We start from the raw sequence: 239983 nt of genomic DNA on the forward strand, positions 1-239983 counted from the left end.
CTGCCTCCGTTGTGGATAATGCCACGCATTTTTGAAGTTTCGATTGCCACGAGATAGCTCCCCTTGCAAGTCTCATCAGGAATCCAGACGTGGACTTCCTAGAATCTATGTCACCAGCCATGTCTGCATCCGTATATCCATCTAGTAGGATATAGTTGTCGCCAAACTTCAGACAAAGTCTAGAAGTACCTCGCAGGTACCGAAATATCCATTTCACTGCGGTCCAATGCTCTTTTCCCGGGTTAGAGAGAAATCTACTAACCACACCAACTGCGTGAGCTATGTCTGGTCTAGTGCATATCATAGCATACATTAGGCTGCCCACCGCAGAAGCATATGGCACCTTCCACAGCTCTTCCTTTTCTGTCTCACTTGTCGGGCATTGCGCAGATTTGAGCTTCATATGACCCGCAAGTGGAGTGGTGACCGGCTTCGACTTGCTCATACTGAATCTTTTAAGAACTTTCTCAATGTATTGTTCTTGAGATAACCAGAGCTTCTTGCTCTTTCTATCCCTGGAGATCTTCATTCCAAGGATCTGCTTAGCCGCGCCCAAGTCTTTCATCGCAAAAGACTCGCTAAGCTCTTTCTTCAGCTCAACAATTTTGCTGGCATCATGGCCTACAATCAGCATGTCGTCAACGTAGACTAACAGTATGATAAAGTCACCTCCTGCGAACTTCTTGAAGAAAACACAGTGATCTGAGGTGGTCCTGCTGTAGCCATGGGTCGTCATGAAGGACTCAAACTTCATGTACCATAGTCTAGGAGCTTGTTTTAGGCCGTACAAGCTCTTTCTCAACCTGCATACAAGGTTCTCTTTCCCTTTGACTTGGAACCCTTCAGGTTGGACCATGTAGATTTCTTTATCCAAATCTCCATGCAGAAACGCCGTCTTCACATCAAGTTGCTCGATCTCCAGGTCTAAGCTGGCAGTCGCGAGCACGACTCTGATTGAAGACATCTTCACCACTGGTGAGAAAATATCATCAAAATCAACACCCTTTCGTTGGCTGAAACCTTTCACAACCAGTCTGGCCTTGTACCTTGGTTGTGAGCTGTGCTCCTCAGCCTTCAATCTGTAGACCCACTTATTTTTCAGTGGTCTCTTGCCGGCTGGCAACTTCACCAAGTCATAGGTGTGATTTTGGAGTAAGGAGTTCATCTCCTCCTTCATGGCCTCTAACCACTTTTCCTTTTGGTCATGCGCCATGGCTTCAGCAAAACTCTGTGGCTCTCCTCCATCAGTGAGCATTACATACTCATGTGGGCTATATCTGGTAGAAGGTTGTCTCTCTCTGACTGACCTTCTGACCGGAGGGACTTCATTTTGTGCAGGTGGAATCTCCTCGTCACCTGCTCCATCATCAACCGGATCGCCTTGCTCCGGTTGGATATCTCCCCCATAATCTTGAACCGCCGGCGAAGGAACTGGATCTAAGTTGAAAGGAACTTCTGAATTAGATTCAGGCTTTTCTTTCGCATCATCAGGAACTTGATCTTCAAGGAATACGACATCCCTGCTTCTGATGACCTTCCTGCTAACTGGGTCCCATAATCTATAACCAAACTCTTCATGGGCGTATCCCAAGAAGATACATGGTTTGGTTTTGTCATCAAGCTTGGATCTCTCATCTTTTGGAATGTGCACGAACGCCCTGCAGCCAAACACTCTCAAGTGTTTGTAAGACACGTCTTTTCCGGACCAAACTCGGTCTGGTACGTCATCGCCCAGAGGAGTTGAAGGAGAAAGGTTGATCAAGTCAACTGCAGTCCTCATAGCTTCACCCCAAAAGGATTTGAGCAGTTTGGAATGTGGCAGCATGCATTTGATTCTCTCACAAATCGTTCTGTTCATCCTCTCTGCCACTCCGTTGTGTTGAGGAGTCTTTGGGACACTTTTCTCAAGCTTGATACCATGGTTCTTGGAGTGCAGCTCAAATGGGCCTTGGTACTCGCCGCCATTGTCTGCACGAACACACTTCAGTTTCCTTCCCGTCTGCCGCTCGACTTTTGCTTGAAAATGCTTAAAGACCTCCAAGGTTTGGTCTTTGGTTTTCAAAGCAAAATACCAGACTTTTTTCGAAAAATCGTCAATGAAAGTGACGAAATACAATGCGCCACCAAGAGTTCTGTCTTTCATGTAGCACAAATCTGTGTGCACCAGATCAAGAGGTTGAGCTCTTCTTGAGGGAGAGAAGCTCTTGAATGCGACTCGGTGTTGTTTTCCGGCCAAACAATCAACACAGGTTTTCAAATGCATTCCTTTTACCTCAGGGATGAGGCTTCTTCTAGCCAAGATCTCCAGACCTTTCTGGCTCAGATGTCTAAACCTCTTATGCCATATCTCAATGGAGGAATTTTTGACGACTGCATTCACCTCTCCATTGGACAACGTTGCATGCATCAAGTAGAGCGAATTTTGCTTTCTACCTTTTGCTGCAATGAGGGAGCCCTTTATCAGCTTCCATTTTCCTTCGCCGAAATGGTTGATGTAACCATCGTCGTCGAGCTTGCCGGTGGAAATAATGTTGAGTCTGATATCAGGAACATGTCGAACATCTCTCAGAATGAGCTTACATCCCGTGTCAGTGAGCAGATGAATGTCTCCTATACCAGCAACTTCTGTCACGCCGTGGTTGGCCATTCTGACTTTGCCAAAGCTGCCACCGGTGTAGGATGCAAACATATCACGGTATGGGGTGATGTGATATGATGCACTCGAATCAACGATCCAGTCCGTTTGTTGGCATGACGAACTCACACAGGCATCATCGCAAACTACGACGACATCGCCATCAGTTGCAACTGCCGATGTATCCTTCTCAGCATTTTCATTATTTCCCCGTGTTTGATCTCTTTTCTTCTTTCTGCAGTCTCTCTCGTAGTGGTTTGGACCACCGCAATAATGGCATTTGAAGTCCTTTTTGTGTTTAGACTTCCCCCTGGATTTGTCTCTCGTGCTTTGAGAGTTTCTATTTTTACTTCTCCTTCGACCACTATGTTTAGCAACCATCGCCTTTGTCTCAGAAGAATGATCTTGCTCCCTTCTTCTGGATTCTTCATTAAGAAGACAATCTTTGACCATCTGCAAGGTCAGCGCTCCCCCTGGAGCCGAGTTGCTGATCGACACCACAAGAGTGTCCCAACTATCCGGCAACGAACTGAGTAGCAATAAGGCTATCACTTCATCATCAAGAGAAATCTTCATGTTGATGGATTAGTTGATAAGACCCTGATATGCATTGAGATGCTCCGTCATGTTGGCACTCTCCACATATCGCAATCGAACGATTTTTCTGATGATGGATGCTTTGTTCAAGGCATTTTTCCTCTCGAACATAGCTTCCATTTTCTTCCAAAGAACATCAGCCTTTTCCTCATTGGCGAAATAATGAAAGATACTGTGTTCGATGAAGCACCGGATGTAACCAACAGTTTTTCTGTGCATGATGATCCACTCATCATTACTCATATCCTTTGGTTTGGCATCATCTCCATGAAAGGGCAAATAGAGATCCTTACAGTAGAGAAGATCCAACATGCTTGGCTTCCAAATTGAGTAATTCGATCCGCTCAATTTGAACATGCCACCAAGCGAAGACGATTCCTCCATTTTTAATCCGCCTCAGAACCACGATGGCTCTGATACCACTTGTTGGGAAAAGTGGTGATAATTATCAAAGAGTATCAAAAATAAATTGATACTTGCGCAGCGGAACCAGGATAATTCTTTTCCCTCTTGCTGGATTAAATAATGGGACCAAACCAAGAAAAAAAATTTGGTGCAGAATAAAAACGTGAGACGAGAATTTTACGTGGAAAACCCAAATCGGGAAAAACCACGAGACCGAAGTCTAAATCTTCCACTATGTATATAGTGGGCTTACAAAATTCTCCCTACACTCTATAGGGGAAACACAAATCTCAAGTTGAATAACTTGGAATACACACAAGAGGAGTGAGCTACAATTTCAAGGGAGATAGGAAATTTTTCCTCACTTTTTCTTCTCTCAAAATGCACTCACCGAAACTCTCTCTTGCTCCCTCTCTCACTAGTTGCTATAATCTGCAACTCTTGCACTCTACTTCACCGATGGAAGTGAGCTCTATTTATAGAGCAATTGAGCAGCGTTTTTCCACTCCTATAGCCACCCTCTATGGCCGCAATATTAGAAGAAATAGGGGAGGTTTGCAGCAATCTTACTGCAAATGTTGAAAACCCATTTTCAAACACTATTTGCAATAAATGCAAATCTTCACAAGCTTAGTCAACAATTGTTGGCTTATGGAACGTCCACATTGAGGTGGATTTATCTCAACAATTCTCCCCCTCCACCTCATGTGGGGATTCAACTAGACCCGCTTCTTGCCTGCAGATCTCAAGCTTATCTCGGGGTAAGGACTTGGTAAGCATATATCGGCACCGTTCTCATCGGTGTGCACCTTCTCCAGCTGCAAAAGCTTTCCGTCAAGTGCTTCTCGTATCCAGTGATACCTCACATCAATATGCTTCGTTCTTGAGCATCCGCAGCGGTGCTCAACGCACCGCTCGTCCGTCCGTGCCGCTGAGCACCAAGTCGTCCGTCCGCCGATGGAGCTTGTCCGTCCGTGCCAGCGGCACGGCGCTGCTCTTAGCTAAGAGCACGTCCGTGCCGCTGAGCACAATTACGTGGCAGCTGCTGATTGGCCAACGGCATAGCCGTTGGCAATTTCATTTTTTTTTTTTTAAATTCGAAATTTATTTTAAAAAATGTTTTTAAATAAAAAAAATATTTTCCCACTTCCCAAATAAAATTATCCGTTTTCTACCCACTTAAAATTAATTTTTCAATTTTTTTTCCCCAAAATTCACATTTTCATCTATAAATACCCCCACTCCAACACAAAAAAAAATCACATTCTCATCTATTATCTATACTATCATCATCTACATTCTCTCATCTTTTTTCCTCCTACTCTATCATCTAAATTCCCACCACACTACACAATGTCTGGCTCCGGCGATCACCCCTCCGGCAATCGCGGTTGGAACCACGATTGGTTCGACTCCGAGGCCGGATATAGTCCGGAAACCCAATTTACGGCCCCTCCTCAAACCCAAAGTCCGCAAGCTCCGGGTGGCTACCGTCCTTACCCGTTGCACGACCTAAACGCCCCCGGGTTCGGGTGGGCACCCGAACCCGGATCGGGAGGGAGCAACAGCTCTACTCCTACTCCTACTTCTGGTCCTACTCCTCCTGTTCGTGGCACCCGCACCCCGTACACTCCGGGTGAGATGATGGCGATGTTCAAAGCCTACTACTTGGCAGTCTCCGAAGATCCGGACGTCGGCACGAACCAAACCGGGGAAACTTATTGGTGGCGCATCACTCGCCTCTACAATGAAACCCGGCCGGAGGGAACCATATATCGCAATGATAGTATGGTTCGCAATTGCATCTACAGATGCAACGAGGCAATCGGGAAGTTCCAGGGGATTTACCTCCAGGAAGAGCGGTCGGCGGGGAGCGGCACGAACGAGCTCGACATCATCACTGCCGCCTTGGCGGCATACCAACGGGAGGAGTACAAACCGTTCAAGTACCTCGATTGTTGGCAGGAGGGGCGCCAACATCCGAAGTATGGGGGCGGCATAGCAGCATCCTCCTCCAGCTCCTCCAGCAAACGGTCGAGGTCGGTAGCTCTATCCTCCTCCGATGATGTGGCTACCCAGCTTGCCGGAACTAACTTGGGTAGCCCCGACGCTGGCCCGAGCGGTTCCCGCCGGCCGGTCGGAAGGAAGAAGGCGACGACCACCCGCCGCCGCGCCCCGACTCCATCCGCCGCCGCCCCCGCTCCCTTTGTGCCTCCTCCACCCCCGACCAACTCGTTGTGGGCCATCTTGAGTCAACTTCATATGACCGATACGTCTCACATGACTCCGGAACAACTTGCAACACATGAGCAATTGATCCGGAGTCTCAAGAGGCAATTGGGGTTAGAGGAATAGTCTTCCACGTTTGTAATTTTTAATTTGTAGGATTTTAATTATGTATTTTTTATTTTAATTATGTATTTTTATTTTTAGTATTTTAATTATGTAATTTGTATTTTTTAGGATTTTAATTATGTAATTTTTATTTTATAATGTATTTTTATAATGTAGAAATGTTTTTAATAATTGGAGTATTTAAATTGAATAATAGAATGGTGGGACCCTTGAGCTTGTCCTTAGCTAAGAGCACGGATGTGGGTGTCGTGCTCTTAGCTAAGGACAAGGAATAAAAGTGGGTCCGGGCCCACCTCCGTGCTCTTAGCTAAGAGCACGGATGGGGATGCTCTTATGTATTAAATCAACCGACAATAATTACATACAACCCCTAATCTCCAACCCTACGGCCATCGGAATTCCATATTTCCGTCGTCTAATTCAGCTTTACTCGCCGGAGTTTACAGAATCCGTGATCTTAGAGCAAGTGCGAAATCCCTCGAGGTTATTCCCTGCTATCTCAATTTCTCATTTTGCTTCAATCGTCAATGAAAAAATTCAATGCTGTATGTGTGGAAGAATGTGTTTTAGGAATTTTTATACTGCTAGATTTATACCTTGACAATAATGTTTTAAGCGGTAAGATTTCTAACTTTTTCGTAAATGACTGATTAGAAACTTGATAAGTAAAATATAGAGGATAAGTTAAAATCTTACTACTATGAATATATACAATTGTCCATGCAAAATACAGACATATGCTAATAATCAGTAAATTATTCCATGATGCTAATATGTTATGCATGTGCATTTTTAGATGAAAGAAATTTAAATTATATCCATGTTTATAATTCGAATAAATTGTTTAAAGGTCCAATACCATCCACCATTGGAAATCAATCAAGTTTGGTGGAATTATTGCTCTCTTCCAACAAATTTGAGGGTGAGCTCCCATCCTCCATCTGCAACTTGACTTCATGGTTTGAGATACTTATTGTCTCAAACAATACTTTGGAAGGAACAATTCCTCAATGCTTTGGAAACTTTAGCCAGCATATGAAGATCTTTCATTTAAACGCGAATAAGTTTAGCGGTCTACTTCCATCAACATTTAGCAATGATTGTCGGCTCGTGTCCATCAATTTGGGAACCAACAAATTGGAAGGACGATTACCTAGATCCTTAAACAACTGCCAATATCTAAAGGGGCTTGACATTGGAAATAATAGAATACAAGATGAATTTCCATTTTGGATGGAAGGTCTTCCCGAGCTTCGAGTTCTAGTGTTGAGGTCTAACAAGTTTGGTGGTAACATGTCACGTCCTTCATCAAACAAGATTCTATTTCCTATGTTGCAAGTTTTAGATGTATCCAATAATGAACTTGTGGGCTCTCTGCCTCAAACATATTTCAAGAATTTCAAAGCAATGACAGAGGCAATAGGAATAGATTATGACAGCTTTCTAGCAAATCTGGAGATGAAGCTTACCTTGAAAGGTCAGGATCAATTATTGAATAGACTATTGGAAACCTTTACGTCAATAGATCTGTCATCCAATAGATTCTCTGGAATTATTCCAACTTCCACAGAGAAACTTAAGATTCTCAAATACTTGAACTTGTCCCACAAGGACATATACCTTCATCTCTTGGTAACATGAGTGAACTCGAATCGTTAGACTTGTCAACAAACAAATTGGAAGGGGAAATTCCAAGTGTATTGACGGGGTTGACATTTCTTTCGAGATTGAACCTTTCAATGAACAATCTTGTTGGGAAAATACCTCAGTTCTCCACATTTGAGAATGATTCATATATGGGAAACTTAGGATTGTGTGGACTTCCGTTGACAAGAAAATGCAAAGATGATGATGGGAAATCAATGCAGCCTGCAGAGGAAGAAGATGATGAATATGAATTCATAGATGGATTAGGTTGGCGAAGTGTTGTAATGGGATATGGATGTGGATTTGTAGTTGGGATTGGGATTGGTTACATGATTATAAGAAGTGGAAGGCCAACATGGTTAGTGGAATTCTTTTTGGGCGTTGGATATAAATATAAGACAAAGAAGAGACGCAAACTCGCAGGGGAACTTGAGCGAAAATCAAAGAGAAAATTGGGTGCTTTTCTTGTGTTTAATTTGGAACTCTTTCTTGAGTTGTGTCGATTTTCTTTTTAACTTTTTCTTCTATTTGTGTGTTTAATTATGTTGTGTTTACTATTTCCTTATACATTTCAAAATTTATGCAAATATCAAGATATTCCGTTAGATCGAGTCGTGGAGCAAATGTTATGGCCTGATATTTAGAATACAAACTTGGGGTCATTTATATTTTCCATGACCAATCTAATTTTCCAAAATCCCCAAAATATTAGCAGGTAATTTGGCCCAAAATAAATAGTTTTCCCACTGGGAGTATTTTCTTAACCAAATATTTTTTAAATGCCCAAAACAATTAATGACTTGAACCGACAAGTCAAAAAGGAACATCACAGGCCTTAAGGAATTACACCTTGATGACAACAATCTAAGAGGTTGGATCTTATATCAATAATCTCAGAATTTATAGTATAATTTTCAGCTTATTCTTGATTATCAACTAATGTCCTTCATTATCGAAAAAAGTAATTAAGTACATTGCCTTCACTTATGGAATCCATGTACACATTATACATTTGCATTGTGTATTATTTTAATCTATATAATCATATTGTTTACTTAATAATGTTATGATCATTACACTTGCCAATTGAAATTAATTCTACAGGTACTATTCCCAAAAATATTTGTAGTTTTGATAAATTGGAGGTCAATTTGAGCTCTAACAATTTCAGCGGATTAATCCCAAAATAAGTCGGGAATATGACAAGTCTTATTCAACTATGGCTACGGAATAATTCTTTAAGTGGTACTCCCTCCGTCCCCGAATACTTGACACGGTTTGACCCGGCACGGGTTTTAAGAAATGTAATGGAAAGTGTGTTGAAAAAGTTGATGGGATGTGGGTCCTACTTTTAAAGTATTAGTTTTATAATAAATGTGAGTAGGAATGAGTTAGTGGAATATGGGGTCCACTACCAAAAATGAAAAAAGTGAACTGTGTCAAGTATTCGGGGACGGACCGAAATGGCAAACTGTGTCAAATATTCGGGGACGGAGGGAGTATAATTTATTATATAGCTTATAGCCTAATTAATGCATGGCCATAAACGGATTTTGGTAAAATGTTGTGCATGTGCACTTTTAGATGTAAAAAAATTTGATTTATATTCTTGTTTATCTTTTAAATAAAAGAATGAATATGTCTACATCTACTAAACAAGGAGGTAAAAATACATAGAATTTATTGTTGAATACATATGGGCATAGCAACTAAGTTACATAGCAACTAAGTTACAGCCCACTTCTAGCTGCATCTCCTGCAAAAGAAATCAACTCTCCTCTCACTGAGCAGCAGCTGTATTCCTCACAAATGGATAACCTGCTATGTGAATACAAATACAAATTAATTCTCTAGTTCTATGTTTTGCCAAGTAAGGGGGGATAGGCAATACTACTTTATAAACAAAAGACCTATGCCTTGCTAAATGAGCAAAGTCAGCTCTGCACTCCCTTCCACACCCCAACAGCTCCTGCATTACTCTATGTATACCTAGCACAATCAAACAAAAGGGAGTTATTACTCAAGTACTCGTACTCCAAATGCCACCAAAACAAATTAAGTTCAAAGCACACTAAGGAGCTGCAAATAGGGGATTCGCTGCACAATAAGATCAGCCCATTTATCGATTCACGAGTACAACATGTGTACTGCCCCACAAATAGCCAATCAATGTGAACAAAGAGCCAAAAATGCTGATTTGATTTCTGCCATATCTCAACAAATTACAGCAACAACTTATATATATGTTTTCCCCTTCAATATCTGTTTCCCTTCACCACTCACCACATCAAAATTTCTTTCTTTCTCCCCCACAAATCACAACTGAGAGTAAGAGAGTGAGTAGAGGTTGCTATGCCTTACAAAGACCATTAGAAGTGGGAGTTTTTCCCAATCCACCAGCCACAAGGAATCAGGTAGCACATACTCACCCTTATACCTCATTTTCATCCACTTAGAGCATCACAACATGATCATATGGTAAACATCCTTATCATGAATAGAACATAAAGCACAAGCATAAGTTGTACGCATAGTTTGTGCAAATTAGTAGCTTTCATATTTTTCAAATCAGGACTCATTCCAGTGAACTGATCTTTTCTTTCAAAATCACAACTTTAAAACACTTTAGTCAAGAGCTCCAACATCACAAGCTACTGCCCCGAGAGGCCTAATTAAAATAGGCTAAGATAGAGGACTTAGCTTTAAAAGGAGGATCTTTTAAGCTTGGATTTAGGAGTTTTGCCGGAGATGACGAATGAATCACAGAGAAGTGGAGCCAATGGACGGAGGACACCGTCGGAGCTTCGGTGCTGCCTCGCCGAGCACACGTACAATGGTGGATTCGGCCGCGTGACAGCAGCGACACAGGCTCGTCGCCGGTCCATAGCTGGAGGCGGGCGGCGGTGCTGCGAGACGAGAGATGGAGCTCAGTGGGAGAGATAGAGGGAGTAGACGATGGAGGTGAGAATAAGACGAAGAGAGAGAGAGAGAGAAGAGGGGAAGGGGATCGAATTTCCGGCGGCGCAAGGGAGGCGCCGACCGGAGCAGCGAACGGCGAGGGGGAGGCGTCGCGTCGTCGTTTCTCTTCCGAAGCTAGGGATTTCAGTTGTGAAGAATGTGATTTGGGGGAAAGAAAAGTCACGATGGGAAGGGAGTGTACTTGGGCTGATTATTTTTAACTAATGGTTTGGGCCATTTAATTATTTCTGTTGGGCCATTTAATTATTTCTGTTGGGCCTTAGTAAATAAAAGGGGAGTAAGTGGGTCACTGTTTTTTATTTAATTAGTATGGGCAAGGTTTTAATAGAGTATGGACCAAGATTAAATAATTGGGCCGAGGATTATTTTTGTTGGATTGGAATTTAATTTAAGGATTTGAGTTGGAGCTCAATTCATTAATTTCCGAATAATTTATCCAGTTTCCAAAGATGGAAAAATGTTAAAGTAAGATGTGAAAGCCGACCGGCGACGCCCCGCGACGCACCTTAAGAAAATTCAAAGAAAAGATTTAACAAGGGATTTTTTTTCAAGAATCCATACTTTATTAAATGCTCAAGTATTTGTTTTCAAGAAAAATAGAACTTTCCGGATCTTAGCTTAAGTGCTCGAATAATTAATTTTTAAGAATTTTTACGCTAACAATGAATAGACCTCGGATTTATTTTAGTGCCTGAATAAATGGCATAGGAGGTAACACTCTCTAGCTAAGCGAATAGTTTTTTTAAAATAAATGAAATTGCTTGATTTAATTAATATTCAAGAATTCTAGAACTTTTTCTAGAAAAATAAGAAAAAGAATAAAAAGAGTACGCACTTAGGATGCATTCACGTTTAAGCTTAAGTGATTTCTAAAAGTATAATTAAGTATTATTTTTATTTCCTAAAGGGACGTCTTCGCACGTCGTCTAAGGCCAAGTTAAAGAAATTTATGAAAAGGGATTTAGCTTTTGAGGTGGGCATTCTTTTCAAAATGTGACTTTTAGCATGAATATGTGAAATTTCTATACCTCTTTGTCATGTCATGTTTTACTTTTATAAATACCTATCTGCTTGGCTATGTCAATCTATCAATATATAAAATGGTAGTTGTGTTGATATTCACAGAAATGCCACTATAAGAATTTAGGCGGGAAAAGTGGTTCAGATTTTCCATTTTATTTTCATTTTTATTTATTATGTAAATCCTTCTAAAAACTTGAGCAGAATTTGTGCAGCCACTCATTTTTGTCACGCCATTTTGAAAACTGCTTAGAATATTTAAAGTCTCTATTGTTTTTTGTGCACAAGTGATTGTTTATACATAATAAATAATAAGACTTCTATGTTTCCAATGTGGCATTTATTGTGCTTCCTCATTTTCAATCAATTTGTACCGATAAATTAATAACATATTTCAACTATCAATATGCTTCCTCCTTTGGAATCCATTTGTACCTGCAAATGAATACAATATTATACTCCTTCATAGATATCAATTACTTTATTAAACCTGAAAAAAATAAATATTAAATCTTCAATGTTTCCTTTGATGGCATTATTCTATTGCATACCTGAAAAGGATATATTATGTTGTAAATATCAACTACTCCATATCTATTAAAAAAGTAATTACGATAAGTTTAAGAATCAACTGTAAATAATCTTAATATAACAACTTTTATGAAATATGAATAAATATCTATCATAACTACATTAATGAAATCTGCAGATAACTAAAATTATATGATGAAATATGACAAAAAAGAAATTTCAGACCATTTATGCTCTATTGAATTTATTCAAAAAGGAATCTTGATAAGTTGCAGAGTCAACTGTAAAAATATTAATCTCTATATAACAACATTTATGAAATCTGCATAAATTTCTATGATAAATACATTTATGAAATCTGCATATAACTAAAATTATATGATGAAATCTGACAAAAAAAAAAAAGGAATTTTAGACCATTGATTTAGTTGTTAAGATGACATAATCGAAATAAGTATTTTGGAAACATCTAATATAGAAATTAAGTTGTATTGAACAATGCTCAAGCTTAATAACGAGTACCTTTTTCTCCAAAGCTTTCAAATGCCTGAAACAAGCATTGAATATTCCACCCAAATGCCAAAAGTTTTTCCAATATCGAGATGGTCTAAATTCTGCAGCAAAAATTAAATGTTGAGGCAAGTGCAGTATTGAATATTGGAAAGTATGAGTTTGAAATATTTCCAAAAAAATATATATATTTCCTCCTGCAGTGCACACATGAAATATTTTTTAAAATTTAAAATAGTCATAAAAAGATGTAACAAAGGCTACTACACATAAATCATGACAAAAGTACAACGGCTACTTTTATTAGTTTGTAAATATCTATATTATTAATTGTTAGAATAGTTCTATTAGATATTTCAGTGTTCTTTTTATTATTTGATTTTGTTTTATTATTTATTTCTAATTATTATCTGAAAGGTCACTCATGATATAATGTTTTTATGGGGACATGCATTGTTTGTTATCCATGCTGAAAAAGGGAGGCCTATAAATACCCCACTCCTACCACTTCCATAATCAATTACTTCATTTCTCTTCTCAGAAAATCCGCACAGAAAAAAATTCAGTTTAGTTCTTCCCTAATTCATATTCTCCATGATCTATATCTCCTATTTCGTCTTTCCCTTTTCTATTGTGAATGCTCACTCACTTTTTTTCATTTATTTTGTTTCAGTTTTTTCATTTTGTTGCTGTGTTCAGCACTATGCACGATTAATTTAGTATTCTTACCTTCAATCTGCCATTCTTTCCGTTTGTGCTATTCTTGAGACTTTGCACTGCTCTGCAGAGGAGTTATTTTTTCTTTTTCTCCCTGCATTTGAATTTCAGAATGGAGATTCATTAGTTTTTGTGTATTTTCTGCATTTGATTATACGTAAAATGTATACACTCACCTCTTATTCCAGTTTTCCATTCAATATGTTTTCTTTGATTTCCGTGCTTCTTGAAATTGTTTAAGATGATTCATGCAAAAAATGTTGCTGCATTCATTGACTGGAATAATAAAACTGCTCTGCAGAGGAGTAATTTTTATCTTTTTCTCCCTGCATTCAAAATTTAGAATGAAGATTTATTTGTTTTTCTGTTTCGTGCATTTGATTTTATGTAGAATGTATATACTCACCTCATATTCCTGTTTTCCATGCAATATGTGTTCTTTGGTTTCCATGCTTCTTGAAAGTGTTTAAGATGATTCCTGCAAAAAAACAAATTGCTGCATTCATACACTGAAATGATAAAACTGTAATACTAAACAAGTTGCAACATTCAATCTACCATTCGTTCCGTTTGTTTTATTCTAGAGACTTTGCATTGCTCTGCAAAGGAGTTATTTTTCTTTTTCACCCTGCATTTAAAATTCAGAATGTAGATTCAATAGTTTTTCAAGAGTTTCTGTATTTGATTTTATTTAGAATTTACATACTCATCTCTTATTCCAGTTTTCCATGCAATATGAGTTCTTTGGTTTTCATGCTTCTTGAAATAGTTTAATATTATTACTGCATAAAAATGATGCTGCATTCATTCACTGGAATGATAAAACTGTAATACTATTATACTAAACATGTTACAACATTAATTAACTACTACGTCCATTAAATCTTGATTGTAAATAATGGAAGTGATTGATAATTATATTACTATATTCAGAAGCAAATTCTACTATATCCAGTAAATAGCTGTCTATTTTCCTTTTTTGAGATAGTTTGATTCAAATATTTTCCCTCTATGAAGAAACTAAAGAAATCAGCAAAGCTTAAAGGGTGTTAAAGTAACAGATTTCATTTTGAAACAAATTCTCTTAATATGATTGAAACAAATCCTAAGTACTCAAATTTGCACTGTTTTTATCAAGAATAATACATCCAATTACATTTTGATAAGCGTTTATATGCATTATCTCTATAAATCCTAAGGCTTTTTACAGTAAATTTGTGAAGACATTTTACCTTTAAGGTCAGTAGATCCATTTAATTTTCTGCGAATTTGGAGCGAATTAAAACTTCCAATCTTCGACCAGAACATTTAGCCCTAATTTTTGTAGGTTTGTCGACCTCCTTTTTGATATGTTGTTGTATCTGTTATAGGCCCACAGCCAGATATTGAGAACCCGTATGTTCATCCTCTTTACCTTGAATCGTCGATAGCAACCTATTTTTGCTCCCTACATGTAAAATAATTAGTGAAATAATTAAAAACTTGATAAATATTGATGATTTGTGATATTTTTTCAAATTTATGAACTGTGTTTCGATTTTACCTAAAATTGCTTCCTTCTTCGGTTGGTCGAAAATATGATTTCACCGTTGTGTGAAACGATTCCGTTTTCGCTGGAGTGTGTAAGTTTCGTGCGCTAGCCCTGATTTTGCGATGGCAGAACCGATTAGAAGATAACGTGTCGCCGATTTTGGTGGGTATGGGTGTGGTCGTAGACGCCAGTCTATGGCGACTTTTTCTCCGATTTGGTGGTAGAATCGGCGACCAGGGGTGCAGATCTAGGGTTTTCGTCGCTTAAGCGGCGTGTGAAAATGCAGAAAAAAGTTTATATATTTTCTTAAAATATGTTATTAGATCATAAAGTTATTTAATTAATCTGATAATCTGTAATTAGTTAATGTTAAATGATAAAATCGGTTGGTTTTGTAATATGTTTGATTGGGCCATTTCAGAGAATTTAAGACATTTCATGTTATTTTTTTGTTGGATTCTTATTGTAGTTTAATTGAACTCTGGGATATTGTGAATAATGACAATGATCAGCATTGTATGTAAATTTGGGATAATATTTTTGAACTTATTTGGGCTCTATTATTAAAGAATTGTTAACTATATTGAGATAATTGTAAACTATATTGGGATCCTCCTGTTTAGGGATCGATTTTTAAGAATTATTGGGCCATGTATGTTAATTATATTGGGCTATTTTATCTTTTCTATGTTATTTTTGATAGTTATATTTAAGTATGTTTGTTCTTTTTTATTTTTAAAACAATTATAAATTTTAAATTTTTTAAAAATTTATGAATTATTGGATTGTTATTGTTTTTTAAAGTTATTTTTGTTTGCAGGTATGAATAACTATGTTTTGTTAATCAAGTGAAATTATGAACTCTTTCATCGTTCAAATTATTTGTTTTTTTTTGTTCTTTTAAATTCTGTTTTATATTTTTCTTAATTTGTATATTTTATTATATTTCATCCACTCATTTCCTATTTTGTTATTTCTTTTATTTAATATTGCTAAACTTATACTATTTATTCAAATTGTATAAAATTGTATGCCGAATATGAGATGGTTCATTACAGTATCTTGAGGGAAGTACATTTTTTTTTTCTTAATAATTATATGAATATTTTTTATACATATCAATTTTTTTTATCATAAACACCAATGTTATTCTGTTTTTTTTTTTAATTTATTCCTTCTTATTTAAGATCACTATTGAAAATCATTTGGCCCGTGCATAGCACGGGTGTTAACACTAGTTATGTTAAATCAAATCCGGGTCCCAGTAGTGCCGCAAACCCTACTCGGACTAGTGTACACATATGAGGATCGTGAGCTAGCTTTTAAGTTGGCCGGTCCAGTGACCATCGTGGAATGTGGCCACATTCCCGGTTCACATACGTTCAGATATGGTATATATGTTTATGTGATTGCGCAATCAATTTTATAAATGAAAGGAATTTAGTGACTCGGACCCTTTTTAAAGTAAAAACCCCGTGTTCACTCCACTTTGACTGACAAACTAAAATGAAATTTATTTTAGCACTATGTCCACTGAGTAAACCAAGTACTCAGCCCTGCATGTTTATTTTTCTAACGTGCAGGTTGAATGTGATCGAGGGACGGCGGTGTTGAGAAAAATGGAAAATGCTAATAAGTAGTTAGAAGGTCCAATACATCGTGTCTCCATACATGATGTATTGTCTTGAACATTTCCGCTGCAATGTACCTTCTCTCTTGAGTAAGGATATCCAATACTGTTGAACAAGTACCAATATCTCTCACTACTCTGATTATTTTGCGATGAATCCTTTGAACTCACTATGAGTACCTAACTCAAGTTGCCTTGTTATGTCAATGTTTGTACCATTCCCGTTCAATTTTATAATTAGTCACAGAATAGCCTATCTTACTATAACTAGAAAGTGCGGTCGTGACAACATAAGAACTAAAGTAATAAAACCTAAAGGTTGAATCCTTGTAGCCTTGATCTTCTCTTGATTTCATTTTCAACCTCTTGCACAATGAAGAACTCTCAAATTTATGCTCTAAAATTACATGGCAAAAAGAAGATCCTTAATGAAGAGGTTTGAGGGGGTATTTATAGAGGAAATTTCGAGCAACAACATATAAGGTAAAAGATGGCTAAGTTTGGTAAATATTGGGGAGAAAGTAGGTCAATTATGTGCGCCACATTTTCGCAGCGGGCCGCTGCACCTTGGCCAGTGGTCGTTGCACGTTAATCCGTAGCCTCTGCCTCTTGAATAGCGGTCACTACACTGTGTTGCAGTGGTCGCTATGAAGTTTATTCTGTTGCAGACGGCCATTATCCGGTCACATAGGGAAGACACGATTTCCTCGTTGGAATTCATGGTTGGAGGGTGAGTTCGAAAATGGAAGCACCAATTGTTAAGAGATGATTTCTCTTAACAAGATTCCGGCGTCGCGGAGGCGATCGTCGGATGGATAAAAGGTAGACGAGGTAGTCACGGTAGCTTTGCCCGTCGATCAAACCAAGATCAATACCGAATTGAAATAAGCGATAAAAATAAGATAAAGGTAATTGTATTTCTTGATTGAATCCAAAAGATAACAATAGCTCCTATATATAATAATCCTACTAATAACCTAACTTAGTGAACAAGATTGCAAATATATGGAAAATATATGATAATATAATAATAGAGATATGGGAGATATTTGTGGAGATATTCTCGTATCAAAAGTAGAGAGGAGAAAATGAGAAGAGTTTACCATTTTTTATTTGATTTCGATTGTAGTATTTTGTGATTGAGCTACGATGTATATACATGTATGTGTGTAGGATATTTATTATATGGAGATTGTAACAAATATGAAAGCATTACGTAAAGTCAAAGCCATGATATAACGTTGTATATATCTGATTATTGATGATGCCGCGGCGGCTTCATAATTGATTACATTTCTAGAATTATTTATTAAGTCAATGAGAGTGTTAAAAGTATGTTTCCACCAATTGTTTTTTGACTTTTTCATGAACGATCTCATCAGATTTTGTCAAAGATCGTATTGTAAGAGATTAAATTAGATAGATACCACTAGTCTCGGTTATCACCTTCTCTAAATATGACGATTTCTAGTGTTTAAGTCAAACAATATGAATGTTGACATCTTTAATATTTTTATGATAACTGAAGTGACATTTAACAAGTTGACAAAATATTTAAACACGCAAAAGCGATGTAATCTTTTTTTTTTCATTTTATTAGTTGCATTTATTAATGTTTATACTACTTTTTATATTTTTATTAATTTCCATTATTTGAATCAAATGTTTGATAAAATGCTACATGATGTCATGCCCGGAAAGTTATACTCCATCGTCCCACAAGAATATGCGCTCTTTCTTCTTTAGTTCATCCCACAATAATATACACTTTCTAAATTTGGAAAGTCTTTTCTCTCTAATGAGAGAGACATATTCTCCACTAACAGTACTTTAATTACTTTCTCTCTTACTTTACCAATTTTACATTAAAATCTGTGACGAACCCAAAGTGCATAGTCTTTGGGGACGGAGAGAGTATATATTTCGGAAATATATCCGAGAAAAAATAGATTAAATTCATCGAAGAGAACAAACTAGATTCTCCATTATCTTTCTTAAGTCAAATTAGTTGTTATTTTTTAGGAATGTTATTAGTGGTGTAGTTAGTGTGTTAGTAGTTTAGCGGCTTATGCAGGTCGTGTTTAGTGGATAGCTACTAAATTTTTATCTGTATAAAAAATTGGGTCATTATCATCGATTGGATATTCAAGTTCTTTGATTCGGCCATCTGCAAGAGTGTGAGATTTGTGAGTTTGAAACAACACAAACAATTGAGAAAAACGCAGCTGATGTGATTTGCGCGTTTTGACGAGAAGTTCGTCGTATCAATCGATTGACAACACACACAAACGAACAGAAACAGAATTTAGCATCAAACGGCTTCGATTCAACAAACCATCAAACACCTAATGTGCAAGAAGAGTGAGGGATAGATTTTGATCAAAACGGCAGCTGATGTGTTTTGTTCAATAGCTGCGTAGGATTAGCTTCGGTTCGGTAACTAAACCACACACAAGCTACTGCTATTCAGATCCAAGGAATTCACAGAAGCAATAGATCGAACAGCTTGCATTCATTCCTGTTGAAATTATTAAATCAATTACTTCACAATTAAGGAGTGGTGATGAAGGTGCTGCATCACCACCTTATCTTGGTGGTGTAAATTTGTGAGTAATTCATGGCTAAGAAAGTAGCCACATTTGCACTACATCAAGTGGTATTATTTTGTGGGTGGCATTTGAAGACTTCCTCATTAAGTATAAAGTGACGGCTAGGAGACGTAGCATATATGTGTAATCTAGTTTGCAAATTATCAACTTGTATTATTTAATTAATTAGTGCTAACTAGAAGGTCTCTAGTTTTAGGAATCGGTGCTTAACCGATTTTACACACCTATAAATTGAGGTATAGTTGTTTGTTGTAAAATCAATCAAGTTAGAATTGTGAGTGAGAGTTAGGAGAAAAAAGAGCTGTAGCTCATAGTAGAGAGAAAGGAAGAGTGAGTGTTTGTAAGAGCCGAAGCTCTTAGATAGAAAGAAAGAAAAGGAATTGTGTGAGTTGGAGAAAAAAGAGTCGTAGCTCGTAGAGAGAAAGAGAGAAGAAAGCTTTGTAGTGCTGAAGCACTTTTGTTTGTGCGTATTTTGTAATCCTTTTGTGAGAAGTCTATAAATACTTATCCTCCATATTTCTTCTTTGTTGAGTGTTCCTATATTTTGTGTGTCAAATATCCAACAAATCTGGTATCTAGAGCCACTCGATCCTACCTATGGCGGCAACGTTGAATATGGTCCAGCCCCAAATTCCCAAATTAGAGAAACACAATTATGGGAATTGGAGTATTCAGATGCGAGTCTTGTTGCAATCACAAGAGTTGTGGGATATTGTTCAAGACGGCTACACCGAACCTGCCTCCCAAGAAGCCGAAGATGCACTGACGAACAACCAGAAGAACGCCCTCAGAGATGCAAGGAAACGAGACAAGAAGGCATTATTCAATATCTATCAAGGTATTGATGAAACCACGTTTGAGAAAGTAAGTGTAGCCACCACGTCAAAACAAGCCTGGGAGATTCTGAAGAATGCTTTCACCGGTGTTGATAAAGCGATACGAGTTCGACTGCAGATCCTACGTGGTGAGTTTGAAAGTTTGGCCATGTCTGAAACGGAGAGCATTTCAGACTATTTCACAAGAACATTAGTTATTGTAAATCAAATGAAAAGGCAAGGGGAGAACATTGAAGATGTTCGTGTCATTGAGAAAATTCTTCGTTCCTTGACGTCGAAATTTGAGCACGTCGTTGCTGCTATCGAAGAATCAAAAGATCTCAACACCATGTCTATCGACCAGTTGCAGAGCAGCTTGGAAGTCCACGAGCAACGCATGAAGAAAAAGACCACTCCGTCACTTGAGCATATGCTACAAGCAAAGATGTCAATCCAAGAAGACAAGAAGTTTGCGCCTGGGACATCACGTGGTGGATACAACCGAGATCGAGGCCGAGGCCGAGGTTATCGTGGTCGAGGAGGATGCGGCAAGAATTACCAGTATGAAGGAGGACGTGGACAGAATTACTTAAATCAAGGAGGACGTGGCTAGAATTATCAATACGAGGGAGGACGACAAAACTTCACTTATCGAGGCAGAGGTAGAAACTCTTATGGACAACGAGGACGAGGAAGAGGACAATACAGAGGCGGTTATTCTCAAACCTACAATCAACCAGAGTTTGATAAATCAAATGTTGAGTGCTATATTTGTCACGAATTTGGGCATTACAGTTATGAGTGTCCAGTAGCCGGAAATACCAATCATCAAGTCAATTATGCCGAAGGTGGAGACGATGATGAGCAGGTAATTTCAACCTCTCTTTTTACACATAAAGGACTTGAAGGTGATCAGTGCAGCACATGGTACTTGGATACCGGAGCTAGTAACCACATGTGCGGGAACAAGGAACTCTTCGTGGAGCTAAAGGAGACATCTTATGGGGACGTGACCTTTGGAGATTCCTCAAAAGTAGCAGTGCAAGGAAAAGGTAATATCTTGATTAAGCTGAAGAATGGAAATCATGGTTTTATATATGACGTCTATTATGTGCCTGCCATGAAAAGCAATATTTTGAGCCTTGGTCAATTGCTGGAGAAAGGATTTGATGTTAGTATCAAGAATTCTTATCTTGCTATCAATGATGCTACTGGTAATTTGGTTGCCGGTGTGAAGATGTCCAAAAATAGATTATTTCCATTGAATATAAAACATGATACGTTGAAGTGCATGAATGCCATTGTTAAAGATGAGTCATGGTTATGGCATCTGCGTCTTGGACATCTGAATTTTGGTGGTTTGAAGCTACTGTCTACAAAGAATATGGTGAAAGGTTTGCCGCATATTGATCATCCTGAAGAAGTTTGCGAAGGTTGCATATTTGGTAAACATCATAGGCCAAGCTTCTCTAAAGAAATGAGATGGAGAGCATCACACCCGTTGGAGATTGTTCATACAGACGTCTGCGGTCCTCTGAAGCCTATTTCTACCGGAGGTAATCAGTATTTTTTGACTTTCATTGATGATTATTCCAGAAAGAATATTTCTTGAAAAGGAAATCTGAGGTGTTTGATATTTTCAAAGAGTTCAAAGTTCTTGTTGAAAGACAGAGTGGGCACTATATTAAAGTTCTCAGATCCGACCAAGGTGGCGAGTTCACATCCGATCTGTTCGAAAAGTTTTGCAAGGAGCATGGAATCATTCACCAGCTTACTCCTCCATATATTCCTCAACTGAATGGTGTTGCTGAAAGAAAGAACCAAAAAATTCTTGATATGGCGAGAAGTATGATGAAAGGGAAAAACTTACCTCGAGAATTCTGGGCTGAAGCTGTCGCATCAGCAGTGTATCTCTTGAATCGATGTCCAACCAAAAGTGTTCGCAACATGACGCCTGAAGAAGCATGGAGTTCGTTCAAGCCCGGTATTGCGCACTTGAGAGTTTTTGGCTGCATTGCTTATGCCAAAATTCCTGAAGCTCGAAGAATCAAGCTTGATGACAAAGGTGAGAAGTGTATCTTCGTGAGATATGGAGATCGAGTAATGGGTTACAAATTGTATAACCCACTCACGAAGAAGGTGATCATAAGTCGCGATGTGGTGTTTGAAGAAGATCAAACATGGAGCTGGGAGGATAAGAAAGCTGCAAGCTCGTCAGAAATTGTATCTGATCAGCAAGAAGAAGCACGTGAAGTTGAAGAACCAGATTCACCAACATCATCTCAAGGTCCAGTCGGAAGGTCAAGAAGAATGCGCAATCTGAATGATATATATGAAGCTACTGAAGAAGTTGATGGAGCTGGAGAGGAAAATGTGAATCTTATTTGTTTTCATATGAATGTTGATCCTATTGCTTATGCAAATGCTGCACAAGACAGGAAATGGAAGACTGCAATTGTTGAAGAAATCAATGCGATCGAGAAAAATGATACTTGGTCGTTGACAACGTTACCAGAAGGCCGAAAAGAAATTGGTGTGAAATGTATGTACAAAACAAAGAAAGATGTCAATGGTGAAGTGCAAAGGTACAGGGCAAGGTTGGTGGCGAAAGGATACAATCAGAAGATTGGAATTTATGCTCGACAGGAAAACTGTGAAGAATTGAGCTTAAGGGAGGATGTTGAAATTATTAAATCAATTACTTCACAATTAAGGAGTGGTGATGAAGGTGCTGCATCACCACCTTATCTTGGTGGTGTAAATTTGTGAGTAATTCATGGCTAAGAAAGTAGCCACATTTGCACTACATCAAGCGGTAGTATTTTGTGGGTGGCATTTGAAGACTTCCTCATTAAGTATAAAGTGACAGCTAGGAGACGTAGCATATATGTGTAATCTAGTTTGCAAATTATCAACTTGTATTATTTAATTAATTAGTGCTAACTAGAAGGTCTCTAGTTTTAGGAATCGGTGCTTAACCGATTTTATACACCTATAAATTGAGGTGTAGTTGTTTGTTGTAAAATCAATCAAGTTAGAATTGTGAGTGAGAGTTAGGAGAAAAAAGAGCTGTAGCTCATAGTAGAGAGAAAGGAAGAGTGAGTGTTTGTAAGAGCTGAAGCTCTTAGATAGAAAGAAAGAAAAGGAAATGTGTGAGTTGGAGAAAAAAGAGCCGTAGCTCGTAGAGAGAAAGAGAGAAGAAAGCTTTATAGTGCTGAAGCACTTTTATTTGTGCATATTTTGTAATCCTTTTATTTCTTCTTTGTTGAGTGTTCCTATCTTTTATGTGTCAAATATCCAACAATTCCTTCAGTTAGTTTTTAAAAAATAGTATACACATACGTTTTTGTATATTTAATTGGATATTTTATAGGAATATTATAAAGTCTTTCTTGTAAAATATTTATGTATTAAATCAACCGACAATAATTACATACAACCCCTAATCTCCAACCCTACGGCCATCGGAATTCCATATTTCCGTCGTCTAATTCAGCTTTACTCGCCGGTGTTTACAGAATCCGTGATCTTAGAGCTAGTGCGAAATCCCTCGAGGTTATTCCCTGCTATCTCAATTTCTCATTTTGCTTCAATCGTCTATGAAAAAATTCAAATGCTGTATGTGTGGAAGAATGTGTTTTAGGAATTTTTATACTGCTAGATTTATACCTTGACAATAATGTTTTAAGCGGTAAGATTTCTAACCTTTTCGTAAATGACTGATTAGAAACTTGATAAGTAAAATATAGAGGATAAGTTAAAATCTTACTATTATGAATATATACAATTGTCACAGACATATGCTTATAATCAGTAAATTATTCCATGATGCTAATATATATGTTATGCATGTGCATTTTTAGATGAAGAAATTTGAATTATATCCGTGTTTATAATTCGAATAAATTGTTTGAAGGTCCAATACCATCCACCATTGGAAATCAATCAAGTTTGGTGGAATTATTGCTCTCTTCCAACAAACTTGAGGGTGAGCTCCCATCCTTCATCTGCAACTTGACTTCATGGTTTGAGATACTTATTGTCTCAAACAATACTTTGGAAGGAACAATTCCTCAATGCTTTGGAAACTTTAGCCGGTATATATATGAAGATCTTTCATTTAAACACGAATAAGTTCAGCGGTGTACTTCCATCAACATTTAGCAATGATTGTCGGCTCGTGTCCATCAATTTGGGAACCAACAAACTGGAAGGACGATTTCCTAGATCCTTGAACAACTGCCAATATCTAAAGGGCCTTGAAATTGGAAATAATAGAATACAAGATGAATTTCCATTTTGGATGGAAGGTCTTCCCGAGCTTCGAGTTCTAACAAGTTTGGTGGTAACATGTCACGTCCTTCATCAACCAAGATTCCATTTCCTAAGTTGCAAGTTTTAGATGTAGCCTATAATGAATTTGTGGGCTCTCTACCTCAAACATATTTCAAGAATTTCAAAGCAATGACAGAGGCCATAGGAATATATTATGACAGCTTTCTATCAAATCTGTAGATGAAGCTTACCTTGAAAGGTCAGGATCAGTTATTGAATAGACTATTGGAAACCTTTACGACAATAGATCTGTCGTCCAATAGATTCTCTGGAATTATTCCACCTTCCATAGGAAAACTTAAAATTCTCAAATACTTGAACTTGTCCCACAATAGCCTCACAGGACATATACCTTCATCTCTTGGAAACATGGGAGAACTCGAATCGCTTGATCTGTCAACAAACAAAATGGATGGAGAAATCCCAGGTGCTTTGACAAGGTTTTCATTTCTTGCGAAATTAAACCTTTCAGTGAACAATTTTGTTGGGCAAATTCCGCAATCTAATCAGTTCTCCACGTTTGAGAATGATTCATATATGGGAAAGTCGGGATTATGTGGTGCTCCTTTGACAAAAAAGTGCATGAATGGGCCATGGATGCAGCCCGTCAAAGAAGAAGGTGATGATGAAGATGAATTCATAGATGGATTTGGTTGGCGAAGTGTTGTGATGGGATATGGAAGTGGATTCATAGTTGGGATTGGAATTGGTTATATGATTATTCGAAGTGAAGGCCAAGATGGTTAGTGGAATTTTTTTTGGCATTGGATATAAATATAAGACGAAGAAGAGACGCAGCAGAGCTGCACCAACGCACAGCGGAACTTGATTAAAGGCAAAGAGAGATTTTGTGTGCTTTTCTTGTGTTAGATTTAGAAGTCTTGCTTGAGTTGTTTCAATTTTCTTTTATACTTTTTTCCTTTTTTTTTATCTCATGGGATCTTGTGTTTGAGTTGTGTTTTCTATTTTCTTTTACCTTATTAAATTTATGCAAATATAATAATTTCAGATTTAGGATATTCTGTTAGTTCGAGTTATGGAGCAAATGTTTTGACTCTCAATCTAGCCAGATTATCGAAGAACTTTTGTTGTATGCATATTTCGCATGAACTTTTGTTAATGTGTGATTGCTTATTTTTCTCTACAAACTATAGTTCACGAAAACAAGCCAAGTCGAAAAGGTGAATTAATTGGATGAATCTCATATTAACAACTAAGTCTAAAATTATGAAAAAATTCACAAAGTATATATAACAGATTATCACATGAAAACTATTTGTCATCTCTTCTTGCAAGGTTTGCCAAGACCACTCTAATAATATACTAATATCACGAAAGCCCAAAAGATGCTCAATTGGATGAATCTGAAATTATCAACTTTAAGTCTGAAATCATGAAAAAAATCACAAAGTAAATATAATAGATTATCAACAAGAAAACTATTTGTAATTTCTTCTCGCAAGGTCTGCCAACACCAATCTAATAATCTCATATCACGAAAGCCCAAAAGATTGTCATATAATTTGACCCAAAATAAAATTTTATTTTGTTTACTAAATAATTTCTCAAGGCCTTAGAATACAAACTTGGGCTCTTCTATAATTTTTTCCGACCAATCTAATTTTAAAAAGGCCCAAAAGATTATCAGGTAATTTGGCCCAATATAAAATTCTATTTTCTTGATATCTCAAGCCCAATATAATGACTTGAGCCAACAAGTCAAAAAAAGTTAGGTTAGAGAACTAACTCGAGAAGCCTCCCTCATTTTCACTTAACGAGACACCAAATGCGACTTTATAGTTCAAGTGGGAAGGGAATTAAATAGAGAAGCTTCCCTCATTTTCAATCAATGATACACCAAATGCGACTTTATACCGTTTCCAATGGGATAACACAATTTTGGAAACAATTGACTTGACTTGAAAAAGATTTTTCCTCCAAATACCTTCACTACAATTAATTTAGCTTTTTTCTTCTTAGCCCCAACCACACTCCAAGTAGGTTACTTTATACGTCGATAAATAAATATCATATTTTAATTCAGTATAAATTTTAAGAAATGCAAATAAATATGAGTATAAAAAATTAGTGGAATATTAGGGTTAGTGTAAAATTATATTTTCTTCATTCCTTTTTAAGTGACACATTTTTCCTTTTAAGATGTATCATTCTAAATGACACGTTTCTTAAAATAGAAACATCATTCACACTTTTCTTCTCATATTTTATTTTCTCTCAACTCCCAAAATAATAACATTGCACAAAATCTCGTACCAAAAAATGAGAAATGCTTTCCTTGAGGTAGGATGGAGAGAAGTAGGAATTTTAAAAATGTGTCTATGGATGTCCCTCGATAAAACGATGCGACTAAATATCTTGAAATTGATGAGCATGTTTTATCAAACTTAGAAAGAAATTCCCCAATCAAGAGGTTAAACTGTGCCTTCTAAGTGTTAACAGAGGTGTGTTTTTGTTGTTTTATAGTTTTAGGTGTTTGATTTCAGTTATTTTGTTTTGAGCTGAATTTTGTGGGGATTGAATTTATTTGCAGTTGTTTCCTATTAGTCCTCATTAAAGTTTAACAGAAGTGGCTAGTATTGTTAGAAACACACAACACATTTGAATCATCAAGTTCTGAACAAATACTTCTGTTTAAGAGAAACAAAATATCAGAGTTATATTTTGGTCAAAAGTCTAAGACAGAAGATTAGAATTAACATTTTTGAACATTGAAATATTTGATTTTATTTAGCATCTGTGCAGATTGCAAGCAAGGGTTGCTTAATCACACATTAGAGACAATATGTATAATTTTATAAACAAAAGTAGCCTAACTTAGAAATACAACATTGGATAGTTTAAGATGCATTATTTGCAAAACATCAAACACAAAACATGCTAGTGTTCCAAATGAAACTCAAGAAAAGCACAATATTTGTCTTGACTCACCTTCTCCTTGTTGCTGCTTTTCCTCTATTTCTTCTCTTCATCTTACTATTACTATATCCATTCCCAAAAAAGAAGTCCACTAACCATCTTGGCCTTCCGCTTCTTATAATCATGTAACCAATTCCATTTCCAACTATGCATCCACATCCATACCCCATCACCACACTTCGCCAACCAAATCTGTCTATAAATCCGGACTCATCATCGTCATCATCTTCTGGAGGAAACACTGGTTTTTCATCGGATGTTTCACACTGCTTTGCCAACGGTTCTCCACACAATCCCGAGTTTCCTATGTATGAATCATTTTGAAACGTAGAAAACTGCTTAGATTGTGGTATCGGCCCCACAAGATTATTCATTGATAGGTTTAATTTTGAAAGAAATGTCAACCCTGGCAAATCACTTGGAATTTTTCCACTGAGTCTGTTCCATGACAAATCCAATGACTCAAGAAGACTTATATTCCCAAGAGACACGGGAATCTGTCCCGTGAGAGTATTGCGGGACAAATTCAAGTATCTTAGAGAATTAAGAGTGCCTATGGAAACTGGAATATTCCCAGAAAATTTATTGGAAGAGAAATCAATAGTTGTAAACGTATCCAACAATCTCTGCAATGTCTGATCCAAACCTTTCAAAGTGAAACTTAAGTCTATAAATTCTTGGAGCGCATCCTTCTCATCGCGTGTCAGATTTTCCTTAGCATCGATCATACCTCCAAAATTCTTGAAATATCTATCGGGTAACGAGCCAACAAAATCATTTCTTGCTATATCCAAGACTTGCAACTTTGGAAACGGATGTTCAGTCTTTGAAGCCTCCAACATAGTACCATTTAACTTGTTAGACCTCAAGATGAGGACGCGAAGTTGAGGGAATCTTTCCATCCAGAAGGGAAATGCACCTCGTATTTCGTTGTCACCAATGTCAATGCTCTGCAGACGTTGGCAGTTGATTAGGGAGTGAGGTATTCCTTCCAATTTATTGCCATTCAGAGTAAGGGCCTGAAGACTACATCCTTTTGCAAATGTAGATTGAAGGGCTGTGATTTGATTTCCACCCAAATTAAGAAGCCATAGTGAACTATTGATGTTTCCCAAGCACTTTGGAATTGGTCCTTCCAAATGATTGTCTGCTACATGGAGGAGTGAAAGTAATCTCAAGTTGCAAATGGATGATGGAATCTCCCCAGTTAATTTGTTTTGAAAGAGTAATAAAGTAGTCAGCTCTGACATATTCCCAATGGTGGAAGGTATTGGACCTAAAAATTGGTTCGTAATTAGGATCGAGAATTACATATGAGAGAGAGAGAGAAAGAGAGAATGATACCATTTAAATTATTGCCCTGAAGCAATAACATACGCATGGCTGTCATGTTCCCAATCTCTTTTGGAATATGACCTGTACAAGTATGAAGACACAAGTTAATCACATTTAAATCTCTATCGAAATGCAAAATTGTATAGCTAAAGATAGAATTCACGAATTTATGCAACTTCAAGGTCATGCAGCAATGAAAGAGGATATCAATATCATACCGCTTAATTTATTACTGTAAAGCAATAAGTAGGAAAGGGAAGTCAAGTTCCCAAATTCCTTTGGTATTGAACCATTGATTAGATAGTTTTCTTTCAACTGGAGTTCCCATAAATTAACAAGACGACCTAACTCTTTTGGTATTGGACCTGCAAGAATTTCAAATCATGAAAGTTCAATTTGGTATCTTATCAGAATGGTTGGAATCGTACCACTTAAAACATTATTGCCAAGGTATATGCCAACCATGGCTGTCAAGTTCCCAAGTTCTCTTGGCACTGAACCACTAATTTTGTTGCAACACATGCTCAATCGCTCGAAATTGGTAAGACGACCCATCTCTTTCGGAATTTCACCTGTAGGTTTTATGACGAAAACATAAACTTAATTTAGCTCAATCTAACCAACGCATACTCCCTCCGTACCCCAATATAGGAAAGTGAGTGTAAAAGATTTGTTGTATGTGATTATAAAATGTGAGTATTGGGTATCGGTGGTGCACACCCGAACTCCACATTAGTATGATATTGTCCGCTTTGGGCAAAGCCCTGACGGTTATGCTCTTGGGGTACTCCCCAAAAGGCCTCATACTAATGGAGTTGGGGTAGCCAATTTATACACTTGCAACTCTTGTTCATTCTCCAATGTGGGAATTGTTTGCCGTCACAATCCTCCCCTCAAACCAAGACCACCAGACCAAGACCACATGTGTGCCTCATGTTACAGGTCAACCGGTCACCGCAGATCTTGGTCGAGCTCACGCAGAGACATTGGAGAACTTGCAAGTTCAACCACCGAACCCCGAGCCACACAGGCCCAGGCCTGAACCAGGGCTCCGATACCACTGTTAGGTATCGGTGGTGCACACCCGAACTTCACATTAGTATGATATTGTCCACTTTGGGCAAAGCCCTCACGGTTTTGCTCTTGGGGTACTCCCCAAAAGGCCTCATTCTAATGGAGTTGGGGTAGCCTATTTATACACTTGCAACTCTTATTCATTCTCCAATGTGGGAATTATTTGCCCTCACAGTGAGTAAAATGAGTTCGTAAAATATAAGGTCCATTAGCAAAAGTAGTAAAAATGAAGTGCGACAATTGATAAAGGACGGTCCAAAGGAGAAAACCGAGACACAAAAGTGCCATAACCCCTAAAGGGAGTGGTAGAATAACTTATACTACTACCTGTTAAGTGTGGTTTTGAGATATTGCACATGAACATATGAATTCACCCAAATCACACAGAAGAATTGTTAAAATGCACAAAAGTGGTAGAATAATTCGTACCTGTTAAATTATTTTCTTCAAGACCTATTCTGCGAAGGGCCGTCATGTTTCCAATATCTCTTGATAATGATTCATTAAAATCATTTAACGCAAAGTCACAATACATAACGAAGTCATGCCATAGATAGTCGCGGGCAAAGGGCCAGATAACTCGTTGACTCTCATGCTTAAACTTTGTAAGCTAGTAAGATATCCCAACTCTTTGGGAATATTACCTGCGTAGGGAGGTGATCAATTGCTAACTTTCTTAAGTTGCTAACTTGCTAACTCATCAACACAATGACATTAAAATGTCAACACATAATTTTGTTGAACTTCAATATAATATGTTGATATTATGTGTTGACATTTTGATGTCACTGTGTTGACATTTTTAATACACTGTATTGATGAGTTAGCAGAGTTAGCAATTTAAATAGTTAGCAATATAACACACCCCTACATGCGTATTTGTAAAGATTTGTTTAAACCAAAATGCAATTATATGTACCCTATATAGAGGCATGATAAAATCGAGAGCATAATCTTAAACAAGAACAAAGAGTTATACTATCTCCGTCCACCAAAATGTGTCCCACTTTGACTCGACACGGGTCTTAAGAAATGTAATGGAAAGTGAGTTGAAAAATTTAGTAGATTGTGGGTCGTACTTTTATATATTAGTTTTATAATAAAATGTGAGTAGGAATGAGTTAGTGGAATATGAGGTCCACTACCAAAAATGGTAAAAGTGAAATGAGACAAATTTAGGGGGACGGACGAAAATGAAAAAATAAGACAAATTTTGGTGGACGGAGGTAGTATTAAATATCATTTCCTGAAATCAGTGCTTACAAGAAGCGTCTTGCTTATAGTGGGACTAATGGAGTAAAAATGTCATAAGATATCACAATCTAACGTATGCAATAGTAACATGTGGCAATCTTATCCACTTGATTTTAACATAAAAGATTATTTTAATAATTTTTGTACAAAATCGTTTATGGGGATTTCCTTGATTTGTTTTCTCCGTGATATTGAACAAGTTATGAAAAATCCCTTTTATTAGATTTTAAAGATGTACTCGAATATCTTGTGACGACATAGATTCGTCTGATCATAATGATATATCTCTCTTACTTATAATCTCTTACCTATAATATGGACCTTTGTAAAAGAGATGCATAATTATAAAACCAGCAAAGAAAGAAAATGAATAATACCTCCGAAAATAATTAGTGAAATGACATTAAAAAGATAATTTCAATGCAAAATAAGCCAAAATATAAGAGAGTTGAGACAAGATCTCACCGCTGAATTTATTGTCACCAAGGTCCAACGATTGAAGCATTGTTAAATTCCCAATTTCCCTTGGAATGTTTCCTACGAGTAAATTGCATCAAACTATCATAAAAGCATATCAATTTATTTTAACATAAAAGCATATTAAGTCATTTTGCAAAATCATTAAGATCATGGTGTTATATCTTACCACTTATATTGTTAGCACCCAAGAATAGTTCTTGAACCAATGTCAAGTTTCCAATTTGGGTTGGCACGTTTCCGCTAAAACTGTTGTTGTACAAAGAAATATACTCAAGCTTTGAACACTGCCCCAAACTCGATGGTATTTCCCCATACAACTCGTTGTAAGAAATACGAAGTCTCTTAAGCCTACGGAGATTATGTTTGCACACATCAAGAGGCAGACTACTAGACAAACTATTATTCCTCAAATTCAGGACTTCTAAAAATGGCATGTTGAAAATAGATTGGGGTATAGGACCATGAAAAGAGTTCTCGCTCACATCTAAAGAAACGAGAAAAGAAAGATTTCCAATTTCTGGTGGAATGGTTCCTACAAGACCCATGGACGATATGTTCAACTGAGTCACCCTTTGATAGCGAGAATCACAAGTAACTCCCATCCAACTACAAATACTGCTCTCTCCGCTCCAATTTTTGGTCAATATTTTATGGGGATCGAAAGAGATTCGAGATTTGAAGGCACTAAGTGAAGAACGATCAGTGTTAAAATCTGAGTTGGCTGAGCTATAATAAATTAACCATTGAAGTAGAAAGAGTGATGTTATAAGGAGGTGGAGATGGTAAGGTCTATCCATTAGGCTTGATTTCAAAAGAAGTAACGTGTGGGTGGTTAAATGGAGACATTAAAAGTGTCTATATATACTTAAAAGTTTAAGTGTGTTTTTTTTAATGATTAATGTATCTTCATTTCTACAAGACTAATTAGGGAGTAATGACTGACCCTTGACGAGGATCAAGGACCACGTAAGTCAAGTCAGTGCAATGTGGGAGGGAGTCAGGGAGACATTTGTTTTTAAAGTCAAATAAATTAAATGATACTCCCTCCGTCTCGATAGTTGATTCGTATTTCTTTTTGAATTGTCCCACTATAGCAGAGTCATTTCTTTTCTATATAAAAAAATAATACTTTTCTTCTCTCTTACTCTATTAGTATTTCTTCGTCTTTCTACCTTTTTTTCTTTATACTTTATTTTCCTTTAATTTACTTAACTCACTTAAAAATATTTTTCTTAAATATTATACGTGAAAAAAAAGAAACATCTCTACTACATAGAGATAAGGGGTGTATGCATGTGCATTTTAAAATATTTAGGTTATTATCTTAAAAAATTATTTTATGATAAATAAAATAGTGATGATTTTTCATTGGGATACAAACCATCCCAAGTCAAAAATTTGGACTTCTACGTTCTATGCTGAATAAATCAACGATAATGAATGCGGACGATCTTAAATATATGGACGAAATATGAAGTTGGTATGAAACAATCACATTTTAAAAATCGAATCCTAAAATCGTCGTCGGATCGGTCCTTTTATGACAGTTCCATCAAAAACTAACGATCAATGGATGATTAGTGAAATTTTGACTAAAATAAACAAAAATAAAAAATTCATTTTGTCTCTATTTTGTTTTAATTTAATTAATCATGAAATTTTCTTAAGAATAGAGAAACCGTAGAGAGAATGAAATTAATAAAATAATTTTTCTTAATAAAAAAAAAGGCTTCACACATAACAAAAAAATCTTCTATAAACTAGGAAAACAAATCAAATACTAACTACTATGAAAATGTAAATCAAATCAGAACAACTATATAATAAAATATAAAATGTATAAAATAATTATACAAAGAGATTATCAGCTCACTTTCGGAATAAAGTAAAACATAGATCTCTATTAAAGGGTTACAACATTTAAGCTCTCTCTCTTTCTATATATAACTCAAAGTTGTGTTGTGTTTTTTTTATGTGGAGGGAAGAAGGTTTGAGCACATAGGGAGTGACACTTGTTTGAAAGTGAAATAAGTGATACATGTACAATTTAAATTTTATATAATAATCAATTAATGAGCACAAAGAAAAAGTCTTCGAAAAAATTCTTTAATATCATAAACAGAATAGTCTAGTGATTTATCATTTGAATGGTAGTTGTAGAGTTCTCTTGACTCTAAAAATGTCATGTTCAAACGAATAAGTTACGATTGGTAATGATTGAAAAATGTTATACATATCATAATAATGATCGATAGCTACATATATCTGTGATACATGATATCATATCTTAAATGAAGACTTTGTAAGTCAAGTAGCCAATATGGGAAATAACTGCATTAATTATTGTGGAAAATGTTTAATCATGTGGCAATACAAACTCTTAGAAATACTAGAATATTCAGCAAGAGAGGTGGATCGATCCCTACCAACATCCATAGATATTTCACAATTCAAGTCAAGTAACTATAAATTATTGGTTCGAGGTCTAATCATGAGAAAAGTGTAACTTCAATTTAATGGAAGGAAGAATGGTGATTGAATATTTTCCATAGTCTTTAGTCACGATGATTAACTAACGATTGGGGCATGACACCTATATTGTGGAAAGTAAATGTTTGAAGGTAAAGTTTTCTTGATATTAAATGGCCAAGGTTTACAAATGGGACACGATTAATATATACAATTTGACTTATACAGGGGACTCTATTTTTTTAAAAGGTAAATAGCCATTTAAATTACATAGTTCGGTCAAAATTTGATCTATCCCACAAAGTTTGAAATCCGCTAATTAAATCACAAAGCTTCATTTTTTCTAGTTTATTCCATGTTGAAATATCAATTCACATCAACAAAAATATATAAGCAAAGAGCGCACTTTAAAGATTGAACTCCTCACAAAATTCCATTTTAAAAGGATATTAAAAGCTAATTAGCTAAAGAACATTCATTAAGAATGATATGTAATGATCCTAATGAGGTTATGTATCCCATGTTTTTCTTTTACTAAGATGACTTCAATTCGTTCATGATGATTAAATCAGAGAATTTAAGATCTCGACTTAAGGCTTGGATTCTCAATCACATTCAAAGATTCAATTACTTGGAATTATTTAATTAAATAAATCGAGAAGTCCTATCATTTGGATAAATTATTCACGAGAATAATTTCTTGAGTTTCATAACTAAATCCGAAGATTTAATCCTGGACACCTCTTTGTACAAAGAGGCTCAATCACTTTTAAAATAAAAAGAAGGCCATACTCTCAAAAGGAATCTCAAATTTAAATAAAAAGGCCCAAAACTTCTTAACAAAATAGGCCCAACTGAATTATTTAAACAAAGCAAACTGGCCCAAAGGAGAGCCCAATTCCAGAGAATAAGATTGTGCCTTAACACACACAAATCAGATCTATCTCGCCGCTCCAGCTCTCTGCGCTACCCAACCGCCGTCGCCGGTCACCAACTCCATGTACGGTTGTTGCCTTTTAACATTTGTGCTTTAATTCATCTTTATAAATTTTTATTTCATCATAACATGTCACCATTTCATTTTTTATCATATTCCACATTGATGAGATAAAATTGTTTGTGACGAGACTTGAATAAAATAAAATTGTCAATTTTGAGCACATATACTAAGGAATGCATTTGTTTATTTTGGTAAAAAAATAAAAGGTACTCATACATGACATGTCCAACTTACCATTTGGGCCCGGGCCCAGGCTCACAACATATCCAGCAGCAGCAAACACATAACCCCACTCGATCTCCCTATCCGATCCCACTTCCACATGAGGCGGTGATTCTTTTCCGTACCTCCCTTCACATTTTTTATTTGGAAAGAATGTGGAAAGTTAGCCAACCTGTGGTATTTCGTCACCATTTCATTATTTATAATATTTCACATGACATCATAAGAGGCACTCCAACCGTTTGCCGAAATGCCCGACAAAGTCTGGTGTAGTCTAAGTGTTCTTCATATCATCAATGACAAAGATTACACCATATTTTTCTAATCCCTTATCTTCTGCTTCATCAAAATTGTTCAGCTATGGCTCATGCTGATAAATCAAAGTCCAACAATTGGGAGCAGCGACCCTCTCTTCGGCTCGATCCCCCGAAATTCAACAGAGACGACCCATGGGGATGGACTTTCAAGGTTGACATGTATTTCGACTATTACGGAATGTTAGAAGAGCATCGTCTACACTTGTTGGGCTACTCTTCGAGCAGCCGGCGCTGGATTGGCTCATTTACCGAAAAAAACACAGTTTGCTGAAATCATGGCCTGAGTTCATGGAAGCGGTGAAGGAGAGGTTTGATCCAACATATCATGACAATCACTTAGGGAAACTCAGTAAGCTGCAGCAACACAACACGGTGATGGAATATCAGACCGAGTTCGAGAGGCTTTTGGTCAAGATTAAGGGTGCATCGCTATCGGAGAATCACCTTGTCTGCATATGTGAATCGGGCTTCAAAGATGCTATTCGTTGGGAACTTCACTTGCGAAGGCCGTCGTCTTGTGTGAAACGTTTGCGCAAATTCGAGAAGATGTACAACGAAGGCTTCAAGTCAGAGAGGTGTGTTTTGGTTGTTTTGTGCTTTAAGGTTATATTTTGGTTATTTTGTTTCGAGTTGAATTTTATGGGGATTGAATTTACTTGCAGTTGTTTCCAATTAGAATGAAAAGTTGAATTTGGATATAGTCCTTATGAGATTGAAATAATCTATTTAGTTATATGCGTTTGAAGCTTTGAGATATTTTCTAAAAGTTAATTATAACTAACAAAATTCAATCTTTTATTAATACTCTTGATTGGCATTAATTACGCACGAGTTGACATAGTAAACCCTAGTTGGCATTGTTACAATAGCTAGTTAACATCACGCGAAAATTGATTTTCATATCGAATGGACTAGATTTTGTAGTAGTTTTAATTTTTGGTATGTTAAAAATTAAATATACCAAATTAATTTTAATATTTAGCTTTGAGCCCGACTAGCCCATAATCCAAACATGGTTATGAGTGCAAATTTATAACCTAATTTGACATGAGAATGACTAAACTGGTAGATAAAGAACTCAACTAATTGAAAAACTCAAACTAAATTTTAATATTCAAAGTCTGTCTTTTAAGTTCGACAATAAGGCCTTTATATAGGCAAAGGAAAATCTTAAACTTATGGAGAATAAAACTAGAAGGAAAATAAGCAAAAGGAAAATAAGCAAAAGAAAAATAAGCAAAAAAAGGAAAACCTTAAACTTATGGAAAGTAAAAATAGATGGAAAATAACCAAAAGGAAAATAAGCAAAAAAGGAAAACCTTAGACTTATGGAAAATTCCATATTAGGAACTCTATTCAACAAATAACAGGCCGTTAACACAGCCTCACCCCAAAATCCTTCACATAGGCCAGAATAACACAACATTGAATTAATCATTTCTTTTAACGTTCTATTCTTTCTTTCAGCTACACCATTTTGTTGTGGTGTATATGGAGCAGTCGTTTGATGTACTATACCAGTCGATTCAAAATACGCTGGATCATAATACTCACCTCCCTTATCAGTGCAAAGAGTTTTAATCTTCACACCATGATAAAGCTCTACACTTTCTTTAAAGATTTTAAATTTATCAAGAGCTTCATCTTTTGAATGACAGAGATAGACATGGAAAAATCTAGTAGCATCATCAATAAAAGTAACTACATACTTTTTATTACCAAGTGATGGAGTTGAATGAAAATCACACAAATCACTATGTATAAGTTCTAAAACCTTAGTAACTTTATTGACATTCTTATTGAAAGGTTGTCTAGTTATTTTAGTTAACATGCAAGTTTTACACTTTTCATTGTTCAACTCGAATGCTAGTATCAAATTCATTTTCGACATATCTTTCAATCTCTTATAATGTACATGTCCAAGTCTAGCATGCCACAATTCTGATTTACTAACATGATTACTAATACTTGTAGAGGTCATGATTAACAAAAGAGACATCTAGATTCAACCTAAATATGCAACATAGATAACCAAGTCCAATAAAATTACCATGCCTTGACAGAATGTATTTGTCACTTTCTAACACTTGTTTATATCCACAATTATTTAATACAATGCCAGAAACTAGATTCTTACGAATACCAGGTACATACACAACATTTTCTAATACTAAGGAATTTCCAGAAGTAAATACTAGGCTAACAGATCTTATTCCCTTGATTGGTTTAGTTGCAACGTTGCCCATCTTCAACGAAGATCCATCTTCAATTGGTTTAAAATCCTTGAACCATTGACGATCCTTGCACACATGACATGTTGCATGACAAACACGGATTTTGCATGTTTTTAAGGGCTAGATTTGACTCATTTTAAATGTCAATCATGCAAATTATGTTCTTAAATTGCATATGTTATACATTTGGTATTTTTAATGTGTTTGTTGATAAATGATAGAAAAAGATAGAAAAAGGTGCAAAAAGGCCAAGGTGCAGCAGCCTCTATTCGAGCTTATTCTGCCAGCGATTTTTAAGTCTTATCAGTGCTTAATGCATACCATTCTCTTCGTCTTCTAAAGATCTTAGCGTGGATATCTCGCACGTCTCAATCGGAGTTCTGTGGAGAAAGTTATTGCTATTCTACGAACATTGCGCAGTGCAGTCAAAGCTGGCGGGAATTTAGGCGGGAATTCACGGAAGAAAAGAAATTATTATATTGTGAAGCCCAATCTCTCCTATTTCTTGAAGGCCACGAAATTATCAAAAAAATAAACCTTTTTCCAACCTATAAATACCTCTAACCTAATTCATAATCTCTATCTCAGAGCCTCCAATCCTTCTCCCTCTACACATTCATTCATCCCATATTCCACACATAATTCATCCATCTTCCATTGGAGCGCAGCTCTGCAGATCCAGGCAAGAGAAGACTGAAGATTGAAGATTCGACCTTGGGTTTTATCTATTTCTTTCATGTCTCGTACTTTATTTGTAGTTTTTACTTGTCTATGAGTAGAACATCTTTTGTGGATTTTTTTGGTGAAGATATTCAATTGATTATCCTTGGTAGCTCTTGCAGTTATTTGATTTATCCTTGTGCCTTTTATATTCAATTGATTAGCTACCTTTTGAATACATGTTAGAGTTGATTAGAGTACTCGGGAGAAGAAATAGTTGACTTGGAAAAGGGATAATTCACACTTTAATTCAATAGAACTCGGGAGAGTTGAGGTTTCATGTGAGGTCATTGGTCTTACAATCTTTTAGGAGTTAGGTCTAAGAATTAGAAGGGGACTTCAATTATTACACCTAATCTACAGATTTCTCACCTCGGGAGGGGGTTTAATCTAGTTAAGTGACCGACTTAACAACTCTAGAGACCGTAATTCAAGGAAGTCAATTGTGTTTTGAATCCTTAAATTCTACTTTCTTAAGCCTGCTTTGTATCATTGTTTTTATGCTTTTTGTTATTTGTTTATTTATTTTCTGTCTAGTTTAATAAATCTAAAACCAAAAACTTTGTGTCTCTAGATAGTATGTGATGCTTAGTATATGGTAGTCAGTTGCAATCTTATTCCATGTGATCGATATCCCGGTACTGACCTTTAGCTATACTAGATCTACCCTGTATGCTTGCAGGTATTTTTAGTGCTAATAAATAGTGCATCAAGTTTTTGGCGCCGTTGCCGGGGAATATTATTGCTTTAAGCTGATATTGTAGAACGGTTGATAATACTAATTTGGAGTGTAATATTTTGTATTGTTTTATTTTGATTTTTTTTTTTATTTTTTTGCAAGGGTTGCTATTTGAGAAGAGCAGGAATCACAACAATGGAATACTCTACGCTCCAGTGCAAGATACATTCATCTGCTACAACACTTTATGCTCCGTAGAGCGTGAGTACGAAAGGCACCCCAAAGGAAGTCCCGAGAATGGGGGCTAACTTATGAGTTTCAAAGAACGTCAAGCTAAAGACGTTAACCAAGCGCTTGTTGGGAGGCAACCCAACATTGGTATAATTTTTTTTTCTTATTTTTTTTTATTTTTAGTTTACTCACGTCCCTACCGACTTTTCAAACTTATTCTTAACATAGTTTTGAATAAGTTTGGGGGGATGAAGTAGTGGACCGTGAGTTTAATTGTTTTTGTTAGTTTTTTATTTTTATTTTAGTAAACCCGAGGTGAATCTTGTCATGAGCATAACATAGAAAACTTAGAAATACTCATGTTTAGGGATATCAGACCGAGTTGCCTATGATAAAAAGTTCATTTATGTGTTGGTTGAGTTGACTTGATACATTGATTTGAAAGTTTTGTGAAAAGGTGCACAATTAATGAATTGTTTGTTTACCTTGAATCATGCTAATACCTTGTGAGACTTGAGCTATAAATTTCTTTCTTGTGTGATTTATCTGCAGCCATATACTTGTTTCTAGAACTTGCTCCTAGTCTGCCTAAGTCTACATAGTGTTTAAATGATAAAAGAGGACGTTAGGCCATCCTTCTTAGCTACTTTATATATCCAAGTTTATGACTTTATTCAAAATATTTTTCCCTAGCTAGCCACTTTGAGCCTTTAAAGCCTTTTTCTTTGGAAGCTAAATAAAGGGGAATATCCATACACTCTTGGTGAATTTTAGTTTATATTTTGTGAAAAGAGTTGGAGAGATAAGGTAGAAAAAAAAGTAGTGTATTTAAATGTGAAAAGTGCATAGAGATTTGTGGTTTGAATGAGATATTTGGTTGTGCATAAAAAAAAAAAAGAAAGAAAGAAAGGATGTACCAAAAAAAAAATGAAAAGAAAAGAAAAAATCAAAGGAATTTGTAAAGTGAGAAGAAATTTAGACAAAGTCTAGAATTTACTGAGATTCGAATTGTTGGTGGGGTGCTAAGTTTGATGTAGTAGAACTTGATCACTTTTGCTATGTTTGGGTTTAGTCACTTTTTAGCCATATTTCCTCACCTTACCAAAGAGCCTACATTATAACCTAAAATAAAGACCTTTCGGATTTTTGGTTTTAATCACATAAAGTAGAGGAGGGATTAGACTTCGAGCAAGCCTATAGTAAACTTTGCATGTTGCATGATCTGAGAGCATACACTTTTTCCAATAAAAACTTTGAGAGTGAGCGATAAACACACTTCTAAACACTGTGAGCGCATGCACTTCAAGGTGATCAACGAGCTAGTAATGAAAATGCACTAATAAGCTTTGCTTGATTTGATTTGTATTCTTGTCAAACTCTTTATTTCTTGTTACAATTTTTGAGGCAAGTATGAAGTCTAGTTCTTAGCATCCGTGTTTCTTTATTAGTTTTTCTCTTGTTTTGTTTGAGGACAAACAAAACCCTTCAACTCGAATGCTAGTATCAAATTCATTTTCGACATATCTTTCAATCTCTTATAATGTACATGTCCAAGTCTAGCATGCCATAATTCTGATTTACTAACATGATTACTAATACTTGTAGAGGTCATGATTAACAAAAGAGACATCTAGATTCAACCTAAACATGCCACATAGATAACCAAGTCCAATAAAATTACCATGCCTTGACAGAATGTATTTGTCACTTTCTAACACTTGTTTATATCCACAATTATTTAATACAATGCCAGAAACTAGATTCTTACGAATACCAGGTACATACACAACATTTTCTAATACTAAGGAATTTTCAGAAGTAAATACTAGGCTAACAGATCTTATTCCCTTGATTGGTTCAGTTGCAACGTTGCCCATCTTCAACGAAGATCCATCTTCAATTGGTTTAAAATCCTTGAACCATTGATGATCCTTGCACACATGACATGTTGCACCCGAATCAATCCACCATGACAGATCATCATCCTGCACATAAAATGCTTTGATGCATAATAATTCTCAACAGAATGATTATTAGGTACAGAAAACAAACCCGATTGCTTTTCGGGATCCTTGGATCCACTTGAACCAGCCTCGTTTTTCCCTTTTCCTCCACCCTTTCCAGACTTACAATCTTTCTTGAAGTACCCAGATTTGCCACACTTCCAGCAAGTCAGTTTAGGCTTCTTATTTCCATCCTTACTGTTATACCCTTGAAACTTCCGTTTTCCCTGAAACTTACGTTTCTCTTTACCAGCCTTTGAGGATTCACCCTCTTCCACCATGTTCACAGAAGAACCAACCATGTTTTTAGTATTACCAACAGAGCTCTTTTCCATATCTCGTATGGACTGTTCAATCTGGAAATCACTTCCAAGTTCGACCAAGTTCAATTCCTCCTTGTGTTTCAGATTATTTTTAAAATCCTTCCAAGAAGGTGACAGTTTATCAATAATACTAGAGACAGAAATGGATTCATCCACATATCATATTGGGTAAACTGTCCCAATATCCTCAACAATTCGTTGTATTGTTCCATGACAGGCCTCGAATCAACCATTTTATTATTAATAAAGTTACCAACAAGAAATTTCTTGCTAGAGGCATCTTCTGCCATATATTTGGCTTCGAGGGAATCCCACAATTCCATAGCAGACTCAACATTTTGATACACATCAAATAGAGAATCAAACATACCGTTTAAGATGTGACCACGACATATGTAGTCATCGTTCTCCCACTTCATCCGCCTCCTCATCTGTTCTAGAGTTTTATTTTCAACAGCCTCAGAACGTACACCACCTTGAGATTTGTCAGCATGAAATGCATCTTCTTTTGCCAGCGTCTAATGTCCTGGCCAACAAACTTATCCAACTTCGCGAAACCTTTCGCTCCTTCCTTCATCGTTTCTTTGTTCGACATTTTTTATTTGATCTTTGTTAGGGAGATTCAATATATAGAACAGAAAACGGATATCTGAAAGTCGTGATAATCACTTTCAGATCAAATCAATTTCGGTGGTTCTACCAAACTTATTTGATCGGATAAAATTCAGAGAATTCAGAAAATTCATGTGTATTCGAGATTAAATGAACCAGAAGAATTGATCAGATTTTGAAGAAGACGAATCGGTGCAGCTGCTGACGAAACAGTGCATCCGTTGGGAATATTAACCGAAAATAACTTATTTTCAAAAGATTTCCGAAATTGCAAATTAGTCCTTTGACTTTCAGAAATTATATTTTCGGATGAATTTCTAATACAGCAACTTCGTTGGAAATAAAAAATTTCCAAGCTCGACTCCAGCCAGGGGCTCTGCCCCTGGGACCCCGCTACCCGGGGGCGCTGCCCCCGGACCCCGTTCATCTATTAAGGAGCTTCGCCCCTAACATCATAATGAATTCAAATAAGCGTGCACTCCGCACCTCCTTACTTAAATGATGTATCATTGTAACAATAACCGATCAATCAAGTTAATCTAATTACACCAAAATATCCAACGACAATATTGCACACACAATGTCAATACATACACATGGATAAATAAACTTACCAAACAGAAACAGCTTATGAAGAAAACACTATTGCCTCCTGGCTCGATTCCTGGCTATCATTCTAGCACGCCGTCTTCTCATCTCTCTGGCAATGAATATGCCTCAACAACTTCTTCTATTTTGCCGAAGTATTTCTCTCTGAATCTTCTGCAAAATAGAAGTAGCCACACAATGATCCCTACACCCACAACGTATCCAAGTGCAGCTGATACGTATTCCCACTCTATCTCCTTCTTCTCTTCCACGGCTTCATGTTCTCGTTTGTCGTTGTTATCGTTAGGACTGCAGATTGTATTGAGAGGGAAACCACATAGGCCTGGATTCCCTTCAAAGCAATCAGCTGTGAATGTTTGAACTGACGGCCATTTGGGATCATTCCGACCAGCTTATTGTATGCTAAGTTCAAGACTTCAAGGAATGTGATTTCTCCAAGCTCCTTCGGTATTGGCCCTGCTAGCTGGTTTGCAGAGAGGTCGAGTGATTCGAGAACCTTCAACTGGCCAAATGACTTTGGGATGCTTCCGTTGAGGGCATTGTGAGAGAGGTTGAGATGATGAAGTGAGGTTAGATTACCAATTGAATTTGGTATCTCTCCTTGGAAGTCATTGGAAGAGAAATCAATGCTACAGAAGTCTTTCCAAATACCATGAAGCTCTAAATTTACCCCTTTCATGTTTAATGCCATAACAAATCCTTGCCACATGTAGTAAAAGTCTGACGAAATGTACCACCAGTATTTTTCACCCTGTAGTGTCATTGCACTCCAACTAGAGAAGTTTAAAGATTCTAAACTTCCATTGAAATGATTTGAGGATATATCTAGAATTTGGAGAGAATCCCAATTGTTGTGACATCTCAGTTCCCCATGGAATCGGTTGGAGTTCAAGACAAGAACTTGCAACGTCGATGACAGCATGCATGGAAAAGTGTCTTCGATGTTGTTGTTTCCGACGTCCATGAACTCCAACAACCTGCAACTTTCTAAGGACCTTGGGATCCTCCCTTCTAATGTATTATTGTAAAGATTGAAATATTGCAGCTTACACTCCGTAGAAAAATTGTCTGGAATAATGCCGCTGAGGTTGTTCTGCCCCATCTGGAGCTCTCTAATGTTTTGAAGTAGGCAAGGGGGTATGCCTCCACTTAGTTTGTTTTTAGACAAGTCAAGAATATCGAGGCGTATGGCATTGCAGAGGGAGGTGGGAATTGATCCACTTAAACTGTTATTTGCAATAGACAAGTGCAAGAGATTAGAAGAAAGTGGAATGGGCAAGTGCAACTCACCCCTAAGCTGGTTAGACTGCAAGTTTAAGTCCCTAAGAGAAGCAGGCATATGGTAAGGCTTTTGCACATCTGTCAGACGATGAAATGAGAGGTCCAAATACTCAAGTTGTGTTCCCCAAATCCAACTAGGGATCCCCCCCGCCAATTGATTGTTTGTGAGATCCAACGTTTCCAAATTCAAATGTTTGATGAAATCAGGAAAATGGGACAAGTTACATGAAGCTAGTCTTAACCATTTTAGTTGGACACATCTGTAAGAACTTGAATTGGAATTGCCAACATCTACCGACAAGTTATTGTGAGATACACCAAAATGTGTAAGATTGGCAAGGTTTCGAATGATGTCCAATCGAAAAGTGCCATTAAATTGATTGTGGCCAAGTTCAAGTACCCGCAACGAAGGGAGACCAAAGAGAGAGTGGGGAATGTTACCATAGAATGAATTATGTCCCAAATCTAAATAAGAAAGATTGGAAAAGCCTTCACACAGTGTCGCAGAAATTGAACTCTTCAAACCGCAGTTAAAAAGTTCCAAGACGGTCAAACTTGGAAAATTGCCGAGCAAGTCCGGAGCTGCTACTGCTGAAAGATCATTATAACTAAGTCGAAGAATAGAAAGAGAATGGAGTTGTAGAAAGGAGCTAGACAAAGGGCCAGATAAATGACATTCAGACATGGTCAAAGCGGTGAGATTGGGTAAATATGAAGATATAATGTGGCTCCATTTTGTCCTTTCATAAGAGGAAGTGATATTGACATAATCAAGATAGAGCTCTCTAAGCCCTGTTAGATTTTGGACAAGTATCTCCAAATTTGGATGCTCAAGACTTATTGAATAGCTGGAGATATCGAGACTAATCAATTTGGCCAAGGACAAAATTTCAATAGGAACCTGTCCTTGAAAGAAAGAAAATGACAAATTCAAGTGTGTCAAATATGTCAGATTCTGAATACCTCTTGGAATAGGAATAGGGATGGGAGTATTGTAGTAGTAATTGTCGGCGAGGCTAAGCATCTCCAAATATTTAAATCTGAAGAGACTTGACGAATCCCGAATTCCACCATAAATGCCCTGGTCATCGAGCTGCAAACTAATGACGTATCCAAAAGCATCACATTCCACACCGGGCCACTTGCAACACTCAACACTTTCATTTCATCGCACCAGTTTTGTCGAACGAGAAGAATCGAAGATCAGCTCATCCTTGAGTTGAAGCAACAAGATTTCCTGATGACGGAGGCATTTGGTATTATTTGAATGAGTAGTGAAATGAAGGACGAAGTTAGTATGCAAAGGAGCAACAAGAAGTTTGAATGCATTGTCAAAGAAGATATTGATAATTCTTTTTTTTTGTTTGTACAAAGGATGATAGGTGAATGTGGGTTTAAATAGTTTACTTGGATATCTTTTTTAGGACCACCACCTAAATAAATAAAGACATCCATTTATAAATTCCATAATCATGGGAGTGATATGTGGGTTACAATTCTAAGTGGACTTGAGGTCCTTGAGTCCTAATCCAGGAATTCCACAAGCACGATTACATGTTTTAATTGATACAACGATAATTCAACATTATTATTTCCAGAAACGAGGTTATATACATGGAATATTTTTATATATTATTACTATTTTACTACTCCATATTGATAGCCTAAATGTTTAATAAAAAATTAATTTGTTATGAATAGGGAGCAAATTAGATTAAACCTTATAATTGTAACATATTTTACTATTTTAGTCGTATTTTATTTTGAATTGTTTCAAGTACTTAGAGTCATTTACTTTAAATAACATGGAACAAAGGGAGTATATATAAAGCAACAATTAAAATTAAAATTTAACTAAATTGTTATTATCAATCTGAGTGGAGTTTGGAGACTTTGAAACATTTGTGCCCACTAACCTTTTAGCTTAGTGATAATTTCAAAGTCTCTGTCTTTGAATATTGATTGTAGAGACAAAGTGATGTTACAATTTGTTCAATTTTCCACATGTTAGGCCAAGTACCAACATTCACTTCATGACCATATTAGATATGGTTTTGTTCTTCACAGGTAGATATATTTATAACTATAATCATCTCTTTCAAGCATTTCTTCAAAACAGGTTACGCCTTAAAACACCTACCTGAAAAAAACTTCAACGCATCCACGCCGGAGGTTCCAGTAATCATATTTGTGTTCTACCAAATATATTAAACCAAAATCATATGAGGATTTATATTTATTAGCTTTCAAATAGATTTTTATATACCAATAAATGTAAAAACTTACATGGATTCGACATCGACCCCTAATTCCCTCCAAGAGTCTTTTTACCAATCTCGAAATTTGTATACGTCTGCTCAATCAAAAAAACTGATATGCTCATTGTATCTGTAATTGTTCGAAGAAATGGTTGAGAAACAAAGTTTATAATTAATGAAGAGTACGTACAAAATCTACTTGAAGCCCACCAAATACAGCCCATATAGATCCATTACCATGCCCAGTAAAGGCCCAATTTATAGGTTTTTTGAATGGGCCGGGCCCAAGTAATTTTAAAAGCAGGCCATTTGACAACTTTGGGCCTCTCTACAAATATATGTTGAGTTTGATGGTTGAAAGGTGTTGAGGTCTTAATTTAAGTGTTTTCATTTTTTTTGTTTATGCATATTGTATTGGAAAGTGACATGCAATTGAAAGCTGGCCTAATTCATAGGTTCGTAATTGTGGAGAAGAGGTTGATTGTGTAATTTGTTGGTGTGGTGTGAACTTTGGTTTTAGCAATGTGTGTTTCTATTTGTGTTTCCATCGTTTGATTATGAATTTGGAGCTTTTACAAGACTAGATATATATGCTTCTTTGCAGTGCACGATAATAGTTATAACTAAATAAAATTCCATCGTTTGATTGTGTAATTGTGTTTTGTATTAGTATATCTTATTTTAATCATAGATCAATCAATTTGTTGGTGTATGTGTGAATTTGGAGATTTTACAAATTAAATAAATATAAAGTATAATCAATGCTAAAAATTCAGATAAATCATTGAATCACAAAATGGATGGCACGTGCATACGAGTATAGGGTAAAAACAGAAATGGAAATTATTGGTGCGTAAAAGTCGAATCATAAATGAGATTAATGTATTTGAGGTTCATGTTGATCAAAACATGCACAAATAGGGAGAGCTATTATTTTCATTTTTTTTTTGTTTTCTTTTCTATGAAAGTCTAAATATCAAATTGTTGTGTAAATAATATATGTAAATTATATTATTAAATAAGTATGCATTTGTATATTAATTGTCACACAATCTAATTAATTCAAGATCTGTGATTTTTTAATTCGGTCCCACCAACCTCGTCGTTGTGTATGACTCGTGATTTAAATACATAATCTACTAAAATGTTTTGCAATTATTATTTTACACATTAAATTGATTGGTTATGCGTATGGCAAATTATTAGTATCTGAACTTAATTTACATAATGAAAATTTTATTTTTCAATATATAGACTTATTTATCTATCTATTTAAAATGATCATTTTCTTAGATAGCACGAGATTCTAAATAAAGTTGTTAAATTAAAATCAAAAGTATAATATAATCTAATATTTTTATTGGAAGAGACAAGAAATAATTTTTTTGCTGAAAATAGATATAATTTTAGAACAAACTAAAAAAAAATATAAACATCAACCATACTTAAATAAGTATAATAAACTTAGTATATCTATTATCGTAGTAAAAGAGGTTAGTCTATCCAACAACTTTGATAAATTAGAAATTTTAGTATTTATTAACAAATTTAATAATTTGTTGTATCAATCATGATTTTGACTAATACCAAATTAGAGTCGGTTCAAATCATTAAGTTTATGCTTTCCCCCTTTACAATAATACATTTACCAATCTTCGTCGGCTCTTGCTTCCCTATATTATATTTATCTCTTCATCTGTATCTATCTTGTGATTATTTCCAAAAAATTTTGGGGTAACCATTACCGACTCATTCGATGTTGATGCCGATTTTTTTGACGTTGTCGATACTCCCTTATTCTTCCTCTAAACTTTTACCTCGCGGCTGTTAAATTTGTCTTGTTTTATCTTTCCCATCGTTGAAATCCTAACTCGCCATGGTATATAATAAAATTTGTTTCTTTCTAAATTTTTATAATTTCCATATAGTTTATTATGTATTAATATCGTCATTGTATATGATCAAATTGTTTCTTTTTTAATTCTTATAATTTCTATATATTATAGTCAATCTAATCAAACAAATTATAGAAAATAATTCTCGATTCAAAAGTTATGTTAATGTAATTTATAAAATGTCATTTCATAAAAGTTATTTTTGACATTTTCTCTCCTTCATGGAAACTGTCGATTAAATGAAAACAATGTCAACTCTTATAAAATGACAATCGTATTTAAAAAATAACTGAAAATGATTATAAGCTGCCAAAACTATTGAATTTTAGTCCAACTAATAAAGTATAATGGGAAACAAAGAACAATAAATTGAAAATTGCAATAAATTTTTCTTGCTTAAGTACAAAAGAGGATGATTCCTTCTCATCCCCAAATAGCTACTCATAAAAAAGACAAGAATGGAAGACTTTTCACGAATAATTTAACATTTATTGAATTGTAATCCAGGTAGGACAATGGAAACGGTACAATCACAATATATACTAACTTTCAAAATATTTATTCCTAATTTTTGAATAATTAAATTATTCTCTTTTAATTATAATAAAAACTAGTACATTAACACATCAACAGAACATCAACAGAAGTAATCAATAAAAAAAATAAGTTTTATTTTAAAAATTAAAGAATACTATAGTCACAAAATATTTTGTTTATTCATATGAATTTACAACCGTTATCTAAGTCGCGCGCTTAATAAACTATATGTCCGTAATAGCTTAAAATTCAAATAATACTATAAATCGTGCTATATGACAAAGACCGTGCTTTTCCTCACAAAAATCTGCAGCGGTTATCTTCAGTGTCCTTTAGTAAATTATGCCTCCATGCAATAAGTTGCGAGCTACGCAAAATGGATATACCATATCTTGGATATGGTATGTGAGATGTAATCAACCCAATAGTCAAACACGCTTAATATATAAAAGGAATTATATAGGGTTTCATAACATATCACGAGATCGGAATTTGCTAGTTGAAGAAGGTCATTGTCGACTTGCTGACGTCGTCTGCTGCCATTTAGGCTAAATAATGAAATCACACAACAGAGAATGGTCGAAATGGAGCAAAGAGATAAAATAGGGTTAGAGGCTTAATTATATAGTTTCCAATACCATAGACTATAGTGGAGTCGGTGACGATGCTGTTCTACCCGACCTAGGTCTATCCCAAATTCATACAAAACTCATTTGATACTCGTGAAAATGTCACATTTTCATTTAATTTTCCATAAATAAGATTGTATATTTATAAAAATGAAAACATTACTACGTACTTTATAATAGTGTTGCCTAAAATCTTGTGTTCATTTTGAGAAATCGGTCACATTCGATGGGAATGAGGCAGTAATAGATGATAAAGATGTAAATAAATAAATAAATAATAATAATAATAATAATAATAATAATAATAATAATAGTAATAATAATAATAATAATAATAATAATAATAATGCTTTTAAATTCAAGTTTGATACTCGTTATTCTCGAAGGAGGAGGGTGAGATACAGAATTGTTACAAAAGTAAGGGGAAATGCATAAATTTGAAACTTAATGACACTATATATATCAAACTCACACACTCCATTTCTCTTCTATCCTTCAACATTTCTTGCTTTGATATTGATTTCAGTGTCAAGCAAGTATCCTTACCACACACCACACTCTCTCATTTCTTGAGTTTCTTCCCCAATTTGGGTAAAAAATATCCCAAAAAAAACAATCCAAAACCCCTTTCTACATTTCATTTCTCCCTGAAAGCCATTCTCAAATCTTGCTCTCTTTTCCATTTAAAAACCCAACTCTTTTTTTTCCTGGTTTGTGCCTTTTAGTGCACATTTTTCTCGAGGGAGGAGGGTGAGATATAGAATTGTTACAAAGTACAAGGGGAAATACATAAATTTGAAACTGATGGAAACACTGTATATATAACATTTACAGTTAGTATCAGCTCATCTACACACACTCCATTTCTCTTCCATCCTTCAATTTTTCTTACTCTCTTTTCCATTAAAAAACCAAACATTTTTTTTCCTGTTTTGTGTGCATTTTTAGTGCACTTTTTTCATCAATTTAAGTGTTGAAAGGGGTTTCTTGCCACCAAATCGTGTGTGTTGTTTGTGGGTGTGGTGTAATTTTGTAAAAAATATAATCTTGGGGATGGAAACGGGGCAGGAGATTGTGGCGGCGGCTGCTGCGGTGGTGGCGGTGGGGGCTCCTCCGCTGACTTCTTTGGCGCCCGGGTTCAGGTTTCATCCAACGGACGAGGAGTTGGTGAGGTATTTTTTGAGGAGGAAAGTTTGTGGGATGCCTTTCAGGTTTGAAGCAATTAGTGAAATTGACGTCTACAAATCTGAGCCATGGGAGCTTGATGGTATGAAAAGATTCAATCTTTTTATATTTTTTTAAATAATTGTTGCAGATTCATGCTTTGTTTGATGTAAAGTTGCAGTCTTTTAAATAATTATTTTTTTAAATAATTATAGTTTTAGGTTGTTATGTTTTTCAAGTTTAGATGAAGGAATGATGTTGTGAATGAGTGTTGTTTATATGTATGAGTTTGAACTTGTGAATGAGGGTGTGTGTGTGTGCGCGTGCATGGTGCGTTACACACATTCGTCGATTTCTAACTAGCTTTTGTATCTTAATGATAATCTTGTTGTATTAGAAATGGGCCACTCACCCCTTAAAAGGCCTCATAAGGGGGAGGGTTATCCACACTTATATAGAAGAGATAGGATCATCACCAAGCCGATGTGGGACAAGATATTAGAATTTTAACACGCCCCCTCACGTGTGGGCCGGAATGACACATCGGACTTCCATCACGTGGGTAGGCAAGAGAAGAAATAAAGAGATAAACCATCATCGACTTGGGCCCTGCTCTGATACCATATTAGAAATGGGCCACTCACACCTTAAAAGGCCTCATAAGGGGGAGGGTTATCCACACTTATATAGAGAAGCTAGGATCATCACCAAGCCGATGTGGGACAATGATTTGGAGAATTTAACACGCCCCCTCACGTGTGGGCCGGAATGACACATCGGACTTCCATCACGTGGGTAGGCAAGAGAAGAAATAAAGAGATAAACCATCATCGACTTGGGCCCTGCTCTGATACCATATTAGAAATGGGCCACTCACCCCTTAAAAGGCCTCATAAGGGGGAGGGTTATCCACACTTATATAGAGAAGCTAGGATCATCACCAAGCCGATGTGGGACAATGATTTGGAGAATTTAACACGCCCCCTCACGTGTGGGCCAGAATGACACATCGGACTTCCATCACGTGGGTAGGCAAGAGAAGAAATAAAGAGATAAACCATCATCGACTTGGGCCCTGCTCTGATACCATATTAGAAGTCCGATGTGTCATTCCGGCCCACACGTGAGGGGGCGTGTTAAAATTCTAATATCTTGTCCCACATCGGCTTGGTGATGATCCTATCTCTTCTAATATCTTCTCTTGCCTACCCACGTGATGGAAGTCCGATGTGTCATTCCGGCCCACACGTGAGGGGGCGTGTTAAATTCTCCAAATCATTGTCCCACATCGGCTTGGTGATGATCCTAGCTTCTCTATATAAGTGTGGATAACCCTCCCCCTTATGAGGCCTTTTAAGGGGTGAGTGGCCCATTTCTAATATGTTGCCTAAATAGAGCATTCGGTGCTGAAGACGAGAGATCTAGAGTGGTACTTCTTTAGCCCTGTGGATAAGAAGTACGGCAGTGGATCCCGGCTCAATCGCACCACTGGGCAAGGGTACTGGAAGGCGACCGGGAAGGACCGCCCGGTGAAACATAAGAACGAGTCCATTGGAATGAAGAAAACGCTCATTTTCCACAGCGGACGCGCCCATGATGGAAAGCGGACTGATTGGGTGATGCACGAGTACCGGCTATGCGACACAGAACTGGGAAACGCCGGCGTTCTAGGGTGTGTATCGATTCCCAGTGATTTTGTGCTAACTTTTAAAATAATGAAATTCTTGTCTTTGTTTTGTTAATTTTAGGATGCATTTGTGCTCTGTAAAATCTTCCACAAGAGTGGCGTTGGACCACCTAATGAGGACCGATATGCCCCGTTTATCGAAGAGGAATGGGATGAGGACGCCCCGCTTGTGGTCCCCGCGGAAGATGAGGTGCGCGAAGATTGCACAAACACCGAACAGGTCTTGTGCATGTTTTGTTCATTTTGGTGCAAGACTTTCTTTTATGGTTTAGATTGTTCATTAATTGCATCGAAATTTATGTTTTCATGTAACGAAAATAGATAGAAATGAAAATTAGACGCGGTTAAAAGCACGTTTATCGTGTGAATTCGAGTTTTTTTAGCAGCATGAGATCTTGTAATTACTGTAATCCTAACAATCTCTCTCAAAATGTTTTGCAGGATGTGCAGCCTCTCGTAGCCCCGGCCGATACCCCCAGCGTCCCTCTCCAGCTGTCGAAGAGGGATCCTGCACCCGAACTGGAGCACCTCTCGCTGGACATCGGCAAGAGACCAAAGCGCGATGATCCAAACTGCAGCATCACCAACGGATCTGAGGACTCCACCTTGACAAGGATGATGACGAAAACCAACTCCCCGCCTGTAGAGATCCCCCTTCTAGAGACCCTAGGCGCGAAAGACAACCTCCCGGGCAGCACGACCACGTTTAACTCGGCGGAACTGGAAAAATCCCTCCCTCCCGGCTACCACAAGTTCATCAGCAACTTGGAGAAAGAGATCATCGACATCTCAATGGACAGGGAGAGGCTGAAGATTGAAGTGATGAGAGCGCAAGCGATGATCGACATTCTTCAATCTCGGGTTGAGGCCTTGACCAAGGAAAACGCAGAGCGTGAAAGACGTGAATAGGAGAAGGGCTACTGTCATGATTTAGGGCTTTAACAATATTTACTGTACGATTTTTTATCACTTTTATTTTCAGAATTTTTTGTTCTTTTCACTTTTTTGGTTTATTTATTTTTCTCATACTCATTTAAATTTTCTCTCGTTTCCATTTTTTTTCTCGATCTCTTATTTCATTTATGTATTTTCCTAAAATCTTATTTCTCATATTTCTCTCCCTTTAGGCCAACAGCTAGAATGAAACAGAGGGTGGTTAATTATGATCTACTGAGAAATCAAATAAGGCCAGCAACTTGAATTCAGTAAATGGTGGATGGGTATATTCTATAAAATGTGGATGATACTTGATAATATACTCAAAGCTAGTGCCGATATTTTAAACTTCAAATTAGATAATTTTCAAAAGTTAAAAAGTACTACTAGTAATTATCAGATTGATGGTGTTTACAAGTTAGCTACGATCTTTCAAGCTCTTCACGAGATAATGTTCACAAGGCATAGGTAGTTTGGTAATCCTCGACCATTCTCAAACTTAGTTTTAGTCTTTGAAACTGCTGACATTGTGATGCCAATAAGTCAGTTATGATATTTGAATTTAAAATTCTTGATGTCCGGAAGGGATCACCTCATACATTGCATACTGCATTTCCTAATACACCATTAAATAGTTGACAAATTGATCTTATTTTATGGTAAAAAAAAAATTACTTCTAAAAAATATATTTCTCTTTCCCAATACTCCTAATTTTAATCAAAATAGTTTTGTTATTTCATGTTCTTTCACTCTATTATATTTGATTGAAATAGTTACGTTAACTTTTATTTAAAAAATGTATTAGGTCAAATTTTATTTTCCTTCAAAATATTTATATAAATAATGTTAAATTTTTACGTATCCTATTCAGTAATCGCAATTGACGTTCCAATTCACGTCTTTTCAGCTAAAAAATGAATTTGGAAAGTGCATATCTTCTTGAATTATATATAGCTTCTGACATCACATCAGAGAACAAGTTTTTCGAAAGATCAAGATACTCGAGGCTATGAAGTTGAAAGAAAGAGTCCGGTACATGTCCCTCCAACTGATTACTACTCAAATCCATGGTAAAAACGCTTGAGAAGTTTACAATGGGAAATTCCTCAACTAGTCCAGTAAACAGGTTGTTGCTAAGACGAAGTTCCAACAATGAATAAGGAAGGTGAAACACAGAGGGAGGAATGACACAAGAGAATGAATTGAAACCGTAATTCAAATAAACAAGATTGGGAAAACCTCGAAAAAGGGTTTAAGAAAGTGAGCCTGTGAAGAAGTCAACATAAGTTAGCTTAGTTAGTGAAGCAAAGGTGGATGGAAGCGAACCGGTGAGCACAAAATTAGTTTTATACATGCCAACGGAAGTTAGTCTTAAACACAAAATTAGTTCTTCTCTACATATTTGAAAAGATTTCTCCTTTAATCACTGGTATATGCATATAGTAATAGTTAACAATTAATCTCCTTCCAACCTCTCTATACAAAATCTACACTGAGCTACTTGTTTTTTTTAATTGATATTTTGCGTCTTTAAGGCTATTATTCAATAATCATCCCAACGCTGATATTTCCGAAATGGAAATTGACTTCTTTGCACTTTTGTTTGTATGATATTTGATTGCATCACACTACTAATCTGCATGATTATTAGGTAGAAGTTGATTTTTTTGTAACATCGTGGAAAATTTTCTATCAGGATAATTAACATGAAAATAAAAGAACATATGAAATCAACATGCACTGCACTCATCTAGACCAAAACACACACACACACAGTACACATGCATAAACAAAAACAGTATACATACATAAACACACATGCATAAACTGCACTTATTTACACCAAAAAGAAACTGCTCTTAAAGAAAACTTTACTATCTCCTGGCTCGATTCCTGGCTACCATTCTTGTACGCCGTCTTCTCATGTCTCTGGCAATGAATATGCCTTCAACAACTTCTTCTATTTTGTCGAAATATTTCTCTCTGAATCTTCTGCAAAATAGAAGTAGCCACACAATGATCCCTACACCCACAACGTATCCAAGTGCAGCTGATACCTATTCCCACTCAATCTCCTTCTTCTCTTCCACGGCTTCATGTTCTCGCGGTGATAGCTCACTGTCATTGTCATCAGTATGACTGCAGCTTTTGTTGAGAGGGAAACCACAAAGCCCTGCATTTCCCTCAAAGTCATCATTTGTAAATGTTTGAAATTCAGGGCCATTTGGGATGACTCCGACCAACTTATTGTAGGACAGATTCAAGAATGAAAGGAATGTAATGCTTGCAAGCTCCACTGGTATCATCCCCGTTAGTTGGTTTCCAGAGAGGTCGAGTGATTCGAGATTCCTCAACTGACCAAATGAATTTGGTATGCTTCCGTTGAGGGCATTGAATGAGAAGTTGAGATGATGAAGCGAGGTAAGATCACCGATTGCATTTGGAATCTCTCCATGGAAATTATTGGAAGAGAAATCAATGCTACCAAAGTGTCGCCAAATGTTGTGGAGCTCTAAATTTAGCCCTTTCATGATTAATGTCACACTTGGTGAGCTCTGCACAGAGTTATAACGGAGCCATAGTTGTTCATCACTCTGTAGTATCCTATCCCTCCAGCTAGAGAAGTCCATTGATTCTAGACTTCCACTAAAATAGTTCGAAGATGTATCTATAACAGGGAATTCTGCCCAATTGTTGTGACATCTCACTCTTCCATTGGAGTGCAAAACAAGAACACGCAATGTCATTGACGATAGCATGCACTTATCTTTTATGCTGTTGCGCCTCAAATGTTCATCACTCTGCAGCACCATAGCCCTCCAACTAGAGAAGTTTATTGATTTTAGACTTCCACTGAAATAATTCGAAGATATATCTAGAACTTGGAGATCTGGCCAGTTGTGGTGACATCTCACTTCCCCGTAGAATCTGTTGGAGTGTAAAACAAGCACGAGCAACCTCGATGGTAACATGCAAGGGAAGCTGTCATTGATGTTGTTGTTCCCGACATCCAAGAACTTCAACGACCTACAACTTTTGAGGGACTTCGGGATCTTCCCATCTAAATTATTATTGTTAAGCTCCTAATATTGTAGCCTACAATCCTTGGAGAAAATATCTGGAATGCTACCACTGATGTTGTTTCGACTGAGATCAAGCCCCCTAACGTTTTCAAGTACGCAAGGGGGTATCCTCCCACTTAATTTATTTCCAGACAAGTCAAGAGAGTCGAGGTGTTTGGCATTGCATAGAGAGGTTGCAATTGATCCACTTAAACTGTTATTAGCAAGAGACAAGTACCATAGTTGAGATTCAAGTGGAAGGGGAAGCCGCACCTCGCCTCTAAACCGGTTAGAATGCAAGTCTAGGAACTGAAGAGAAGTGGGGATATGGTAAGGCTTTTGGAGATCTGTCAGAAGATTATGTGAGAAGTTTAGAAACATAAGTTGTTTTCCCCAAATCCAGCTAGGTATTTCCCCCGCGATCCGATTGTCTGGAAGCTCCAATCCTTCCATATCCAAATGTCTGATGAAATCAGGAAAATGGGACAAGTTGCATGAAGCTAGGTATAAAACTTTTAATTGGAGACATCCGTATGAACTTGAATTGACGTTGCCAACATCTACCGACAAGCGATTTTGAGATAGAGCAAGGAATGTGAGATTGGCAAGGTTTCGAAGGTTGTCTAGTTGAAAAGTGCCATTAAATTTATTGCTTCTAAGATCAAGTTCCAACAATGAAGGGAGAGCAAATAGAGAATGGGGAACATTTCCAGAGAATGAGTTAAATCCCAAATCTAAATAAACAAGATTGGAAAGACCTTCAAATAGCTTAGAAGAAAGTGAGCCTGTCAAGAAGTTACTCGTCAAATCGACATGAATCAGCTTGGTCAGGTTAGAAAAGCTGGATGGTATAGAGCCCTTTAAACTACATCTAGCAAGACTTAAGGTGGTAAGATTTAGAAAACTGGTGAACAAGTCCGGAACTGCTACTGTTGAAAGCTTGGTGAAATCTAGTTGAAGAATCGAGAGGGAATGAAGTTGCCAAAACGACCTTGCTAAAGGGCCAAAGAGAAAACAAGAAGAGAAACTTAAAGAGGTGAGGTTGGGTAAATATGATGATACAATATGGCTCCATTTTCTCCTTTCGTCGAAGGAAGTGATATTGACACCGTCAAGATAGAGCTCTCTAAGCTCCGTTAGATTTCGGACAAGCATCTCCAAATTCGGGTGCTCAAGACTTAAAATATTGGCATACTCATTGGAGATATCGAGACTAGCCAATCTCGTAAAGGATGAAATTTCAAAAGGAACCTGTCCACCAAAACCAGTATTTGACAAATTCAAGTGTGTCAAATAAGTAAGATTTCCAATACCTTTTGGAATGGGATGAGTGTAGTTGAAGTCAGGCGAGGTTAAGCTTTAGCAGATATTTAAATTTGAAGAGACTCGACGAATCCCCAATTCCGCCATAAATGGCCTCATCATCGAGCTCCAAACTAATGACATAACCAGATGCATCACATACCACACCGTGCCACTTACAGCACTCGCCACTTTCATTCCATCGTACCAATTTTGTCGAATGAGAAGAATTGAAGATCAACTCATCCTTGAGCTGAAACAACAAGATGTCCTGATGACGAAGGCATCTGCTAGTATATGAATGAGTAGTCATAATGAAAGACGAAGTTAGTATATAAGTGAGCAACAAGAAGTTTGGAAGCATTGTGAAAAAGGATATTGATAAGTTTTTTGCTTACAAATTAAGATAGGTGTATGGAGCTTTAAATAGACAATCACAGCTTACTTGGAGGGGTTTAGACGAATTAGTACTCTCTCCGTCCCGTAATTTAGGTGTTTTTCGGATGCGAGATTTAAGAAAGTCGTGTTCAAGGATGTAAGTGGAAACCGTGTAGAGTATAAAAGTGAAGAGAATATAAAGCAATACAGTTGATAATTGAATAGAGTAAAGTATGAGAGCATATAAAATAAAAGATATTAAATGTGTATTTCTGCATAGAGAAAAATAACTCAACTGCAATTAAATGACCAGTAAATGGATACAACTCAATTATGGTTGGATTGAGAGAATAATAAGTTCTTTTTGTAGCTCAATCAATTACTCATATTCTAAAGATGAATGATATATTACACACATATATAAATAATAAAGAAAATCCACATTTTTGTAAATTCAAGCCTATATGATTTGGATTTGAAGAAAATAATAGAACTCATGTGTGGCTTTAATCAAAACTTGACCGAGTTGAATTGTGGTCCTTGTATGTCCAAACCAAAAAACATTGTGGTCCTTGTATGTCCAAACCAAAAAATTTCTTCGTATCCTTGTCATTAGCATAGTTGGAATCCACAAAACCAGTTAGTAAAACACCATCATCATATTTAGAGTAACACAACCCATACTTGGCAGCGTGCTTAAGATATCTTAGAAGCCACTTTAAGGCCTCCCAATGAACAGAACCAGGATTAGCCATATATCTACTAAGGCAAGGCAAGACACAGCATAGGCAATATCAGGCCTAGTGCTGACCATTCAGTACATTACTGATCCAATAGCATTGGCATAGGGAACTTTCTTCATGGCATCAATATCAAACTGAGGCAATATCAGGCCTAGTGCTGACCATTAAGTACATTTTATTGCTACACTAGCCCCGTACAACTGAGACTCATTTTATTTTAAACACGAGAAATACCCGCAAGTGTACGGGGCTAGTGTAGCAATAAACAAGTATGAGTATCGTATCCACGAAGACAAATTGTGTAGCTCAAGTACCACGAACCGATTTTGACTACTATCTAGAAAATCCGGAAGAGTTGGTTTTGATTTTGAAAAACAATTGAACATAAACAAGACAAAAGCATGCAACAAAAGACGAGTTTCAAGTAAGAGAACGAGATAGAGTTTTGGATCCAACTACAACGAACACTGATAAACTCGTAGTTTAGCAAGTGTTTTGGATGGTTTACATTGCTTAATTGAGTATATTGTAGCACATTACTTGAGTTTTCATCCATGATCCCTTAGTTAGAGTGCTCTGATAAGTTTGTCGAGTATTTGTAGTCAAAACAGGTGGAAACGGACGAAATGACAGCCAAAAGATCAAGCCGGGTGTTTTGCCACCCAGGCCGGGCGAATTCTCTGTCCCCGGGCGTTTTCCCCTCTGAAATCGCCCGGGCCGTGCATTTTGCCTCTCAGACCGGGCGAATCCACTGTCCCCGGGCGTTTTTCCCTCTGAAAATGCCCGGGCCGGGCGTTTTGCGCAACTTCGCGCTTAAGAAGAACGCCCGACCGGGCGTTTTGTTGCTTAGAAATCGCCCGGCCGGGCGATTTGCTCGTCTGCAGCTGAATTTCTATTTTTTCGCCCCGGGTATAAATAGGACCTAGGGTTCGACTCCAGAATATATTCCACACGCCCCAGAAGCAGTTTCCACCTTTTGAGAGCTGATTGAAGCGTCAAAGAGTCCGATTCATCAACAAGTTTGAAGACGAAGACGATTTGCCCATTCAATTCACCCTTGGGAGTATCTTTATTAGTTTACTATGTTCAACTCTCTTTCTATGGATTTCTCTTGTGAATTTGCTTTGGATATGAGTAGCTAAATCATTTGTAGAGTTTTGGTGAAGACTACAATGAATGCTTTGGATTAATTCAAGGACTTTTGATTACCTTTGCTCTTGTGATTTCTTTGTTTCTTCCTTGTGCCTTTTTAATTCAATTGCTTAGCTACCAATTGGGTTTGTTGTCCTAGTTTAAGTAATCGAGAGATACCTAATTAGGATTGTTAAAAGAAAGAACAACACCTAGATAATTTGCATTCGAGAGAAGGAATTCTAGAGTGAGGGCTTGAGCCGTTTGTTTTAAGGAGTTATTTGTGACATATTAGAAGGAGACTTCAATATTAATAATTAATCAATTGGTTAAGTGCACTTGAGAGAGGGCTTAGCCTAGACTTGCGGCTTTCCTAGTAATCCTAGAGACTTCAATTGGGTAATCGAAGTTGTTGAGTTATTCACATCGTGTTCGTTGTAGTTGGATCCAAGACTCTATCTCGTTCTATTATTTGAAACTCGTCTTTTATCGCTTACTTTTGTCTTGTTTATGTTCATTTGTTTTTCAAAAATCAAAACCTACTCTTCCGGATTTTCTAGATAGTAGTCAAAATTGGTTCGTGGTACTTAAGCTGCACAATTTGTCTTCGTGGATACGATACTCATACTTGTTTATTGCTACACTAGCCCGTACACTTGTGGGTATTTCTCGTGTTTAAAATAAATCAAGTCAAGTTTTTGGCGCCGTTGCCGGGGACAATTTGTGTTTTTAGCTTAATATCGTGGTAAAGATAGAGATTACTACTCTAGATTTTATTGCTTTAATTTTTATTTTTATTTTCTTTGAGCTCTTAGATTTGTGTTGTCTTTTTCAGGTTGTATGCACACACGCTCTAAGGGATTACCTTTAGAGCCTATTGATCTTGAGATCGAAGCATCCAACAGAAGGAGAAACGCTTTGAAGAGGCTAAACCAGCGGATCCGAGTTTCTTCTCCGGTCCAGAGACGGTCACCTTCACCAGTTCAAGAACCACCGTCACCTTCTCTATCACCAGTTCACTCTCCTGTCCAGTTTGAACCACATCCTCCTTTTCTGATGGACGGAGGAAACGGGGGGAACAACAGGAATAACAATCCACCACCTCCTCTAACGAATGCTCAACTTCAAGAGCAACTCGCAGCATTGCAGAGGCGGTTAGATCAAGGGCAGAATGGGATACCAGTGCAGAATATGTTTGCCTATAATGGGGTGTCCTATCCAACAATCGTCAGCAACAACGTGGAAGCTAACAACTTTGAGCTCAGGAGGGGGCTCCTTCAGATGGTAGAGAACAATGTTTTTAGAGGCCGATCCACGGAGGATCCTAACAAACACATCACCAGATGAGCAGATCAGATTGAGGGCATTTCCTTTCTCTGTAGAGGATGATGCCCGGGATTGGCCGGACAGTTTGGAGCCCAACTCCATCCGTACGTGGGATGCATTGGTGGCCAAATTCTTAGCAAAATACTACCCTCCGAGTGAAGCATTGAATAGGCAATCAGCGATCCTAGCATTTGAGATGACCCCTCAAGAGAGTATCCGAGCAGCTTGGGAAAGGTTCAAGAGCCTTTTGAAGCGGTGTCCTAATCATGGTTTAAATCCAACCCATCAAGTCCTCGCATTCTACAAGGGGTGCTTGCCTGAGGCAAAGAGCGAGCTAAACTGGAGCGCAGGAGGATCACTGATAAAGATTGATGAGGCGGCAGCGATGGAGGTGATCGAGAGAGTTGCCTCGAATGATGGCACGTGGACTAATGAGAGGAGCAAGGTGCATAGAATAGCTTCTGCCACAGAAGTCAGTCCCGATAGCAGCTTGGCCAATCAATTGGAGCTCATCCATAGGAAGCTGGATCTCATGGGAGTGGGATCATCGGTGCAAGATAACCTAGAAAGTGTAGAAGATGTCAACTACATACACCAAGGGGGCAACAGATACTATAACAACTTCCGCCCCAATCAAGGGGGTGGAGGTTTCAACCATTTTGGGAGTAAGCCACACCCCAATCTCTCCTATGGGAACACCGACAATGTCTTGCAGCCACCTCCGGGGTTTACAGTGTCACAAGGAATAATCAAGGAGCCGCAGAAGAGGAGTTCAGAGGACATACTGAATGCCTTCATGACCCAATCTCAGAAGAATATGGAGCATTCAAACAAGAGGCTCGAGAAGGTAGAGAATGATGTGCACAACATGGCGACACATATGAAGAACTTAGAGGTACAGATGAGTCAGATCGCTCAGTCTGTGAGCGGCCAGCATAAGCCAGGGCAATTCCCAGACAGCCAACGATAAATCCCAAGGATTGCAAGGCGATTCATTTGAGAAGTGGGACGAGTTATGAGGGTCCTTCCATACCAGTGACTCCATCAAAACCTGCAGCTGAGACCGAGAAGGAAGTAGTGACTGAAGCAGAAGAGGAGGGACTCGAGACATCATCTCCTGCAGTTCACCCTGAAGTGAGCACACTAGTCAAGCCAGCAGAGGTTAGAGTACCATTCCCCCAAATGCTGCAAAGGAAGAAGAAGAATGATCAGTTCGCTAAATTTTGGGAGATCTTCAAGAAGGTGCAGATTAACATCCCGCTGATTGAGGCACTGCAGCAGATGCCAGGATATGTCAAGTTTCTCAAGGAAGCTGTCGCCAAAAAGAAGAAGTGGGAGCATCATGAGACCGTCAACTTGACGGAAAACTGTAGTGCGATCTTGCAAAGGAAGCTTCCAGCCAAGATGGAGGATCCGGGAAGCTTTACTATTGAGTGTACCATTGGAGACTACTTTGTGGAGAATGCCTTATGCGACCTTGGGGCGAGCATTAACCTCATGCCTTTGTCTTTCTATAACAAGATGAAGATTGGCCAGATGAAGCCCACATCTATCACATTGCAGATGGCTGACAGATCGGTGTCCCGTCCAGTGGGTGTAGTGGATGACATATTGGTGAGAGTGAATGAGTTCGTCTTCCCAGCTGACTTCGTGATATTGGACATGGAGGAAGACAAGAAGGTGCCCCTCATTTTAGGAAGACCTTTCCTAGCCACAGGGAAGGCCCTGATCGATGTTGACAATGGAGAGCTTACTTTTCGCTTCAATGGCGAGAGCGTGACTTTCTCCATCTATGAAGCCTTGGAGAGGCACGATGTGGAACCAGGAGGAAGCCTGCAGCATTGCAATGTAGTGACTATAGTGGATGATTGTGTCAGAAAGATGGCCTACACCAACGCACCAGAAGATCAACTAGAGGGGTGTATCGTTAACTCTATTCATTCTTCTCATCTTATTGATATGATGGAGGCTAATCATGAGCTTATTGAGTTTGTAGGTGCTCTGGATTCAGGGAAGGAGATCCCGAGATCATACCGTCAACAATTCCTACCTCTTAGGAATGAAGAAGAAGACGACAAGGATGAGGAAAAGAGTAAAAAAGTGGAGCTGAAGCCTCTTCCATCACATTTGCAGTATGCATTCCTAGGAGAAGATGACACCCTACCGGTAATTGTATCATCATCTCTTTCTGCTTCTGAATTAGATAAATTGTTGAGAGTTCTTAGGAAATTTAAGGGAGCAATAGGGTGGTCAATCTCAGACTTGAAGGGAATAAGCCCATCTCTGTGTATGCATAGGATCCATTTAGAAAATTACCATAAGCCTAAGGCCCAAAACCAAAGGCGACTTAATCCTATTATGCAAAATGTGGTAAGGAAGGAGGTGATAAAATTGTTAGATGCCGGCATCATATATGCCATCTCTGATAGTGAATGGGTGAGCCCCACCCAAGTGGTAGCAAAGAAAGGGGGTACTACTGTAGTGAAGGGGGAGAATGACGAGTTGATAGCCACTAGGACGGTCACTGGGTGGAAGAAGAAAAACGCCCGGCTGGGCGTTTCCAGCACTAAAAACGCCCGGCCCCAGAGAAAATGCCCGGGTTGTCTTCAAAACGCCCGGGCAGTTCGCCCGGGCGGGCGTTTCTCGCGCTATATATGGCGGCGCAGGTAAGGGCTTCCAAACCCTAATTTCCATCTTTCTCTCTCGAATTTCCAGCCAAAAACTCCCTCCTCCCTCCAATTTCTCCCACAATCATCACTCTAGCACACATCCCATCCATTCTACCCTCCTAATTCAAGATCTAAACCAAGCAATTGGTGGTTTTTACTCAAGAACAAGGACCAAAAGTACAAAGGTACGAATTTCCTTCTTTTCGTCTTGATTTCACTTGACATTGTGAGGGGTATTGTTGGTTGTTGCTTGGGCTAGCTTAATTTTCGAATTTTTGAGGAATTTAGTGCTAATTGCTAGTTCAAAGAGGATTTGGTGTGAATGGCTATTTTGAGCTTGAAATTAATTGATTTATCTCATGGGTTTGTGCTATTATGTCTTGAATTCTAGCATGCTTTCTGTTGTGATAAGTTTTGGGTGGTGATTTGCTAGTGTGAATGTCATCTTGGTGTGAATGGTTTTGTCTTGAGCATGAATTTGGGTTTTCCACATGGATTGAAGTGTTAAAGGGATTGAGTCTATCTCCCAATTATGATTACTTATGGAATTGTTGAGTATGGTGTAGAATGTGGGGTGTATGCTTATCTTGATTTTGGTTTCATGATGTTAGGACTTGAGTCTATCGTCCTATATGGTCGGTTGTTTACACGAATTGCATGACTTGCTTTGAGAAACATATAGGAATCGAGTCTATCTTCCTAAATGTTAGTGATATATGTGCAACACTTTGGCTTGAATGAAGTTTGGGGGAGTTGGGTGTCTTGTGGATATATATGTGGTTTTTGTAGAACGGATCTAATACTTCCAATTTTTAGGTACCACTTGCATCTTCATGGCTCCCGGTCCCAGTCCCACCGGTGTCAACCTCACCTCCGACCAGAAGAAGACGTGGAAAGCTCTCGCCACGCTGCCTTACCAAGTAGCTAGGCTCCCATGCCTCTTTACACTTCGCCAGCTCGGTATCGACCAATCCTTCTTGGAGTTGTGTGAGGTCGGACAGCTTTCGGGCTTGCTTCTCGCACAGGGCCGTCCATCATACCATCGACTCACCCTGGAGTTCCTTTCGACGCTGATAGTGAACAAGACTCGCCATGCAATCGAGTCCATCACGTTTCAGCTGCGGAATACGGTGCATGATATGCCATTAGCGCAGTTTAATGAGATATTTGGAATCACGGGGGTAGTATCCAAGATGCCCTATGAGTTCAGCCATAATACAGACAAGTTCTGGCAGGAGATCACGGGTGAAAGGAAATTTTCTGCCAACAGGGCAGAGAGCTCTTCCATCCGGAACCCTGTCTTACGCATCCTCCAGAAGGCATGCGTCTGCTTTCCCTTTGCACGAGTGGAGCATGGGAGCGTCACTAGAGACGAGCTGTTTTTGTTGTGGCAGATATTGTATAGACAACCAGCTCTGAACCTGGGCCACTTCATGATTAAACATCTAGAACGGGCCGCGAAGAAGAAGAATGGGACGCTATGTGTTGGTGCGGTGGTAGCCGCCATTGCCCTCCATCTGGAGGTCCCACTGAATGGCATGATAGCCGATGTGGGTGAGTCGCCGAGCCCGGTGTTGGACGTCACGTTCTTGAAAAGAACGACTGTGATAGCCTCGGACAAACATGGTCAAATTTATTTAAAGCAGAAGGGCGGAGACCACTTCCCTCTCCCCAACTCCAACACCACTTATGTCCACGGGGCGGAGCAAAGGGAGAACTGGTTGATGAACAGTCTGGCTCACCGCCACATCACATCTAGGAACCCACCCGGATATGTAGCGAGCCCGGAGACAAGCGCAGATGAAGATGCAGCCACAGACGAGGAAGAAGAGGAAGAGGAGCATGAAGAGAGACCGACCCAACAAAAGAGAGATGGGGCCGAGACAAGCACTTCACGACGGAGGAACCGTGGGGTCAGGACTGAAGATGATATTGAAGCCATCAACAATAGGCTGGACAGCGTGGAGCTGAACATGCAGCAGCTGCGGGAGCACAACGACGCTCAATGGATTCAGTGGCACCAACAGAGCAATGATCAGTGGGCGAACATCAATGCCCAATTTGGGAATTTCTATGCCCGGCAGGATGAAAGATGGGCCACTTTTATGCAGCAGCAGCAAGATTTCATGGCCATGTGGCGACCACCTCATCACCCACTGAATCAGTAAAGGTCGGCCCCAATTCCACATTCTTTCAAACTTATCCTTGCCTTGGCTTGGAATAAGTTTGGGGGGGTGTCTAGTGGAATTGGGCCTTTTTCTCTTTCCCCTCTCCCTAATTCGTGTTCCCCATGATGTAATTTGTAGTGACTTGAGTGATTCTGGCATGTACCCTAATTTGATATGATGTTACCTTATGTGGTGATAGTAGGATAGTTTATTTGCTTTTATTTGATTTTTTTTTCTTTTGGTGTCCAGCTTTTGTGGGTTTTGTTGGTCGGGTCTTTCCTTGGGTGAATTTGAAGTGGGAAATGGGTGAGTTGGCAAGATAAGCTAAGCATGTTTGTTGGATGAGTTGCCTATGATGATTATGTTAAAAATGTTTGCGAAAACTTGTTGATTTAGCTAAGTGACTTGTGTTCCTATTTGTGATTTGCCTAGATTGAATTGCTCGTTGCCTTGTTTATTACCAAAAACTACCTTGTGAGGATTGAGACCATCTAAAAAAATTTAGTGTGATTTTTCATCAACTATGTTATATGTTTCTAGAACTTGCTCGCGGTCTGTTTGAATAAGCAAAGTGGTTATAGTGAAAGGAGAGGAATTTAGGCCATTCTTTGGAGCCTTATCTTAACCTTGAACCAAATTGCGAATCATAATTCCTTGCTAGCCAATTTTGAGCTTAAGCCTTTTTCTTTGATAGCCAAAAATATGGGTTGAATCTTTGTTGGGTCATAGAAAGAGAAATTTTTGGGAAAGGACTTTGTTGTAGCAAGAAGGTTTTGAAATAGAAAAAGAGAGAAAAAGAAAAAAAAAAGAAAAAAAAATGACATTCAAAGCATGCAAAAAAAAAAGGGAAAGAAAGGAAGAAAAGGGAAAGTCTGATTTCGATTGAATAAGGTGATTGAGTTGAGACTGAATAAGAGTGTTAAAGAAAAAAAAATATGAGGATTGGGGAAGTTGAGATGAGTTTAGGCAAAGCCTAAAATCTACTGAGATTTGTAATATACATAGCCGGAGTAGTTGTAGTTTCATTTTGGGATTATAAGTCACTTTAGCCAAATGTACCTCACCTAACCAAAAAGCCTTACATTACAACCTTAAGAAAAGACCTTTCGGATCCTAGATCTATAGTCACAACATAGCAGAGGAGAGTCTAGACTTCGAGCAAGCCTATGGTAAACTATACATTTTTGATTGACTTGAGAGTTACATACTGTACCCATACACTTTGAGCGTGAGAGCTTATTAAAATTTTTTTTACTCTATATACATCCGGTAAGGGTAATTGACAAGGTGGAATACGTGTTAGTAGCTTGAAGCAATGTTCGATACGGTTCTACTTGTTGTGAAGTTAATGATGCATGATGACTTGTTTTCTTTCACTGAGGCAATGATGAAAATCCAACACAACCGCAAGAGTTTATTTTTCTTGGTTTTCTTCTTGTTCGAGGACAAACAAGCGTTTAAGTTTGGGGGAGTTGATAAACTCGTAGTTTAGCAAGTGTTTTGGATGGTTTACATTGCTTAATTGAGTATATTGTAGCACATTACTTGAGTTTTCATCCATGATCCCTTAGTTAGAGTGCTCTGATAAGTTTGTCGAGTTTTTGTAGTCAAAACAAGTGGAAACGGACGAAATGACAGCCAAAAGATCAAGCCGGGCGTTTTCACACAACTAGCCGGGCGTTTTGCCACCCAGGCCGGGCGAATTCTCTGTCCCTGGCTGAAATCGCCCGGGCCGGGCGTTTTGCCTCTCAGACCGGGTGAATCCACTATTCCCGGGCGTTTTTCCCTCTGAAAACGCCCGGGCCGGGCGTTTTGCGCAACTTCGCGCTTAAGAAGAACGCCCGACCGGGCGTTTTGTTGCTTAGAAATCGCCCGGCCGGGCGATTTCCTCGTCTGCAGCTGAATTTCTATTTTTTCGCCCCGGGTATAAATAGGACCTAGGGTTCGACTCCAGAATATATTCCACACGCCCCAGAAGCAGTTTCCACCTTTTGAGAGCTGATTGAAGCGTCAAAGAGTCCGATTCATCAACAAGTTTGAAGACGAAGACGATTTGCCCATTCAATTCACCCTTGGGAGTATCTTTATTAGTTTACTATGTTCAACTCTCTTTCTATGGATTTCTCTTGTGAATTTGCTTTGGATATGAGTAGCTAAATCATTTGTAGAGTTTTGGTGAAGACTACAATGAATGCTTTGGATTAATTCAAGGACTTTTGATTACCTTTGCTCTTGTGATTTCTTTGTTTCTTCCTTATGCCTTTTTAATTCAATTGCTTAGCTACCAATTGGGTTTGTTGTCCTAGTTTGAGTAATCGAGAGATACCTAATTAGGATTGTTAAAAGAAAGAACAACACCTAGATAATTTGCATTCGAGAGAAGGAATTCTAGAGTGAGGGCTTAAGCCTTTTGTTTTAAGGAGTTATTTGTGACATATTAGAAGGAGACTTCAATATTAATAATTAATCAACTGGTTAAGTGCACTCGAGAGAGGGCTTAGCCTAGACTAGCGGCTTTCCTAGTAATCCTAGAGACTTCAATTGGGTAATCGAAGTTGTTGAGTTATTCACATCGTGTTCGTTGTAGTTGGATCCAAGACTCTATCTCGTTCTATTATTTGAAACTCGTCTTTTATCGCTTACTTTTGTCTTGTTTATGTTCATTTGTTTTTCAAAAATCAAAACCTACTCTTCCGGATTTTCTAGATAGTAGTCAAAATTGGTTCATGGTACTTAAGCTGCACAATTTGTCTTCGTGGATACGATACTCATACTTGTTTATTGCTACACTAGCCCCGTACACTTGCGGGTATTTCTCGTGTTTAAAATAAATCGAGTCAAACACGAAGTGAACAACTCAACAACTTCGATTACCCATTTAAAGTCTCTAGGATTACTAGGAAAGCCGCTAGTCTAGACTAAGCCCTCTCTTGAGTGCACTTAACCAGTTGATTAATTATTAATATTGAAGTCTCCTTCAAATACGTCACAATTAACTCCTTAAAACAAAAGGCTCAAGCCCTCACTCTAGAATTCCTTCTCTCGAATGCAAATTATCTAGGTGTTGTTCATTCTTTTATCAATCCTAATTGGGTATCTCTTGATTACTCAAACTAGGACAACAAACCCAATTGATAGCTAAGCAATTGAATTGAAAAGGCACAAGAACGAAACAAAGAAATCACAAGAGCAAAGGTAATCAAAAGTCCTTGAATTAATCAAAAGCATTCATTGGAGTCTTCACCAAAACTCTACAAATGATTTAGCTACTCATATCCAAAGCAAATTCACAAGAGAAATCCATAGAAAGAGATTTGAACATAGTAAACTAATAAAGATACTCCCAAGGGTGAATTGAATGGGCAAATCGTCTTCGTCTTCAAACTTGTTGACGAATCGGAATCTTTATCGCTTCAATCTGCTCTCAAAAGGTGGAAATTGCTTCTGGGGCGTGTGGAAAGTCCCCTGGAGTCGAACCCTAGGTCCTATGTATACCCGGGGCGAAAATAGAAGAAATTCAGCAGTTACGAGCAATTCGCCCTGCCGGGCGTTCTTCTTATCACACGGCTTGGGCAAAACGCCCGGCCCGGGCGTTTTTCCATGGAGAAACGCCCGGTCATAGAGGATACGCCCGGGTTGGGAGGCCAAACGCCCGGGCTGCAGTAGAAAAACGCCCGACCAGTGTAGTGAAACGCCCGGCCTCCTGCTTTGGTACCCGTTTCGTCCGTTTCCACCTGTTGTGACTACAAAAACTCGACAAACTCATCAAAACACTAAAATAAGGGATCATAGATGAAAACTCAAGTAAAGTGCTACAAAATACTCAATTATGCACTTTCAAACATCCTACACACTTGCTAAACTACGAGTTTATCAACTCCCCCAAACTTAAACACTTGTTTGTCCTCGAACAAAAAGAAAACAAAGAAAAATAAACTCTTGCAAGTGTGTTGGATTTTCATCATTGCCTCAGTACAAGAAAACAAGTCATCATGCATCATTAACTTCGCAAACAAGTAGAACCATATCGAACATTGCTTCAAGCTACTAACACGTATTCCACCTTGTCAATTACCCTCACTGGATGTGTATAGTGTAATTTTTTCAATATGCTCTCGCGCTCAAAGTGTATGGGTCAAGTATGTAACTCTCAAGTCAATCAAACATGTATAGTTTACCATAAGCTTGCTCGAAGTCTAAACTCTCCTCTGCTATGTTGTGACTATAGATTTAGGATCAGAAAGGTCTTTTCTTAAGGTTGTAATGTAAGGCTTTTTGGTTAGGTGAGGAACATTTGGCCAAAGTGACTTATAATCCCAAAGATGAAACTACAACTACTCTGCCCATGGGTTTTACCATTCTCCGTAGACTAGGCTTTGCCTAAACTCTTCTCAACTTCCCAATCCTCATATTTTTCTTTAGCAACTCTTATTCAATCTCAACTCAACCTCCTTATTTAATCAACCCAGACTTTCCCTTTTCTTTCTTTCTTTCCCTTTTTTTCGAATTTTTGCATGCTTTGCATGTCATTTATTTTTTTCTTTTTCTCTCTTTTTTTTTTTTTACTTTCTATTTCGAAACCTTCTTGTTACAACAATATCCTTTCTCAAAAATTTCTTTTTCTTTGACCCAACAAATATTCAACCCATATTTTTGGCTATCAAAGAAAAAGGCTTAAGCTCAAAATTGGCTAGCAAAGAATTATGATTCGCAATTTGGTTCAAGGTTAAGATAAGGCTCCAAAGAATGGCCTAACGTCCTCTCCTATCACTATAACCACTTTGCAGATTCAAGCAGACCGCGAGCAAGTTCTAGAAACATATAGCATAGTCGATGAAACATCACACATAAATTTTTTTAGATGTATCAATCCTCACAAGGTGGTTTTTGGCAATAGACAAGGCAACGAGCAATTCACTTTAGGCAAATCACAAACAGGAACACAAGTCACTTAGCTAAATCAACAAGTTTTCGCAAATATATATTTTTTTATCATAATCATCATAGGAAACTCATCCAACAAACATGCTTAGTTTATCTTACCAACTCACCCATTTCCCATTTCGAATTCACCCAAGGAAAGACTCGACCAACAAAAAAAAACCACAAAAGCTAGACACCAAAAGAAGAAAATCAAATAAAAGCAGATAGACTGGCCTACTATCACTACATAAGATGCCATCATATCAAATTAGGGTACATGCCAGAATCACTCAAGTCACCACAAATTACATCACGGGGAACACGAATTAGGGAGAGGGGAAAGAGAAAAAGGCTCAATTCCACTAGACACCCCCCCAAACTTATTCCAAGCCAAGGCAAGGATAAGTTTGAAAGAATGTGGAATTGGGGCGGACCTCTACTGATTCGGTGGGTGATGAGGTGGTCGCCACATGGCCATGAAATCTTGCTGCTGCTGCACAAAAGTGGCCCATCTTTCATCCTGCCGGGCATAGAAATTCCCAAATTGGGCATTGATGTTCGCCCACTGATCATTGCTCTGCTGGTGCCACTGAATCCATTGAGCGTCGTTGTGCTCCCGCAGCTATTGCATGTTCAGCTCCACGCTGTCTAGCCTATTGTTGATGGCATCAATATCCTCCTCAATCCTGACCCCACGGTTCCTCCGTCGTGAGGTGCTTGGCTCGGCCCCATCTCTTCCTTGTTGGGTCGGTCCCTCTTCATTCTCTTCTTCCTCCTCTTCCTCGTCCTCATCTGCTGCTTCATCACCGCTTGGCTCCGGGCTCGCCACATATCCTGGTGGGTTCCCTGCTGTGATGTGGTGGTGGGCTGGGCTGTTCATCAACCAGTTCTCCTGTTGCTCCGGTCCGTGGACATGAGTTATGTCGGATTTGGGGAATGGGAAGTGGTCGCCGGCCTTTTGTTTCAAGTAGATCTGGCCATGTTTGTCCGAGGCGATCACCGCCGTTCTCTTTAAGAATGTGATGTCCAGGACCGGACTCGGCGACTCTCCAATGTCTGCTATCATGCCATTCAGTGGTACCTTGAGATGGAGGCCAATGGCGGCCACCACCGCACCAACACACAGGGTCCCGCTCTTCTTCTTTGCGGCCCGTTCGAGATGTTTAATCATGAAGATTTGCCACAACAAAAATAGCTCGTCTCTGGTGATGCTCCCATGCTCCACTTGGGCGAAGGGGAAGCAGACGCATGCCTTCTGGAGGATGCGTAAGATAGGTTTCCGGATGGAAGAGCTCTTCGGCCTGTTGGCAGAAAACTTCCTTTCGCCCGTGATCTCCTGCCAGAACCTGTCTGTACTGTGGCTGAACTCATAGGGCATCTTGGACACCTCCCCCGTAATTCCAAATATCTCATTAAGCAGTGCTAACGGCATATTGTGTACGGTATTCCGCAGCTGAAACGTGATGGACTCGATTGCGTGCCGAATCTTGTTCACTGTCAGCGTCGAAAGGAACTCCAGGGTGAGCCGATGGTATGATGGGCGACCCTGTGCAAGGAACAAGCCCGACAGCTGTCCGACCTCACACAACTCCAAGAAAGATTGCTCGATTGCGAGCTGACGGAGTGTGAAGAGGCATGGGAGCCTAGCTACTTGGTAAGGCAACTTGGCGAGGGCTTTCCACGTCTTCTTTTGGTCGGAGGTGAGGTTGACACCGGTGGGACTGGGACCGGGAGCCATGATGATACAAGTGGTACCTAAAAATTGGAAGTGTTAGATCCATTCTTCAAAAAAAACCACATATATATCCACTAGATACCCAACTCCCCCAAACTTCATTCAAGCCAAAGCGTTGCACATATATCACTAACATTTAGGAAGATAGACTCGATTCCTAAATGTTTCTCAACGCAAGTCATGTAAATCGTGCAAACAACCGACCATATAGGACGATAGACTCAAGTCCTAACATCATAAAACCAAAATCAAGACAAGCATACACCCCCATTCTACATCATGCTCAACAATTCCATAAGTAATCATAATTGGGAGATAGACTCAATCCCTTTATCACTTCAATCCATGTGGAAAACCCAAACTCATGCTCAAGACAAAACCATTCACACCAAAATGACATTCACACTAGCAATTCACCACCCAAAAATTATCACAACACAAAGCATGCTAGAGTTCAAGACATAGTAGCACAAGCCCATGAGATAAATCAATCAATTTCAAGCTCAAAGCAGCCATTCACACCAAATCCTCTTTGAACTAGCAATTTAGCATTAAATTCATCACCAATTCGAAAATTAAGCTAGCCCAAGCAATAAACCAACAATACCCATCACAATACCAAGTGAAATCAAGAGGAAAAGGAGGAAATTCGTACCTTTGTAGCTTAGGAAGTAAAAAAAATCGAAATTCCCACTCTTGTTCCTTGTTCTGGAGTAGAAACCACCAATTGCTTGGTTTAGAACTTGAATTAGGAGGGTAGAATGGATGGGGTGTGTGCTAGAGTGATGTTTGTGGGAGAAATTGGAGAGAGGAGAGAGATTTTGCCCGGAAAATCGAGAGAGAAAGAGGGAAATTAGGGTTTGAAATCCCTTACCTGCACCGCCATATATATGCGCGAGAAACGCCCGACCGGGCGAAATTCCCGGGCGTTTTGAAGACAATCCGGGCATTCTCACTGTGGCCGGGCGTTTTTTGTGCTGGAAACGCCCGGCCGGGCGTTTTTCTTCTTCCACCCGGGCGTTTTTTCCTGCAATATTTTTTTTTTTTTTTTTTTTAAACCTTTCAGCAGAACTCAGAACATGAACCGTTAAAAACACCAAAAACCCAGCTCAAACAAAAGTAGGGAAAAGCTAAAACACACACAAAAGAAAAGCTAAAACACAAAAAAAACAATAAATGTACATACTAGGGGTTGCCTCCCCTATAGCACAACTTTTTACCGTCGTATGCTCGACGCTCTTGTTTCGAATCTCGGTTTGCCCATCTGATTGAGGGTGATAGGCAGTAGTAAAGTTCAGTTTTGTCCCACTGAGGCGCAGTATCTCCTCCCAAACTGCGTTCAAAAATACCGAATCCCTGTCGGAAACCAATGTCTTGGGAAAACCGTGATGGCGAACAACAGTGTTAACAAATAAATGAGCGACCCGTAAGGCATCAAAACGGGTCGGTAGGGCGGCGAAGTGAGCATACTTAGAGAGCCTATCGACCACAACCATGATCGTGGTGTATCCCCGTGACTGTGGAAGGCCAGTGATAAAGTCCATTGAAACGTCGTCCCATACCTGCGAAGGTACAGGTAAGGGCTGCAGAAGGCCTGCAGGCTTTTGCGTCGAGTACTTGGCTGATTGACACACCACACAAGCATCGACAAAGTATCGGACGTCCTTTCTCATTTTTGGCCAATAGAATTTGCAGGTGCCTCCCCGGATTGAATTTGCCTTTTCAACTCCACCAGGTCCCCTCGCGATGCAGTTTCGCGACGCAGAGCATCCAGCAACTTAGGAATAGGATGGGTGACGGCTGCCAGGCATGCCGCGTTAGCCTCCTGTGCAGCCTGCACCGCTGCCAGCTCCTCTTCCGACTGAACCTGAAGGGAATCGCTATCCTCCCGACGAGACAGCACATCAGCTGCTCTATTCAGCGACCCCTTCTTATATTCAATGCGGAAATTGTATCCCATGAGCTTCCTCACATATAATTGTTGATCAGGTGTTTGGACAACCTGCTGCAGCAGCTCCTTTAAACTCTTCTGGTCGCTGCGAATGACAAATTCCCTACCTAGAAGATACTGTCGCCATTTTTGGACCGCCTCAACAATCGCATAGAGCTCCTTATGGTAAGTCGAAGCGGCTCTGCGACGCGGGCCTAATTTGCGGCTGAAGTAGGCGATTGGGTGACCTTCCTGAATTAGTACTACCCTGATCCCCATGTCTATGTCTGAGGCGTCCGTTTCAACATAAAAAACCTTGGCAAAATCCGGGAGTCGCAACACTGGAGTCGATGTCATCGCCGATTTCAAGGCTTCGAATGCATCGGTCGCTGCTTGTGTCCACACAAAGGCCTCCTTTTTTAGCAACTCCGTTAGCGGAGCTGCGATCATTGCGTAATTTGCCACAAATCGTCTGTAGTACCCTGTCAAGCCCAAAAATCCGCGGAGTTGCTTAACATTCCGCAGTAACGGCCATGCTGTCATTGCGTCTATTTTCCGGGGGTCTGCCTTTAATTTGCCATCTGCAATCAAATGACCCAAATACTCAACAGTAGTGCTGCAGAACGAACACTTGGACAGTTTAACATAAAATTGATTGACGTTAAGGAGCGATAGTACCTCTGCCAAATGTGCACAATGGGATTCCATAGTAGGGCTGTACACCAATATATCGTCAAAAAATACAATGACGCAACGTCGGAGGAGTGATAGAGACCCCGACATGGAGACACCACAACCAAACGATGAGCAACCCAACCATGCACACGATGGCAGTATCGAACAAGAGGCAACAACGAGCAAGTCAAGAGGAAGAGCTGAAAGCGCCATTCGCAACAAGAAAGACCGTCCAAAGCGTGCGGCGCCGAGGCCGGCGCGTTTCAGAGATTACACGACTTACTGAAGATGGAGATGAAGTAGTTGTTAAGTTATTTTATTTTATTATTGCTATGATTTTATATCCTTTTTGAACGCTTATTTTTAGTATAGATTTTGATAAATCTTTTCGGGTTTTCTTCTTGATTCTTTCCCGAATTGTAGAGTCGAATCAAGGAGGGTCCGATCTCTATAAATACTAGAGATCATTAGAGAGTCAGAAAATCATCGAGAAGTAAGAAATAAAAGATCTTTTTCTCAAAACCTTAGTTCTTCACAAACCCTAGCGCGGCTTGGGTGTTGTTTCGTTCCTTCTTTTTCATACAAAACAGGTGCTCCGATCTCCGATAGGCACTCAGCGCCTATCAAGGAGGTGCTGGAAAATGTTATTCATTGCAGTCTGGAAAGTGGACGGGGCGTTTGTTAGCCCGAATGGCATCACCAAGAATTCAAAATGGCCATTATGTGTCCGGAATGCCTATTTGAAAATGTCTGCCCCGTGCATCCTGATCTGGTGATAATCCGAACGCAGATCCAGCTTAGTGAAGAACTTCGCCTTTCCCAATTCATCGAACAATTCGTCCGCGGTGGGGATCGGGAAATGATCGGGGACTGTCGCCAAATTCACGGCACGATAATCGATGCAGAAGCGAAAAGTACCGTCCTTCTTCCAAATTAACAACACTGGTGATGAAAAGCGGCTCTGACTTCTTTGAATTATGCCTTGGTTTAACATTTCCTTCACCTGACGCTCAATTTCATTTTCTTGGAAGTATGGGTAACAATACGGTCGTACATTGACCGGCTTCGCGCCCGGTAGAAGGTGAATCCTGTGGTCGAACGCCCGAGGCGGGGGCATGCCGCTAGGCAGGGCAAAGACGCCTTTATGACTCTCGAGAACCTGGTGAAATTCAGACGGCAGATCTGAGGGAAACTCCGGTTCAGCGGCCGGTTCAGAAGTCGACCCCTTGTCTGGGTTTAGGGCTACAATTTCGTAGAATTCATGGGCTGGGGCGAATGACGCCAGCAGAGCTAATGAGTGCAGCAAGATCTGCTGCGGTCCCGGCAAACTGCCATGTAAGACAACCAACTTATCATCCTGCTGAAACCCCAATGTTTTGCCGACAAAGTCAGCTGATATCTTTCCTAACGACTCCAACCAAGCCATACCGAGGATCACATCCCATCCATGAACATCGAGGATGTGTAAATCTGTGAGGAAACGAGCTCCTTGGACCGTCAATTTTGTTCGCCGCGACACGTGTGAACACATTATAGATGCACCATTGCCGACGTACACCCGGAAGGGTCTTATCGGCGATAGACACAGTTGCAAGCGCTCGGCAATGCGGGGGTGGAGGAAGTTGTGTGTGCTCCTGGTATCAATCAAAATTCGCACCTCTGTCACCCCCAGTTCACCGACCACTTGGAAAGGGACCGAGCTGCCACCACCCGCAAGGGAATGGAGGTGGGAAATATCCTCCGTGATAATCTCCTCATCTTGTGGCTGGTCCTCACCAATCGGCCCTGAAGTATCCATGTCATCATCTCCCACATAGCAAAGTAGCCTGACTGCGCAAACGTGGCCCGATGTATACTTTTCCGGGCAGTGCCAGCACAGCCCTTTACGAGAGCGCTCCGATTTCTCTGCATTAGAAACCCGAATTGGAACAAAACGGGGGCGATCCTGATCTCGTGGCTGCTGGATTGATGCTGGTACTTGAGATGAACTGCCTGCTGGGGCGGACACCGGAAACGGCTGCTGACGCTGGTCTTTACCTGACCAATGTCGTTTCTGTGATGATGACGACTGTTGGTATCGATGATCTTGGTTAGCCGCTAAGCGAAGGGTGAGTGCCATGGCTTCGGCAAGTGACTGCGACTGCTGCAACTCGACCTTCTCTTGAATGGGCATTTTAAGGCCTTCAATAAATATTGGGATTAAAGCATAATCTGGAAGGCCCTCTACTCGATTCAAATACTTTTCAAAAGTATCATGATATTCTACCACAGACCCGGTCTGCACCAGTTTGGCTAAAGGTCCGATATAATTCCGGAAACTCTAGGGGTCGAATCTGTGTCGAACATCCTCTAAGAATTCCGGCCAAGTAACAAACCGGTTGTTGTTCCTGTAATTAAATATCCATTCCGCCACTGGCGGGTCAAAGAGCATGACATCGTAGTGTAGACGATCTTCTTCAGGCATCATTATATGATCGAAATAGTACTCTACCCGCGATATCCAATTAGTAGCATCAGACCCGTCGAAGTGGGGGGCACGAATTTTGACCCCTTGACGAGTATCGGAACCATACTGGAAAAAAGTTATGTCTCGCGATGATGGAGGGTCCCAGCAAGATTGTCTGCGACGAGATTCACGCCACCCTCGATGACGAGTCGCTGAAGGGTCCCAACTAGATGTGCGGCGTGGCTGGTAGGGAACTATTCTGGTATCAGTAGCCAAATCTTGTTGCCAATCACCTTCACGATGAGAATCATCACGCCGAGAAAGGCCCCCCCGTCGGCCACCCCTAGGAGGTCTCCTGTTGCGAACCCCTAAGTGGCGTTGGCGAGTATACATGTCCTGCGGCAAAAATTCAGACTCCCTGTACTCCGCATACTCCCGTTCCTCCGAATCGTAATCGTTGTCTGGGGGGCCAGTGTCACGGTGCGGTGGGTTCTCCAAACCGTCCACCCGTCGATCTGAATTATCCATTCTAACTTCCAACTGATCGAATCGGGCCATGATCCGATCAAAACCTTGGGTCAGTGGATCAACTGCACCGGCGTTGGACCGCTGGCGGGGATGATCACCCCGTGGCGGCGGACGAGGCAGATTGCTCGCGTCACGGCGATTTCCCACCGGCTGGCGGCGAGAAGATCCGATCAATAGTTCCTGCGCGTTCCCCCCAGTCAGAACTGGTGGCGAATCGTGTAATTCCTCCGCAATGTCCATGAGTCTCTAAGTCCGAGATGATAAGCACCAGATGTAAGGGACACTTCACTCCACGAAGAATTTCTGACAACGTCACACTCAACACACGAACCCGGCGCCTCTGATTTTGAGGTCGGCGGTGAAAATTTCAATGGCTGACGCGGATATCTCCTCCGTCGGCAGCAGTTAGGTTTTCAAAGTGTATTGCACGAATGATATGGGCAAAATATTTCTTCATTAATTGAGTAGGAATTAATGAGAAGCCCTATTTATAATATCTAGGACCCTAGGGTTGGTTCGACCTATCCTATACATCGGGAAAGAACCAACAAAGAAAACCCGACGGAGCTTATAAAACGCTCGACACAATAACCGTTCATAATAATAAAAAATTACAATAAATAAATAAACCAACGTCAAACTTAAATAAAACAGTAAACTCATTTAGGCAATTCGTCGAGCAGTTGGTCCGCTACTTGGCCACGAAGTCTTGGTAGCGCTCCGGTTGCTTGAGTTCATTCCTCGGCCTTAACTTCCTCACCGTGTTCACCTCCGTAGCCTCCTTCGTCTGTTTCTCCAGCTCCACTCTCGCCGCTGACTCTTCTTCACTCAACATTGTCGTCGGCGTCGGATTTGGGATAGGTTCTGCCATGTCTCCACTCGGAGTCTCCTCTGCTACTGGTGTGTCCGTTGAAGTCGTAACAATTTGGTTTTTAACAAACTTTGTGAATCAATCCCAAGAGAAGTGGGCAACATGACGGCTCTTGTCGACTTATGGCTTGACCATAATAGTTTAAGTGGTACAGTATGATTTATTATTCAGCCACATGCACGAATTCAGCAACATGACGGCTCTTGTCGACTTATGGCTCTCTTTTACTTTATTCTCTTTACTCAAAACATAAAATTAATTTGCATGAAATTCTGTGCCCGAGGAAGAGATCATCTTCCTTAAAACCGAGGGAGTATAATAATATGCAGCTTATATCCAAACCGATCAAATTATGCATTTTACATATAAAATGTTAATATCGTTACACTTAACAATGATACTTGATGCTGATTATATTTATCATTATTTTCAGGTATTATTACCGAAGAGATTGGTCATCTTAATAAATTGCAGATGTTGCATTTAGGGTACAACATACTTAGCGGATCAATCCCAAAAGAAGTTGGAAAGCTGACGGTTCTTTTGGACTTTTGGCTCTACAATAATAATTTAAGTGGTATGAATAGCTAGTCTCTTTATTTATACTCTTTTCGTCCTATTCAAGATGTTCATCTTTCCTTTTTTAGTTTGTCCCACTCTAAATGTCTATATTTGAAAATAAATCTCTCTCTTCACTCTCATGTCTCCTCATTAAAATATTCAACTACCTTTTCTCTACTTATTCCACCTAACAACTCATCCTAAAATCTCGTGCCACGCAAGAATGTGGACATCTTGTGTGGGGTGGAGGGAGTTTTAAGTTTTTCTTTCTAATGAAAGTGGATCTAATTTTCCACTAACAAAATTTTAATTGCTTATTTTACTAATTTTTCATTAAAATATGTGTTATCCTTATGCAGTTATTTATTCCACCTCATCTAATTTTCTCCATGAATCTAAAATATACTCCCTCTGTCCCGCAAAAATATGTACGTTTGGAACATCATGAGAATTAATGCAAAGATAGAATGAAGAGACCAATAGTTAAAGTAATGTTAGTGGATAGTGTGATCCATATTATTATTAGTGTTTAATGGAGAACTTTCCATAAATAGAAATTGACTATTTTTACGGGACAGACGAAAAAGGAAAATGTCTCTATTTTTATGGGACGCATGGACTAGTTTAATATTATTCTTAAATGCTCTGAATTTCCTAGTATTTCTTAAACCCGTAAGGAAATAAAGTACTCCCTCTGTTCCACAGTAATAGAGGCATTTCATTTTCTGCACTCGTTTTGAAAAAAAGATATTAAATAGTTAAAGTGGAGAGATAGTAAAGTAAGAGAGAGAATAACGTAGAGAAGAGTCTTATCTTCAATATTCTCTCTCTTACTTTACTTTTTCTCCACTTTAACTATTTATAATTATTTTTTTCAAAATGAATGCGCAAAATGAAATGCCTCTATTACTAATTAGGAAATGTTAATTAAGTACCAAAATTTATACATCGATCCCAAATGACCTTATAGTTTTTTATGGTTGTTTATATTCAATACGGAGTAATTAAACTCTGTATATATTCGGCACAATTTTTATACGGTTTTTTTGGGCAAATCGAAGTTCTATAGTTGAACTGAACTATATACATCTCTCATCACACTTTGCTGAAAATGCCAATGTATCTGTTTATTCTTCAAATGTAAGTAAACATATAGGTGTGACAAAGTTTAGATACACACGTACATAACACATATAAGTAAACTTTGTTGCATTTAATTAAAAATGTTCGAAATATATGACATCCATGCATGTAATTTAATTTTCTACATCTAATTCTATCACAACATACTTTTGTAACATATTGATATAGGTGTCAAATAATTTTTGGATTTTCTCTCACACATGTTATATACTTAGCTACATTTTGATTTTGCAGGAATTATCCCACAGGAGATTGGTCATCTTGATTATTTACAAGACTTGGACATGAATTTGAACAAATTGTCAGGCACTTTGCCGTCAACCATTTTCAACATGTCTTCTTTAGAAAGGATTGATCTATCAAGTAACATAGTTAGTGGGGATTTGCCTTCAGAAATTGGGAACATGAAATTGCTGCGAGACTTATTCCTTCACAATAATGCTTTAACAGGTAAATTTCTAAATCATTTCCGTATTACATTATAGTACTATCTTGTAGAGACTAACTTTAAAGTTAAACCTATTCAACATTTCCGCGTTACATTGTATGACTAATAGAAACTAGAAATGTCATGTTTAAGATAAACTAGATATGTTAATTCTTTGGAGCACCAAATTTTGAAAATTCAAGAAGAATGATTTTTCGTTTTTCATTATGGATGTCTTTTAAAAATAGAAATATTTTAAATGGCATGCATAATTGGTTAAGTAAGAGAGTGACTAAAAGAAAAAGTAATTGAAATATTGTTAGTGGAAGAAATATTTTTTTCAAATAAAAAGTTTTTAATTTTAAAAGACGGACCAAATTAGAAATAGTTTCATATTAACAATGCAAATCAAACTTGAATATCTCAACCTCAGGACAAATGGTTTCTAAGGCCCCCTGTCACCAAATATATAACATCCCGAAATTTCGAACCCTAATTTTAGAGCCGTAAAAATTTTTATTGATGACGTAGGAGACGTGAATTAAATGATGAATGAATATATTTCATGAGTTCTTATGACCAAGTTGCGTCTAGGGTTGAGGTTTGGGTTGAAAAGTCAAACTCGTTGAGTATATGACGTGGCTTATGAATATTTGAATTAAAGGTGAAATTATGTAGTGAATTATTTGTTTAAGGGTGAGCGAGATTATTAGGATATTTCCATAAATACTATAACCACATTTTTTATTTGAAATTTTCGACCCCTTTATATTATTGGAGAGAAATCCTATTTTTCCGGATTTAATTTATTCCTTGGGATATTTATCCAAATTAAATCCAGAACATTCTCTATTCCTCCATGAGAAAATCGACACCCATGTTTATCCTAGGGTGATTTTCGAAAATCCCCTAATTTTGGGAAGAAGGAATTATTTTATTTATTAAATTGATCCCTTATTTGATTCCTTCCATACATAAATATAAATATTCTAGCAAATCTTACCATACCTCAAGGAGATCTTGCCATATCTTATTTTAGTTTATTTAAAATTTATTCCTTATGGAGGAATCAATATACACGCCTATTTCCAATTATTGGTGGGAAAATTATTATTTTATTTTGCTCCGTGATACTTTATTCTACTCTGAAAAATATACCAAACAAAACCTTGGCTAAATAAATAGCCAAGATTTTCGAAAATTCCTTATTTTCCTACCCTAATTCATGCCACTTTTTCTTCCTCCCTACTTCACAATATTTATTTTATTTAATTGTGGAGAATCAAATCTTCCCAAATATTCTATTTAATCTTCCCAAAACCTAACCCTAGACCACAAAATTTTCGCCCCCACCCCATATCACACGCCACTCCTCTCTCTCCACTCTCTCTCAAATTTCTTCTACTTTTCTCCAATAATTCTTCATCTTTTGAGAAGAATTAGAGTTTGAGCCTCAAGAATTGTTGAAGAATCAAGTAACTACTTTGTTTCTAACGTTCGTTTTGGCAAGAAAAGGTACCTACATATTAATCTTTCTTCATCTAACTGATTAATCGGTATTCTTGAACCCCCCTGATGTGAATCAAATAATGCTTGTTCTAATCCATGTTTTCTCCTATTTTGTACCTTAATATCATCTATCAATTAATCATTAAAGCTTGATTATTATATATTAGTTGGTAGATGTACATGTGGAGTGGGATCTGATTGAAACTGTTCGTTGCCTATCAAGATGGTGTGTAAATTCTTTTATCTAACTACCATTATCTTCGTCTTTGAAATAGTTTTGCGTGGGTATATTGTACGCCTCAATCGGAGCTCGGATGAAGAAGTTATGACCATTTGACGAAGGTTGCGCGAAGCAGTCAAAACCGGCAAAAACGCCCAGGTCGGGCGTTTTCGGCATAAAAAACGCCCAGGTCCAATGGAAACACCCGGGTTGGCATACAAAATGCCCGGATTGTCATCATTTCGCCTGGGCCGGGCATTTTTCTCGATAACTGCCGAATTTCATTGTTCAAATTGGTTTATGGGCGGTTTTTGGAGGAGAGACTTCCTTGGACGAAAAGTGAGAGGGGAAAAAAGAGAAAGAGAGGAGGAAGAAGAGAAGGAAGAAATTCCGGCCAACATTCCGACTATCCATCTCCAAATCTCAATTCCACTCAACGAGAGCATGCTTCCTATGGTTTTCATCGTGATGTTTATCATGTGTTTAGGCTAAACTCTCAATGTTGCTCCAAGTAGTGATTTAGGCTTGTGTGAATGTTTCTACACCTTTGAATCCACGTTTTGACATCGTTGATTTGTTTAATGTTTAATTCTATCACTTTAGAGGCCTCTATCGTTATAGATGTTTAATCCTTGTTTATCGTCTCTTTAACATAGATTTGGATGGACTAATCAATCAATGTGTTGTTGAATTTGAATTGTTCAGAGGATAATTTGACAACGGATTATGTAAGTTTATATAGTAGATGTTTATTTCTCCTGCACTTCCGCAGGAGTTTATAAACATTGAAAATTAGTTCATGGATCAAGTGTTCAGCTGACTGTGAACTATACGTCGCAAACATGTTCAGTGCAAGCGATTAGGTTGATGAATTAATCCCAAAATTTGTGCTTTTGATAGATGTAGAAATATGCAAGTCTATTGAGCAACTTGGAGTGACATGCTTTTCCGTTTGAGAAATCCATCTTTTGTTAATCTTTTATTTTCGTTTGTCTGAATCTTTCAAAACCAAAAATCAAATCCTTATGTTACATCTTTTTAACTTCATAAGTCTTAAACAATCTTTTACCTCCCTGTGGATCGACACTTGAAATACTACTAACGACGCTGTAATCTTGCAGTATCGCAGTATTATTAGAGTTAATTAATTAAACTTGATATCTTGTGTGAACTGAATCAGATGCTCTAAAATACGCATCAAGTTTTGGCGCCGTTGCCGGGGAGGCAATAGGTTGTTTAATACTTATTAGTTTTATTTTTGTTTTATTTTATTTGATCTTTTGTTTTGTTTTGTTAGGTACTTACTTCGTGTTCTTGGGGGTGATAGCCATCTACCACGTCTGGACTTGAAGACGAAGGAGTGTTTATATTAGGTGATATCTTTCTAATTTTTAGTTTAGTGATTAGGATTTTTTTTTTAGTTTACACTAAAGCACACACATTTTATAAGACTAACCCCGAAGTTGTCGAGATGTCTCGCTTTCGGTAGGATTAGTATATTTGTGTTGTGTTTGGTTTCTTTTCTGTTGTGTAGGTGTTCTAGAAATTCGAAAATAAAAAAACAAAAATCAGTGGATGCAAACCAGATCTAAGGGTACACCGCAATTTGGGTTATTGATATATCATAGAAGAGGACAGAATTCAGCTGTGATTGGTACACATCAGAGTCTAGTGAGAGAAAATTCTCTATTCGAGTCAAATTTTGAGGGTAGTAGCAGTGATTCAGAAGCCGAGTCTATGGCTGAAGACGACAATAATGTTCCACCACCCATGGGAAGGTTTGGCGACATCCTTAGATCGGGAGTTGATCACCCGGGGGAGATTTCCTATGCACATGACAATGTCAACATCCCACCTCACTACATTAGTTTGGTGAATGGTGGAAATCTTTTCCATGGTCGAGATGAAGAAGATCCGATGAGTCATTTGAATGCCTTTTATGAATTGACGAATTCTCATACACCTCCAAATGTAGAGCATCATCGCATTAAGAGAGCTTTATTCCCTTTCTCATTGAGAGAGAAAGCAAGGGAATGGTATGTCTCATTACCGGGCTACAACATTGCAACATTTGAGGAATTGAAGTCGAAGTTTCTCTTGGAGTACAATTCTCCAATGAAGATAGAAAAATTGAGAGATGAGATCACTTCATTCAAGCAGAAATATGATGAGTCATTTGCCGAAGCTTGGAAGAGATTTACAGACTTGCTAAGGAAATGCCCAAGTCATGGTCTAGCTCCGGGGCATGATCTTCGGAAGTTCTACAAGGGACTCAATCATGAAGGCACGGGTTTGGTTAATGCAGGTTCAAGTGGGAACTTGGACGATTTGACCCATGATGAAGTGAGAGCGTTATTTCAAAGATTAGCGAACAATCAGAGGAATTGGCATAATCCAAGGAAGGTGGCCGCGGGAGATACATTTGGTGCTACTAAGGAGTCGGAGAGAGTGTCAGCTATAGAAGCTCAAATGGCTGACTTTAGTACTCAAATTTCGTTGATGACGAATGCCGTCAAATCTATGCAGTTGACTCCTCAACCCCAAGCTGCGCCAATGAAGTGTGGAGTGTGCCAAGGAGGACATTATAAAGATCAATGTCCTAGTTTGCAAGGAGCACTAGTGGAGGATGTAAATTATATTGGTAACCGTCAAGGTTTCAACCAAGGTAACCAATATGGGAATCAACAAAACTGGTGGCCTCAACAAACAAATTGGAATCAAGCTGGTTCTAGCAACACTGCGGGTAATCAATGGAGGAGTAATGCCCAACCCTCGGGGTATGAGAAGAAGCCATCAAGTGATGATCAAGTTGCGCAAATATACTCCTTCATGGCTAAGAGCCAAAAGGAGAATGATCAATTCAAGGAAAACCTTAATGAGAAGTTTGGACACATTGATGCCACAATGAAGAACTTGGAGATGATGATAGGCCAACTTGCAACGGCTGTGCAAACTAGACCCCAAGGAGCTATTCCAAGTACCACGATTAAGAACCCGAAGGTTAATGAGAAATGCAAATCAGTCACATTGAGGAGTGAGAAAGAGTTAGAGAGACTTAGAGAGCAAGTGGAACATAGTGGCCCAAACATCTTGCACGCAGGGGCTGACAAGTTGTTAGGCTCACAAACCTCGCACGCAGGGGCGGACGAGGGGAGTGAGTGGGCCACTACAGAAGCTAGTGATGGTCTACAAGATAAAGAAGATACAAGTCGGCGTGATACAAAGAAGAAGAAGCCGTTGAGTCCGGCAATGGATCTGAAGAGTCCATTTAATTTTCCAGATTTTATCCCACCGCCTCCTTTCCCAATCAAGAATAAGAGAAAGAAAATAATTCAAGAGAAGGGGCTCGATTGGATGATGAATATTATTAGGAAAGTTAATGTAGATGTGTCATTGGTGGATTTGTTCCTACATTTTCCTAAATTCTCCAAGTTTTTCAAGGACCTTATTGCGAAAAAGGAGAAAATACAAGATGATGGTGTGGTGATATTGAGCGCATTTTGGTCACAGTTTGTGAAGGGAAAGATGCCGGCTAAGAGAAGAGACCCCGGAAGTTGTGTGATCCCGTGTGAGATGGGAGATAAGAAGTTCCCAAAGTGCCTACTTGATCAAGGCTCAGGAATATCATTGATGGCTTTGAAAACTGCGAGATCAATCGGTCTTGAAGCAAGGATCGAACCAATCGACATTGACCTACAGTTGGCGGATCATTCAATTGTTAAGCCAAAAGGAATCATCGAGGATGTCTTGGTGAAGGTGGACAAATTTATACTCCCGGTTGACTTCATTGTCATAGAGATGGAAGAGGACAAGGACATGCCTATTCTCTTTGGTAGGCCATTTTTAGCAATTCATATGTTGGAGGTTTTGTTTGCTCAATTCTTTCCTCTAGCATTTATTTTGAATTGGGTATTTCTTTATGTTTTGTTTTTTGTTGTTTTGTTATGTTTTGTAGGAGCACATTGGAGCTTATGAGGGAGCACGCCTACAATGGAAGATACACCCGCCCTCCCGCCCATATGCTATGGATTTCAAGCCAAGTTTGGGGGAGTCCTCTATCCCTTTACTTTTTATGTTTTTCTTTGCTTGCATTGGGGACAATGAAGCATTCAAGTTTGGGGGGGTTGTTTGAGTTTGAATGATTTTTATGCATGATGCATATTTTTTGGGTGTATTATATGCTAAAGGTGTTTTGAATCAATGTAATTGACGGGTGCATGCTTTATCTTCAGCTTTCTGGTTGGGAAATCTTACTTGATTTTACTTGATCTTTGAAGCTTAGGATGAATGGAATTTGTGCATTGATTTATTTGAAAGAGCATTTTGTGACTACAACCGATTTCTTGAGTTGAGGAGAGTATGAAAGTCATATGTCTTGTGGAAATTATCTTGGATCGATTTCCTTTATTGAGTTGCGTGCTTGCATTCACATGTGTTAATGATATGGGAAGATAAGGCACTAGGATGAACTCCATGGCCAAATGATCACATGCCTAGTCCAACATATGCTCCCCTAGAAGCCACTTTGAGCTTAATCCCTATTGTTTTATGCAAACACTTAGCCAATCACTTAGCTACTAAAACAAGCCTCATTTTAGCCTCATCATTGATCCATGCTACCTTTTGAGTGCTAAATACAAGTCTTGCTTTTATTGATTGAGTTGTGAGTGTTGGGTGGTGTTCTATAAAAGTGTAGAGATTTTGAGACTTGATGAAATGTATATTTGTTGAGAATGAAGCTCATAGTAGAAATGAAAAAGACGGCCTCCAAAATTGCAAAAGTCGAGGTCTTACGAAAAAAAGCATAGAAAAAGAAAAAGGAAAAAAAAAGTTTGTTGAAATAAAGATAGAGCTATTTTTAAGATGTAATTTTGTCATGAATGATCTCAAGTTTGGGGGAGTGAATGTTTGATTGTAAAGTCTTGTTGTTTGATTCTTTGGAAGAAAGTTGTATGAGGGAAGAATTTGGCTCTTGGGATTGATCTCAGACTTTGGGATTAAGCAGGAAGGAGTTCCAGTTCATTGCGACAACAATGGAGCCATTTGTCTATCTAGACACCAAATGTTTCATGAGCGTAGTAAACACATTGATGTGAGGCTTCACTTCATAAGAGATGAGGTGGAGAGTGGGAGAGTAAGGGTTGTGAAGATTGACACAGCTCATAATCCAGCAGACATGCTCACAAAGCCATTGAGCAAAGAAAAGTTCAACTATTGTTGTAGATTGGTGAATTTGCAGACCATGCTTAGTTAGAAGGGTGCAATGGCCAAGGTGGAGATGGTTAGAGTTTGTGGCCATGCACAGCTACGAACGGGTGCATGGGAATGTATGGTGGATATGCGTGGATGCATGGGAAGCTAGAGTGGGGTGCAACACATATGATCAAGATCAAGAGCTCTGTTTGTTAGGCCGTTAGGTGGGAACGGTTGTAACTGTCTCGGTGTGACTCTCACACATCCAAGTCAGATATAAGTGTGTTAGTTGTAGCTCATAGCGTGTTGTTGTTTTTCATATACACTCCACCATCTTGTAAAGTTCGAATTCATTGAATAAAGAAGATTTCTCTTCCACCATTCTCTGTTCTTTCACCTTTATCTTAGTTCTTCACCTACTCTCTGTTCCACGACAAATACAAATAAAGAAACAAAAAATTCAAAGGCCATTTAACAATTAAAATACATAATTTAAGATATCTAATCTTTTAAATATAACAAATGATGTCATTTAATTCTAGGTTCCTAGGTAAATATTGGGAAGAAAAACCAATAATGACAACTTCTTTCTCTTTCCTCACTCACAACTTCTTTCTCTCTCTGCAGCCAAAAAAACCTTATGCATCCGCCATTGATGCCGCCTCCGCATTTTGGACTTCGTCCTATTTCACCTTCTTTCTTTCTCTCTGTTCAGTCTCATCAAGTGAGGGCGGAGACGTAAACGCCGTAGGGTCGGAGCTCGAAGAAAGGAGCTTTCCAGCGGCACTCCAGGCAGGGTGGTGGGGTCGGCCGACCCCACTCGACCCCACCTGGATCCGCCGACTTAAGGCTTGGATTCTCAATCACATTCTAAGATTCAATTACTTGGAATTAATTAATTAAATAAATCGAGAAGTCTTATTACTTGGATAAATTATTGAGGAGATTAATTTCTTGATTTTCATAACTAAATCCGAAGATTTAATCTTGGAGACCTATTTGTACAAAGAGGCTCAATCAGTTTTAAAATAAAAAAGGGCCATACTCTCAAAAGCAATCTCAAATCAAATAAAAAGGCCGAAATCTTATTTCCTCTTCTCAACAAAATAGGCCCATCTGAATTATTTAAACAAAGCTAACTGGCCCAAAAGAGAGCCCAATTCCAGAGAACAAGATTAGGGCCCAATGCAAAGAGAGCCCAATTCCAGAGCATAAGATGGTGCCTTAACACACACATACAAATCAGATCCAGCTCTCGGCCGCCGGCGTGCGACCTCCTCTGCGTCACCCAACTCCATATACGGTTGTTCCCTTTTAACATTTATGCTTTAATAGATCTTTATTATTTTTTATTTCATCATAACATCTTACCATTTCATTATTTATCATATTTCACATGACATCATAAGAGGCACTCCAACCGTTTGCCGAAATGCCCGACAAAGTTTGGTGTAGTCTTAGTGTTCGATAAAATGTCACATTATTTGCAAAACATCATAGACTCCCAACATGCTACAGTTCCATATGAAACACAAGAAAAGCACAATGTTGGTCTTCAATCACCTTCTTCTTGTTGTTGCTTTAGCTCTATTTCTTCTCTTCATCTTACTATTACAATATCCATCCCCAAAAAAGAAGTCCACTAACCATCTTGGCATTCTGCTCCTTATAATCACGTGACCAATTCCAATTCCAACTACAAATCCTAACAAATAGTATTGAAAAAACAAATCAAATCCTAACAACTTTATAAGTGTAGGGATCAGATTAGGTGCGGATTCACTATTTACCAAGACCTCTTTGTTCTTCATTAGGAGAGCTCAGTCAAACTCTAACCACGCAACTGATTTTGTTGAGTTTATCAAGATTACAACCAAAGAACAATTAACTATTACAATTGTAGTTAATATGCTAAGCTAGGGTTCTTGAAGTATCAACAAAGTTCTCCTAAGAAGCCTACACACTGAATAAACGGATTAGTGATAACAAACAGGATCCTCTCGGATCAAAAGAGATATACACAATCCGGTAAGCACAAGAAACAAGAGAGAAAATGAATAGATCAAAAGATGGCTCAGAAACTCGCCAATAACCAGATCTATTCAACCAGAAACCAATCCAAGGGAGCACCGTTGAATCTGACAAGAGATCAACCTCTCACCGCATAAGTCAACACCACACAACTCAACCACACAGGATCTGGAAGCACCTCACACAAACTCACACAAAAAACCTCACACACCAAACCCTAATTCCTCACAACACTCAGCAACCAAAGCAGTTGCCTTCACCACCACTCACACTTGTTCAATCACTGAAGGAACCGTGAGAAACCACACAAGAATGGTAGAAGATCCATCGGAGAAGAGAGGGAGAATAGAGAGAGAGATTCTGGTCTGCAGAGACAAGAGAGAGAGAGAGTTCGACTGAATGAGAGACTCAAGAGTCTCTCCACTCACATAACTAACACACTCCACAATCCAACGGCTCAGAGCCATGATCCGGGTGAGAGACCACGTGGCAACATCTGGAGTAAGAGGTAAGTCATTTGGGCTTAGCCCAAAACTATAACACATGGGCCAAATAAATAACCAGCCCAATAGAAAGTCCATCAAAAAATTCAACATACTCCACCTTGGACTTTATTCTAGGAAACCAATCTGATTATAAGCTAAGGTCAAGATCATCACAGCCTACAAGGCAGATCCCTCAGCACCAAAGGACTAAAGTCCACAAGCATTTTGGGAACCACCAGGTTGCCTTTAGACACCAGAGGGGCTGACACCCATTAGTCTAAAAGGACTTCATGCCTCCAACCACCTACCACCCTTACCACAACTGAAAAGGTGGCTGAGGTCTTTTCCCCGGGACATGCAACCTATCCTAGATCAAAGTGCAAGTATTTAATACAGAAAAGAAGTTTTTCTAATGGTAAGGGCTTAGTTCCCATGTCAGCTTGGTTTTTATCAGTATGCACCTTTTGAAGAAACACTTCACCTTTTTCTACAATATCTCTGATGTAATGAAATCTTACATCTATATGCTTTGTCCTATCATGGAAAACAGGATTTTTACACAGCTGAATAGCAGATTGAGAATCAGAGAACACAACAGGAGAAGACTTCACAAACTTAAGTTCAAAGAGTACTCCCTTTAACCAAACAGCCTCTTTCATTGCCTCAGTGATTGCAATGTACTCTGACTCAGTAGTAGACAAAGCCACAATGTGCTGCAGCTGGGACTTCCAACTTATGCAAGACTTGCAAACTGTAAACACATAGGAAGTAGTTGACTTCCTCTTATCCCTGTCATTAGCATAATTGGAATCCACAAAACCAGTTAGTGAAACACCTTCATCACACTTAGTATAGCACAACCCATACTTGGAAGTTAATTTTAAGTATCTCAAAAGTCAGAGCTTCCCAATGAACAGGACCAGATTTGACATATATCTACTAAGACAAGACACATCATAAGCAATATCAGGCCTAGTGCTAACCATCAAGTACATAACAGATCCAATAGCATTAGCATAGGGAATTCTCTTCATAGCATCAACTTCAGACTGAGACTTAGGGCACATATCTTTACTCAACATAAAATGAGCAGCTAAAGGCACAGAAGCAGGCTTAGCATCAAACATGTTAAACTTTTTCAGAATTTTGTACACATAAGGTTCTTGATGCAGCATAAGGGTGGATGTTTTTCTATCTCTATAGATACTAATCCCTAAGATTTTCTGAGCATCACCCAAATCCTTCATGTCAAAATTCTCACTCAAAGCAGCTTGCACACCCTTAATGGTTTTCAAACAAGGACCCATTATAAGCATATCATCAACTTATAAAAGCAAGAACACATGCACTGTATATAAGATTCTTAACATATAAGTATGCATCAAAGGTACTTTTGACAAAACCTAACTTTTGCATACATGTGTTAAACTTGATATTCCACTGCCTGGGGTCTGTTTTAAACCATATAAGGCCTTTTTCAACAAGCAAACATGATTGGAAAACTTAGGATCAACAAAGCCCTCAGGCTGTTTCATGTAAATAGGCTTATCAAGATCACCATGTAAGAAAGCAGTTTTAACATCCATTTGCTTTAATTCCTAATTAAAATGAGCACACAAAGCCAACATCATCCTGACAGTAGTGAATTTAACAACAGGGGCAAAAATTTCTGTGTAATCCCTCTTGTTGAGTAAAGCCCTTTGCCACTAATCTAGCCTTGTACCTAAGACCCTCCACCTCATTTTTCAATTTGTAAAGCCACCTGCAATCAACCACAGAAGCACCAGGAGGCAAAGGTACAAGAATCCAAGTAAGTTAATTTTCAAAGAGTGCATCTCCTCCAACATGGCTTTATGCCTCCAAAATTCAGATTTAGTAGCTTGCTTGTAAGTATGGGGTTCATCCCCATCAGACTCATGCACATTGAAAGCTAAGTTTATAAGAGCAACAAGACCAACAAAGCCATCAAACTTAACAGGTTTCTTTACATTAGTTCTTCTAGCTCTATCTCTAGCAAGCACATAGTCCTGTAAGTTAGGATCATCAATGCCATTCTGAATACCAGCAGGGCTATTAATCACATTTTGGACAGGGGTAGGAGGAGCATTTCTAGCAGGACTATCATGCATATCAGGTAGATTGTCACAAACATTTTGGACAACCACATTATTATGAACAACATTTGGGTGTCCTTCATCAGGAGTCTCACTAGGCATATAGACTGGATAGGTGTTCCAGAAAGGCTGCTCCACCTCACTTGGAGCATCACTGAGAGGCTCCACAACAGTGAGTAAGTCTGTGGACTCCACCTCATTAAGAGGCTCATTGTCCACATCTATGGGATTTGGGGTACTTGTCAATCTTAAGCAGGGGAATTCATCTTCATTGAAGACTACATCCCTGCTTATTATGACCTTAAACCCAGGTTCATCCCTAAGCCAGACTCTATAACCTTTTAACACCCACAGGGTATCCTAGAAAAACACCTTTCCTAGACCTAGGCTCAAGTTTATTAGACTTGTGATGCACAAAAGCAGAACAACCAAAGACCCTTAGGTGAGAAAAATTAAGAGATTTTCCATAGAACACATATTCAGGACACTGACCAACCAGAGGCACAGAAGGAGACCTATTCACCAAATAAGTAGCAGTTAATAAAGCCTCACCCCAAAACTTTTTAGACAAACCAGACTTAGATAACATACATCTCACTTTTTCAAGAAGAGTTCTGTTCATTCTCTCAGCAACCCCATTTTGCTGAGGAGTGTATGGCACAGTTTTATGTCTTTTAATTCCAAAGTCATCACATAAGTCATCCATCTGATTATTACAAAACTCCAGGCCATTATCAGTTCTAATAGCCTTGATTTTCTTACCAGTTTGAGTTTCTATCAAGATTTTCCAAGTTTTAAGTTTTTCAAAAACATCAGACTCGTGCCTCATCAAAAAACACCACACTTTTCTTGAGAAATCATTAATCACAGATAAGAAATACACACATCCAGAGTGAGAAGACAAGATGCAGGACCCCAAACATCCATATGCAAGTATTCCAAAATACATTTACTCACATTAGCAGGTGCAGGAGTAGCAGGGAAAGAAATTCTATACTGTTTACCCAGCACACAAGAATCAGAGAAAGGCAACTCACTATGGAGATCATTATCAGACAAGATGGCATGCTTTTTCAGAATACTCAGGCCTTTAGCACTCATGTGACCAAGCCTATTGTGCCACGACATGGTTCTATCATTTTTAACAACATTGGCATAGGCTTTTTAACATGAAAGAGGCACAGCAGTACAGACATATAAACCACATTTTTTGTTAGCTTTGAACAGACACATAGACCCTTTGCAAATTTTCATACAGCCTTCTCCCCACTTTCCCCCCATACCCTCATTTTCAAGAGTAGTACAAGACATCAAGTTATAGCACAGATCATGAACATATCTCACATCCTTCAAGTTGAGCACATAACAATTTTCAAACTTCAAACACACAGTGCCAATACCAAGAATTTCACACTTCTTGTCATCAGCCATTGACACAAAAGTTTTAGTTACAGGTTTCAGCTCAGAAAACACTTCCTTGAAAGGACTCACATGATAAGTACATCCAGAATCACATAACCAATCATTTGAGGTAAAAGGACAGGCAGGAGAGGCATTCACAAATTGCAAGTCATGCACCATAAAGACAGAATCATTTACATTATCATAGGTAGCAACATTAACAAGGGTTTCAACATGGGCATTGTGGTTGGGAAACTTATTCTTCTTGGGTTTAGTGCAGTCTTTCTTATAGTGCCCAACTTCACCACAGTTGAAACACCTCCTATAGGTTTTAGGATCCTTACTTCTAGACCTGGACCTAAACTTTTTCCTAGAGTTAGAGGTATTACCAGAACCACTACTGGGCTCATTGCCCCCTCTAGATTTAGATCTTCCTCTGACATTTAACACTTTGTTATAAGCATTCTTATCAGCAGCTCTCTCTCTAAGCTCAAGTTCTTTAGATTTCAGGGAGCTAATTATAAGGTCTAGGGGAGCAGAATCTCTACCATAGGAGTCAGGAATGACATTCATTAGAGCTATGCTAGTGTATTCATCTATAGTTTTATCACTGGATCTCTTAATGTCCTGAACCAGCTTTTGGAACCTATCCACATTATCATCTATATATTTAGCAAGATCCAGCTTAAATTTAAACAACTTTTCAAGCAATTACATTCTTGAAGACATAGAGGTTTCAGCATACAGAGTATCAAGCAATTTCCACATTTCAGCAGCAGATTCCTCATGATCAACTTTCCTAATCACAGAATCAGATAGATTTAACACAATAGTAGCCCTAGCCAGATCATTCATCTCATCAATTTTATCCTAAGCAATATCCTCAGGTAAAGTACCATCAACAACTTTGAACATCTTTTATTGAATCAAAACACATTTCATTTTCTGTTTCCAAATAGCAAAATTATTTTTACCATTATAGGGAACCAGACCAACAGGTTGAGCCATTTTAGCAAGAATTTTTGCAAGAACACAGGAAGCAAGACATAAACACAGAGCCTTACACACCTGGGAACAGAGGGACATACACAAGCAACACAAGGACAGACACACAACTTTAACACAACAGAGAGGGCCTCACATCCTTGACTGTCACGAGCAAGACTGGCCAAGGCTATCCCAGCTCGCAATCACTCACTACTGGAGGGCGCAGGGGGTCACTTGGGTAGTGCAAGATGCTTGGTGGTTAAGTAAGATGAGATCACAAGATCACAGAGAAACAAGAACCAACGGAAGCAACACAGAACAGAAAGCACAGAAGTCCTAAGTCTTTGCCAGAGACTGTCTACCAGAAAACAAGAGCCCAACCCTATATTTGGCACTAAACAAAGAAAAAATAAAACCAGAGGATATAGCCAATTTACCGGAGCGAATCCCCTCTCGAAGGAGGATTCCACTTGCCCACCTCCTTAAGCGACTTGGAGTGCCGCCCTAATCCCCCCGTGGCTCTGTCAACAATAACAATAAATCATAAAATACAGTTAAATAGCTTACTTTCACAGTAGAGTAAAAATGAATCTTAGTTTTCTTGATATCTTAGAATACTACGAAATAAGTAATCTACTAAAATTCATATTCTCAATAACCATATTTTCCCCTATAAACACACGGATATTCATATCATCAATGACAAAGATTACTCTATATTTTTTTAAACCCTAGTCTTCTCCTTCATCAAAATTGTTCAGCCATGCCTCATGCTGGTAATTCAAAGTCCAACAATTCGGAGCAGCTGCCCTATCTTCGGCTCGATCCCCCAAAATTCAACGGAGACGACCCATGGGGATGGACTTTCAAGGTTGACATGTATTTCGACTATTACAGAAATGTCGGAAGAGCATCGTCTACACTTTGCCGGACTACTCTTCGAGCAGCCGGCGCTGGATTGGCTCATTTACCGAAAAAATCACAAATTGCCGAAATCATGGCCTGAGTTCACGGAGGCGGTCTAAGAGAGGTTTGATCCAACATATCATGACAATCACTTTGGGATACTCTGTAAGCTGCAACAAAGTAACACGGTGATGGAATATCAGGACGAGTTTGAGAGGCTTTTTGTCAATATTAAGGGTGCATCGCTCTCAGAGAATCACCTCGTCTCCATATGTGAATCGGGATTCAAGGATGCTATTCGATGGGAACTTCACTTGCGAAGGCCGTCATCCTTGTGTGAGACGTTTGCGCTTGCGCCTGAATTTGAGAAGATGTATGATGAAGGCTTCAAGTGACAGAGGTATGTTTTGGTTATTTTGAGTTGAATTTACTTGCAATTGTTTCCTATTAGAATTAGAAGTTGAAGTTGGATATAGTCCCGATGAGATTGAAATTATCTTTTTATTTCAATTTATAATATGATTTTTGTTGTCTAGGCTTTATTGTTAGTTTGAATGGGTTTTTTTGGTATTTTATTTAATAGATGATTGAGAAACTTGAGTTTTTGTATGTGTTGGCTTCGTGCCCTCATATGTTCGGTCATTATCGAGAGTGACTAGGCAACATTTGGTATCATAGATGTAGACATTGTGATCGTGGTGAGGAAACCTGATAAACTCATGTTTTGATAAGTTCAATTAGTCATTATGTGTAGATAATGTGGAGTTTACTCATTTAAATCTGTAGTTTTTGACCAATTATTCTACCTTTGGGAGTTTAATGAGTTTGTTTAGAATGTGTGTTTAATGAGTTTGTTTAGAATGTGCTAAAAATACAGGTGAAATGGGCATGAAAAGCAAGAAAACGGACCTTGCACGAATCTCACTCAAACCGAGTGAGCGTGGTCTAGCATTACCAGTTTGTGATGCAAATCATGCAACTAATCTATTTATTCATAAAAGATAATAGCATTCATCATATTTTAATCAGATACTTACAGTCATAGTAGTCCACATTAAAGTTTAACAGAAGTTGCTAGTATTGTCGTCGTCATCATCATCATCATACTTACAGTCATAGAAACATAAGACACATTTGAATCATCATCATGTTCTGAACAAATACTTCTGTTTAGGACAAACAAGTTATATCTTGGTCCTAAGTCTAAGACATAAGATTAGAATTTAACAGTTTTGAACATTGAAATATTTAATTTTTTAGCATCTGTGCAGATTGCATGCAAGGGTTGCTTAATCACACAACAGAAACAATATGTAGGAGTATAATTTTATAAACAAAAGTAGCCTAACTTAGAAATAAAACATTGCATAGTTTAAGATGGCATTATTTGCAAAACATCATACACACAACATGCTATTGTTCCAAATGAAACACATGTAAAGCCCAATGTGTGTCGTGAATCACCTTCTTCTTCTTGTTGCTTTTACTCTATTTCTTCTCTTCATCTTACTATTACTATATCCAATGCCAAAAAAGAATTCCACTAACCATTTTGGCCTTGCGCTTCTTATAATCATATAACCAACTCCAATTCCAACCACAAATCCACATCCATACCCTATCACCACACTTCGCCAACCAAATCCGTCTATAAATCCTGACTCTTCATCATCATCTTCTGGAGGAAACATTGGTTTACCATGGGTTGTTTCACACTGTTTTGCTAATGGAACGCCACACAATCCCAAGTTTCCTATATATGAATCATTTTCAAACGTAGAAAACTGCTTAGATTGTGGTATCGGTCCCACAAGATTATTCATTGATAGGTTTAATTTCGAAAGAAACGTCAACCCTGTCAGATTACTTGGAATTTTTCCTCTCAATCTGTTCCATGACAAATCCAATGACTCAAGAATACTTATATTCCCAAGAGACACGGGAATCTGTCCCATGAGAGTATTACGGGACAAATTCAAGTATCTCAGAGAATTAAGATTGCCTATGGAAATCGGAATATTCCCAGAGAAATTATTGGAAGATAAATCAATCGTTGTAAACGTATCCAACAATCTACTCAATGTATGATCCAAACCTTTCAAGGTGACACTTAAATCAAAATATATTTGGAGCCTTTCATCCTTCTCATCGCGTGTCAGATTTTCCTTAGCATCTATCATACCTCCAAAATGAATGAAATATCTATCAGGTAAAGAGCCAACAAATGCATTATTTGATATATCCAAGACTTGCAACTTTGGAAACGGATGCTTTGTCTTTGAAACCACCAACATAGTACCATTCAACTTGTTAGCCCTCAAGACAAGGATGCGAAGTTGGGGGTGTGTTTCCATCCAGAAGGGAAATGCACCTCGTATTTCATTATAACCAACGTCAAGGCTTTGTAGACGTTGGCAGTTGATTAGTGAGTGAGGTATTCCTTCCAATTTATTGCCATTCAGATTAAGGTACTGAAGACTGCATTCTTTTGAAAACGTAGATTGAAGGGTTGTGATTAGGTTGTCACCCAAATTAAGAAGCAACAGTGAACTATTGAAGTTTCCCAAGCACTTTGGAATTGGCCCTTCCAAATGATTGTCTGCTAAATAGAGGAGAGAAAGTAATCTCAAGTTGCAAATGGATGACGGGATCTCTCCACTTAATTTGTTATGAGGGAGCACAAAATATGTCAGCTCTGACATATTCCCAATGGTGGAAGGTATTGGACCTAAAAATTGATTTTGAAGGGATCACCAAGAATGGCATATAGTAGAGAGAAATAGAGTGAGAAGATATGATACCATTTATGTTATTGTTGGGAATCCATAACTCAAGAATGCTTGTCAGGTTTCCAATATCTCTTGGCAATGGTCCACTAATATTGTTGAGTTCCATATGCAGTAACTCCAATCTATTGAGACGACCAATTTCTTTTGGAATATTACCTGGCAGTACAAATTTTGAAATGGTTAAACCCATAACATCTAATGAGTTAATTAATGTAAGTTTGTATCCAATAATTTATAAAGAGACATGACAGGGAGAGAGATATATAGAGAGAGAGAAAGAGAGACGATACCATTTAAATTATTTACGAAAAGCCATAACTCACTGATGTGTGTCAGGTTTCCAATTTCCCTTGGCACAGGTCCACTAATATTGTTGCCTGCGATATTGAGTACCGCCAAACTATTGAGACGACCAATTTCTTTTGGAATATTACCACTTAAAATATTGTCGTTCAACCACATCCAAACAAGGGGTGTAATGTTTCCAATTTCTTTTGGAATATCACCTGTACAAATATGAAATTGTGACAATCCATTTGGAATAATGATCGATATGCTCTGCACTATAGTGGATTAAGTAAATATAAAATAATATAGTAGATGAAATAAATTATGAAGAAAAGAGAGTAGAACAACAGACTGAATAAAGTAAGTAAGATTATATGTTTTGGTTTTACTCGTAAATTGAAATGACTCAAATAACTTAAAGACAATCCAAAATAGCATACGACTATCGATGACATGCAACACGTGTTACACAATCAGTGGCTAAGCTACCTTAGGGCCGGGGGGGCCATGGTCCCCCCACCAATTTTACCTCTGTCTATAGATATATACATATTTAGATATAAATGTATTGATGCATTGGCTTAGATGGTTGCCCTTTTGCCTCACACTCTCCATGTTGGGAAGTCGAATCCCACTGGAAGCAGTTTTTACTATAACTTTATATAAAAACATTGATTTAAGAGCATAAAATAATAACTTTTGAGCTGTCGTTTCTTAACGGTGATACTAAAAATCCTATAACTGTTAACGTAATTTGGGCCCCCCAACATGTAATTAATCCTGCCTTCGCCTCTGTACAAAATGCATGCATGTAATGTAACAGCTGTATGATAAAGCAAAATAAGTAGAATTCGTGACTTTAGGTATATTTATGGTGCATATAGCATTAAAAGAGAATATATCATACCACTTATAACATTTTTGTCAAGCGCTAAGTATAATAAGGATGTCATGTTCCCGATTTCCTTTGGTATAGAACCTGCAACAATTTTAAAATTTAGGTATCATGTCAATGACATGTGACCTTAATTAGTACAAATAGGGCATGAGATAAGATCTTACCACTTAACTTGTTTTGACTAAGGTATAGCAATTGAAGCATTGTTAACTTCCCAATTTCCTTTGGAATGTTACCTGTGAGTAATTAACATCAAATAATATATTAGCATATACATGCAATGTGAAATTGGTTAAAGTAATATGAAATTAAATAAATATAATAATTAAACCAATTGTCAAATATTTAATTGGTTATTGGCAAAAAAACTTGTAAACCGGATCCAGATGTACTTAGCATCTAGTCCAATTAAGATATCCCATTCGGCTCCAAAAATTAGTCTTTTTTTTTCTAGTCCGTCCCACAACATAGTACAATTTATATTCTTAGAAACATTTGCACTACGCTAATAATAATATAAGCATGACTCACTACTCACTAACTTGCTTTCATCTTTTCTCTCACAATTCACTAATTTAGCATTAGAACATGTGTCGTCCCTAAAAGTAAATATATTTCCAAACTTAAAGCATAGATATAAATTAATAAAACACAAGAATAATCATTACTAGACCAATCAACGCCCAAAAACAAAGATCTGAAATTATTAAAATCATGGACATAAGATCTTACCAGTTAAATTGTTGGTAATTAAGTATAAATCTTGAAGCAATGTCAAGTTCCCAATTTGTATTGGCACGTGTCCACTGAAGTTGTTTCTTGCCAAAGTAAGATACTCAAGCTGCGAACATTGCCCCAAACTCGATGGTATTTCCCCATACAACTCATTGAATGAAATACGAAGTCTCTTGAGCCTATGGAGATTGTATTTGCACATATCAAGAGGTAGACTGCTAGACAAACTATTCATCCTCAAATTCAAAACTTCTAAAAATGACATGTTGAAAATAGGCGTGGGGATAGGACCATGTAAAGAGTTATTGCTCATATCTAAAGAAACGAGAAAAGAAAGATTTCCGATTTCTGGAGAAATGGTTCCTGCAAGACCCATGGATGATATATTCAATTGAGTCACCCTTTGATAGCGAGAATCACAAGTAACTCCGATCCAACTACATATACTACTCTCACTGCTCCAATTTTTGGTCAATTTATTATGGGGATCGAAAGAGATTCGATATTTGAAGGCAGTAAGTGAAGAACGATCAGTGATGATATTTGAGTTGGCTGAGCTATAATCAATCAACCAGTGAAGTAGAAAGAGTGATGTTTTAAGGAGGAAGAACTTGGAAAATCTGTCCATTATGCTTGATTTTTAAGAAAGTAATTTGTGGAGGGTTATACAACACTTCAGCTCTATATATATATAACCCATAAGTGTATGTGTGTGTTTCTTTTTATGTGGAGAGGAGAGGGTTTGAGCAAATAGGGAGTGACACCTGTTTGAAAGTGAAATAAGTGCTACATGTATAATTTAAATTTTACACACAATCAATTAATGAGGATAAAGAAAAAGTCTTCGAAAAAATCTTTAATAGTATGATAAACAATCTTTAAGTGTCATGTTTGGTAATGACCGATAACTACTTATACCATATCATATCTTAAAATGAAGACTTAAATGTATATTGGAGCTCGGTCGAAATGATTTTAACTAGTGTTGGAGTTCGTCTATGCAAATCCAAACTCCATATTAGTATATGATATTGTCTGTTTGGTCAAAAGCCCTCACAGATTTGCTCTTGGGATGGTTTGAACCCCAACAACTACGTTGCCTCTATTTCAGCTTGTGCTCAAGAGAGATCGGAGAAAAATGTTCATATGGAGTGACACTTTTTGGATCAGGATAGAGAGAAAGCCTTCTAGATATTTATATAATTGTCTTAGTTAAATATGCATATAATATCTTAAATAAAATAGTTATAATTTTTCTTTGGGACTGTCTAGTGTTGGAGTACTCATGAGGCCTATTATGATTTACTTGTTTTATATGATTAAAATAATACATAAATCTAAAATATGAATTATTTGATGCGTGCTGAAAAAATAACTATGTCACATTTTCAAATGAATAACAGTTAAATGTTTGAAACCAAATGTTTAAAATTCAAGTCAAGTATAGTGCCTATGAATTATTGGTTGGAGGTCTAACCATGAGAAAAGTTTTACTTCATTTTAATAAAAGGCAGAATAGTTGATTGAAATAAATTGTCCATAGTGGTTAGTCATGATGATGAGCTAGCTATGGCTTACAAATTGGAGCATGACACCTATATTTGTGGAAAGTAAAAGTTTGATGTTAAGTTTTCTTAATATTAAATGGCCAAGGTTTACAAACGAGGCACGGCATCAGTATGGAAAAATTATTCTTTTGTCACTGTATATGATTGCGCTTTCAGGGTACTCTTTTTATATCTCCTCATATTAAATGAAACGCATAAGAGTCATGCATCTCTCATTTTCTGAGTAAACAAAAAAGGTGGATCAATGGAAGCGCAATTATAGGCTCCCCCAAAAAAAAGAATTTTCTCTAATATATACAGTATTTTAGTATCATTTGAAAATTTTGGCCCACTATTAAGACGTGTGATCTCTAAATGGAATCTGACGGGCCTGGTAATGGAGCCCAATGGGCTAATGAGACAAGTGGATGAAATGGATGGGCCAATAATGATATCTAAATTAATGAAATATTCAAAGATATGAGTTGAAAACGGGTTCAAAATTGAGTGTGAATGGAAAGAGAAGGCAGGTAGTATTGGTTAGTTGCAAGATATCTTCAAATTTGAATACATATTTTACCAAACACTTGACACAACTAATAATGTAACTATTTTCAAAAGACAACACTTAACATTCTTCACTGTTAGATGTCCAATTTCCAACTATAGACACAATTCAAGCAAAGAAAAGGAATTTGAAATTATCTTTTTGTTTCAACTTATAATATGATTTTTTTTGTCTTGGATTTATTGTTAGTTTGAATGATGGTTTTTTTGGTATTTTATTAAATACGGAGTAGAAGATTTAGAAACTTTTGTTTTTGAATGTGTTGGCTTCGTTACAGTCATGTGTTTCGATCATTATTGAGAGCGACTAGGAAAAATTTGGTATCAGAGATGTAGACATGGTGATTATGGTGTTCGTTGTAGGGACAAGGAGAGGATCCCTGATAAACTCATGTTTTGGCAGGTTCAATTGGTCATTTAAGTGTGGAGTTTAATCCTTTAAATCTATAGTTTTCGACCAATTATATGACTCATCGGGATGGGTTTTCCACAACTCATATCATCATCAAGTGCTGAACAAAATATCAAAGATATATTTCGGTCCAAAGTCTAAGACATAATATGAAAATATACTCCCTCCGATCCCATTAAATGTATCATGTTTGATCGGTGCGGATTTTAAGAAATTATTTGACAAATGGGTGGAAAAAGATGTGGATTCCACTTTTATATATTAATTTTATAATAATTGTTAATAAAATAAATTAGTGGAGTGTGAGATTAACTTACTAAAAATAATAAAAGTGAAATAAAATATTTATTGGGGATCGTCCAAATAAGAAAAAATAAGAAAATATAGAACCTTTAATGGAGAACCGGGGAGTATAAAACAAATTTGAACATTGAAAAATTTGATTTCTTAGTATCCGTCCAGGCCATGTTTTGTTTTTAATTTGATTGGATACAATATTTATTAGTTTATGAACAAAAAGTAGCCAACCTTGGAAATACAACATTAATTGCATATTTGAAGATGCATTAATTGCAAAACATCATATAAACCCATTATGCTAGAGTTACAAATGAAACACAAGGAAAGCACAATGTCGGTTTTAAATCAGCTTCTCCTTGGTGTTACTTTTGCTCTACTGCTTCTCTTCATCTTACTATTATTATATCCAATCCCAAAAAAAATTCAACTAACCATCTTGGCCTTCCACTTCTTATAATCATGTAACCCATTCCAATACCAACTGCAACTCTACATCCATACCCCATCACCACACTTCGCCAACCAAATCCATCTACAAATCCAGACTCATCATCATCATCTTCTTGAGAAAGTATCGGGTTTCCATCAATTCTTTCACACTGCTTCGTTAATGGAAATCCACGCAGTATTCCCGACATATGATTTATTCCCAAATGTGGATAATTGAGTAGACTGTGGTATTTGTCCCTCGAGAGTATTCATCGAAAGGTTTAACTTTGCAAGAAATGTCAACCTTGCCAATCCACTTGGAATTTCTCCATCGAGTTTGTTTGAAGACAAGTCCAACAACTCAAGCAAACTCATGCCTCCAAGAGATGATGGTATATTTCCTCCGATGGTATTGTGAGACAAATTCAAGTATCTAAGTGAGGTAAGATTCCCTACAGAAGGTGGAATGCTCCAAGAGAATTTGTTGGAGGATAAGTCAATAGCTGTAAAGGTATCCAACAATCGCAACAATAATTGATCCAATCCTTTCAGTGTGAGTTTGAATTCTATAAAACTTAGGAAGAAATTTTCACCATCATCAATCTGGTTTTCATTTGCATCGATCATACCTCGAAATTTCTTGATATATCTAACAGGTAGAGGGCCAACAAATTCATTCTGCGATAAATCCAAGACTTGCAACTTTGGAAATGATCGCTCCGTGTTTGAGTTTGAATCCACCAACATCGTACCATTAAACTTAGTTGACCTCAAGACAAGGATGCGAAGTTGAGGGAGTGTTTCCATCCAATAGGGAAATGAATCTTGTATTTCATTATCACCAATGTCGATGCCCGACAAACCCTGGCAATTGACTAGGGTTCGGGGTAGTGTTTCTTCCAATTTGTTGTCATTCATATTGATTGAATGAAGACTGCGACTCTTTGGAAATGCTGATGGGATGAGGCCACTAAGTTTATTTGCATTCAAATGGAGGATTGAAAGAGATGTGCTAAAGTTCACCATACATTTTGGAATCAGCCCTTCAAAATAATTGTATAATAAAGAACTCAAATCTATTGAGAACTTCAGAGTATAAAACTCAATGTAAAATTAATAATCAAAAATCTGTCTTTTTAGATAAACAATGATGCCTTTATATTGGCAAGGAAATCCTAAACTTATAGAAAGAAAATAACTAAGAAATCCTAAACTTATGGAAATCATAAACGGTTGTAGTAGCACTCCACGACATAGTGGATTTGGAATGAGAATCCATGCAAATGGATAATTCTTTCTCTATACTCAAAGCATGATCAATGACAGAAAGGTCATCTTCACTCTCTTTTTCATGTATACACCCAGAATCTGCAATTCTAAAACTTTTCGCATTCAAAACACCATTACCCGCCACACCTTCGGCCGATTCAAATCCACAGGAACAGCCAAATCACATGCGATCGCTTCCTCCTCTGCATCCCCAAACATGAACCCTAGGAGACGTTTCTCCTCTTCAGCCTCATTGTACACCTCATCATCATAGAAGACAACGCCCTCGTCTTCGACAGCATCGTCTAATTTCACGGAAGGAGGCGAAGATTTGCTCACCAATCCAGGGAGCTCATAGAATATATCCTCGTCGTATACGAGCTTATCATACACCGGCATCGACAATATATCCTCGTCGTAGACAGGCTTATCATACACCGGTATCGAAAATATATCGCCTTCGTATACGAGCTCATCATACACCGTCATCGACAATATATCCTTGTCGTATACGGGCTTAGACTGGCCATCGTAGACGTCGTTGAATAACGAATCGTCCACTGAACGACGCTCAAACGCATTAGATCTCATCGGGTTGGATTTTCCCCGACGCTTCTCCAATCGCACCAATCGTTGATACGCTCGGATTTTGCACGGTTTTAAGGCCATTATTTGGCTCATTTTTAAGGTCAAAGTTGCATTACATGTCCATTATTTGTATATTTTGTCTATGTTGGTATTTTGACATGTTTTGTGAGAAATGTGCATATTTAAGCCTAAAAAGGGAGTCAAAACGCGAAAGTAGGAAATCTGGAGCTTCTCCGGCGACCGCCGCAACACTTCTGGCGACCGCCGGCGCTTAGCGAAGACAAAGACACACTCGGCAACCGCCGGGAAGTGCGTGGCGACCGCCACGAGGAGTCAGAAGCTTCTGGACTGCGCACGGCGACCGCCGGCCAAGGTGCGGCGGCCCGCCACAAAAACACGGCGCGCAACAGCTGTGTTCAAACTCAATTTTTCGGCGATACTGAAGTCCGATCGGACTGTTCTATACACCATTCTCTTCGTCTTGAAAATATCATTAATATGGTACAAGAATCACCTTAATCGGAGTTCTCTGGTGAGAGTTATGGCCGTTCTACCAAAGTTGTACAAAGCTGCCACCTGCAGTCTAGGCGGAAAATTGAAGAAGGAAAAAAGATCTTACCTTGTGAAGCCAAATCGTTTCCTTCTACTATGGGGAACGAAAATTACATATTTCCTAATGCTTGGAGGACACTTATTACCAAATTTAAATCCTTCTAAAGCCTATATATACCCCATAACCTCATTCATAGAATTCAACCCTTCCTTAGACCCCAAAAGGGGAGCTTTCATAGCTCCTCCTCCAACCCTAATTCTTCATCATCTTTTTGCCAATTACTTCCATAGCATAAATTTGAGAGTTCTTCATTGTGCAAAGGGTTGGAAAAAGAAGCAAGAACATCAAGAACGACAAGGATTCAACCTACGGGTTTTATTTGCTTTAGTTTTATGTTCCAATTGTTTTCACTCCAATCTATGTTTTTAGCTTATTTAATCATGTCTAACTAAATTCATTCTTTGGATGTGTTAGTAACTTTTATTGGTTTATACAATTCCTTTTTCTATTTAATATCCGTTTTGTTTTTACTTTGTTTCTTCCCTAAGTAGTTTTGATGTTGCATGATTGAGTGACACAATCTTGTATGATTTAATATAGCTTGCTTCATAACTGTGACATAGTTCTAGCGAGTTAGATTCACTTAATAGACGCTACAGTTAGCTTCCCTTAAAACGACACTGTTAATTGTTAATTGAGAGTGAGGACTTTTTCAAGGGTCTTAGGAGCTTTTTGGAGTTACGTGTTAGGATTGACAACCCTAATGTTGTAATCAATGTTTGTATCGCATGAGCATAAGCTAGGTGACTCGTCCTTTCAAAGTATAAACTGTGCTAGGTATTGTAGTTGGAATTTGTATAACCATATCTGTGAACGCACATCCATGGAATTCTCTTATCTCTCATATTTTATCTTTGTAGTTTAATTGCATTTAGTTGTTTGATTGCTTTTAATTGTTTTACTTTCAAAAACCCAAAACTTCACTTGTTTCTCTAGATAGTATTTGACGCTTAGTACATAAAAGCCAGTTGCAATTATATTCCCCGAGTTCGATATCCTGGTACCTTTAGCTATACTAGTTCTACCCTGTATACTTGCAGGTATTTTTAGTGCTAATAAAAAATGCATCAATCGTCGTTATAGGTCTCGAACCTATTGTCGCAGATCACCGTTCTCGATGTCGCGCTAGAGGTCTCGAACCTGTTGTCTTAGATCATCGTTCTCAATGTCGCGCAGATCACGCTGTCGTGCAGCCTCTTCGTTTGGGAGATCTCCACGTCCCCCACCATGACCACCACTACGAACATCGCCACGTCTGCCGCCATATCTACATTCAGCCATTGATAATCAACCTGGACCGTGATACCAAATGATGCAAAAACGGTAGAAACTATGAGAATGAATGAAATGATAATAAAAAACTCAAATCTATTGAGAACTTTGGAGTATAAAACTCAATGTAAAATTAATAATCAAAAGTGTCTTTTAAGATCAACAATGATGTCTTTATATAGGCAAGGAAATCCTAAACTTATAGAAAGAAAATAACTAAGAAATCATAAACTTATGGAAAGAAATAACTAAAATGATAATAAGCAAAATTAACTATAAGTAAAATAAAATAATTAATATTTTTCCATCTACTAATTCTACTAACTAAGAAATAAATAAAACCAAAATAATAACTTTCTTAGCCTCCAAGTCTTGTCTTCTAGAACTGCATCATACTCCCTTTCTTGAAAACGACTCGTCCTCGAGTCTACTTTGTCTCCATCATCATGTTTCACATACGCCAACAATTCTGGCGATTTCGCAAATAGGCACAACAAATATTCAACTCCACATATAATTGATGGATCTTTTTCCATGCTAAAAATCTGAATAGTAATTAGCCGAAACTCATAATCAAGATTTAGAAGCTCATGAACACTATCAAGCTTCCACATACGCCAAAAATGAGGTACTTTACCACTACTACCCAGTTTTTGCTTCCCCCACGCGCCACCATTGTATGTCCAGGCCCTAGTCCCAACATAAACGGTTGTAGTAGCACTCCACGACATAGTGGATTTGGAATGAGAATCCATGCAAATGGATAATTCTCTCTATCTTCAAAGCATGATCAATGACAGTCACTCTCTTTTTCATGTATACACCCAGAATCTGCAATTCTAAAACTTTTCGCATTCAACACACCATTACCCGCCACACCTTCTGCAGAAATTCCATTGCTCTTCGGCCGATTCAAATCCACCGGAACAACCAAATCACATGCGATCGCTTCCTCCTCTGCATCCCCAAACATGAACCCTAGGAGACGTTTCTCCTCATCCTCATAGATGACAACGCCCTCGTCTTCGACAGCATCGCCTAATTTCACGGAACGAGGAAGAGATTTGCTCACCAATCCAGGGAGCTCATAGAATATATCCTCGTCGTATATGAGCTTATCATACACCGGCATCGACAATATATCCTCGTCGTAGACAGGCTTATCATACACCGGTATCGAAAATTTATCATCTCCGTATAAGAGCTCATTATACACCGTCATCGACAATATATCCTTGTCGTATACGGGCTTAGACTGGCCACCGTAGACGTCGTTGAATAGCGAATCATCCACTGAAAGACACTCAAACGCATTAGATCTCTTCGTCGTTGTAGGTCTCGAACCTGTTGTCGCAGATCACCATTCTCGATGTCGCGCTAGAGCTCTCGAACCTGTTGTCTTATCATCGTTCTCCATGTCGCGCAGATCACGCTGTCGTGCAGCCTCTTCGTTTGAGAGATCTCCACGTCCCACCACGACTGCTCTACGAACATCGCCACGTCTGCCGCCATATCTACATTTAGCCATTGATAATCAACCTGGATCGTGATACCAAATGATGCAAAAACGGTAGAAACTATGAGAATGAATGAAATGATAATAAAGAACTCAAATCTATTGAGAACTTCGGAGTATAAAACTCAAAGTAAAATTAATAATCAAAAGTCAGTCTTTTAAGATCAACAATGATGCCTTTATATAGGCAAGGAAATCCTAAACTTATAGAAAGAAAATAACTAAGAAATCCTAAACTTATGGAAAGAAATAACTAAAAAGATAATAAGCAAAAATAACTATAAGGAAAATAAAACCTATTTTGCAGAAGGAATAATAATTAATATTTATCCATCTACTAATTCTACTAACTAGGAATTAAATAAAACCAAAATAATAACTTTCTTAGCCTCCTAGTCTTGTCTTCTAGAACTGCATCAGGTTGTTTGGGATTTCAAGGTAAGAAGAGAAGAAAGATCTGTGTTGATATTGGTATTTGCTGAGCTGAAAAACAAAGAGTTTTGTAAGTAGGAGGATATATTTGGAAGATCTCTCCATTAGGCTCCATTTCTATAATGCTTATTCTGAAGTTCTAAAATTAGCAGTTTTATAAAGTTTTAGCATTATTGGAGTCAGTTTGAGCATTATTGGAGTCAAATAAACACATTTAAAAGAAGGCCAATTTCTTTTATGCAATGTAGTGGTGGAAATATTAGTTGCGGAAAATAGTTAAGAAAAATTGAAGATAAAATGTTTTGAGGTTTTAAGTGGGCGCAAAGTCTTGGTTTATAGTTATTTATGTTTGGGATACTAACTTAAATTCATAAACTTTTGTCAAATTTTTGTTTTGCGTATTAACTTTACGTTAGGAAATCACATGTAATTACAACAAGAACTCTATGGAGGAAGCCTATTTAAAATATATAAAATAACCATTTCGCAACATCTATATGCTTAACCTGTCTCCTTCAAATCTAACCCTTCATGTTTTCATCAAAGATGTGAGATTTAGTCTTAATTCAGATATGGGGATGTTGTTGGCCATATTGCAACCACAGATATATATGTGGTTTAGGTTTGAACATGATAGTGAAAAGTAGAAATAATATTCAACGGTTACCCAATCGTAGTCATGGGGACAAAATCTAATTATGTGAGAAAATATTAAAATTAAATCAAGCCAACAATGTGAAAGTAGAAATATTATTCAAAATTGGAGTGCCACAATCATTGCCATGACATTATGGAGGAGCCGGTAAAGTCTTCCCACTTATATGGTACCATCAATCATATTATAGTCCACATTAAAGTTCAATAGAAGTTGCGAGTATTTTTAGATACACAACTCATTTAAATCATCATCAAGCGCTGAACAAATTCTTTTGTTTAAGAGAGAGATATATCTTGGTCCAAAGTCTAACATAAGTTTGGAAATTTAACAATTTTGAACATTGAAATATTTGATATTGAATATTGAAATATTTGATTTTGAACATTGAAATATTTGATATTGAATATTGAAATATTTGATTTTGAACATTGAAATATTTTGCTTTTGCTCGATCCAATTATAATTGTTGGTCCGGGATTGCATACAAGGGCTTAATTACACGAATAAACAATATGAATACGTACCAATAAGTAATAAGGTTTTGAACAAAAAGTAGCCAACCTTGGTTACGCAACATTAATTGCATATTTTACAAAACATCGTATATAAACACACCATGTTAGATTTATAAATGAAACACAAGGAAATCACGATTTTATCTTGAATCACCTTCTCCTTGGTGTTGCTTTTGCTCTATTTCTTCTCTTCGTCTTACTATTATTATATTCAACCCCAAAAAAAGAATTTCACTAACCATTTCGGCCTTCCACTTCTTATAATCATGTAACCGATTCCAATTCCAACTACAAATCCACATCCATACCCCATCACCACACTTTGCCAACCAAATCTATCTACAAATCCAGACTCATCATCACCGTCTTCTTGAGGAAGTATAGGTTTTCCATCAATTCTTTCACACTGCTTCGTTAATGGAAATCCGCACAATCCTACATTTCCCACATATGATTCATTACCAAATGTGAAAGTTGAGTAGACTGTGGTATTTGTCCCTCTGAGATTATTCATCGAAAGATTTAACTTTGCAAGAAATTTTAACCTCGCCAATCCACTTGGAATTTCTCCATCTACTTTGTTTGATGACAAGTCCAACGACTCGAGTAAACTCATACCTGAAGCCGATGAGGCATATGTCCTACAATGGTATTGTGAGACAAATTCAAGTATCTAAGAGAGATAAGATTCCCTAACGATGTTGGAATGCTCCCAGAGAATCTGTTAGAGGATAAGTCAATAGATGTAAAGGTATCCAACAATTGCAGCAATAACTGATCCAATCCTTTCAATGTGAGTTTCAAGTCTATAAAACTTAGAAACAAATTTGCTCCATCTTCAGTCTGGTTTTCTTTGCATCTATCATACCTCGAAAGTTCTTAATATATCTATCAGGTAGAGGGCCAACAAATGCATTTTGGGATAAATCCAAGACTTGCAACTTTGGAAATGGTCGCTCCGTGTTTGAGTTTGAATCCACCAACATCGTACCATTAAACTTATTTGACCTCAAGACAAGCAAGCGAAGTTGAGGGAGTGTTTCCATTTAAAAGGGAAACACATCTCGTATTTCCCAAATATTTTTTTTTCATGTTCTTATATATATGAAATTTTATGTTGTTCATAGACGAAATTCGGGATTGAGTGTTCAGTGCCCATATTATTGAGTGTCCAGTGCCCATATTATTGAGTGTTCAGTGCCCATATTTTGTTAGTCATCTTCATAGAATTTATTCTTTTACTTTGATTAGATTTTATTCGGTAATGGCCACTGAATCAACAAAGTCCACACAAGATTTGATTTTGCCGGATACATCTATTGTGGGAAATCCCACACATGATCATTAATGGTAATAGGGTCCCACATTATCCATATTGCACTAACTTTTTTCACTCACTTTTCTTAATATTTTTTAAAATTCGTGCAGCCAAGAAATGAGACTCCAAATGACAGAGGGGGGAAGTAATAGTATATAGGAATATAAAAGATAAATAAGGTGACAATTCAATAATGTTCCAAGGCCCAATATTAAAACCTCCACATGGACTACACCAGCATAATTCTCAGCCCAGTAGTATGATTATTTTGTCTTTCTCTTTTCTTCAAAATAATTGATTTTTGATAAAGAAAAATTACACACATTATCTTCTTCCTTTTGCTGCATCTTATCACTTTTCTTTACCACCTTTCTCCTTTCTATCCATTTTGATTTGGCTGTCTTAATGGTGTACACACATTTTCCCTTTACTCATTTTCCTTTATTTTCCACCTTTAGCTTTTTCTCTTTTTTTTTTCCACTTTGATATGACTAGATAATGGTGTAGACACATTTTCCACAACTTTTTCACCTTTAGCTTCTTTAACAACTTGATTTGCTGGATAATTATCTTATTTCACACTATGTAGTTAACTTGACTTGAAAAATATTTTTTTAGCTTTGAATATAAAGAGTTTTCTTCTTAGCATATAATTGCAATTAGCACACTGCATTTGAATATAAAGAGTTTTCTTCTTAGCACATAATTGCAATTAGCACACTGCATTGACAACATGGAGAGAGTTTCCCCATTTTTCCTTCTTTCCATACTCATATTGTTTCCTTGTCTTAGCCATGCTACTACTCATCAAATCAATACTGATGAGTCTGCACTTCTTGCTTTCAAACCCCTCGTCTCTTCGGATCCTAACAATATTTTTAAAAGAAATTGGACCTCGGGGACCTCTGTTTGTACATGGTTAGGAGTTACTTGTGATTCGCGTTATAATAGGGTTACTCATTTAGATCTCTCGAGTATGGGACTCAATGGGAGCATTCCATCAGAAATCGGAAATCTTTCTTTTCTTGTTTCTCTGGATTTGAGTTGGAACCGTCTTCATGGTGGCCTACCAAAGGACATTTGCAGCCACAACAAACTTCCAAGACTTAAAGAACTTCTATCCATCAACAAATTGGAGGGAGAGATACCAATGAGTTTGGGTGAATGTTCACAACTTGAGATTCTTGACTTGTCACACAACAACTTTGGTGGATATGTGCCTTCACAAATTGGGAACATCACACGCCTTATGGAATTACACCTTACTGACAACAATCTAAGTGGTATGATCCTATATGTACGCTGGAATTTAACAAATTTTCAGCATATTCTTGATTATCAACTAATTTTTCTTATTCACCTATTGGTTAGAGGGAACATGACTATGGTGACTTTATAATTCTTCAGGTACTATTCCTGAAGAGATTGGTGCTCTTAATAAATTAGAGATGATGTGGTTGAATGATAACAAACTTAGTGGATCAATTCCAAGAGAAGTGTGGAACTTGACCGCTCTGCTCCAGTTACGAATCAAGAATAATTCTTTAAGTGGTATGATTTATTATTTTCTATAGCCACAACTTTAGTAACACCATGTTGTACTCAAGCTCATACCCTAACGAAAATCACATGTTAAAAAATGTTGTTGAAAGACACAACTACCAAACATAAATATTGAAAAGCCTGAATGTATGTTATTTCCTAAAATTATATAGGGAGTAAAATCAACAAATGTTAGCAAAATGATCCAATAATTCATTATGGTTGTTTGCATTTAATAACTAACTAGGAGTATATGTTTTCCAGATAAATTACTTACATTTTCACATGTCCCAATACTTGGTACATTGTTAAGTGAGGCTAAATTATTTGACATGATTTTATATTTATGACATAATAGCTGTATATAAACGTGTAAATTCTGGATATATGGAAAATTAACTTGCATTAAAGATTATGTTATAACACAATTATAAAAAGGCTCATATGTTTAAACGGGTGATAAATTATATTTCCCCAATATTTTTCCAACGTAAAAATTGTACAATCCTTTTGATAGAAATCCACGTGTTCCATCCTAAAACCAATTGGTGATTGGAGGAGGGGCTCATGAGACTTATATAGTGATTTTAGTTCTCTTTGTACATCGATTTGGGATAGTTGTAATATATATTTTTTTAGTTTTAATTGTCAACACCCTCCCTCAAACCTTTCAAGGTGTTTCGGCTCAGTATATAGATATACTGCTGGATCAGTTAAATTTGACCCACAGTCGGCGACCTATACCATGATAGAAATCCACGGGTTCTATCCTAAAACCAATTGGTGATAGGAGGAGGGACGCATGAAACTTATATAGTGAATTCAGTTCACTTGTACACCGATGTGGGATAGTTAATTGTAATATATTTTTTTTAGTTTCAATTGCCAACACCTTTTTTAAACATTTTGATTTATAGGAGCTATTTCACAAGAAATAGTTTGAAGATGATATGTGATGGTCATATGCTATGCAATGTGCATTTTTTAGAAAAAAAGAAATATGATTTATATTTTTATTTAATCTTTTCAATAAATTGTTTGAAGGTGCAATACCATTGACCATTGGAGATCTATCAAATATGGAGTCCCTAGATCTCTCTTTCAACACATTAAATGGTAAGATCTCATCCATATATATGCAACATGAGATCTCTATGTGTCTGCACTTGATTTATTTATTCATTTAGAAATATAGAAATCACAAGCTGGACCCATATTTAGCTACTCGGGATATAAACATCTAATGCTAGTAACAAACATTTCTTGCAATAAGTAAAATTGCATGCATGTTTGTTAAGTTTCAATATATTGAATGAGCACAAAATATAGTTTTTATTTATCTGGTCTCTTAATTTCAAGCTTCTTGGTTATATAACAAATGCTTCTTTGTTTGCTACGAAACTTCTAGTATAATGCAAATTATAATTGACTTATATCATTCTCTATCTAAAATTATATTTAGAATAACTTTTTACGAACATCTTGTACCAACTTATACAATCCACAATTGAGAATCTATACTTATGAGTTATGGCTTTGTCCCATCAAATTAAACAGTGAGCTTATATCTACAATATTCTAGTTCACAACATGATATGCATGTGCAATTTCAGATGTAAATAAATGTGATTTATATTCTTCTTATCTTTCAAATAAATTGTTTTAAGGTCGCATACCATCCACCATTGGAAATCTATCAAAACTGCGTTACATATGGCTCAAGTCCAACAAGTTAAATGGTGAGCTTTCGCTAGTAATTTGCAACTTGACATATCCCTTTTTAAATTTCTTATTCTTTCTAATGGCAATTAGCAATGTTCATAACCAAAGTTAAAATTAAATAATACTTTTGGAGAATATGCAATGAATTCCTCGTACATGTATGCTGGTTCATTTTTAGAAGTAAAGAAATTTTGTCTATATCCGTATTTATCTTTTAATGAATTGTTTGAAGGTCTAATACGATCCACCATTGGATATCTATCAAATATGCAGAACTTAGATCTCTCTTTCAATAAATTAAATGGTAAGATCCCATCCTCCAAATTAAATGGTCTTTTTCACCCCCTTAACGTTGTCGCGATGACTTTGATTTCTTAGCTCGATTCGCAAACACTGTGCGAATTTCATGTTATTCTTACACACGAAGTTTTCGACCTGTTTTTGGCGTCGCCGACGTTTACTGCTAGAACTGCATTACATCTAATTCCGATAACAAACATTTTCTTACCATAAGTAAAATTACTTGCATGTTCATTATTTTAAGTTTCAAGTTATTGAATGAGCATAAAAGATACTACCCATAGTAGTGGAGGCATTTATTTTCGGTATGGAATTTAAGAAAAATCGTGTTAAGTGGGGTAAGTAAAAGAAGAATAAAATAGAAAATGAAAAAGGTAGAAAGATGAAGAAAGGATAAAGTAAGATAGAATAAAGTAAATGAGAAGAAATGTGTTGATATTTTATTAAAAAGGGAAACGACTCCACTACTATGGAATGTACCGAAATAGTAAAATGACTCCACTCGGAGGGAGTATTAGATTACAAGATGATATGCATGCGCAATTTTAGATATAAAGTAATTTGTTATATATCCTTCTTATCTTTCAAATAAATTTTTTGAAGGTTTCATACCATTTACCGTTGGAAATCTATCAAATCTGTGTTACTTATGGCTTAATTCCAACAAATTAAATGGTAAGCATTCTCATGCAATATACTACCTCCGCCTAGCCTAAGTGACAAGTATTCCTTTTTGGGATATTGCAACTTAAGTGAGACGTTTCTTCTGGGCATTAGTTAACTCCTCTCTCTCTCTCTTACTTTATGCTCTTACCTCTCCTACTTTATTTATTCTTTTACCTTTTTTCTCTCTTTCTATTTGTTTACTTTATTCTCTCTTGCTATTTTTTACTTTATTCGCTTTCTTATTTCACCATTACAATTTGATTCACTAAACACTACTGTGCCAAAATATAAATATACCCCCTCCATCCCATGTACTTGAGTCATTTCTTTTTTCCTTTTATTTTAGAACAATGATAAAAAGAATAGTTAAAGTGGGAAGAGAGTAAAATAAGAGAGAGAATAATGTAGAAGAGAATCTTCTCGATCGTTTTCTCTCTCTTACTTTACACTCTTACCACTTTAACTATTTATTATAATTTTTCCAAAACTAGTATGAAAAAGAAGTGACTCAAGTAACGTGGAACATATGGAGTATCATTTAGACTAGGATGAAGGGTGTACTCCATCCGTCCCATAAAAATATGTGTAATTTCTAATTTACGTCGTCCCATAAAAATATGGCATTTCTATTTATAGAATGTTGTCCCTAACTCATTACTCATATACATCAGTTTATTTACAATTTATACCACTATGCCCATCATTAAACACTAATAATAATATGAGTTCCACTATCCACTACTTTAAGTACCCTTCTCATTCTTTCTCTTATTTTCCTAATTGTGCATTAATTTCATGTCATTTAAAATGCATGTATTTATTAGAACGGAGAGCGTATTAATTAGCATCATCAAATATCCTTTAATAATTTTCTTATTCGATCTAATGGATGTTAGCAATGATCGTAACCACAGTTTGAAATATGGAGTCCCTAGATCTCTCTTTCAACGTATTAAATGGTAAGATCTCATCCTCCATAAATATGCAACATGAGATCTTTATAATTGGGCTATTAACATCTAATTCCAATAACATACATTTTTTTAGCATAAGTTTCAAGATATTGAATGAGCACAACAGATGTTTTCATTTATTTGGTTTCTTAGTTTCAAGCATCTTAGGTATAGAATAAATCCCCTATCTTTTTTTGTTATGGAAAAATATTCCCTCATGATTTGGTAAAAGTTTACTACATCTGAAATCTTCTGCTAACTTGACATTTGTGTAGCTTTGGGATTGGGATCTTTCAACACTCCCCTTCAAGTATAATGAAAATAATTAATAAGTATAACAGATTTATATCATTCTCTATCTTAAATTGTCTTTAGAAAAAATTTTCCCAACATCTTGTACCGACTTATACCATCCACAATTGAGAGTCTATACTTATGAGTTAGGTCTTTGTCCCATCAAATGAAATGGTGAGCTTTTATCTACAATAAATTAGTTGACAAGATTATATGCATTTGCAATTTTAGATGCTAACAAATTTGATTTATATCCTTCTTATCTTCCAAATAAAATATTTGAACGTCCCATACCATCTACCATCGGAAATCTATCAAATCTCTGTTACATATGGCTCGGCTCCAACAAGTTAAATGGTGAGCTTTCACAATATCCAAAATATTACTCCCCCGTATCCCAAAAATAGGTTTTTTGGAGCGAAACGAGTATTAATGCAAAATTAGCATAAGCTATTAAGAGAAAATCTTTCAAAAGTCATGTTAGTGGATAGTTGAAACACATCATTAATAACATCATGTGTGGTAAAAATATTTCAACAAATAGAAAGTGAATTGATTTTGTGAAAACGAACCAAATGACAAAAAGGAGACTATTTATTTAGGAGTTTTAAGAAATTGTTTGACTTTGTAAATAAAATTGGTAGAAAAAGTTAGTGGAATATGGGTCGTACTTTTATACACCCTCCCTCCCACAATAAGTGTTACATTTTGTCATTTCTGTCCCACAATAAGAGTCGTATTTCATATTTACAATAAATGGTAAGTAGGACCCACATTTCACTAACTCATTTCACTCACATTCTATTATAAAATTAATATAAAAAAAGTGGACCTCATATTCCACTAACTTTTCTAACCTACTATTCTTTACATTTCTTAAAACTCGTGTCTACACCAAATGTGACTCCTATTGCAGGACGGATGAAGTACTATATAGGTTTTATAATAAAATGTGAGTGGAGTGAGTTAATTGAATATGTGGTTTACTAGCCTAATATAGTAAAAGTAAAATAGGAAATTATCAATTTTCACTATTTATATGTTACTGCAATGCATTATTTTATGACAACGATAGATGATATGTTGTTTTAATTTAATTCTATATATATCAATGTTGAAACTTAACGTGGACAAAATAATCTTGAAGGTTCGGTACCATCCACCTTTGTGAATCAATTAAAGCTGTTGCAGTTAGAACTCAACTCCAACAACTTAAGTGGAGAGATTCCACCATCCATTTGCAACTTGAGATTCCTAATGGTCCTCTTTTTATCATACAATAATTTGGAAGGATCATTTCCATATTGTCTTGGAAACTTAAGCGCTTCACTAGTAATTCTCCATTTGAATGCAAATAAACTTAGTGGCCCCATTCCATCTACATTCACAAAAGGTTGCAGTCTTCAGTCAATCAATCTAAATGGAAACAAATTGGAAGGAATACTACCCCACACCCTAGTCAACTGCAAAGACGTTCTGGGGATTGACATTGGTGATAATAAAATACAAGATGTGTTTCCCTTTTGGATGGAAACACACTCCCTCAACTTCGCGTCCTCGTCCTGAGGTCAAATAAGTTCCATGGTGCAATGTCGTTGGTGGCTTCAAACTCAAACACAGAGCGGCCATTTCCAAAGTTGCAAGTATTGGATATATCACATAATGCATTTGTTGGCATTTTACCTGAAAGATATATCAACAACTTTCAAGGCATGATAGATGCAAAAGAAAACCAGAGTGATGATGAAAGAAAAAGATATCTATCTTATTTAGAGTTGAAACTCACATTGAAGGGATTGGATCAGTTAATGAAGCGTCTGCTAGATACCTTTACAACCCTCGACGTATCCTCCAACAGATTCTCAGGGGGCATTCTACCTTCTCTAGGGAATCTTAACTCTCTTAGATACTTGAATTTGTCTCACAATACCCTCAGTGGACATATACCGCCATCTCTAGGAAGTATGAGTTTGCTCGAGTCTTTGGACTTGTCTTCAAACAAAATGGATGGAAAAATTCCAGGTGAATTGGCAAAGTTGACATTTCTTGCAAAGTTAAACCTTTCAATAAATAGTCTTGAGGGCCAAATACCACAAGTTGGCCAACTTTCCACATTTGATAATGAGTCATATGTGGGAAATGCAGGCTTGTGTGGATTACCATTGACGAGAAAATGTGAGGGGAGTGACGGAAAACCATCACCACCTCACGTGGAAGTGGAATCGGATAGGGAGATCGAGTGGGGTTATGTGTTTGCTGCTGCTGGATATGTTGTTGGCATAGGAATCTTTTCGTGGTTGCTTTTATTATGCCCAAGTTTCAGACATAAATACTTCGAGAAAGTTGATGATGTTTTTGAGAAGATATTTGAGTGTTGCCAGCGCTGTAAAAAAAGAGATAGAGGAAGAAGAGTTGTGAGGAATCAGGCTAGAAGACAAGAGTGAGGACCAGGCTATTGTTTTAGTTATCCAATATATTAATGTTTCGTGTATCAGTGATATGTCATTTCATATTTAACGTGTAAGTAAACCTCAACTAATATTTTCAGAATCCAAAGGTCTCGAGTTTAAATTCACCGTGATACGGCCTATAAAATCTCACCTAATATACCAAGGTTGCAACAGCTTCAGGCCAAAGGGAGTCTGGGACTTTGGATTCAATCATAAGGGCACGGGTGATTTCTAGAATGGTTCGGTTTTTCCTCTCAGCAACCCCATTGTAACACCCCTTACCCGGTAAGTGAACGCACCGAATAAGTGATGTCACGTTTCAGTATCGACAACACGTGGATTTCTTTTTTTTTTTTGTCATTATTATTACTCCCTCCGTCCCGCTTTAGCAGTCCCATTGACTTTTCTGCCCTCTTTTTGTAAGAATGATAAAAAAATAGTTAAAGAGGAGAAATGGTAAATTAAGAGAGACAATAATATAGATAAGACTATAACCATTACAATTGCAAACTATTCTATTAAAAGGCATTTACACAGCGGCAAATTAAAACTAAACTATTACACAACATGCCATGACTTTTGACCATGACGACCACCAATAACTTGCCACAGATGCAAAGCTGTGCAACACCAATGACTTAATACTAACTTTGACCTGCAGTAGGGGAAGGAGAGGGGGTGAGCTTACAAAAACTCAATAGCTATATCACAACTATGAAAAATCAATTCTCTAGTCTAAACTATATAAAGACTTTTACATTATTTATCTTTTACTTGATCATTAATTCTTAATACTTCCCACTATCATAATATATTATATTAATCTTTTATTGCTTTTCACAACATCTGTACACTACGCTTCCAACACTTTTATCTGATCATATGCTTCATTTTGTTACTTTTCTTCATTTCATTATATGTCATAATCCTTTTCTCTTTATTTGCCCATTCCAACATACATTTCCCAATATATTATTTCTGTTTCATTTCTCGTCATCCATTCTCGCAACATGTTTTTCTTCTAGCATTCCATATCATTCTTGGATTTATGTATTCATTAACTAATTATTATTTATTCCCACTTATTCTAATTTTATAAGCATACAACTTCACATGATAGGTCGTACGTCCTATTTCCATATGCAAAAGTCATACATTCAATTATTTATAGCTTCATGTAGCATTCTTATCCACACATCAACACACAAACTAGTCATAGACATCAACACGGACAAATCACAAAAATCATCACATTTCAAGGCACATATAGCGATCATTAACATTCTCACATATCAAAACAAACATAGCCCCATTTGGTGCTTAGTGGAAAAAAAATAGGGTACACGGAGCAGATCAGGAACATATCAAAACAAACATAGCCCCATGAGGGTGCATATCAGACAGATCGGATAAGACGATCCTCGCTTCGGTTACCCAGAAGACGAGTGATTCAAATAATACAGCGCTGCTGTCTTGTGGCATGCCAATTGTACCCATAGAACACACTCAAGCACGGGGGCGTAAACACAGCCAAGTATACTTACTTTATTTCTGACAATTTCCGACATAACACATCAATACAGCTAGATAGCTCAAACATATAATCATGTTTAACAGTTCACACAGATCAGACATCATCACATATAGATCATATTTATATTTATATATAAAATCCTATCAGTCCTCTAAGTGAGAAATGATTGGTTGCAAATATCTATTCTATATCTTCTTTATAAAGGACCAGAATACCTTGTTTGCGTATCATTGGAAAGTGCAGTAACATAAATATAGCAGTAAGAAGTGGCAATACAAAAGTGTGTAAACTATAAAAGCGAGTTAAGGTGGATTATCCCACACTAGCACTTCCGTGCAATAATTCTACTAAAGGCGATCCTATTACATGAATAGCCTCAGGGACACCCATTTCCACATTTATCTAATCAACTTTCCAGCCACAATAATATTCATCTTCTTATCAAATTCATGTAATCACTTATCACACCAACACATGTTATTACCTCTCACAACATATTATTTCTAATCTCATCATAGAATCACATATTTACCATTTATTCACCAGACTTTCACATTGGATTAGTAAATTTTATAGTAATTTCATTTGTGTCTTGTTATAACATATATGTAGGTATTATATAGAATAACAACAACAACAACATGCTCTAATCATGTGTTTAACCACATTATAACATTGAACTCGTTCAATAACATGTATAAATCCTCATAGATTCAATTATTTTCACACAATAACATACATCATTACACATTTAGTTCAAGTCGTTCACATTAAGGAATTAAAGTTCATGGTAAGGATACGCTACCTCGCAAGCTTAAGAACATTCGCCTAATTCACCTTGATATTTCGCTATCTTCCAAGTCCATTTTGTGTCTACTTCGTAAGATTGGCTCTTTTGCCTTGATTTAGTAATATTTCACCGATTACATGCCCGATTGCCGACGAACTCAACAAAACTAGAAGAAGAAATATGATAGAGAAAGATGGAGAAAGGAGTTCACGTTTCTAAGGAGGATAAGTGAGGAGAAAGAAGAAGTGTTGAATTATAAAATATATTCCCTAACTTTATTTATTTTTCATGTGGTATTAGTTAGGACATTTGTCACCATTTTATTTAACCACATATTCCTCATTTTTCTAGAATTCTCCTTTAATTTCCATAATAACACGTTGGAGTCATTTCATGTCCAAATACATACATGATTTCATGCATTATGATTTTAAGGTAGAAAGAAACAAATTTTAAATTCATGTGAAAAGATAAAATACCCTTACACCAATTTCGATTAAATTCAAAAGTCTTACTCAATATTACTCAAATTACACTCATAATAATTCCAACAATTACTTTTAATAACTTTCTAGCAATATAATTTAATAACTTTCTCTATTCTATGCACGAATTCTAAGAAATTTGCTCTAATTTCGATCGATCTTCATATCGGAATTTACTATCTGATCAAGCTCTATTTTGGGATGTTACACCCATTTTGTTCGGGTTTATAGGCACAAGATCTTTAGTGAACAAGGCCAGTTTTTTTAAAGAATTCAGACATGGTGTTATTGATAAATTCCCTCCCATTATTTGAACGAAGAATTTTTATGGTGGTGTGGAATTGTGTTTGGATCATTTGAAAAAATAGGATAAATTTATAAACAACTTCTGATTTATGTTTTAGTAAATAGATCCAAGTCAATCTAGTGCAATCATCAATGAATGTCACAAAATATCGAAAACAATTACCCGGACCCCACACATCGGCATGCACTAAATCAAACATAAATTTCATACGAGTATCTGAAGGTTTAAAAGACTGTCGGTGGATCTAGGATCTAACCCGTTACCTCCAGTGTAACAGCCCGGATTTCTAGGGTACAATAAATACGGCGACTGCTGCCAAAACGGACTTAAAAGCAATAAAAACATAGGCTAGGGTTTCAATTAAAGAGATTTGACTAGGGTATTAAACGAACTATTCAAGCAACAAGTCAACGGTTTAATCAAGAGAAATAAATGAAGGATAAATACTATAAAGTATGATCAAAACTTAAGGGTTCGACATAATTCCAACAAAAACCACAAGATGTCTCAAGCTTCTAAACCGAAAGGAACAAGTGCAAAATATCCAAATAATACTAAAGTGTTTCAAAAATTTAGCGGAAACGACCAAGAGAAAATGCAGCTATGTATGAAGACACAACTACACTCGAAGTTCAAAATATCCATCTTAATTGATTAATATGCTCAACACCCGCCACCGCTCATCGCCGTTCAACCTGCACATAAGGAAAACACATGCAGGGCTGAGTATTTTGAAATACTCAGTGAACTCGTTGCCAAAACATTTTATAAGTTATGCCACCCTTACCATAGTGAACTCGAGTTTTTACAGTTATCAAAATAAATATCATCGAGTATCACAAAAATATTTCCATAGACTAGTCAGTCAAACAACTCCCCACTTTTCTCATCAATTTCCACAATCACAACATTTCCATGGTGTGACGAAAGTGTGGCCACACTTTTCGCCCACGAGACCGGCCGACTAGCAAGGATGGCTCCCGATCCCACCGTGTACACCCCGAATTCGTTTATACATATCCATAGCCCTATAGCCCAATGGAGCGAACTCACAAACTAGGCATCAGGCGCACAATATCATAACAAAACAAACATAGGCATGGCATAACAGTTAAACCACCCTTATCTCTCCGCATAAATTTGTAACATAAAAGAGTTTAAGAATAAATCCCACCTCGACTACTTAGATTTCAAGTATGTTATTTCCCTTTGTTATCCTGCTTCGCAACCGAGGTTTCACCTTTTAATCACATAGGCATATATCATGAATCGGATTCTACACAAACTCCTAACTCATGCATGTCTCAACGCTTTCCCTTTTCCCATCGATTCATCTTAATACCACCATTCAAAATCATGTTCATCATATAAATTTCACTCGCATCTTAACTCTAGATCTAACATCAACATATGTCACACATGAGTGTTTTGCCAACACACACACACAAACACACACACACGACGCACACCCGCACACACACACACACGATTTCACACATACACACATGCATACGTTTTCTATGTCCCACATATCCCACTCTCACTCAAACCAGCTGCATGAGGGTTCAAGAATACCGATTAATCGTTTAGAAAGAAGAAGATTAATATGAGAATACCTTTTTGAGAAAACGAACGGTAGAAATCAAAGTATTAGCCTTGGTTCTTCAAGATTCTTGGATTAAACTTTAATTCTTCTCCAAAAGATGACGAAATATTGGAGAATAGAAGAAGAAAAAATTGAGAGAGTGAGAGAAGAGAGGGAGGCGTGTACTTTGGGGTGGGGGCGACAATTTGAGCTAGGGTTTAGGGTTTTTGGCTTCTTATTTATAGAGTTAAATAGAATCTCTAGGTAAATAAAATAGAATATTTGGAAAGATTTGATTCTACACAAAATAAAATAAATATTGTGAAGTAGAGAAGAAGAAACAAAAATGGCGTGAACTAGGGTTGGAGGATATGAAATTTTCGAAAATCATGGCTACTTATTTAGCCAAGATTTTGTTTGGTATATTTTTCGGAGTAGAATAAAATATCATGGTGCAAAATAAAATAAAAATCCTCCCATTGGAGAAAGGAAATAGGCGTGTAATATAGCCTTTTAATAAGGAATTGATGTTTAATATTAACTAAAATAAGATATGGCAAGATCTCTTGAGGTATGGAAAGATTTGCTAGAATATTTAATTCTAGGTATGGAAGGAAATCAATAAGGGCTCAATTAAACAATAAAATAAATTCTTCCTTCCCAAGAATAGGTGATTTTCGAAAATCACCTTAAAAACAATAGGGTTCGATTTTTCTAATTAAGAAATAGAGAATAATTGGGTTTTGGATTTAATTTGGATAAATATCCCAAGAATTAAATTAAATCCGGAAAAGTAGGATTCTTCTCCAATAATTTAATGGGGTTCGAAAATTTCAACAAGGAGAAAAGTTTATAGTATTTATAGAAATATCCTAATAGTCTCACTCACCCTTAAACAATTAAATCACCACATAATTCCACTTTTAAATTCAAATATTCACAAGCCACGTCATATGCTCATCAAGTTTGACTTTTCAAACATCCAATGCAACCCTAGACTCGACTCGGTCATAAGAACTCAGGTAATAAATTCATTCATCAATTAATTCACGTCTCCCACGTCATCAATAAAATTTTAGGGCTATAAAATTAGGGTTCGAAAATCCGGGATGTTACATCCTACCACTCTTAAAAGAAATTTCGACCCGAAATTTGGTACCTTTATGGGAAGAGTTTCGGGTATAGTTCCATCATCTTGTCCTCAAGCTCCCACGTGGCTTCTTCGGGCCCGTGGTTTCTCCATAGTATTACGAAGGCAGTAGAATTATTTCTCGAGGTCTGAACCTTCCGATCCAAGATCATCTGGGGTTGCTCCTCGTAGCTCAGATTCGGGTTTACGGCAACTTCCTCGTAGCGAATCACATGCTTCGGATCGAACACGTATTTCCGCAACTGCGACACATGAAAGACGTTGTGCACATTCCCAAGGCTGGGCGGCAGTGCTAATCGATAAGCTACGGGTCCTACTCCTTCAAGAATTTCATACGGCCCGATAAAACGCGGCTTCAGTTTCCCTTTAACCCCAAAACGCGTTATCCCTTTCGAAGGGGATATCTTGAGGAAAACCTTATCGCCGGCTTGGAATTGCAAGTCCGTCCGTCGGACGTCGGCGTACGACTTTTGTCTGTCCTGGGCTTCCTTCATCCTCGCACGGATTTGTCGAACGATTTTGACAATCTCTTCGACTGCATCGAGTCCAAGTGCCCTTCGTTCGCCAACTCCATCCCAGTAAAGCGGAGATCTACACTTTCTTCCATATAGTGCTTCATACGGCGCCATGCCGATCGTTGCTTGGAAGCTGTTGTTGTAAGCGAACTCGATCAGAGGGAGTGCGGTCTCCCAACTTTCGCCTCGGTCGAGCACCACGGCTCTTAGCATATCCTCGAGAGTTTGTATCGTTCTCTTGGATTGTCCATCGGACTGTGGGTGAAAAGCCGTGCTAAAATTTAAGCGTGTTCCAAGCTCGCGCTGTAGACTAATCCAAAACGTTGAGGTGAACTTCGGGTCACGATCAGACGAAATCGTCACCGGGACTCCATGTAATCGCACGATCTCTTGTATGTAGATCCGAGCTAGCCTGTCCAATCCATGGGTTACAGGAATTGGTATGAAGTGCGCACTCTTGGTAAGTCGATCTATAATCACCTAGATCGCGGTGTTCCCTTTTAGGGTCCTTGGCAATGCCGTCACGAAATCCATGGCGATGTGCTCTCATTTCCACTCGGGTATCTCTAGCGGTTGTAACTTCCCATACGGTCGTTGGTGTAAGGCCTTCATCTGTTGGTAGGCTAAGCAGCGCTCCACAAATGCTGCGACATCATCCCTCTTCATGCCATTCCACCAAAAGGACTTCTTCAGATCCTGATACATCTTTGTGCTCCCCGGGTGAGCAGTGTATGGGGTTTCGTGAGCTTCACTCATGATCTCGTTCTTGAGTCCCTCATCGTTCGGCACGCACAATCTTCCTTCAAAGGTGAGAGCGTTGTCGGAAGCCTCACTAAAACTTCCGGATTCACCGGTTCTTACTTCGACTCGAATCTCCTCAAATTTTGCATCCATCCGTTGTGCTGCAACGATCCTCGTCCTTAGATTAGGCTTTACTACTAAGGCGGCGATTCGCCCTTCATGGTTTCGGGTGCCCTTACCACTTCTATTCGCAACTTACTCAACTCTCGTACTAAACTTTCCTCTCCTGTCAGAAAAGTAGCGAGTTGCGAATGGTCTCTACGGCTCAAAGCATCTGCCACTACATTTTCCTTGCCAGGGTGGTAGTTGATGCCACAATCGTAGTCCTTCCCCAGCTCGAGCCACCTTCGTTGTCGCATGTTCAGGTCCTTCTGCTCGAAGAAGTACTTCAAACTCTTATGATTCGTAAAGATTTCACACCTAACTCCGTAGAGATGGTGCCTCCAAATCTTTAGGGCATGCACTACTGCTGCTAACTCCAAATCATGGGTTGGGTAGTTCAACTCGTGTGGTTTCAATTGTCGTGACGCGTAGGCGATCACCTTGTTGTTCTGCATCAACACGCACCCTAATCCAACCTTCGAAGCGTCGGTGTAGACGACGTAGTTCACTCCAAGCTCTGGCACATCCAACACTGGTGCGGTGGTCAATTTCTCCTTCAAGAGTTGGAAGCTCGCTTCACACTCCGGTGTCCATTTCACCTTGACTCCTTTCTTGAGCTGTTGGGTCATCGGTCTCGCTATCTTGGAGAACCCTTCTATGAACCTTCGATAGTATCCTGCCAAACACAGGAAACTTCGAATCTCGTTCGGTGTCGAAGGCGACTTCCATTGTTGTACCGCCTCAACCTTGGCAGGGTCCACTCGGATTCCTTCTGCCGACACAATGTGCCCTAGAAAGTTCACCTCCTTCAACCAGAATTCACACTTGCTGAATTTGGCGTATAGCTTCTCGGCCCTCAATGTTTCCAACGCGATTTGTAGATGTTCTGCGTGCTCCTTCTCGTTCTTCGAGTAGACTAGAATGTCATCTATGAATACTAGGACGAATTTATCCAAGTATGGGTGAAATACCCGGTTCATCAAGTCCATAAATACCGCTGGGGCATTCGTTAGACCGAACGGCATCACGACGAACTCATAGTGACCATATCTTGTACGGAATGCGGTCTTCGGTATATCCTCCTTTCGAACTCTCAGCTAGTGTATCCGGATTTTAAGTCCATCTTTGAGAACACGCCGGCTCCTCGGAGTTGATCGAACATGTCGTCTATCCTCGGCAGTGGGTACTTGTTCTCGAGGGTCAATTTGTTCAACTCTCTATAGTCGATACACATTCTCATTGACCCGTACTTCTTCTTGACGAAGAGCACCGGTGCGCCCCACGGCGAGATACTAGGCCTAACGAAACCTAAATCCATGAGCTCTTGCAGTTGTATCTTGAGTTCTTCCAATTCCTTAGGCGTCATTCGGTACGGTGCCTTGGATACAGGTGCGGCTCCAGGTTCGAGGTCGATCGTGAATTCTAACTGCCTATCCGGCGGCGGTCCAGGTGATACCTCGGGAAAAACGTCTGGAAAATCTCGTACGACAGCAACGTCTTCGAGCCTCCGTTCCTCCTTCTCCTCTCCGTGGAGATAGACAAGGTAGGCAGGGCGTCCTTTCTTCATCATCGCGGTGGCTTGTAACGCGGAGATTATGGCGGTTCGCCGGTTCATCGAGATTCTGTGGTACACGATAGGTTCCGTACCCGGAGCTTGTAGGGATATCTGTCTCTCCTTACAAGGAATCGTCGCAAAGTTCGTGGTCAACCAGTCCATTCCTAAGATTACGTTGATATCTCTCATCGCCATAACTCGCAGATCGTGAGTAACTAGCTTAAGTTCTCCTAGTACGATTTCTACGTTCGAGCAAGTTCGAGAGATTTCTATTATCTATGTACATAACACGACATTCAATTTCTTAGCAACTCGCTACAAGCAGTTCGTAAATGCGAAATATTTCTCATCTCGTTCTATTGGTTATGTCTACACCTCTTGTTGGTGTATCATTTCAGCGCGTGTCTGTCTGTAAAACTTATTTCCCACGTGTATCTTAAAAGATTAAACTTTCGTCTTCCCTTGCCGTGACGCATCAAGAACTCAGAATATGTATTAAGAACTCAAAATTTAATCAAACAGTCTTAACTTGGATATGGACCGATTTCAACTCGAAGAAGCACCACAAAATGTCTTTCATCGGAAAGGCTCCAAACTTAATCAAGGAAACAAGAATAACATTTCTAGCTCGACACTTTCAAATCTCATCATTGACAATTGGTTTGAAACTAAACAAGGACTAAGTTCCATTGAACTTAACTCGTCCATTCTGAGAATTAAATGGTTTAGAGGTATCAAGTAAGACCCATAGAGCTTGAGAATTTACTTCTGACGAGAGCTCGAAAGAACATGGGATAGGTCATGAAAACAGGATGAAACTGCCCGATCAAAATTTGAAAAAAAATCCAGACAGCAATGAATGATATCGTTCAAACATGTCAAGGCCTAAAATAATCAGTCGTGGCAGGATTTAGAAACATAGACATAATGTCATGAAGTAGCACTAAAATGGTTCAACGACATCACGTTATTGAAAAATGGAATCACATCAATGGATTCGTGGTTTGTTAAAGACAGCTCAAAGTGAATGGATTCATGTATCTCTTCTATTTCTAAAATTTATTATATTTCTGGCAGTTCTAGAGCAAAAAAATTGGAGGAACATTTAAATAAGTTAAACAAATTTGAAACCATGTCATCTAAGAAGCAGCATCAACGGAATGACATGCCGACGCATGAACGGTCTAGTGGTTCAACCTTGAAGATTGGATCACTGATGCATCGGAGCACGGCGGAGTTTGGAAGTCAGAAATTTGATGATCGGCCTAAGAATGGTGGATTGAATAAGCGCTTACGGACATCAGTGGCAGAAACCAGGGTATTAACTGCATTAATTATTTACTTGTACTCTGCATTTTCTCATTCACTGCATCATTTTGTATCAGTAGTGCTTCGATTTTGTTTCTTAATCTTGACATTTTGTGCTGGAAAAGACACTTTCATCATGCACGGCTTAATATGGATTTAGCAAGACCAAGCTCAAGAAATAAATGCCTTTTAATTGCCTTTAATAACAATGCAACATGTACTCACGTCTACATTGAATATATACAGTAATTCTGCATAATGACTTAATAGAGTGTAATTATGATTTAGCTGAAATTTTGACAGCCACTTTTACTTGAATTATCTACATAATTGGTGGCACTCTTTTGCTTCATATCTGTTCTCTTTCAGTATTCACCAATTTTATTGTTATTTATTTATTTTGTTTAGCTATTCTTCTTCATCTTATTGGTTAAAACAGTTTGCTACACTTTCCCATTCTCAGGCTGAATGCAGAAATAATGGAGTACTACGTCAGCCTTTGACAATGACAAAAGAAAGAGATCTGATTAAGGACCGCAATGGGGATTCTGAGATGGGTGAGGAAAAGATAAGGAGGTTACCTGCTGGTGGAGAAAGTTGGGATAAGAAAATGAAAAGGAAACGCACATTTGGTACAGCCTTTCCGAGATCTGTTGACAATGATGGGGAGCTGAAGAGGACCATGCATCCTAAGCTCAATAGCGAATCTAGCCTACAGTCCAGTGATTCCACACAAAGTTTTAGGTTAGATTCCATTATATGAACCAAAATCTCTGCATTACTTGCAGCTGGCTGTTTGTCAATCTCTATTTGCTTTTGATTCGATTTTTTCTGGATTTTGCTTTTATTAGGTGATGCTTATCCCATGCATGTTTTGGAAATTGATTTTATGGAATTCCCTATCCTTATAGATGCAACTTTGGAGTACCGTCATCTTTGGAGCTCTGTTGTTACTATTGCTGTTTTTTTCTTCCAAATTGCTTTTCTTATGATCTGCATTTACCATCCTTATCCATTGAGCCATTGGCACAATAATCTCTATGTTTAAATCAATAATTTAAATTTAATATAATGACACTTGTACTTTTGGAAACATTTTCCTTAGGTCAGGGGCTTCTGGTGGCACCAACAAATTAGATTCAATGTCACAGCCTGCTGGTTCTAGTGGCCGTGCTACCTTTAAGAATGAACAAGAGAAATCAATGCTCTCAAGGGATGGCACTGTTGGACCAATCAAGGAGCGGACTCTAGGAAAATTAAATGTTAGGTGTGTATCTTATCATTTGAATCCATAAGTCATTCGCATGCATGTTTTCTGCTGACTTATCTACATAACACCCCAAACCTCACTGTTCTGCTACAGCACCTTTCCTTTTCCCCTTTTTGTAATCTTAAACTGGATATTCCTTTGATGGTAACAGTGCTGGGTTTTCTTCTAGTATAAACAATCGTGAGGAAAATCATTCCATTTTTCCTAGCCCTATACTAAAAGGGAAGGCATCCAGGACGCCACGAAATGGCTCTATGGTTGCAGCTAATTCAACTTCTACCACCCCTCGTGTGTCTGGAACTCTAGAGAGCTGGGAACAGCCCCAGGCTCTTAACAGAACTCCAACAATTAGTGGAGCTAACAATCGGAAGCGTCCTATGCCTGCAGGGTCATCATCTCCCCCTATAACTCAATGGGGTGGTCAGAGACCACAGAAGAGTTCTCGAACGAGAAGGACAAATCTTATTCCAGTCCCAAACCTTGATGATGTCCAGATGCAAGCTGAAGGAGGCTCACCTTCTGATTTCAGTCCCCGGTTGAGCACCGGTACCACTAGTGTTTCTTTTCCCACCAAGAGTTCAGGCAGTGGGAACCAGAACTCTAAAGCAAAGGCTGAAAATATTTCATCTCCTGCAAGGTTGTCTGAAAGTGAAGAATCGGGTGGCCAGTTTAGAATGAAAGAGAAGGGCATAGGTAATGCAGATGTTGATGAAAAGGATGGAAGTGCAGGTCCAAACATTGGGACTTCTACAATACCTATGAAAAAGAATAAAATCATGGTAAAAGAAGAAATCGGTGATGGTGTGAGGAGACAAGGGCGTAGTGGAAGGATCTCACCCTTTTCTAGGGGTAGCATTTCCTCAACGCGAGAGAAGTTAGATATTGTGCCACCGAGCAAACCTCTGCGAAATGCAAGGTCTGGTTCTGACAAGAATGGAAGGTCTATCTATTTTCCTGGATGGTTAATATCCTTCAGTTGTGTTCTGTCTTTTGTTGCTTTTCTCTATTCTTAATGCCTCTGATGTACTGTTGCAGCAAGTCAGGTCGCCCTTTGAAGAAGCAATCAGATCGTAAAGGTGTCTCTCGTCTTGGCCATGGGGGTTCCCCTGATTGTAGTGGTAACTTGACAAAATGCGTTTGTCCTTTCCGTTTGCTCGCATTCTGCTGATGTGAATGAGTAATTATATGTAATAGTACAAAACTCTATGCTAATGTATTGTAATTTTCAGGGGAATCAGAGGATGACCATGAAGAACTTCTAGCAGCTGCTAAACTCGCTTGGAATTCTAGTGGTATGTGTTTGTTACAATAACATATTTCTCATAGTTACTTTTTTACTTTTCTGACTTCTGAATGAATAGGACTATCCTTGATTGCTATTTTTACTTGCTGCAGTTAATGCATGCTCAAGTGCATTTTGGAAAACAATTGAGTCCTTGTTTGCTTCTATAGGCCCTGATGAAAAGTCATACTTATGTGATAAGGGTTTTGTCCTTATCGAGTAGAAAGATAGGAGAAAGTCGCGAGGAAACCGAGCCTCGTCGATCAATCTTAAATGCAGAAAAATAAAGACGTTAAATTAAAAGATAAATACTTGTTCTTTCATTGATTGACTAAAGAGAATAACAATAGCCCTATTTATAATAGGGATTCTAACTTAATGAGCAAGACAAAAGATATGAAAAAGATATGCAATCCCTAAATATCTAACTAAATAATGCAACTAAATAATAATGCAAGATATGAAAGAGATATGGAATAATAATAATATTATGACCGTATCAACTCCCCCGCGGTTAAAATCCACCTTGTCCTCAAGGTGGGAACCACGACACAGCAAAGAGCGTCGAGAACAGAAGCTTTGGCGATGTATTCCCTCCCGGATCAAAAGCTACGCGTCCATGAATACCCAAAAGCGTGCGCGGAGGAATCAAACGAGCATCGGCGGCGAGCGTCATTGAACAATAACTAACACGTGCAACTTCACTAACATGCCATGAATCAGTCAATAAATCCTTCACTGTGTTGGCCCTCATGGAATTGATAAACTCATCCCAAGCTTGGAGAACCTTGATTCGAGAAGCATTCAATTGCTTTGAGTACTCAACCTCTTTGCACATTTTAATTTTCATTTTCTTGCACTCGTACTCATGTCTAATCTGCTTCTCAACCTTTTCAAGGCCACATGAACGAGCAGAAGAATCTAGAATCTTCTCGGTGGAATAATCAAATCCTTCCGCAATGGAGCCATCCTCCTTTTCTATCACATCAATCGGAGGTAATTCTTCTGTAAGAACCACATCCTTGATCGGCATCTCCACGTCGCTAGAATCTGAGATAGGTTCAGCGGAAATCTGAAATTGGGAATGCTGCGGTGGATGCGACGAATGTTGGATTTTGACAAACCCATGGGCTTGAGTTTCCACATGCGTTGGTGGTGATGGTAACCAACATGAACCAGAGTATGCCTGTTGCCAAGTGTTGGACGATAAATTTGGCTGTGCAGGCAGAAGGAGATTATATTGATGATGGTCATAGCTCGTCGGTTGCTGCCACGCGTAGGGCGGTCGGTCCACGTGTGGCGATTGAGTATAAGGCTGATATGCTGGCTGGTACTCGTCTGGCCGGGAGTAAGGATCCGGAGGCTGCCCATAAAAATAAGGGTCAACACTATGAGGTTGCTGAACTGATTGACGGGCGATGTTGGCGTCGTGAGCGTGCTGATTTTGGACATGTGGGTGCTGATATCCAAGATTGTGGCCGTGGTATTCTGTTGCGGAATAGGGCGTAGGCGGTGCTGAATCAGAATAGTGTGGCTGTTGGGCGGTGTACAACGGGGGTCCATCGGGTGGGTCGGGTTCTGGGCGCAACGGAGGGAGCGTGGCTGCTGCCCTGCGCTCATGCTCAACCAATCGGGTCTCTAATCGGTCGAGCCAACCACGAATATACTCCAACGTTGCTGCTGTTGAATTCAGTTGCAAGCATTCGGATGCTTGCGATATCTCCGGCCACGAACGAAGATTGACTTCGGCCATGAGTTCGAAGATGAAAGCACCAATTGTTAAGAGATGATTTCCCTTAACAAGATTCCAGCGTCGCGGAGGCGTTCGTCGGAGGATAAAAGGTAGACGAGGTAGTCGCAGGAGCTTTGCCCGTCGATCAAACCAAGATCAATACCGAATGAAATGAACAATAAAAATAAGATAAAGGTAATTGTATTTCTTGATTGAATAATGAGAATAACAATAGCCCTATTTATAATAGGGATTCTAACTTAATGAGCAAGACAAAAGATATGAAAAAGATATGCAATCCCTAAATATCTAACTAAATAATGCAACTAAATAATAATGCAAGATATGAAAGAGATATGGAATAATAATAATATTATGACCGTATCATTATGTGATCAGGTAATTTAGTCAATATTGTGGTAGATTGTACATATCGTATCTAAGTGATTTCTGATTTATTTCCTCTAATATTTGAATCAGCTCAAATTGGCTGAAGAATCTTATACAAATTCTCATCAGAACTCTAGCCATGGGAATCATGTACAGGTGAAAATTGTTTGTAGAAGTGACCTTCTTCACCCCTTTCTCGTGATTGCATTCATTCAGCATCTTTTCTGCTATTTATGGTCTTTGAAATACATCAGACTGTTCCTGTGACGTTCTTTTAATATTATTTTCCGATATAAATCTGATCAAATGTATTCTAATGTGCAAAGCATTCTCAACTTGCATCAGGATGAATCTGGACATGAGCAAATTGCGGCTCCTGAATCTATTTCTTTTGGAAGATATAGACACATGAACAATGGCACCAGTTTGAAGACTTCTTCAGATAGGAGACCATCAGTTGAACAATCACAGGATTCATCTGTATTTGATTGCTCTGACAAAGAAAAATCTTATGAAATAGTGACTCCACTTTATCAAAGGGTACTATCAGCTCTGATTGAAGAAGATGAAATTGAAGAATCTGAAGAAACTGGATTTGGGATGCCAATTACTTCAGTTACTGATCCATGTCTCCTTATAGGTGCTGATAGCAAACATATCAATCAACGGGACCTTTGTGAGCCATTGTTTGGTGTTCAAACTCCAAAAAATGGCAATCACATATTTTTTTCTTGTAATGGAAACACAGACTTCACCATGGGCCATGGTTCCGGAGACCACCTATCTAACGGTGACCTGCATCAAAGAGACGGTGGATATGTGCACTCTGAGGTTGAAGTTTTGGTCAGACTTTCAAGGTGTGATTATGTTCCTGAAGGTCCGCAGACAAAAAATTGTGGTATTGCTTCTTTCTGTCACCAGTATGAACAGATGTCTTTTGAAGAGAAGCTAGTGCTAGAACTGCAGAGTATAGGCCTGTTCGTGGAAGCTGCGGTAAGGTTTCCGTTATTGAGTGTAGAGCGTTATTTAGCATATTTAATGTTGGTCATAAGTTCATAACACTGCTTCTGTAGAGCTTAGTAAATTACTGCGCTGGATGAGTTCCAAATTTTGAAGAGCTGCAATGTATATCTATTTGTGCATGTTATAATATGTAGAACTCTCATTTAAAATTATAATAAATATGCTATCTAGTCGCATCTGTGTCCTTTTTATATAACATCGAGGTCCTCACCATCCTCTATAACCTTTTCCTGCAAGTTACAATTCTCATCCTTTCTGTAATGCCTTATGCAGCCTGCGTTGGGTGATAAAGATGATGAAGTGATTAATGAGGAAATTATTCAGTTAGAGAAGGGACTTCATGAACAGGTAATATTTCATACTTGGTTGAACTCAACACTTTTCCCAATCCTAGCCATCATTTTTCTCTATAGAAATTTTGCGTTTGTTTCTTAAAATCTTCATGTTTTCTGCAATATCGAGCACTCCAATCACTTTACTTGATATGTCATATGCTTGAATTTTCAGTTTGGGCAGAAGAAGTCTTACTTGGATAAAATAAGCAAGGCCATTGAAGAAGGCAAGGATATTGGAAGAAGGTAAAGATAATTTCTTGTCTGGAGCTTAAAAGTGACAGTATTAGCTACTGGCTTGAACCGTATGAATTATGTTATGATATTACAAATTTGTTGTCTCCTCAGGGACCCTGAGCAGGTTGCAATGGACAAACTTGTTGAGTTGGCATACAAGAAACTTTTGGTTAGTATTAATCGCTCATATCATCCTCGTATACATCTGCACTCAATAGTTGTACAAGACAGCTTAATGCAATATCGTACTTTCCTTTATTGCCTTTTAATTATTGAATTTGTGATAAGAAAAGACCTACCAATCGTTACTATTGAAATTTTGGAAGATTATATTTATGTCGAAGATGCAGCAACGTGTGTGCCAGCAATAGTCAAAATAGAATCAGCATTTGGCTATTTTCATTACGAAACTTTGATCTCAAGAAGAGAATGGTTATCATTAGCTATGAAGTCTGGTTTTAAGAGAACTTAGTTATCGAGAGAGAGTAATACTCAAGTTGTTTGAATACTGCATGTACTACTTTTAGCATGGCCCAACGGGCTAAATGGTTCAGTAAGTGAATGTGTTTACGTAGTTGTTTGATAGGCCATAATAAACACAAATTTGCGTTTATGCTTTCAAATTGTTATGCGCATGGATAAAGCTCATCTTATTACTTTTCCCTCTTCCCAACGATTTATCTTATCATTACTAATAAATCAAGATCATGTTCATCACACAAGATTATTTAACCATCAAACACACACTACACAACACGGCACACACACACACACACGGCACACACACACACACGCCACACATACATACACATGTTCCCACACCCCTTTTTATCCCTCTTTCACTCAACCAAGATGCATGAGGGTTCAAGAAGACCGATTAATCGGTTAGAAGAAGAAAAAGAAGAGGTAGAAGAAGATCAAGCATAACTCTTAAACAAAATACCTTTTAGAGAAAACGATCGGTAGAAAACAAGTATTAGCCTTGATTCTTCAAAGTTCTTGGATTAAACTTCAATTCTTCTCCAAAAGATAGCAAAATATTGGAGAGTAGAAGAAGAAAATTTGAGAGTGTATGGGAGGGTGGGGGCCGAAAATTATGGGGGCTAGGGTTGATGTTTCTCTTATTTATAGTGCTCAACAAGATATTTAGGTAATTAGAATAGAATATTTGGTAAGATCTCATTCTCCCCAAATTAAATCAATAAAATAATATTGTGAAGTAGGGAAGAAGAATTAACAAAAATAGGCTAGGTATCAAGCATGGTATTTTCGAAAATTAGGCCTTCCAATTAGCCATGGTTTTGTTTTGGTATATTTTATGGAGTAGAATAAAATATCACGGAGCAAAATAAAATAAGAATTCTCTCATTCTTGGAGTCAAAAATGGCGCCTCCTATGCCTAGTTAAATAAGGCATGGGTTTTCAAATATTGCCTAGAATAAGGTAAGGCAAGATCTCTTGAGCTATGGAAAGATTTGGTAGAATAATTAAATTCTAGGTATGGAAGGAAATCAAGTAAGGAGTCAAATAAAATAAAATAATTCCTTCCTTCCCAAATATGGTGATTTTCGAAAATCACTAGTAAAATAAGGGGGCTCGATTTTTCCATCTTTAAACAAGGAAATAATTGGCTCTTAGAATTTAATTTGGATAAATATCCCAAGGATTAAATAAATTCCGGAAGAAATAGAATTTCTCAGCAAAGGGGGACTAGGGTTCGAAAATTACAAGAATTAGGGTGACAAGTATTTATGGAAATTTTCTCTAATATTCTCACTCACCCTTTAACAAATAATTGCCACATCATTTAAATCACATAGTTTGACTTTTCAAACTTTCAACACAAACCCTGAACTCAATTCGACCATATCAACTCATGAAATTAATGCATTCTCGATTCCACGTCATCAACAATTAATTCTAGGGCTCAAAAATTAGGGTTCTAAATTCCGGGATGTTACAATATGCTTCTTTTATCTCTCAAATAAATTGTTTGAAGGTCCAATTCCATCCACAATCGGAAATCTTTCATATCTGGAGTATTTATATCACTCTTCCAACAAATTAAATGGTGAGCTCCCATCCTCCATCTGCAAGTTGCCATACCTTTGTTATCTTCTTCTCTCAAATAATACTATGGAAGGAAGACTGCCACATTGCATTGGAAACTTCAGCGGATCTTTGCCTCGTTTTCATCTAAATGAGAATCAATTTAGTGGCCCCATTCCATCTACCTTTACCGAGGGTTGTAGTCTTATTTCCATCAATTTGGGTAATAACAAATTCCACGGACGATTACCTAAATCCTTAATCAATTGCCGAAGTCTAAGTGGTCTCGACATTGGAAATAATAGAATACAAGACGAATTTCCCTTTTGGATGGAACGCCTTCCCAAGCTTAAAATGTTGTTGAGGCCTAACAAGTTTGGTGGTAACATTTCACTTCCTTCACCAACCAAGCATCCATTTCTTGAGTTGCATGTTCTAGATATCTCTCTGAATGCATTTGTTGGCTCTCTACCCGATAGATATTTCAACAATTTCAAAGCAATGGTTGAACTTCAGCCATTAAAAATAGAAAATGATGATTATCTATGGGAAGTGGAGATGAAGCTCTACTTGAAAGGTCATGATCAGTTAATAACGACTGTTTGATGATTTCACGATTATTGACTTGTCCTCCAATAGATTCTATGGGAATATTCCATCTTCCATCGGAAATCTCAAGATTCTCAAATACTTGAACTTGTCTCACAACACCCTCGCGGGACAAATTGACAACAATTGGACTTAACAACAAACAAATTGGATGGAGAAATTCCAAATGAATTGACAAGGTTGACATTTCTTGCGAAATTAAATCTTTCAATGAACAATCTTGTTGGGCAAATACCACGATCTAACCAGTTCTCCACATTTGAGAATGATTCATACATATAAAACTTGGGATTATGTGGATTTCCGTTGACGAGAAAATGCAATGATGAGAATGGGCCAATTATAAACCCCGCAGATGAGAAAGGCAACAACCTATCTTTTATGCAAGAAGTTGGCATATCGATGGCCTTTGGTTTTATTTTTGGATTCTGGGGAGTTATTGGTTTTTTCGTACTAAAGAAATCATGGAGGTTTGCATTCTTCAGCTTCTTTGATGTTGTTGGAGATTGGAAATAACAAGGGAAAATCAGAGTAAATGTTCTTTGATGTTTTGGATTAACATTTAGGAGTGAAAATAACAAGGTTTGCATTAACAATGGACTCATAATTAATATTCAAATAACAAGGGAAAATCAGAGTAAATGTTTAGGTTTTGAATCCAAAGTCAACAATTATCATAATTTATAAACCAAGAGTGAAAAGGGTTCAAAGACATAATTTCGAAGAAAAGTATTATCTCAGTGGAAGCATCCAAGAGTAAGAGTGACTCCATGTATGAAGACACGACGGCCCTCGGAGTTCAAAATAATCCAACAATAATTCGGGTTCGACTCAACACCACCCCAAGCTCGTCGCTGCTCAACCTGCACATATATGCAGGGCTGAGTACTATAAAATACTCAATGGACTCATGCCGAAAACAAGTTATCAAAAATATTTATATTTATCATGCCATTGTTAGGTAACCATCGGGGTTTTAGCTTTTGAAAGGCCCGAGGCACCAAAATATTCCATTGTTCAAAATCGCGACTGCGCAGTCATTTACCCATAGACGTTTACCATATCTGCTCATACATGACTTGGAATGTGGCCACAAACCAAGTCACTAGACCGGTCAACCCGTACGCTGACACACGGTCTACCATAGGTGTATACTAATCCAAGTAGGGTTTGCGGCCCTACAAGGACCCTAATTCGATTTAAATAATAAATGGCAAAGCCATTTCAGATAGGCATGTTAAATACAAAAATTATGGCATGATAAACAATCCGCATTTCATTCCCATCGATAAAATAGTTAGGACATTGTCCTTATTTAAAAAGAGAGCCCACCTCGTGTGCTTAATCCGAAATATATTCTTTCCGTGCGATCAAGATTCACTTGCAAGATATCACCTTTGAATTTAAATAACACATAGATCAACATCATGGATCAAATAAATAAATAAGATGCATGCATCCTAAGGCTTCGATTATTTTTCTCTATTAAGATTATGAATTTTCCCAAAAGCAACTAGACTCACAAATATTCAAGAAATTCCAATACAGCCCACAAGAAAATAAAAATAAATAAATAAATAAAAATATAAACCTCCAAGCAGTGGCGGACGCATGAATTTTATTCTGGGGGGTCCAATTTACCATTAACAATTGTTGAATATTTTTCGATATTTGCTAGTAGTCATGGCATGGGTTTAGTAAGTTGTGAGATACATTGATGACTAATGAGTGTTAATAATAAAGGTATGGTGTCCCACTAAACGTAAAACATTTGTTTTTCAGTAGGTTTTATTTGGTGTTGTTTTATAAGTTATTTAAAAAAATTATAAAATAAGAGAAAGGAAAATATAGAGATGATATTGTTTTTATTTTAATAGAGAGTAATAAATAAGGCTAAAACATTTGTTATTTGATATGAGATTTTTATTTGGTGTTAATAAAGTAGGAAAATATAGAGATAATGTTTTTATTTTAATGGGCAAAACAAACAAACAAATGAAGTTGTGTATGTTAATAATATTAAAAAGCTTGTGTATTTGGAAAAATGGATAATCTTAAACAAATGCTTTGTGGATGAAGTATAAAAATGTGACAAACAAATGAAGTTGTGTATGTTAATAATATTAAAAAGCTTGTGTATTTGGAAAAATGGAAAATCTTAAACAAGGCTCTGTGGATGAAGTATAAAAATGTGATAAATTTGTACATGAGGAGGATTGAACTCGGGTCTCCATGTTAATAATATTAAAAAGCTTGTGTATTTGGAAAAGTGGAAAATCTTAAACAAGGCTTTGTGGATGAAGTATAAAAATGTGATAAATTTGTACATGAGGAGGATTGAACTCGGGTCTCCATGTTAATAATATTAAAAAGCTTGTGTATTTGGAAAAGTGGAAAATCTTAAACAAGGCTTTGTGGATGAAGTATAAAAATGTGATAAATTTGTACATGAGGAGGATTGAACTCGGGTCTCCATGAAGGGAGTCCAAAGGATCAGCCACTTGAGCTGATGGATGTATTCATTTGTAATGTGAAACTAATATATATACAGTAACAATTCCGAATGTTGGGGGTTCCATTGTACCCCATGTCCCCATGTAGGTCCGCCAATGCCTCCAAGCCCAACCAACAAAATAAAAGGAAAACATGTATACTCCCATTTTAAAACTCGTTAACAAATACTCCCTCCGTCCACGTAAATTTGTCCCAATTTTCCATTTCCGTCCGTCCCCCAAAATTTGTCCCATTTCACTTTTACCATTTTTGGTAGTGGATCCCATATTCAACTAACTCATTCCTACTCACATTTTATTATAAAACTATTACTTTAAAAGTAGGACCCACAATCCACTAACCTTTTCAACTCACTTTCCATTACATTTCTTAAAACCCGTGTCCGGTCAAACCGGGACGAATTTTCGTGGACGGAGGGAGTAAAAGTCAAAAAGTTCCCTTCTTTTATTTTCAAAAATACACGTACTGACTCCCCTTCCCAATTTTAATCAAACTCTACAACCTCAATTAAAATATTTTAAAGAACAAGAAACAAGGATGCCCGCACTTTAAAGAAATCCGTCGGCTTCCATTCTCTCTTCCTCTACTGTAAATCTCAACCCATAACATCCCCTTTCTCCACAAACCGTCGGCCCTCTTTCAAAGATTCACAACACCAATTGTACAAAAATTAGAGCTTCGTCGCCCCGCACCCACCACCGTTGCTCGGCGCCGCTGCGTCGCCGCTCCGGCGGTCTCGACTTCATCCGAAGCAGCCGCGTTTTCACCCCGATTTACCCCGCAGATAAGTTATGAAATTGGTTTCATGAATTAAAGTCCGATTCTTTAATTCAGTTTGCTTCGATTTATTCGATTTGAAGATTGATTACAGATTAGGGTGCGATGTATGGATGCAGTAGTAAGAAGTCAGGTTTGGGTGAGGGAGGTGTATACCGTTTGCACATGGAGCAGATTGGTGGATGGACGAGTTGCTATTGCTGCCGCTTTCTTTCCGTTGGATTATTGGACTCCTTGCTTTGGACTTCTATTTTTGCTGAGCCCATAAGAATATGTGTTGGCCCAAAATGAGCTTGGCCCGTTTACTTATCCAGAGTGGCTGGATGTGCGACACCTGGCAACTCCACGCGGATCAAGGCTCACAGCTGTTGGATGAGTGTTGTGTTTGTTAAGTGAGAGAAGGCTGTCTGGCTTCTCTCATTCGATTCAATCTCTCTCTCTCTTGTTTCAGAAACCGCCTTCTCTCTTCTTTCTCTCTAAGATTCCGGCGAATCTAGCTGGAGTTCTCCTTCGAGCTTTCTGTTCCATCGATGATTCTCAGTTCCTAAGAGTTCTACCGGTGTAGATTGAGTGTTAGGCAACTTCTTCGGTTACCTTCTCTTTCTAGGGTTTGGTCTTCTGTCTGTGACCAATCCCGAAGTGCTTGGAGTGTGTGCTGAGGGTTCTTGTGTTCTGGGCTGTGTTATGAAGCTGTGGGTGTGAGTCCGCGTGTGAGACGGCCGTGGTGTGCGGTGACCGGTGAGATCTAGGGTTACCCTGATCTTTGGTTTGAGTTCGTTCAACGGTGCTCTCCTTTGTGACTTGCTGTGAGGATTGGGGAGGTCTGAGGCCTAGTGCAGTCACTGCTGTGACGGCTCGATTCTCTGACTTAGTCTCTTTTGCGTTTAGATCCTTCCGGATCAGTTTCTTGTGTGACTAATTCATCTACTGAGTGTGCAGGTACAACCAGAAAGGATGGAATCTCAAGAACCAAGGAGTGCTTGAGATTAGTCTAGGGTTTCTACTTGTAACTTTATACTTAGTGTGTAATCAAGATACCACTGTTGTAATTGGCTTGTACCTCTGAGATTAGCCATCTCAGAACCAATCAATAAAAGAGGTCTCGGTAATTAACGAATTCCGATTGGTCTGATCCCTACACTTTCGCTCCTCCAAGTTTCGGAGTCTAGCGTCAGCGACGGGAAGGAGATGAAGGCGTTGGGTGATGCTTCTTCTCTGTCGAATTCTTCATTGTTGGAGTGTTTGAGATTGTGAAAGAATGGTGTTGTGCGAGTGAGCGGCGGTGGGGAATTAGGGTATGGGGATTTATATACTGCTTGATGGATAGTTGATAGATGATTTATTTTGGGAAGAAATTCTGTAGGGGTGGGGAACGGTTATGGAGAGTGAGAAAGGGTTGTAAAAAGAGTAAATTGATTTCACAATTAAATTGTGATTGACTGATTTTAAATTGGTTTTTTGGGAGATGAGAAAGACGCGTGAAGATGGAGGAGGTGAAATCTTTGCTAATTTCTATTTATTTAATTATTTTATTCTTTCCACAATTGTAATCAAGGAAAGTCTTTGGAATCAAGACAAAGATCTTAAAATTTAATTAAATTAATTTGGGCTCAAACCCTTTGTATTTCATTTAAATTGTGTAACCCACAATTTATTTTCCACGAGATTAAATTTGTGTTATTATTTATTTAGTTTATCAGATCCAACACGGAATTGAGTCCAATAAATATTTCTCACGGAAAGTAATTATTAATATATACAAAATTAATTCCGTCAATGCACATTCAAACCCTAAATCAAATTAGGTCACAAGAATAGCAAATAATCATTTCATTCGTCATTTAATCCATGGATTTCTTGGCATTAAAAGCATTAGATGCAAAAATTTTACGGTTCAAAAATTAGGGTCCAAAAAGTGGGGCGTTACAAAGAAGGTGATAATGAATGAATTCATATATAGATATTTAGTTGGTGATGTGTTGTGATGAGATATGGAAGTGGATTAACAATTGGGATTTGAATTGTTAACATAAGAAGTGCAAGAAACAGGAATTGTGTGCTTTTTTCTCTTACTTGTTTACTTTATCAATTTCAAAAATGGAACAAAATTCAACCGTTTTATAGGCAGAGAATAGAACACCTTCTGTCCAAATCTTGTAGGGTAGAAATCAAGTTGAGGAGTTCTTCTAAACCTTATTAGATAATTATAAAACCTCTTCACTTGGACTTCAGTTAATTCCTCTTATTCCCAATGAGGTTTTGTCGGAGATAGTTCTTGAAGATGGAATCAATCGAAATATTGTCCGTTTTGGTCAAAAGCCCTCACAGATTTACTCTTGGGACGGTTTGAATTACCCAACGACTACTTTGCCTCTCTTTAGCTTGTGGAATAATAGTATGGTATCATTAAAAAATTCTTAATATATAATTCAAACAATGTAGACACCCAAATATGAAAGGATATATATCAATGATACACGAAACAATAATATTGGATAACTAAAACAATAGCATTATCCTCACTACTGGCTTCTAGCCTGATTCCCCACATCTCTTCTTCGTCTATCTCTTTTCTTCCGGCGCTGGCAACACTCAAAGATCTTCTCAAAAACATCATCAACTTTCTCAAAGTAATTATACCTGAAACATGGGCAGAATAAAAGCAGCCAGGAAAAGATTCCTAAGCTCACAACATATCCAGCTGCAGCAAACACATAAATCCACTCAATCTCCCTATCCGATTCCGCTTCCACATAAGGCGGTGAAGAATTTCCATCGCCCTTCTCACATTCTTTCATCATTGGAAATCCACACAATCCCACATTTCCCGCATATGATTCGTTACCAAATGTGGAAAGCTGATTAGACTGTGGTATTCGTCCCTCAAGGTTATTCATTGAAAGGTTTAATTTTGCGAGAAATGTCAACCTCGCCAATCCACCAGGAATTTCTCCATCCAGTTTGTTTGAAGACAAGTCCAACGACTCGAGGAGACTCATACCTCCAAGAGATGACGGAATATGACCTTCAATGGTATTGTGCGACAAATTCAGGTATCTAAGAGAGTTAAGATTCCAAAGAGAAGATGGAATGCGCCCAGAGAATCTATTGGAGGATAAGTCTATAGCTGTAAAGGTTGTCAGGAGTTCCTCCAGTGACTGATCTAATCCTTTCACTGTGAGCATCAATTCAATCATTCCTCTAAGGTTTGGATCTCTAAGGTGGTTTGTTCCATTATCATTTTGGTTTTCCTTGGTATCTATCATACCTCGAAAGTTCTTTAAATATCTATCAGGTAGAGAGCCAACAAATGCATTATATGATACATCCAGTGCTTGCAACTTCGGGAAAGGCTGCTCGGTTTTTGAAGACACCAACATCGTACCATTGAACTTATTTGACTTTAAAACGAGGACGCGAAGTTGAGGAAGTTTTTCCATCCAAAAAGGAAACGCACCTTGTATTTCATTATCAGCAATGTCCACCATAAGCAAATTTTGGCAGTTGCCCAATGTTTGGGGAAGTGTTCCTTCCAATTTGTTTCCATTCAACTTAAATAACTCAAGACTGCAACCTTTTGGGAATGTTGATGGTATGATGCCACTAAGCTTATTTGCATTCAAATAGAGGACAAACGCAGACGAGCCCAAGTTTCCAAGACAATGTGGAATTGCTCCTCTCAAATTATTGTATGATAAAATGAGGATCATTAGGGATCTCAAGTTGCAAATGGATGGTGGAATCTCTCCACTTAAGCTGTTGAACCGTAGTTCTAAATGAAGCAGCCTTGATTGATTAACAAAGGTGGATGGTATTGGACCTGAAATTTTATTCTGTTCGTGTCAATTTCAATTTCAATTTAATTATAAAATGACAAATTTGATAGCTAATCAACTCGTTATACTATTAAAAATGTCAACATAATTTTGAGTTAACGTAGTTGTTGGCAATTGAAACTAGAATAATAACATATAACTGTCTCATATCGGTGTTAAAAGAAAAAATTAAATAAATTGAAACTAGTATATAAATCTCATGGGTCACTCCTCTTATCACCAATTGGTTTTAGGATGGAACTCATGGATTTCTATCATGGTATCAAGAGCGGGTCACCGACTATGGGTCAAATTTAATTGGTCCAGTAGTATATCTGAGCTGAAACCGAAAAAATGACTGACTCAGCAGTATATCTAGGCTGAAAATTTGGGCTAGTGGTCCAATCGATCGGAAAAAAAATTGGGCCAGTTGCCCAATCCATCAGAAAAAAAGTCCAACCCCTCCAAGTTCACCTTGAAGGGTTTGAGGGTGGGTGTCGGCAATTGAAACTAGAAAAATAACATATAACTGTCACACATCGGTGTTAAAAGGAAAAAAAAAAAAAAAAAAAAAAAAACTGAAACTAGTACTCCCTCTGTCTCAAGATATTAGACCCATATACCATTTTGGGATGTCCCAACATACTTGACCCATTTTTATTTATGATAAAAATTTACTTTATTACCAACTCCACTTACACCATTAACAACATCTCCTAAATTCTTGTGCCCAAAAGAAAGGGGTCTAATATGTTAGGACGGAGGGAGTATATAAATCCCTTGGGCCATTCCTCCTATCACCTATTGATTTTAGGATGGAATCCATAGATTTCTATTAGTAATAAACGTATAAGAATGATATTCGTATTTATATGTCAATTGAGACAAAAGTATGTCAGTCTAAAATTTTGTTGACATACTACGTTAGTTATGATCTTGACCTGATTTTAGGGAAAAAATTGTAGTAATATAATTAAAGAGTTAGCCAAATCAAATGACATATAGTAGTCACCCCTACACGAAAATATTCTTGTAGTAGTAGTGTTAAAGTACAATATTACGTGAATTTACAATTTTATCAAATTACTCCATCACAAGAAATCAGAAATGGCGTTGAGTGAATTAAGTAGAGATAAAATATAGTAAATAAATGGAGATAGTAAAATATGAGAAAATAATAGAGATAATTAAAAATGATTTATCTTTTCTTGCCTACAATAAAAATGAGTCATTAAGTTTCTAAAAGCAATAATATAGGGGTAGGTGGACTATAACATTGTAAATAATATGGTTGCACATATTTTTTGTGTAAGGAGTAGTTATCGAAAATGATTACCTTTTTCATATTTTTATTTACATACTCCCTCCGTCCCACAAAGATTATCCAATGTTTTCATTTCGGTCCGTCGATTTCATTTTTTATCACTTTTTGTAGTGGACCTCATATTCCACTAACTCATTCCTACTCACATTTTATTATAAAACTAATATATAAAAGTAGGACCCACATCCCACTAACTTTTTCAACTCACTTTTCATTACATTTCTTAAAACTCGTGCCCGGTCAAAATGGGACAATCTTTGTGGGACGGGGGGAGTAGATAAAATTTTGTTTTGCTATATGGAAATGATTAGACTGATCCTCAATAAAAAATGTATTATGAAAGATGAAGAAAGCAACATTGATTATAAAATAAAATAGATTAACGAAATGGGCAGAATTTACATTATGAAAGGAAATAGAAAATCATACCGCTTAAATTATTGTTGTTAAGATCCACATTTGGGATGGTAGTGTTACCAATTTCCGTCGGCAATGATTCACCAAGTCGGTTGTCAGCAATTACCAATAGATGTAAATTATTGAGAAGAAAAATTCCCTTTGGAATATGGCCTGTGATTATAAATTATCCACTCATAAATTTAGTTATCGGTCAAGTTATTAATATGGAAACTATTCATATACACTAAATTAAATGTTCAAATTGTTGAAGCGACGAGACTTTATCAAAACTATAGAACTGAAGATAAATCTTCTACACATGCATAATGTATTTGATGAGAGGGCTAATAACTTTGACAAAAAATTTGGATGCTCCCACCCAAAATCTGTGTACTCTAGTAAAAAGCACTCCCTTCATTCCGCGTTAATAGAGGCGTTTCATTTTATACACTCATTTTGGAAAAATAATAGTAATAAATAATTAAAGTAGAGAAAAAAAAGTAAGAGAGAGAATAATGTATAGGAGAGTCTTCTCTATATTATTTTCTTTCTTACTTTACTATTTCTCTACATTAAGTATTTTATTTTATTTTTCCAAAACGAGGGTAAAAAATGAAACGCACGCGGAACGGATGGAGTATTAATATATTGAATTTTAATTAATATTATTACCAAAAATGGAAGGTTATTTGTTGAATAAATATCGATTATATTTTAGTTACTTACATGCTACAAAATGGTAGAGGATAAAGCAATGATTGAGAAAATATCATATTCCCTCCGTCTCAAGATATTAGACCACTTTCTTTTGGGCACAGAAATTTAGGAGATGTTATTTAGTAGTGTAAGTGGAGTTGGTAATAAAGTAAATTTTTACCATAAATAGAAATGGTTCAAATATGTTGGGACACCCTAAAATGGTATATGAGTCTAATATCTTGGGACGGAGAAGTACTACTTAAATCAGAAAATATCATACCACTTAAATCATTGTTGTTAAACAATAAGTCGGTAAGGGATGTCAAGTTCCCAATTTCCTTTGGCAATGATCCTGACAACTTGTTGTAACTCATGATCAAATTTCGTAAGTTAGTAAGATGAGTTATCTCTTTTGGAATATTACATGCGTAAAAGTTGCACAAAAAATGCAATTATATACCCGTACTCTCTCCATTTCCTAAAAATAAAAACTTTGGAATGGTACGGATTTTATTGGTAAAGAATGAAAGAGAAAAAAAATGGATAAAGTAAGAGAGAAAAAGATCATACCACTTAACATGTTGTTATAAAGGTCCAACCATTGAAGCATTGTCAAGTTCCCGATTTCGCTTGGCACGGGGCCAGTAAAGTTGTTGTTACTCATGTCCAAATATTGTAAATTAGTAAGAGCACCAATCTCTTTCGGAATAATACCTGTAAGTAAATTGCATCAAAAGCAATCAAAACAAAACAAAATGTAAGAGCTTGACATAAGATCTTACCACTTAACATGATGTTATCAAGGTCCAAAGCTTGTAAATTAGTAAGAGCATGGATCACTTTTGGAATATTACCTTTGAATAAATTGCATCAATCCAATATATAATATGTGAGAAGTTTTGAGATCATACAGATCATATCTTACCACTTAAATTGTTGCAACCCAAGGATAGTTGTTGAAGCAATGTCAAGTTCCCAATTTTCGTTGGCACATGTCCACTGAAGTTGTTTCTTCTCAAAGAAAGATACTCAAGCTGCGAACACTGCTCCAAACTCGATGGTATTTCCCCAAACAAGTTGTTGTAAGAAATGCGAAGTCTCTTCAATCTATGCAAATTGTGTTTGCACATATCAAGAGGTAGACTACTAAACAAACTATTATTCCTCAAATTCAAAAATTCTAAAGTTGACATGTTGAAAATAGATGTAGGGATAGGACCATGAAAAGAGTTCTCGCTTACATCTAGAGAAACGAGAAAAGAAAGATTTCCAATTTCAGGAGAAATGGTTCCTACAAGACCCATGAATGATATATTCAACTGAGTCACCCTGTGATAGCGACAATCACAAGTAACTCCGATCCAACTACAAACACTTCTCTCACTGCTCCAATTTTTGGTCAGTATATTATAGGGATCGGAAGAGATTTGAGATTTGAAGGCAGTAAGTGAAGAACGATCTGAGTTGGCTGAGCTACAATTAATCAGCCCTTGAAGATGTAAGAGTGATGTTATAAGAAGGTAGAGATGAGATGATCTATCCATTAGGCTTGATTTTGAAAGTAGTAATGTGTAGTGGCCTAGTGGGTACACAAGATTTCAGCTATCTCTATATATACACCTAAAATGTGTGTCCCATCTTTATTCCATGGAGGTAGCCTAGATTTGCTAATAATAATAATAATAATAATAATAATAATAATAATAATAATAATAAAAGGATCATTTTGCAACATCCATATGCTTAGTCTGTCTTCTTCAATCCTAGCTCTCCACATTTTCAATAAAAGGTCAACATTAAGTCTTGATGCTTGTATTAATGACAGTTAAATAAGAAACATGCTTAATTCTAATACAACTGCACTTTTGGCTAAAAGAAACGGCAACAATAATATAAATAAATCACGTACTTAGAATTCGAAATCTAATTTTGTGATCAAACCGCAATCATATTCATGCGGATTTGCGGAGAAAATCTAATAACGTGTCCAAAATATTAAAAATTAAAAATTAAACACGTCAACAATGTGGAAGTAGAAATAATATAGAAAATTTGAGTACCGTAATCATACTCATGAGGACATTTTGGTTTGTGGACGACTAGGTAAACTCTTACCACTATAGATCAATCATTCATGGACTATAGTAGTATTATATAAAATTAATTATTTATTACAAATCAAACTATGCTACTCTAATTTATATGATATATAACCGAGAATAAAACATATGTAAAATAAGGGAGAAGAAGAAAAAAGCATAATAGAATTAGTGTTAGTAGATTATGGAGTCCATTTCTAAAAATGGAAAGTTTCTTTTTTTAGAAAAGGGAAATTGGTCTCTAAAACCATGAACTTTGCCTAAAATTTGGTATTTCCCATGAACTTTGAAATTGGTATATAATATCACGAACTTTGCATTTTGTTTGGTATTTCCCAAACTCACTCAAATAAGATATTTTCATCAAAATCTTATTAACATAGACAACCGTGATATGTTTTATAATTTTGAAACAACCTTTTAAGTTCATAACATGTAGCATAAAAAGTCTCGTTGAAAATATGTTAATTTAATTGTGTCAAGTATGATAAAAAAAAGCCTCGTAAGTTAGTCAAATATAGTAATAAACATGTCGTGGGAAATACCAAACAAAGTGCAAAGTTCGTGATATTATATACCAATTTCAAAGTTCATTAAAAATACCAAATTTTAGGCAAAGTTCATGGTTTTAGAGACCAATTTCCCTTTAGAAAACAGAACAAAAAGAAAAGAATTTTTAGAAAAAACGGAGGATTATAACTTCTTGGGTCGGGCCAGTCTATTTGGCTAATATATTCTCTGTCAAAATATGTGTGGCTTGTTAATTTTGGGCATATAGTTTGTTCCTTTTTATGAGAAATAAAAACACTGTTAGTGAGACGTGAAACGGCTCGAAAAAAGGAAAATATTTCTAAAATTGTTTACATTCTTAAAACACAATTTCACAGATATATCATATATAGTAGTAACAATAAGCATATAGTCGTTATTGATTTGACAAAAATATGATACATTCGAAATTATATACAGTATGAGCAAAGTAATGATTTTATATAAGAAATAATTGTGATGGAAAAAAATTCAAGTGAGCTCATGAATTTATTGCGAAAAAACTGCATTGATTTCTCTTGCGTTAAGTGGAGGTGGAATATTGTGGAAAATATGTGGAAACAAATTAAATGGACCTCAATTATATAGAGGTATGATGTATTTTGACTTAGGCAGAGGGCTCAATTAAGTCTTACTTAATAGAATGATTTTTTTTTTTAAAAAAAGAAGGGCAAATATGAAAACTATAAGATTTTCTCTTTCTATTAATGGAGATTTAAAACCCTTTTTAAAATAAGAAAAAGTATAATATCGTCTTAAATACTTTCCCTTTTAGAGTCGGAATGTTCTTATAATTTTAAAGGTGGAGGACATTAGTTCTTCCCTACAATAGTCAGTTTGTAAATAATTTCATTATATTATTACTCCCTCCGTCCCGGCTAAGATGACACATTACTTAGCCGGCACTGGATTTTAGGAGTTATTGGTTAAAGTGTTTAATTGGAGAGAGCGAAGGTGGATGTAAGTATTAAAGTAGAGAGATAAAGAAAGATGGATATTTTAATAGGAGTGAGAAAAAGTGGTTGAGTGTATTGATTGGAGAGAGAAAGTTACCAAAAAAAGGAAATGTGTCATCTTAGTTGGGACAAACTAAAAAGGAAAACGTGTCATCTTAAGCGGGACTGAGGGAGTATTTATTTTCAACATATATTTCTATCATTCCCGAAAAATAGAAATTCTTTCATTTTGGTTCGTCCCTAAGAATAAAATCTTTCCTTTTTAAAGAACCTCTCTTTTCCTATTTCAATTTTGCATTAAAGCTCGTGTCACTAAATCCCTCCGCCGACGCCCCATCCACCACCGCCGCCACTAGGGAACAGCTGTCGGGATTCATTATATCTAGAGAGAGAGGTGCAAATAAAATGAACTACAACGACCTGAATATATAAAGTTCAATTTTTTTTTTTAAAAAGCTGAAAATTCAAGACTTGATCTAAATTTGACACGTTGAAAATAGATGAGGGAACTGGACCATGAAAATAGTTCTCGCCTATCAGGTATACCCGATTCCAGATGATGTATTCCCGATTTTCAATCTTCGAACTAATAGGGTAAGTATAGAATTTTCTTTTAACGTCCGTATATATTTCTAGTGTCTTAATTTATAATGGGCTTACAATTGGGCCTCTAATATTTTGAACTTATTTTTTGTTGAATGACATGTGATTTCTCTACGGGCCTGGCGATAGATAGGGACCAATGGGCCAACAATTCAAGAGATTGACTGGATTGAGTTTATAACTATCCTACATGGGCCTGTTTGGGACAGGATTATACTCTAAAAATTTAATCTCGATATCTAATGTAAGCAATCTTCCTAACTTTTCTATATATTTTAATTAAATTTAACTAAAGTAATCAAATCTTTCCAATTTTTCTTGATAAGAAGAAAGTTATATTTTTGGTTTTATTTATATTCTAGTTAACAGAATTAGTAGAAAAAAAATATTTCCTTTTATCAAGATTTTCCTTTTTTTCTTATTTTCCTTTTTTAGTTATATCCTTTAAATTTTATTTTTCAGTTGAGATTTTTGTTCGCCTATATAAAAGTCTCATGATAAACTTAAAAGTAGGGATGTCAATTCAACCGGAAACCCGTGGGCCGACCCGAACAACCTGGTAATATAAGCGGGTTAGGGCTGTAATTTTATTACCCGAATACATAACGAGCTAAACGGGTTGGGCCGAATGGGTTGGCGGGTTAAACGGGTTGGCCCGAAGGGTTGTGAGTTTTAATTATAAAAATATTAAATTTTAGGGGGTTTTTATATTTTGAAATCCCCAATCTTCATTCTACACAATCATTAGTCTTATTCAATCTTCATTCTACATTTTTCCACTCGATCCCACAATATCAGCTTTCAAGTTCCATCTCAACTCATTATTGCACCGTCCCATCATCTGCCACTAGTGTCTTACCACCACCAAAGCCAATCAAGACAAAATTAATAACTAACCCATCAAAATCTTAATATATTTATCATTTTAATAATGATTCATGTAAGATATGATTTTTAATTTTCATAAAGAATTAGTTACGAACAATGTCATAATAATGACACGAACACAAGCTTTAATTTATATTATAGTTATCGCGATGAAAGGTTTCTTTTCAAGTATTATTGAAGAAAACTATGAAAATTTGAAGATTTTATATGATTCTAAACTAAAAAGAAAAAAATATCTAAAATTTAAAATCATTTTATAGAAGAAAATTTTGATACTCCTCCGTCCATGAAAATTCGTCCCGGTTTGACCGGGCACGGGTTTTAAGAAATGTAATGGAAAGTGAGTTGAAAAAGTTAGTGGATTGTGGGTCCTACTTTTAAAGTTTAGTTTTATAATAAAATGTGAGTATGAATGAGTTAGTGGAATATGGGGTCCACTACCAAAAATGGTAAAAGTGAAATGGGACAAATTTGGGGGACGGACGGAAATGGAAAACTAGGACAAATTTTCGTGGACGGAGGGAGTACAATAGATTAATTTTGAAAGCTTTTAGGCCCGAATAGCCCGATGGGTTAGCCAAAAATCCGACGGGTTAGGATTAGGGTTGAAAATTTATGACTCGAAAAATCCATAACTCGAATGACCCGCACCCAAATAGCCCAGCGACCCGAGTGGGCTGGCCCGAACCCGAACGGGTTAGCCCGATTGACATCCCTACTTAAAAGACAAACTTTCAATATATAAGAATCAAACTTTGCCCAGTCTTCTCTTGAATCTTGTCTGCCGCTCTCCCTCACATTCAATCATGGCAACAGAAAATCATGCTGATAAGTCTCAAGAAGAGATTCTGTCAGCCATAAAATCTTTAAGGTTGGAACTTGGCAACAACAGAGAAGAATACCTTGCATTATCAGACCGGGGGGATCGCCTGTTTTCGACATTGGAGGCCAAGCTAGACGGAGACGCAATTTTTTCCGCGAAGAAGTCCAAGCTTCGGATTGATCCTCCAAAGTTCAACGGAGACGACCCATTAGGATGGATTTACAAGGTGCAGTCCTATTTTGACTATTTTGAAACGTCGGAAACTGACCATTTACGCTTAGTTGGACTACTTTTTGAATACTGGGCGTCCAATTGGCTCCTTCACCAACATGATCACAATTTGTTGAAAACATGGCCTGAATTCTTGGAGGCCGTGAAACGGAGATTCAACCCTCCCCGGGTGTTGAAAGTGATTGGTACGATTTCGGGGATTTATTTCGAAACCTTAATCAGTGGAAACAGACTTCATCCAACCCGAAATTGTGAAGAAATGTTGGCTGCAGGTTACGCCAATCAATCCTTTCCGTGTTTCTGTGAGCAATGGGTCGATATACCTATGTAAAGAAAAGTGTAACAACGTCAAGTTTACAATTGAAGGACATAAGGTTGTTGTTGATTTATTTGTGCTCCCCATTCATGCTCCAAACTTAGTCTTAGGAGCTCCGTGGCTGAAGACTTTGGGTGAGATTTACCGAAGCTATGACAAATACACGATGGAATTTACGCGTAACGATAAGGTTGTTACATTACGGGGTTTTTGGGAGAACGGACAGAAAATTTTCTACAATGCAATGAAGGAGTAGGAGTGTTTCTTCTAACGGATATAGATCAGACATTTTGAAGTATCAAGTCATTTTTTCCATGTTCGCCATAGTTGATTTATTATTCCATTTGCTATCTTTATTTGAGATTGTCTTTTCAGCAGGACTAATCATTGGTTTGTTATTTATTTCCAAGTAAGTTATGATTTGAATTCGTTTTTATATGTTTTAGTGTTATTGAAATTGGATTAATCCTGATGTATTAACGATATATTGTGGGCAATCAAAAGGGAGAAACATGAAGGGATCAATTAATTGGTGTTTGGCAAATCTGAGATTAAGACTTTGATTAGAATTTGATCCTTTTTTATCTATTTACATTTGTTGGACTCTCACGTAAGGTGAGAAAAGAGAGAAGGTCTGGGCCTTTGTTTTATTTAGTGTTTGGGCCAAATGATTTATATTAAAGTTTTGGGCCTACCGTTTTAATAAAGGAGATGGATTGAAGTATTTGGTATGGGCCAATTTAATTAAATGAAGATTGGGCCCGAGTATACTAAAACAATGGGTGACTTCACGCACGCTTTTCGTGTTGACATTTTTAAAACACTGCATTGATGAGTTAGCAAGTTAGCAACTTAAAAAAGTTAGTAATTGATCACACCCCTTTGTTAATATATCTATTCCTTTGTTAATATATCTATTTTTATCAGGTAATAACTTGTTTCTTTGCCAATTTTATCAAGCATGTGGTAAGTTTCCTCACAATGTAATTATCTTGCCTTGTTCCACCAAAGCCCGAATTCAATTTCCTCACTCATTGGAATAGCAAGTAGATGGGGATCTCAAAAACAAAATATTTATGAGAAAACAATATCTTCATCGCTTCCACAAAATCTCTAAGCAAAGATCCACTCTAAGATTAAACTCCTCATAAAATTCCTTTTTGAAAGAATATTAAAAGCTAATTAGCTAGAGAACATTAATAAAGAATGATATGCAATGATCCTAATGAGGTTATGCATCCTACGTTCTTATTTTGCTTAGAGGACTTCAATTCTTCATGATAATTAATTCAGAGAATTTAAGATCTCGACTTAAGGCTTGGATTCTCAATTTCATTCAAAGATACAATTACTTGGACTAAATCACTTAATTAGAGGTTTAAGTAAATAAATCGAGAAGTCTTATTACTTGGATTATGGATATACTATTCAGGAGATTAATTTCTCGAGTTTAGGGCCATACTCTCAAAAGGAATCTCAAATCAAATAAAAAGGCCCAAAACTTCTTTCTTCTGCTTAGCAAAACAGGCCCAACTGAAATACTTAAACAAAACAAACTGGCAAAAAAGAGAGCCCAACTCCATAAAATAAGATTGTGCTTTAGAGTGTCCACATTGGGAGGGCCGCGGCCCTTGGCCCGGAGTTGGCCAAGGCGCGGCCCCCCACTACCGAGCCGCAGGGTGGACAAGGCCCAGGGGGGTGGACGAGAGAGAGCCGAGCTATCGGCCAGGCCGAGGCTCTTGGGCGCGCGACTCGGCCCGCCACTGCAGAGGCTGAGAGCCGCGGCACTGCCCAATCCGATTTTTTTTTTCTTTTTTCGAAAATTGACTTATAAATATTACTTCCTCCCTTTTTTGTTATCATCTCCAATTCTAAACCCTAATTTCAATATCTATCATCTTCAATATCTTTCTTTTATTGTTTTTAGAAAAATTTCATTGTATAATTTTCCCCTATCTATAATATGACGAAAATTTGGTTTCAATTCACTCATTTTTAAATTCTTGTATTTTTAAAAATTATTATATAGACATATAATTTTAATTCTAGTAATATTAAAATATAACAAAAAATGTTTGAAAATAATTTTTATTGTGGCCAAGTTTTGAAGGCAAGGGCCAAGTTTGTTGGGCATGCCCAAGAAATTGTGACTTAGGCATGCCTAGCCTAAGAGGGCCACCACTGTGGACACTCTTAACACACACACAACCGCTCCAGCTCTCGGCCGCCGGCGTGCAACCTCCTCTGCGCCACCCAACCGCCGTCGCCAGTCACCAGTCACCAACTCCATGTACGGTTGTTCTCTTTTAACATTTGTGCTTTAATAGATCTTTATAATTTTTTATTTATTATATTTCACATGACATCATAAGAGGCACTCCAACCGTTTGCCGAAATGCTAGTCTAAGTGTTCTTCATACCATCAATGACAAAGATTACTCCATATTTTTTAAAACCTAATCTTCTCCTTCATCAAAATTGTTCAGCCATGGCTCATGCTGATAATTCAAAGTCCAACAATTCGGAGCAGCGACCCTATCTTCGGCTTGATCCTCCGAAATTCAACGGAGACGACCCATGGGGATGGACTTTCAAGGTTGACATGTATTTCGACTAATACGGAATGTCGGAAGAGCATCGTCTACACTTTGTCGGACTACTCTTCGAGCAGCCGGCGCTGGATTGGCTCATTTACCGAAAAAAACACAATTTGCTGAAATCATGGCCTGGTTTCATGGAGGCGGTGAAAGAGAGGTTTGATCCAACATATCATGACAATCACTTTGGGATACTCTGCAAGCTGCAGCAACTCAACATGGTGATGGAATATCAGGACGAGTTCGAGAGGCTTTTGGTCAAGATTAAGGGTGCATCGCTATCGGAGAGTCACCTTGTCTCCATATGTGAATCGGGCTTCAAAGATGCTATTCGATGGGAACTACACTTGCCAAAGCCGTCGTCCTTGTGTGAAATGTTTGCGCTTGCGCGCGAATTCGAGAAGATGTACGATGAAGGCTTCAAGTGAGAGAGGTATGTTTTGGTTGTTTTATTTGTTTTGAGTTGAATTTTGTGGGGATTGAATATATTTGCAGTTGTTTCCAATTATAATTAGAAGTTGAAGTTGGATATAATTCTTATAAGATTGAATTTATCTTTTTGTTTCAATTTGTAATAGGATTTTTGTTGTCTAGGCTTTATTGTTAGTTTGGATCAGGTCCTTTTTGATATTTTATTAAATAGAAGATTTAGAAACTTTAGTTTTTGTATGTGTTAGGCTTCGTTTCCCTCATATGTTCGGTTATTATTTAGAGCGACTAGGCAACATTTGGTATCAGAGATGTAGACATGGTGATTGTGGTACGCGTGGTAGGAGACAAGGAGAGGACCCCTGATAAACTCATGTTTTGATAGGTGAAGTTTACTCAATTCAATCCTATAGTTTTTGACTAATTATATGACTTTTAGGAGTTTAATGAGTTTGTTTAGAACGTGCTAAGAATATAGATGAAACGGGCATGAAAAGTTCTTCAGTCATATTAGTCCACATTAAAGTTTAACAGAAGTGGCTAGTATTGTTAGAATCATCATCAAGTTCTGAACAATTACTTCTGATATTTCTGTTTAAGAGAAACAAAATATCAGAGTTATATTTTGGTCCAAAGTCTAAGACATACGATTAGAAAACAATTTTGAGCATTGAAATATTTGATTTTTTAGCATCTGTGCAGATTGCATGCAAGGGTTGCTTGTACAATTTTATGAACAAAAGTAGCCTAACATTGCACAATTTAAGATGCATTATTTGCAAAACATTATAGACACAACCAGCTAGTGTTCCAAATGAAACTCAAGAAAAGCACAATTGTTTGTCTTGAATCACCTTCTCCTTATTGTTGCTTTTGCTCTATTTCTTCTCTTCATCTTACTATTACTATATCCAGCCCCAAAAAAGAAGTCCACTAACCATCTTGGCCTTCCGCTTCTTATAATCATGTAACCAACTCCAATTCCAACCACAAATCCACATCCATACCCTAACACGACACATTGCCAACCAAATCCATCTATAAATCCTGACTCATCATCATCATCATCTTCTTTTGGAGGAAACACTGATTTTCCATCAGGTGTTTCACACTTCTTTGCCAATGGAACTCCACACAATCCCAAGTTTCCTATGTATGAATCATTCTGAAACGTAGAAAACTGCTTAGATTGTGGTATTGGCCCCACAAAATTATTCATTGATAGGTTTAATTTCGAAAGAAACGTCAAACCTGTCAGATCACTTGGAATTTTTCCACTCAATCTGTTCCATGACAAATCCAATGACTCAAGAATACTTATATTCCCAAGAGACACAGGAATCTCTCCCGTGAGAGTATTACTGGACAAATTCAAGTATCTAAGAGAATTAAGATTGCCGATGGAAACTGGAATATTCCCAGAAAATCTATTGGAAGATAAGTCAATCATTGTAAACGTATCCAACAATCTTTTCAATTCCTGATCCAAACCTTTCAAAGTGACACCTAAGTCTAAATATGTTTGGAGCCCATCCTTCCCAACGCGTGTCAGATTATCCTTGGCATCTATCATACCTTCACAATTCTTGAAGTATCTATCAGGTAAAGAGCCAACAAATGCATTTCTTGATATATCCAAGACTTGCAACTTTCGAAACGGATGCTCGGTCTTTGAAGCCTCCAACATAGTACCATTCAACTTGTTAGACCTCAAGATGAGGACGCGAAGTTGAGGGAATGCTTCCATCCATAAGGGAAATGCACCTCGTATTTCATTATCACCAAAATCAATGCTTTCTAGGAGTTGGCAGTTGATTAGGGAATGTGTTATTCCTTCCAACTTATTGCCATACAGAATAAGAGACTGGAGACTGCAACCTTTTGCAAATGTGGATTGAAGGGCTGTGATTTGGTTTTGACCCAAATTAAGAGCCAACAATGAACTATTGCAGTTTCCCAAGCACTTTGGAATCTGTCCTTCCAAATGATTGTCTGCTAAATGGAGGAGTGTCAGTAACCTCAAGTCGCAGATGGATGATGGAATCTCTCCAATTAGTTTGTTATGAGGGAGTACTAAATAATCCAGCTCTGACATATTCCCAATGGCGGAAGGTATTGGACCTGAAAATTGATTTTGAACAGGGATCAAGAATGACATGTTGACATATGAGAGAGTTAGAGAGAGAGCGAGAGAGTATATGATACCATTTAAATTATTGTCGTGAAGCCATAACTGTATGAGGTGTTTCAGGTTTCCAATTTCTTTTGGAATTGTACCTACTCGTACAAATTTTGAAAATGACAATCATAACATCCAATGAGTTTGTACAACTTTGTATCCAAAAATATATAAAGAGACATGAAATCATGCTACTTAAAACATAGAAGTTGTGACACTAATATATGTATGTTTAGGGTTCAGTAAAACATGACACAATGTATTACTTCCTCCGCCCACAATAAGAGTTCTATTTTGTCATTTCGATTCGTCCCACAATAAGAGTCTTATTTCACTTTTACCATAATTGATAAGTAGGCCCCGCATTCCGCCAACTAATTTCACTCACATTTTATTATAAAACTAATATATATATAAGTGAGACTCATATTCTACTAACTTAATCAACCTACTTTTCTTAAAACTCGTGTCATAACTAAATAGGACTCTACTATTGCGGGACAGAAGGAGTGCTTTATATAACTCTGTGGAGCATATAATAATGAGAGAAAATATCATACCGCTTAATGTATTATTGGAAAGCCTTAAGTAGGAAAGAGATGTCATGTTCCCAATTTCCTTCGGTATAGATCCATTTATAAGAATATTGTCTTGCAACTGCAGCTCCCATAAATTAAAAAGGCTACCTAGCTCTTTTGGTATAGGACCTGCAAGAATATACAAGAAACATTGTGCAAGCTTGATAAACTAAGGAATGGCCACTTGAGACAAGAAAATGATTTAGTTATAACTAATAAATTTTAATTTTCGTTAATACTGAGTTAACATCAAATAGCCGATTGATAGTTACTCCCACCGTTCCATATTAATTGAGTAATTTTTCTATCTTGAGAAGTTCCAAGATAATTGAGTTTCTAATTTTGGAAAAAAGTAATATTCTCTTTAACTATATTCTCTCTATTTTATTCACTATCCATTTAACACATAATTCTTAAACTTTGTGCCGGAAAAAAGTGCCTCTATTAATAAAGAATGGAGGGAGTATCATATTACGGGAAAATGTGACACATTCATGTTGACACAAAATTGAACAACTTAAACAAATGTTATTAGCAAAAAATGCAATAAAACGTTACAAACAATAAAGTAAGTTATGAAGGGTTGGAATCGTACCACTTAAAGCATTATTGGAAAGGTATAAACCAAACATGGCTGTCATGTTCCCAAGTTCTCTTGGCACTGAACCACTAATTCTGTTGCAACACATGCTCAATCGCTCGAAATTAGTAAGACGACCGATCTTTTTTGGAATTTCACCTGCAGGGTTATGACAGAAATCATAAACTTAATTAACTAAGTTTAATCATCAACATCTACATCACTACATGTAGAGTGATGCACTTCAAGCTGAATACACTAAAACTTTCAACAATGTCGGAATGAGTTGAAATTCGCATTAGGATTTGAAACGAACAAAGGATTCAGAGCCGTGATTATAGTTTTAATTATTTTTTTGGCTTTATAGTTGTAAGCCTGTGATTGTTTTTTCTATTTGATATTTTTGAATTTCTAGAGTTTTCAAAGCATTTATAAATAGTGAGTTTTATTGTTTTATTCGTATTTGTTGGTTTTTAATCTTACAAGATAAGTAATTAAAATTCAAAGTAGTGCAACTTTCAATAATTCTTATTCCCTAACTTATATTTAATCTTCATTATTATTAAAATAATAACTTCAATAAATTCTAAAGAGGCATGAAGAATAGGATATACCACTGATATGGTTGAATTCAAGGCCTATTCTGAGAAGGGATGTCATGTTTCCAATTTGTGGTGATAATGGTCCACTTAGTTCATTGTAAGCAAAGTCAACATATTGCAAGGATGGCATGCCGAAAAGAGTTGCAGGCAATGAGCCTTTTAACTTGTTGGAACTCACGCCCAAACTTTTTAAATTTGTTAGACGACCAATCTCTTCTGGAATATCACCTGCATGAAATTAAATCCATGTGCATATAATTTAGTACATATTATTCTGGAATGCTCAAACTTAAACAAACGTAGGGACCGTAAGCGCATGAGATAAGATCTTACCACTTAATTTGTTCGTACTAAGGTCTAACAATCGAAGCATTGTCAAGTTCCCAATTTCTCTAGGAACGTGGCCCCTAAAGTCGTTGACACTTAAGTCCAAAGTTTGTAGATTTGTAAGACCAAATATCTCGTTTGGAATATTATCTGAGTAAATTGAATTGAATCAAATCAATCAAGCCAAAACAAATGCAGGGAGTTAACGAGCATGATATAAAATCTTACCACTTAACTTGTTTGTATTAAGATCCAACCATTGAAGCATTCTCAAGTTCCCAATTTCTTTAGGAATGTTACCTATGAATAAATTGCACCAAACAATCCATAACAAATGTAGGCATTAATGTAAGAGTATGAGATAAAATCTTACTCCCTCCATTCCATAGTAATGGAGGGGTTTCTTTTCGGCACAGAGATTAAGAAAAATAGTGTTAGGTGAGTTAAGTAGAAAATGAAAAAGGTAGAGAAATGAAGAGAGAAAAAAGTAAGAGAGAGTAAGGTAAGTGTGAAAAAATGTGTTGACTTTACTAAAAGGGGAAATGACTCTATTACTATGGAACGTACCAAAATGGTAAAATGACTTATTACTATGAAACGGAGGGAGTACCACTTAACAAATGTAGGCAATGTAAAAGCATTAAATAAAATTTACCACTTAAATTGTTGTTACGAAGGCCCAACCATTGAAGGTTTGTCAAGTTCGCAATTTCTTTTGGAATATTACCTGTGAGTAAATTACGTCATATCAACATCCAATTATATATGCCTTTGTACATGCGATATAAAGTCATCGGGTCATATTATAGACAAAACATACCCTTATATGCTAAACACAGAACCAAAACAAATAGGACTATGAGAACTTCTAAGGTCATTTTTCCTCGTTTTCAGTGCATTGTATGAAATTGAATTTTAAGATGAACCATACGATCTAAAAAATGACATAGGCCATTTTAAAAATCTGAATTTCTTATAATAAACTGATAACGAAGTAAAAATGACCTTAGGTTGCATTCTGTATTTAAAATTGGTTCTGTATATAATTGACATGAAAGAATAGTACAATGAAACTAAAATACATTTTGTAACGCAATTTTCACACTATTTTATATGGAGATGAGATCTTACCACTTAAATAGTTGGCACCCAAGTATAATTCTTGTAGCATTGTCAACTTCCCAATTTGTGTTGGCACATGTCCACTAAAGTTGTTGCTGCGCAAAGAAACATACTCAAGCTGTGAACAGTGCTCCAAATTCGACGGTATTTCTCCATACAACTTGTTGAAAGATATACGAAGTCGCTTGAGCCTATGCAGATTGTGTTTGCACATATCAAACGGTAGGCTACTAGACAAACTATTATTCCTCAAATTCAAATCTTCTAAAAATGACATGTTGAAAATGGATGTGGGAATAGGACCATGGAAAGAGTTTTCATGCAAATCTAAAGAAACAAGAAAAGAAAGATTTCCGATTTCTGGTGGAATGGTTCCTACAAGACCCATGGATGATACATCCAACCGAGTCACCCTGTGATAGGGAGAATCACAGGTAACTCCGATCCAACTACAGACACTATTCTCACTGCTCCAATTTTTGGTCAATATATTATAGGGATCGAAAGATATTCGAGATTTGAAGGCAATAAGTGCAGAACGATCAAGGTTGATATATGAGCTGGCTGAGCTATAATGAATCAGCCATTGAAGAAGTAAGAGTGAGGTTCCAAAGAGATAAAACTGTGAAGATATATCCATTAGGATTGATTTTGAAAGTAGTAAATGTGTGGAGAGTTGAAGATGTGTGCTACCACTATATATATACTACCGTGTAAGTAAACCTTAACTAATGTTTTTAGATTCCAAAGGTCTCGAGTTTACATTCACAGTGATAGGCATGTAACGTACATGTGTATTGGAGTAGGAATGTAAAATTCTATGAAAAATAACTTGTAAAGTGAAGTAAAATCAGTTATTTTTTAAATTATATAGTACTCCCTCCGTCCCAAGGAAGATAACCCCTTCCTTAGGCGGCACAAGATTTTATGCACTTTTATTTTCTGTGTTAAATGGAGAGAATAAAGTAAGAGAAAGTGAATAAAGTAGAGATAAATGGGTTACTATTTTTAGTAATGGATCATCTTAGATGAGACAAACTGAAAAGGAAAGTGGGTCATATTCAATCGGACGGAGGGAGTAAAACCCAAATTGAAAAGCTATAAATTTTCAAAATATTTCACAAGATGAATTTGCTCACATTTTAATCTGTAAAAAGATTCAAGCTCAAGTCAACACCATTGTCATGTATTTAATGACTGTGTTTCACATCCTATTAATTATTGATAGCTCCACATATCTGTGACACATAACTCATCACTGACTCTTGTTGAAGAGTTCCAAGTCAAGTCAATGGCATGCTGGCCCATTTACTTTCATTTTCAGTTGGTTTACTGATGCATGACAAAGGCTTTAAAGCAAGTCAATTGAATTTAATTTATTGGATAAAAATTCATTAATTTCTGCCGGATAGTAGTTGTGGAATATATTTTGACTTAGACAGAGGGGCTCAAGTCTATCCAAAATACAAAGTAGACTTGGTATGTGTTTAATTAATTTATGGAAAAAATATTAAAAAATAAATTAGTAAGTGAGATTTTTAAAGAATTTTTAAAATACTTAAAAGTGTAAATAATTTTTAAAAAGTATATAAATAAATCAGTTTACAAAAATAATTCCATTATATTTTTTGTTTTCAATAAATACTTTATACATTTCAAATCTTCTTAATTCGTCTACATCTTCAATTTCGATTCTAGTATCTTAAATTCAAATTTTCCTAGTGTTTTTAATTTATAGTGGGCTTACATTTGGGTTTCTAATATATTGAATATCTCTCAACTATATCAGTTCGAGCACATGATACGGGCCTGGGAATTGAGACCAATGGGCCAATGAGTCAAGAGGATAACAAAATGGACATGGGCCGGGCCTGGGACGTGAGACCAATGGTCCAAAGCGTAAGGGATTAGACAATTAGTCAATATTAATATTGTTATTAGGGTTAATAGTATCAATATTATTATTATTATTATTATTATTATTATTATTATTATTATTATTATTATTATTATTATTATAATAGTATGAATTAAGAAAATTTTGTTGATTTTTAAAATTATCAATCTTACTTTATAACAATAGCTATAACGATGATAATAATAATTTTTTATTATTTATTTTCACATTTTCAATTAAAAATTATTAAGCACATCTTGGAAAAAGTTTTGGATTATTATTATTGTTTTAATTATTGTCAAATTTAATTTTAAAATTAACTTTAATGTTAGGTATATTAGGAAGCTAGATCATTGATATTAGGTATAACTTTAACTAATTAACACTATAAATTAGGAAGATCCGAAATCTCATTGATATCTCTTAGCAAAAGAGAAATAATCTATTTCCAAGATGATATCTTGCCTTCTATATATATTTAATCTCCTATTGACATCTTCTTCATCTCCGCCGCCTTCCCATCTTCTTTGAACTCAGTCATGGCAAAAGAAACTCATGCTCATAACAGAAATCCCAATGTACCGTCTCGGGTTTTTAAAGTGACCGGTACGGTCTCGGGATTAAGTGTCGAAACCCTAATCAGTTGCGGAAGTACGCATAATTTTATCCATCCCGATATGGTGAAGAAACTTGGATTGGAGGTTAAACCAACCAAGCTCTTTCGCGTGTATTTGAGCAATGGCGCGTAGTTAAGCTGTAACGAGAAGTGTGACCGCACGAAGTTATTGATTCAAGGGCACGAGCTTGTGGTCGATTTATTTGTGCTATGCATTCATAGTTCGGATGTGGTCTTGGGACTTCAGTGGCTAAGGAGTTTGGGTAAGGTTACCGAAAACTATGCCGACCTCACGATGAAATTTATGCATAATGAAGAGCTGGTCACGCTAAATGTCTTGCTACGGAATGGAGGCCTCGTTTGACTAGTATCAAGTAATTTTTCCATTTTTATCTTGGTTGATTTGTTATTGGTTATGTTTATTCGAAAGTCATGTTCATAGTTTGTTACAACTATTTTATTCATGTTAGGATTTGATTTTATCATTATATTGATTGACTATCAATAGGTATAAGCATCTAAGGGGTCAATTAGATGGTGTGCCTTTGTGGTTGATCTTCTTGTGGACATATTATCATATATATTATGCAAGAAACTTCTTATTCACAGATTCAAGGAACACACAAATATATTAAGCGAAATACCGAATATTAAAGCAAAAAACATTTATACTATTACAAGCATGTTTACTTGTCTAGAATCACCTTCTCCTTGGTGATGGTGTTGTTTCTCCTTTTCTTCTCTTCTTCTTATTACTATTATATCCAACGCCAAAAAAGAATTCCACCAACCACTTTGGCCTTCCACTTCTGATAATAATGTAACCAATTCCGATCCCAACTAAAAATCCACATCCATATCCCGTCACCACTCTTCGCCAACCAAATCCATCTATAAATCCAGACTCATCATTATCATCTCCATCATCTTCATGAGGAAGTATTGGTTTTGCATCAATTCTTTCACACTGTTTCGTCAATGGAAATCCACACAATCCTGCGTTTCCAACATATGATTCATTCCCAAATGTGGAAAGTTGATTAGACTGGGGTATTTCTCCCACAAGATTATTCATTGAAAGGTTTAACTTCGCAAGAAATGTCAGGTTTGACAATCCACTAGGAATTCCTCCATCCAGATTGTTTGAAGACAAGTCCAGCGACTCGAGCAAACTCATACCCGCAAGAGATAATGGTATATGCCCTCCGAGGGTATTGTGAGACAAATGCAAGAATCTAAGAGAGTTAAGATTCCCTAAAGAAGGTGGAATACTCCCAGAGAATCTGTTGGAGGATAAGTCGATAGTTGTTAAGGTATCCAACAACCACAATGATCCAATCCTTTCAATGTGAGCTTCAACCTTATAAATCTTAGAAACAAATTAGCATCATCAGTCTGGTTTTCCTTGGCATCTATCATACCTTGAAAAATCTTGAAATATCTATAGGTAGAAAGCCAACAAATTCATTATGTGATACATCCAATACCTGCAACTTTGGAAACGGTTGCTCGGTGTTTGAATCCACCAACATCGTACCATCGAACTTATTTGACCTCAAGATGAGGATACGAAGTTCAGGGTGTTTTCATCCAAAAGGGAAATGCGTCTCGTATTCTGATACGGATGTTGGTTGGTTGGAGGGGAGTAGTTGCCACAATAATAGGGAAGCAGTTAGTGGGGAAATCCCAAGATTATCTAGTTAGTTCAGATTTTATTGTTATTTGAATTATTGTAGATTTATCTGGCTACCTATATAAGGTGGGTCAGTAGGAGTAGCTGACATCTTTTGGAGAGATCAGAATTAGGGACGGCAGTAGCCGTAGGCCTCTGCGGAGGATTATCATGGCCTCCTACGTGAGGATTGTTCTTCTATTTTGCTTCTTTCTTTCGGTCATTCTATCAATAAATTGAGTTCTTATTTCCTTAGTCATAGTGTTCTATTGGTTGAGTTGGAACCCGGCCTTTACTCCTATCAATTGGTGCGATAAACGTGGAGAATCATGGTGAACACTCTCAACGGATTGGAGAAGGCTGTAGCAGTGATGACGTTGCAGTCCCAAAAGACGGCAGATCAACTCGGGGCATTGAGTACTAAGTTAGACGACTTCATATGGGAGTTTCGAGCTTCTCTTGCTTCACAACTGATGACCTTTCCACAGTTTGATGGATCTGAGGTTTTCGTGTGGCTCGCGCGAGCAAATCAATATTTCCTCCTCAACAAAACACCTTCTGATAGACGAGTCGACTTCGCCATGCCCGCCATAGACGGACCAGCCAAGCCTTGGAAGCAAGTGCTCGTTCATCGCTGCCCCTCTTTATCGTGGGACAGATTTGTTCAAGAGCTCTTGAATCGTTTTGGTGATACCATCCCATCAGAAAGCCGCGTCACCAGCAATTCATCCAAGTACAACAGTGACGATATTGTTACTGTCCATGTTGCCAAAAACCAGCCAAAAATTCCACCACATCCAACAATAGTACTGCAGCTATCCTACCCACCGTGACAGCACCATTTCTGCCCTCTAGTCTACCTACAACAGCCCGTCACGAGATAGCAGCTATTAAAACGTCTACAACCCCCCCCCCCCCCCGATCTCGGCACCACTACAGACAATAGCACGCCCCTGCCCCTTCCAGTACAGCATGCCTTTCTACCACCTTCTACCACACTGCCTACACCAGCCATGATGACAGCACTGCTGCTGTCTGCCAGCCCCGATATTGTGCAGATTCCTGCAGATTCGGATTCCCTATTTTCATCAGCGGGCGCTCCATTTTCCTATCTGGTCATGCTGCGATTCCTACATATAGTTGGAAATCTTCTATGGTTCGATGCTCTGGCTACAACCCGAAAGCATGAGTTTGAACCTCCACCGAACAAAGTGATGTGTTTCAAATTTTAGCTGAGCCTTGAGGGCAAGGCTGTTTCGAGAGTGAGGCAGTTGATACGGATGTTGGTTGGTTGGAGGGGAGTAGTTTCCACAATAATAGGGAAGCAGTTAGTGGGGAAATCCCAAGATTATCTAGTTAGTTCAGATTTTATTGTTATTTGAATTATTGTAGATTTATCTGGCTACCTATATAAGGTGGGTCAGTAGGAGTAGCTGACATCTTTTGGAGAGATCAGAATTAGGGACGGCAGTAGCCGTAGGCCTCTGCGGAGGATTATCATGGCCTCCTACGTGAGGATTGTTCTTCTATTTTGCTTCTTTCTTTCGGTCCTTCTATCAATAAATTGAGTTCTTATTTCCTTAGTCATAGTGTTCTATTGGTTGAGTTGGAACCCGGCCTTTACTCCTATCATATTCCATTACCACCAATGTCGATACCCTGCAGACCTAGGCAGTTGAATAGGGTTCGGGGTAGTGTTCCTTCCAATTTGTTTCCGTTTAGATTGATTGACTCAAGACTGCAACCCTTTGGGAATGTTGAAGGGATGTGTCCAGTCAATTTGTTTCCACTCAAATTGAGGATAGATAGAGATGTACTCAAATTTCCTATACAATCTGGAATAGTTCCTTCCAAATTATTGTCTGATATATAGAGAATTTTGAGGGATCTCAAGTTGAAAATGGTTGGTGGAATCTCTCCATTAAAGTTGTTGGCATAGAGTCCTAAATTAAGTAGCCCTGATTGATTCACAATGGTGGATGGTATCGGACCTGAAAAGTAACCATTTTTTGCTTTAATAGTACACATTGTTTAGGCATTATGGAAGTGGAAAATTAGATAAAAAATCATACCGCTTAATTTGTTGTAGTGAAGCCACAGCTCTTGAATGTTAGGGTTAACAATTTCTCTTGGCAATGATCCATGAAGTTGGTTGCTTGCGATGTTCAATTGCAATAAATTGTTGAGAAGAAATATTTCTTTTGGAATAGTACCTTGAGATTATAAATCATTCCCACATAAATTAGTTATTTTTCAAGCATCTAGTAGTATGACATACTAACTCCGTCCCTCTGTAGTAGAGGCATTTCTATTTGGCAGGGAATTTAAGAAAAATTGTTTTAAATGAGTTAAGTAAAAGGAGAATAAAGTAGAAAGGAAAAAGGTAGAGAGATGAGGAAAGAATAAAGTACTTTTTGTCAAAAAAAGGAAATGACTCAGCTCTAGATGGACGGAGGGAGTACATGTTACGCAATGAGTTAAGTAAAAGTAGAATAAAGTAGAAAGAAAAAAGGTAAAGGGATGAAGAGAGAATAAAGTATTTTTTGCCAAAAAAAGGAAATGACTCAGCTACAGAGGGACGGAGGGAGTACATGTTACACAATGCTACAATAGATGATAAAACAATATTATAAAAAAGGCAACACAAAGCAAAAGATCAAATTACTTGATTAATATAACTTTTTAACTAATGTAACATTGTAATTCAATAATATAGAAATCGTACCAGTAAAATTGTTGTTGTTCAGCCACAAGTAGCTAAGGAGTGTCATGTTTCCAATCTCTTTAGGCAATGATCCGTCGAAATGGTTTACTTCCAATTTCAACTCCTCCAAGTTGACAAGACGACCAATCTCTTTTGGAATATGATGTTGGATATTATTTATCATCATATATTCAAGAATATATAATTGAATATAAATAAAGAAAGATCTTCGAACATCATGTATTTCACGTAAAATCATAAACTTAATAGGATCGAAATATAACTTGGCGATCCATAGCGGAAGCGATTGGGGAAGACAGAGAGAATTCCTCGGACTTTCTTTGGCGTAGTAGCGCAGCTCCAACTCCAAGGATTTGTTTCTCGCTCTTTCCCTCGTTTATGTGTTCTCTATAATGTATGTTATTTGATGGGATCACCACAATTGCATTTATAGGCAGAGAGAGGACAAACCCTAATAATCAAACCCTAAAAGCCCTTTCCATCAAAGAGGCCCAAAATAATTAGTAAATACGTTTCTAATTGACCAAGAATATAATCTTCCGTCTATTAATAGTACTAATTGATCACAATCAATTCTAATCAATTCTTAATAATATATATGCACGGTTCATTTACTTGATGGGCAAGAGAATGAATATTCATTCTATAAAAAGATTATGTAATAAATCTTTTGCATTTATTGGCAATCAATCGGCACATATGAATATATATATATATAGGGTTTTCATCTACCAAAATAAGCCCTTAAGTATAGAAATACAGACTAAACATGGACAGTAAGATCTGGAGATGAACGGTCACAATCTGGCTTTTTCAACATTTTTCGTGGGTCATAATAAGAGTGATTTATGTCATGTAAGGGTAATTTAGGAATGGAATGTACAATGAACCGCCCTTTCCGTTTTTCAAGAGCGGATTAATTGGGATCATTAATCCACACGTTATTAAGTGGATTCTTTGGTTCCCGCGACATTCAATTCCTCTCTCTCACCCAAATACCACCACAAAATCTGCAAACCCTACAAACTTCACTAAAAATCACCCAAATCGTCTGGGCATCAGATTCGCCGAAACCCTAGAAAGCTCTAACAACTGATTCGGCGAAGAAGGGATCGTCTGGGCATCAAAATCGTCTTCAAGATCGTCTGGAGTGTATTTTTCAACCATGGTGGACACTAGATCTTCTGGAACCGGAACACATGACGGAAAAGGTTTGTATGTTTTGTTTATTTTTTAATTTCACCGAAACCAAACTCAAATCTGACCAAATTTCAATTCCATTTGTTGGTTGTGACCTAGTCTATCAACGAACTAATGGGAAGAAGAAGGCACCGCCAAAACCTAGAGACCACAAAGGTATGTCGACTACATTGTCTGGGTTATTATTTGAAGTAATGAAGTTTTAATTCTTTTTCGGCACTCTGTTTTTTGTTCGCTGGTTTTTTCTTAATCTGCTATGTTACAAGTTCTATTGAAACACTTCTCGATTTGGTATCTTGGTTCAACATATACCTATTCTCATTTTGTACCTCTGTGTTCTGGAGAATGATTTAAGTGAGATGTGATATACTTTTTTAAAAGGACAAAGATGAGATATAATTGATGGAAAATAGGTCATACTATTATTCTTTGTTTGTGTAAATGTTAAACACTAAATTTTTGATGCTTCATATACAACACTACAAAAGAATATCTATGTAGACAGTGAAAAAGGGATAGGAAATGCAAAGGATTTAACGAATTCTGAAAAAGGTCAGTAAACATAAATCATAACCTGATATGCTTGTGATTGTATCTCAACTACACAATTGATGTTTATTGACGAGTACGCCGCAGTATTAACATTGTTTTTAAGCAGCGAGTTTGGAGGGGAATACGAAAGGGATAGATCTGGCAGCAAGTGCAAACAATGCGGAGAAAGGTTGTAAAATATGAATTTATTGGTTTGACACTTTGGAATATAATTGTTAGTACATAATTAAGTGGGAACATATAATAGTTTGTTGAGTCGGTGGTCATTTTAACAAGGTTAAAGTTATATCTATTTACCTTATGTAACTGCCTTTTTTGAGAAACTAAGTGGATGATCTCTCACATACAGTACCACCTCCAAATATGGTTGCTGAATGAGAAAAAGATAAAGAAATAGGTGAAGATATTTCCATTTCTGGAGAAGGTACTTACTTTTAACACAAATCATAACTTGCTGTGATTGATATGATATCTCTATTACACAATTGTTGTTTTATGACGTCACCTATTAATATTAACATTGTTTTATTGTACATATGCACTCATTGGGGGAAGTAGAAACCTCTGCCATTGGGAAGGAAGGGGCTGGACACTTAAAACATGGTGCAAAAGGTTAAACATTTACATTGGTTTGTTTGACTTGGTGGAATTTATTCTTATCTAAGTAAATTAGGTGGAATATGTCATAGATTGTCCACTAGGATGTCATGTTTAAACACAATGCACAACATTAGTGCTTTTGGGTCATAATAACCGGATACAGGAGTCATGCAAAAGTATGGGTAATCAGGGTTATAATAATTCATTATTTGAGTCATGACATAAACTACTGAGTACAACAATGTCTCATACAACCACTGTTAATGGTACTGATATTGCACCTCATAATAAAGTTGGAACATGTCATCAAATGTCCACTCTTATGTCATTCTTAACCACATTGAACATTATGTTGATATAGTTTGCACATCATACTAAGGGAGTGTGTAAATAATTCATCAACATGACCAACGACAAGGCTGAAATATAAAATATTCAGATGGAACATGTCACATATTCCTCCTTCTGCTGTGTATTCTCACTATTGAGTTGAGTTGTGTTTCTTTATTTTATTTTAATGACTTTGAATGTAATTAATTGTGTCTGTGATGTGGTAATATAAATGTCATGTTTGTGTAAGATATGTGTATATAACATTTGAATCATATAATATCTGTAAAATGTATTAGTTAGTTGCAAACTTGAAAAACTTTAATGCTTATTCCACTATAATTCAAGAAATTGATGCACTACAGTTTGTGTGCCATATAAAAATATTGTCATACTTGTGTAGGATTTGTGTCATTCACCTACGGTCGTGTCCCAGAGACATTGGTATGTGTGACACATTAGTCTTCACAAAACTACTTAAATGTTATTTATACTGACACAGTGCATGTCTTGCAGAGGACGTTCTTTTGTAATTATTTAACCATGATTGGTTGTCACAATCAATGCAAAACAGTGATCAACGTTCCTATTTAGAGGTTGAGGATGAGTTGGAGAACGACAGGTAATGGTGATGGCAGCGGTGTTTATTTGCTCTGACACCTTGAAGTATACATGGGTGAAAGAGAAGGTCCATGGAATTGTGGACTATCGACTAAAAACAAAGGTGTGCTTCAGTATCTAAGAGCAAAATACAATCGTGTGTTGATGCTGGCAAGAAATAATCATAGCGCATTACTGAATAAAGAGTCGGCGTCCAAGCATTATGCAAAGGAGAGCAAGAAAAAAAAGATCAACGTAGAAAGGATGATAGAAAACTACGTTTCTTAAACAATGGTTATGTCATACCTAAAGCTTCTGAAACTTTTCGTTCATTTCTTTATAGATTGCCACTATTTTATTGAATCGATGTTTAGAGCCTGCAATTCTATTTTTTTTAAAACATGTTTATCTGTCGGTTGGATGTCATTGTTAATATATGTTATTTCATCTTTAAGGTGAGAAACTTGAACAGTTTATGTGATGAGAATTACTCGATACATTGTGTCATAATAAATGAATAACTGTGTTATAGCATTGTTAGGTTCATTTGTGTCATAACATACCAACATTCGAGGCATGACATAAAACTACTGAGTACAAGAATGCCTCATAAAATTTGATTGAGTTGTTCGTTTCAAACAAACTTAATATAAGTACGACCGAAGAATATTTTCATGTGTTGAACATATTGTAAAAAACAAATACACTATTCTTCTCATGGTTATAACATAATAAAAAAAATGAAATATAAGCACGACCGAAGAATACACAAACAATAACACAATACAATTCAGCTTTTGGGTCATACTAAACGGATATTCGAGTCATGGAAATGTATGGGTAAACAGGGTCATAATAATGGAATATACGAGTCATGACATAAAACTACTAAATAAAAGATTACTTTATCGGTTGACCCAAAACATCACGTATTCTTCTGGGTCATACTAAACGGATATTCGAGTCATGGAAAAATATGTGTAAATTGAGTCATAATAATCCAATATCGAGTCATGACATTAAACTACAAATCTGCACACGAATATGAGTAATTTCAAACAACCTACTAGTGTAAATAAAATGGACTCAAAAAAAAAAATTAAACTGAAGTCACTTCGAAATTGTGGAATGCAAACTCAAAGTTTGTGAAGAAAAAGAAGAAGAACAAACTGGAAACTAATTAGAATGGAAAATGAAATGAAGATCCTATGAATCTTCATGGAAGATATGAAGGAGAGAAATTAAGGATTGTTTACTTGAAAGTCACACTGACAATTAGTTAGTGAATAGAGGAAATAGCAATATCATAGGACTTACCATAACTAACGAAATGAGAGATTGACAAAATTGGCCTTTAATGATAATTAGTGATTAAATTAATAATATCTTCCAAATTAATCTAGCCATTAGATATTGATGAGATCGGCTAATCCAATGGAAAAAAAAACGGTCTCTATTTCTTGATTTAAGGCCATACTTGTTTTGATTAAAAACCTATATATATATATATATATATGTGAACATATATTCTCTTTGGAGAAATATAATATGATTATTTAATTAATTGATATGACAATAATTAATTGATAGTAAAATGTGTCTTATACCAAATATATGTATTATACTAAAATCCAATTCTATTTAAGATTCTATCACATGTCACATATGTGAGACATAAAACTTACATTCTCCCACTTGGAGAACATGTGGGACACAAAGCTTTCGATTCTCCCACTTGTCACACTTGACAGAGCCACAGTAAAATAGACATAATAAACATAAGGCGCGCATAATATTGGACTTTATAAATACTTTCATCATTGGCAAACATAAGTATTATATTAGAGAGACTACTAATGCGGGTCATGGCGGGCGTATATCATTCAATCGACATAGTTCCTTCCATGTACCACATCACCAATAACCCCATTAATATAATCTATAAGTGACACAATGTCCATAATTGTCTTATTTCAAGACTTCCTGCATTAATACTAAAACATATATATGCATAAAATAATAAGCTTAAGCAGGAAAAGTAGAAACAACATTTATTGAATTCAAAATATCCTTAACACAAGACCCATTCTGTTAACTTGGATACATAAAGATTAGACATTTCCATACCCAAGACCCATTCTGTTAACTTGTTCCATAAATGTCTTAGGCGGTAATGCCTTAGTCAATGGATCAGCAACCATAAGCTGCGTGCTTATATGTTCTATAGATATTCTTTGTTCCCGAACTTCATCTTTCACGACAAGAAACTTTGATTCCATGTGTTTAGCTCCTTGAATACTTGTCATACTTACATAAATATACGATTGCACTATTATCACAATATAATTTCAAAGACATGGATATTGAGGAGACAATACCAAGACTTGAAATAAAATTTTGCAATCATTTATGCTTCAAAGCAAGCCATAAATTCAGCTTTAATGGTAGATGTTGAATTAGAACTTTGCTTTACACTTTTCCATGATATGGCTTATCTAGCCATAAGAAAAATGTAACAACAACTTGATTTTCTAAATTTAACAAATCAAACATAATCTGAATCGGAATATCCAATCACTTCTAATTGATCAGATTTCCTAAATGTAAGCATATAATCTTTTGCCCCTTTAAGTATCTCATTATCATCTTTGCAGCTCTCCAATGTTCAATGTTAGGGTTACTTTGGTAACAATCTAGCATTTCGAGCGCAAAGCTAATATCTGGTAGTACAGACTTGAGCATACATCAAACTTCCCAAAATAGATGCATAAGGAATATTTTCCATCTCTTTAGGTTCTAATTCAGTTTTTTGGACATTGATTCAAACTGAATTTGTCACCTTTATGAATTGGAACAACACTTGGAGAACACACACTCATGCCATATCTCTCTAAAAGATTCGATTTATGTAGCTTTTATGAGACAATCCAAAAGTCCACGTGATTGATCACTATATCATATGACGTAGGATGTCTCACACATATCTTTTATGTTGGAATTTTTAGAGAGATAATTTTAGTGTCATGTAGTAATCCAATGTCACTACTAGCAAGCAATATATAATCAACATACATAACCAAAAATATGAACTTGTTCCCACTAACCTTGAGGTATATGCACCGATCATCGGTGTATTCTTTAAAACCAAAAGCAGTAATAGTGTCATGGAATTTGAAATACTATTTTCGAGAAGCCTGTTTCAGTCCATAAATTGATGTCTTAAGTTTGTAGACTAAATTTTCGTTCCCTTTCTTAATGAAGTCTTCAAGTTGATTCATGTAGACTTCTTCTTCCAAATCATCATTTACAAAAGCAATTTTCACATCCATTTTATGTAGTTCCAAGTCAAAATGGGCTACAAGTGCCAAAATGATTCTAAGTGAGTCCTTCTTTGATACGTTAGAGAAAGTCTCTTTATAATCAATGTTATCTTTATGAGTATAACCTTTGGCAACAAGTCTGGCTTTAAATCATTTGACTAAACCATTTATGTCGAATTTGGTCTTGATGACCCATTTACACCCAATACACTTTTGTCTATCAAGTAATTCGACAAGGTCCCACACTTTATTATAATCCATAGATCTTAACTCTTCTATCATGATATCAATCCATTTATTAGAATTATTACGCTTAATGGCTAGTGAATATGAAACTGGACTGTTATGTGTCACTATGCCACATTCAGATTCTTAGAGATATACCATACAGTCATCAGAAATGGCCGGCCTTCGTTCTCGTTGAGAATGCCTTAATGGCACTTCTGTAGATGTTTTTTCCACACCTATGTCCAATGACTTCGGCATCATCATTAAGTGGTTGGTCATTCAAATGTTCAATATTGTTAGACTGTTCAACAATATTTAGCACACGTAACTCTTAAGGAAAAGAGATAAGAGGGAAATCTACCCTTATCTCACTGATGACCGCATTATGAGTTTTAAAACTCCCACTGATCTCATTATTCTTAAAGAATCTTGCATTTCCAGTTTCAACAATTTTTATGCTATGATTAGGACGGTAAAAACTATACCCTTTGGACTTTACAGGTAAACCATAAAATAACACATAATTGTCTAAAATCCATTTTTCTTTTCTTGCGAAGAGTATACTCTAGTTTCCGCTTAACAGCCCCAAACATGAAGGTGCTGCAACTGGGTTTTCTACCTGTCCAAAATTCATAAGGAGTCTTTGGAATAGCCTTAATAGAAACCCGTTTTAATACATAAATAGCCGTTCTAAGAGCATAAATTTACAACGTTATGGGTAAGGTAGAATTATCATACTTCTAACCATTTCCATGAGAGTTCGGTTTCGTCTCTCAGCAACATCATTCTGCTGAGGCATACTTGGCATAGTATATTAAGCATAAATGCCATGCTTTTCTAAATATTTGGCAAAAGGTTTATGTAATTGACTTATTTTAGTGGTACGAGCATAAAGTTCACCACCTCTATCAGATCGAAAAATTTTCACCTTTCTATTTAATTGTCTTTCAACCTCAGTCATAAAATGTTTAACTGTGCCTGAGATTTTTCTTGCAATAAATAAATCCATAATGCGAAAAAAAATTGTCAATAAAGGTGATAAAATATTTTTCTCCACCAAAAGTCGAGACATCAAAAGGTCCGTAAATATGTGTATGTATAATTTTAAGGAGCTCATTGCTTCTTGTGGCACTCTTAGTATTGTGTTTGGTTTGTTTACACTTAATACAATCCACACAAACGGTAATGCTTGTAAAGTCTAAATTCGAATGAATATTATCCTTTATAAGCCTCTTATTCTTTCACTAGAAATATGATCCAGTTCCTTTATACCATAAGAATGATAAATTCGAATGAATATTATCCTTTAGATGCTCCTTCGATTGCAATGTGAGCATGAAATGCACCCATTCCATACTTCTTCATCTTATGCTCCTCCTAGACCAATATGTTTCTCAATTATTTAAGAGTCCACTAATCTTTTATAGTGAATCAATTTGGAATGATCCATAATGAGGAGGTAAAGAAGTTAGGATGAATTGGACAAAGAAATCTTCATCCACCTATAATCCTAATTTCAGCTTAGAAGAGATGTTACTTATGTCCATCACATGCTCGTACATAGTCTGAGAACCATTATAATGCATGCTCATGAGATCCTTCATAAGTTTTCCTGCAATAGACTTATATGCAGTTGTGAAGCAATTCTCAACATTTTGCAAACATTCTTTTGCAATGTCAGTCGTTGAGAGACTTTATCTGCAACGAACATTCTAATGAACTGTAAACTTAGTCCTGTTAGATTTTTCCCAAGCATTATGGGCAATCAGTCAAACTACTTTGATCATAAGATCATTGACTTATCATTCAACAGTGTTAGGTCCAAGTCCATTACATCAAGAGTAAACTAAAGTTTCTCTTTCCATTCAGAGAAGTTAGTTCCATTAAGTGCGGGAAAATTTGAGATAAGCATACTAGTAGAAAAAAAAAGATGTTTTACATTATAGGAGCAATTAAGAGATGAATGCTCACATATAAAAGCTTTGAATAATAACACGAACATTAATTTAAAAATCCATATCACGAGGAAATTATGAAAACTCCTTTGGGTAGTCTTCATACAATAATAAAAATCATACTTTTAATATCCATATCTTAGTTCAATAATTGAGTAATAATAATTTTGGTGTTACCTTTGGGTAATCGACACCAATTTAAATTATTAATTCCATTTTTGTTCATTATGTCGCAAAGACTATTTCCTTTGGGAATCTAGACCTTTAATGACAAACAAACTATTTTAGATAATAAATAGCCACAACAAGCATGATGATTAATTGCATACATAGATTTTCATATTAACTTGATTATAAACTCTTCTTATTTTACCTCACTTTGGTGATTGCAAAATAAACATAATATAATCAAGAATGTATAGTGATTAATTGCTTAAACAGATTTACACTTAATTTGATTATAAACTCCTATTATTTTATCTCACTTTGGTGATTGCAAAATAAACATAATATAATCAAGAATGTATAATGATTAATTGTTTAAGCAAATTTTAATATGACTTCGATTATAGACTCTCCTTGTTTTACCTCACTTTGGTGATTGCAAAATAAACATAATATAATCAAAATTGTATACAATTAAACATAAATTGAATTATTTAATCATTTATTCCATTCTCGATAGATTCATAATCATGAAACATTTAATCGAAACCTCAATTAATTCACCAGTACAAATATACAAACTCAATTTACAAAGTTCATACACAATTAATATATCCAATTTAATTCCATATATATGAATAGAATCAATTGGGAAACAATATATTTCAAAGTATAATCATACAAAATAAACATTCTTTAATTGATACAGTAATTAACCAGTACAATTCACATAATACAAATTATGCGAACAAAATTAAATAACCTAAATTATCAATTCCATCCTACTGTCCCGATTCATGTGGAATTCATAAAGACAACCAATCAAAATATAGTTGTGCAATTAGTCATATGAATTCATTTACACCACAAATTTAGATACGTAATACATAAAATGAATCAAATATACTTAAACATGAATTTAATATGAATCAACTAAATTTGAGTTCACAATTCGTGAAATTTCAAAGGAACCGAGACCCAAATAAACACAAACGTGATTCACAATTCATCAATAATTTATCAAAAAAAAATTAAAAAATTATGGTTTTCCATAATACGAAAATACATGAGTTCTCATGCTCTGATACCACATGTTGGATATTATTTACCATCATATATTCAAGAATACATAATTGAATATAAATAAAGAAAGATCTTCGAACATCATGTATTTCACGTAAAACCATAAACTTAATAGGATCGAAATATACCTTGGCGATCCATAGCGGAAGCGATTGGGGAAGACAGAGAGAATTCCTCGGACTTTCTTTGGCGTGGTAGCGCAGCTCCAACTCCAAGGATTTGTTTCTCGCTCTTTCCCTCGTTTATGTGATCTCTATAATGTATGTTATTTGATGGGATCACCACACTTGTATTTATAGGCAGAGAGAGGACAAACCCTAATAATCAAACCCTAAAAGCCCTTTCCATCAAAGAGGCCCAAAATAATTAGTAAATACATTTCTTATTGACCAAGAATATAATCTTCCGTCTATTAATATTACTAAATGATCACAATCAATTCTAATAAAATCTTAATAATATATATGCACGTTTCTTTTACTTGATGGCCAAGAGAATGAATATTCATTCCATAAAAAGATTATGTAATCAATCTTTTCCATTTATTGGCAATCAATCGGCACACACACACACACACACATATATATATATATTTATATATATATATGAACATATAATCTCTTTGGAGAAATATAATATGATTATTTAATTAATTGATGTGATAATATTTAATTGATAGTCAATTAATTAGGGTAAAATGTCTTATACCAAATATATGTATTATACTAAAATCCAATTCTATTTAAGATTCTATCATATGTAACATATGTGAGACATAAAACTTACATATGACCTGTACAAATATGAAATTTGAAAATCGAACTTGAATACCACATAACAACGCGACGACATTGTTGTATTATGAAATTAATAAAAAAAATGTTGATATGATCATAAAACACAAGAATTGTACGTGAAAGAGCAAGATCATACCACTTAACTCATTACTGTGAATGAACAATCCATACATAGTTGTCAAGTTCCCGATTTCTCTTGGCAACGATCCACTAAAGTCATTGCCAGACATGCTCAATCGCTCGAAATTAGGAAGACGACCAATCTCCTTTGGGATAGTACCTAAAATCACAACATAAGTTACTGAAAAGGACAAAGGTTAAAATTTTTTTGAGGGGCATGAAGAATGATACTCCCTACGTCCCATTAAATATGCAACATTTGGGATTTGACACAGGTTTTTATGTAGTGTTGTTTTGTGAGTTAATGAAGAGAGAGTAAAGTAAGAGAGATGAAAAAGTAGAGATAGAGATGTCTCTATTTTAAGAAATGTTTCATTTTTAATGGGACAGACTAAAAAGGAAAACTTTTCATTTCTTATGGGACAGCGGGAGTACATACCACTGAAATGGTTGAATTCAAGGCCTATTCTGAGAATGGATGTCATGTTTCCAATTTGTGGTGATAATGATCCACTTAGTTCATTGGAGGCAAAGTCAGCATATTGCAAGGATGGCATGCCGAAAAGAGTTGCAGGCAATGAGCCTTTTAACTTGTTGGAACTCATGCCCAAACTTTTTAAATTTGTAAGATGACCAATCTTTTCTGGAATATCACCTGCATTAATCAAATCCAGCTGCATTTGCATATTACTCCCTCCGTCCAAAAAAATAGGGCAATTGCTGTATGGCATGAGTTTTAATGTAGAATTGGTAAAGTAAGAGACAAGGGAAAAAGCAAGACAAAGGAGAAAAAGTAAGTGAGAAGTAGTATTAGTTGAATGATGTGTAGGGTTATTATTTGTTGAAAACTTTCCATAAATGAATGTGATCTATTTTTTGTGGATGGCCAAAAATGGTAAACGTGCCCTATTTTTTGTGGACGAAGGGAGTATTTAGTATATATAGCAAAGGGGAGTGAGCAATTGCTAACGAATCCCTTAATTGATAACTTCAATTAATTTAAGACCATAGAACTTAGGAGATCTAATGGTCTATAAATTGCCATGTGTAATTTGTTTTTTAATTTTTTAACATTGAAAAGATAAGAATAACTACCAAATTTAGGGCTGAGAAACATTATATCAATATAGTTTATTAAATATGTCAACACGGATACATGAAAACATAAATACAGTTTCATATTGACATTATCCATGTATTATACTAACATATTTTGTAAGTTGTATTGATGTAATCTGTTGCACGACTTAAAAGAAAATTCACGAAAATTTTATCAAATTTTGACATCGAAACATATGCATGTAGGATATCGTTGGAATTCTTATAAAATTATCTTTAATTTGATATATGTTGTGTAAAAAAATAATTTAAATTGATATAGTTATATGCATTTAAAGTTTTGAGATATTTTTTGAAAGTTGGTTATAACTAATTTTTTGTTAATTGACATTAATATCCTTAATTGACATTATTGTGTATTGTATTGATATTCGTGGCTTAATGATCTCGTGCCTTGATTTAATGATCCAATGCATATCATTTAGTTGTAGTTAGCAATTTAAGGGTTAATTAGCAATATAACACACCCCATATAGCATAATAATAATTTAAATTTACCCCATATAGCATAGGGGAGTGTTATATTGCTAACTCAATACTTAATTGATAACTATAACTAAAGATAGCCATTAGATATTCAAATTAAGTGCCTAGATCATCAACCCCGAAATGTCAATACGATAAAAAAAAACGTCAATAAGGGTATTAAGGTCAATTTACAACAAATTAGTTGTAACTAACTTTTGAAAATTATCCCATAACTTTAAAACGCATATAACTTTCTCAATTTAAATTATTTTTTTGCACAACATATATCAAATTAAAGATAATTCCATAAGGATCTAACGAGATCTTACTTACATATGTTCCGACGTCAAAATTTGAAAAAAAAATCAAAATTTTTTAACTTTTCGTACAACACAAATGTCAACATAGTATATAATATATGTCAATATAATACATGTAGAATGTCAATATAAGCAATGTGTTAACATTCTCAAAGCGTTGTGTTGACATTCTCAAAGTATTGTGTTGATATTTTCGAAACACTATATTGACATTTTCATCAAAAAACCTAATTTGGTAGTTTTTTTTATCTTTTTTTATTTAATTAATGAAAACGAAAATTACGCGTGGCAAATTGTAGACCACTAGTTTTCTAAAATCTTATGGTATTAAATTAGTTATAGTTAGCAAATAAATGATGAGTTAGCAATTGATCATTCCCCATATAGCATAAAAATAATTTAAATTTACAGAAAGTTATGCCTATAGAGAATACAATTAGACTTATCTCTTTCGCCTATTTGTTTAGTAGGATTGCAACCTAAAAAAATAATACACCATTGACTCTTGACTTTGTTTGTTACTCGTGTTTGTTGGTTTTAAATCTTACAAGAAAAGTAATTAAATTTCCAAAATCGAGAAAAGTAGTTCAACTTTCAAGAATTTTTATTCCCTGCCTTCTTATAAGTATTCTTATATAATCATCTGTTCTATAGTAATAGAGACATTTAATTTTCTGCATTCGTTTTAAAAAAATAATTATAAATAGTAAAAGTGGAGAAAAATTAAATAAGCGAGAATATTGTAGATAAGACTATTCTCTACATTATTCTTTCTCTACTTTACTCTCTCTCCACTTTAACTATTTATTATCATTTTTTCAAAACAAGTGCAGAAAATGAAATGACTATAGTACTATAGAACGGAGGGAGTAATAATTAATACTCCGTATTATGTAAATTATTAAATTCACTCTCTATTATTTACAAATGATAACTTCAAAATATTCGAGCATAATTTTTAAAATATTGACAATACCTAATTATAATAATGATAACTATAGTCCATGGAGATAAGATCAAATTATTTTGACCCTATACGTATATGACTGTATAAAAATAATAGAAAATGACATTAAAAAGAATTATTTGAGTATAGTCCATGGAGATAAGGTCAAATTACCGGTCAACTTATTTGCACCAATGTTCAATGTTTGAAGCTTCGTCAAGTTCCCAAGTTCTCTTGGCACAAATCCATCAAATTTATTGTTGTACAAAGAAAGAAACTCGAGCTTCGAACACTGCTCCAAACTCGAAGGTATTTCCCCATACATCTCGTTGTAAGAAATATGAAGAATCTTGAGTCGAACAAGATTGTGTATGCACAGATCAAGAGGTAGAATACTAGACAAAGTATTATTCCTCAAACTCAAGACTTCTAAATTTGACATGTTAAAGATAGATGGTGGAAGAGGGCCGTGAAAAGAGTTGTCGTTCATGTCTAATAAAACGAGAGAAGAAAGATTTCCGATTTTTGGTGGGATGGTTCCAACAAGACCCATGTTCGATATGTTCAACTGAGTCACCCTATTAAGGAGAAAATCACAAGTAACTCCGATCCAATTGCAGACACGGGCTTCAGTGCTCCAATTTTTGGTCAATATAGTTTGTGGATCGGAAGTGATTTGAGATCTTAAGGCAAGAAGTGAAGAACGATCAGTGTTGATATCGGCGGATGAGCAATAATTCATCAAATAGTGAATTAATAAGAGTAGAATAAAGAGGAGAAAATGAGAAGGTTTTTCCATTTTGGACTTTATTTTTTGTGATTGAGCTTTGATGCATATACATGTATCTGTGTAGGATATTTATTATAAGGAGATTGTAACAAATATGAAAGCATTAGATAAAGTAAAAGCCATGAATTAACGTTGTATCTATCTGGCTATTGATGATGCCGCGGCGGCTTCATAATTAATTACTCTTCAAGAATTATTTACTCAGTCAATGAAAGTGAACTCAATTTTTAAAGTATTTATCCACCAATTATTATGTTTTTGACTTTGTCATTGTTAACTTATCATATCTAAATGAAGCTGCAATTATTCAATAATCTCATCTACATGAAAATAAGAAAAAGAATAGCAAGAAGATACAAATAAATGACATGTCATCGGATGAAATTCCTTCACTCCAGTTGAAGCAACACATTGATGAAGACCTTTAGGATTCGATGAGCTATGAAGATTTTTCAGTTACAAACAACTCATCATCTTCCTATTATTTATTGCACTCTTTGCTAGGATTATAGCATGCATTCTAGACTCTTCCTTTGCACCTATATAATGGTCTTACTTGCTTATGTCAAGATGTGAAATACAACGTATACTTTTGGAAAGCTTTTCTTCTTCTTCTTTATCATGGCTTTTCTATAATTTCTTATATGGTATCTAGAGCCTAAAGTAGTCTTGCCTTTTGTCATCTTCCCCTTTTTTTTTGTTTTCATCTGCTTCATACATGGAGTCTTCAAATCCTACTTCCCTCATCCTCCTCAATAATAACTCTGTCTCTAACAAACTCAATGAAAATAATCATCTCTTTTGGAAACAACAAATTTTGGCAACCGTCACTGGCTACGGTTTGGAGTCTTTTCTTGATGGGAGCATCTCTATCCCTCCCTCAACAATTACCTCAAAAGAATCGTCCAAGATGGTGCCGAATCCGGAATATCTGGCCTGGCACCAGCAGGATCAGCTTCTTGCCTCCTGGATCCAATCCTCACTTTCTGAGAGCTCCATGGTTACTGTCGTTGGCCTGAGCACGAGTGCTGAGATATGGAAGGCTCTGGAGACAAATTTTGCTAGCCAATCTAAGGCTAAGGTCATGCAATACAAACTTCTTTTGCAGACCGTCAAGAAGGAGACTCTTTCTATGAGGGAGTATTTGAACAAGGTGAAATCCTATTGTGATCTCCTTGGTGCTGCTGGTTGTAGGATCCTTGATGAGGATCAAATCCTTTATATTCTTGGTGGCCTCGGGGATGAGTATAATCCTGTAATGGTAACTATAACTTCAAAATCAGATGGCTGGACTGTCCAAGATGTTGGAGCTCTTCTTTTGAGCTTGGAGTCCAGATTGGAAGCTCATAAAAGTCCTCTCATTAATTCTGATGGCTCTCAGCCTTCGCTGAATCTTGCCCAACCATCATCAGGAAGCAGATTCGATTATTCTTCCAACTCCGGTCGAGGGGGTTGTGGTGGTCGTGGCTCTGGTTTTCGTGGTGGTCGCGGGGGTTACAAAGGCAAGTCTTCTGGTAATCGTCCTGTTTGTCAACTTTGTCAAAAGCCCGGTCACATGGCTGACCGATGTTGGCATCGTTTCGAGCAAAATTTCATGCCCCGACCATCCATTCAACGAAATCCTCAGCAACAGCCTCTGTCTCACTATGGTCTTTTGCCGACTCCTTCCCAGCATGCTCCTACTTCTAATGTTGCTCAAGCTAGGGGTCCTCCGGGATTTCATGCTCCTTCGGAGTACAACATGGATGCATCGTCGGTAGCCTCGTGGTACGCAGATTCCGGTGCTTCTAATCATGTCACTAAAGATCTCTCTAATCTCAACTCCTCTACGGAATATAATGGAGGTAATCTTTTACATCTTGGTGATGGCAGAGGTGTAAGGATCTCACATGTTGGTAATTCTTGCTTCACTTCTTCACGTTCCTATAGTTTCTAAGAATCCCCTTAGCGTCTCTCACTTTGCTAGGGACAATAACGTGTTCTTTGAGTTTCATTCTTCTCATTGTCTTGTACGAGATCAGGTAACCAAGGAAATCTTGCTTCGGGGCATCCTTGACAATGGTCTCTACAGATTTGACCTCCATCATCCTCCGCCTGCCTCCACCCTCCAAGTCAATAAGAGCAGCATTTGCTCCCCCACTTCAAGTCGTCACTCTTTATATTCTGTTTCTAGCTCTATTTCTAGTCTTGATATTTGGCACTAAAGACTTGGCCATTGTGCTTTTCCTGTAGTTCAAAAGGCTTTGCAACATTGTAATATTCCCTAATGTGAGCAATAAAGTCTACTGATTTGTGTCACTCATGTTGTGCTGCTAAAAGCCACAAACTCCCCTACTTCCCTTCTTCTTCTAACTCAACACATCCACTTCAACTAATCCACAGCGACTTGTGGGTCCTGCACCTGTCCCATCTCGCAATGGTTTCCATTATTATGTTGTCTTTATTGATGATTACAGCAGATATACTTGGCTATATTTTCTGAAAGCCAAGAGTGAAGTCCATGATGTTTTTATCAAGTTCAAAAGCCTTGTTGAGAATCAATTTGACTGTCACATTAAAGCTTTTCAATCTGATTGGGGTGGAGAGTTGAGTTCAAATCTTTAACTTCTTTCCTTCATGATTCTGGTATTTCTCACCGGGTTTCATGTCCTTACACTCCCAACAAAATGGCTTGGCGGAGAGAAAACATCGACATGTAATTGAGATGGGTTTGGCTCTTCTTCATCAGTCAGGTTTGCCTATGTGCTTTTGGGATGATGCATTCGCTACTGCCACCTACACCATTAACAGAATTCCTTCAGTTGTGTTAAAGTTCATTTCCCCTTATGAAAAGCTCTTGAGTTCCAAGCCAAACTATCTTGAAATGAAAGCTTTTGGCTGCCTTTGTTATCCTCATCTTCGGCCTTACAACAGTAACAAGTTGGAATTTAGATCTGTTGCTGCTACATTTCTAGGTTACAGTGGCTCTCACAAAGGATATAAAGCCCTTCTACCATCTAGAAAAGTGGTCATTACTAGGGATATTTTTTTTGATGAGCTAGCATTTCCTCACCACAATACTCCAGTTAAATCCCATGTCTCCTGCCCTACTCAACATTCTGCTATTCCTGTGAGTCCAACACACTTTCTTCCTGTCACACCAGCACACACTCGCCTGCATCACTCTCCTGCACCTCCTACAGTTCCTACAACACCTAACTGTCAGTCCTCTGCAGATTCTACAAATTCCATTTCTCCTACTAATATTTCAGACACTCTACTACATCCAGCCACTCCTATTTCCTCTGCATCAGATTCTTCCTCCAATTCATCTTCTAATTTTTCCCCTTCTCAATCATCTGATATTGCTCCCTCCCCCACTCCTGCTGATGCTGCTCATATTCCTTCTCGCCATCACATGATAACTCGATCCAAAAATGGGATTTTCAAACCCAAAGCATATGTATCCATTTCATATTCCCCTGATGCCTCTTGCTTTCAGCTTCCAAAATCCATTGCCATTGCATTAACCATGCTAGTATGGAAGCGGGCAATGACCGAAGAGTTCCTTGCTCTCCTCAGAAACAATACCTGGACCCTCGCTTTTCTCCCTCCGGGTAAAAATTTAATTGGTTGTACTTGGATTTCAGAATAAAAAAGCAAGCAGATGGTTCCATTGCTCGGCATAAGGCTTGTCTAGTTGCTCAGGGCTTCTCTCAAGAGCCAGGCTTTGACTTCCATGAGACGTTCAGTCCAGTTGTAAAGCCTACAACTATTCGAGTTATACTCTGCATTGCTGTGACTATGGGCGGGAAGATCACCCATTTGGATGTGAATAATGCTTTCTTAAATGGTGATCTCCAAGAGGAAATTTACATGAAGCAGCCCCAAGGTTTTGAACAAGGTTCTCCTATGATGGTTTGTAAGTTGAATAAAGCAATAAATGGTTTAAAGCAAGCCTCCCGTTCCTGGTTTCTTGCCATAAGATCAGTGTTGTTGTCTCTTGGGTTTTCTCAATCAAAAGCTGATACATCTCTATTTTTCCGCACAAGGAAATCTCAGGTAATCTATCTTTTATTGTATGTTGACGACATGCTCATTACAGGTTCCTCTCCTTCTGCCACCAAGCTTGTTATTCAGCAGTTAAATAGTCATTTCTCTCTCAAAGATCTTGGTGAAGTCACACATTTTTTGGGTGTTGAAGTAACTAAAACTACTCAAGGACTTCATCTCAGTCAAGCTTCCTACTTGCTTGAGCTGCTGAATAAGGTGCAAATGCGAGATGCCAAATCATATCCAACACCCATGCTCTCCAACTCCAAACTCAGCAAGTATGAAGGGGATCCCATAGTTGATGGCGGGCTCTACAGAAGTGTAATCGGAGCTTTACAATATGCCACCATAACTCGGCCAGAGATTTGTTTTAGTGTTAACAAAGTTAGCCAATTTATGCCATGTCCTTTGGATAGTCATTGGAAAACTGTGAAGAGGATTTTGAGATATTTGGCTGGTACTCTTGACTATGGTTTACATATTCGTCCTTCAAAGTCAATAATAACTGGCTTCTCTGACTCCGATTGGGCTTCGGACCCTGACGATCGCCGACCAGTATCTGGATATTGTGTCTATTTTGGTGATAATCTAATCTCATGGTCTTCCAAGAAACAAAAGGTTGTTTCTCGCTCGAGCACCGAGGCTGAGTATCGGAGTCTTACTCAGGTTGTTTCGGATGTTTCATGGCTCAGCTCCCTTATATCAGAACTTGGCATTAAAGCTCAGACCACTCCTGTCATTTGGGTTGATAATCTGAGCACTATTGCTCTTGCTTCCAACCCCGTCTTACATGCCAGAGCCAAACATATTGAACTTGACATGCATTTTGTCCGTGACTTGGTTGCGAATCATGTTGTTGATCTTCGCCATGTTCCCTCATGAACGATGTTATCAGATTTTATCAAAGATTGTAATGTAAGAGATTGAATTAGATAGATACCACTAGTCTTGATTATCACCTTCTCTAAATATGACGATTCCTAGTATTTAAGTCAAACAATATCAATGTTGACATCTTTAATATTTTATATTTATACGATAACTGTTCGACAAAGAAAACCATGCATATGCTACTTCTGTTCGACAAAGTGTCGAACACTCTGCATGTGCGCCCGTTGTTAACAGAACCATCGAATTCACTGAAGCAATAGATCGAACAGCTTGCAGTCATTCCTTTAGTTTTTTTTTTAAATACACACGTACGTTTTTTGTCATGGCATCTCAATAACATTATAGATTTGATAACAACCGACAATATTTACCTACAGCCCCTAATCTCCAACCCTATGGCCATCGGAATTCCATATATCCGGCGCCTAATTCAGCTTTCCTCGCCGGTGTTTTCACCCTTTCACCGCCGCATATCCAATTTCACGCCTCATCTGTGGGAGCTCCGTTCAGTTTCCAGAATCCGCGAATATAATAGTAATCGAATGGATCGTGCAACGCACAGGTGTGATACTAGTAATCCTTACCAGAGGCCCAATATTAAAACCCCAACATGGGCTTTACCATTGTAATTTTCGGCCCATTTTCACAAATATATAATGCTTCTTTCTTTCTCTTTTCTTCAAAATAATTGATTTTTGAATAAAAAAAATATTACACGCATTATCTTCTTCCTTTTGCTTCATCTTATCTCTTTTGTTTTCTTCCTTTCTCTTTTCTATCCATTTTGATGTGGCTGGCTTAATGGTGAGCTTACATTTTCCCTTTACTCATTTTCCTTTATTTTTCCACCTTTAGCTTTTTATTTTTTTTCCACTTTGATATGACTAGATAATGGTGTAGACACATTTCCCATAACTTTTTATATCCTCTTTAACAATTTGATTTGCTGGATAATTATCTGCTTTCACACTATGTAGTTGACTTGACTTGGAAAAGATTTTTTTAGCTTTGAATAAAAAGAGTTTTCTTCTTAGCACATAATTGCAATTAGCACACTGCATTGACAACATGGAGAGAGTTTTCCCATTTTTCCTTCTTTCCATACTCATATTGTTTCCTTGTCATAGCCATGCTACTTCTCATCAAATCAATACTAATGAGTCTGCACTTCTTGCATTCAAACCCCCTCATGCCTTCAGATCCTGACTATATTTGAAAAAAGAATTGGACCGCGGGGACCTCTGTGTGTACATGGTTAGAAGTTACTTGTGATTCGCGTTATAATAGGGTGACTTATTTAGATCTCTCGTGGATGGGACTCAATGGGAGCATTCCACCAGAAATCGCAAATCTTTCTTTTCTTGTTTCTCTGGATTTGATTTGGAACCATCTTCATGGTGGCCTACCAAAGGACATTTGCAGCCACAACAAACTTTCAAGACTCGAAGAACTTCAGCTATCCTTCAACCATTTGAAAGGAGAGATACCACTGAGCTTGGGTGTATGTCAACAACTCGAGATTCTTGACTTTTCATACAACAACTTTGGCGGACATGTGCCTCGAGAAATTGGGAACATCACACGCCTTACGAAATTAGACCTTCACTGGAACAATTTATCAGGTTGGAAACAAAGATTACCCTATACTATTTTTATTATCATCAAATGTAAATGTCTCATGACTTCTTTATAATTATTGTCCAGGTATTATTCCGAAAGAGATTGGCCATCTTAATAATTTAGAGTTCATGGGTTTAGGTTCCAACAAACTTAGTGGATCAATCCCAAAAGAAGTGGGGAACATGACGGCTCTTATCCGCTTATGGCTTGACAGTAATAGTTTAAGTGGTTTGAAACTTGACAGTTTAACTTTGTTATCAGTCAAGTTTTATTGAAAAACTTATCCGTTTTGCTCATGATTTCATTATTCTTCAGGTACTATTCCTAGAGAGATTGGTGGTCTTAATAAATTGGAGATGATGTGGTCGGATGATAACAAAGTTAGCGGATCAATCCCAAGAGAAGTGTGGAACGTGGCAACTCTGCTCCAGTTACGGCTCAAGAAGTGTGGAAGGTGAATTTGCAATACTTTTCTATCTTAGAACCATACTAACTTTTCGTAATCATTTTGATTTATAGGAGTTATTCCACGAGAGATTGGTCGTCTTGATCATTTAAATGGTTAGACGTGGGTTTTAACATGTTATCCGGACCATTGCCTCCAACCATTTTCAATTTGTCTACTTTGGGAGGGATTCAGCTATCAAGGAACAGACTTAGCGGGTCATTGCCCTCGGAAATTGGGAATATGAAAGAACTGCTAGCCTTATACCTTGACAATAATGTTTTAAGCGGTAAGATTTCTAACTTTTTCGTAAATGACTAATTACAAACATGATAAGTAAAATAGAGGATATGTTAAAATCTTAGTATTATGAATATATACCAATGTCAATGCAAATATCTAATGCAACAACAAACATGTGCTTATAGTCAGTAAATTATTCCATGATGCTAATATGTTATGCATGTGCATTTTTACATGGATGAAATTTGAATTATATCCATGTTTATAATTCGAATAAATTGTTTGAAGGTCCAATACCATCTACCATTGGAAATCAATCAAGTTTAGTGGAATTATTGCTCTCTTCCAACAAATTTGAGGGTGAGCTCACATCCTCCATCTGCAACTTGACTTCATGGTTTGAGATACTTATTGTCTCAAACAATACTTTAGAAGGAACAATTCCTCAATGCTTTGGAAACTTTAGCCAGTATATGAAGATCTTTCATTTAAACACGAATAAGTTTAGCGGTCTACTTCCATCAACATTTAGCAATGATTGTCGGCTTGTGTCCATCAATTTGGGAACCGACAAATTGGAAGGACGATTACCTAGATCCTTAAACAACTGCCAATATCTAAAGGGGCTTGACATTGGAAATAATAGAATACAAGATGAATTTCCATTTTAGATGGAAGGTCTTCCCGAGCTTCGAGTTCTAGTGTTGAGGTCTAACAAGTTTGGTGGTAACATGTCACGTCCTTCATCAACCAAGATTTCATTTCCTAAGTTGCAAGTTTTAGATGTATCCTATAATGAATTTGTGGGCTCTCTACCTCAAACATATTTCAAGAATTTCAAAGCAATGGCAGAGGCCATAGGATTATATTATGACAGCTTTCTATCAAATCTGGAGATGAGGCGGTCAGGATCAGTTATTGAGTAGACTATTCGACACCTTTACGACAATAGATTTGTCATCCAATAGATTCTCTGGAATTATTTCTCAAATACTTGAACTTGTCCCACAATAGCCTCACAGGACATATACCTTCATCTATTGGAAACATGGGAGAACTCGAATCATTGGACTTGTCAATGAACAAATTGGATAGAGAAATTCCAAGTTAATTGACATGGTTGACATTTGTTTCGAAATTAAACCTTCCAGTGAACAATTTTGTTGGGCAAAAACCGCGATCCAATCAGTGCTCCACATTTGAGAATAATTCATATATGCGAAACTTGGGATTGTGTGGACTTCCGTTGACAAGAAAATGCAAAGATGATGATGGGCAATTGATGCAGTCTGCAGAAGAAGAGGGTGATGATGAATATGAATTCATAGATGGATATGGTTGGCGAAGTGTGGTGATGGGATATGGAAGTGGATTCGTAGTTGGGATTGGAATTGGATACATGATTATAAGGAGTGGAAGGCCATCATGGTTAGTGGAATTCTTTTTCGGAGTTGGTTATAAATATAAGACAAAGAAGAGACGCAATAAAGCTTCACCTGCACCATCACGCAGCGGAACTTGATACTAAGCCAAAAAGAGAACTTGATAACTAAGCCAAAAAAGAGAACACTGTGTTTTATATGGAATTCTTGGTTGTGTTCAAAAGAACTTTTGTTTGAGTTGTGTTTTCTATTCCTATGTGAACTTTTAACAGCCAAAACTTTTAAAGAATCAATCCTATTTTATTTTCTCTTCGTTTAGTTTATTACTAATTATTAAGTATTTTCTTGAATCTCTCTTTCAAAAGATTGTCTCTCTACTTCGGTATTTCTTCTACCTAATATTTTCTCAAGGTCATATAATTAAAGTACAAATTGGGCTCGTTTATATTTTTTATTTTTCCAATTTCGTGAAAGCCCATAAGGAATTCGGCCCAAATTAAATTCCAATTTCTTAACCATATATTTCTAAGCCCAGAAGGATTTTTTTATTAAATGCAGGGCCAAATTTTCGCAGAAATCCTCCATATCAATATTCCTCTGTTTTTATGATGTCCTTAGCAATTAGCATGCTGTTAATATGAAGATTGAAATGATTCTGTTCTGCATTTTATAACTGCTCTATGAGTTTCTTCACGGTGGCTGTTTGTGTTTGCTGATTCTCCCAATGACTTTTCTTTCTTGGTTTGAAATAGTTGAGTAGTACTTACTCCCTCAGCCCATAAAATGCTACATGATGTCATGCCCGGAAAGTTATACTCCCTCATCCCACAAGAATATGCGCTCTTTCTTTTTTAGTCCGTCCCACAAGAATATACACTTTCTAATTTTAGAATGTTTTTTCTCTCTAATGAGAGAGACATATTCTCCACTAACAATACTTTAACTATTTTTTTTCTCTCTCTTATTTTACCAATTTTATATTAAAATCAGTGGCGAACCCAAAGTGCATATTCTTTGGGGACGGAGAGAATATATATTTTGGAAATATATCCGAGAAACAATAGTTTAATTTTATCGAAGAGAAAAAACTCTATTTTTTAGGAATGTTATTTGTTACCGAGAGCCCATTGATTCAGGCCCAACAACCATCAGCTGAAGAAACAGAGCAAGCAGCTGCACTTAGGAATCCAATCAGAGGCCCGATAGCAGAAGCCCATCGTCGATCAGCCCGTGCCGGAAAACAGCCCACATATTTGAAGGATTACGTGCTGAGTTTGGGAACCGCCACGCATGACTGAACGTGTTCTCTGATGGTTAATTAGTTGGTTATTCATAGTATTGCATTTCCCATTTCCACGTTTCCATTTCTTAGTTAGTTATTGCATTTTCCCATTTCCTTTAGTGGATAGATAGCACGTCTCCTTTTCGTAGTAGTGGTTAGTTGCAGCTTCTTATAAATTGTGTACTCCTTGAGGAAATCATTGAACAACTAATCCCAGTTTTTATATCTTGTGAGTTTCCTTTTCGTAAGAATTCTACTTGAGCTTTGTTAAGGAGTAAGATCCTACTCCAAAGGATCTATTCTGTAACAATTTGGTGCTTTCATTGAGAGATAATGCAATCAAAATCACCTCCCCCACCTAAAACATCCACCATGGTTAATACATCAGCCAATCCCAACCACACACCCAATACTCCCAGTCACAACTCCAATACTCCCAGCCACACCCCCACTCCAAACTCGGAGCAATTTCCGTCTCTTCCCCTTCCAATCCAGCACCACTTCGATCGCCTACAACTCTCCACCAACACACAAATTGAATCGCTCGCGTCGACATTCACGCAACGCCTCGATCAATTAATTGCTCTATATCACTCATCACTACCACCACCTCCCTTTTCCTATGCTTCATCACCTCAAATTGTTCGGCCTTCCACGACATCATTTACCCCGCACCAACACACTCCTCTCTTCTCCACCACACACCCAATCCCCACAATTCCTGACTTTAGCTCAATTTACCACCCTCATACCTCAGTCACACTCCATCATCCCCAGCTCATGCACCACCCATTTCAGCCTGTTCATTCCACCTTTCCTCCGCACACTACACATGACTCAACAGCCATCCGCAGCTCCCAGCTTCGCCTCGACGCACCCAAATTTGATGGCCAAGACCCCACTGGCTGGCTTTTCCGTATCTCGGAATATTTCGACTTTTATGCCACAGCCCCAACTGAGCGCCTTCGCTTGGTCGGTCTACTCCTCGAGGGCCCGGCATCTGAATGGTTTCAATGGGTTCGTAACAACATCGTCCTTTCTTCTTGGGATGATTTTGTTGCTCAAGTCCGCCTTCGCTTTGACCCTGGCCACTTTGAAGATTATTTTGGGGCCCTCTCCAAGCTGCAACAAACCTCCACCGTACTCGCCTATCAAACAGAGTTCGAAAGGTTGCTCAACAAGATTAGCGGTGTTTCTGAGCCAGCTTTGGTCTCAGTATTTATTGCGGGCCTCAAACCTCTTCTGCGCCGCGACCTTAATCTTCGTCGGCCAACTTCTCTAGCTGCGGCTTTTGCCTTGGCTCGTGAGCTCTCTGCTCAATATGTGGATACTATTTCGGCAGCCACAAATCCCCAACGCCGCCAATGGTCTTCTCCAGCTAGCTCCACTCCTTCACTATCCTCACCCCCACCTACATCCAACACCAACATGCCCCTGCCTACCCCTCGATCTGAACGCCCCATTCGGCGCCTCACCACGGCCGAAAAATTAGCTAAAGATGCTCAGGGCTTGTGCTACTGGTGCGATCAAAAATGGCACCGAAATCATCGTTGTCAATCAAGGTTGCTCTTGTTTGTTGGTGATGATGATGAGTCTTCGGACCCCTCTACTCCGCTGCCCCCTTCTGAAGATGAGATTCCAATCGCCGATGTGTCCACCTTACAAAGTCTCTCTGCCTCCGCCAGTCCACGTTCGCTCCGCCTCTCTGGCACTGTTATTGGCTCTCCAGTGCATGTTCTTATTGACGGCGGCAGTACGCACAATTTTATCCACCCTCATATTGTGGAGAAACTCCAACTTCCGGTGCAGCCCACTACCCCATTTCGGGTCTATGTAGGAAATGGAGATTCCTTACCTTGCACCAACAAATGCCTCGAGGTCCGCATCCACATTCAAGGGTACGAGTTTCTGGTGGATTTATTTATTCTACCCATTCATGGGCCAGATATTGTGCTCGGAGTGCAATGGCTCCAATTGCTCGGACAAGTGACTCATGACTATGCCTCTCTCACCATGGAATTCAATTGGCACGACTCTCCAGTTTTGCTGCGTGGTGATACAACCCCTCCGCGCCAGATTTCGATGAATCACTTATTTTCATTAGCAGATTCAGAGTCCCTATCAGCCTGCTATGAAATTATTGTGCTTCCTCGGTCAGCACCACAACTGTTGCAGCCTTCAGATCTTCCCGCGGATCTCCATCCCTCCGTTCGTGAGGTATTGCTGGCACATGCACCAGTTTTCAATCCTCCCCAAGGATTACCACCGCGACGACTATTTGATCATAGGGTATTCCTTAAAACTGGTACTTCCCCGGTTCATGTACGGCCGTATAGATATCCTCATTTCCAGAAGTGTGAAATTGAGAAAATGGTTCAAGAGATGCTGGACCAAGGGCTTATTCGTCCTAGCCGCAGCCCATTCTCCTCACCCGTTCTGCTCGTTAAAAAGAAGGATGGTACGTTTCGCTTCTGTGTGGATTATCGAGCTCTTAATGCAGTCACCGTACCGGACCACTTCCCAATACCGACGGCTGATGAACTCTTTGATGAACTTGGTGCGGCGCAGTTTTTTACAAAGCTCGATCTCCGTTCCGGTTACCATCAAATTCGCATGCATGATCGTGACTCTCATAAGACTGCGTTTCGAACTCACGAAGGCCACTATGAGTTTCTTGTCATGCCCTTCGGATTGACGAATGCTCCTTCAACATTTCAGGCTTGCATGAACCGTCTGTTTCGGCCATTCCTCCGGCAGTTTATAATCGTCTTCTTTGACGATATATTAATTTACAGCGCCACCCTCGACCTCCATCTCCAACATTTGGAAGCGACATTATCTGTTTTATTGGAGAATCATTTTTGTGTCAAGCTTTCAAAGTGCTCATTTGGTCAAACTAAGGTTGATTATCTTGGTCACCAGATTTCTGCCGGATGTCTGCATGCTGATCCTGCCAAGTTGGAGGCAATGACCTCTTGGCCTACCCCAACAACAGTGCGACAATTGCGGGGATTTTTAGGTCTCACGGGATACTATCGGAGGTTTATTGCCCATTATTCTCATATTGCGGCGCCTCTCACTGATCTATTAAAGTCCAACTCTTTCAAATGGCCCATTCAAGGTTGTGGAACGAGTAGGCGAAGTTGCTTATCGCCTCGAGCTTCCGGAGTCAGCACGTATCCACCCGGTTTTCCATGTATCTCTGCTCAAACCATATGTTGCTTCTTCAACTCTACCTGTGGTTCAATCGATTCCGATAGACTTTATTGAGGATCGCCCCCTCTCCATCCCTATTGCGGCAGTTCGAGAACGCACTATTCTGAAGAATGGGAAGCATGAGCGTCAATGGCTAATTCAGTGGTCAGATGGATCGCTCGATGATGCCTCTTGGGAGCCCATTGAGCAATTACTCATTCGATTTCCTGATCTTCACCTTGAGGACAAGGTGGTTCTTCAACCAGAGGGGGATGTTACCGAGAGCCCATTGATTCAGGCCCAACAACCATCAGCTGAAGAAACAGAGCAAGCAGCTGCACTTAGGAATCCAATCAGAGGCCCGATAGCAGAAGCCCATCGTCGATCAGCCCGTGCCGGAAAACAGCCCACATATTTGAAGGATTACGTGCTGAGTTTGGGAACCGCCACGCATGACTGAACGTGTTCTCTTATGGTTAATTAGTTGGTTATTCATAGTATTGCATTTCCCATTTCCACGTTTCCATTTCTTAGTTAGTTATTGCATTTTCCCATTTCCTTTAGTGGATAGATAGCACGTCTCCTTTTCGTAGTAGTGGTTAGTTGCAGCTTCTTATAAATTGTGTACTCCTCCTTGAGGAAATCATTGAACAACTAATCCCAGTTTTTATATCTTGTGAGTTTCCTTTTCGTAAGAATTCTACTTGAGCTTTGTTAAGGAGTAAGATCCTACTCCAAAGGATCTATTCTGTAACATTATTAGTGGTGTAGTTAGTGTGTTAGTAGTTTAGAGGCTTATGCAGATCATGTTTAGTGGATAGCTACTAATTTTTATCTTTATAAAATATTGGGTGATTATCATCGATAGGATATTCAAGTTCTTTCATTCGGCCATCTGCTTCTTCAAGAGTGTGAGATTTGTGAGTTTGAAACAACACAAACAATTGAGAAAAACGCAGCTGATGTGATTTGCGCGTTTTGACAAGAAGTTCGTCGTATCAATCGATTGAAAACACACACAAACGAACAGAAACAGAATTTAGCATCAAACGGCTTCGATTCAACAAACCATCAAACACCTGATGTGCACAGAAGAGTGAGGGATAGATTCTGATCAAAACGGCAGTTGATGTGTTTTGTTCAATAACTGCGAGTAGCTTCGGTTCGATAACAAAACCATACACAAACTACTGCTATTCAGATCCAAGGAATTCACCGAAGCAATAGATCGAACAGCTTGCATTCATTCCTTCAGTTAGTTTTTAAAAAGTAGTATACACATACGTTTTTGTATATTTAATTGGTTATTTTATAGGAATATTATATAGTCGTTCTTGTAAAATATTTATGTATTAAATCAACCGACAATAATTACATACAACCCCTAATCTCCAACCCTACGGCCATCGGAATTCCATATTTCCATCGTCTAATTCAGCTTTACTAGCCGGTGTTTACAGAATCCGTGATCTTAGAGCAAGTGTTATTCCCTGCTATCTCAATTTCTCATTTTGCTTCAATCGTCAATGAAAAAATTCAATGCTGTATGTGTGGAAGAATGTGTTTTAGGAATTTTTATGAAGTTTGTTCACGGTTTCCTTTTACATTTCAAATTTATGCAAATATCATGATATTCCGTTAGATCGAGTCGTGGAGCAATGTTATGGCCTTTTGTTTAGAATACAAACTTGGGCTGATTTATATTTTCCATGACCACTCTAATTTTCCAAAATCCCCAAAATATTAGTATCAGGTAATTTGGCCCTAAATAAAATAATTTTCCCAGTGGGAGTATTTTCTTAACCAAATATTTTTAAATACCCAAAACAATTAATGACTTGAACCGACAAGTCAAAAAGGATAAGACACTCCAATCACACTCCAAGAAAGTTAATACATCAGATCATGAATAAATATTATTTTTTAATTCGGCACACATTTAAGAAATGCAATGAAGGGTTTAGGAAACGCAATGAAGAGAGTATAAACAATAAGTTGATATTTTCGCTGCTTGAACGGAGACTGTATTAGTAATATTTTGCTAATTCGTTGCATCAAGTAAACTCACGGTTAAAAGGCAGAAGAGTAATTCAAAATGACTATACATATTCTATTTTCTACGAGTATTGCTGCAGCAAATAATCTCTCGGTATATGGGCTGAAGATTAATTTAAAAACACTTAGTCAAAAGTTTCGCTAATTTTCAAATAACAGTACTAGTCAAAAGTTTCGCTAATTTTCAAATAATAGTACTCTCTCCGTCCCACAAAAGATGTCACACTTTCCTTTTTAGTTTGTCCCACAAACAATGGCGGATTCAGGATTTTTATTCAGGGGTACGAAAAATAATTATACCGACTTCGAGCTTTAAAATCGGTCTTTTATCTTCACTTTAATATGTTATCATTTTTTCGTTAAGAAACTTCATTATAAATAAAAAAAAATTATTTTCTAGTACAACTACTGAATGACTTGTGTATATAAAAATGAATTACTTTCTAGTAAATGATTTTTGTAGGAGTATATAAAAATGAATTACTACTTTATAGTGTTATTACTTGAATAACTTCGACTTTCTAAAATGGAAGTTATTAGATCATATATTAAGGATAATTTATATATTTTTGCACAATATTTTACTTTTTATGATAAATCATCTTTTCGATTATTTAAGAAAAAATTTAGTTGTTTTAAAAAACATAATATATTCATTAGAAACACAAAAGATAGAAATACCAAATGCACTATAAGAAAACTAAAATACTTTACAAAATTATTGAGATATGATTAAAAAAATGGAGTACTTTACAAGAAAACTTGAATGCATTAGAAATTATAAAAATTAAGATATTTTATAAAAGAATCAGAGAAAATATAGAATTTTTTTTAATATATTAGTAGAAAATGAAATGTTTTATAAGAAAACATTGAATGAATTATGTTTTTGAAATGTATAACTAATAGATTCATAAAACAAAGATTAGTGGAATAGTGGTATTAAAGAGAACGGAAAAATATAACCGTAAAATACAACTTGTACCATTAAAGAAGACATATTATTTGTATTAAGATGTATTTAAAAATGCTCTCCGTGGGTGTTGAACCCGTATCTTTCAGAAGGATGTAAGGCCTTATGGCGACCATTCTACCGGTGGAAAACAAAGTTCAATTTGATTTTTTGGGGGACGTATAATAATATATAGTATTATTTCAATATTTTGGGGGTACACTTGTACCCCCTTGTCCTGGTGTAGATCCGTCAGTGCCCACAAAAGATGTCACATTTCCCTTTTTGGAAAAATTCTCTCTCACATGAATATAAAAATTATATTTTCTCTCTCCATTTAACACACAAAACAAAACCTCTTAAAATCTCGTGCCGTCCCACAAGTGTGACATCTTTTGTGGGATGGAGGAGTACTAAAAAAGGAAGAAAATAAACTATATCTAAAATATAAAAACTATATATTATGTAAAATGGAATAAGTATCTCAAATAGAGAAAAGAATGATAAAAGTTCAAAGCAATACTATGTAAAATGGAATAAGTATCTCAAATAGAGAAGAGAATAATAAAAGTTCAAAGCAATTCTTGAATTGTACTTCGCTGGGGTCGAACTCTAGTTCGAGCCGCACCACTAACTCTTTTGGTAATATTAGTCTCAATATGGTACTCTCTCCGTCTCACATAATTTTACACATTTTGATCCGGCACGAATTTTAAGAAATGTAATGGAAAGTGAGTTGAAATAGTTGGTGGGATGTGGGTCCTACTTTTAAAGTATTAGTTTTATAATAAAATGTAAGTAGAAATGAGTTAGTGGAATATGGAGTCCACTACCAAAAATGGTAAAAATGAAATGGGTAAAATTATATGGGATTGCCTAAAATGGAATATTGGGTAAAATTATGTGGGACGGAGGGAGTATTAAGTAATCAACTATTTGGGTGTACAGTTGTACCCCTTGTTATGAGCTGAATCCGCTAGTGGTTTCACTAAACAAGACTTGTTAATAGTCTTCGTACCTTCAGCCTTAGCCCCAATCACACTCCACAATTAAGTTTGATTGCGGAACCTTGACTCATTTTTATAGTGAGACTTGACTGGGAAAATATAATACGGTATTACATTACTCCCTCCGTTCCAGATTTGTAGTAACATTTTGCCATAAAACTCCGTCCCACATTTGGAGTAACATTTAAAATTTATCATATTTGGACATAAAATTTTACCTCATTATTTAATAAAATTACACCCAAATGTCATTATCTACATTAAAATAAATCAAAACAAAAATAAAAAACCAAAAAGTCAAAGAGGGACCCACCTTCAACCAACTCACTTCATTTATTACATACTTTATCATCTCACTTCATTTATTACACACTCCATCATCTCACTCCACCATCTCACTTCATTTATTACACACTCCACCTCTCACTTCATTAATTACACACTCCACCAATTCATTAAAACTCATGCCATTACTAAATGTTACTATAAATGTGGGACGGAGGGAGTATTACTTAACTGAAAACAGCCTAATGATTTAATTAAACTGGCCCTAGAACTTTTATTTCCAGCCTAACTAGCCCATCTTATTCCTCCAATTTAATTAGTAGCCCAAAAAGAGTGGCCCAAAGTGACAAAAGAAAGAGGCCTAACTCAAAAAATCAAAAAGAAAAAAAAAGTCCAACAAAAAGTTACTCCCTTCCGTCACTTTCGGTACTCGCTCATCTCTCTTTCTCTCTCTTTCCCTCCCTTCACCACCGAAACCACTCCGATTGTATGAAAACGAACTGCCGAAAAATTCACTATCTCTTTTAATAGTTAATTTTAAATTTATTTTAAATATTCTTATTTTTGTCTTTTCTTAATGTACTAAAATGTCTTTATGTATATTTTTGCCCCATCTAGATAGAATATCTGGCTACATCCCTCCCGCTCCCAACAAAAAAATAGTATTAAATTTGCCAAATGCAGTCCAACTAATATTTGGTGTTGTTTCAAATATAAATTTCAAGATTAATCCTCAAATTTAAATACGCTGATTACACTTTAATTAATTTCCACAAGAAGCAATTATTTCTCTCAACAAAACAAATCACACTACACAAGTATGACTATTTAATCAACGTATGCACTTCCCTTCACGCAATCAACAATAATTAGTCACTTGGTGTTACGCCAAGTACTACAATAATTCATCACCACATCCACTTGATTACTTACACAAGGTTCGTATTTTGTTAGGTTCATAAAGAATTAAAAGAACATCGTGCTCCAAAAATATTATTCGTGCAAATCTCATATTTAATTCCTTGCTCCGCAAGAATTTAAATATTATTTTCAGAAAATTCCTTTAACTCTCGCGTTCATAAAAAAAATTTAATATCCAAAAATTGCAGATGTTACAGTATAGGACCAAAAAGTTTATATAGGCAAATGTACGCGATCAATTTTGAACTTTATTGTATTTGTTATTATAAAGTTATTTTCTATGTAGCTTATCCTCCAACGCCTTCTCAAAATGAACTATAAATGGTTTATTCTAAATATAAATGTAATATAGGAATAATATATTAGACCTCATGTGATCTGAACATAAACTAAATGGTTTTAAATAAAGTATTTGTAGTATCATACCTCATGTGGTCTTAATATAAATGTAATATAGGAATAAATCACAAATTTGACTCATTGAATGTAAACAACTTTTAGTCATATCACCAATAAAAAAGCTTGACTATTCCATGGAAAAGAATATGTGATTCACTTAAAATCTTGTACACAATTATGTTTCCCATTCAATCATTTCTTTTCAAAAGTAGTTTGCCGTGTAACCATTCAACACGCCTAACTTTGCCGTGTTTTTTAATCCTAACTTTTTGTTTCAGTTTATTGTTTTTACTCATTATTGTTGGAATATATTATTTTATTTTTGAGTTAAAGGTCATCTCCTAGTTTGCATATAAATAGGCAAATGAAGCAGAGTAGATAGGCAAAAACATCAGCAATGAAAACAACATACCTTTTTCTTACATATCTTTCTCTCATAACACTGAGTCTATGTTTGTTTCCTTCAAGAGCAACAACAAGTGAAGCAGAGGCTTTGATGAGATGGAAATCCAGCCTATCATCTTCTGCTTCTCTCGACTCTTGGTCCATCAACAACATCAGCAACCACTGCAGATGGATTGGCATTCACTGCAACGACGAGGGATCTGTCTCTGGTATTGATCTCTCCGGTGCAGACCTTGCAGGGACATTGGACCTGTTCCATTTCACTGCATTGTTGAATCTCACCACTTTTAACCTCAGTTGGAATGCTCTCAACGGTTCCATACCAGCTGCTCTTGGCAACCTCACAAGCCTCACTATCTTGGACCTCTCCACCAATCTGTTTTCGGGCGCCATTCCACCAGAGATCGGCCGCTTGACAGAGCTTCGATACCTGAGCATCTCCTACAACTCTATGGATGGAGAAATCCCATATCAGATTGGCAATCTGAGCAAGGTGCGCTTCTTGGATTTGGGCGTTAATCTCTTTGAAACTCCTGACTGGTCTCGATTTCCCACTTTCCCTTTCCTAACACACCTTAATCTCTATCTCAATGAACTCACCTTGGAATTCCCACACTTCATAACCACATGTCTCAACCTTACTTTTCTTGATTTGTCACAAAACAACTTCACAGGCCAAATTCCTGAATCATTGTTCACCAATTTGGTTAAACTTGAATATCTTCACCTCAGCAGCAATGGTTTTCAAGGCCCCCTGTCACCAAATATCACTAACCTCTCCAAGTTGAAGGATCTTAGCCTTGCCAACAACTTATTCTCTGGCAACATTCTTGATTCAGTAAGCCTTATTCCAAGCCTGCAAAATCTAGAGCTGTACAATAATTCATTTATAGGAGAAATCCCTCCTTCTGTAGGCCTACTCACGAATATCCAAAGACTAGATCTTCGAATGAACAACTTCAATTCCTCCATTCCCCGAGAGCTCGGCCTGTGTAACAAGCTGACCTACTTAGATTTATCCCTGAATTCACTCTCGGGGCCATTACCGCCATCCTTATCAAATCTGGCCAATTTATCTGAGTTGAGACTATTTGGGAATAGCCTGACTGGTGAAATATTGCCACGTTTCATTACGAGTTGGAGAAAATTAATCTGGCTAGCAATCGAAGACAATGAATTCAGTGGGGAACTTCCATCAGAAATAGGCTTGCTCACAAACCTCGATTATCTGAATCTCTCTAATAACTCGTTTTCAGGCAGCATCCCACCAGAGATAGGAAACCTACAAAATTTGGATACGCTATACCTTTCAACCAATAACTTTTCAGGTGAACAATGGAACTTGGAAAACAATGCTTTATATTCCTTGGCAATAATGGTTTCACTTGCAATATACTAATTAATTTTCAACTTGACATATCCTTAGTGAATTTCTTATTCTTTTTAATACCGGTTTGCAACGATCATCAGTTTGAATTAAATACTTTTTTTAAAAATGCAATGCATTACTCATAAATTTGCTATTAAAATGTTTTGCATCTACGTATTTTAAAAGTATAAGAATTTTGATTTATATTCTTATTTGACTTTAAAATAAATTGTTTATAGGTCCAATACCATCCACCATTGGAAATCTTTCAAGTCTGGGTTTCTTATATCTCTCTTCCAACAAATTAAATGGTGAGCTTTCATCCCCTATCTACTACTTGACATATCTTGAATAATCTTGACAACAAATATATAGATTTTGTGCCCTCCCTCTACCACAAAATGTTACTCCCTCCGTCCACTATAAGGAGTACCATTTCTTTTAAATCAAATGTGAGTGGAATGAGTGAGTGATATATGGGGTCTATTATCATTTATAGTAAAAATGAATCGACACTCCTATTTGTAAATGGGCAAAAATGGAAATATGGGCCTCTAATGGTATGTGGGGTCTAATGCAGATAACAAACATATTGTTACTAAGAGTAGAATGCCATGCATGTGTATTTTAGGTATGAATATATTTTATTTATATCCTTCTTTTATCTTCCACATAAATTGTTTGAAGGTCCAATACCATCCACAATCGGAAATCTTTCAAATCTGGAGTTGTTACAACTCTCTTCCAACAAATTAAATGGTGAGCTCCCATCATCCATCTGCAAGTTGCCACACCTTTTTGATCTTCTTCTCTCAAATAATACTTTGGAAGGAAGACTGCCGCGGTGCTTCCGAAACTTTAGCAGATCATTGACCATCTTTCACCTAAACGAAAATCAATTTAGTGGCCTCATGCCATCCACCCTTTCTAAGAAATGTAATCTCATGTCCATCAATTTGGGTAGTAACAAATTCCACGGACGATTACCTAAATCCTTAATCAATTGCCGAAGGCTAAGGGGTCTCGACATTGGAAATAATAGTATACAAGACGAATTTCCCTTTTGGATGGAACGCCTTCCCAAGCTTAAAGTGCTAGTGTTGAAGTCTAATAAGTTTGATGGCAACTTATCACTTCCTTCACCAACGAAACTTCCATTTCCTATGTTACAAGTTCTAGATATATCTCATAATGCATTTGTAGGCTCTCTGCCTGAAAGGTATTTCAAGAATTTCAGAGCAATGATAGAGGAAAAGCATAGAGAGGGCACAAAGAGTTTCTATGACACAAAAAAAAAACGAGGTTGACGACAACTATTATCTATATTTTGTGGATATGATAGTCACTTTGAAAGGTCAAGATCAGTTATTGAAAAGACTACTTGAAACCTTCACAACAATTGATTTGTCCTCCAATAGATTCTTTGGGAATATTCCACCTTCCATAGGAAATCTTAAGATTCTCAAATACTTGAACCTATCACACAATAGCCTCATAGGACATATACCTTCATCTCTTGGAACCTTGAGTGACCTCGAATCGTTGGATTTGTCAACAAACAAACTGGATGGAGAAATTCCAAGTGAATTGACAAGGTTGACATTTCTTGCGAAATTAAACCTTTCAATAAACAATCTTGTTGGGAAAATACCGCGATCCAATCAATTCTCCACATTTGAGAATGATTCATATATGGGAAACTTGGGATTGTGTGGACTTCCATTGACAAGAAAATGCAAAGATGATGATGGGCAATTGATGCAGTCTGCAGAAGAAGAGGGTGATGATAAATATGAAATCATAGATGGATTTGGTTGGCGATGTGTTGTGATGGGATATGGAAGTGGATTCGTAGTTGGGATTGGAATTGGATACATGATTATAAGGAGTGGAAGGCCAAGATGGTTAGTGGAATTCTTTTTTGGGGTTGGTTATACATATAAGACGAAGAAAAGAAACAACAGAGCTGCACTAACACAAAGGGGAACTTAGATCTAAAGAAAAAAGGAGGGTTGTGTGCTTTCCTTGTGTTTAATTTGGGACTCTTTCCTTGGTTGTTTCGAATTACTTTTTTTTACGTTTTTGGATTTCATGAGAGCTTGTGTTCGAGTTGTGTTTCTACTTCTGTGGTTGTGTTCAATTTCAAATTTGGAGTTGTTGCAGTGTATAAAATTATGTTAAGAATTAAAGTTAATTTATGTTGTGTATTTTGCAAACTAGTACTCCCTTATCCACAAATGATGACTCGCTTTCCTTTTTAATTTGTTCTATCCATTATTAAAATAAAAACCTTTTTTATCTACTTTATTTAATTTCTCTTAGTTTATTCTCACCATCTAACTCATAAAATAAAACTACCTAAAATCTTGTGCTGCCTAAAGAACGATTATCTTTCTTGGGACCGAGGAAGTAAAAAATAATTTGTGCTATAGGAAAATTGATGAGTAAATAGTTTGGAAAATTAAACATATATAAGCTTTCAATTGTCTTATTAAAAATACACCCTAAGAAAAAAAAAAAAACTCAAACTCCGAAGTTCTACATAAAGTGAACATCACATCAGAATTTAGATTAATTTGTAAATTTTAAAAGTTCAAACTATGAAGTGTATTGCATAGCACAAGATGTGCTTGTTCAAATAGCTCAAGGGTATTATAATTGAATGAAGACAATTCTTATGCATGCATGCGTTGGATTAACTTTTATTCATCATATTTTATTCCCTTTGTCGCACAAAATTTTTCGTGTTTTGACTTGTCACCAGTTTTAATTAATTTAATGGAAAGTGTATAGAAAAAGTTAGTATCATGTGAGTCCTACTTTTTTATAGTACTACTATTAGTTTTATAATAAATGTGAGTGACAATGAGTTAATAGTATGTGTGATCCATTACCAAATTAATAAAAGTTGAATATGACAAATTTTGTGAGATGGACGAAATTGAAAATAAGTGACAAAATTTCTAGGAAGGATGGAGTATGTTATGCAAAACACTAAAAGTTTTGTACATAAAATATTATTAACCCAAACAATTTATAAATTTATTCTGAAATTCACTAATAAAGTAGTGATTGAATAGCAAGGCAAATTGTCAAAAACAAAATACGGGGTTTGGTCAAATTCTAGCAAGTCCCGCAATTTTAAAAATCAACCAAAATAATTTGAAGTTTGAATTTGTTCATAATTATTTTATAATAAAAAAATTATTATCACCTATACGGGTAGTATATTGTTCATATTTTTCAACCAAACAATGTCGTGTGCTTTATGAATAGACAATATTGTTTAATTTATTGACGGTAACACCTACATAAAACTCTCCGGCTATGGCATAAGATACAATTTTACAAAATCGTTTTCATTATTTGATAGTTGAGAACAAATCCAAATTTATGCATTGTTGTTGTTTTTCCCTTATCAACATTTTGTAAGTCCCATCTCTTAATTTTTGTAATTCTTTGTTCATGTTGCATTCCGAATTTTCAATGAATTTACGAAAATAAAATTCTAAAACTAAAAAAATTAAGATCTTAATTTTATATTATCATAAATCTTTTAAAAAAGTGCAATCATAATAGTACATATAATGTAACACCCCACTTTTTCGAACCCTAATTTTCGAGTCATAAATTTTTTGCATTAAATGCTTTTAATGCTATGAATTATGTGGATTAATTGATGAGTGAATTAATTGCATGATTTTTCCTTGTGACCTAATTGCGATTTGGAGTTGAGATTTATTTGAATAGTCAAATATGTTGAGTATATGACGTGGCCGTTGAACTGTCAAAGATGTGGAAAATATGATGTGGCCGTTGAAAGGTCAATGTGTTGAGAATATGAGGTGGAAGTAAAAATGGTTGATTGTGAAATGATTGTGTGAATATTTGATGCGGAGTGAAATATATTGTGGCGAATTATTTTCCAAGGGATGAGTGAGACTAAATAGGATTTTCATAAATATCCTACAAATTTTATTGGAATTTTCGACCCCTATTATTATTGGAGAAGAAATCCTATTTTTACTTGGATTTAATTAATTGCTTGGGATATTTATCCAAATTAAATCCAAAGTCCAAATATTCTCTAATTCCTCCATGGAATTTTCGACCCCTATGCCTACATCATGAAGATTTCGAAAATCTCCTATTTATGGGAGAAAGAATTATTTTATTATATTATTTGATCCCTTATTTATTCTCTTCCATGAATAAATATAAATATTCTAGCATATCTTACCATATCTAAGGAGATCTTGTCATATCCTATTTAAATTAGGAATTTAATTAAATTCCTTGTGGAAGAGGAATAAAAAAAAAATCGCCTAGTCCATATTCTTTTTGGGAGAATTTATTTTATTCTGCTCCGTGATATTTTATTCTACTCCGTAAAATATCCAAATAAAATCATAGGCTAATTAATTGATGGAACTGACAGCAGAAACGGTGTGTCATACATGGATTATCATAATTTAACAATTATTAATCACACCAATAAATCACATAATAATCAGATCTATTTAGAAGATTATTTAGACAAAATCTATTCGCGTAATTCTCACATGTATCATGCTCATAACTTGAATTGATCATGCTTTAAGAATATTGAAACCTAAAACATGCTTTTCTACGGAGCAGGAAAAATACCTAATTAATTCTCCAAAGAATTGAAGATGGCTAGCTTATTCTCCACGTGATGCTTTGAATACTAGACCACAAATCTTCTCTCTGGTTCCCGAACTGTACTTCAATATCAGTGTGGGCTGATCTTACTAGAATACTAGAACTTAAACAAAGAAGACAGAAGAAATCCTTTTGAGAAAGGTGAAGAATTCGAAATCCTCCACAGTTGGAGAGTTCGAAATTTTTGAAAATTTTAGGAATAAAAATTGTGATTATTTAGTCTCCTTTATTCTCCTATTTATATTAAGATCCTTTTGGGCCCAGACAGGGATCTATGGAAGGTTTTGGATATGGGCTCATCCAATTTACTTTTTACTAATTAAATTGAACCCACAATTTAATATAAGTTATAATTGGAATACTACGAGCAGCCACTACCGAAGTAATATTGAACTCTCCCCATCCAAATCCGAAATTACAAGTAATCCGAGTTTCCGTTTAACTTTCATTTCCCGCGCTTAAGATAAAAATGTCCATTAATTAATTAATGAACTTCTTATTAATTCCAAGAGTGGACTTAGCATGAAACGCTTATTTATTATTCATAGAGTAATCAAACTCTAACTAGTTAGGTTCCGAATAATAAAACCTTGTTTCGCGCTCCTCTTGAGGACATTATCAAACGAGACTCGGCTCGCGCACGATTCAATATAATAGCAATCCTAGCACCGCTAGATATTGATCACCACTACCCAATATATCTGGATCATTGGGTTACGAAAAACCCGCACCATTTGATAAGTCAAAGTAATGCATAATCAATACCGTATGCTCAATGCTAACCTACATTGATTAAGAAACAAATATTTATCAAGACCTCGCCTTTCAGTAGATAGCATAAGGTCAAGTCTCGCTGTTAGATCCGTTCAGTGCTATACCACACCAATGTCATCTTATTTCAATAAGGCTTAGAAATATGCGGACTGACATTGCAACCTTTCTCGATGGATAGTCAAATTCCAACTAGGTTGTGAAATTCATCTTTTTCTTTTTTTAGAACTGACCGTGTCTACTAAAACAAAGACTTAGACTTTGTTAAGTTAACTTATACATTTAAACATGCATTAACATCCATTAAATGTAAAACATAACAACATTATGACAAAAATAATATGTTTTATTCATTGAAAATTAAAATAAGAGTTTTACAGTATTCAATCACTCGAAACATGATTTCTAGTATACAAACTCTAACAATCTCCCACTTATACTCAAAACACTTTCGAGTATACAAAAATGTGCTAACGTCTAATTCTCCCACTTATACTGAAAGCGGATTGAGGTATTGAATTAGTCGAACTCCCATTCCATCAACATGGCTTTCATACGGCTTTACCGCTAATGCCTTCTTGAAAGGATCTACCAGGTTGTTTTCTGACTCAATCTTGACCACTTTTATGTCTCCTCTCTGCACTATATCTCGAATGATATGATACTTCCTCTCTATGTGCTTGCTCGCCTTATGAGCCCGTGGTTCCCTCGAATTTGCGACAGCACCAGAATTATCACAATAAATGGTGATACTCTTGGGCATATTCGCAACCACACCTAAGTCCAGAAGGAAGTTCTTAAGCCATACAGCCTCTTTTGCAGCCTCCGAAGCGGCCACATACTCGGCTTCCATGGTAGAGTCTGCAATGCATTTCTGCTTTACACTCTTCCAAATTACAGCTCCACCTCCTAAGGTAAACACATATCCGGAAGTTGATTTTCTCGAATCTACATCAGCTTGAAAATCTGAATCTGTATATCCTTAAGGACAGAGCTCGGCTACATTGTAAACTAGAACATAGTCCTTAGTCCGATTAAGGTACTTGAGTATGTTCTTTACGGCAGTCCAATGTCCTTGGCCGAGATTTTATTGATATCTTGTTACCATGCCAACAGCAAAGCAAATATCAGGTCTAGTACAAAGCATAGCATACATGAGATTACCAACTGCCGAGGCATATGGTATTCTTCTCATCTCTGCTATCTCAGATGTTGTCTTAGGACACATCTCTTGAGATAAATGGATGTCATGTCTAAAAGGTAGGAAACCTTTCTTGGCATCTTGCATGCTAAAGCGTCTAAGTACTGTGTCGATGTAAGATTCTTGAGAAAAGCACAACATTCTCTTTGAACGGTTCCTTAGAACCTTGATACCGAGAATGTGTCCCGCATCACCCATATCTTTCATCTCGAACTAGCTGGACAACCAAGTTCGCACTGATGACAACATCTTTTTATTGTTTCCAATTAGAAGAATGTCATCTACATATAAAACTAAGAACCCAACATTTCCTTTCTCAACCTTCTTATACACGCAGCTTTCATTAGGGCATTTTTTGAATCCAAACTTTTGAACGGTTTGATCGAAACACTGGTTCCATGATCTAGATGCTTGCTTGAGGCCATAAATGGCCTTCTTAAGCTTCCAAACCATGTGTTCCTTGCCCTTTACTACATAGCCTTCGGGTTGTTCCATGTAGATGGTCTCCTCAAGACTTCCGTTTAAAAACGCAGTCTTAACGTCCATCTGCCATACTTCCCAATCCATGTAAGCTGCTATAGACAAAAGTATACAGATCGATTTGAGCATGACCACTGGGGAGAAGGTCTCATCGTAATCGATGCCTTGCTTTTGGGTATACCCCTTAGCCACTAGTCTTGCCTTGAAGACTTTAACTCGTCCATCGGGTCCACGTTTACGTTTGTATATCCACTTGCTCCCAATGGCAGTACAGCCTTCGGGTAGGACAGACAAATCATAGACGTCTTTGTCTACCATTGATTGTAGTTCCGAATCCATTGCTTTCACCCATTCGCAATGATCGACATCTGTCTGCGCCTCTGCAATTTCCAGGGATCAAGTACATTGCTGTCCAAGGAGTGATCCATACACTCTCCCAAACCAATGTATCTTTCGGGCTCGTGAGAGATCCTCCCACTGCGACGCGGCACTACAACATCTGGAGTATTAGTTGAAGTTTCTGGAATTGTTGTTACACTAGGTAATTGTTCTTGGTTAATGGAAGTTGTGACTTGAGTCAGCTCTTCAAGAGCTATCTCACTGCTGGACTTATGATTCATTACAAAGTCTTCCTCTAAGAATGTGGCATGAGTGCTCACAATTACTTTATGATCTCGGAGACTATAGAATTCATAAGCTTTCGTTCCTCTAGGGTATCCTATAAACACACAAACCTCTGTCCTAGATTCCAGCTTAGTTGGATCTTTTTCCAATACATGGGCCGGACACCCCCACACTCTGAGATGTTCCAGATTGGGCTTTCTCCCATTCCACAACTCATATGGGGTAGTAGGAACTGATTTAGAAGGTAAGTTGTCTAAGAGATAGTTTGCTGATAGCAAAGCATGCCCCAAAACGAAATAGGTAACCGTGCATAACTCATCATCGAGCGAACCATATTCAATAAGGTCCTATTCCTTCTTTCAGCTACGCCACTCTGCTGGGGTGTGCCCGGCGCAGTCGTTTGGGATTGAATTCCCGCCACTGATAAGTAGTCCAAAAACTCGACACTCAGGTATTCGCCTCCACGATCAGATCGCAGGCATTTGATACTCTTACCATGATGCGTCTCTACTTTAGCCTTAAACTCCTTGAACTTGTCAAAAGTTTCAGAATTGTAGCGCATCAATAGATGTATCCGATTTTCGAGTAGTCATCTGTAAAGGTGACAAAATATCGAAAACCGCCCCTTTGCCTCGGTTGACATTGGTCCACACACATCAGTATGAATGAGCTCAAGTAGTTCCTTGGCCCTATTCCCTTTTGACCTAAATGGTCTCTTAGTCATCTTGCCTTCGAGACTGGATTCACACTTCGAAAATGGTTCCTTCTCAAGACCTTTGATAAGATCTTGATCAACCATCGCATGAATTCTTCTTTCGTTGGCATGACCAAGTCTAAGGTGCCATAAGTACGTTTCATTCATTGAACTTGAAGGTTCTATTCTTTTCTTAGAAATTTTCGATGTAGCATTGAGTTCTGATTTACGTTAATTAAATTGTGTAGAAGTGATTGTGTACAGATTGTTTTCCATGATACCACGACAGATATAAGAACCATCTTTCTTAATAACGCAATTGTCATTAAAAGAAATCGAATATCCATCAAAAGACAATTTAGAAACTGAAATTAAATTTCTTCTAGAAGAAGGTATCAACAAAACATTCTTCAAAATAAAAAATCTATCACTAGAAAAACGCAAATAAACGTCTCCCACTGTAACGGCCGCCACTTTCGTAGCGTTGCCCAGCTGGACTTCGATCTCACGATCATGTAACCGTCTTGTCACCTGCATTAAGTCAGGATCAAAACATATATGATCAGTTGCTCTAGTATCAATAACCCAAGTATGAGTAGATGTCGAAGCCAAACATGACTCGACTACTAGAGCATGGTGCATACATGTAGCCTTGCCTTTCTTAGGACAATCTGGCTTCCAATGACCTTTCTCTTTACATTTGAAGCACTTTCCAGTAGGCTTCTTGTCACCCCGCTGTTTCTTCTTTCCCTTAGCATTCTTAGCTGCCACTGGGTTCGGTGCCTTTTTCTTTCATTTTCTAGGCTTAGAGCCTGAGGAATTAGGCGCCAAACTCAGCATAGCTACCTTAGCTTGAACCATAAGGTCCTCCGCCGACTGAAGTTCAGTCAGCAGCTCTGCCAAGGTGTAATTCCGCTTGTTCATCTCGAAATTGAGCTTGAATTGCTGGAAGCTCGGGAAGACTCCTCCCAAAACCTCAATTTGGTTGAGGTGGCTCATCATCTCGAGGACGTGTTATCTTAAAGTGGACGACGCCCACAACCGGTCTACTAAAACAAAGACTTAGACTTTGTTATGTTAACTTATACATTTAAACATGCATTAACATCCATTAAATGTAAAACATAACAACATTATGACAAAAATAATATGTTTTATTCACTGGAAATTAAAATAAGAGTTTTACAGTATTCAATCACTCGAAACGTGATTTCTAGTATACAAACTCTAACATTAAATAGCCTAGAATTCGAATACTCCTTATTTTTCTCCCCAAATTACAAGCCAACTTCCACCACCAAATCTTCTCAAATCTTTAATTTATTTAATTAAAGATATATCTTGCACTCTATAAATACATGAGAAACCCTAAACCTAAAATCCACAAATCAATCCTCCCACTCTTGAAATTCACACCTCCCCTCTCCCCCACTCTCTCTCAATTTTTCTTCTATTTTTATCCAAGAATTCTTCATCTTTTGAGAATAATTCAAGTTGAAGCCTCAAGAATTATTGAAGAATCAAGATTCTACTTATTTTCTACTGATCGTTTTATCAAGAAGAGGTATTTTGATCTATCTTTTCTCATCTAACCAATTAATCGGTGTTCTTGAACCCTCATGCATATAGATCGAGTGAAAAGGGAAAAACCAATTGATGAATGGGATGCATGTGTGTGTGTGTGTGTGTGTGTGGATCGTGCATGTGTGTGTGTGTGCGTGTGATGTGTGTTGTAAAACACTCATGTGTGATATGTTTTGATGATAGATCTGGAGTTGTAGTGCGAACAAAAAGAGATATGATAATCATGTCTTGATTTTGAATGGTGATATTAAAATAAATTGATGGGAAAAGGGAAACGTTGGGAACATGCATGATTTTTGAATCAATGTTTGAGACTGATTTGTGATACACATAATTTAAAGGTGATAACTCGCGCTCTCAGCGTGGTAGCAAGGGGAAGAGAATACTTGCGATCTAAGCCGTCGAGGTGGGCTTTTCTTTTAAAATAAGGACATCGTCCTAAATCTGTATTGATTAGAATGAGATCTGTGTTATCATGCTGTGATTTATTTTGTCGTGCCTATCCCTTGTGGCTATGCCACTATTGATTAAATCGAATTCGGATCCTTGTAGAGCCGCAAACTCTACTTGGGTTAGTGTACACCAATGTTAGACCATGTGCTGGCGTACGGGTTGGCCGGTCTAGTGACCTGGGATGCAGCCGCATTCCTTGTCATGTAGAATGAGGATATGGTAAACGTCAATGTGAAAAACGGTTGCGCGACCGTGATTTTTATAAAGGACGTATTTTGGTGCCTCGGGCTTTTCTAAAGATAAAACCCCGATGGACACTTGAAAATGGCATGATAACTATTATTTTGATAAAACTGTTTTCGGCATAAATCCACTGAGTATGTTTATAGTACTCAGCCCTGCATGTGTTTTCCCTATGTGCAGGTTGAGCGGCGACGAGCGGTTGGCGGTGTTGAGCAAATTAATTGAATAATATGATCATTTTGAAACTCCGAGTGTAGTTGTGTCTTCTTACATGGCTTCACCCTTCTCTTGGATGCTTCCGCTGAAACGTGAAACTTATTATCGTTGTTTGAGTTTGAACTATTTCATTTTGTTAGATTATCGAGACATGATACGGTTTGGATTATCTTAAAACCTTGCCGTTTTGAATATTAATTGTGATAGCCCTTTTTCATTGAATCTCCTTGCTAAGCTGTTACTTTTATCGTTCTAATTGTTCATTAAATACTTTGGTAAAATCCATGTAAATGAAACCCTAGCATATATTCTTTGTTACATTTTAAGTATGTCTAGATAGCGATCGCCGTATTTATTATACCCTAGAAGTGCGGTCGTTACATATAATCTTATTACATCGTGAAAATCAAAATCACAATAATAATTATTACTATCCCCAAAGATATCGGGCTTCCAAATAAAATAAAACTATACCAAAAAAGAGCAGACAAAATAACTATCTAAAGACCCAATAGGATTACAAGATATTTGTTAAAACTTTGAAGAGTCGTTTGGGGAAAAAATAAATTAAAATATCTCACTGTTTGTATGTCTTGGATCCCTCTCGTCCAATAATGAAGGTTAGATTCTTCGCTCAGCTCTTAATTTTCGTGAAGAATTGTGAATTAACCATAATTTCTCACTTAGCCCAATTCCGGTTTTTGAGAATGAGAATATGAGTTTAAACCTTTTTAATGAATGGTTTATGTGATAATTCACTAATTAGTGTGATATTTGTCAGCCAAGTTTGATAGTTTATGTTGTTGGAGTTCGTAGGTGTTGGTAGATAGTGATGTGTTTGATTGCTTTCCTTTACTTTGTTATATGGATATTTGTAACTTGAATTGGATTTTGATAACAAAATTGACTGACATAAAATTGACTGACATAACTCAGAACTTTCACTAACATAATTGATAATTACATTAGGCAGAGGCCCAAAAGTACAAGCTCAATATTAAGACCCAAGATGGGCATCACCATTGTAATCTCAGCCCTATATTAAAACCCAAGATGGGTTTCAACCAATGTAATTCTCAGCCCATTTACATATTTATCATACTTATCTACATGATTTTCTATGATTAGTATTTAGGGTATCATTCTTCACATCCTCTTCCCTAATATATTGGTCTTTCAAATAAATTAAAAAAATAATTTAGTTACTAATTACTCCGTCCATGAAAATTCATCCGGTTTGACCGGGCACGGATTTTAAGAAATGTAATGGAAAGTGAATTGAAAAAGTTAGTGGATTGTGAGTCCTACTTTTATATATTAGTTTTATAATAAAATGTGAGTAGGAATGAGTTAGTGGAATATGGGTCCACTACCAAAAATAGTAAAAGTGAAATGGGACAAATTTTGGGGGACGAACGGAAATAGAAAAATGGGACAAATTTTCAGGGTCGAGGGAGTATAAAAAAACGAGTACACGTAACTTCTGTCCGCCATAAAATGTTTAAGGTTAGAACTTCACAACCACAGAGAAGAACATGCCGCCTTATCAGCCCGAGCCGACCGGCTCTTTTTGACATTGGAGGCCAAGCCAAGTCAAGCCGGCCCAATCTCCACATCGATCCCCCAAAATTCAACGGACACGACCCATCAGTCTGGATTCACAAGGTCCAATCCTATTTCGACTACTTTGAAACGTCGGAAGCCGATCGTTTACGCTTAGTCGGCCTACTGTTTGAACACCGCACGTCCAATTGTTCCTTCACCAACATGATCACAATTTGTTGAAAACATGGCCCGAATTCTTAGAGGCCGTGAAACAAAGATTCGACCCTTCCCGGGCAGTGACACGTTGGATTCCGGAATACGGGGTAAATGTCTAAACCTTGATAAGTTGTGCAAGTACGCAAAATTTCATCCATCCCGATATAGCCAAGAAATTACAATTGGAGTTTACGCCAACAAGTCCTCCTTTTCGTGGTTATGTGGGCAATGTTTACGAAGAGTCATTATTCTGTAAACAAAAGTCTAACAACGCCAAGTTTTCACTTCAAGGGCATGAGATTGTCGTTTATTTCTTTGTGATGCCGCTCCGTGGCTGAAGAGTTTGGCTGAGATTTACCGAAACTATGACGAACACACGATGGAATTTAGGCATGACAATAACATGGTTACATTGCGCGGCTTTTGGGAGAAGGGAAGACATATTTTTTACAATACAAAGATATTGTGATTAGTTATTGATCAAGTCACTTTTCCAAAGTTTATCATGGTTGGTTTATTATCATTATTTGAGATTGTCATTTCGGTAGGACTAATCATTGTGATTTCGTTTTTATTGGTTTTAGAGTTATTGAAATTGGATTAATCCATTCTCTTGCAACAATAAGATATTTACCTGTTTTCAATTAGCACAGGTTATTGTTTATTTGTTTGCAAAGTACAGAACATGAAATAGATTAATTCGTGACATAATTTTATATACTGCAACAACTCCATATTTGAAATTGAGCACAACAACAAAAGTAGTAATTAGCAAGGTAAAAGAAATAGAAATACAATCTAATACAAGCTCTCATAAAATCTAAAAGCGGAAAAAAAGGTAACATACTCGAAACAACTCAAGAAAGAGTTCCAAATGAAACACAAGAAAAGCACACAATCTTCCATTTTGTCTTCCAATCTAAGTCCCCCTTCGTGCTGGTGCAGCTTTGTTGCCTCTCTTCTTCGTCTTATATTTATATCCAACTCCAAAAAAGAATTCCACTGACCATCTTGGCCTTCCGCTTCTTATAATCATGTAACTAATTCCAATTCCAACTACGAATCCACATCCATATCCAATCACTACACTTCTCCAACCAAATCCATCTATAAATCCATACTCATCTTCATCTTCTTCTTCTTCTCGAGGAAACAATGGTTTTCCATCACTCCCCTCACATTTTTCTGTCAATGCAAATCCACAGAGTCCTACATTTCCAACATATGATTCATTCCCAAATGTGGAAAGTTGAGTAGAGTGTGGTATTTGTCCCTCAAGCTTATTCATCGAAAGGTTTAACTTTGCAAGAAATGTCAACCTTGCTAATTCATTTGGAATTTCTCCATCCAGTTTGTTCGATGACAAGTACATCGACTCGAGCAAACACATGTTAAATATTGGCCTACGATATTTGACTTTTTGTCAAAAATTTTCATCCCACATCGAAGGGGAGTTAGAAGCTGTGGGAGTAGCTGCCTATAAAAGGAGCACTCCTGCCTCATTTGTAATACACCTCAAATTTGTATTCTCTTCTCCATTTAAATATAAGTGGGCTCTGCAGAGGGTGCTCGGAGACGTAGGCAATTTGGCCGAACTCCGTTATCAAAGTTTCGGGTGTGTTCTTTCTTTATTATTTATTTTGTTCCGCATTTATTTCTGGGTTTGCTTTTCTGCTGTGATATTGTATTCAATATTATTTGCGGGTATTGTAGTAGTGTTTTGTACACCGACTGATAAATTCTGTTTGGAGTCTGGTAATTAAGAGAGGACAGTGTCCCCACCAGTCTTTCTAGAGAATTTATTTGGGGAAGTAATTTTATCGAGGTAGACCCCATTGGGTTAACTCTAAAATTACTGAATCGGTTCATTTCACTATTTGAGAGAAAATTTGCCCGGTTTTCTCAACAAGTGGTATCAGAGCCAAGGTTCGTCCTTGGTTCTATTTGTTTGTAATATTGAATACTTTATTTTGAGTCTGTAATGGCGGGTAATGATCAAGAAGTCAAGGCTAGTTCATCATCATGGTCGAGGCTTCCACTGTCAAATATGAAATTGACGGTGGAGATATTTGACGGTACTGGCCATTTTGGTATGTGGCAGGGGGAGGTTCTAGACTCTCTTTTCCAGCAGGGTCTTGACATTGCCATTGAAGAAAAGAAACCAGAAGATATAGATGATAAAGATTGGAGTACCATAAATCGGTTAGCTTGTGGAACAATTCGGTCGTGTCTGTCTAGGGAGCAGAAGTATGCTGTCAAGAATGAGACTTCTGCACATAGATTGTGGAAGACACTGGAGGACAAATTTCTGAAGAAGAGTGGTCAGAATAAGCTCCTTATGAAGAAAAGGTTGTTCCGATTTGAATACCGGTCAGGTACCACTATGAATGAACACATTACTTTGTTTAATCAGTTAGTAGCAGACCTGCTAAATTTAGATGTGAAATTTGAGGATGAGGACCTGGCATTAATGTTGTTGTCGTCTCTTCCTGATGAATTTGAACATCTGGAGACCACATTGCTCCATGGTAAAGAGAATGTGTCTTTGGATACTGTATGTTCTGCTTTGTATAGTCATGAATTGCGAAAGGCAGATAAAATGAAAGGCAAAGCAGTTACAGATGAAGCATTAGTGGCAAGGGGTCGTCAACAAGGCCGATCAAAGGAGAGAAGAGGAAGGTCCAAATCGAAAAGACGAGCTGCCAAAGATGAGTGTGCTTTCTGTTATGAGAAAGGACATTGGAAGAAAGACTGCCCAAAGTTGAAGAAGAAAGAAAAGGCTTCGCAGGATGCAAATATTGCTGAATGCAAAAATGATGCGGAGTCGGATTGTTCTTTGACCGTTTCACCTACAACATCGCATCCAGACGAGTGGATATTGGATTCAGGTTGCACCTATCATATGTGTCCCATCAGGGAGTGGTTCTTTGATTTCGAAGAACTCAATGGCGGACTTGTTTACATGGGAAATGACAGTCCATGTAAGACAGTCGGGATAGGCTCAATCAAGCTGCAAAATCAGGATGGATCCACCAGAATTTTGAAGGATGTGCAGTACGTGCCCCAGTTGAAGAAGAATCTCATCTCTTTGGGGGCCTTAGAATCTAAAGGCCTAGTTCTGATGATGCGAGATGGAATTCTTAAAGCAACTTCAGGAGCATTGGTGATGTTGAAAGGCGTGAGGAAGAACAATTTGTATTACTACCAAGGTAGTACAGTTGTTGGGACAGTAGCAACTGCAACTTCGAGTAACAAGAAGGATGCAGAGGCGACGAAGCTTTGGCATTTGCGATTGGGACATGCTGGTGAGAGATCATTGCAAATTCTCGCCAAGCAAGGATTGTTGAAAGGTACGAAGTCTTGCAAATTAGAGTTTTGCGAGCATTGTGTTCTGGGAAAACAACGAAGAGTGAAATTTGGCACTGCAATCCATAATACAAAGGGAATTCTGGATTACGTGCACTCTGATGTGTGGGGACCTGCCAAGACTCCGTCACTTGGAGGTAGACACTATTTTGTCACTTTTGTTGATGATTTTTCCAGAAGAGTTTGGGTGTACACTATGAAGAGCAAAGATGAAGTCCTTGGGATTTTTCTAAAATGGAAAGCTCAAGTTGAAAATCAGATGGGGAGGAAGATCAAGGTTCTCCGATCAGACAACGGTGGAGAATACAAGAGTGATCCTTTCCAAGATGTATGCCAGGAGTGTGGCATAGTTCGGCACTTCACAGTGAGAAATACACCACAGCAGAATGGAGTGTCAGAGCGTATGAATCGAACACTAGTGGAGAAAGTTCGTTGTATGTTGTCTAATGCTGGGCTAGACAGGAAATTTTGGGCTGAGGCCATCACATACGCTCAACACATTGTCAATCGTTTGCCATGTTCTGCCATTGATGGCAAGACTCCTTTAGAGGTATGGTCCGGTAAACCTGCAACTGATTATGATTCTTTGCGTATTTTTGGTTCTGTTGCATATTATCATGTCACTGAATCAAAATTGGATCCACGTGCAAAGAAGGCTTTGTTTATGGGTTTCAGTGCTGGTGTTAAAGGATATCGGTTATGGTGTTTGGAGTCTAAGAAGACGATTGTAAGTAGGGATGTTACCTTTGATGAATCTTCCATGTTGAATAAGGTAAATCCAAATAGTAGTGATACTTCGCAGCAGGTGGAGTATACACCCAAGCAGGTGGAGTTCGAAGATGCAGTTGTGATCCCGACTACGAACACCACAAATGACTCTCCTACGGAAGAAGAAGAGTCAGATGATGAAGAGGTTCCATCCCAAGAACCTTCGCAGCAATCAGAGCCAATTGCAGTCAGGCGAACGAGGCGGGAAAATAAGAGACCTGCTCGTTTTGCGGATATGGTAGCATATGCGCTTCCAGTTGTTGATGATGTTCCAGGTATCTTTTCGAAAGCTATTGAAAGTTCAGAAAGCGATGGTTGGAAAGGTGCTTTGGAAGAAGAGATGCAATCTCTTCAGAAGAACAAGACGTGGAAGCTGATGCCGTTGCCGAAAGGCAAGAAGGCAATTGGATGCAAATGGGTTTTTGCAAAGAAAGAGGGATTTCCTCACAAAGATGATGTTCGCTACAAAGCAAGATTGGTAGCTAAAGGCTACGCCCAGAAGGAGGGAATTGATTACAATGAGGTATTTTCACCCGTTGTTAAACATTCCTCCATTAGAATTTTGTTGGCTTTGGTAGCGCAGTTGAATTTGGAGCTAGCTCAACTTGATGTGAAGACCGCGTTTTTACACGGTAATTTGAAAGAGGAAATCTATATGACCCAACCAGAGGGATTCAAGGTTGCTGGTAAAGAAAACTGGGTTTGCAAGTTGAACAAATCGTTGTACGGATTGAAGCAGTCTTCAAGACAGTGGTACAAACGGTTTGATAAATTTATGAAGGATCAGATGTACACAAGAAGCAAATACGACCACTGTGTGTATTTGCGCAGACTTCAAAATGGGTCCTACATCTACCTACTCTTATACGTTGAAATGATATGCTAATAGCATCAAAGAGCCAAGTTGAAATTGACAGATTGAAGGCTCAGATGAGTAAGGAGTTCGAGATGAAGGATTTGGGGGAAGCCAAGAAGATTCTCGGCATGGAGATTACGAGGGATAGAGAGGGAGGCAAGCTTTGGCTGACACAGAAGTAGTATTTGACCAAATTACTTCAACGTTTTGGTATAAACGATGATTCCAAAGCTGTAAGTACCCCACTTGCTCCTCATTTGAAAAAACTTAGTTCTCAGTTATCTCCAAATACGGATGATGAGCGAGAATATATGGCGAAAGTTCCCTATGCTAACGCAGTTGGAAGCTTGATGTATGCAATGGTGTGTACAAGACCCGACATTTCACAGGCCGTTGGTATTGTGAGCAGATACATGCATGATCCAGGCAAGGGTCATTGGCAAGCTGTGAAATGGATTCTGCGGTATATCAAAGATACTGTAGATATTGGTTTGTTGTTTGAGCAGGATAAATCACTTGGTCATTTTGCAGTCGGATATTGTGATTCCGACTATGCTGGTGATTTGGATAAGCGAAGATCTACTACTGGCTATTTGTTCACTTTAGCGAGTGCGCCAGTTAGTTGGAAGTCTACCTTGCAGTCAACGGTAGCTTTGTCTACGACAGAGGCAGAGTACATGGCCATTACTGAAGCTGTGAAGGAGGCAATTTGGCTTCATGGGTTGCTGAAAGAATTGGGTGTTGGTCAGAAACAACTTGAAGTATATTCTGACAGCCAGAGTGCTATCCATTTAGCAAAGAATCAGGTCTTTCATGCAAGGACGAAGCATATTGATGTTCGCTATCATTTTGTGCGGGAAATTCTCGAAGAAGAGGAAATTGTCATCAGAAAGGTTCCAACTTTGGAGAATCCTGCAGATATGTTGACCAAGGTGGTGACGAGAGCCAAGTTTGAACATTGTTTGGACTTGGTTAATATTCTGCGATTTGGAGTTGGCGCTTGACTGCGCCAATATGAAAGCACCGCGAGTCGGTTTGTTTGGATGGAGAAGATTTGTGTCCAGTGGGATTTGAAATTTTGCCAAGGTGGAGATTTGTTAAATATTGGCCTACAATATTTGACTTTTTGTCAAAAAATTTCATCCCACATCGAAGGGGAGTCAGAAGCTGGGGAGAGTAGCTGCCTATAAAAGGAGCACTCCTGCCTCATTTGTAATACACCTCAAATTTGTATTCTCTTCTCCATTTAAATATAAGTGGGCTCTGCAGAGGGTGCTCGGAGACGTAGGCAATTTGGCCGAACTCCGTTATCAAAGTTTCGGGTGTGTTCTTTCTTTATTATTTATTTTGTTCCGCATTTATTTCTGGGTTTGCTTTTCTGCTGTGATATTGTATTCAATATTATTTGCGGGTATTGTAGTAGTGTTCTGTACACCGACTGATAAATTCTGTTTGGAGTCTGGTAATTAAAAGAGGACAGTGTCCCCACCAGTCTTTCTAGAGAATTTATTTGGGGAAGTAATTTTATCGAGGTAGACCCCATTGGGTTAACTCTAAAATTACTGAATCGGTTCATTTCACTATTTGAGAGAAAATTTGCCCGGTTTTCTCAACAACACATACCTCCAAGAGATGGCGGTATATGTCCTTTGAGGATATTGTGAGACAAATTCAAGAATATTTTAGAGTTAAGAAGCCCAATAGAAGGTGGAATGCTTCCAGAGAATAGAGAATCTGTTGGAGGATAAGTCGATAGTTGTAAAGGTTGGCAGGAGTTGCACCAATGACTGATATAATCCTTTCAATGTGAGCGTCAATTGAACAAGACCTCTAAGATTTTCTCTTTTAAGGTGTTTTGGTCCATCATCAGTTTGGTTTTCTTTAGCATCTATCGTACATCGAAAGTTCTTAAAATATCTATCAGGTAGAGAGCCAACAAATGCATTATATGATACATCCAATATTTGCAACTGTGCGAAAGGCTCTTAGTGTTTGAAGACACTGACATTGGACCATTGAACTTATTTGACCCCAAGATGAGGACGCGAAGTTGAGGGAAACACACCTTGTATTTTATTTTCACCAATGTCTACGATAACCAAATCTTGGCAGTTGCCCAGCGTTTGGGGAAGTGTTCCTTCCATTTTGTTTCCATTCAGATTGAATAACTTAAGACGGCAATCCTTTGGAAATGTTGATACTATGATGCCACTAAGTTTATTGGCATTCAAATAGAGGATATACACAGATGAGCCAAGTTTCCTAGACAATCTGGAATTACTCCTTCCAAATTATTGTATGATAAAACCAGGATCAATAGGGATCTCAAGTTGCAAATGGATGGTGGAATCTCTCCACTTAAGTTGTTGGAAGAGAGACCCAAGGTAAATAGTCTTGATTGATTCACAAAGGTGGATGGTATCGGACCTAAAAGTTTATTTTGTTCCGTGTCAATTTCAAGATAATCGATATGAACCAATGCATTAAATCATCATCATATTATATATAGGGAACCGATATAATCAAATGATAACTAGCTAAAAATGATAACTTTGATAACTGATATACTGATATACTCGGTATTAAAAATGTCTACACAATGACATGACCATGTTAACACAATTTTGCATTGACATACTGACAAACACGGATTTTGCATGTTTTTAACGGCTAGATTTTACTCGTTTTAAATGTAAATCATGCAAATTATGTTCTTAAATTTTATATGATATACATTTGGTATTTTTGATGTATTTGTTGATAAATGATAGAAAAAGATAGAAAAAGGTGCAAAAAGGCCAAGGTGCAGCAGCATCTGTTCGAGCCATTCTGCCAGCGAGTTTGAGGTCCAATCGGTGCTTAATTAATACCATTCTCTTCGTCTTAGAAAGAGCTTCGCGTGGATATCTCGCACGTCTCAATCGGAGTTTTGTGGAGAAAGTTATGTCTATTCTACGAACGTTGCGGAGTACAGTCAAAGCTGACGGGAATTTAGGCGGAAATTCAAGAAAGAAAAGAAATTATTATATTGTGAAGCCAAATCTCTCCCATATCTTGAAGGCCACGAAAATTAACCATTTTCCAGCCTATAAATACCTCTAAACCTAATTTTAATCTTTATCTCAGAGCCTCCAATCCTCCCCCTCTCTACACATTCATCCATTCATCCCATATTCCACACATAACCATCCATCTTCCATTGGAGCGGAGCTCTGCAGATCCAGGCAAGAGAAGACTGGAGATTGAAGATTCAACCTTGGGTTTTATCTATTTCTTTCATGTCTCGTACTTTATTTGTAGTTTTTACTTGTCTATGAGTAGAACAACTTTTGTGGATTTTTTTGGTGAAGATATTAAATTGATTTTCCTTGTTAACTCTTGCAGTTATTTGATTTATCCTTGTGCCTTCTATATTCAATTGATTAGCTACCTCTTGAATACATGTTAGAGTTGATTAGAGTACTCGGGAGACGAAATAGTTGACTTGGAAAATGGATAATTCACACTTTAATTCAATAGAACTCGGGAGAGTTGAGGTTTCACGTGAGGTCATTGGTCTTAACGACCTTGTAGGAGTTATGTCTAAGAATTAGAAGGGGACTTCAATTATTACACCTAATCTACGGATTTCTCACCTCGGGAGGGGGTTTAATCTTGTTAAGTGACCGACTTAATAACTCTAGAGACCATAATTCAAGGAGGTCGATTGTGTTTTGGATCCTAAAATTCTACATCATTAGTCTGATTTGTATCATATGTTTTTCTGCTTCTTCTTATTTGTTTATTTATTTTATGTCTAGTTTATAAAATTAAACCAAAAATTATGTGTCTCGTCTCTAGATAGTATGTGATGCTTAGTATATGGTAGTCAGTTGCAATCTTATTCCTTGTGTTCGATATCCCGTACTGACCTTTAGCTATACTAGATTTACCATGTATGCTTGCAGATATTTTTAGTGTTAATAAATAGTGCATCACATACTACATGTATAAAATTGATATTTATATTTAAATGTTAATAGAAAGATATATTTAAGCACGTCAATAAAAAATTGTATGGACATACTAATGTCATTGTGTTTGAAATTAAAATAATGTGTGTCTAGAATACACGACACGTTTTCTTCAATCACGCATTACAGAAATGCGTGTCTTGGAAGACGCATTCAAAGAACGGTTTTTTCGCCTATTTACATTGTTACGTGAATTTACAATTTTATCAAATTACTACCTCCGTGACAAGATATAAGAAATGGTGTTGAGTGATTTAATTATAGATAGAATTAGGTAAATAAATGGAGACAATAAAATATAAAGGAATAATACAGATAATTAAAAAGAAAATATAATAAAAATAATTGATTCTTTCTTACCTAAAATAAAATGACCCATTTATCTAAAAAATTCTAAAAGCAGATTCTACAGTTCAATTAACTTGGGGTGGATGGACTATGACATTGTGAATAACATGGTTACACAATTTTTTTTGTGTAAGGTATTGTAATCTAAAATGATTGGTTTCCACATTTTTATTTACATGGATAAAATTTCCTTTTGCTATACGGAAATGATTAGTCTGATCCTCTATAGAATGTAGTTATGGAAGATGAAGACAACAACATTAATTACAAAATAAACTTGATTAATGAAATGGACAGTATGTACATTACGAAAGGAAATAGAAGATCATACCGTTTAAATTATTGTAGCTAAGAACCACATTTGAGATGGTTGTGTTACCAATTTCTGTCGGCAATGATCCACTAATTTGATTGTTAGACATGAGCAATAGAAATAAATTATTGTAAAGAAAAATTCCTCTTGGAATATGACCTGTGAGATTATAAATCATCCGCACATAAATTTAGTTATCGGTCAATTTATTACTCTAGCAATTAGCTTGTAACATAACAAAGTGATAGTATTCATAAGTACACTAAATTATTCAAATTGACAGAGGATAAAGCAATAAAAGATAAAATATCATACTACTCAATTCATTGCTGTCTAGGAATAAGTTGGTAAGGGATGTCATGTTCCCAATTTCCCCTGGCAATGATCCTGACAACTTGTTGGAACTCATGCTCAAGATTTGTAAGTTAGTAAGATGAGTTATCTCTTTTGGAATATTACCTGCATAAAATTGAAATGCAATTATACACTAACAAAAAGATGGAGTGTATCAAAATAAAATTAATTCTTAATGCATAACTATAAGATAATATTAAGTTCATTTTTAGTTTATATTTGGGATATTTTAGAAAATTTTGATTTTTAAATTATAGAGGACATATTTAGTTCATGATTTTTCTAAAATGAACTAAAAGTAAACTTAATATTTTCTAATAATGACAGTATTGCAGTTCTATAATACGAATTAGTGTTATTTTAATCACAAACCATATAAAGAGGGTTTCATGTCCATTCAAAATACTTATTATAATGTCCTAATTAAATTAAGTTATATTTCTTTTTGGATCATCCCAACTAAGTTGAATTATTTTTTCTTTTAATAAATTAAAAATATTTAATCACTTACTTTACTCTTTTTTATCTTACTTACTTTATTCAAATCTCATATTATTTTATTTTTATTTAGCTCATTTAATATAATTTTTTAATATCCCTGCTAAAAAGAAATATCCTAATTTGTTGTATCATTACTACGAGATTGAATATCGATACTTTGACATGTAAAAAAAAGAAAGAATGACATGTGGCAGTGGTGCATATATAATTAGAGACACTAGACATTTATTGAATTTATTTGGGATTAAATATTACTACTAATTATTCACTGGTCCGATTCATTTACAAAGATATCGGGAATTTTAGTTCACTCACTTTTTTCGCATATAAAATATATCGAGTTATAATAAAATTTAAGAAATACTACTTAAATTTAAAAAACACAAATATTAAAGATTATGAGTAACTTAAAGATTTAAATCTAATCCTGTGACGAAATATTTAAAATTATAAAAACCGACAATGTGAAAGTAGAAATAATGTTTTATGTAGGAGCAAAAATCGAAATTCAAAAGAAGCCAACAATGTGAAAGTACAAATAACATTCAACAAAATTAAAGTATCATGTGGATATATATTGCAAAAGACTCGATAAAGTGAATGTTGTCTTCCCACTTATATAAAGCTATCACTCAATCATGAAATGACAAAACGAGGAGAATCAATCGCCTAATTAATGCTAAATTAATTCTTACGTTAAAATTAAAGCCAATTTAGAGCTCTCAAAGTTATGGTGATCAAACACCAAAATTACACGATGTATTTGTAGGTATGGAATAATCTGATAACGCTGTAGATGCATCTTAATAATTTTATACTGCAATGTAGATAACGAAGTTGATGCGTTGTTATAATGTCGTTGATTTTTTTCATTAGAATAAAGCTTCAATTATGTGTCTAGCTTAGTTTTCGAAATATGTTTATACACTATTGAATATTTGTGGTCTACTTTTAGTTGGACCTTTGTATTTAATTGGTCTTGCGCTAGTCCCAATTGATTAAATACTGGAGCCCAATATTGTGCAAGGGAAGCCCAATCCGGCTTGACCCATTACTTACCTTGACCACACCGATGCTTGCCACGTGGAGCTCTCACCCGGATCCTGCTTTAAGGCCGTTGATCTTGAGCTGTGTTTGTTAAGTGAGAGGCCTGACCTCTCACTTACCTGATTCGGTTAATCTCTCTCTCTCTCTCACTCCAGAACTCTTTCTGCCTTCTCTCTTCTTTCTCTCTCTTGTTTTCAGGCGACTTCGCCAGTGAACTCCTCAGATCTTTGGTTTACACTGATTGATCCTTGTTTTAGTGGGTTCTATCGGTTTAGATCTTGAGTTTGGAGACTCTCTCGGTTTCCATTAGAGTGTTGGAAGGATTCTTACTTAGGGTTTGAATCTGGTGAAGTCTGGCGTTCAAGAAGTGAGAACTTGTGAGGATCTTGTGGGTTTCTGGTGATTGCGAGGTGTTTTGACGGTTGGTGTGGCAATTGGTGTGGCTAGGGGTTCTGACCTAGCATTCGATGGTTTCTCACTTTGTGACTTGTGGTAGAAGCGTGTGGGAAGGTCATTGGCCTAGTGTAGTCACTGTTGTGACCTGAGTCATATCCTTACTATTCTGTCTTAGTTATTGTTGTTTGCTTTTACTTAGATCCGAAAGGATCTTGTGTTGATTTACTGATCTATCTACTTGAGTGTGCAGGTACTAATTGGGCAAGGACTTGGATTCCAGATTGGTAGAGATCTGGAAATAGTTAGAGTTCCAATTAGGGCTTCTATCTGTAATAGTTACATATTTCAGTGTTCTAGATTACTTGTAATCTTGTAGCTATCTTTGTACTTGGCTTGTAACTGCTGAGATTAGCCATCTCAGAGATTAATCAATAAAAGAGGTCCCGGTAATTAGTGAATCCCGAGTGATCTGATCCTTACACACACTTTATGAAAACTGTAACAATAATCAGTTTATAAATAATTTCATTATAGGCGAAGATCTATTGAAACTGACGAACACACGATAGAATTTATGCATAACGATAAGGTGGTTACATTACGCGGCGATTGGAAAAATGGAAAACATATTTTTTACAATACAAAGAAGGGCTAGGTATGTACTACTATGGAAAAAGACACTTTGATTAGCATTGATCAAGTCACTTTCCCAAGTTTATCTATCATGGTTGATTTATTATTCCGTTTGTTATCTTTATTTGAGATTAATTGGACTAATCATTTCAAGTTACTAATGTGATTTCGCTTTTACTTGTTTTACAGTTACCCTTCCTATTCAACAATATTTATAAATTCTCACTTTCCAAAATACTACTATTAATTAGCATAAGGTAAGTTAGGGTGTCAAACCCACAAAGAACGGTAGTGTTAGTGGCGGATCCAATTAAGAATTAGGGGAGACGATTGCATCCCCAAAATTGGAAGTAGCCTAATGACTCGACTTATTTTAACACAAGTAGTACCCGCAAGTGTACGAGGACAGTGTAGCAATTAGCAAGCAAGAGTATCGTATCCCACAGAGACAAATTTGTATCAACTTAACTACCACGAACAAATGTTGACTACTATCTAGAGAATCAAGAAAAGTTTGATTTTTTTCTAACACTAATAAAAGCATATAGTAAGCAAATAAACAAGTAAAAGCAAATAAACACGGGGTGAAAAGATAATATGGAGAAAAATTGTAGAACTCAAGGATCCGATGCACAATTCCAAGCTCTTATCCAATCAAATTGCCTTACCTTTTGGTGTCTCTAGAGTTACTAAGTCGACCACAATTATAGATTAAACCCCCTCCCGAGGTGAGAAACCTGTAGATTAGGTGCTAGAATTGAAGTCCCCTTCTAATCCTAAAACCCCTAACTCCCAAAAGCTCGATTAGGTCAAAGACCCCACTCAAAACCTCAACTCTCCCGAGTTTTATTGCATTAAGGTGTGAATTATTCCTATTTCCAGATTATTTATTTCATCTCCCGATTAATCTAATTAATCCTACACAATCAAGTGGTGATCAAGCAATTGAAAGGAATAAATCCAAGAATAATCAAATAACTACAAGAGCAAGGTAAGAACAAAATCAATTGGAAAAAAACTATAAAATTAATGCATCTTCACCAAGAATTCTACAAAAAGGTGTTTAGCTACTCATGTTCTTCACAAAAACCATGTTTGAAACAAAAGATTCTATGAAATACATTGATAAAAGATTAAGATACTCCTGTGAGAATGAATCGATGGAATGACAACTTCAATCTTCCGATTGGAAGTCTTCAATCTTCAATTCTCTTTCTCAAAGTGTTCTTGGGGGTTTGTGTGAGTGATGGAGGCGGTATGTGTCGAATGAATGTGAACCCTAGGCGTTTTCCCCTTAATCTCCCATCAAAAATCGCGTTTTTGGCAAACGAATGCGCCAAAATAGCGTACCCGGCCGGGTGGAATTATAAAGAGCAAAATTCACCCGGCCGGGTGGTCATTTTCGACCTCTTTCTGGCCATTTCCGCGCAGAATTACAGTACCTGGCCGGGTGAATTTACAGTGTAAAAATTCACCCGGCCGCGTGTAAGTTTCTGGATAGCTTAGTGGTCTTGTAACGGCCATAACTTCTTCTACCAAACTCCGATTGAGGCGTGCAAGATACCCACGCGAAGCTCTTTCGAAGAAGAAGAGATTGATATGAATTATAGGCTGATTGGACTTTAAAATCTCCAGTAAATATTGTCTCAAAGCAAGGCTGCTGCACATCCACATATTTTGTACCTTTTTCTACACATTCTTAACAAAATGGTCAACATACCAACATAATAGAGAAGTAGATATAAACATGTTCAATAATAGACAAAATATGATCAAATTCATACATAACCACCCTCTAAAACCATGTAAAATCCAAGTATGTCAACTCCCCCAAGCTTAAATAATTGCTAGTCCTCGAGCAATGAAGTATTAGAACTAATAGAAGACTTGGATTGAAAGGGGTTTAGACATCATCATTGTTTCAAAGAATATGGAATAAAAAAAGCATATCACAATATAAATTCTATCAAGTCAAGCCGTCGAGTGCACTTTTACTACTAACTCGTATATCACCTTGGATTCATGCTTCTCTCAAGATATGTGTCACTCTCAAAAGTGTATGTATAGAAATAATACTCTCAAATCAAAATACAAGTAGTGTTTGCCATAGGCTTGCTCCGAATCAAACTTCTCCTCTACTATAATGTGAATGTGAATCTAAAATCAGAAAGGACTTTATTAAGGTTGTAATGTGGCTCTTTGGACGGTAAGGAACATTTAGGCTTAAGTGGCTGAAAAGTATGAGAAGCACAAATACCCACATACTACAACTCCCAACAAAACACCATTTCCCAATACAAATCTTAGATAAGTAAGACTTTGTCAAACTTTTTCCTCCCATCTGGTCCCCACTTATTTAGAAACCCAACCAATAACTTTTCTAGACTTCGTCTAGCTTATACCTCCAAAAATTTATTGTTTTTTTTTTCATTTTTTTTCTTCAATTAGACTTCGTCTAGCTTATACCTCCATTATTTTATTTTATTTTTACAATACCCCATATGTGCTTCCAAGTTTGTAGGCTTATCACTTGACGGTAACTTAACAATTATTTGACATTGGAATACTTTTTAGGCTAGGAGGGCTAACTAGGGATTAAGACAAAAATATAAACATTTGTGAAGGGGAAAACAAAAAATGTCTAACGTCATCTCCTAAATTCACATTCACTATGTAGACTTAATATGATTAGGAGCAAGTTCTAGCAACAACAACAAGCATATGATAAATCACACAGAAACGAAGTTTTGGCTCAAATCTCACTCGGGTAATAGCATGAATCAAGGCAAACAAGCAATTCGTTACTTATGCACCTATTACTCAAACACTTAAGTCATAGACCATGATAGCTTAAAAGATAGATGAAGTTTTTATCATTAACAACTAGTCTTTACCCCAAGAAACCAAAATTCAAACAAGTTCAAATTCAATTCCACAACAACCCAAAACCAAGACAACTCACGGAGGTCTAAAGCAAAAAAAATCTATCCTAAAACGTAAATAAGAGCAACAAAAGACAACTAATCAATTTGAAACAAAAATAAAGCAGTAAAATACCTCATAAGGCTCACTATCCACCATATCACCCCCCCCCCCCCCCTCCAAACTTATTCAAGGCTATGCAAAGAATAAGTTTGAAAAGTTGGTGGAGAAGGGAGACTTATATGATAGGCAAACTAAATCGAAAATAATCTAAAAGTTACCTACTAGGGGTTACCTCCCCTATAGTGCCTTTGGTTATCGTCGTTGGCTCGACGTCTTCACACTGCTTATCATTTCACTTCCCCATTAATGGGGATGTTGGCTTCTTCTTCGCGTCTAGACAAGTATGATATTGCCAACCTCTTCTTCCACCATATTTTCTTCACAATGCTATCATTTGATATCAGCTTAAACTCGGGTAAGCTCGATGCCTCTGCTTTCTTGTCTTTCACTTCCTTAAGCTTTTTCTGTCTTCCTTTGCAATGACTCAATCCACCACATGGGCCAAATAGACATTGTGGTAAGGAAATATTCTCGACCTTGGGCTTTACCATTTGATCCTTCTGAACCTGTACAACTTGCACAACTTTGCACTCTTTCTTCATAGCAAGCTCTTCCACGTTAGGACTCCCCATGGCATTGTAGATGGACAATATATGGTGCTTGGTGCACATGTGAAGGGTAAGCTCTCCCCTTGAAACATCAATCAATGCTTTCCCCGTCGCTAAGAATGGCCGACCAAGGATAAGCGGCACATTCCTATCTTCTTCCATGTCAAGCACGAAAAAATCAACGGGAAATATAAAGTCATTTACCCGCACTAACACATCTTCTATGATCCCTTCAGGATAGGTGACAGATCTATCGGCCATTTGGAGCGTGATTCTAGTCGGCTTGAGAGTGCCGATTTTCATCTTCCTAAAGAAGGATAGGGGCATCAAGTTGATGCTCGCCCCCAAATCACAAAGTGCCTTCGTGTGTTTCGTCACCAGTGACACATGATATGTTGAAACTTCCAGGGTCCTTAAGCTTTGCCGCCAATTTCTTCTGGATTATGGCACTACAATTCTCCGACATGCTCACTGTTTCGTAGTCTACCCACTTTTTCTTCTTGGAGATCACGTCTTTTAGGAACCTTGCATACATAGGCATTTGTTGCAGAACCTCTACCAGTGGGATATTCACATTCACTTTCCTAAAGATGTCCAACAATTTCTCAAATTTCTCATCCACAACCTTCTTCTTGATTCGGCTAGGGAACGGTATCTTAGGAGTATATGGTTCCAATCAAGGTGGTTCAGGTTGTTTCTTCTCTTTCTCAACAACATTATCCTCTGCAGTCACTTCATCCACCTCTCTTTCCACTTCATCGGGTTGAATGGTCGCATAGATGGCTTTGCAATCCTTGCAGTCTTTGGGATTGACAATGGTATATGAGGGAAACTGGCCCGGTTGATGTTGAATACCCATAGCCTGTGAAATCTGGCTCATCAGAGTATCGATGCTCTTCATGTGAATACTCAATCTCTGCACATCTGTCTCTACCTGCTTCAGTCTCTTATCAGAATTGGCCATAATTTCCCCTGTCTGCTTCATAAACGTCATCAAGACATCTCCAAGCTCATTCTTCTTCGGCTCAACGACTTGTCCATTCGACACTTGAAACCCCGGAGGTGGCTGTAGGGCATTGTTAAGATTCCCATAAGACAAGTTGGAATGTGCTCTATTCCCAAAGTTGCTGAAGTTACCACCCCCTTGATTGTGGCGGTAGTTGTTGTTGAAATTCTGATTGTTGCCGCCTTGATGCACGTAATTCACCGCTTCACTTTCGAGCCCGGTTGGCTCTGTTTCCATATAGCCAAACTTACTAGTCAGGAAATCCAGCTGCTTGGACATCATGTTCATCTTGTCAACATCCGATGCGGACGCCACCCTGTAGGCTTTGCTTCTCTCATTCTTCCACCCATCATCGTTGGATGCCACCCTCTCAATCACCTCTAATGCCTCGTTTTCTCCCAACTTAAGGAGTGACCCCCCTTCGCTCATATTCAACTCGCGTATTGCCTCCGGAGTGGTTCCCCTATGGAAAGTGACGATTTGTTGCCCCGGGCTTAACCCGTGGTTGGGGCATCACTTCATCAGTTGTTTGAATCTCTTCCATGCCTCGTGAATATTCTCTTGAGGATGCATTGCATAAGAGATGACTTCATCTTGGCGCTTTAGTGCCTCGCTCGGTGGATAGTACTTATCCAAGAAGAGCTCAACCATTGCATCCTAAGTATCGACCGAGTTGGGATCCATGCTATCATACCAATCCCTAGCGTCATCCTTCAAAGAAAAAGGGAACAATCTGAGGCGAATCTGATCATCGGAGACCCCATTAGCCTTCACCGTGTTGCTGATTTGTATGAATTTGGTCAAGTGCTTGTTGGCATCTTCTGAACCTGTTCCACCAAATGCATGTGCTTCTGCCCTGTTTATCAATCCCGGCTTTAACTCAAAGCTGTTGGCCGCAATTCCGGCATTATTGATTGGTGGATTGTTAACCCGTCTATATGCATACAGATTCTGCACGGGCTGAATTGGTGGTCTCGCATTCTGCTCATCCAACTGCCTCTGCATGTTGGCCATCTGCTCACGGAGCTGACGAATAACGGGATTCTCATTGTTGTTTTCAAAAGTGTTGTTCTCCTCGTCCGCCATTAGGATTGGAGACCGCGGCTCGTACTGTATGGGTGACGGAAGTGGAGATGGACTAGGTACTGGAGTTCTCTGGATAGGAGAAGGTAGACGCCTTTGACCGGGTGAAGATACCCGAATCCTTTGGTTTAACCTCCTCTGTGCGTTCTTCTTCCTGTTGGATGCTTCGATCTCAAGATCGATTGGCTCTAAAGGTGGACCTTTAGAACGCGTGTGCATACAACCTGCCCAAGGAAACACAAAGATTAGAGAACTCAAAAAATAAAAATAAAAATAAAGCAAATAAAATCTAGATTAGTAATCTCTATTATTATCACGATATTAAGCTATATTGACACAAAATTGTCCCCGGCAACGGCGCCAAAAAATTTGACTCGACTTATTTAACACAAGTAGTACCCGCAAGTGTACGGGGACAGTGTGGCAATTAGCAAGCAAGAGTATCGTATCCCACAAAGACAAATTTGTATCAACTTAACTACCACGAACAAATGTTGACTACTATCTAGAGAATCAAGAAAAGTTTGGTTTTTTTCTAACACTAATAAAAGCATATAGTAAGCAAATAAACAAGTAAAAGCAAATAAACACGGGGTGAAAAGATAATATGGAGAAAAATTGTAGAACTCAAGGATCCGATGCACAATTCCAAGCTCTTATCCAATCAAATTGCCTTACCTTTTGGTGTCTCTAGAGTTACTAAGTCGACCACAATTATAGATTAAACCCCCTCCCGAGGTGAGAAACCTGTAGATTAGGTGCTAGAATTGAAGTCCCCTTCTAATCCTAAAACCCCTAACTCCCAAAAGCTCGATTAGGTCAAAGACCCCACTCAAAACCTCAACTCTCCCGAGTTTTATTGCATTAAGGTGTGAATTATTCCTATTTCCAGATTATTTATTTCATCTCCCGATTAATCTAATTAATCCTACACAATCAAGTGGTGATCAAGCAATTGAAAGGAATAAATCCAAGAATAATCAAATAACTACAAGAGCAAGGTAAGAACAAAATCAATTGGAAAAAAACTATGAAATTAATGCATCTTCACCAAGAATTCTACAAAAAGGTGTTTAGCTACTCATGTTCTTCACAAAAACCATGTTTGAAACAAAAGATTCTATGAAATACATTGATAAAAGATTAAGATACTCCTGTGAGAATGAATCGATGGAATGACAACTTCAATCTTCCGATTGGAAGTCTTCAATCTTCAATTCTCTTTCTCAAAGTGTTCTTGGGGGTTTGTGTGAGTGATGGAGGCGGTATGTGTCGAATGAATGTGAACCCTAGGCGTTTTCCCCTTAATCTCCCATCAAAAATCGCGTTTTTGGCAAAAGAATACGCCAAAATAGCGTACCCGGCCGGGTGGAATTATAAAGAGCAAAATTCACCCGGCCGGGTGGTCATTTTCGACCCCTTTCTGGCCATTTCCGCGCAGAATTACAGTACCTGGCCGGGTGAATTTACAGTGTAAAAATTCACCCGGCCGCGTGTAAGTTTCTGGATAGCTTAGTGGTCTTGTAACGGCCATAACTTCTTCTACCGAACTCCGATTGAGGCGTGCAAGATACCCACGCGAAGCTCTTTCGAAGAAGAAGAGATTGATATGCATTATAGGCTGATTGGACTTTAAAATATCCAGTAAATATTGTCTCAAAGCAAGGCTGCTGCACATCCACATATTTTGTACCTTTTTCTACACATTCTTAACAAAATGGTCAACATACCAACATAATAGAGAAGTAGATATAAACATGTTCAATAATAAACAAAATATGATCAAATTCATACATAACCACCCTCTAAAACCATGTAAAATCCAAGTATGTCAACTCCCCCAAGCTTAAATAATTGCTAGTCCTCGAGCAATGAAGAATTAGAACTAATAGAAGACTTGGATTGAAAGGGGTTTAGACATCATCATTGTTTCAAAGAATATGGAATAAAAAAAAGCATATCACAATATAAATTCTATCAAGTCAAGCCGTCGAGTGCACTTTTACTACTAACTCGTATATCACCTTGGATTCATGCTTCTCTCAAGATATGTGTCACTCTCAAAAGTGTATGTATAGAAATAATACTCTCAAATCAAAATACAAGTAGTGTTTGCCATAGGCTTGCTCCGAATCAAACTTCTCCTCTACTATAATGTGAATGTGAATCTAAAATCAGAAAGGACTTTATTAAGGTTGTAATGTGGCTCTTTGGACGGTAAGGAACATTTAGGCTTAAGTGGCTGAAAAGTATGAGAAGCACAAATACCCACATACTACAACTCCCAACAAAACACCATTTCCCAATACAAATCTTAGATAAGTAAGACTTTGTCAAACTTTTTCCTCCCATCTGGTCCCCACTTATTTAGAAACCCAACCAATAACTTTTCTAGACTTCGTCTAGCTTATACCTCCAAAAATTTATTGTTTTTTTTTCTTTTTTTTTCTTCAATTAGACTTCGTCTAGCTTATACCTCCATTATTTTATTTTATTTTTACAATACCCCATATGTGCTTCCAAGTTTGTAGGCTTATCACTTGACGGTAACTTAACAATTATTTGACATTGGAATACTTTTTAGGCTAGGAGGGCTAACTAGGGATTAAGACAAAAATATAAACATTTGTGAAGGGGAAAACAAAAAATGTCTAACGTCATCTCCTAAATTCACATTCACTATGTAGACTTAATATGATTAGGAGCAAGTTCTAGCTACAACAACAAGCATATGATAAATCACACAGAAACGAAGTTTTGGCTCAAATCTCACTCGGGTAATAGCATGAATCAAGGCAAACAAGCAATTCGTTACTTATGCACCTATTACTCAAACTCTTAAGTCATAGACCATGATAGCTTAAAAGATAGATGAAGTTTTTATCATTAACAACTAGTCTTTACCCCAAGAAACCAAAATTCAAACAAGTTCAAATTCAATTCCACAACAACCCAAAACCAAGACAACTCATGGAGGTCTAAAGCAAAAAAAATCTATCCTAAAACGTAAATAAGAGCAACAAAAGACAACTAATCAATTTGAAACAAAAATAAAGCAGTAAAATACCTCATAAGGCTCACTATCCACCATATCACCCCCCCCCCTCCAAACTTATTCAAGGCTATGCAAAGAATAAGTTTGAAAAGTTGGTGGAGAAGGGAGACTTATATGATAGGCAAACTAAATCGAAAATAATCTAAAAGTTACCTACTAGGGGTTACCTCCCCTATAGTGCCTTTGGTTATCGTCGTTGGCTCGACGTCTTCACACTGCTTATCATTTCACTTCCCCATTAATGGGGATGTTGGCTTCTTCTTCGCGTCTAGACAAGTATGATATTGCCAACCTCTTCTTCCACCATATTTTCTTCACAATGCTATCATTTGATATCAGCTCAAACTCGGGT

The 239983-nt window shown here is 37.2% G+C and overlaps 9 protein-coding genes, 2 long non-coding RNA genes, 2 other non-coding genes and 9 pseudogenes across 24 annotated transcripts; 12 read left to right on the plus strand and 10 right to left on the minus strand.

Moving 5' to 3' along the window:
• The first annotated feature begins 6757 nt into the window (after nucleotides 1-6757).
• Nucleotides 6758-8154, plus strand: LOC148932010 (receptor-like protein 20; annotated as a pseudogene).
• Nucleotides 8155-9288: 1134 nt separating this feature from the next.
• On the minus strand, nucleotides 9289-10899 carry LOC148932011 (uncharacterized). Its single transcript, XR_016135142.1, has 2 exons — nucleotides 9534-10899; nucleotides 9289-9457 (listed from the first exon to the last, which is right to left on the minus strand). It is a non-coding gene; the product is annotated as an uncharacterized LOC148932011 (long non-coding RNA).
• A 1064-nt stretch (nucleotides 10900-11963) lies between these two features.
• LOC148932012 (uncharacterized) lies at nucleotides 11964-15198 on the minus strand. 5 transcript variants are annotated; one of them, XR_016135309.1, is made up of 8 exons: nucleotides 14940-15198; nucleotides 14629-14843; nucleotides 13803-13874; nucleotides 13573-13722; nucleotides 13409-13490; nucleotides 12692-12783; nucleotides 12190-12232; nucleotides 11964-12073 (listed from the first exon to the last, which is right to left on the minus strand). It is a non-coding gene; the product is annotated as an uncharacterized LOC148932012 (long non-coding RNA). The 5 variants fall into 5 exon arrangements; XR_016135308.1 differs by lacking the exon at nucleotides 12190-12232 and adding an exon at nucleotides 13955-14024; XR_016135307.1 differs by lacking the exon at nucleotides 12190-12232.
• A 9298-nt stretch (nucleotides 15199-24496) lies between these two features.
• On the plus strand, nucleotides 24497-25063 carry LOC148932013 (receptor-like protein 9DC3). The gene has a single exon (XM_089064978.1). It carries the CDS (start codon nucleotides 24497-24499, stop codon nucleotides 25061-25063), a length of 567 nt encoding a protein of 188 aa, XP_088921104.1.
• Nucleotides 25064-27108: 2045 nt separating this feature from the next.
• Nucleotides 27109-32200, minus strand: LOC148932014 (uncharacterized; annotated as a pseudogene). The gene is made up of 7 exons (XR_016135270.1): nucleotides 31563-32200; nucleotides 31382-31453; nucleotides 30092-30306; nucleotides 29017-29160; nucleotides 28807-28953; nucleotides 28598-28669; nucleotides 27109-28529 (listed from the first exon to the last, which is right to left on the minus strand). The product of XR_016135270.1 is annotated as an uncharacterized LOC148932014 (transcript).
• Nucleotides 32201-42767: 10567 nt separating this feature from the next.
• LOC148932015 (receptor like protein 24-like) lies at nucleotides 42768-46479 on the minus strand (annotated as a pseudogene).
• Nucleotides 46480-50468: 3989 nt separating this feature from the next.
• On the plus strand, nucleotides 50469-53210 carry LOC148932016 (NAC domain-containing protein 82-like). Its single transcript, XM_089066222.1, has 4 exons — nucleotides 50469-50682; nucleotides 51975-52255; nucleotides 52328-52486; nucleotides 52708-53210. The coding sequence occupies exons 1-4, from the start codon at nucleotides 50469-50471 to the stop codon at nucleotides 53173-53175; spliced, it is 1122 nt and encodes a 373-aa protein (XP_088922348.1). The 3' UTR covers nucleotides 53176-53210.
• Nucleotides 53211-54989: 1779 nt separating this feature from the next.
• On the minus strand, nucleotides 54990-58700 carry LOC148932017 (receptor-like protein 54; annotated as a pseudogene).
• Nucleotides 58701-60659: 1959 nt separating this feature from the next.
• On the plus strand, nucleotides 60660-63815 carry LOC148932018 (uncharacterized; annotated as a pseudogene).
• Nucleotides 63816-84525: 20710 nt separating this feature from the next.
• Nucleotides 84526-87082, plus strand: LOC148932019 (uncharacterized). The gene is made up of 2 exons (XM_089064979.1): nucleotides 84526-86814; nucleotides 86906-87082. The coding sequence occupies exons 1-2, from the start codon at nucleotides 84526-84528 to the stop codon at nucleotides 87080-87082; spliced, it is 2466 nt and encodes an 821-aa protein (XP_088921105.1).
• LOC125202962 (small nucleolar RNA R71) lies at nucleotides 85078-85184 on the minus strand. Its single transcript, XR_007173286.2, has one exon. It is a non-coding gene; the product is annotated as a small nucleolar RNA R71 (small nucleolar RNA).
• A 10333-nt stretch (nucleotides 87083-97415) lies between the features above and the next one.
• Nucleotides 97416-101405, minus strand: LOC125190914 (uncharacterized). Its single transcript, XM_089064531.1, has 6 exons — nucleotides 100775-101405; nucleotides 100207-100278; nucleotides 100062-100123; nucleotides 99147-99414; nucleotides 98869-99012; nucleotides 97416-98795 (listed from the first exon to the last, which is right to left on the minus strand). The coding sequence occupies exons 1-6, from the start codon at nucleotides 101403-101405 to the stop codon at nucleotides 97528-97530; spliced, it is 2445 nt and encodes an 814-aa protein (XP_088920657.1). The 3' UTR covers nucleotides 97416-97527.
• Nucleotides 101406-112765: 11360 nt separating this feature from the next.
• LOC125198321 (uncharacterized) lies at nucleotides 112766-119265 on the plus strand. 3 transcript variants are annotated; one of them, XM_089064528.1, is made up of 7 exons: nucleotides 112766-113496; nucleotides 113621-113764; nucleotides 114800-114871; nucleotides 115423-115494; nucleotides 115710-115781; nucleotides 116381-116452; nucleotides 118838-119265. In XM_089064528.1, the coding sequence occupies exons 1-7, from the start codon at nucleotides 112947-112949 to the stop codon at nucleotides 119254-119256; spliced, it is 1401 nt and encodes a 466-aa protein (XP_088920654.1). In that variant the 5' UTR covers nucleotides 112766-112946; the 3' UTR covers nucleotides 119257-119265. The 3 variants fall into 3 exon arrangements, 2 of the variants coding, with proteins under 2 accessions (XP_088920654.1, XP_088920655.1); XR_016135418.1 differs by having other exon boundaries at nucleotides 112778-113496; nucleotides 116381-118047; nucleotides 118838-118964; XM_089064529.1 differs by lacking the exon at nucleotides 115710-115781 and having other exon boundaries at nucleotides 112768-113496.
• A 14-nt stretch (nucleotides 119266-119279) lies between these two features.
• LOC125191024 (uncharacterized) lies at nucleotides 119280-120664 on the plus strand. The gene is made up of 2 exons (XM_089064530.1): nucleotides 119280-119712; nucleotides 119836-120664. Exons 1-2 carry the CDS (start codon nucleotides 119280-119282, stop codon nucleotides 120132-120134), a joined length of 732 nt encoding a protein of 243 aa, XP_088920656.1. The 3' UTR covers nucleotides 120135-120664.
• Nucleotides 120665-129955: 9291 nt separating this feature from the next.
• Nucleotides 129956-137025, plus strand: LOC148932020 (uncharacterized). Its single transcript, XM_089064980.1, has 13 exons — nucleotides 129956-129966; nucleotides 130042-130282; nucleotides 130736-131016; nucleotides 131378-131539; nucleotides 131694-132482; nucleotides 132578-132660; nucleotides 132772-132834; nucleotides 132938-133032; nucleotides 135037-135102; nucleotides 135292-135939; nucleotides 136243-136317; nucleotides 136477-136547; nucleotides 136650-137025. Exons 1-13 carry the CDS (start codon nucleotides 129956-129958, stop codon nucleotides 137008-137010), a joined length of 2946 nt encoding a protein of 981 aa, XP_088921106.1. The 3' UTR covers nucleotides 137011-137025.
• Nucleotides 137026-145009: 7984 nt separating this feature from the next.
• On the minus strand, nucleotides 145010-150268 carry LOC148932021 (uncharacterized). Of its 2 annotated transcripts, XM_089064526.1 has the most exons (5): nucleotides 149650-150268; nucleotides 149295-149438; nucleotides 149005-149148; nucleotides 148056-148196; nucleotides 145010-146307 (listed from the first exon to the last, which is right to left on the minus strand). In XM_089064526.1, exons 1-5 carry the CDS (start codon nucleotides 150266-150268, stop codon nucleotides 145010-145012), a joined length of 2346 nt encoding a protein of 781 aa, XP_088920652.1. The 2 variants fall into 2 exon arrangements, with proteins under 2 accessions (XP_088920652.1, XP_088920653.1); XM_089064527.1 differs by lacking the exons at nucleotides 148056-148196; nucleotides 149295-149438.
• Nucleotides 150269-158859: 8591 nt separating this feature from the next.
• On the minus strand, nucleotides 158860-164279 carry LOC125191004 (uncharacterized). The gene is made up of 9 exons (XM_089064525.1): nucleotides 163613-164279; nucleotides 163137-163208; nucleotides 162710-162781; nucleotides 162488-162631; nucleotides 162167-162382; nucleotides 161568-161711; nucleotides 160955-161101; nucleotides 160421-160492; nucleotides 158860-160336 (listed from the first exon to the last, which is right to left on the minus strand). The coding sequence occupies exons 1-9, from the start codon at nucleotides 164241-164243 to the stop codon at nucleotides 159066-159068; spliced, it is 2769 nt and encodes a 922-aa protein (XP_088920651.1). The 5' UTR covers nucleotides 164244-164279; the 3' UTR covers nucleotides 158860-159065.
• A 2537-nt stretch (nucleotides 164280-166816) lies between these two features.
• On the minus strand, nucleotides 166817-185127 carry LOC125190812 (uncharacterized; annotated as a pseudogene).
• A 1174-nt stretch (nucleotides 185128-186301) lies between these two features.
• LOC125202891 (small nucleolar RNA Z247) lies at nucleotides 186302-186437 on the plus strand. Its single transcript, XR_007173227.1, has one exon. It is a non-coding gene; the product is annotated as a small nucleolar RNA Z247 (small nucleolar RNA).
• A 4660-nt stretch (nucleotides 186438-191097) lies between these two features.
• LOC125202749 (uncharacterized) lies at nucleotides 191098-192295 on the plus strand (annotated as a pseudogene). The gene is made up of 4 exons (XR_016135282.1): nucleotides 191098-191651; nucleotides 191734-191877; nucleotides 191965-192103; nucleotides 192169-192295. The product of XR_016135282.1 is annotated as an uncharacterized LOC125202749 (transcript).
• LOC148932022 (receptor-like protein 9DC3) lies at nucleotides 192230-195224 on the plus strand (annotated as a pseudogene). The gene is made up of 2 exons (XR_016135281.1): nucleotides 192230-192383; nucleotides 192626-195224. The product of XR_016135281.1 is annotated as a receptor-like protein 9DC3 (transcript).
• Nucleotides 195225-204212: 8988 nt separating this feature from the next.
• On the plus strand, nucleotides 204213-207783 carry LOC125217901 (uncharacterized; annotated as a pseudogene). Its single transcript, XR_016135782.1, has 3 exons — nucleotides 204213-205548; nucleotides 205829-205900; nucleotides 206277-207783. The product of XR_016135782.1 is annotated as an uncharacterized LOC125217901 (transcript).
• The last annotated feature ends 32200 nt before the right edge of the window (nucleotides 207784-239983 follow it).

Source organism: Salvia hispanica, chromosome 2 (assembly GCF_029641045.1).
Source record: "Salvia hispanica isolate PSC_SH4W2 chromosome 2, Shi_PSC_v1, whole genome shotgun sequence".
In the NCBI taxonomy this organism is placed as follows: domain Eukaryota; kingdom Viridiplantae; phylum Streptophyta; class Magnoliopsida; order Lamiales; family Lamiaceae; genus Salvia; species Salvia hispanica.

What these genes read in the sequence shown, in the direction of transcription:
- LOC148932013 (XM_089064978.1), top strand. Translation starts at nt 24,497, where the DNA reads ATGAAGCTTACCTTGAAAGGTCAGGATCAGTTATTGAATAGACTATTG.
- LOC148932016 (XM_089066222.1), top strand. Translation starts at nt 50,469, where the DNA reads ATGGAAACGGGGCAGGAGATTGTGGCGGCGGCTGCTGCGGTGGTGGCG. An exon ending in TGAGCCATGGGAGCTTGATG is followed by an intron (nt 50,683 to 51,974) that starts GTATGAAAAGAT and finishes TTGCCTAAATAG; the next exon opens with AGCATTCGGTGCTGAAGACG. An exon ending in ACGCCGGCGTTCTAGGGTGT is followed by an intron (nt 52,256 to 52,327) that starts GTATCGATTCCC and finishes TGTTAATTTTAG; the next exon opens with GATGCATTTGTGCTCTGTAA.
- LOC148932019 (XM_089064979.1), top strand. Translation starts at nt 84,526, where the DNA reads ATGCAAACCAGATCTAAGGGTACACCGCAATTTGGGTTATTGATATAT. An exon ending in TAGCAATTCATATGTTGGAG is followed by an intron (nt 86,815 to 86,905) that starts GTTTTGTTTGCT and finishes TATGTTTTGTAG; the next exon opens with GAGCACATTGGAGCTTATGA.
- LOC125190914 (XM_089064531.1), bottom strand. Translation starts at nt 101,405, where the DNA reads ATGGACAGATTTTCCAAGTTCTTCCTCCTTAAAACATCACTCTTTCTA. An exon ending in TAGTCAAAACAAGTTAAGTG is followed by an intron (nt 100,124 to 100,206) that starts GTAAGATCTTAT and finishes AAATTGTTGCAG; the next exon opens with GTTCTATACCAAAGGAAATC. An exon ending in TCCCAACAATAACATAAATG is followed by an intron (nt 98,796 to 98,868) that starts GTATCATATCTT and finishes ATCAATTTTTAG; the next exon opens with GTCCAATACCTTCCACCATT.
- LOC125198321 (XM_089064528.1), top strand. Translation starts at nt 112,947, where the DNA reads ATGGAGAGAGTTTCCCCATTTTTCCTTCTTTCCATACTCATATTGTTT. An exon ending in CAAGTCCAACAAGTTAAATG is followed by an intron (nt 115,495 to 115,709) that starts GTGAGCTTTCGC and finishes AATTGTTTGAAG; the next exon opens with GTCTAATACGATCCACCATT. An exon ending in CTCTTTCAATAAATTAAATG is followed by an intron (nt 115,782 to 116,380) that starts GTAAGATCCCAT and finishes AATTTTTTGAAG; the next exon opens with GTTTCATACCATTTACCGTT.
- LOC125191024 (XM_089064530.1), top strand. Translation starts at nt 119,280, where the DNA reads ATGTCGTTGGTGGCTTCAAACTCAAACACAGAGCGGCCATTTCCAAAG. An exon ending in AATGGATGGAAAAATTCCAG is followed by an intron (nt 119,713 to 119,835) that starts GTGAATTGGCAA and finishes TGGGAAATGCAG; the next exon opens with GCTTGTGTGGATTACCATTG.
- LOC148932020 (XM_089064980.1), top strand. An exon ending in GATTCCACACAAAGTTTTAG is followed by an intron (nt 131,017 to 131,377) that starts GTTAGATTCCAT and finishes CATTTTCCTTAG; the next exon opens with GTCAGGGGCTTCTGGTGGCA. An exon ending in GGGTTCCCCTGATTGTAGTG is followed by an intron (nt 132,661 to 132,771) that starts GTAACTTGACAA and finishes TGTAATTTTCAG; the next exon opens with GGGAATCAGAGGATGACCAT.
- LOC148932021 (XM_089064526.1), bottom strand. Translation starts at nt 150,268, where the DNA reads ATGGATAGATCATCTCATCTCTACCTTCTTATAACATCACTCTTACAT. An exon ending in TTATAACAACATGTTAAGTG is followed by an intron (nt 149,149 to 149,294) that starts GTATGATCTTTT and finishes ACTTTTACGCAT; the next exon opens with GTAATATTCCAAAAGAGATA. An exon ending in TAACAACAATAATTTAAGCG is followed by an intron (nt 146,308 to 148,055) that starts GTATGATTTTCT and finishes ATAAAATTTCAG; the next exon opens with GTCCAATACCATCCACCTTT.
- LOC125191004 (XM_089064525.1), bottom strand. Translation starts at nt 164,243, where the DNA reads ATGGATATATCTTCACAGTTTTATCTCTTTGGAACCTCACTCTTACTT. An exon ending in TTCCAATAATACATTAAGCG is followed by an intron (nt 160,493 to 160,954) that starts GTATGATATTTT and finishes TTGTACGAGTAG; the next exon opens with GTACAATTCCAAAAGAAATT. An exon ending in TCACGACAATAATTTAAATG is followed by an intron (nt 160,337 to 160,420) that starts GTATCATATACT and finishes ATCAATTTTCAG; the next exon opens with GTCCAATACCTTCCGCCATT.